The 287,082-nt window shown below is 47.1% G+C and overlaps 1 protein-coding gene and 1 long non-coding RNA gene across 18 annotated transcripts; one reads left to right on the plus strand and one right to left on the minus strand.

Annotated features, from left to right (window-relative positions):
• Nucleotides 1–4,660: 4,660 nt before the first annotated feature.
• Nucleotides 4,661–106,937, plus strand: FGFR2 (fibroblast growth factor receptor 2). Of its 16 annotated transcripts, none has more exons than XM_059173005.1 (18): nucleotides 4,661–5,107; nucleotides 9,054–9,345; nucleotides 32,423–32,689; nucleotides 33,606–33,683; nucleotides 43,972–44,141; nucleotides 55,254–55,377; nucleotides 70,830–71,020; nucleotides 73,727–73,871; nucleotides 75,970–76,166; nucleotides 84,083–84,234; nucleotides 87,117–87,238; nucleotides 89,493–89,603; nucleotides 91,262–91,452; nucleotides 97,733–97,855; nucleotides 98,397–98,467; nucleotides 100,225–100,362; nucleotides 101,918–102,023; nucleotides 105,134–105,219. In XM_059173005.1, the coding sequence occupies exons 2-18, from the start codon at nucleotides 9,177–9,179 to the stop codon at nucleotides 105,194–105,196; spliced, it is 2,418 nt and encodes an 805-aa protein (XP_059028988.1). In that variant the 5' UTR covers nucleotides 4,661–5,107; nucleotides 9,054–9,176; the 3' UTR covers nucleotides 105,197–105,219. The 16 variants fall into 16 exon arrangements, with proteins under 16 accessions (XP_059028988.1, XP_059028998.1, XP_059028983.1 ...); XM_059173000.1 differs by lacking the exon at nucleotides 105,134–105,219 and adding an exon at nucleotides 105,226–106,937 and having other exon boundaries at nucleotides 4,662–5,107; nucleotides 75,970–76,172; XM_059173002.1 differs by lacking the exon at nucleotides 105,134–105,219 and adding an exon at nucleotides 105,226–106,937 and having other exon boundaries at nucleotides 4,662–5,107.
• Nucleotides 106,938–128,117: 21,180 nt separating this feature from the next.
• LOC131830607 (uncharacterized) lies at nucleotides 128,118–132,276 on the minus strand. Of its 2 annotated transcripts, XR_009353238.1 has the most exons (3): nucleotides 131,997–132,249; nucleotides 131,194–131,422; nucleotides 128,118–129,264 (listed from the first exon to the last, which is right to left on the minus strand). It is a non-coding gene; the product is annotated as an uncharacterized LOC131830607 (long non-coding RNA). The 2 variants fall into 2 exon arrangements; XR_009353237.1 differs by lacking the exon at nucleotides 128,118–129,264 and having other exon boundaries at nucleotides 131,042–131,422; nucleotides 131,997–132,276.
• Nucleotides 132,277–287,082: the final 154,806 nt, after the last annotated feature.

Raw genomic sequence — 287,082 nt, forward strand, 5'->3', positions numbered from 1 at the left:
ATGCAGCCCTGGTAGTGGTGGTGGTGGTGGGGGGGTGGTTAGTGTTGAGCCCAAAGTAAAATTTCCCCAATTATTCCCCCTCCCGCTACTTTTACAGCAATTTTTGCTTTTCTTGAACCAGGATGCTGTCAAGGTTCCTGAACTGCCCATTCATCACTGTTGAGTAACAGACCTAGTTACCCAGTTTTAAATAGCAAATGTGTGGCAGATTGTTAAGCCTTAATTCCTCAAACGCAATTCTTCAGAATTTTCCATTTCTATTTGTTTTCATATTATTGTCGATAAGAGTCATTTTTATGAACCTCAAACCTTCAAAACCTCCTCTGTTTTGAAGACTGCAAATTCAGCTCGTGAACTGCAGGTGTGTGAAAGAGGTCTAACAGTCTTAGGTACCTGAACTTGAAGGTTTCTTGGAAATGTTAACAGCAACAATGACCCTCACCAAATCCTTGGAGCACTTGAAGAAGTCAGATGAACCTATGATGTGTGGGTAACTGTTCTCTTGAAATATTAACACTTGGGGAGGCAATGAATTCTACTCACATATTTCAGCTCTGCCCTGAGTTGGACCACCTAGAAGCCATCATGTGGCACGGAGAGATGAAAATGGTTGACTTGCTGTAGTGGCTGCGGGAAGGAATCGTAACCCCATCAGGAGACAAGACTTTTGGTTTCCCTCCCCTGAACCAGTGGTGTGACCCTGAGGCCACCACTTCCCCTCTCTGAGCTCCACTTGCCTCCCTTGTCAAATGTGGAGTGTCAACATGATGTTTTAACACATACTTCCTCGCCTCCGGGTCTGGTCTCCTTAGGAAGACCTATGCATGTCACTGAAGCCAGTTGGAGATCCGAGATACCATAAGAGCAGAACGTAGTGGTAATTTTAATTCAGGTGCTTCTCATGTTTATACAAAAATTCTTTCTTGGGGCCGAATTTTTCACCAGTGTTAAAACAGCTTCTGTCTGACCTTCCTCCTGCCTCTCTTGCCACCCCTAGGTGGGGAGCAGTGGGTACCAATAAGCATGAAGTTGCCTTCCATTCGGATAATCATTTGTATGACAGGCGGACATGCTGTGCACGCGGCATTCCGTCTCAGGTGGGCTTTGGGTAGGCGTCACCAGGTCCTTCAACTGGGGCAGAGGGTGGGCATGGGGAATTCAGAAGTCACGGCTCCAGACTCTGTGAAAACCAGGCTGTAGGCATATCCGGATGGGGCCAGTGGGTTCTAGGCTCTTCACTGAAACACTTGAATCCTTTCAATAGACCCAGGGTTAGGAATATTAAGAACAGCTAATAATGATTATAGGAGACACATTGCATTTCCAGAGCCATGAGGAGTATCTGAATAAAAACTGGTTTTGTCACACTTTCATTCATTTCGTCTTGTTAGTGACCCTATTAAAAAACTCCAAGATAGGTACCACGATTGTCCTCATTTTGCCTGAGAAAATGGAAAACTCCGAGGAGTAACGTGCCCAAGGTCACACAGCCATTGAGTGAAGACAGCGGCACCTTGCCTTTTGGAACCAAAGCGCCTTGCCTCAAAGCGAGGTAGGAATTCTGGAAGGACTGTGTCTCCAGGGACTCTTGGCTTTGAGATTCTGTTCTAAGTTTAGAATCATCGCTAATGTTCGATGTGTGGTGCTGAGATTTATAATATCGCTTCAGTGAAATGTGGTAAGTTCCCTGAAGATGGGACCGAGCTGTGAGGGGTCAGGCCCCTCCCCTCATCCCGGGAGTTAACTAGGCTAACCACAGTCCTTGAACTAGTCTATATATTCACCTCTCAAACGCTTCCTTCATGCTCCGGATATTATTGAGATGTAGCCTAAAGAATAAAATTCATACTTTCCCAGTGAGCTCAGGACATTAGAAGGGCTCATTAGCACTTAATGCCAGCGGCCTTTATTCATCTAAGTTTTCTATAGGGCGAAGGAACAACCACGCATTAAAAAACAAATTATTTAAAAAAAAATTCTGAATCTTTAGAGGAGAATGGCCCGTGGCTGCAAGGGCTCCCACCCCTCCGACCGACCGACCATTCCCCCCCACCCCCGCCCCCGCTCCCCTCCCATAACCGATGGGCTAGGGACACAATTTGTTTCTTGAAAGTCATGGGGCTTCGGAGTTCTGGTGTCCTCATTTTTCTTCCTTCCATTGATGTATCATTACTAGAGTGAAAGAAAGAAGGGCGTCTCGAGGGCTTTTGAAGAAAAAAAAAAAAGGTGGCTACTCAAGACATTTTGTAAAGGGGGGAAAATTGTGAAGAAAAGGGACGCCAGTGGGGGGCGGAGGGGTGGTGAATGTGGCCTTGTCTGGCCTTCTTTCAGCAGAAACCTGGTGCTGGCGTTGTAGTTCAGTGCAAACTGTCACCTTTAGTTCTTGCTGGCTTTTCTGCCCTTGGCCCTGAACCTCAACAGATTGGGGCTTATTTACCTATTCACACTCGGCCGGGGAAGCTCATTAATAGGGTTATTAGCAACACCATTCACGGGAGGCCATTGACAAAAGGGGTTCCAGCCACTTGAAGAGGGAAGAGAAAAAAAACTGTCCAGAGATTATTTTCTCATTCAGAAGCCTCACTGGTGTGAAAGCTTTCCTAGACCCTCTGAGATCACTTGAAGCCTAAATATGATGACAGAATTGGTTTTTGTTTAAAAAAAAAAAAAAAAATTCCAAACATGCTTTTGCTTCTCTCAAAACTGAAGAAGGTTGCTGCTGTGGGCCTGTGGGCCTTGCTCCCTTAAAAACGGGAAAACTCTTAAGGGAATAAGGGTCTTGTGACGGATGGGTGTCTTTTCATCCCTAGAAAGAATAAATTCTGCAAACTGCATTTGGACATGAAAGTAGGTGTCCTGATTTGTCATTTTCAGCGGAAGCCTGCCTTTTTATTCAGTGTGTGTAAAGCTATTGATGATTGGGGTGAGGGACGATGGCTTCCTGCACCAGCAATTTATGTGAGAACGTGTTCACAGCATTTTGAATGGCTGACGGATATGTTGCAGGACAGGAAGGGAATCCGTCCTGAGACACTTGAGTTTCCCATTGGTGGGGAATATAAAGATGTTAAGTGCCAGGGCCTGAGCTGGCAGACATTCAGCCCCGTCTCTTTTTGTGACCCCAGGTCTGACAACTTGAATAAGGTATTGGTATGTTCAGAACCATCGGGGTATATGAGCGGATCCGGCTGTGTGGCTGTGTGAGCAGACTGCTAAGATGTCAGTTCATGAAAAGACCTCTGGACCGATCCAGGTGAAAAGACTTGACCAAAAACATACGCCAGCACTTGGACCGATAATTTTGGTTGAGAATCTATTCTTTTTGCTGTCAGATTTCCAAAATAGAATTTCACAGCCATTTGCCTGAAGCATGTCAATGGATTTGATACTTCCAGCATGTAAGTCATTTCATGAAAGTTTTCTGTGATGTATCGTGAAGAAAAATTATTTTCTCATGATGCGTGGCACCTTCAAAAAAAATTTTTTTTTGTAAATGTTATTGAAGTGTGCTACGTCGGTGACCCAGGAGCAACTGCATTTCTCAGTGCTGGAAAAGTCGATTTTCCAGGTCAGTTTTGTACTCACTACTCCATCTATCTTCAGGCCTCAAAAGCATTCTGAAGCACTTTGGGGTTTAATGACCTTTTCTAAAGAAAAATAATTAAGGTTTTTATCTATATTGTCTTGGACTTAAGCACAAAAGCTTAGGAGCTGGATGAGTGGGGAGGAGAGAAAGTGTATTAAAAAATAAATTACCCCATTGCCACAGCCTCCCGAGAAAGGTAAATGGAAAACATGAACTTAAACCAGGTGCAGCCTGGCATTTAGTTGAAGAATCTGATTTTGCGGTTGAAGAATCTGAGATTCAGGAGGAGGAACTGCTTTGCTCAAGGCCACACAGCTATTTATAGCAGAGTCGTCTTTAGAATCTTTCTAATTTCTTTGGATTACTCCAGATACATATTACTAAACAACACTTTTTTTTTCCCCTTTGTCGTTGCTGTTTTTGACTTTCTTGAGGGGAGGCCGGATTCAAAGTCAGGCTGTGCCCATAAGCGGCTGTGTGGCCCTGGGCCAATGACTTAACCTCTCTGCTCCTGTTTCCTTACCAGAAAGTGGGAATAGGACTTTCTGCGGGGCGTTGGGGCCAGGAAAAAAATAACCTGCTCAGCGTGTCCTGCCCAGAGGAGGACCTCCAGAGATGCTGGTTTCTTCCCTCACCGCGGCTGTTTTGCAGGACAGAGAAGTGCAATGTCCTGCAGACCTTCTCATCCACAAGTTTCAGTTGCATTAACCCCCCCCCCCCCCCCCCACCGCCCCGCCGCCCCCACCGCGCAGCCGGCAGGCAGGTCGTCATTTGTTTTCTGCCTGGAACTGAAACAACCAACGCGATCAGCCGGCGCGCCGTCGGTCTGGGTCCCCGGGGAAGGAGGGGGCGGTGGCGCGGGGCGAGGCCGTCGCCGCACCTCTCGGGGCCGGCGGTGGCCGCGGTCTCGGGCGGTTCGCGGGCGTCGGGAGCCGCGCCGAGTCGGGGCGGCCGGGCGCGCGGCGCTGATTGGCAGAGCGGGCGCCGCCGTCCAGGAAACGGCTCGGGTTTCAGCGGGGGCGTGACCCGCGGGGAGGGGGCGGCGGCGGCGGCGGCGGCGGCGGCGGAGAGCGCAGCCGAGAGCCGAGCGGGCGGGCGGCGGGTGCGGAGCGGGCGAGCGAGCGAGCGCGGCCGCCACAAAGCTCGGGCGCCGCGGGGTCTGCGCGCGGCGTAGCTGGCCTGGCGCGGCGACTCTTCCCGGGCTGGCGGGGCCCGGGCGCCCCGAGGCCGCGGCTTTCCAGGGCGCCCCGAGCGTTCGCAAGTTGCGAGCAAAGTTTGGGGGAGGAGACGCCGAGCCTGAGTCCTTTCTTCCTCTCGCTCCCCAAACCCGAGGGCAGCCGGCGGGCGTCATGCCCGCGCTCCTCCGCAGCCTGGGCTGCGCCTGAAGCCTCGGAGCCTGGGCGCAGGCAGGACCCGAGGACCGCTCGGTTTCGGAGTTTGCCCCGAGTTCGTCGCTTGCTGCATCCCGACTCGCGCCGGGCGCGGGGACAGACCGGCGGCCGAGGAGCGTTGCCATTCAAGGTAATCGCCGCGTCGGGTGCCTCGGGGAGCCTCGCCCGCCGGGGAAGCTGGCGCCGCGGGAGCGCGGGACGCCGGGTGCACCGTCCCCCGAGCGGAGGGCGCGGGGGACTGGCACCGTGGAGCCTGTTCCCCCTCCTCCCTCTTTGGCTGCGTAGGTGATGGGGGAGCCGGGTGCGTGCTGACCGCGGCCCCTCGGGAAGGTCGGCCTCTACTTACACCCCATCCAGATGCTGACATCTGCCTTTGGCGCTGACACCCCCTCCCTGTCAAACTCCGGCCGGCGCCGTTCCACGGGCCGGCGCGATCCTCCGACCCCAGGGCGGTCAGGCGAGTGGCGGGGCTACCTCGCTGGTGGTTCGACCCCGCGGGTCCGGGGTTCGGAGGGGCATCGTCGGGGTGCCTCATTCCGGGGTCTGGGGGGCGCTCGCCTGTCCCATCCAGGCCGGGGGTGGGCGGATGGAGACCCTTCCCGGGGAGGGAGCCGCTGGATGGGACCGGCGCCCTCTCCATATAGGGCTGGCTATGCTCGGGGGGTGGCACCTTGGGTGGGTAGGCCGCTGGGGTTCCCCGGTTTCAGTAACCGGCGCCCCTCTCCCGCTGCCGCCGTCGGTGCTGGAGGGAGCGCCCCGCGCCTGGGGCTAGGGGGCGAACTGGACCGACTTTTCCTAGCTCGCCGCCTGCTCAGCCGGCAGCAGCCCGGGGGTGTCGAAAGCGCCGGCGAGTTCTAACTTGCGCGCCCATTCTTTCAGCGCCGGGGCCGCGCCGGGGAGTCAGCCGAGGGCCCTGCCAGGCGCTGGCTCCCACCCTCGCGGCCACAGGGCCAGGCTTCGGGGTCCCGGCCGGGCGCGCCGAGTCGCCGCCGCTTCCTTCGAAGCTCCGCTCCCGCCAGACCCTTCTCCGGGCCTGCCTTCCTCCGGCCCAATTCAATAAAACCTGCCCTTAAAAGCAAACCTGCTTTCACACTCGGGGCACCCATTATGTGTTTGGTGTGAAACGCTATCAACATTTAAAACCCCATTGTCCCCCTGGTCCCAAATCCCTGTAAATCTTCCACTGGCCGCGACTCATTTTCATCTGAAAAGCCTGTTTAGTTTGAATAGAAAAGCAATCAGGCGCCCCTCTCCCTCTCCCTGGAATGTCAATTAAAATGCAGATTTCTCTGAGCTCTTTAGCGCCCCAAGAAGGGGGAGAAAAACAGGATATTCCAGGCAAGCAAAAAGAAATGCTACAATGGAACTGGGGCTGGTGGTGCTCAGGAGTTCCCCAAAGCGGCGGCAAGTTCTCACTGGCTTGCTAACATTTACCAGGGCATGGATTGTCGTCCTGGATCAGCCTGTATTTTGTGTTTTTTGAGATTTCTGTATGTTGAAGAATCTCTTCTCCATTCCCCCTTCCCTCACCCGCCCAGATTTGACCCCTGATAGCTCCCTCCATTACTCAGCTCAGAAGACAAGGAGAACAGTGGGGAGGCTTTGAGCTCACTGATAGGTCTGCCCCCTGGGGGGACCCAGGCATCCCAACCTTGCCTGGCACTGTTGACTTTCCTGATGTAGAATCCACCAGAAACAAAGCACCCAAGTGCTCAGCATGGGTTAGGCGGCCGAGGACAGATAAGCGCTCAGTGATAGAAGCTCCGTTAAGGTAGGACTGTGTTGGTTTGTCTTCTTGGAGTGTAGGGGGGGTTGGGGAGTATTTTGGTTAATTGAGCTCAGCATGAACCTGGCATAGGGGCCACTCGCCAGCCAGGCTCCCTTGCTTGTCAGTTTGCCCGTCTATGGGGGCAGGCTTGTGTCCAGGTGAAAACGGACCAGGGGAGCGGGTGGCCACGGAGAGCCGTCCATCATAGGGAGGGTGACAACTCCTCCCTGGGCCCAGGCTGAGAAGAGAGTTCCCTTTCAAGGGGAAAAATAAACACGCTGGGGCTTTCACTGAGGCTCAGACTCCAGGAAGGATTATGGTATTGAAGGCAGGAAGCCGGGATTGTGGCCGCCAGAAGCCTGCTGGGCCTGTGTTCCCAACACCGAGCCTCGGGACCTAATTATCCTGCCTAGGAGGTCCCTCCACACTTGTGTCCACTCTGGTGAGGAGCTGTGCAGACCTGCTGCCTTAGGCCTCCGCCTTCCAGAGATTCGGGCAGGGGGTGGCCTGGGGCCTCGAGCTGGTAATGGCTAAAATTCGAGTTTCTCCTGCAAGCCGATGGGATGAATGAATGGTGTGAGATTTAGCTGGTTTAGGTCACTGGCCTGTTTTCTCTGCTTGCAGCAAAGGAGGCCCCTCTGCGCCGGGACAGGTGTGTGATGAGGCCAGGGAAGCAGCCCAGGATGAAATCTCCTGCTAGGATTTAAGATTGTTTAATGAAGTTGTATCAGAGGCAGAACATTCCCATGCATTCTGGAAATGCTTAGTAAATCGATGAGAATGCTTGTGTACTTTCCTCCCACACGTGTGTAGAAATAGATACGGAGTTATCTTTTGAGGCTCTTAACTTCAAGAGGAAAGAAAATTGAGGGGGGGGGGGGACATCCTTCAAGCAAGCCTAAAATAGAAGGTGTGCTCACAGGCACACGCTTTTCCTTGCTTTTGCCCTGAATCACACCGTTTCATATGTGCTTTCTTTTGAAGCGGAGGTTTTCTTCTTTCCTTCCCAGGAACTAGTGCAGCATTCTCTTTTCCCATTTTAATCCTTAGTCAAGGCTAGCAGGAACAGTTTTTCTGATGTAGCTTTGGAGAGACTCAGGCAATGTTGAAGTCTTACATGGCAGTATTTGGAAACATCGAGTTGGCATGCCAAAAATCCAGGCTTTGGAGATTTTTATATTAAAGTTCTCACCCTTACACTCCTCCCCGCCCCCCCCCCAAAGTGAGGTTCGTTTGTTTCACCCAATCTGTGATTGTTTCAAATGTTCTCAAGTTTGTATATTTCGGTTGTGCACTTAGTCATGGAGGATAATGAATGCACTTAAAGTTATTTGGAATAGTTAAGCTTGGACAATTCTCTTTGCTTTTGGGTCACATGGGTGCCCAGACCAATGAGTGGAGCACCCTCTGTAATTTTTGAAGTCTTAACTAATAGGTTAGCCTATTGGAAGTTATTGGCCCGATCACATACCAGGGCAGTAATTTGCACATCACCTTCGTTCTTAATAAACACCTGCCTTCGCAGCCCCTCCCTTCCGTCACGAACCCGTGTGGGCTGAAGACAGTTACCGGGGCGGCGGGGGGGGGGGGCTGTTGCGCGTAGTGGCAGTGGAGGGGGATTCAGGCTTTGAATGTATTGGCGGCTCCGTTCATTCTCCTGTAAGTGGCTGCTTGGTGAAAGATGGAAATACATTTCCGTATTGGAAAATGAATCCTGACAAGTGTAAACTGGTGGGGGCTTTCTGGTCGCCTTCCTGGGGTTCCCTTTATTTTGCTGGTCTCCTTTCTGGTCCAGTGCTACAGGGAGCCTGGGGCCAGCCACTCTGCTGCAGCCCCCGCAGAAATTCTGCACGTAGACACCTCCACCGTCCAGCTGTCTGAAGCCCCGTTGGCCTAAGAGAAGTTAACAAGGCGGGTTCTGCCAACCCGAGCACTGGTTAACTTGCTTTTGTAGTTGCCCTTGAAACTAAGGTCGTGTTTTGAGGGCTGCAGAGGTGACAGTGGATGGCAGAAGAGAGTGCGCCTTGCCTAACCCGAGTGGCCGCCGGGAGCTGTGTCCTGGAGCTACTCCTTCATCTCCGTTTTTTAAAAGTCTGCTTTCTTTCGATCAGCCCGACATGGCCCGCGGGGCACCGGTCTGGCGGGAGCACCTGGGACCCTGAGGCGTGCGGCCCAGGCGTTTGCAGATAATGCCGAGGAACTGCTGGCACCCGTCCGAAGAGGCTGAGACACTGTTGTAGCCCACTTGGGTTTGCACCCGTTGGCCCTGGGGAGGATTTCACTGACTCGCCGACTCTGTCTCCCCTAGAGGCTGCAGCAGCTGCGGGAGCAGCGGCCAGACCGGCAGAGGCTGCGGGAGCACCTCGGCTCCGGAGCCCACCGCAGGCTGGAGGCGTTGCTGGCAGTCCATGCTCGCAGGCGACGTGTGCAGATGGGAGTGACGTCCACATGGAGATATGGAAGAGGACGGGGGATTGGCACCGCCGCAGCCATGGTCAGCTGGGCCCGCTTCGGCTGCCTGGTCGCGGTCACCATGGCAACCGTGTCCCTGGCCCGGCCCTCCTTCAATTTCGTGGAGGATACCACATTAGAGCCGGAAGGTAAGTTGTTTCCTCTCACCCTTCAGGTCACCAAGTTTGTTTGGAGATGTGTCTGGGGAAGTGGCCCTGAGGTCAAGGCCTGCATTGTAAGTGAGTCTTTAAGAGCAAGGCGCATGGGCTCTCTGCTCCCCGGCAGGTCAGAGATTGGCAACTCCCACCTCCCCCAAAGTCAGAGATGGCGGGAGACGCTTCCTTGCTGTGACACTGTGGTCAGAAGGGTCCAGTTTGGTGGCTTCTCGGTGTGTGCGTCTGTTTTCCTGCGCGGGCTGAGGGAGGCAGCCGGCCCTTCCCCTTTCTCCCCCGCCCCGGGGAGCTGTGGGAGGGGGACGTCTAGGTGAAGGCCATCTAGAGCCTTCCCGGCAGGAGCAGTCTTACTGGAGGGAGAGTCTTGCTTCGGATGTAAAGAACTGGCTATTTTCTGACAAAAGGAGCCGCAAAGGGAGATTGCCAACATCTGAAATGCTGACATTTTATTTTCATTGTCTAAGGAGAAAAAGAAGCTTCTGGAGCTCACAGAGATGCTTGATGGTTAAGTTTTTTTTTTTTTTTTTAAAGCCACTGTAAGTCCTAATACCTCAGCAATACGTCACAGAAGCTGCAAATTCTGTTTGAGGTGAATTTGTAAGTGATGGTACCTGCGTGTCTCCCACATCTGTGACAACTTCCAGGTCGACCAGGCCACACACTGGTGTTTCAGCTTTGGAAATTGAATTCTCAAGGGAGAAAGCCAGTTGCGAACACTAAGTGGGAGCGAATTACTCAGCCGGGCAGGTCTGGAACCTCTTTCCTGGGTCTTTCCGAGACGACAGTAGCCAAGCCCTCACTTGGGGCGGCATTGAAATCTGTCATCAGCCGAGAATATTGGTAGCTGACTTATTTTTCGAGTGGTAATCCGAGAATAAAATGGCAGATCCCAGCACTCATCGCCACTTAATGAACCTGTTTGCTGAGAGCCCACCTGGTGCTTGCTTCGCTTTGGGGGCCTGCCGGGGTCCTGAGTGGTCTGGGGTCAGTTCAGCTGTTCTGGAAAAGCACCCGGGGCCACAGGCTGGCCGAGGACAGAGAGCCTGGTCAGGACAACACGGGGCGGAGGGCTGCATTCCTGCCTGAGGTGACCGCACTGAGAGAGGGGCTCCCAGTGGGACCCTCATGGAGGGATAGGAAAGAGCAACGGCTTTTCTAAAACGGCCCTGATTTTACCCAGAGCAGTCGCGCTCTGCCCAGATGCTGTGTCTCACACAGAGGCACAGAGGCCTCGTGAGAACAGGTGCGGTGACGTCACAGTAGCTTCTCGGGGAGAGGAGTCTGGCAAGAGTCTGTGTCTGTGGCACTTACAGGCTCTAGCTACGGTGATGAGGGGACAGCCTCCTTGTGACCTGTGCTGGAACGTAAGCACACGTGTGATTTGCAAAGGCAGTACCTTTCTGCGGGGCTTAAAGGGAGAGAAAAAGGTCCTGCTTTCTGAACGTCAGGGCTGTACTTCTTTAATTTTGCTAATAATTAAAATCGATGTGTTTCCTAATTGCTGGTTTTCCCTTGAGTACGAGGCTCAGCACGCAGCCAGGCAGCTGAGCCAGGATTTCCCACCCGATGTGCCCGGAATGGCCCAGGTTAGGAAGAAACTGTCATTTTTCATTTCGATTCTCAGGGCAGCATATTCTTGGGAGTTTATCTCAGCAGAAAGTGTAAAACGGTCCTGGAGGACTTCTTTTCTCCTCCTTAATTACTGAGGAAAGTTTAAAATATGCAGGAAGAATGAGGTGGGGGAGAGAGGGGCAGAAACCATGGACAGCGATAAAATGCCCCCAAAGGTTCTTTGTGTAAAAATTTGTCGCCAACAATGGGAGTATTGTTGAAAGCAGGTCTTCCCAACCAGGGATCTGGGGCTGTTCTTGGGGGTTGGGGGTGGGGTGGTTCGCCAGTTCCCCCAAATTATAGGAAATACTTCGCCAAAGATGTTTGATGCATTTTTCTGGGCTCACAGCTTCTGTGAAGTTTGTGTCCAGGGTTGTGAGACGTTTTAAATGGAAGGCGCAGACCCGCAGAGGACTGGCTTTGGGAAAGCATGGGAACCCCCGCCCCTCTGTTTTCCTTCCTGCCCTCCCATGGTTTGATAAGGTGACCTTGAAAGGTCTTCATTAACGTTGTGTATGTTAACGTCGTCAGGAGGCTTCTGGTTCCTTACGTTAAGAGATCACCAGGACGTTTCAGCATCCCTGGGAGCAGAGTGTGGACAGTGTGTGGCCTGGTGTCTGCGGGTGACCCAGGACATGTCAGCCTCCTTGTGGCCCGAGAGATGGGCTCACGTGTCTGCTCTGTCCTGTGTGGGCTGGTCCTGCCAGTTGCCATAATGTCAGGAATCGTGGAGGCTCTTGGGGACAGTTGGGAAGAAAGTCACTCTGTCATGGAGAAGGCCCTTTGTGACTCCAGGCAGCCGTGTTTGCTTTCTGGAGCATCTGGGCTGCCCTGGTCTGTCCTGGTCTGTCAGTACCATGTCGGCAACCGATTTGAGTTCTTCCATTGCAGGTAGTTTTGCTTTAGGGTCAGAGGTTATTAGGAAGGTTATCTAATTCTAGATGAAAAAAGAGTTAGCTGGAAGCCAGTCGACTGACTGGGACAGCTCTAGTTTAGGCCATGGAGCCAGTCCCAGCCTGTCCCCTGTGGTTAGTGTGACTATACCTTTGGTTAATATAAGTTTAAGCTTAACCTTTTATTGCACCAGACCCCACCTTGGAAGACTTTCCGGTTTGTTAATTCGGAGGCTGAGATTAGATGAGGTCTGTTAGGCTGGACTGGAGGAAATCGCACCCAGGGAAAAAAGCGAGTGAGTTCCAGCAAGGAGCCTGAGCCCTAAGACGGGAGGATCCTTTGTACAACATGATCCTTTATCATCGTATCCTATCGTCCATCACGGGCCATTTGTCTTCTGGACACGATGAAGTAGAAACAAACAGTAGGGTTGGATCTACTCAGCTGGCTTGAGCAGCAAATAATCTCTAGGAGATTTTAGTTAATATCCCTGATTAAAAAAGAATATTTCCAGTGGGTCATTCATTGTTGTGGAGGAATGGCTGAAGGCTATAAATTCAGTTATTGATGCAAGGGGGGGGGCAGTCCTCAATGCCAAGTCCTGTTCTGTTCATTAATATTCCCATTATTTAAAGTAGAGTCAAGCTTGATTATCCCGGGGAGGAGGTGGCTCTTTCGAGTTCTTGTCACCTACTCTGGTTAATTAAGTCATTGTTGACATTAATGATATCTTTGTTTACAGCAGCCCAGTAGGAGCTAAAATAAAAGGGCTTTTCCAACCCCAAACCCCTAATTACTTTCCCACCCTCCAGAAAGTGTGATTCTGGAGAGCAACAACCTGGGAAGAATGTAGTTTTTCTTTTCTTTTTTTTTTTAAAACCAGGTTTTTTTGGCCACCTTCTAAGAGGTGATGCTGTCCTGGACTGATGTGAGTTGGTCCAAAACTCAGTAGCAGAGTGGGCGAGTGTAGGACGCACATGGAGAACTTTCGAAGTTCAGATTTTTCCAGCATGGTTTAAGTTCTTTATTAGAAGTGTTGCAGATGCCACAACGCCAGCCACACGCATTTAATTGCAAGTTAAAAGAAGAGAAAAAAAAGAATGTGTCCGCATACCAAGAGTGATTGATTTAAAATAATCTTCTGTTTTGTATTATCTGCGTCTTTGTTCCTCAATGCAAGTGTTAATATTCAAGAGTCCACTGGACCTGGAGAGTTAGCTCAGGAACAAGGACTTAACTCTGGGTCAGTTAAACCAAATGCAGGCTTATGCAGTTAAACACACAATAAAGTACACACTCTTTATTAGTATATAAAGTATTTCACAATTCAGAGACAGAGAACTATGCTTAATATTACTTTGAGAGTGACAATTTGGCAAGCTGAGTTTCTATACTCGCTCACTCTGATCCAGATTCAGTGTGTGTGTGTGTGTGTGTGTGTTCTGCCCGTTTATTCTAACCAGCCAGAACACTTTGAGTACCTACTATGGGATGAACTCCCTGGCGAGAAGCCAGAAGCGTTTCTTTCCAAGTCCTTCTGACCCAGCTGAGGGTGAGAATTCAGATAACCAGAACAATCCAGCAGGTGATGTTTCCAGTATGAGACGGAAGGGCGTTGAGTCAGACAGAGTCCTGTTCCCTGTTCATATTCTCCATAAAATGTATCCAGTAGCCTTGCAACCTGACGTCTTGTTTGGATGTTGACTTATCCAGGGTAATTGTTAAAAGGCTACCACCCCAGGGGCGCCTGGTGGCTCAGTGGGTTAAGCCTCTGCCTTCGGCTCAGGTCATGATCTCAGGGTCCTGGGATCGAGCCCCACATTGGGCTCTCTGCTCGGCGGGGAGCCTGCTTCTCCCCTCTCTCTCTGCCTGCCTCTCTGCCTACTTGTGATCTCTTTTTCTCCGTCAAATAAATAAATAAAATCTTTAAAAAAAAAAAAAAAAAAAGGCTACCACCCTTTCTCAGCACAGTCTGGCCTGATTTTCCATTTCCATGGAAGCTGCCTGATTTTAGTCTTTCAGGGAGAATGTGGGGAATCAGGTTTTGGCCCCAGGCAGGAAGTAAAACTGGTGTGCTACTTGCCACGGTCCTGACTGGAGTCCTACTATGGTGACTTGGCTCGGTAGGCAACTCCGAAATTCTTTGGGGAAGTGTTTCAGGTGATCCCACAAATGATTCTGATGCAGGGCGTTTTCTGCTGCTGTACAGAAATTCCTGTGATCTTTATTATTTGTTTTCCTTGAGGAGGGTTGACTTTAGCCTTGGGTTTTTCTTTTCTTCTTCTTCTTTTTTTTTTTTTTATGATTTTATTTATTTGTCAGAGAGAGAGTGAACAGAAGCGGGAGGCGGGTAGCTGCAGGTAGAGGGAGAAGCAGGCTCCCCGCTGAGCAGGGAGCCCGATGTGGGACTCGATCCCAGGACCCTGGGATCATGCCCTGAGCGTCCCATGGCTCTGTATTCCTTTTTATCCATTTGCAGTGTCCACTTACTGAGGTTTAGCAGTGGCTGTGTTTTTTTCAGCTTTAATGGCATGGCTTGAAGCTGCTCATCATGCCTTTGCCTCAAGGCCTCTGACCTGCCCTCTCAGTGAGTTTCTTTTAACTGATGGTGACTACGTTAGAGGCTGTATGTGGCTGAACAGTGAGCCTGACGTAGGGGCTGAAACTTTGGCCTTAGCTGAAGGGGGGTGAGGGGAGTCTTGGTAATCATCCTTCAGCATCGTCATATCCAAGATGAGTAAATGCCTAAGAACACAGCCTGGACTTGTTAGAGGCTCTTGGACTTGAGATTTTAGTATTTTTATTTATCTTATTATTTTCCTATGTAAGTTCTGTTCCCGTCGTGGGGCTTGGACTCATGACGCTGAGATCAAGAGTCACATGCTCTACAGACTGAGCCCACTAAGGGCCCCGGACATGAGATTTTAAAGCTCGGTAAAACTCGTGTTCCATTTTGGGGCAACTCTTTTTTATCTTCCTGTGGAGGCTTGAGGCTTTCTGGCTGCTGTAGAGTCTCCACAAAATGGCCTCTTCCTTCTGCTTACCCAGGTAACCTGGAGTGACCCAGCTGGTTTAGCTCTGGCCTTCTTGAATTAGGGAATGTGTAAAGAAGGAGGTAGGGAAGGGAGCCTGAGGCCAGGCTCTTTAATGAGTCTGGTTGAACAAGCTGTTGGCCTCTTTGCTATAATGATCCTGTGTGTCTTGGAGATGCCTTCTGGAATGAACAAAGGTTACACTTTTCCCAAGTGTTTTTTTTTTTTCCTTTTCTCTACCCCTTCCTTGCTCTGATTTGTGACTACCTCCCACTTTTTAAAAAAATGTTTTATTTATTTATTTGATAGAGAGAGAGATCACAGGTAGGCAGAGAGGCAGAGGCTGGGGAAGCAGGCTCCCTGCTGAGCAAAGAGCCCAATGTGGGCCCCGATCCCAGGACCCTGAGACCATGACCTGAGCAGAAGGCAGAGACCTAACCCACTGAGCCACTCAGGTGCCCCCGTGACTACCCCTTTTAACAGGACATGATAGAGAACCCAAAATGGGTTTCACTGGGCTTCATTTATGTAACTTCAAGCTTTTACCTCTTCTATATTCGTGCAAAAGGGTATTTAATTCTCTGGACAGACTGGCTGCCCTTGGAGAGAGTATGTTATGTAAAATGGGCATGCTGTAGGTTTTCGGTGATTATGGTTTTGGGAAACTTGCACCAGGACGGAGTTGTAAGATGTTGGGTGTGAACTGTTGTCATTTATTCCACTTTGGAATACATAAGTAATTACGCCCCGTTCTGGATTTTTGCCACTTCATGGGAATATTGTAAATTTCAGATTCTTTTTGTACTGAGTCAGGGACCTAGGCTGTGACATATTCTTTCCTTTAACCCCTTGTTCAGCTAAAGAACGGTAAATTCTAAGTCCTGTACGAATGGAATACATATATGAAATTTCAGGTTACAGTGAATATGTTTTATGAGGAGGTCAAAAAACCAACGTATAGGAAAGTTCTGATATATTCAGGATGAGGACAAGGTACATATTTATTTGTTTGACTTATGTATCACATTCTCTGGAAAGAAGGAAACTCAGGCCTGACCTCTGACACCGAGAAGTCCTATATGAATTGTCATATTTCTTTTCTTTTTTTTTTTTTTTTGTCATATTTATTTTCTAACACCAGAGCTCCTGCTTTGTGGTACTAGGGTCTCTCTTTTCCACATGATTGTTCACTGTTAAGGATTTCCATACATGACCAGGTGCCAGGTGTCCTGCTTTAAGAATATGTAGACATCATGAAGGCCGTCTTGGCCTGTTGGGTGCAGAGCAGGGTGGAGAGGGGCCTTAGAGTGAAAATAAGGGTCATTGCAGCTCCTAAAGTTTTGGATTTAGCCTTTTTTGAAAACCCTGAAGCTTCAGATTCTCAGTTGATGGTGAGATTGCCTCATAGGAGTGTGGCTGGCGGTGTTCAAGGGCTTCCTCTTTGTTCGCCAAAGCTTCCTGGGTTTCCGCCAAAACGTGTTGCATTCTTAGCTGACAGGAGGTAGGTGTACAATTGAATTTGGATCCTAAATGTTCTTAATGTTTCAAAGTTAATATCACTCAAATCTTTAAAGACCAAAAAGCCCCTCTAAAATTAACTTAAAATTTTCATCTATTCCCCCCCTCCCATAGAAACGAATAAAATACTGAATGGCCTATGTTGTGTTTTCTGGAGACAGAAGGAACTTAGCCTTGGGAGTTCGGCAAGTCAGGCTTGAATCACTCTCCTCTACCTTCTGGGGCTGTGACCTTGGATAAGATAGATAATCTCTCCGAGCCTCCCTTTATCTAAAACGGGGCTGATAATGTCTCCGGGAAAGGGGGTAATATGAAGATTAAATGCAAATGGAGGTAGAGCCCTTACTGGAGTTCTTGGCCTAGGAGAGGTGCTCAGTAAATGCTACTTTTCTCTCTACCCATCCCTACTTCTTGTATATGTAAAAATCTGATAAAGGATTTTTAAACATTTTTCAATTTTTTATTTTTTAAAGTTAGGCCAGTGGAAGTAGAGGGAGAGAATCTTTTTTTTTTTTTTTTTAAGATTTTATTTATTTATTTGACAGAGAGAGAACACAAGTAGGCAGAGAGGCAGGCAGAGAGAGAGAGAGAGAGAGGAGGAAGCAGGCTCCCTGCTGAGCAGAGAGCCTGATGCGGGACTCGATCCCAGGACCCTGAGATCATGACCTGAGCCGAAGGCAGCGGCTTAACCCACTGAGCAACCCAGGCGCCCCTGGAGGGAGAGAATCTTAAGCAAGCTCCTTGCCCAGCACGGAGCCGGATGATTTGGGGATTGATCTCATGACCCTGAGATCATGACCCTGAAATCAGGACCTGAGCCGAGACCAAGAGTCAGACGGTTAACATCTGACTGAGCCACCCAGGCAACTCGGTAGAGGATTTAAAACCAATATTTCAGGTATATTTACCCTACCACGTATAACGATAAATCTTCTGATGAGAGGCATTTACGTTAATTAAAATAGAATGGGTGCTCTAAGCTATCCGACCCTTTTTATTTATTTATTTTTTATTTTATTTTATTTTTTTTTTCTTTTAAAGATTTTATTTATTTGACAGAGAGAGATCACAAGTAGGCAGAGAGGCAGGCAGAGAGAGAGGAGGAAGCAGGCACCCTGCTGAGCAGAGAGCCCGATGTGGGACTCGATCCCAGGACCCTGAGATCATGACCTGAGCTGAAGGCAGCGGCTTAACCCACTGAGCCACCCAGGCACCCCCCGACCCTTTTTATTTTTGTACGGTCTTTCCAAGTCTGGACTTCAGGAGTGTGCTCTGATCACCTTGCTGGTTGTAGTCCAGATGGTTCAGGGTTGACCTGTTTTTCCCCATTGAATATATGGGTGGCAGCTCTGCAGTCATGGTGGGACACACACTTCGTGGAGAGCCGTATATTTGGGCAAGGAAAGAGTTTTTCTTTTTCTTGTTGGAGGCTTTCAAAGGGTTGTCATCAGGCCCTGTGAAGAATGGTGGAGACCGGGGGTGGAGGTTGGGAGCGGGGTTGGGGTGTAGCAGGCTCTGCTTCTGTCCGGGCCATAGTATGTTACGGACATCCCGGCCAAGTCTGCCCAGTGATTTCCCCTGGGCAGCCTGCTGGGCTTTCCTTGGGGCTCAAGTAGTTAGGCTTCCAGAATTTAGGGAAGGGAGGGAAATTGTGAGGGGACACACATGACTGAGGGCACGGTGCTGAGCAGTCCTTAGCATGTTATACCCTTGTGGGGTCACTTGATAGGACCATTGGAAGTGAGAGGGGGAGGGGTCAAGATGGGTGGATGGGGTCATATTCTTTAGCCCATTCCTTGAGAGGATGTGGACGAAGATGGTACCAGGAGCTCATTACCATTTACTAAGTGCCTGCCATGTGTTAGATATGGTGCTACAACATACCTTGACCTGTATTATCTCTATCTAATCTTCCCCTTCCCCCCCATTAATTGAGATACGATAGCATAGAGCATTGTGTAAGTGTAGGGTATATAGCACGATGATTTGACTTATTTATATTATGAAATGATTATCGTAGTAACTTTAATATCCATTTTCTCCTATAGATGCAAATATAAATATAAATATATGTATGGGTCTCCTTGTGATGAGAGCTCTTAGGATATATTCCCTCAACAACTGTCCCGTACACGACACCGCGGTAGTAATTGTAGCCCTCCTACTGTGAGTTACATGCCTGGTCCTTGTTTATGTACAAATGGAAGTTTGTCCCTTAGGACCACCTTCCTCTGGTTCCGCTCTCCTGCCATCTCTAATCTTAAGGACCCAGCTGATCCCAGGTGTTCCGCGTTGTCCCATTTTATGGAGGAGACTCTTGGCTGAGGCTCTTGGAGATGAAATGTTTCATCCAAGTTAGCATTCCTCCAGTTTAGCGTTGGCCCAGGCGTTTGGGTGAATTTATTGGTATGACAAAGATGTATCAGTTGATTCCTTCTCTTTCCTGAGTGGGAGGGTATTTTGTGGAATACTGTGCCGGCCCCTCGTTCTTTCCTAAATCTGTCATTGGACTCTTAAACATGTAAGGATGCTGCTGGGTGATTCTCTCTTCCCCACATCGCCACACCTATTTTCCTAAAGCTCCATGAAGAGAAGTCATGGGCAATAAAACCACTCCAAGAATGACCCCTTTGTGTTTCTTCTAGAATGGCCTTTGGCAGTATGTAGCGTATTAGTAAGGAGCTAACCCTTCTGCTCATTAGGGAGATGCTGTGAGTCCCAGTGAGCGACCCAGGCTCAGTCACCCAGCAGGTGTCTAGGCAGGTAGGGATGGCTGGCCTGGTATTTGCCCATTTTCTGGCAGTTTGCTCTGGCACCACGAAATGTTTGCCTTGTTGGTTGTCACTCTGATAGCATGTCAAGCTTTCCCTCAGCATGTCTGATTTTCCGTGGGGTCAAGACCCACCCGCACAGACCAGTGTGCCTGGGGGTCCTGCCGCCTGTGGTCATGGCAATGACAGATGCCATAGAAATGAGAGATACCTGGCCCTTATGATGTCAGAGACCAGAGAAGAAAAAAAATAGTGGGGAAGGAAAAAAATTAAAGAATGAAAGGTCAGGGGCGCCGGAGTGCCTCAGTGGGTTAAAGCCTCTGCCTTCGGCTCAGGTCATGATCCCAGGTCCTGGGATCAAGCCCCACATCGGGCTCTCTGCTTGGCGGGGAGCCTGCTTCCTCCTCTCTCTCTGCCTCTGCCTGCCTCTCTGCTTACTTGTGATCTCTGTCTGTCAAATAAATAAATTAAAAAAAAAAAAAAAAGAATGAAAGGTCAGAAGGAACAATACCTAGGCGGCCTCTTGGCTAGGAGGGGCATCCCAAGGGGAGGAAAAGGCTGGGGAGTAGAGCATTTTGCAAGCAAACAAAGTTCATTTTGGGTGGTTAAAAGTAATTTCTGGGGCACCTGGGTGGCTCAGTGGGTTAAAGCCTCTGGCCTTCTGCTCAGGTCATGATCCCAGGGTCCTGGGATGGAGCCTTGCATCCGGCTCTGTGCTCAGCGGGGAGCCTGCTTCCCCCTCCCCTCTCTGCCTGCCTCTCTGCCTACTTGTGATCTCTGTCAAATAAATAAATAAAAAATCTCAGGAAAAAAAAAAAGTACTTTCTGAGCGGAGCTGCTGGTCCTGGAGTTCTGAATCAGGGCCGGTTTAGTCTTTCGGGCTCTGCACGGAACTTGGATGGCGACTGCAGAACGCACGCCTAGGGGTTGCAGGCGTTGAGAAGGGGGCGCTCGGTGCCGGAAGGAAGGTGTTGGCCCGAGGAGACCCTGCACTTTCCCTCTAAGCCTGGAGGCCCTGGTGGGGTGACCACTTGCAGAGCTCGGCAGAGACAGACCATCGTCTGCACGCTCTCCACACTACAGCGCAATCGACTTTGACTTTGTCCCCCCAGATATGGTTTTTGAAACCCCACTATGTCCTAGGCTCTGTGAGGATAGCGTTTCAAGCCAGAATCAGCCTCAAGTGAGGATTTTTCTGGCTACTCCCGATGAGGCAGCTTCCCAGACCGCGCGTCGAAGGGAGGTGGGCAGCCACCCACCGCATCGGCCCTAGTGGGTACCCGCCAGATGTGCTGGCCAGGTGGCTTCCTGTGCCCCTTGGGAACTGTCCAGGGCTTGGTCCCTCTGCTGGCCTCTGTCCATGTTCACTTGTCACCCAGAGGTGCCTGCCCGTAAAGGCGGGGCCTGTGGATGGGTGGGCAGGGGGAGCTCTCGGCTGCCCGCCTGAGGGTCTCTTTTCCATACCTGTAGTTGTTTATCAGGCCACTGGGGAGGCGGGGGTACCTGGCCTGGGTAGTGAACACCAATGGTGGGGCCTCCCCCGAAGACCTGGGAGTTCACATAAGACTCCCTCCTTTTCTTGGAGCGGGGTGGGGCACAGTCTTGTGTTCCAAAGGACAGATATGCCCTCCACAGCAAGCCAGGATGCTTGGGGGCCCAGCACAGCCCTTTCCAAGAGATGTTCTGGTGGGTTTTGCAAGGGGCTTTGTCTAGAGAAGCAGGATCTCTTGAGTTTGTTTTCGGGAAAGTTTTTTTTATCTATGCAAAGATGTGGCTTAGGGCCTAGGAGAAAGGTTAGGGTCTAACCCTGCTGTCACCTTTCTTAATTTGGAATTTCCTGAATGGCTGTGGTTTCAGTCCTGGGGCACAGGATCGCCCAAGGGAGAATTGTGACACACACACACACACACACACACACACACACACACCCACCCCCGGGCTTGGACCTTCCTTTCACCATCCTGCCTTTCTTGGCTTGAGGGGCAAAGCCGGCTGGGGACGTGCCCCACCCACCACAGAGGCTCCCTTCCCCCCCTGACTTAAGGAAACCTCTCCAAGAGGTCATTCCTACCCAGCTGCTTGCTAAAGACCCCTCAGGCTATGAATCTGTGCCTTCAGCCTGAGCGTGATTTCTGCCCCGGCCGGGCCTGAACTTGCTGAGGCCTGTGTTGCTAGATCAAACCCATTCAAATGAGGAGGGCCATCTGTTTCCCAGTATCCAGCTGCTGTCCCTTCACTTGTAAATGGCCGAGATGCTGCTGGGTTGGGGTGGGGGACCAGTCCTGGGACACAGCTGCAGACTCTGAACAAGTGTTGGAGCTGGGGTCCTGCTGAGAGGAGAGAGGTCCAGCCCTTTAAGTCAACTTGCCATTGGTGCGGCAAAGGGCCCCGAGCTGAAGTGCAGGCGTGCAGGCGGCGGCTTGCCCTCGAGGAGTCACTCTTAGCCCGCCCTCTTTCCCTTTTCTTTTGTCCCTGGGGGCACTATTTCACTGGTTCTGAAAGTTCTTACTGCAGGATAGGCTGGGGGAAAATGTCACAGAGGATCTGGATGTGATCTGACCTTTCAGGGACTTGTCAGGCAGATGTACCCACTTGAGTATGTCCCTGTCCGGGGGGGTGGTGATCTGGTCTCAGAGCAGCGGTAACATTAAGTATGGAAAGGTGACTTGCGGCCCCTGAAAACGTGCTTCTGGCCTGTAGTTGGAAGGCCGGCTGTGGGACGTGGTCTCTGGAAAGCAGGCCAGTTTCCCCCTTGCTGTAGCTTGGCCCCTCAAGCTTGGGGGATGTGCAGGGCATGGGTTGGGCCCCGTGCCCCAGGGGTTTGGTGTTCAGGGTTACTTCTGGCATGCTGTGGGATTGTGGTAAGACATCCTGTCAAGAGAACTCTGCTGGGGTTTCTGTGCCCTGCATATAAATATCAGGGACCCCTGATTTGTGGGATGAATGAACAGTAGATGCTATCTTAATAAGCCACAGGCCTCTTCCCTCACTGAAGTCATCAAACAGGTGTCATCGGTTTTGGTAACAACACTCTCAGGACGTTTAGTTCCATTTACAAACATTCCAGAGATCCCCACTTAGGTAACTTACACAGATGCAATGTGACAGATCTGCGCATTTGTAAGAAAACCCTGTCTTAAAGTCAGAGGAATGCAAATCAAGGTTCCCATGTGGTTGGGGAAAAAGAAAATCTGCTGCTCAGGTAGGATCAAGCTACAGCCCACAGGTAGGAGCCCAGGTCAGTCCTGGCTGGAGCTGCGGTAAGGGGCGCTTTTTCTCAGGTGTGCCCCCCACTTTAGGGCTTACAAAGGCCTTCCTAGGCAGCGTCCTGGTTTGTCCTCATGGTGACCTTGATCAGCAGCAGGCTAGCCCGGAGGTGTTTTTCCTGTTTTATAAACCAGGACTCAGGCTCCACAATGGGATGGGGCTGCCCACGTCAGTGTGGGTTCATCACAGCAAAACCGGGTCTCAGACTCTTACCCCTGGACACTGGTGCTGAAGTTCTTCCAGTGTGGGCTCTGGACCAGCAGTATGACCATGATCTGGGAGCTTGTGGGAAATTCAGATTCTCAGACCCCACTCCCTGAGGAGCTGTGTTTTAATAAACTGTCCAGGTGGTCTTTATGCAAAATAAAGTCTGAGAAGTGCCGTGCTGATCCCCTCTTAAGGAAGGTCTGTGGGAGAGGGCAGGTGGGTGAGGGAGTGGACTGTACCCGGCTGTGTACGTACTAGGTGCACAGACAGAGGCTGTGGTGCCTTGGAGATGAGAGCAGTGTGGGCTGTGTTGATGGGAATCAGGAATTTCCACAGAGATGATATCTGAGCTGGGCTTTGAAGCCTGAGTAGGAGTTTGCCAGGCAGAGCAGTGGAACAGGGTTTCCAGGTAGCGGAATGAGTGCCCATGAGAACAAACAAGTCTCGGGTGTGAGGGAGAAGGTGGAAAGCGTTCTGGGGCCAGGAACAACCAAGGCCTTAATGTGGGTGTTGTTCTCTGGGGTTTTCCCTGTCAGAGTGGGGAGTGGTCTTTGCTTTTTTTTTTTTTTTTCTTTTTAAGTCAGGGTCAGATTTGCTTTTCAGAAGCTTGCTCTGGTGGTCTGTGGTGGATAATCATAGGGCGGGCTGTGGCGGTGGGTTGGGGCCCTCGTAGAGGTCTTCTTGAGAAAAGGCTTGCCGTGAACCTGCCCGTGAGGTCTTGCCCTTGCTCTTTTCAGAGCCGTTTCAGAGGGAATTGGCCGCGGTGCAGGTGCGGGGCCCCATCGGATGGGAGGCAGGAGGGAGAAGCCGGGCTTCAGGGCGGACTTGGAGCTGAGTCACGTTGCGGGGTGTTTCTATTCAGCAAGGAAGGGCACATGCTGGTTTTGGGTGGCACGTCTGTAGCAGGGCAGCTGGAAATGGGAGCCCGAGAGCAGGGAGTTGATCGGCGTTGACCTGGAGCGGGTGGGAAGAGCTGCCGAGATGGAGGGGAACAGAGGGCAGGGCAGGGAGCCCCGGTGCCGGGGTGGGATTTGGCACCTATTCGCAGACACGGGGTGTGTGGAAGGAGGAAGAGGTCCCAGGAAGCCAGGAACACCGCGGGGCTCTGTGGTTAGGAACTCACACATGCGCACGAGCAGAAAACAGAATGACACTGTGGGGGCGCCTGGGTGGCTTAGTGGGTTAAAGTCTCTGCCTTTGGCTCAGGTCATGATCCCAGGGTCCTGGGATCGAGCCCCGCATCGGGCTCTCTGCTCAGGGGGGAGCCTGCCCCCCCCCCCCCCCCCGCCTGTCTCTCTGCCTGCTTGTGATCTCTATCATATAAATAAATAAAATCTTAAAAAAAGAAAAAAAGAATGCCACTATAGACAAATAACACTAAACCACATGTTAGGGTGCCCGGAATATAGTAGGAGGCTCCCCTCTGCTGCGTTACGTCCCCAGCCTTCCATGCGGAGAACACCGGGTTAGGTGGCTTTCCTTGCTCTTGTGCTTTGTCCGCTGCCGCCGAGGAGCCGAGTTTCGGCTGGAAGGTCTGCCTTCCTACTGGCGCATCCATTCTGCGGAGGGCCGGCCTGAGCTTGATGCTTTCCGCCCGCTCTCCGTTTTATTCTGTTCCTGGTTTGCAGGAGAAGAGACAGGAAGTGATGACAAAAGCTGAGAGGTTTGTTTCCGGGCGCACAGGTTTTAAGTGGCAGACTGGGTCTTGGGTCTGTTCTCAGTGTGTTCGCGTCTCCGGCGTGTCCTTTTCCGAAGAGTCACTGGGGCGGGGACCGAGATGGGATCAGAGCCTGAATGCCAGGACACCAGGAAGGGCCTCGGGGACCAGCTGTGGGAGTCCCAGGAGCATCTGATTAGGAAGGTGGCTTCACCCCTTTATACGAGGAAGAGGGCTGTGCCATAGTCAGGACTGGGAGGTGCTGAAAACATTTTGGGGGCTGATGGGGTTTTCAGAACCAGATGATGTGTTGATTTTAGAGGCGGTGCCCCTGCAAGGCCACTCCTGATCTTAAAGATTGTGTCGATAAACGTCCGGCAAATCCTGAGGATTCCTTCCTTCCTTTACCTCCTCGTGAAGCTCTGTGCCCCGGCCCCCAGTTCCCTTCCTGATACAGTGAGTGCGAAGCCTTCCCGTGGGGAGAGAGTTCCCAGGAGTCTGGGTCAGCCGGCAGGGACACCAGCAGTATGTCTAAGGAAGCCCTGAAGATCTTGAGAAGTGCCCCTTCCTCTTGTGTCTGGCAAATGTGTTTCCAGAAGGCAGGGGGCTCTGGCGGCCAAGAGAATGGACTCCTCATTGTATACTAGACCGGGGCTGTGGGCTACTGCGACAGAACTTGTGGGGCTGGTTTCTGCTTCGGATAATTTAATGGCTTGCTTGGGATATGCTTTTTGAGCAGAGGGGGCTGAGTTTGGAGGTTCTCACTCAAGCAGAGCTCCCAGGGAGTTGAGGCAGAGGGGCCTGTTTGGTGCCTATGTCCTGGGGGTCTGGTGGAAATTCTGCTGTCCTGAACGTGAGGGTTTGATGCAGGTGTCGTGACCAGGGAGTAAAAACCCTCCTTTTGGTGTCCCCCTCCCTTTTGGAGAACGTGATGGGTAATATCCCGGAACGTCAGGATCAAAAGGAGGAGGAGATACAGTAAGACAGGGAGCGAATATTTCCACCTTTGGTCCAAATCTTGGGGGATAGTAATGACCCCTCAGATGGGCCTTCCTTGGCACTTGGCGGTTTCTCCAGTTTGATTTTCTCAGGGGCAACAGCATCATTTCTTTTCAAACTTGGAAAGCTGTTCACCATGGTTCTCAGCGATAGACCGAAATTATATGAGGGGTGTGCCTAAATATATAATTTTTAATGGTTACCATATTGAGACCATATGCCATTATCCCATCCGATCATGAAGCATGTGAGCCAGTCCAGAATTTCTGGAACAGGCGAGCTACTGTGGCAGAGGTAGCTATTAGCCGTTGTTACGGGCCCTGTGGAACCGACAAGGGGAGTTTGAAGCGCTGACGTGTGTCTATAAGACACCCCGACAAAGATTTCTCTTTCCGACCCTCTCTGGTCGGAAAGAGAAATCTGCAGCCTTTCAGCCTGGTTACGTATCTGCGTTCCGTAGCTTTGACTTCTGTGTGTCCCCCGTTTTCCTGCTGGCAGCATCTCTCGAGGGAGGGAGCTTTCGTCTTTGTGCTGTGCGGCCTATTTGCCTCTCCCTCCTGCCTCTTAAAGAACAAGTAGTGCCCCTGCCTTATAAGGTCTCCGTTTGATGTCAGGCTTTTCGTCTTCTGCAAGTCTGATCTTGTAGAGGGGAAGCTTGGAGGATGGCTCAGCCGAAACAGCCAGGTCTGCCGCCGCCGCCGCCTTCACCGGCTGTGTGTCTGCAGAGCTCCCGGAGTAGGGCCCACGGGGGCCGTCGTTTCTGATGTCACTGGGGGGTGGGGACCTTGGTGCCTTTATGTCTTCCCGGTGGTGAGTGTCGGTGCCAGGAGGGCCGATCTGGTGCCATCAGCCTCTGTAGTTACAGGAAAGTGGGCCATGATGCCCAGGTCTCCACTGTCCCGACTCCCTCTGGTCCTGCTTGTGAAAATGCTTCAGGAGTCCTGTGTGAGACGAGGGGGCTTAGTCGTCCATTCCTGTGGACAGAAAATTGGGTACCGGCCAGTTAAAACTTCGTACCCAGACCACGGTGTGGCGGCTTCAGGCCGTCTCCAAGACCAGGAGGGCGAGTGGAGGCTTACCAGAACGGACAGGATCAGCCGCCACTTACTTCCATGTGTGGCCCGCACTGTGACGCTGCAGTGTTCTGTGGCTGCTTCTGTCCCGACGCTGGCAGCCGCACGGCGGTGATGTTTATTTCTCTTGTATGGGGTGGTGCCGTATCTGGGAGGGCACCAGGAAACCCAGGCTGTTTTACTACTCCTGCCCCCGGGGCTGGTGCGACAGTTCCCGTGGGAGCCCCGAGCTGTGCCGAGGGGCGCGGGTTTGTCCCCGCACCCTGCCGCCCGCCGGGCCTCCGCTCCAGGTCCACACCCGGGGGTCGAGAGTGAGGGATCTGTTTCCCCAGTTCTTGCTCTTTCTACCTTTTTAAAACCCTTTCTGGAGGAATATGTTTGGGGCTTGGGTGCCCCTGGGTATCTGAGAGGGAGGAGTGCGGGGGGCTGCCTTCCGGGGGCCACCCCACCGCATCCTCGAAGCCGGGGTTCCTGTTTCTTAGCCGTGATCACCTCGGCTCGTGAAAAGCCACCGTCCTGAGGAAACCCCAGCAGAGGCTGACTCTGTGCCGTGTGACGTCGTCGTCCTGCTGGCATAAGCCGCTTTGTTCGCCCGGAACAGTTTAAATCTGTCGTCCGCGCTCCGCAAGCGATTGGACGGGGCGAGATGTGGGCTTCCCATCTGTTCTCTGTTTGCACTTGGGCGCCATTTCAAAAACCACACGGGAGAGTTTATAGGCAAACGTTATAAAAAGTGACAGTCTGAATTGCTGCTATGGCTGGTTTGGCAACATACAGCGTTACCTGAAATAGCTTACTGTTCCAAATGCCCGCCCCGCTTCGGTTGTCCCCAGGCGGTCCTGCTGGTGACACTGGCGAGGGACCAGGAACAGGCGCGGTGAAGGCGTGTAAGTCATGGCCCTTTGCTGACTTTAGCAGGATGTCCCCCCTACCCTCCCTAGCCCTCCCCAGGCCGCTGGGCACAGTCAGCCAGGATTTGCTTCCCTCGGCTTGTTTACCCAGAGGTCAACACTGGTCTGCGGCCAGTGACATCAGTGCAGTGTCACTCCGACGGTTCATGACCCCTGCCTCAGTTTCCTTCTCTGCCCCGATGAGGCCCCTCCGCTCCCCAGGGGTGAGGGCGCGAGGCCTTCCTGAGGGCAGTGGGGGGTGGCCCACGGCGGGGATCGCACAGACGGCATTCGGGGAACACCGCTGCGGGCGTGCCCGCTCTTCCAGTTCCTAACCTCCCAGTGGTCACTTTATAGAGAAGCAGTGAGACCTCCTGCCGCTGGCACTTCTCAGGGTTTGGAACTTCTGGGGAGAAAGTTGAAATTCACGTGCCCACTGTGTGCGGGCGGGTCATAGAAAGCAGCACGGAGAGCCCTCCCCGGACGTCACCTCACCCGCCTACCTGCTTAGCGGTTTTAGGTTACAGCGACAGTGCCCAACGCTAGTGTGTGTGTCTGCTCGCTTTCTCACTTCTTTGTGAACTTACATTATGAAAGACAGGCGGGGACATTCTGTGTCTGTCTGGGGACATCCCTGAAAGAGTATTTGGTGTGCAGCACAGTGGCTTCTGGAGCCTACCCCCATTGTGATTTGGCGGGATCAGATGAAGAACAGCGTTGGACTGTGCGTTCCACGGGGATGTCAGCCCCTGCTCTGCACAAGAAAGGTCAAAAGTAAGCTGTGGCACCCGAAAAACAAAACAAAACAAAACCCCAAATCCAGGAAATGTTAATATGACTATAAAAGGTATTGTTTAAATCTCCCCCGGGGAATACTTTGCCCTGTGTGGACGGTCATGTGTTAGAGAGTGGACCGAGCCACGGTTGGAGTCCGGGGACGGCCCTGGCTGTGTCCGTGGAAGTGGACCGACCTCAGAGAGGCTGCTGGAGCATCACTGCCGCGTCGTCACTGGTGTCCAAGGACTGGGGTGAGAGAGATACCTGTGCAGGTGTGGGCAGAGCACTCGGGGAGCGTTTTTGCCTGGCATGGGCAAGAAAGCCACCTGTAGGATTCAGGCACAGAAGAGAAACCAGCCCGGATTGGCCTCTTGGGGATGGGTGGGGACAGAGTGGCCCCCATGGAGCCAGCTGTTGGGGTTCCAGACAAAGCACCCATGTCCTTGGCACCTTGTCCCGAGGTGTCCGATGCCCGAACCCACAGGTGGGCAGGGTTGCTCCTGGGAGCAGTGGACCGGTACGGCATCCCTTCTCTCCCCTGCTCACCCCCCATCTCAGTCCTTCTGGCATGCACCCCGGTCTTGCTGGGCCTCACACAGCCCGGGTGAGCTTTGTGTGAACGGATCGCTCCGGTGAGGGAGAAGCACGTGCTTTCTGAATGTCCCATGCGGTAGTCACGGTCAGACTCATGGTCAGTGAGGTAGCTTCATCTGATGGATGGACATCATTATTGATATCTGTGGGGGAGTTATTTTACTATCTTGGAGCTTATCACCTAACTGGGACACTGGGTGACAGTTTTGACCTGGTTTCAATGGGAAGAAAAACCACTTTTAGTGTAAGTCCTCTTCTGTGGAGATGGGAGCCCGTCTGTAAAACCGTCCTGTGTCCTGCGGAGATCCGCCAATCCAGGTTTTGTCTGAGCATCCTCTGGCAGGAGCGGAAGGAAGGCAGCAGCAGTGCCTGTCAGGGGCCCAGCGAGTTACAGGCGGGAGGATGAGGTTCCTGCTGGTCGGCTCACTGGGCCCTCCCAGGGGACACTGTGTTATCTGGGCCTTCTTGCTCGTCAGTGGATGAGGGGCCGGGGATGCGGAGGTAAGCAGGAATGGAGTGGACTTGGGCCTCAGGGCTCCATCCTCTTCTCGGGCAGGATGGTCCCCATTTATCAAGCAGCCCCTGTGTGTCCAGCCCCAAACAGGACACGGTCCCTGACATGAGGCCTCCTGTGCCCTGTCCCTTCTACGACCGGAAGGATACTTGTGTCTTTGGTCACATGGTCCATGCCCCTGTGGTTTTGGTGAGCCTTAGTGGTTTCCATATTTCAGGTGAGACAAAGGATTCTCAGTGAAAATGCTTTCCTTTAAAAACAGGGAAATCCTGGCTCTACCTTGGTCAGGGGAGAGATTTTTCTGTATCATAAATGCAAGTATCTTGCTTACCTTTTTTTTTTTTTTTTTTTTTTTTTTAAAGCAGTGTGCGTGCATCTCCCTGCCTGCCTGTATTAGGGACATCATTCTGACCTGAGGGGCAGGGTAGAGGCAGGCTGGCTGCATGGGTCCCATCTCTCCTGAAGAGAGAGGGGAACATCATGGTTTGGGTCCAGCTCCCCCTCGTCCGTCGTCTCTGGATGACCAGCTCTGACTCAGAGGAATATGCTTAGTGATGTGCGCATGAGGCCATGTGGGCCTCACAGATACTGATCATTTCATGACCCAGGCTGATCCCGTGTAAATTCACTCTAACGTTGCGGGTGCTTTTCAGTAATTATTGGTCGGTTATAGGGAACCAAAGGGCATCTGATCCTTGCTCTGACCAGCTGTGGAAGGGGTGGGCCAGCCGTCCTTTGGGACACTGTGGGCCCTGAGGGGCTCCAGGCTGCTGCAAGTGGGGCAGAGGCTGAGATTTGTGGCCAAACCAAAATAGTTTTTCTCCTCCTCTCCGCTCTCCTCTCGCCTACATGTTTCCTCCTTCCCCTTTTCTGCCCAGGCTTCAGAGTTCAAGGTCTCTCTCTTTGTCCTGCAGTTCAGTTGCATTAGGACTTGACCAGCCTCAGGAAGTGTGGCCTGAGGACCTCCCAGCTACGTTCCTAGCGGCATTTTTCAAAAGCCACTTTGCCCTTCACTCCCTAGGGAAGCCTTCCTCGAACAGCCCATTCAACGGGGCTTGGCAAACGTTTTGTAAAGGGCAAGGCTTTGCAGGACAGAGGGCATCTGTTGGGACTCGTCCGCTCTGCCATTGTAACAACTGCGGCCCCAGACAATACTTCAGGAACGAGCGTGGCCGCGAGCCAGCAAAACTCTGTTTACAATAACGGGCGATGGCTGGCTTTGGCCTGGGGGCCGCAGTCTGCCAGCTCCCGCTCTGGGACGAGTCCCCCCCCCCCCCCCCCCGGTCTGTGCTGGTGCTGCTGTCTTGCTGGCTTGGGCTTCCTGGCCCTTGAGACCACCTCCTGTACTTTCTATTTTTGGCCGATTTTCTCTTTATTGCCGGTCGCCTCCGCTGTAATTAAGGTCCCACCCGTGTTGCAAAGGATTTCTTGCGCCCCCTTGCTTCCCAAGCATCCAGGCTAAAGTGTGGCCCGTGGTACGTGTTCAGCACGTGTTGAATGAGGAAAACAGATTTACTTGGGAGATGTAATGTGCCTGCGAGTTGGGGTTTTCTGCCCTTGCTGCCGGCTAGGTTTGTCCATGGTAAACCTGACTTCTATTTTCTTCTATTTTGTTGCGGCTGTCCCTTTATGTCCACATCCTCTTCGGCGTCTGGGCCCGTCTCGGCACATGTGCTTTTGGAGGTGCCCCTTTGGGGAGCGCTGGGCCTCCCATGTTGGCTGTTGATGGAGGTGCTGTGGAGAATTTCTAGAAGCAGAGGCACGCGGTCTTCCCTCTTCTTTCAACAATGGAACGAAGGCACGAAGCGACTTTATTCCCTTGTTACGTGGGAGTTTGGTCCCGACTTTGCTCAGAAGGGCAAAACAGCTGCCTCGTGATGCCCAGATTTGGAGCCATCCCAGAGCTGGGAGGTTTGGGTTCCTGGGCCTGGGACTCTGGGTACCATTCACAGTTCCCATTGTGAGGGATGAAAGCCCATTCATGGGTCCTCGTGGGTCCCAGCCAGCAGCTCCGGCCTGTGGCTCCATCTCCCCTCTCCTTGCGCACGTTGTACCGGCCCCTCTTGCCCTGCACATCTGGTGCCGGCAGTCCTGGTCAGCACGGGCCCCTTCCATGTGTATGCCTGGAGGCAGGGCGGGACCCTCAGGCAGGACCTGAGGCCTCCGTCTAGACCTCGCTGTCTCCCCAGAAGACAGGACGCGGCCATGGCATCCGTGGTGCTTCCCCAGAAGTGGGCGAAGCAGGCAGGTGAACAAGGAGGGGAGATCCACGTCACCCCAGGCCTGGGGGACGGATGACAAGCTCACACCCAACAGGATGGTTTGGGCCTTGAAGCATGAATTGGGTAAATGGGGAGGGGAGGGAGGAAGGACCCCTAAAGGGACATAAAGTTAAAGGCCTGAGGGGGCTGGAACCCAGGATGTGTCGGGGGAGCTGGCGGGTGGGGATGGGTCCTGCAGTGTCCGAGGCACGAGGCTCGGGTGCGCAACGCTCAGTAGGTTTGTTTCCAGATCGATTTGAGTGCGATATGGAGACCGCCTCTCGGACGGGCATTTTGATCTTTTCGGTGTGAAGAAAAACAGCATGTTCCAGCTTATCCAGCACAGAGTTAGGTCTCCAGACCAGCAAAGCAATCTGAGCCTGAGAGTTTTGTAGAAGGACTCCCTTGTCTCCCTTGAGTTTGAGGCTATTTCATTGTAAGAAGCTCAGCTTTGTGACAACAGAGTCTAGCAAAAATAAATAGAGGGGTGTGTGTGTGTGTGTGTGTGTGTGTGTACTTGTGTATGTGTGTGTAGGTATAGACACACAGCTGTGCAGTTGCCCTGAATGAAAAAAATGATAAAACACACATCCCTACGAATGAAAAAATGCCACAGGAATAGAATTGCCAGGTGTGGCAGTTGCAGGCAGACTTGGGACTGGCAATCGACTGAAAAGTTTTCTTATGATATCGTTCCATGCTGGGTTTCGGGTGTGTGTTTACAGCCGTCCAGCTCGCACAGACCCAGCAGGGCCGCTTCTGCTGGGCGCTTCCTGTGGTCCCCGTCTCGGACCCTCAGTCTGCTCTGTGCACCAGGCTGTCTCCTGGGTTCCCAGGCGTGGGCAGCGGTGAATGCCTGCCCGGGCCATTTGCAAACCAACAACAGCCTCTCCTGGGAATAAACGGGCCGCCACTGACCTTTGTTGGACGTTCACTCCTTTTCCTCCTTCCCATCTGTCTCCGTCTTCTCTCTCCTACCTTTCTGCAGAGCCGCCAACCAAATACCAAATCTCCCAACCTGAAGTTTACGTGGCCGCGCCCGGGGAGTCGCTAGAGTTGCGCTGTCCGTTGAGAGATGCCGCCACGATCAGTTGGACTAAGGATGGGGTACACTTGGGGCCCAACAATAGGACAGTGCTTACTGGGGAATACTTGCAGATAAAAGGTGCCACGCCTAGAGACTCCGGCCTCTATGCATGCACGGCGGCTAGGCCGGTAGACAGCGAGGCTGTCTACTTCATGGTGAATGTCACAGGTGAGTTGGCCCGCGGGACCTCCGCTCTCTCTCCTTTGTAGCTGTTTTGTGGGTCAAATCATATTGGATGAGCGAAGTCATAGCGGGAGCCGCTAATTGGATGCCACGCACAGAGCTTTATAGTTTGCTGTTGATCTGTTTCTGAAGTGCTTCCACGGGACCAGCTCGATCACAGAGGCTGGTCGTTAAAAATGACGGGATTCTCGTGTGCAAAGTAACATTTCCCTTCTAAGACAGTCCGCTCTTGTAGAAGTAAAAACGCATCTTCAACTCCCATTCCCCGCCTACCCTACCCCCCACCCCTGCCATGGGACTGGCATCCTTGGCATGTAGAACCCAAGATTGAAATTTGATGGGGGAAGATTTCTGATTCCTTTTATTAAAATGTGAGTTTCTCTCCTTCTTGATTTTTCCTCCATGCAGTTAAGGGGAACTGCATGGTCCCCCTGTGTGGCCGAGTTTAAAGGTTTGCTTTGAGAAGTCAGTGGATGGATGGAAGGCCACACAGGGGCTAAGTTGGGCTAGGGACTAAATACAGATTCCCTTCTTGAAGGGGATCCTGAGAACTGAAAGGTGGTGTTGGGAAGACTCTTTGGACGCATCACAACACAATCAGTCAATCTGTTGGGGACCTGAATGCTGTTTGAAGCTTAAAAATCTAGCTTCGATATATATCCAGCTTGACAGCATGTTTAAATAACGTGAAAGCAGAAAGCTTTGCGAATCATAATGCAGATCAACTGTCATCACGGAGAGAACATTTAAGCCATTAAAACCATCTTCGCTAAGCACGGTCTCGGACTCTTGCGTGGGCTCCCGGGTTGAGGAAGGCCCTCTCTAGAAGGACCGAGTTGTACGTGATTACGGCCTTTTGCTTCGCACAAACACAACCATGGCTATATTCTTTTGAATACAGATGCCATCTCATCTGGAGATGACGAGGACGACACAGACGGCTCCGAGGATTTTGTCAGTGAGAACAGTAACAACAAGAGTAAGTAGTGGCCGCCTCAGAAGGTTCCGGAGTGAGCAGAGCCTGGTGGGAAGTCCGGACTCTAACCTGTCATCTCGTCCGTTCTTCCGGATGCCGTGTCTGTCCTGCAGCCTCGCCTTTGCTCTGCTGTGTCTGCTCTCCCGACTTTCGAATTCTGAGAATAAACCATTGCTCCTGTACACCTTTCTCTACCGTTTGTTCTTTCTTACTGTGTCAGAAAGCCGCTCTCTCTGGAAAGCCGTCACGATTTTCCTTTCCTTGAGTTTCTTTTTCTCTTTGGTTTCTCACCATTTGGGGACATCACCCGAGTAGAACCGAATGCCATCTTCTGGTGTCCTGGGACCGTGCAGGGCTTCACTCGGGGGTTCTCCGCTGGGGGGCTTCTCCTCCTCCTCCCTTCCCTGGGGACATTGGGCAGTGTTTGGTTGTCCCAACAGGGGGAGGAGGGATGCCAGTGCATCCAGTGGATGGAAGCCAGGGGGCTTCTGCAGTGTCCTGGACCGCTCGTGACCAAGAGGGATCTGATCCAGGATGTCCGTAGGGCTGAGGTTGGGAAACCAGGGCCTTTTTAAACATTCCTGCGTGCCGAGCGGAAGTAAGGGGAGTAGTGTGCCTTACTCTGCAGACCGATAGAGAAGGGGGCCGGCACGTGCCGTTTGCTTTGTGAAGGCAGTTAATGCTAGCAGTGACACGTGGGTGGCCTTGGTGTAGAAGCACGTGGCTTCTCTTACCTCTGTCCCTCGGGCAAGTAATTTACCTCTGTGCCTCAGTTTCTTCAACTGTAAAACGGGAATAGACCTAGTGTCCATTGGGGTTAATGAGGATTTTGTTTGTATTTGAGTTTGTATTTGTACAGCGCTCAGAAGAGTGTCTGCGTTTGTTCAAGAAAGAAGGTAAAATAGAGCCTTTGTTGTCTTTCCGATAACACGGCTTGCGTGTTCCCAGAGTGATTTTAGACGGGTCCCCGGCATTCTTCCCTCGGGTGTTACATTCTACATTTTTCCAAAAGGATTTTCGTCAGTTTCATAAATTTAAAACAAGTCCTAAATAATACGACACTTATTAAAAGAGGCCCAGGGCTGTTTCAGGGAAGATGAGAAAAATTGAAACTGTCAGGGACCCGGAAGAATGTGTTAAGTGGGGAATTGCACTTGTCCCTGAGTCTCCTAGCAGCTTAGGCAAAAAGGAAAATATTTTGGTCTATAGTTTTCCCTGTTTCGGAAAAAGGCTTAGGGCCTGGACCACTAACATCAGCGTCATCTCTAACAACTTACCAGAAATGAAAATGGCAAGGCCCCATCCCAGACGCACTGAATTAGAAACTCCTGGAGTGATTCTCCTGTCCCGTGAAGAATGATAAGCTCTGACTTAGGGATTCTTACATGTCGATGTGCCTTGAGCAGGAGTTTGCCGTTAGAGCTCTTGTTTATAAAACAGTGGGTGAGTGAAACTGTCTTCTGCTGTGATTTGTACCAACCCTTTAACAAAGTTATTATTACCATTTAATAATGAAACTCTGGTGCATCAGAGGACATCACTCATTCCCTGTTATTAGTTCTTTGGCTCTACAGGGGAGGATACAAAAGACCCTGCTTTGGAGGTCCTGCTTTGGGCAGACTCTGTGCTGGTTGCTGGCTCGGGCAGAGCATCCCCCCCTCTGCCCCCACCGCATCCCACAAGGTAGAGAAAGGCATTATTCCTGTGTTATTGATTGGAAGTTAACGATTCAGCGAGCAAAAGGCAAAACTGCCATTTACTTGTAGATCAGTTGCATGTCGAGTCACAGTGCCCCTCTCCCAGTCCCCAGGGTGATGAAGGGGGCGCGGTGTTGTTTATAGCCCCAAGTGGGGCCCACTGTTGGGATATCGGCCCTGGCAGCAGCTGGGTTATGTTAGCATGATTGCCCGCTGCACTGTCCCGCTGAACCAAGTCTGATGGAGGTTACCTGCAATCCTTGGGACGCGGTACAATGTAACAGCAAGGTATAGGTTACGTAACAAGTAGACCGACTGAACCGACCCTCTTTCTGACGATTGGGAAGGATTACCTGCCTCGGAGCTCTAGGCTTTCCTCCTGAACACTAGTCCCAACTGCCCGGTGCCTGTGCAGACGGGCCAGAGAGTGGAACGCACTGAAGGGACGCCATGCCTTCACCCTGGGACCAGGCTTCTTTGTAATTAGCTCTCGAATGACACCAAGTCTGCCCCGCGATGGGTGCTGTGCAGTGATTAAGGGCCGGTGTTAGCTGTACCAGGGAGATAGTGCTGTCGGGAGCTGCCTGTGTTTGGTGCCTGTGAAACATTAGATGCGATTTAAAGTGATAGCAGTTCTTAGCTGGCTACTTGGCCTCTGCCATCTGTTAGTGTGATTAGGCTGGTCTGATTCACAGGCGCAGCCTGGGGCAGCGGAGATTAAGCAGCTGTGGCCTGTGTGGACAGAGGAATGCCATGGCCAGGGTAATTGGCAAGGCGGGGAAGGGGATGTTGCCATTAAAACAATTTTTTGCCACCTCCAGTGTCAAATGCCTGACCTGATTAATAGGGAAAATTGTCGAAGCACCGAATTCCATGCATTTTCAGCCACCTGGAAAACACCCGTGTGTCCAAACTGATTCCTCTGGTGCCTTTTGATTGTCTGGAAATGCCACTGGGGTGTGTTTGAAAGTTCCTCTTCAGTGAAGTTAACAAATGATGTTCCAGGGACCCTGGGCTGGCAGTCCCATTTCTGGGCTTGTCTCAGAGATTTTTTTTCCTCTCCCATTTTTGGGGTTGGTAGTTGTTCTGCAGTCGATGGCTTGAAAAATATATTGCAGGTCATTCCCTCTGCTGGTATGCTAGATTTTGTTTATCTAATTTGGGTGGTTAGCTGTAAGAAGGCGAGCTTATCTGCCTGGTGGAGTTCTTAACTTTTGTATGGAGTACAAAAAGCATGGTAGTCAGGGACAGTGGCAAAGATAAGCTCCAAATTAAGGCAGGATTGTTGAATTTTGGCCATGCAAGTAGGTCTGATTTTTTTATAGGGATATTTTGCAATATTTAGGTTGACCTTAACTCTCACAGCATCGTACAAGACCCAGCTCAGCTCAAAAATGGGCTTCCCTATAGAGATTTCCTTGCTTACACAAGCAGACCGAGTGGCTCGATCTTGAAAGTTCATGTGTCCTGTTTTCTGGCATCATGGGCAGCATCGCATCGTGTCTCAGACCCGCCTTTCCTGCTAGACCACTTTGGGAGGCAAGGACTCGCCTGGATGTTCAGGGAATAGTTTGTGAAATTACAGTCCTCACATACGTCTTCTACGGGTTACAAGTGGTAATGCTCAGGTCTGGTCTGTGCCTTAAGAGGACAAGCTGGTGTTTCCCAAAGTATATCCCTTTGGAACCCTAGTCCAGAATAATTCTGTGCCAAGAAGGAGTTGGATTTTGAAATGAATTTGAAAAAAATACCTCCTCCTATGACCCTTTCTCAGAGACTTACAATGTCCATCCGTAAGCATAATACAAACTCTGCAGCATTCAGTGATAAAACATCTGTTTAATTTTGGCTTTTCCCAGGGTTTTCCAAACTCACTGACCATACGACCCTTTTTAAAATCCAGCATTTATTTGCATCCTGTTGCCCACGCTTTGAAAATCCCTGCAATGGGCTGATCTGGTTGACCTGACTTTTCTCTTGCCTTTTAAGTCAAGTCCTTCCATCGCAGATGGGAAGGGCATTCTCAGGTCATATTTTAGCAGCTGACTAGCTGATGACCTCACACTTTACCATCCCTAGACGTTTCCCCGAGCGGAGCAATCCTGTGATGTCATTACAAGCTTGGCTGCCAGGAAATAACGCTGCTTACGTATGCCCTGTAGTGAAACAGATTTTCTCACTCTGAAAGTTGTAATTTCAAATGCTGATTTTTGAAATGGATCCAGGTTGAGGGTTTTGAAAGGTTCAGAGTTTCTACTTCAGCAGGGAAAGCATAATCTTGCCTCCCCTAGGTGCAGGTATCTTAATGGGTTATCTGGCAGCTAATAAGTAGACGTGCATGTCCATTTTTTTTCCTCGAGTGATTTTTATTACCTCAAGCGGGTGTTTAAGTGATTAATGTTTCTGAAGAGCTGGAGACTTATTTCTCGGGAAGATCAGGATTGACAAAGTTCAGGTTAACTGCTGAACTAGAGAGAAGTGATAGCGAGGCATCTCGATCGAGATTTTTGCTCCTGGAGTGGTTTTTTTCTCTTGAGTGCAGAGAGACACAAGGCAATGTTCTTTCTTTCTTTTTTAAAGACTGTATTTATTTATTTGACAGACAGAGATCACAAGTAGGTAGAGAGGCAGGTGGGGGGAGAAGCAGGCTCCCCACTGAGCAGAGAGCCGGATGGGGGACTCGATCCCAGGACCCTGAGATCATGACCTGAGCCGAAGGCAGAGGCTTTAACCCACTGAGCCACCCAGGCGCCCTGACAAGGCAGTTTCCTATTTCGGTTTCATTCCTGTTGAGAGCCGCAGGTTCTCAGACTCTGTGTCAGGGAGAAAGGCAATGTTTTTGGAACCGGCCGGGGAAAATGAAGGAACTCGGCCTGAGATTCCATACTCCTTTTGTGCTTAACCTGCTGATAATTAACAGTTCACCGTCACCTTTGCTCTGAGTTTTTTACTTGGTAGAGATCATATCTAAGTTGGTAAATGTTGTGTTGCAGTTTCCAGGAATTGAAAATAATAGTAATAATCATAATAATAATAATAATACCCAGAGCACACAGCCTTCCTGAATTTTTTGACATTCTTTCATAATGAAAACCTCACCCTAAATTGGTTTGGGTGTTTTATCACAAAAACCAGGGATGGTGTTCTGTTTCGGAAGGTTGGGTTGAATTATCTCTTTCTTGGCCTCCCCTGTGGTCATCCAGCACAGCCAGTAAGTGGAGGGTTTTCTTTTGAAGGCAGATCCTAGAACTCCCATGGGGCAGCTGGTCTCCCAGTAGACTCAGGCATTTCAAAGGAGGGTCACTTGCCTGGCGAGTTCTAATGTGTTTCTTATCAAATGTGTCACTGGTCAGCAAGTTGTTGTTTTTGATGAGATTCTCCAGTAAAGCCTGCCGACCCCATAACCACACGCTCACTTATGTCTCTGTATTTTGTTGTATTTGTTTTCTTCGAGTTTATTCAAAACTGAAACCAGATGAACCCAGTGTCCTGGAGGACGGGGTCGGCGCTCAGAGACCTCCCCCCCCCCCACCCCAGTCAGGGTCAAAGCATTCAAATGTCCTGATTAGTGATATTTTTAAAGGCCCTAATTATAGACTTAAGACAGAGGCCTTAGTGGGGCTTTAGGGAGTTTGTGAGACTTGATCTAGGAGCTGAAACAGGCTGTGTTTTTTTATTTTTGCATCAATAAAAATACAGTTGGCAGTCATCAGCATCCACAGCTCACATAAATCTTGAACTTTTGACTTAATTACCATGGGAGAGTTCAAAGGGCAGCCTGGAGGGGTTGAAAGAGCTTTGTCCAGGGAGCTGGAGGCCTGGGTCTTGCCTCAGCCCGGCCTTGGCCATGCAACCTAGATCGGATCACTCGACCTTTCTGGGTGACATTGATCAGACCTGCCGTTGGACCAGACGGTCACTGAGGCCTCTTGGTACAGTGGTAATATGACTCCATGTTTTTCCTTTAAACTGCTGGACTGTGTTCTCTTTTTGATTTCAGAAAGAAAGGAGACCATAAACCGTAGATGTCCATGTTGGCATACATTCTGGGGCATGTGAGGGCTTCTTGGGGAGCAGCCCATGTTTTCAATGGCACGGTCACAAGAAACCCTCTAAACCTACCGTGTGTTGACACGATCGATATCTGCCTGGAATACTTGCACAGAATGTTAGGACGGGGAGGAACCTTATCAGAACATTCAGTTCAGCTCCTTCATTTTGTAGCTCAAGCTTTTAGCAGTTGTCCATCTTGTACATTTATCCATCTGTCTGTCAGTCCCTCCGTCCATCCATCCATCCATCTGTCCATTCAATAAACCCTTGAGTGCCTACTCCATGCGCTGAAAGACGACTCAGGCTGCACCCTCCAGGTGCTGTACTGTGGCTGGTCAGCAGACCCTGAAGGGGATACATTTCAGTATGGAGCCATTCCGGTGACAGAACCACGTAAATGACAGAGAAGAGGCCCAGTGAAGGATATGATGGATCTTCAGTGCGGGATGGAGGTGGTGGGTGGAAGGAATCTTGAAGGAAGTTTCTGCGGGATTCTACATCTCTGTTTAACCAGCACATCTTAAGAGGATACTGCCCTATTAAAGTAAAATTCGAGTAGCATTTTCACTAATATACAATAACTGTTTCTGGGTGGAAAATAATATCGAGTATAGGTATCATATTCCTTGATGGAATGCCAAGCCTTGATTCCTTTACTTACTTTTTTCTATGGGTTTCACTCTTCCTTTAAGCTCATTGTTCGTATTTCTTTCATGACTAAGAGAGCATCATTCTTTTGCTACATGTTACATCAGAAGATCTGAGAATGTCAGAGCAGAAGGGACCCACCTGTCCTATAGGTCAACTTATTCACCTCTGACTTAGTGGAATTTGTTTCTCTGTGCCGTCCGAGATTTGTATCACCATTCCTTTTCTATGGATTGACTTTAAACTCACTCCTACACAAGTTTCATCTTTTATAAAGTTGTTGAGGTGATGTTTGCACTGAACACCTACTACATGCAAGGGCCATCTCGCTTTTGTAAACTGCTAATTCGTTCGGTGAGTTCCTTCTGCAAATGAGAGTTAACACGGTTCACCAGCCATGGTTTGAAAAAAGGAGCCAGGTCCTGGTCTCTCCCCAGCTGCATTGTTGTTCTTGGGGTGTGGGTGTGTTGGGGAGTGGGGTGAGAGGAGGTAGCTAGCATTCCCACGTATCCAGACTGCAAAAATGGCAGAAAACACCGAGTACAAAGTTCGCGGAGGACACGAGGCCGCTGATCAAGAAAACGCAGTGAGGCCTAATTCTACAGTCTCAGTATTTTTCTAGACCTTCCACGTTCTTCAGTCTTCACATAAAACTAGTTTATTTCAGGAGGAACGATTATAAAATAATAACTCCTCCCCTCCAACATCATTCTCATTAAAAAAGTTTTTTTAATGTGTAAGCTCAAAATCTTAGAAGAAAGCCTTGTCACAGAAGCGTGTTGTCCTGTGTGATGTGAGTGGGACTGGGCAGAGTGTTGGGGTGGCCCAGCACTGCCCCCACAGAGAACCCGGAAAACTTGGCTCGACAGCTTTTCCGTCAAGTCACGGTTTTCAGGCATTTGCCGATGGAGCCCGAGACGTGTAGGTGATGGGTTTTGACTTGGTTGATTAGATTTTACAGTGCCCCGCCCACCTGGCATCTCTGTGACTTCAGGTGACAAGCCGGCTGCCCCTACCCTGCTTCATGGCCCTGCGTTTCTATTGCACGAGCAGATTTTATAGGTGCAGTTTTAACGATTGAAATTTTACCCCAGGGAAGTGGCTTCTTGCCAGAAATTCCAGCAAAATTCTTTGCACTCTTGTCCTTAAATTGTTCCTTAGGTGCCAAGACAAAGGTGCTGGCTGCCAGGGTGCTGTTGCCACAGGCCAGGCCCGTACGGGCTCATGTGGTCTGGGGTGATCCCTGTGTGAGTTCTTGCCTCCCGGACAGCTTTGCTCCGTGATTGGGGAACACAGCAACATTCCCAGGTCCTTCCACTAAATCCTACTTTTTAGCATTTTAGGGAACATAAAAATCCTGCCTCATAGAATTGAAACACATATCTGTTGGTTCCTTTTATATGGAAAAAAAATAAAAAGACATTCCAGAGGACCAGCTCAGCCCTAATTGATGCTATCTCAAAGAGTTACTACATTAATATTTAGCTAATTCATATGAATAGGCCATTGTGTTTACTTAAACAAATGACACGAGTATGGACACCTGACAGCATGAAGTATGCTTTTCATTTCGGTCAGATTTATAAAAGTCTTTGTGTAGTGACAAAGCTCATTATTTATTTTGTGCTCTTAATGGTTTCTTTTTAGTGGCTGTGGCTGTGGATGGATTTTTCTAAGTAGAAGCTTTTAAAATGAAAGATTATTGAAGGGCGCCTGGGTGGCTCAGTGGGTTAAGCCGCTGCCTTTGGCTCAGGTCATGATCTCAGGGTCCTGGGATCGAGTCCCGCATCGGGCTCTCTGCTCGGCAGGGAGCCTACTTCCCTCTCTCTCTCTCTCTCTGCCTGCCTCTCCATCTACTTGTGATTTCTCTCTGTCAAATAAATAAATAAAATCTTTAAAAAAAAAAAAAAATAGAAAGATTATTGAAATTGTTCCAGTAGATGCCAGGCCCTGGGAGTCTTGTGATGAATAGCAATCAAGTAGTCCCTGGTGAGCCCTCAAAAGAATGGGTGTGTTTATGGGCATTTGACACCCAAAGCCAAATGGCTACCGAGTTGCCTACTTATTGCAGATACAACTGGTTTCAAGAGGAAAGTGCGCAGCCCCGTTGTTCTTCCCTTGGCTCTCCCCCTGCCCCTGCTCTGGCCTTTCTTTCTCTGGCACACGGGACCGACCACCTCGGCTCTGCCTTGCCTGCACGGTCTTGGCATCGTGTAGACACCATCCACATCGACGCTGATGCTTAGATAAACAAGGATAAAGAAGATTCGGCATGCCCTTGTTAAGAAATCTCAGCTCCACCTTTTATAGTCAGGTTTTAAGAGCAAGGGTGAGGCAAACAGGGGTAGGTGTTTTGAATGCACTGTTTCCCATTCCTCATTTTGCCATGGGAGTCTGGCTGTTAAGGGCAGGGGATTGTTACCCCCTCCCGGGAGCAGGCTGTGCCATCCACAGAATAGAGGAGACTTCTAAATCCGCATCAGAGACAAAACCCCTGCCTGGACGTGTTTGTTTCTGGTTTGTGAAATGTGTGTGCTGCTGCTCAGGCTAACCCTCATCAGCAGTAAACACGTTATGAATCAGGCTTCTAGCATTTCACTGTTCTAGAATGTTCTAGAATGTACAAGGCCCCCTGTTGATAGATGCTTTAGGGAGATTTCGGCTACAGAAACACACGTGAAAAGTTGAATAGCTATACGAGATTTCAGTGGAACTTTTGGGCCGTCATCGAGAAGGCAGCACGCCTCTGGCAAGGGCTGGCTGTACTGGACTCCGGTCTTGAACATCGGAGTGGTTGAAAGTATGGATTTTGACCCCTTGGAGAAGCTGGTTCTTACCAGCCTTGGAGAGTAGGGGCAAAGACAGTGGGCTCTGGAATCAGAGTGCCTTGCCTCAAACCTGCCTGTACCTCTTCCTAACTTTGTAGCTTCTCTGTGCCTCAGTTTCCCTGTCTGTGCACAAGGATTATAATAATGCCTTCTTATCAGATTCGTGTCAGGATTAATATGCTAAACATGTAAGAGTTTTTAGAGCTCTGTTTTTCAAATAAGCCCTCAGTCAGCAGTGCTGACTGTTGGCAGGCATGAAGAATTTACGATGGTATTCTGGGTCAATGCTGCGGTTCTTACTTAGATAAAATATCCTTCGTTTGGGAATTTAAAAAGTTATCTTGTGAGTTTAAAGAATCACTTGTATCCATAACTTTGCAGGTCATTTAGAGGGCTCACCTTCATAGAACATGAAATCGATAGCCTTCTGTTAAGATTTTCCTGTTTAGAGACGGCGGTAGAATTATGGCATTCACAACCACTGAAAAATCATTGCTCATTTAAAAAAAATTAAAACGTAATTAGTGATAGGGCTTTTTGGTTTGTCATATAAAGTCCTGGGAAATTAATGATACTTTCCTGAATGATTTCTCATCTTAGAATGGTAAATTCTATTATTGATTGTCCCTTACAGTTTCAGTGGCTAAGTTGGCTTCGAGCACACCTTGTGTGTGTATGTGATCACTTGCTAGGTGTGGTGATTTAAAAGGATACATTTTGGAGGACTCAGCTGTTGTTAGTTACCTATGTGTTGACACTGTCCATGTAAAGTTGCATTTGAAAACATGATTCGCTGTGAATTTATACTCTGGGACTGGGAACAAGGGGGAGAAGTTACCTCAGAAACTTTTCCCCTGTTAAGAGACACAAACTACCAAATAGTCTCTCTCCAGGGACTTCTGCTAGGCCATCTGCTAGACTTCAGAAAATTTTTTTCCTAATGTAAATATTACCAGGAGATTTTTGAGCATGTCAGCTCGCTCACATACAAAGTAACATTATCTCCCCTGTTATGGAAATGAAGCTCTCCTTCTCTGTACATCGTAATCTTGTTTTCCACCCCAGGAGCTCCGTACTGGACCAACACAGAAAAGATGGAAAAGCGACTTCATGCTGTCCCTGCGGCCAATACCGTCAAGTTCCGCTGTCCGGCTGGGGGGAATCCAACACCAGCGATGCGCTGGCTGAAGAACGGAAAGGAGTTTAAGCAGGAACATCGCATCGGAGGCTATAAGGTAGAATTTCAAAATGCTCTGTTTCTTAAGTTTTTATGAATCTCTATCTCTCTCTCTTTTTTTTTAAGATTTTATTTATTTATTTGACACAGAGAGAGAGACCGCGGGAGAGGGAACCCAAACAGGGGGAGTGGGAGAGGGAGAAGCAGGCTCCCCGCCGAACAGGGAGCCCAGTGCGGGGCTCGATCCCAGGACCCATGTAGATCATGACCTGAGCCGAAGGCAGACGCTTAACTGACTGAGCCACCCAGGTGCCCCTCACGGTGGATATTTTAAAACCGTTTTCCTGGACTCGAGTGTACTTTAAAAGCATAGTCCCGTTTGCATTGTTCTTTATGCGAGAAGAGTTTAATAATGGAAGAGTAGGAAGTTGGGTCCGTAAAACTGAAGGTGAAGCAGAATCGGAGAAGCGTGAGTATACTTGCCCCGTTTGAGTGGGATGTGTGAGTATGGATGGACTTGGCCTAGACCCTGGGTATGAAATAGTGCGTATGCGGACAGGATGCTTCCGTGGTGACAGGATCTCTTTCCTCTGTCTGCCAGGCTCTGGAGAGCCCATCACAGAAGCTGTAGTCTCCTCACACTGGGGGAGGTGGACCTTGACAGCCACCTTCCTAAAGAGGCTTGGAAATGCCTGTTCAAGCTCTTGTTCATCCAGTCAGTGATGGGGATGACATCCTTGGGGGCAGGCCCATCTGAGGTGCTGGGCAGAGCACAACCCCAACTCACCTCACGGGGGTTCCTTGTGCGGTAGGGAAGGTAGACCAGAAAGCCGTGATCTGAGTAGGCCGAAGTCAGAAGAGCATGTTGTCCTGTGGGTGTGCGGGGAGAGAGGGTGTTGGCTCTTCCGGAGGCGACAGATATCAGAGGTCAGGAAGGGATCCTGGGCTGAGTTTGAAGGAAGGATGTCTCAGGAAGAGAAATGGAGTCTCTACATCATTTACCCTGGAAAGGGAGGCCTTGAGGAACGTAGCATGTGAGGAAGGCATAAGGAATTTGACTGTGACATTCTTTGATGCGTATGGAAAACATGAGTCGGTGTATTAGTTACCTATTACTGTGTAACAAATTCCCCCAAGGCACAGTCGCTTTAAACAACATTTATTATCTCACAGTTTCCAGGTGTGGCTTAGTTGGGCCTTCCACGGGGATGTCTCTCATAGTACTAAGATTTCAGTTTTGTCTGGAGTCTCATTTGTGGGATCGGTTGGGGGGAAGGACCTGCTCCCGGTCTCATTCCCGTGGTTGTCGGACTCACTTCTTTGTAGGCTGTTGGGCTGAGGGCTTCATTTCCTCGCTGGCTGTGGGCTGGAGGCTATCCTCAGTTGCTTGTCCCATGGGCCTCTTTATGTGGTAGCTGTCACCCCTCCAGGAGGGGAGACCAGAAGAGGTAGCACTTAAAGAAGGCAGGAGTCCCAGCCTTTGGTAACCTAATGGAAGTGACCTCCAAGCACTTTGGCTGTTTTCTGTTATTCAGCAGATCATTAGGGAGGAGATGAATTCCCCAAGGTCACGGACATCGGGAGACCTGGGATCAGCTGGAGCCGGCTGAGCAGCCTGCAGGGGGGCGCTCTCGTGCGGACCCCGGGTTCCAAAGAACCAGGTCAAAGAGGATTTCTTGGTGGATGGACTTTCCTGCTATAGATGTGTCCACAGCACTGATGACACGTGAGAGGGCGTGTGAGCCCTCACCTCAGCGCTGCTGTGGTTCAGGGGCCTCCTCTCCACCAAAACGTACCCTAGAGCGCTTTTCTGAAATACTCTACCCAGTTCTCATCTTTATTATTATTATTATTATTTTTTAAAGATTTTATTTATTTATTTGACAGACAGAGATCTCAAGTAGGCACACAGGCAGGCAGAGAAAGGAGGAAGCAGGCTCCCCACTAAGTAGAGAGCCTGATGTGGGGCTCGATCCCAGGACTCTGGGATCACGACCTGGGCTGAAGGCAGAGGCTTTAACCCACTGAGCCACCCAGACGCCCCCGGTTCTCATCTTTAAAAGGGTTGTTTTCTTCTTCTAAAATGGCTGACTTGGGGCGCCTGGGTGGCTCAGTGGGTTAATCCTCTGCCTTTGGCTCGGGTCATGATCTCGGGGTCCTGGGATCGAGCCCCACATCGGGCTCTCTGCTCGGCAGGGGGCCTGCTTCCTCCTCTCTGCCTATGTCTCTGCCTACTTGTGATCTCTTTCTGTCAAATAAATAAATTAAAAAAAAAATGGCTGACTTCTGTTTTACCATTTAAAAACATTCAGAAGCCAAAACCCAGAGGGCAACGGGGAAAGCCTAGGAGTAAATTTCTAAGCGCAGACATGGGGCAGTTGGCGTGTGTGACAGGTGTGAGGTACGTTTGCTGCCAGGTGGGTGCCTCGGAAGCTGTGGAAAGAGACACACGTGGCCCTTCTTCCACGACTCCTTGTTGGTGGGAGCAGGAGGCAGGAGGCTGCTTTGTCTCTTTGCTCTGAGATTGGTGCTTAACCCAGGTTAAGGAGGTCGGCTGGCTTTCTTTGTAAAAGACGGTAAGACCCGAGATTTACAGGTGGTTGCTGCTTGGAAAGGAGGACTTAAAACCACTCCAGTTGTGGCCCTAGGGATGGTTCTAACCACCAGATGCTTCTCGGGAACATAATCGATGTCTTTCCGATGATTTCATTTCAATACAACCGGAGTGTCAGAGCGGTGGTCAGAATCCTGGCCGTTAACAAGTTTCCTCACTTAAGTCAGCCTTGGAAAAAAGTAGAAAGAATTGATGAGCCTCCAGAAACTCCTGGTCTTAAAATAAATAGGACCAACATCATTATTATGGGTAAGGAGCTTTTTGCAAATCTGAATTAGTGATTATAAATGCGCTTAAAGACTAAGGGCGCCTGATGAGGAAATGCTGCTTGATTTTCAGCAGGTGCAGTTCAGTGTAAATTATCGAGGGCCGCATTCTGCTAACTGGAGAGCGCCCCGGTTCCAAAAGCAAAGTGGGGGACCTTGCGTAGGGGACCTTTCTTTTGCCTGTGCGCGGAGGCACAGATGACCAAAGGATTTTTGTTGTTTTGCGTTGGAACCATTTCTGGAGTGAAAGAGAATGGGAATTTGAGTGCAGAGGAACGAAAATATGAAGTATATTTTGCTATAGGCGTGCCTGGCTGGGCGTGTCGGCACGGCGTGTAACTCTTGATCTTGGGGGTGTGAGTTCTAGTCCCATACTGAGTGTAGAGATTAATGAAAAAAGAGGATCTGAAAAAAAGATAAAGTGAATTTTGTTATAAAAAAAAGGGCAAAGAAGGGAGAGTATTGTACCTTTGGGACGTGGTTTGCTAGCTGATGGTGATGAGTGCGTGTTTCTGGTCCTGTTGGGACTCTCTCCGGAGAAGAGTCCGTGGCCGTGCCTGGGTATCCTGGGGTATGGCAGGGGTGTCACTCTGTCAAAAACGAAGGTGGTCCACCTGGATTTAGTAAGGAGTTTTCACAGCAGTTGTGGTGCTGGACATTGATTTGGGGGAGACCGTTTTAGCTCAGGAATTCCTTCCAGCCAGCCCCAGAGGCTTCTGCGACTTGAAAGGGAAAGAGATCTCTCATCTCCTGGGAAGACATAGTTACCTACAGTATAAGCCTTGCTAATTATGTGTGAAGCTCACCCCAGGCCCCAGGTCATGAAGTCCTGGGGGGGGGTCACAGATTCCGACAGCCCCACGTCTACCACGAGTCCAAGCACTCTGGCTGGTGCAGGCCTTCTCAGGGCCCTGAAAAGGGCAGAGTCAGGAGCATGGTTGCTACGGATGGGTTTTCTTTCTTACCTGCAGAGACTTTTAAAAGAATTCTTCAACATTTGGCATGAGGGAACCCTCCACCCCCCAAAGCAGAGATCCGCGTGGATAGCCTGATGTCCAAATGTCCCTCTCCGACTCCCATCCCTTTGCTACTTTATTTAACGAAGAAGCAAAGTGTCAAGTTTTCCAAGATGTATTTTTCCAGAAAGCAAGACTTGAAAGTTTCCGCAAACAAATGTCTGTTATTTCTGTGATTTTTTTTTTTTTCCCCCTTCATAAATCTCATTCCATAAACCATGGTTGCTCTGTCTGCCTCGCTCAGCTGTCGGTTTAGCTCTTTCTACCTGTTTATGGATCAGGCATTTTGGCCCTTGTCCACTGTGTTCTAGCTTGTTTTGAAATGGTGGCCAGTGAAGGGAGAAGGAAAAAAACCCAAAACAAAATCAAAGAGACTTATGAAATGGGACAGAAAGCTCATTTTAATTAAAATGACCAACAAAGCCCTTCGGTATTCTGTGGGTCAGTCTTACTTACCAAAGAACTCATGCTGAGCCTTCCTTAGGTGATTTAAGAGTCATGTTACTGTTTTTCTTAGTATGTGGGCACAGGCTGGGTGGATGTTATTATTTATGGTGATAAAGGTTGACTTGAAGCGTAACTGCATCTCCCTAATTGTCCTCACGCCTGGGGTTTTTCATCAGTCTTGCCTGTGGGCAAGTTGTTGAAACTCGTCTTTTAGGTCATCTGTCCTTAAAATGGAGTTTGGGTGTATAGTCTTGAACATCTGAATCCTTCCAAAAACAATAGCACAGATTTTTTTTTTTTTTAGAAGCGAAGTTACCTATAAGGCTAGATATTTCAAAGGGCTCTGAACAGTAATTACAATTTAATGCAGAAAAGCAAGAAGATTGAGGTAATTAGTAGACCACCGCAGTTCCTGACTCATTCCTAGGTAATGACTCAGGCATAGAGGGGAAGAGTATTCTTAAAAACTGCCTTTCATGCCACTTAATAACTGCCTAAGAACCAAGAGAGATCACAGGATCCAGCCCTCCCTCAATCTGGGCCTGGGACTGGCACAAGAGGGCGTGGCTTCAGGCCTCCTGAGGGTGAGAACGCCCGCGGACCCCAGGCAGGGTGAAGTGTCCCCGGATCCGGACTGTCCGTTTCCTTGTATGTTTCAGGTCCAAGAAAACCTGAGGAAAAATCCGTTTTCTCATAATACCGACTAAACTGGTGGTTTTGCTGGGTAGGTTCACTTTCCAGGTTGCTTAGCTGTCCTGTTAGCGATGTTTGATTAAAATGTTATGCCTAATCCCAAAGTACGTTTCTTGGGAAAAATCACGACTAATGTCCTTATGTTTATATTTATATTTGGTTGAGCTCTTTCTCAGCCCAGGCATTGCAGCGTTCAGCCCAGATCGGGCCATCTGGGATGAGGAAGCAGGTGTAGGTCAGCCAACCTGTGTCGTGACTGCGCTGGGCACCTCCCGCCCGCCATGACGCCAAGTCCCCTGCACCACCTGAAGAGGGGGACGCTGTTATTTTGCCCCCTTTACAGATGACACTTGTCATGGGGCTCTTGGCGAAGCTGCCGTATTTGAACCTAGGTAGTTTTCGTCCAAGGTTCGTGCTCTTCCTAAACGGCTTTCTTCCAAGGGGGTTCCATGTCTTTATAAAAAACACTGTGATGACTTGGAAACATGGAGGTAGTAGAGGCATCCCAGGAAGAGGTAAGTATCAGTCGGCCCAGGGTATACTGCTGAGAACAAAGTTGGCCGTATGATCCATGACCAGTGTGGGATTTTTCAAATCGCGGTAAAATATAGAGAATATAACATGTGTCATTTATTTTGGCTCACTGTGTATCTGTTAAGCAATGATTTTCCTGCCCTCTTCCCCCTCCTCCCACGCCCTGGTAACCTCCAGTCTTTCTATTTCTGAATTTGCCTGTTGCAGGCATTTCGTGTAAGTGGCATCACAGGATAATTGTCCTTCTACCTGGGTTCAGGTGTGCTGTAGCAAGAATCAGACCTTTATGGCTTTTTAGGGCTGGATACTATTCCATTATGTGGATCGGGCCCATTTTGTGTAGCTGCTCATCTGTCGATGGGCCCTTGGGATGTTTCCACCTTTTGGCTCTTGTGCATGAAACAGCTTTGAACATGCATGAGCAAGTATTTAAGTCCTTGCTTGCGGCTCCTTAGGGCATATACCTGGCAGTGCGATTGCTGGGTCATCTGATGGTTCTTCATTCGGCTTTTTGCGGAAGGTCTTGAGATTTTTAAAAAAGAGTGAAATTCAGAAGGCAGTGATCCTGCTGGCAGTCTGCCCCCAGAGCACCTTTCTGAGCCCCTTCGGGCATCTGAGGACGGCTTTCCATGTTGTAACCCTCTCCTCCCTGCTCTGGGAGACCCACGCATCATTCACGGAGTGGAGGAAAGAGTTGTAGTTGTGCGCTAGATGGGATCAGAGCTCGCCTCGCCCTGTTCTCTGGACACCTCCTGCAAAGCAAACTTCAGGAGTTTAAGCATTGATCAGGCATTTGCCTCCACATCTGTGTGGTGATAAGCAGCAGTGAGTGCCACAGCCCTCGACAAGGGTGCGCTCTCTTTGTGCACACCTCCAGGGGTCTGGCTTAGAGACCCCAGGAACCTGCTGGAAAGTGGGGGTCTGGAATGGGATTGTAAGGCTCTGTGTGTCCCAGTGGCAGCTGGGTTATGGCGTGTTGTAGGTCACGGGCTGCCTTTATGAAGGCCAGGGTTCGATGGGGTTGCTGCCTTTGTCCATAAACTAGGCCTGACACGGGTGGAAGGAAGTGCTGGGGTATTTGCCATCACACGGACACAGTATTCATTGCCTTGGCATCGAGCAAAACTTTCCATCCAGCTTCTGGATGTTTATTCTGCTTGTTATCGAACACCTAGGTGTTTGGAAATGTCCAGAATTTTTTTTTTTTTTTTCTTTCTGCAATGTGGAAACCAAACATCCAGGTGACAGCCTGGGTCTTTGGCCTTTCACCTTTCCCCTGGGTGTTTTGGTATCCTAACAAACGAAATCTGCATTCCCAGTTGTCACCTGAAGATAGCTGAGGGTTTCCACATGCCTCTCGGAAGACTAAGGTAGCAGAGGAATTCTGAGAAAACCTGTCTGGGCCACCTTTGGTCTTTGTGACCAGGGGTGTGGAATGTTTGTGGAATCCACCTTTTTTGTAGTAAGAGTAAAAGAGTCCAGGCCATTAACTTCAACCTGCTTTGTTTCAGTATTGAAATGTTATTTTTACAAGTCTTCAGTGAACATAGTTTTGAAGCCTCGTGCTCTCTAATTCTGTTCCTTGGCAGATGAAAAAATCATGATGAATTCCGCAAAGATTTGGCCACAGGCAGGAATGAGGAGAAAGGATGATGCGTGTGTCTGCTGGTGCAGGATTTCTGTTCTCCCCGGCCCTGTCGCTCAGTCTGCCAGAGGCTTACAGTCCCCGTGGTTTTGCCACAGAGCCGCTCCCGCTGAAGGGGGAGGCAGGGGGAGTAGGTTTTACTTCAGTTTTTGGGTGCCATGTCTGTGATTTCGGGTTAAATTTGAAAAGTGAAAATGAGAAAAAAGTCAGCAACATGCATAACCCCAGTACCTAATTATATATAGTGGACTGCTAACAATTTAGTACAGTTTTGTTCTGATTTTAGTTATGTTTATACAGTCATGCTTACAGATTCAGGGTGATGCCATAGGCACCTGCAGGGCTGTGTGTGTGTGTGTGTGCGCGTGTGCGCGCGCGCGTGCGCGCGCTTGTATTTCTGTACAACGGAATCCTGAATATAAATATTTTTATCTCACCTACTCCCCCCCCATTTATCAGTAACTATTCATAGTATCTTACCAGGTCTGAACGTAAGAATACCTCTTTCTTTTTAATGACTGTGTGTTATTTTGTTGGAATGAATTAACCATCTGTTAGTTCATATAGGACAAAGTATATTTTAGTAATGATTTTATCCCCAGTGGATTGATTTTTGCCGTTACAAACGGTGCTGGAAACCTCAGTCTTTCTTGTTCATGTGCCTTGAAGTCATCCTGCTGTTTTCTGTGTAGGTCTCATTGCTAGCGGTGGAATTAACTGGGTAAAAAGAAAAAAAAATGGATTGCTGATTTTAATAGGCCCTGCCAAATTATTGTACAGAAAGGCTTCTCTCTATGTTCCTGTTCTCAGTTTGAGCCTCTCTTGCCCTCCACCCTCGCTAAGTACTCAGTGACGTAGCTCTTCCTAATTTTTGTTAATCAGCAGGTGAATAACAGGGTCTCATTATTGTTTTAATTTGCATTTCCCTGATTGTTAATGAGGTTAAGTATCTTTTCATATGTTTATTGGGTATTTACATTCCCTCTTCTGTGAAAGCAAAGATGTGCATTTGCTCTAACTGGCAGAAGAATGATAGCACGAAAAAGATGAGGAATATAAAAAAAAAAAACAACCCACAAAGAGGACATCTGACATTTTTGTGGGAAGGGCAGTGTCTTTAGGTTGACCCTGAATCGGGGTATGGTAGAGGAGTGCTTAGAAAAGAAACACAAAAGTCTTTGTGTCTTTGCCCCCTCATCTTGATAGAGTCACTGTTTGTCCTCTCTTAGCTTGTCATTAAGCAACCACTAATTAATGGTAGGATATCCCCTAGGAGAGTGTCAAACGTTCCCACTGTTGGCAGCTTCTAAGGGTGTCCGTTTGGAAAGTGCCACAGCTCATAAAATTTGGGATTGGTGGTATGTCAAGGAATCAAATACTGGAGCAGTGGTGTAAGAAAATAAATATTAACAGCACGGCATGGGGCAGTATTGACTGAGTACCAAGGTCTCGGGAAGGGCAGAAGCACCTTGTTTGGTAAGTGGGTTTCTCATTGTGAAAGCATTTTATAAATGTTAACTTATTAATATTTGTAGTGCATCTCCAGGAAGGAAACATTTCGGGGAGCACACGCTGTCGACGAGGGGTTTTACGTGGAATGCCATTGCCCCGATGAGAGCCCGGGTCTGACCATATGCCCCGGGGTTAAACACGGCAGTGGTATGCCGGGCTGCCCATGCCAAGATTTAATGTCTTGGGCAGAGGCAGACGATGCCCTCCCTGTGCAGTTCAGGTTCAGCTCCATTTGGAATGTACCATGTGCCAAATCTGGATCCAGGCGCAAGAAAGACATTGACAGTTTGGACGAGGTCCAGAGACAGGCACTAGTCATGATTAAGGGCTTATGGGCATGACATTTGAGCAGGGGCTCAAAGAACTGAATATTTACAGCAGGGCTGAATGCTGGATTACGTGGCTTGGTGACGTTAGGCCCTGTGGCTTCATCCCCAAGTCACCCTCTGTGTGATTAGTCCTTCAGAGCCCAGGAAAGTCCCATTTCTGATACCGCCGAGAGCTTGGGGAGAGGGAGGGTCTCTGCGTGGGCCCATCTGAAGGAGTTGGTCTCTGAGTCGCCCATGCTCTACAACACATGGCTCCACGGTGACACCCCGGGAGGCCAGGATTTCAGTAGAGAATTAGCAACCGCTTCTTCTTGGTGTTCCCTCTACACATTGCACTGAAGGCTTATCCCTCCTGATAGGAGACCTCTCCTCTTGCTTGGGTTCTCCTAGAAGCCTCCAGCCCAGCCAAGAGCAGGAGGGAGGTCTTGGTTACCAGTGGAGGGGACACACTCTCTCCACTGGGGTCTGATGCCTTCAGGTTCATTTTACCACCAGACTCTTCGCCTGTGACACTGAGAATGAGTGTTCTCTCATCAGCTCCGTGACAGGAGGTGGAAGCAGTCCAGGGTTGTGGAGGGGAGCAGTGAGAGGACAGCAGCCTGAGCAAAGGGCCTGTCTGCCCAGAACTCACTCTCCCTTCCCTGATCGTCCTTGGTGAAGAAGAGTCCAGCCCTTACCCCCGGGATCCTTACCCCCGGGATCCTTCATGGGACTGTGCGTGACGAGCAGTGCTCTCATTTTTGAACCAGCATCGGTCACTGCTGTCTGTGTCAGCGGCTCACACTCAGCCTGTGACACGACATACGTTGGGGGTAATGGGCTCCGATAACCTCTTACCTCTGTGGGTGCTGCTTTTCGAAGTGGACAGCTGCTCTGCCCTCCCGTTTTTATAATGGAGGGTTCATGAGATGAGTTTCTTTATTCTCTAGTTCCTTGACTCACTCGTGTGCTCACAGAGGCTCGGCTGGTATTATCGGTTTTTATGTGATTAAGGCAGAAAACACTTGCAGTGCTCAGGGAATCATTCAGAAGGTCAGTTGAAATTCCCGAAATCATAGTTAAGACCGGTAGGGCCCAGGCTTTTAATTTTTTTTTTTTTTTTTTTATTTTCTCCTCGCCATGTCTTTAGAGTGCCTTGTCCAAAATACTTTTACAGCATGATTTGGATTTGGAGAGAAAGGGTAGAGCCTTGCGCCTGCAAGAGAAGATCTGCATTTTGGTCTTAGTGAGGAAAAGTCATGCTTGCTTGAAAGTTTGAGTCGGTGGAAATATTTTAAAAGCAAGGTGGGAATGTCAGAGTCTAGCTTGTTTGCGTGTTGACAGAACTGGTGGTGGCAGTCCCAATACCTTATTGTCACATGTGCTGCTTATCTTTGTAAAAGTCTCAAGGAGTCTGTGAGCAGACGGATATGCAGCTTAGGTTTCCTGAGGATTCATTGCTCCCATATTTGGAATTCTGAGTGTGTCACACAGGAATATGTAGCATCTATTCGACCACTGCCAGAGATGGGAGGGGCAGACCTGTGTTCCCAGTTGAAACTTCTGGAGGCTTCCAGACAGCCTCTGAGGGCCGTGGGAAAAGAAACTGGAAGGTTCCAGAACAATACAGAATATAGCTTGTGGGCTTCTTGAGAGACTCACCTTAGCTAAGGCCGGATGGAGTGCTCAGATCAGTGACTGGCATACCGTAAGTGCTCATTGGAGCTGGCCCTAAGTGGTCCATGGGTGCCCTGGGGCCTGAAGGTTCCTAGTGTATGAGCAACCTTTCAGCCTCTCTGCTCTGGGGCACTGGGAGGGTCGCAGGCTAAAGGGCAGGCTCCCCTGGCCATTTGGCAGCTCCTGGAGGAACCGTCAAACCATGACAGCGAGAGACCCAGTCCGCACACTTGCATATCTGAACGTATCTGTATCCCCTTGTGAGACATTCACCTTGATGACAATATTGTTTTCGCTTGTCTCTATTCTGAATCCTTTGTATGAGGGAAATGTAAAATTCAGGGGATATTTCTCTACTTTTCTTGTCTCCCCCAACTGCTTTTTAGATCAAGAAAGCAAAGTATCTAGTATTCTGTGCTAAGCATGTTAAATAAGCACCTTTACTTTGATCTTTTCAGGTGCGAAACCAGCACTGGAGCCTTATTATGGAGAGTGTGGTCCCGTCCGACAAAGGAAATTACACCTGTGTGGTAGAGAATGAGTATGGCTCCATCAATCACACGTACCACCTCGATGTTGTTGGTGAGTTTGCTTCTCCCAAAGGGGCGGCTGTACGCCAGCTTGACTCCTGTGACATCGTGAAAGTGAGTCTTGTTTCTTTCCCATGGTTTAAGGAGCGTTGGTCCATTTCCTTCTTCCTCAACACATGCTGTCATTAGAGAAGGATTCTTTTGTCAGTTGACAGTGTTCTGTTTCCCAGGGAGCCATGCTTTATGTATTTTGTGTGATCCTCTTGGTTCCCTCGCATCTTGTGGAAAATGCGCATAGTGTGAAAGGTGCTGACATTCTGGAAGCTGAAAATGGATGAACATAGAGAATGAAAATAACATTCTGGAGAATGTTAGTGTGTTCAGGGAAGGGGCACAGATATGCTCTAAGAGAACTTTTAAAGATTTCTTTATTTGTTTTAGAGGGAGAACAAGAGCAAGTGCAGGGGGTGGGGAGGGGCAGAGGGAGAGGGAGAGGGAGAATCTTGAGCAGACTCCACACTGAGCGTGGAGCCCGACATGGGGCTCGATCCCGCGACCCTGAGATCGTGACCTGAGCTGAAATCAAGAGTCGGATGTTTAACTGACTGAGCCACCCAGGAGCCCATAGACCTTTGCTCTTAAAAGAGAGGAAGCACAATCAAAAGAAGGGCTATTGTATTGTATTGTATTGTACTGTATTGTGTATTGTGTATTGTGTATTGTGTATTGTGTATTGAATTGCCTGCGAAAGAGTAAAGGAAAAGGTACCAGTATGACTGAGCTGCTACCTGGCTGGGGCAGGTCAGGGTCAAGGCGCCCAAGTGAAAGTCATTCGAGATTGTAGGCTCAGCGTTTGTTCCTAGAAATGATTCCTTCTGTGGAAAGGGAACTGTATATATGGGCTTCTAAATATCTAAGTGCTCAGATAGATAGGGCATTTTAATTAAATATCTTAAGATGAAGTAGCCTGATGTGCTGGAACTCAGATTTTTTCCCATCTTGCCTGTTGTGATGGGTTGTGTTGTAACTGATAAGGAAAGAGGGTTTCTCTGTCCCGTGGGAGGATTGGAGATGCCGAGGTTGGGTCTCTCTGCAGCAGGGACGGTGGCCTAAGATCTTTGGATCCTTTGTACGATCCATCTTTTTTCTGTCTTGTCGTCTACCTGGACTCGCAGGCTCACCGCCTGACCTTGAGTTCTGGCTGAGGGTCAGCTAACCAGTTCACCCTTCTCTTGCGGATTGCCAGCTTCAGCTAAGGGACTCAACTCCAGGCTCTCCCCGATGGATTTTGCCTTAAGGTGACCCTGTGTAACTCCACAGACCATGCCTACCCTTCATGTCTATGAACAGCGGCTTTCCTCCATTTTTCCTGCGCATGTGTCCTTAGTATTATTTTATGTGTGGACATTTCTTCTCCTTCAAGAAGCTATAAACTCTCTGAAGAGAGGCTCCATAGTGATTTGAATTGCCCAAAGAACCATGCAAACACCTTCCAAATCTTGATTAACCAAATTACATAGATTTTGGTTAATTGAAGTTTGAGACTAACTGCAAATTGAACAAAACCATTTTGATTTTTTATCAAGTTGCCTTAAATTAAATCCATAAGAAGATCAGTTTTCAAAAGCATGGGGTAGTATTTATTTCTGAGCATGTGTTAAAATGCAGTGAAAAAAGTATTTGTGATGCTTTATCTTCGTTATAACAACGCCAAATTTGGTAGCTTTTACATAATGTAGATCCCAGGGACATTCCTAAAAGACTGAGTTTCTTTGCTCACAAGGATATCGGGGAAAGTTTCTTAGTGGGAATCACTACGCACAGATATTTTACAGATCAAACCGAAAGAAGTAACACAAACATGAGAAGAGAATGGTGAACATTTATTTTGGCATTGATGGGCCATAAATAGGTTGATTAAGCACACAACATGGGTTCACATTGGGCCTCACATCACCTGAATTTGACATGAGAGCGTTTCTATTTAAGGAAAGAAAGATTTGGGGCTAGAAATTCTTCAATACTTAATTTTGAAACAAAGTAATTGATTGTGTGAATAAGATAATCATGTAGCTGTCCCCAGGGATTCTGGCTTTGCACGGTGGCTCGCTGGGATTGGCTGGGGATCCATCCAGGAATCTGGAGTCAGCTGGGCCACCTCAGCTCCTAGCAGATTTTGGGTTGAGTTGTTATGTAAAACATTCAAAGCCCCTCACCCCACCTCTCCTTTGAGCTTTCTGGCAGCTCATCTCTGTGAAGCCCTCTGCCGTCTCTCTTACCGTGTAGGGCTGGATTTGAATTGGGCTGCTGAATAATGGAATTGTGCTGTCTAATGTTAATCCCCTGGCAATCAGTCTTGTTGAAAAGAGCGTATGATTCAGTGGTGTAATGTAGAGGGAGCATAGAGCGTATGGAGTAATGCAGAGAAAGGCCTGATTATGTCACAAATTTGGGAGGTTGCCCAGCCAGGCGTGGGCCAATAATGACACAATGCTGGTTGGGAATAGCCATTAAAGCTCAGCCCCTGATAATTTTCCAAGCCTTGAACCTTCTTTATAAATAGAAGCCAAAAGTCAGTGGAGTATAAGACATTTTCAGGAAAGATGGAGGTGTGAAATACTGTCATCTTTGCTCAAAACCCCGGTAATTGCTTTGAGAAGCACTAATAAAATAAGAATTGAGTCGGCTCGAGAGTCTCATGCAGACTTACGGGGTTGGCAGGCGGGCGTTCTGAACATCTCAGCAAGTGGCAGCAGTGGATTCAGGCTTGAACACCGATTTTCTGGTGGCCCACAGTCCGAGCGTAATACACCGCCCCGTGATAACAGGCTTCCCAGCTACGACTGCATCTCCCAGAACATCGGAGACTTCCCCCGTGAAAGTGAAGTCCTGTCCTTGCTCAAGTTCCTCGAGAGTTTATTTTTGTTGCTATGATACATAGGTTTGGGGTTCAGATACTGCGAAGCATCAAAATGGGCAAGATCTTTTTATTGAAATTCTTCCTTGGGAAGGCATTCCCATAAGCACTTTAATGTAAAAGCCGTGTAATTTAAGTGACATTCTTGTGTTCTGGAATTAAACAGCCAGCCATTGTTGTGTGCGAGGGAAATGCTCTGGTGTACGGCAGCCCTTTTAGGAGCCTCGCTTGATCCTCATTAAAATTGACACCATTACTTTTCAGCCATTTACTGGCGAGGGAAAATTAGCGCGAAGCTCCACGTCCCAGTAATTGTGACTCTCCTAAACCAGGCTCCCCTCAGAGGGCTGGCTTTGGGAGGTGGCGAGTCTTGGCCCTTGTTCATCGGTGAAATGAGTCCAAAGCCCTGGGTTCTGATGGTTCTGCCACCAAGAAGCCACAACCTGGGACACATCCCGTGACCTTGGGTTTCCCGAGCAAATGGCGACAAGTCCCTTCGCCTTTCCTGAGCCCTTCTGGCCCCACCGGGGGAGTTGGAATGTTGGTATTTAGCTCATTCCTATGATGGTGGGGTCTGTCTCCTAAGGGCTGCTGTGACAAGTGAGGGCAAACTGGGATGGGTTAAGACAACAGAGGTTGATTCTGTCTCCGTTCTAGAAGCCAGATGTTTGAAGTCAGGGTGTCAGCGGGATTGGTTCCTTCTGCAGACTCTGACGGGGCGTCTGGTTCACGCTTTTCTCCCCAGCTGCTGCTGGCCGTCCTCGGCTTGTGGACATGTCACTTCCGTCTCAGCCTCTGACATCCCACGGCTTTCCTCTCTGTGTCTCAGATCTCCCTCTGTGTGTCTCCTACAGGGAAATGTGTCACTGGATGGAGGGTGTGCCCTCCATCCAGGATGGTCTCATCTCAAGATCCTTAATTAGAACGACCTCATTTCCAAATAGAGTCACATGCATAGGTTCCAAGGGTGAGAACATGGACTTACCTTTTTTTGGTGGTGGTGGGGGGCTACAGTTCAACCCACTACAGTTGTTATGAGGAATCTGTTTGGATTAACAGATTAAAAAAAACAAAAACAAAAACCCAAAACACCAAATTGGCATCAGGTGGCCAGCAATAAATGCTGGTTTTCTTTTCTTTTCTTTTTTTTTTTTTTTAAAGATTTTATTTATTTATTTGACAGACAAAGATCACAAGTAGGCAGAAAGGCAGGCAGAGAGAGAGGAGGAAGCAGGCTCCCTGCTGAGCGAAGAGCCTGATATGGGGCTCGATCCCAGGACCCCAGGATCATGACCTGAGCTGAAGGCAGAGGCTTTAACCCACTGAGCCACTCAGGCGCCCCAAATGCTGGTTTTCTCCCTTCAAACCTGGACTCTCTGGAGAGTTAGAAGGCATTTTATTTGTTTTTATATATATTTTTAAAAGATTATATTTAGTTGAGAGAGAGAGGGAGGACATGAGAGAGAATAGAGGGAGAGGGAGAAGCAGATTGAGTGGGGAGTCTGATGCCGGGTTCGGTCCCAGGTCCCCAGGGTCATTACCTGACCCAAAGGCAAATGCTTGACCGACTGAGCTACCCAGGTGCCCCTAGAAGGCATTTTTAATAGCTTTTATTAGACTCCATCAGAAGTTTTATTAAATAAACTGAATGCCATAATGGGACCAATGGAAAGGGCCAGGGGCTGCCGTTCGCGTCCTGCTGGGTTTACCCCTTCGGTTAATCCAGTTGTCAGGGCCGTCCCAGGACCGACCCAGTCACAGAAGAGGATCGTGGCGTGTTTGCGAGCCTCGGGTTCCTGAGGCTGGCCTCCACCCTCACCCCTCACACACTGATAGTTGAGGAACATCAGGTTTGGGTGTTGGGGGCTGGTAAGGGATTTATTTGCCAAGGACTTAAAAAACCTCCAGAGCCCGGGGCTCCATCTGGATGTTCTGGAAACCACGATTAATGCTCTGTCCAGCACTGCACATGTAGGTCTCGGTTTTAGGTGTCCCGTGGTGTGGAGCAGCAGGGACCGCTGCAAAACTCTGAAAACCCCCACCCTGTGTTCCAAACAACAAAGTGAGAGAGAGAGAGGGAGAGAAAGAGAGAGAGAGAAAGTGTTTAATGGACCAGTTTGTCCTCCTCACTCGCAGAGACCCTTTGGCTTTGATTTATGAGCTTTTTCTCCCTTTGGGTGTCCCAATTCGGGAATCCCAGAGACCATGATATAAGGTTTGAGCTTTTCACCTGGTGGTGGGTATTTGCAGGGCAGGGTGCAGGGGAGGTTGGAAGGAGTGCCTCTGAATTTACTGGGCCGGCCATGCCTTGTCCTCTATCGATCTGACTTTCTAGAGATTTGTCTTCCCCCAGGACAAGAGGTGTAGGCGCCAGACGGGGTCTCAGTGGTTGGGAGCCAGTCAGCGGGCACATATGCCTCTGGCTGGGTGGGGGTCGCTCAGGCTCCTCACCAGCCCTGACTTGCTCAGCGGCAGAGCGCAGGGGTGCTGTCGACGAGTCCTTGACATAAATCTCCTCTAAGTGGGCTCCGGACACGATGGGTCGGAGCCCGAAAGCACGAAGGAATCTGTCCTGGCGCTCACCCCCACCCCCTCCGGTGTGTGTTCAGGAGGAACGAAGCGTCTTTTATTCCAGCACTGACAGACCGATAAGCCTGGCTGCGGGGTTGACACCTGGCACCCATCCCCAGTGGGAGAAGGAGAAATTGCGTAAATTGTTTACTGCCTGAGGTAGCCTCTGTCCCGGGAAGACAAAGCCTCCAGTGTGGTCCCTGAGCAGAAGGGGGACTTGGAAAAAAGTACTATTTAGGTAAATGAAGAAGTGGTGGCCTCATTAATTAACTGGTTGGTTTCTTACTGAAACTGTCAAAAATTGGGATCGTTCCTGATCGTTCTCCTCAGGGAAGAGCCCTCTCTGTCCTCATGTCTATCCTCCTGGGGCTTCTAGACAAATCTTTTGTTTCTCTGTCTGATGAGGGGTGGCTGTTGTAGTAGGTAACGTTGAACTACAGGAAACCGTGCGTCCACAGATTTTAACGCCTTGAACGCTGGACTCTCCCGTGCAGCAGTGGCTGTCCTGTGCATTTCCCTGGCGTCCACCAGCCTCAGCCTCACAGAGCCCCTGGCAGGTCTAAACTGGAGTCATCTTGACCCAGAGGCTTCCTGGCCAGGCCTCCTCTGATTTTCCATCTTCATCTTCTTGCTGCCAGCTAATTCTTTCCTTTTCTTGGTCTGGGTTTAAGACTCGGTGTGTTTCCCCTGATGTGGGTCCCACGTGCCAGCTCTGCGGTGGTGAAATCCCGCCCGGGGGGAGATAGGAAGTCCCTTGTTGACAGCGGGTTGGGGTGCCACGCTCGGTCATAGGTCACAGCCAGTGCCTTCGTAAGTAGGCTTGTGTAGTTACCGTAGGATCCTGGAGCGTGGGCAGGGTGGAGTAGGACGCGAAGTCCTGCTGCTGCTCTCTGCTGTGGCTCCTGGAGCCATTTCCCCATTTTCTTCCCAACCGATCTACTGTGTCCGCCCTCATGGGACTCCACGCCTTCTGGAAGCGACTCTGGAGGTTCGTGTGGGAATTACGTGGTGGGGGGGTTCACGTTCCATTTCCAGCTTGGGCAGTGCTGTGGCCTTGGAAGGCGCGGAACCTCTGAGCCTCAAGTCCCTCGTCTGTAAAGCGGGGGGCAGTGACCTTGTCCCGTTGTCCGGATGCAGGGAGAGGTGAGGTGGTGGGAGTCGGTGCTTCTAAATAATAGCACCATGTGCTTGAGGCTTCGTTACTCAAATGAGGTGGTCCCCCAGCTCTTCTTGGATGGCCAGGCTGATCCCCGTGCACTCGGCACAACCCTGGGTAAAGGAGTGGCCTGCCCTCTTTCCTCCAGGACAGAGATTTCAAAACTTCCCTTTGAGCTACTGTTTAAATGAGCTTTGGGTTATTGCAGAGCGGATTTTTATACCTGTTTCACAACAGGGATTCCAGGGGGTGAAAGCCAGTCAGTAGGTAGCCCCGGCACCCCAAAGGTACTGACCCATAAATGGGTGCTCTCCTGCAGGACCAGGACCAGCCAGAAGACCCTCCTTCAGGTCCGTGGGCAGGTGGTCTCTCGTGTGCTGGCTCCTGAGGCTGGAGCAGGCACAGGCCAGTGTGGATGGGGCACATTAGGACTTCGCAGCGTCAGCGTTCTTGCCGTGTTCTCTGCAAGCCATCGGTTGCCCTCTGCCCCACAGCTGAGGAAGGAAGCCTTATTGATTGCTTTCGATTCTGGCAGGGGTCCTGGCCGAGGTGGCTGGGGAGAAGGCTAGGCTAATACCTGATCTCTTGTCTCATCTTTGGCATTGAGTCTATGGTGTGGGCAAAGAGGATGTAGAAGTGTCAAAGATGAGTTACGGTCTTACGGCTTTTTGTACGAAGACGGTCTCTTCCCCACACCTGGTGGTGGGATAGGTCGGGGCAGGGGGTGGGGAGAAAGCTGCTGCTGTCCCAACGCGGGCGAGTGGTCTTGGCATGAGGATCTAAGTGCACTGCTGGCAATCGCAGTGCCCAGGAATGGGCTAGAACTTCATAACGGCTCCGTCAGTGCTTGCTGAACTGGAAAAATAGAGGAAAAGCAGTTTAATGCATGACTTTCTTTTCTTTTTTAAAGATTTTTATTTATTTATTTGAGAGAGCAAGAGAGAGAGAGAGAGAGTGCACATGAGCAGGGGGAGGGGGAGGGGCAGAGGGAGAGGGAGAAGCAGACTCCACACCGAGCAGGGAACCCGACATGGGCCTTGGTCCCAGGACCACGGAATCATGGCCTGAACCAAAGGCAAGCGCTTCACCTACTGAGCCACCCAGGCATCCCTGACCTGGGACTTTATATTTGGAGTTTGTGGTTCTTAACATGGCAAATTCTGAAGCGACTGCTTTTCAGAGTTGCCCGATGTCAGTCCCCTTTATAACCAGAAGATCTTGGTTGGGAAGTATTAGGTCAGCTGTCATTAAAACATCAATACAGAAATGCTGTGAGCTTTCTTCCCGTTTCAAATGATACCTTCACCAGAGCCTTTATGCCTTTGTGGGTGATGCCGCCCTTAGAATGGGGGTAGCACCCAGTTGACTGAGAGATCCTGTCGGACTTCTCACATCACAGCACAGAAGACCCCAAAGCTGCCACAGTGAGATGATGATAGATAGGGATGGAGATTTCTGGATCTTGATAGAACGACTTTTTCTTTCTTTCTCCCAGAGCCTCCCCCTCAGAGGGTTCTCTCACGAGGATTCCTCTGGGAATCCTTTCCATCACAAAGGAGTATACAAATTAACAGATCTGACTATGTGCCGGACCTGTTTCCCGTCACGTCAGCTGGAAAGTGGTATTTCGCAAGACAGGTGTTGGATATTATTCTAGAAGGATCATTTGGCTGTGGCACTTTCTTTGACAAAGAAAGTCCCTTTTATTTATTTGAAAGAGTGAGAGAGAGTAAGAGAGAGAAAGAGAGCATGAGCAGGAGGAGTGAGAGAAGCAGACTCTCCTGCTGAGCAAGGTGCCCAACACGGGGCTTGACCCCAGGACCCTGGGATCATAACCCGAGCCAAAGGCAGACACGTAACTGACTGAGCCACCCAGGCACCCCAAGAAAGTCCTCATTTTATTGGGTTCAGTGTGCACTCAGGACTGGGGCTGACGTCCTTTGCATTTCGCATTTGGCCAATAGAAACAAAACCACTCTGGGTGTGAAACCATCAGTGAATGTTCGGTGGTGTTGCGGGGGGAGGGTGGCGCTGGTCTGCAGGCTGGCTTGAGGCTTCCCAGCCGGCTCAGACAGTGAGAAATGGGGCCTCTTGTGAGCTGGGTGACTCTCGGGACTCTTCTCTGTAGGCGACGCTGACAGCAAGGGGTATCGAGAAGCAGTTCTGTGTTCAGTTCTGAGTTTGCCTCTAAGAAAACAAATGAGGTTTTATCATTTAACTTCTCGTGTTGTTTGCACCAAAGGGAGGCATTTCTTGTTTGCTCAGATGGGCTGAAAGCTTTTCCTTCTGCTTGAATCACCCCAGGAGCAAAATACAGCATCGAAGATTTTTGGCATGGTCGATTTTTCTAGACTTCCTCTAGGGCGAAGGCCTTTCCATGGTGGAAGCTGATTAACCTGTGAACATTATTTTCGTAGACTTCTTCCCACATCGGTACGTGTTGTCTATTTCCTTCTTATTCGTGACCCCTATGCTCTTCTGGATCTCAGCTTATTTAATCATTTCCCTCTGGGTGGGTGTTTAGGCAATTTCAAAAGAGGCAAGCTTTGTGCACACTGTAGTTGGCTGCCTGGGCGACTCTTTTTCTGGGCTGGATTTCTAGAGCAGGGCTCACTGATGTCAGTGAAACATCTCCAACCTAAAGAGCTCCGTTTTGAGTACTGCTGTCTCTGGGGACTCCCCAGTGATGTGATTTTTAGCTTCTCTGCAGGTCATTTGAGAGAAGTCATTCTGATCTGGAGTTCAGCAGGAAGGTATGTTTGTTTCATTCTGGGACTTTGGAAAAACATCTCCAGCATGTTCTTCCCATGGAGGGAACCCAGCTATGAAGACACCAGCTGATAATCTTACATTCCTGAGAGATGTCGCACCCCCTGTGGCAAGTAGCGGGGTGCTGAGGCTCTGGGACGTGGCTCCCAGCGTGACCGCTCTCAGCTGTGTTTACCCCAGCACCACTGGAGCGAGCGCGTGGAGACTGACGTCTGAGTTTTACATCAGCGTGAAAACCAAGCACAAGACAGGGAGGGCCCCTGTGCGGAGTCTTTGTGTCAGAACAGAGAAAAGCTCTCAGTAAACTGGGCAAGGTAAATACACTTAACTAATTGAGAAGGCAGGTTTTCCGTGACCCTAGAAATAGATCTTGTTCGCTCTGAGATAGAGTCACCTTTGCCATGTCTCCTTTAAAAAAAAAAAAAAGAAAAAGGTGGCAAAGCATGTATAACAGAATGTCCCATTTTGGTCAATTTCGAATGTGCAGTTTAGTGGCATGAAATAGACATTTACACGGTTCTGCAACGATCACCACCATCTATGCCCAGAACTTTGCTTCGTCCCGAAGCCACGTCTCTCTTTAACCAGAGGATAGGCCTTTTTGACCCTCTCTTGGACGTAACTTCGTGGTCACCTAAGAGTCTTCAGTTCTGGTTTAACTTTTAAAGGCACAGAGCTCAGGTTATCGTAAACATTTGGGGGTGTGAATAACACACAGCTCTGCTCTGGTAATTTGCCCAAGAAGACCTAAATTGACACCCAGCTGGTAGAAGCCACTCAGCCCCCAGCCACATAATACAGTCGATGACATTAATTAGGGAAGGCACTTTGCCTCCACCTGTTTTGGTCTTCCCAGGCCGCCTGACCACGGCCAGCACTTCGCCTCGTTCTCCACCTCATCGAGCAAGCACAAAGGAATTAGTGGTGTTTTGCTTCTAGCATTTCACATGGTGCAGCCTCCCTAAGTCACTGAGGGTCTTTGACGCTGGAGGGAAGACACTGTGGCTCTCCCCAGACAGGCCTGGTCTGCAGACATTTTTGCTCTCTCTGTAGGAAAATTGTGTATGTTTTAGAGGAAGCTGGACCCCCACCCTGCCCAGTTCTGCAAGGCTTTCAGGATCAGATGTTCAGGCAGGGGGACAATGAGGCTCAGCTTAGCTCGGGACAGAGAGGCAGAGCAACACACCAGTGACCTTCCACAAAAAGGCATTTTTCCTTTTTTTAAAGTTATTCCAGGTGCTCAATACCCCAGGCCAACTCCGTCTCTTCTAGAAGATGACAAGTCGGAATGCCCGGTCTTGGTACTCAGACTCTTAATAAAAGAGATCAGTCCTACGAACCCTTTTTAGTTCTGACCTTCTTTTGTGCCCATCCCTAGAGGCTGGAGAAAACGTAGGGAAAACAAAACTCAGAGCCCAACTCGATCTCTCTCGTGTGTGTGGAGTGTGTCAGGTAGAGGCTTGACAAGGCAATGAACTCGTTCTACTAATTGTAATTAGCGCGAGGTCTCTGGCAGGTTATTGGGCTCCTCGGACTTCAGAGGGCTTTGATCGCCTCTTGCTAACTGGGTTAGTGCGTTCTTTTATGCAGCAAAAGCAACTACTACCTGCTCTTTAGAAAATCATTCGAGGTTAGGCTTTAGAGAAAGAATTCTCCATTGTTTTCACTTGTCCTCCAAATCGCGTAGAACGTTCTTTCCCTATTCAGCACCTTGGAGTTGCTAAGAAACTACCATTTTAGAGGAAGGGTAATTAAATTTTGATTTCAATTTAAGGACAGAGCAGGCAAGGTTCTCTATGCTCCTTACGTGAATGGGTGCCCCAGAGCAGGAGACCTGCTGATTCCAGATCAATACTGGCCACTTGGCGTGATTCGAGTCTCTGGGTGTTTTGCTGCCCAGAGAACAGATTTGAAATGGTTCTTTGTGACAAGCGCTGCTGAACTTTTGGGGGAGAAATACTCAGGAGACTAGTGTGTGCTGGGAAACCTGCAACTCTGGGCTTGATTAATTTATAGGTGTAATTTAAGAACCTGGTCTCCTTCTGATCCCCGGGATGCGTGTTTACTGAGCCTGTAGGCATGAGGCCTGTCTGCTCTGTGGACATTTTTTATGGCCTTTGCTATGTCAGAGCTGAAGTTGTAGATCTCTTATGAGCCAAGCATATTATTATGTCCAGAGGAGGACTGGCATGTTATAAAGTTTCAGTGGTCAATTAACAAAGATTTATTCTTTGTCACTCAGGTATTTTCTCCTTCTCAATAATTACCTCTTGGAACGAAGCAGGCTGTTTTCCGCCTGCTTTTTCTGGTTGTGGCCCCCAGTGTCAGAGCAGGACCCGAGAGGGTCAGTCTCGAAATTCAGACTCGGAGCAGCTGGGCCTTCCACTTGGGGAGCATGGACTGGCTTGGAGCTCCTGACCAAAGGGAGTGAGAGCGAGTGAACCCATGGGGGAGAGAACGTATTTTTTAAAGCACTTCAGTCTGTGTTTACTACGCATCGGTTTGGCGGAGCCTCATTCCAGCCGGGCAGCCAATTTCCCCACCGGCAGCAGCCGCACACCCTGGGCTTCGTTCCCTTCTGTCTCAAGCTGGAATTCGCACAGGGGCCCGAGAGCCGCTCCTTTAAAGGTGCACGACCGGGTTCGGGTCCGCACCCTGTCCACGTGCCACCCACTGCACTCAGGATGTATCTTTTAAAAATCCCAGGAAGGACGCAGGGGTTGAGCTGCTCATCAGCCTTTCTGTTTTTCCTTCTATTTATGTCACTGCCCCTGGAAAGAGAAAAGTCTCTTTTCTGTAAGATCTGAGAGTTAAACACGCAGTAAGAGAACCTTGCCTAAAACCGTCAAACCTTCCTGGTAGAGGCTGTCATTTTTTGTTATCCCATAGAGAGATGGACCAGCTCTGAGTGTTAGTGTGCAACCCAGAGAGAATTCATTGACTTCTTCTTTTCGTATCAGCCTGTTGCCCCAGGCGTTGGAAACCTGAGGGGTTTGCTGTGCCCGGGGCCTTGTGAGGTTCTGGGGAGAGCATGTTAACCTTTGTGGGGGGATGGTTTTTGTGCCCACCATCACTGCCCTGTTCCGGGGCGCTGGCCATGGAAGTCCCCTCTCTGCAGGAGCTACTGCCCGCACCCTGCTCTCCCCCCCCCCCCCTGCCGTGTTTCAGAAGCTGGAACTTCTGTCATCCCCTTGCTGCTGATCACTGCTCTTTCGGGTCTAACAGACACCAGAAAAGAGTGATCGCTGAAGGTTTTGAGAAGAGGCACAGCCCTCTGCAGATCCTGGCATCCTGGGACCTCTTCCAAGATGTTTGGGGCCTGGTCTCAGACTTGTTTAAGGGCAGAGAATAAGGTTGCAAAGGAAATCAAAGCCTGATGTGGAGAAACGAAACATGAGGCCTACTGACTTTTTAAAAACATTTTAAATAACATTCTCTAAGGTTTCATTTTATACCGAAGGCAGCTGTAATAAGTTTTGGAAGACGGTGTAAGGTTTCGATTACAGAGCGATCCCGACTTGCAGTTTCTGTACCAAAAGTGAGAAAGGGCGGAGGGAAGCCGGGCTGCTTGAGAGGTTATTTTGTATAAGGTGAGAAAATGTGAAAGGATACATTCAGGACTGCAAGCGGCAACTTTGGGTGCCCTGTAATTTGCAAACGCAATAACATTAAACCATTGCGAGGACCCCCCCCCCCCCCCCCCCCCGGTGGAAATAGTCCGGATAGCAATGGAATAACTTAATAAGTGGAACAAGGCAGCGCGCTGACCACAAGTGAACAAGGCTGCGGCTCTGCGTGGGCCCTGCCAGTGCTGTCCCAGGGACTGCATTCCCTGCTGAAGGCTGGCGCAGGCCAGAGATGCCGGCCTTATGAAAGCACTCATTGTTCCCAGGACATCGTCATTTGGTATTACAAGCACAGTGTTTGCTTGTGAAACGATTTATTGGAAACAAGTATGTTTAAGAAGGAGAACTTGGTTTGAAATTCAGTTGATCTGGCTTATGACATTTAAGGTTTTATAGGGCCTTTGTTTCTAAGAATAAATATTTAGGTCCATTGTAAATATTTATCTCGAAACACACAAACACGGGCACACAAAACTGGAAAACTGAGCCAGGGAACGAAAGGGTACCTAAAATGCACTTCTCTGCGGGAAAGGGCAAACTACCTCAATATGAGGTATGTGTGAAGGAGGGGGTTTTGTGAGCTTGGCTGGCAGTGTCTAGCCCAGAGGACAGATTCCCCTCTCACGAGGCGTCCTGGGAGGAGGCCTGGTGAGGACAGAGTGTGTGTGTGTGTGTGTGTGTGTGTGTGTGTGTATACACTTGACTCTGTTCTCCTCTTGTGGCTGGGGCTCGCTGGGATTAAACCAACCTTGCCCCTGCCGGCTCCAAGCCGGGTGCCACATGACCGGGAGGCTTGCCGTGGCCCATTGCAGAGATGGCATGTCCGCCAAAGGGTGAGGCTTCCGGTCATGTTTCTGGTCATCCATGGTCGTGAAAATATCATAGCTTTGAGATTTTCTGCCCACAAAAGTAGGCTTTCTGGGTTCTTTGTTCAGCCTCCAGGGTAATGTCCCGCAAATGAATGACTTTTTTGGAGGCTCTGAAATCCTTATCTTTTTAATCTGAAAGTGTAGATGTCTCTGAAGTGATGGGAGATACTGGAATGAAATGTGCTAAGAGTAACCCACTAGCATTTCTTTCTTTTCTTTTCCTTTTTTAAAAAAGTTTTTAAAGACCAACAGGCTTGTGCAGTAAAATCAATTTACATGTGGTTTGGTTTGTGTCCAACAAATTCCACCAAATACTATTTTAAGGCCCAAATATAGAAGGGTTTCAATATCTATCATTGTAATTTGCTGTTTCCAGTCCAGCACACGGGGACACTCAGGTACAGGGTGGAGGCATCTTTGGTGTGTTGGGTTGGCTGGGATCTCTTCCTTCCCGCGGCCATTTCTTAAGCCGGGGGTGAAGGCAGAGGCCTCTGCAGTGCGGGGAGACAGGTAGGCTGGCTTGCAGGTAAGGTAAGATAGGCTTACGTGCAGGTAAGGTGGGGTGGGACGATGTGTGTGTGGACGGCTGGACGGGCGATTGGGTATGTGCCGCCCTTGACCAAACTGCCTTGTAGGAAGCTGGCCGTCGGCTTGTGATTCTAGAGCTTTTGTGGACGGGATCACGCAGTGGGCTGCTCGGTTACCAGTTTCTTAAGGACACTTGTGTGCAGTTTCTCATGGACCTTGAACTACAGGATTTCTCTAGAGATCCCCTTGAAACCGGAGAAGGACTTTTGCAGAACTTTTTGCTTCGGCAAGGCACGTGAGGGTGGGAAGTGATGGCTACCATGCCCTCTGTGGGGCTTCCTTAAACGTGGCCTAGAACGTCACCAGGATTGGGGGACTGGGGTCTGTCTGTGTTTCTTTTGGTGCCACATCTGAATGAGGAACGTCTCCTTGTGCACCTAGCATTGAGCAGACGGTAACACTCAGTATATATCGAGAAAATGAAGGGGTGAATGGGGACTAAAAGGGGTGAAGTCCACAGTCAAGAGATGAAACCCATTGTTCATCCAGTCTGTTTATCACCTTGAATTCGTGCTTTTGGTTTCTCTTTCCAAACAAGAAACGGAGGTCTTCTCAGAGCACCTTAGTGATGTTTTGGGAGACACTGAGTCCAGGAGCCATTTTGGTGTTCTAGGTGACCTTGGGCTTGTCCCTTGCCCGTGACCTTAATCTTATGGTCAAAGTGAGTCTCCACTATTATCCCAAGGGGGACAAGTGAAGAGGTCCCCGTCCCCCTGCTGTTTTTTCCCATTGTCAAAGTAAAACCTTTCCCCTTGTTTGGTGAGCGGCCACAGACAACCCATACCTTGACATATCAGAAGATCTTCTGTGTGTTTTCTAAGTAAGTATTCTTTTTACAAGGGTCGCGCTCTAGCAGTCTCCTTTGAAGTCGGTTTTGTTATACATTGGGCCGCGGTGATATTTCAAAGGAGTCAGCCAGCAGACTTGAGGCCTCTTAGGCTTGTGTTCACGAACACCTACCTTCTGGACAACACAACTTATTTATTCGTCTCCCTCCCCGCTCCCCAGAGCGATCGCCACACCGGCCCATCCTCCAAGCTGGACTGCCGGCCAACGCCTCCACCGTGGTGGGAGGTGACGTCGAGTTCGTCTGCAAAGTGTACAGCGACGCGCAGCCCCACATTCAGTGGATCAAACACGTAGAAAAGAACGGCAGCAAATACGGGCCCGATGGGCTGCCTTACCTCAAGGTGCTGAAGGTGAGGACTTTCTGGATCTCAAGGGACCCGCGGGGGTCTCCGTCGTGGACGTCGGGGGCAGTTTCTCCGATTTCCTGTTGGATCTGGGAGAGGACCAGTCTCCCATTTGACCAGCCAGGGGAGAGTGTGTTAGGGGATTAGCAGATTATTAGACTCGCTAGTAAAATTGCAGAAGGGAACTGGGGGCAGGGTGGGGTGGGGAGGAAGGGCTATTCGAGTGGGAGCTGGAATAATTCAGCTATTTATCAGCCCCGAGATCTCCGACGGGGCATTGAGGCTTAGCTGCATGTCCATAAAAGTGGGGGTCGCAATGCCGCTGCCTCTAGCAGAGTCCACGGGATGGTGTGCGTTGAGAGAGCTCTGTAAACTCGAGGCGAGGTACCAGCACTTACCGTGATGCTGATGTCTCCGTCTCTTAGTATGACATGAGGATCGAATTGGCATAGCCATCTGTCCAAAGCAATTCACGTTTTATTTTCAGAAAAGGGCTTTTAGCCTTGGAAGCTCGTTCACCTGCGGCTTAGACAATAAACTTTATTTTTATTTTTATTTTTTTAAAGATTTTATTTATTTACTTGACAGACAGAGATCACAAGTAGGCAGAGAGGCAGGCAGAGAGAGAGAGAGAGAGAGAGAGAGAGAGAGGGAGAAGCAGGCTTCCTGCTGAGCAGAGAGCCCGATGTGGGGCTCGATCCCAGGACCCTGGAATCATGACCTGAGCCGAAGGTAGAGGCTTTAACCCACTGAGCCACCCACTTGCCCCGACAGTCAACTTTAGAAAATGGTTTTGCACCAGTGAAATGTTGAACAAGGAAACTTTCTCCTTGCCTTTCGCATTTGGCTCCTTGAAAGTCCCCAGTGAAACCAGCATCAGCCTCTTTAATGTTTAGGTCTGTCTTGTTCTCCAGGGCGGTGATGGCAGGCGGCAGCTAAGTCTACAGCCTTTTCTTAGCCACCACCTACCACGTCTCCTGCATGTAGGTGCTCAAAGAGATTGTCCTTAGAAAAGGACAGTCTTCCCGTAGAACCATAGGTAGCCCCACTCAGAACTCTCAACCGGTGAGCTACTCTCCCCAGCTGAGAATCCCAGTGATCAAAAGAGCTGGAAGAAGCTGAGCAGCCCGGGGAGCCGCGGGTCGGTTCTGCTTGGTCTTGATCACACGTCCCTCCCTCCCTCTCCACAGTCGAAGCCCACGACTCAGCTCGTTAAGGCAGCCGCTTAGACCTCATGGAAGTTGTTTTCTGTGCGAGTTGTTTTGGTGGTGTATTGGTGGTGGGACCATAGACAGCACAAAGTCCTTCCTGGTTGGCCGTTATATTGTTCTCCTGTGTCTGTTCCAGCACTCGGGGATTAATAGTTCCAATGCAGAAGTGCTGGCTCTGTTCAATGTGACGGAGGCGGATGCTGGGGAGTATATATGTAAGGTCTCCAATTATATAGGGCAGGCCAACCAGTCCGCCTGGCTCACTGTCCTGCCAAAACAGCAAGGTAACAATGTTTTGTGTTTTTTTTTGTTTTTTGTTTTTTGTTTTTAAAAGAAGTCTGGATGTAGAAGCTGAAAAGACTTGGTGCTTTGGGAAACTGCAGGCAGCTTCTAGGATGACTCTGTGGCCTTGGTATATTCATAATCATCTTTCTTCGGTGATGCAGCTGGTAGGATGCCAGCAGCCATGGAAAAATGCCCACGATGCTCAAAGTGCTTGCTCTCCTCTCTTCTAAAGACCGCCCTCCACCCCCTCCCCCAACCCAGATTTGAAGTCGTTCCTTCTGGCTTGTCTTGTCCGGGCTGCACATTCCCCATCATGACTGTCCACCGTCAGCATTTTAAACACACGCAGGCATGCCTGTTGAATTTGGGACATTGGCGTATCAGCAGAATTCCTACCTCCTTCTGCCCCAAATTGGTAGAGAAGTGTTGGCACGCAATAATTTTTCCAACAGAATATCACTCCCTTGGTTACCCGTAATGGGTGCTTAAGAGACCCGTCCTTGACCTTGCTGTCCCAATTGGGAGCATAATCCACCTCATGGGTGTGGACGCTGTTGAAGGCAGCCGCTGCCCTTCTCGGTTTGTCACAACTCACACTCAAATGTCTATATTGAAGGAAAAAAAAAAACCCTGCAGTGTCTTTGCTACCAAGATTGTACTTTCTTCTGTTTTTTTTTTTTTTTACCCAACGTGAGTCAAAGTGGTGACACGTGAAAATCAGACACAATAGCCCACCCTGATTAGTGCCCCCAGGGCTGGAAGGACGTGCCAGGTGTCCACTTGGGCGCGTCTCCAGGGTTTTGCTCCCTACTGCAATAAATTTAAGACCGCACCATCCCTTCCTCAAGGTGGGAGTCTGCAGCCAACAGGACCAGAACCCAGCTGGGACTTTTGGGGTGTTCATACTTTTGGAAAACCATCCCTCAATCCAAAGCAAAGGCCAAGAGAAGGGATCTCTGTGGGTTGATTTTTCCATGCGTCTGATTGCATGCATGTCTAGGTGGTGAAGCCGGTGTGGTGACGGGCCTGTGGCGGCGAGCTGCTCAGTGTCGCTCAGTGTCTCTCGGTTGTGGGCTTTGTGGATGGGCTGCGATCGGAATCTTCTGCTGGCCAGCACCTGCCGGAGCCCCCTGGTGCAATGCCTCATGGTTCCACGGCCCCCTCCACGGTCATCCCTGTGTTGTCTAGCCTTTTCTCTTGCCTCCCTGTTTTCTAGGCCGCCGGTGTTAATACCACGGACAAAGAGATTGAGGTTCTCTATATCCGGAATGTAACTTTTGAGGATGCTGGGGAGTATACGTGCTTGGCGGGTAATTCTATTGGGATATCCTTTCACTCTGCATGGTTGACCGTTCTGCCAGGTACATACTGCTCTTTCTCTCCATGGTTTTTTCCCTTTTCTGGGTTGATTGCTATAAAATTAACACAGCTTCTGTTCTCAGAAACAGCCCCTTTAATGCCGGCATAAAGATTTTGCAAAATGTTGAAAATTATCCCCCGGGGATAAGAATGTTGCCTTTGGAAATTCACTTACAATGAGATCCCACACTCACATTTATGATCAAGTGAAATTTCATCCTTAAAACCCAAAGGGATCTTAACATTTTCAGTGAGTCAATGTATAAATTCACCCATCCGCAGTTCTCTGAAAGAAGACATGGCAATTACTTTGTAAAATTCAAAGTAATTTTTTCTCATTTCAAATTCCATTTCACTAAAATCCCATATGTACTTTGATCACGTGGTTCCACTCTCTCTTTTCAATGGTACGTGACTAGAGGGATGTACGTTGGGGTGCCTGGGGAGAAGCACCCTGGCATGTAGGACGTACAGAAGCAGTGTGTTACCTACCTTGGGAATCGGTGGCTTGCTGCATGTTGCAATGAAATGGACCCTCCGTTTGCTTTTCCTGCAAAGCATGCTCGCGCCGACGTGGGCTTGATGTGATTTCCGCCCTTCGGAGAAATCAACATCAGCGAAGCCCTGTTGCTACATGCTGCTGTGGTCTGGGTCTTCGACCAGCATCTCTGTCCTAGTTGAACCTCTCCTGATAACCACGGTCTACTTTGATGCATCTGTCTCTGTCATTTCCTTTGTGAAGCTGCCTAGACTGGTTTGCTAGCTCGTGATGTTCCACTCCAGTTCCTAATGCCTTATTTCTAGAGTAAAGTGCCTACCTGCATGCTTGTTTTTATATCTAGTAAAAAGAAATTGATCATTTCATTTTGTGCTGTGCTGCTGGGAGTTTTGACTATCTTGCAAGTATTTTTTTCTGATTAAAATGGATAAGCTTTAAATAATACCATTGCATCCATTTTGCCTTTTGTTTTGAGTCTGCTCTGTGAATATTTGCTTTGAAACAATGAGATGCCTTTTACTTTGAGCTTGCTTTTACTTGTAGTACTGCATTCTACAGGGGCCTAATTGGCCCTTCTTAACGATTTGCCTGACAGTACTAGCACATTAACTAAGGATGCAGTCCGAGAAAAATACCGTTTGGAAATACACTGCTTGTAGCTCCATGACCACTGAGGACGGAGGAGGGAGCAGATAGTATTTTAAGTCGATCTAAGAACGTGTTACCTTAAGTAATTCCATGGATATGCACACGTCATACCGTTTCTATTTTTTCTTTGAGAGAAAAGTTGTAGTGACCTCAATCTAACCAGAAAACACAAATCTTAAATGGTAATTGAAATTGATTAAGGGATATTAGAAACATCCCATGGTACGGATGGAATGATTGTGTATCAAAGGCGATTCGGTCTTTAAATTCAGTGCTTTCCTTTGTTCCGTTAAATAATATGCTGGACTGTGGTAAGACATTGGAAACCTTTCCGGACCAGCCTACTAGATGAATATTTACTTCATTTCATATGGAAGTGTGTTCATCGGGGGGAAGTCACCCTGTCGCATCTTCCTTTGGAAGGACTTACCCAAATAAGGGGGACGTTCCATCTGGTCACATGCGAAAGTGGGCGTTGTTTATATTTAGGAATTTTTAATTTGGTTTGCATCAGAGATCCCCTCGGAAGACAGCTTTTTTTCTTTTTCTTTCTTTCTTTCTTTCTTTCTTTTTTTTTTTTTAACAAGTGTGGATAACTGTCCTATTCTGTCCACATGTGTGACAGAATGTGGCCCCGTAGCCTGCCCTTCGTGGCTTGGAGCCAGCCAGTCTGTGACAATCACTGGATTGTAGAGGCCCGTTGCAGCGAGAGATAGTGGCTGCTCGGGCCCTGGTGGTCCATCGGGCAGGCCTTGGTCACTCACCCTCATTTGGGAGCGGTGCAGGGCAGGCCCATAGCCCGTGCCATTCTGCAGCACGGAGGCAATGGGAAGCCTGTCGTTGGGAATGGTCATCACCATGTGTTTCGTTTAGCTGTCCGGGATGCGTCATCAACCCCGTGTCCTAACTCTGTGGCCTGCTTATCTGTTCCTCCCCTGTGGTGTCCACTCCAGCTCCTGTAAGAGAGAAGGAGATCACGGCTTCCCCAGACTACCTGGAGATAGCCATTTACTGCATAGGGGTCTTCCTAATTGCCTGTATGGTGGTGACGGTCATCTTGTGCCGAATGAAGACCACGACCAAGAAGCCAGACTTCGGCAGCCAGCCAGCCGTGCACAAGCTGACGAAGCGGATTCCCCTGCGGAGACAGGTAACAGAAAGTAGATAAAGAGTTTAAAGAAATTTAATCCTCCCTGCACGCCCCAGCCAGCGCCCCGCTCTCTTTCTGGGCTACGATATCATCTACTTCTGCGAGCTTCAGTGCGCCACGTGCCTCTCAGTGGCTCTCCAATTAGTGTTTGGGGCTCAGAGAGTCCAATTCTGGTGCAGCAATGGGGTCTGCTGGGTCAAGTTCCAAGGGCAAGAAAGTGGGTCGGTGTGAGACTCTGGGAGCTAACTGGCAGGACTGGAAATAACACAGGGAGGCCATGCCCTTGTGTGTTCGAGGCTCAAGTGTAACCGTCTTTTGGAATCATAGGCCTCTTTTGTCCCCTGTGATCTAATGCTGTTTTTGAGACAGGCTTATGCCACTAGTTGGAAAGGGAGGGACTCTAGTTCTCTTTGACTTATTATTATTTTTTTTAATCAAGGTCAGAAACTTACGCCCTGGAGATGAAACTGAACTACTGCTTGATTTAAACCAGACTATGATGTCTCTAGTAACTGGGTTTTGGCTCGACCTCTCTGATTCTTAAAATAGACGTGTACACATATATTATGTGTTATTGTTAATCGTTCGCAAGTGCGGCTGTGGATTTGGTGGTAGAAAGATTTTTATACTGAATGAGCAACAGATTGTTCTTAACCCTGTGTCTGGCCTTTGGTGGTTACTTTTCACTCGTGTGTCCCTCCTGATGGGTGTTGTCTTGCTGTGGAGAGGCAGGGCAAGATAGAGCCTCTGCTGCCTCTGCTGTAACCCACAGCTGCAAAGCTGAGTGGGACAGGATGTGCTTTGACTCCTTCCTCTGTGTTCCTGAACATGCAAGGGGAAAGGCAGATGTGAATGACAAGGGTTTACAAGTCAATATTGGGAACTTTGTTCCGATCAAGGAATTTCTTTGGCGGCAGCAAGTGAAATGCCTAACGCATGGCTCTGTGGCAGCGTGTGCGTTAGTGGAATGTACGGGGGCCTCTGTTAAAATTGCAGATTCCCTGGTCTTCACCCCAGAGGCGTGTCATCCAGCAGATGTAGACTGGGGCCAGGAATCTGTATTTTAAGTGGATCCTTAGGTGATTCTGAAATGCACTCTGAGAAACTCTGGGTGAATCCCAGCCCGGCCCCTGCCGCCACCCCCTCCCACCCCCCCGGGACTTCAGGTGACGATGACATTTTCTGGGGCAGGCATTAGCACGGATTAGGAACCGGTCGGCCAGCCGCAGCTTTGGCATGGCTCTGGCTGTTCCCAACCCGGCTCCACACTCCTGGCTGAATGGGTCCCTGTTGACTTCTCTGGAGCCATGAATCAAGCAGCTCTTTATTCTTCTTAGAGGCTGAGCGTGGCATTCGAAGTGTGTGTCAAGTGCTGGTGGTTGCCCAGACTGTTAAGAGCAAGGGAAGTAAAGGTGCCCATTGGGTGACTCCTGCCACCAAGATTGCTATTGTTATTAAAATGACACCACCATCATTCTTGGGGCCTTCCAGAGCAGCAATGATGGGGCCGCTTGCCTGACTTTGGGAGAATCCAGTCTGAAGGTGACTCTCAACACGGCCAGGTGGTGCCTTCAGTGACCTTCAGGGGCTATGGCCACCCCTCTCCCTCCCTCCTCCTTTCCAGTCACCTCTGGGCCATTCTTCCAGCCACCATCTTGAGAACCTGACCTCAGGGAGTTGCAAAAGGGAGTGGTGTTCCCATCTCTATTATTAATTTTTTTTCTAATAGGGGAAAAATGCTACCTTCTGGAGGAAACCTGCAATTTGGTGTAGCTAGACCATTGGCCTGTAATGATGTCATCATCTTTTTCTGCCACTGCGACAGTGCTCTTCTCTTTACTTAAATATAAAAGACCCAGTTGCCCTTAAAATCTCCTTGACTCAGCCCTAGTCATTGTATTTCCGCTGCTCTTTGGCTGACTGGCCTTTTTGCTTTGTCTGCACTTTGGCTCGTCATTCTTTCTGCACTCGCCCCTATGTAGCCAAAGGGAACATTAGCTTTTCTCTTTTTCTTCTCCTTCTTCTTCCTTTATTTATCATAGTTTTCTGAGTGCTTGATCTAACCCAGGTTCCATGCAAGATAAGACCTGTCACCTTCCAGTGTTATTTGGCCATCATCGTTTAGGATGTAGCTGTCTTGGGTTGTAGCAGCGTCAAGGAGAATAAGAGAAGCAGAGGAAGGTGAGCAAATAGCCATGCCCTGGAGAGGGGGAGGGGAACCAGCAGATCTCGGGGAGATTAATTGATTTGGGGGAGTGTTGATTATTCATTTGGGGGAAGGTTGACACCCCTCACCAACTCTTACGTGTTAAAATGGGTGTGTGATTCTTGACAATGAGCACGGCCCCTTTGGTGGGGAAGGAGATGCCTATCAGGTATCTGGATAAAAGAGGGTTATTGGGCTGTAGCTGGAATGAAAACCCCATAAAGGCTGGCAGATATGTTGATGACAGCGAAAATACCACAGGGATGCCAAGCATGCCTTTACCTGGCGACAGGTGAGCCTGTAATCAGATGTCTTGAGGATGGGTTCTTTCTAGTTACTTGCAAGGCCACTTTTCAGGCTGTATCTGCCCAAGCTCCTCTACCACACAGGGAACACTGAGTGTCTTCATGGTGGAGTCCGAGTGTTATCTTCTTGGCCCTGACCCTCGCCCCTCCCCCAATACACATACACACAACGTCTCCCTCAGCTCAGTCCATCATTGTTCTCTGTTTAGAACAAGAGGAGTGGTGTTCTTATTTTTCCTTCTTTCTCTCTCTCTCTTTTTTTAAATCCCTCTCTGAGTTTTTCCTTCGTGACATTTACTCATTGGTCCTGGACTTAACTGTTATAAGACCGACATTTCAGTTTGTTATTTTATTTGAGTCAAAAATACTTTTTCCTCGGGTAGCTCAGAAGAAATTCCTTGTGTTCCTGTCCCAGTAAGCAGGAGTTTTTCGAGGTTCTTTATGCATTTTGAAGCTTGAGGAAAGGGGGGAACTTTCTGGTTGTGGGGGAGGTGGGTGGCACACAGCATCTCCCCGTGTCCCTCGACTGGGGTTCACCCTGCTTTCAGCGCTGGGGCTCGGACGCCGTGCCCAGCCCCTGGCTCGCCCGCTCTCACTCCTCTGGAATCGGCATGATCAAGGTGGAGGCCAGCCCGGAGAGTGTGTCCTCGTGCGCTTGTCAGTGCTAGTGCAGGTATCGGGGGCTGCCCGTGGACGGCTGTAGTCATTAGGAGTTGCAAAAGGGAGTGGACCCACAGCTTCAGAGTCAGGAATTAGCGTGCACATTCGTCACTGCCCACCCCCCCGCCTTCCTCCTTTGCTTCTGCCTGCCTGGTTCTCTGTGCGGTCCCCTGCCTTGGTTCTCATCTAGTCTAATCTCGTGTTCAGAGAGAACACGATTTCTTGGTGGCCCTTTAAAAAGAAAAAAAAGGATCACTTCCTTTCTTAATCTCCCCTATAGACTGTAGAAATATACAAAAGGTACATTTCGTTAAAAGCCTGATTTATGGCACGTGTTAAAGAGATTCCAGAAAGTGGGGAGTTGCGTACAGACTGAAACATGCTAGAACATGCCTATGGGGACTGAGGATGGCGAAGGAGGTTTATTTTAGGGTGTTTCCATTTATGGCTTGTCTGTCACTTAATGGTTGCCACCCATGGAATATTTTCAAATTAGATAGGCTATCCAATGAGGGGAGATCATGGTTTTGTGCAAAAAAAGAGCAGTTTGTAATTGAATAGTGCTGCGTTAGGAGATTCACAGGTGGGCAGTGGGAATGACTTGAGGGGTGTGTTTGGAAGGAGAGAAGCGCCAGCGAGATGCTGTGTTTCGTGGAAGCATTGACAAGCCAGCGGGGGAGTGCGCCAAGCCCCGGAAGTTTGTCCGCTCACGGCAGAAACGGAGTGAGGACAAAGCCAGCCATAGGTACAGTCCCAGAGGGGATTTTCAAATCTTAGTAAAAATGCATGGAGGTAAAATTAAGATAACACCTCGACGGACAGAGTGACCAAATTCTAGTTTCTCATATTGCTGGCATTTTCTTACCCTTTTCCCCTCCGCTTGGTGCTTTGTACAGAAGTATTTTCCAGATTTATACATTGAATTTAACCTCCACCCTTGATCTGGACAGAACTTTCCTAAGTAATCCTTTTTGTAAACACGATTTTCAGGTTTTTAGTAGTCACGATAACAACCAAGTTTGCCAAGGGTTTCCGTTTTGAAAACTTTCACAGGAAAACCTCGTGGAGATTGTTTGGAGGAAGATGCCTACGTATGTGAACTTTTGCTGTGGGTTTGTGGGCGAAGGTTGCTCTGGGGTCATAGGTGAGCCGCAGAGCAGTCAGCGTCTGACGGAGCGTTAGGTTTTTCTGCTCTTAAGCCCCCTCTGAGCCGTATTTGTCACGAGGATGTTTTTATGCTCCAGCTTTTCTCCTGCTCTGGGACCGACCCCTGACTCCCGGATCTTTTGTTTCTTGGTTTTGCTTTTTCCCTGCTGGAGCCCCAGCCCACCCTGGCTGTGAGCAGAGGGTCTCATCTTCCAGGCCAGTAAGGCAGTCAGCCCTTAATGCCACTGGGTTTCGTTCTTCACAGGGCACACAGGACACTAACATCTCCCACTCGAAACCACCAAAGGCTCCAGATCTTCTGGGTTCCCCAGAGGAAGGTGCCGGTCATAAGCTCCCTTAGATCTGGGCAGCTCAGGATTCTGCAAAGGTGCTAGGAAAAACTGCTGTGGTCTTGGCAAATATTAACTGAGCTTTTAGCAAGCGCCAGGCTCAGCACTAAATGTCTTATGGGCGTGACTTCATGGTGCCCCTGTGGGGTGGGAGCTTCCCTGGTTTCCTTCTAATAGGTAGGAGAGTCTAGTTTGGGATGGGTTCTCACAGTTGGCCAGCATGGGAATTGGCACATGGCCCCCACCTGATTGGGCCCCCATGTCGTAGATAGTTAGCAGGGGAAGGGGACCAGCTAGGGTGGGCTGCTTGGCCAGGGCTGGTCAGTGGGGTGCTCATGTGGGAGGGTGCAGAGACGTTGCAGCACCCAGCACAGGGAAAGGAGAAGGGCAGTGTTCTCGTCATTTCCACCTCGTGTTGGAAATCAAGTCATTGTGTTTCAAACGTGTTTTTCTTGTTACAGAAAGTGCTATTTCTAAAACATCAGAGAAATACATAGGCAAGGTAATAAAATTCAAATGGCTTAAAAGTTCTGAGGTAGAACAAGTTCTGCCCCATCCCTCAGCTGTTTGAGTCTCTCTCTGAAGGGGGCCGCTCTGAAATCTATATCCTTCCTGAACGTTTGGAAGTAATGCTGTGTTCTCACACCCACAAGGGAAGAAATTCTGGAGGACCTCTTCACTCAGAACCACATCCCCCTGTTATTTCCCCATTGGGTTTCCCCTCCTCTCTACCAATGCCGGCACACCAGGCACCGGTGGTGGAATTCTGGAAATCCTTGCAGGGCCGGTGGCAACAGTCTACCTGGCTGGCCTTTCAGAGAGCGTCATGATGGCCGAAACGGTTGGGCCGCGGCCTTGTGAGGCCTGCATCATCTCCTCGTGAGGCTGACTCTTACTAGTGTGGTTGGTATTCGTTACTTGTGACCTTTAAGTACAAGTTCCCGTTGTAGTAAATGGTGATTTTTTTTCCTCTTCATGAGGAAGAACTTTCCAGAAAACCCCAGCCTCTTGGTATCCATAGCACATGGCCTTGAGTCAGCGTAGTGCACTGAGTGGGGCCCCCCACACTGGAGGGGTGTTCCAGGTTGTCGGTTCGGCCAGGGTGGGGTCGTTGCCTCGGCCCCGGCATTAGTGGGGGGCAGGGGTGGATTCTGGGGGAGTCGCCACGGTTACGACTGTGCTTTCTTCCTTGCTTCTGCCGTTCGAGTGTGTGGACACTTGGTGTGAGGTCGCAGCCTTTTGGAGCCCAGTCTATTCATGGGGTTCTCTCAACTCCAAAATTAATGATTCTTCAACTCCTTTTGAAAGAAGAAAAATATTTACACGCTCACAAGAACACGGTTTGTACTGTCTGCATAGTAAAATTTAGGAGGGAGTCCCCTGTCAAAAGATTGCTTAGAAGGGTTAGAAATGTTCTCTTGTATGTTTTATTTTTATTTTTTAAAGATTAATATATTTAGGGGTGCCTGGGTGGCTCAGTGGGTTAAGCCTCTGCCTTTGGCTCAGGTCATGATCTCAGGGTCCTGAGATCGAGCCCCGCATCGGGGTCACTGCTCAGCAGGGAGCCTGCTTCCCCTCTCTCTCTGCCTGCCTCTCTGCCTACTTGTGCTTTCTGTCTGTCAAATAAATAAATAAAGTCTTAAAAAAAAAGATTAATATATTTACAGGGAGAGTGAGTGGGGGGACAGAGAGAGAGGGAGAATCCTCAAGCAGACTGTGCTGAGTGGAGAACCCAGCATGGGGCTCGACCCCACAGCCCTGGGATTGTGACCTGAGCTGAAATCAGGAGTCTGATGCTCAACCGACTGAGTCACCCAGGTGCCCGTTCTCTTGTACATTTTAAAAGATAATAGAAATTCTGGCTTAAAAATCCCATGCAACTTGATTTTAATACTGAAACCAACTTCCTGTTTCTAAAAATGATTTCCCTCTCCCAGTCCATTCTTGGGTGTCTCTAGGGATTCTGTCTGCACTAAGGGCAGTTTGGGCTTACCAAGAAGAGAATAAAGGTTTTCCAAATAGGACGTGCTCCAGGAAGTACAGATCTTCTGGTTCCCAGTGGGGATGGTTCAGGTTCTACTTTGTGAACACTCATCCCAAGTAAGTTTGCTCACCTGCATTCCGTCTTTGGCATCTTAATTTGAAAATTACGCTTCGGCACAGCTGAGGCGTGCAGTTGACCTGGACAGTCGTGCAGGGGATAGAACTGGGTGGGGGGGACGGCGGGCTGCTTTGTTGGACCATGTTAAACCTCATGGTCTGACTTTCTTGACCCCAGGGTTGGCTCGTTCATGGTTTAGAATAAGGTGGTGGTCAAGCAGCCCACGATTGTATCAGGACAGTTCAGTAACTGTCAAAACTGGTCTTCAGGTGGGCTCTGCACATGTTTTCCTTTACAGAAACCAGCACAGGGAGGACGCTATGTTTAAGAAGTAACCCTTTAATCAGACGCAGCCCGAAAAGGATGATGGTGAATGACAAAACTCGGGGAAACCCTTGCCTACCTCAGGTGGGAGAGGAGCTTTGCCATGTGATTATGAATCGAGGACGTAGTTTTTTTCTCTTTGACTCTTCATCCCTTGTGTTCAATCCACTCATTTCTGAAAGCGAAGTTGACAAGAATCTTGATTTTCACCGAATGGTCGGCGTCAGCAGAGAACGGCCCCAGGGCCTGGGCTTCAGGTTTCCTGGCATTATGGCACTGGGAGCGAATAGAACGCCCTTCACCTTCAAATCCTAGAGCTAGCTCCTGGAGACATCCGGCTTTTCTTTCCAAAAGGCAGATGAAATATCGAAGAGCGGATTTTCTAAGACGGTTCCGTGGAGTTGCATAGGCAGAGAATTGATTCATGGTCTGAGCTGGTCCGCAGGGAGACTGATCGTGCGGGGCTCTGGGACAGATCTAGACCAAAAGGCAATTGCGAAGCCCGTGGGGTGGTTGCCCTGTGCTCAGGTGCTTATTTGGAGGAATTAGGTCAGAAAGCTGACTTAGATGTTGCTCAGGTACCATCTAAAAATGTTTGCAAATCTGGTCTTAGGAACCTCGGATGTGGGTGAAATCTGGTACTGCAGAGATGGGAGCACAGAGGAGCTGGAATCCAGTGGTTTGGGGCTTAAATTCTTGACTTTAGCCAGTGCTCCCACTTGTCTTCCTTTCTACGGATTGAACATCTGGCTGGGCTCTGGCCGGCTGCCAGGCCTCCCAGGTAGAGCCAGGATTACATCTGGGGCTTTGCATTTTGTATCCAGGTTTCTGCCGAGTCCAGCTCCTCCATGAACTCCAACACCCCACTGGTGAGGATAACCACACGCCTGTCCTCGACGGCAGACACCCCCATGCTGGCAGGGGTCTCCGAGTATGAATTGCCAGAAGATCCAAAGTGGGAGTTCCCAAGAGATAAGTGAGTATTTCTATTGGCTGCCGCCCCGAATGGAATCGTAGGTATAAATGGGGATGCTGGATTGACACGTTCTTTTCCTGATCTTAACTGCAAAGGTCATGTGTGACGGTGTCGGTAGGAACGAGTGAGATTGTAATTCTAAATAACCAACTTCTGAAAAAGAAAAGAATGGATTTTCTCTCTCTCTTTCTATTTCACTGGTTCTTTTAAAACAGGTGCTAGGCATGGCTGGTCCCCAACCAAGATAATACTTTCTTAGCACTTTTTATACTTTTGAGATAATTCAAACCCAGTCACATGGACTACACGTAAGGCCGTATCCCATTTGTAAAACAGATACGGTGTTCCAACTTCTGGTTATTAGAACATGACTCTTCTATAGTTCATTTCTTTGGGGGAAATTAGGTATAAGACATAAATTGTCTGAAAAATCTTCAGTCCATGTTGTTCCTTTTAAGTATTGTTAATGTGATATGTGGCTGTGAAGGTTTGAATATGGTACCTGATGTCACATTTCCTCTGGTCCGTAGTATTTTCTCTATCGGATGATGTGGAGGTGTTCCAATCCAATGTTTAGTCAGAGCACGGCCACCTGGGCTCTGTTGAAGGCATTACTGGGGAGTCTTTATGTCTTGATTTGTTGTCAGGCCTGTGTATTTGGGCTGTCTTGGGTGGGATTTGAACCCTTGCTCAGCTAGCCAGTGGCTGGGCAAACTTGACTCTCTGAACTTCATGTTTATAAAATGATGACCATGCTATAGCCTTCACAGGACTGAGTACGGTTCTGGGCTCATGAGTTTCTCCGTCTTGCTCTCTTCTTCATGTAGTAAGCTAGGGGCTCTGAACCATAGACCCCAACAATATGGCGGTGCTAGGTAGAGAGTGCCGGAGGCAGACCCTGTGCTCCCAGCCCTCTGTCTTCCGGGCGGGACCAGCTTCTAGACCTACCTTCTACAGTACGGTCTGATGGTCCTTCAAGGCCCTCAGCTCACTTCTGGGTACCACTTGCAGTCCCTCTAGTCTGAACCGTGGTACTAGTGGAAGGTGGAAATCTCCATCTACATCATGTCAACTGGGACAAGCTCTTGCCTTGCTTCTATAGAGCTCCTACTCACCGTTGGTCTTGACATTGGCAGTATCTCCCTGAGATTAGGTCAGAGAGGTGTTTAATTAAAACAGAAGAAACTCATCCACCAATGTAGAGGTACCAAGATAAGCTTTTCCAGAGCCTGGGTCTGACGAGCTCTGTTTGGAAGGAGAGGGAGCTTATAGGGCACCGTGATTTTGATTCCCACAACTCCACGCCACTTTTGCTTCCCAGGAGCCAATCTGGAGATACTAATGTGCATCATAAGCTAGAATCAAAAATAACTGCCCAGGTCTCACTCTGTCAGGAGGGTTAATGGAGGTCATTTCCAGTGTGTTCGTGTGTTGTAGTAGAGAGACCATTCACTTGGTTTTTGAACAATAACTAGGAGACATCAGAGAGAAACACAAAGAATGGTGTCCTTACCTGGGGAGTGTGGAAAGAGAACAGGGCTGTTTCTCACGAAGCCACCTCGCTCCCTCCTTTCGGCGTATAAGCAGGAGGGCTCATGCGCACGTTCCTGTGCGTAGCGGACTGACCTGGGCGGCTGTGATCGCACGTTAAGAAATGACGGCTCCCGGGTTCGGGCCACAGTGCTTGCCGCCCGTGACGCCGTCAACAGTGGACGTCTGTGTGTGCCTAACCATCCACTCCCACCTGGGCGGGGGGGGGGGTCGTCCTGAGTGTGGAAAATGTGAGTGCTAAGCGTTTCAGAACAGAGTTGAGCACAAATGTAGGTGGGGCAGATTTCCAGTGAATGAAGGCTATTTAGAAGCGGTTTATTAGATTGGAGACAGAGGTGGCACAAAGAAAGGATTGTTGTGCTTGTACTAACAGGGCAGTGGGACATAAATTAGCCATTTTTCCAATGCAAATGTTTATTTTCTGCCAAGATATTAAATTTAAGTTTAGTTCAGGAGAGAAACAGAATGACCTCAGCCTAGTGTACGCTGCCCTCAGTCTTTGCTTAGCTTTTGTAAACCATTGTGTACTTAACCATAAATACAGTATATTTACTAAGAGCTGCTAAATACTTTGCTTTTCTGTGCTTAAGTGAAATCCACACACACACTCATAAGCATTCCAAGGATTTCACCGTTCTGTCGGCTTTTAGAATGTCCAAAGACAATATGTGGCCATTAGTTGGACAGGCACCGAGCTTCTGAGCTTAGAAATTTGAAAAATCGTTTATCGTGTTCACTCTGGATTTTCTTCATTAACAATTTGGGTAGTCAAGGATTTCTAAACTGTTAGGTCAAGAAAGATTTCCCTCAATTTCTAGAAATGTCTTTGTCCTTTAGGGAAAAATTAGAGATTCCTTGAAATGCATTTAAGATTCATATCATGTAACTTGGCCAGGAATGTGACCGTAAAATCCACTGGTATTTGAATAATAGTGATTTTAAAGACATCACTTCACAGAGACCAAAAAAGAAGAACAGCTTTAACAGTTTTTCTTTAAGACATTTTAAATTACGAATATTCAGTTGGCCCGAGATCAGAAGCTCCTCCTTGTTAGCACTTAGGAACGCTGACCGCCTCACTAGCAAGGATACCTTCCACAAAGAAAATAAATCGTGAACACAAATGTGAAACTTAATAGCTGTCCCGCCCGTAATTGACATTCTCTACAACGTCACTAAGAAAATACTCAAGCGCGTGTATACTCCGGCCTCATTAGTTCCATATGATAAATGCTCCATGCTTTTGCAAGCCGCTGAAAGATTTTTATATTTCGTTCTGGAATTTCCCCTTCACCAGATGCTCTGCGCTAATCCCCTATTTACACATTTAGGCTGACGCTGGGCAAACCTCTAGGGGAAGGTTGCTTTGGGCAAGTGGTCATGGCTGAGGCGGTGGGGATTGACAAAGAGAAGCCCAAGGAAGCAGTCACTGTGGCCGTGAAGATGTTGAAAGGTACGTGGGGAGAGGGACGGGCGGGGGGTTGGGGAGAAGCCTTATCAAGAATGTTCCTTTTGTGGCATGTGAACTCTATCATGGCAGGGGGTCAGAGAGCACATAGTTGACCCAGGGGTTGAGAAGTTTTCAGTATAAATCAGCGTCCTGGACAGACGATTTATCTTGAGCTGCGTGCACTTCCAAGAAAGAAAAGCCAGTTTTGTTAGAAAGGGGCGGCTTCCCGTCCCCAATTGTTCTTGGTCAGCTCCTTGTGGAGGACCGTGATTTTTTTTTTTTTTTTATTTCCACTATATCTGTATGTGCTTAGAAAAATCAACTCACCTGTGATTGGTTCCTTTAGATGAGTCTGGGGATGCGGAATTTAACTTGCAAACGAAGGAAGGTTGGCCTCTGGGAGGGAGTGAGGAGGCGTAGGGAGAGGAGGACCTACCTCTTTTGTAAGAGGAACAACGCAGAATAGACACTGGTCTGGGAGAAGCCCTTGGAGAGCTGAAAGGGAAGGAGCGGGATTGGTGGCCCGGCAGAACCTTCTGGAACATGTGAACAGTTACTGTGTGATGTGGATGTCCCATGGCGTTCGTGGGATGACCGCCCGGCCCTGCTTCATGCTCACGGCCAAGGAGCTTACAGCACCTCCAACTGTCAGCTCCGTGGTATTCTCTTAGGACAGGAGTTCCAGGGAATGGTTCTCTTATAAACCCTATTGTTGGGGGCTGAGAAAGGACGGAGCTTTTCCCGTGTGTCCAGGCAGAGATGCCTGTTCTTGGATGTGGGTGCCTGTCCCATCGTGGATGCTCCCGGAGTTAGGCTTTTTCTTTCTTTTGTGGGCTGTCTGTGATGGTCATCCTGTCCTTCCCCAAGAGGGGAGGTAGCAGGGTGGAAATGGTATTTAAAAAAAAACAACTTTTTTTTTTTAAGCTGTTGATCTGAATGGCTCCTTGGGAAGCCTGGGTGTTTTGAGCCCTTCCACTTTGGGATTTGATACGAGGGAGGCCGGTGCTCAGCAGCCCCACGTGCCTCGGCTTAGCTGCACCAGCAGAGGTGGCCCTCTGGCTTTTGTCCTGCATGGCTGGGGTCCGCCCCTGTGCCCTCGCCCCCCTGTGTGGCAGGTGTAGGTAGCTGTGTGCCCCCAACAGCCAGCCTCAGCAGCCCCTGACCACCGACCATGGCCAACGTGGGGAAGGCCTAGGCTTCCAGTCTCTCTTGGCTGAACTTTTGTTTGGTTTTTGGAGCTCAGAATTAGAGATCTGAGTGTTTGTTTCTCTGGGTATAATCAGGCTGGCCTTCCCTTTAAGGGTGGAGGCGGGCATTGGCCCCAGAGCCCTGTGGGGACCCTGGGGACTCTTAAAGGCAGTGGGTGGCTCTCATCAGGACAGCCCTCCCCGTGCTCCAACCCAATGCGTTGCTCATTCATTTGTGAAGTTAAAAAACCTTTGGACACGTGGCTCCTATGCATTTCTTTATCTCTCTCTCTCTCTCCCTTTTTTTTTTTTTAAGTAAATGCAGAGTTTTTCATATCAAATGAACTTGAAGGGAGGCCCATGGGGAAGAGTCTTGCCACTCTCCAGAAGCTATGAGCCCATGAACATGGGACCGAAGGTGTTTTTCTTGAAATTGGGGAGCAGAGGTTTATAAAACTTCTATTTTTTTAGGTTGGGACTCAGAGACCCCTTTGGAAGGCATGAAACTTTGCCTGCTCAAAATGCACACACACACACTTTTGTAAACACTTCCAAGGTGCCCTCTGAACCTGTCTGTGACTTCTGTAAGGGCTCGGATCAGTGGCATTTGGTCTGGAGAAAGTCTGTTGATTTGGGGAGCCCCATTCCCCTCGCCCTCCTCTTCTTTCTGTCGGCCTCCCAGTTGCTTTCAGGCACCTTGAAGTTCGATACGGTGTTTTGGAGGCACCGTAGATCTGCCAGAAGGTGGACTTGCTTCAGGATAAAGTGAAACACCCCCACACTCGGGAGGGTTGCTAGAAAAGAATTGGTCTTAGCATCAGAGGCCTATATTCTCATCCTGACTTTTGACCCCACTGACCCCAAATTAGCTGTTGGACACGGATCAGGGCAGTTCCCTGTCTGGGCCTTTGCCCCCTTACCAATAAAATGAGGGAGATGATTTAGAAAGTGTTTTCTGGTCCTAAAATTCAATTTCACGCTGTTTCCACTAAGTTTCTGGCAACTGGCCGCAGCTGTCGATGGGTTAGAGGAAACTACTAACTGGGTTTTAATTTACCTAATGTTTGTAGATGATGCCACAGAGAAAGATCTTTCTGATCTAGTGTCAGAGATGGAGATGATGAAGATGATCGGAAAACACAAAAATATCATAAATCTCCTTGGAGCCTGTACTCAGGATGGTGAGTAGGAGGAAAAAATGCTTTCATCCAAATAATTTGAGCTTCAGTGTTAACATCATTTTAGAAACGGTTGGACTTTTGGATCTTGCTGCTAGGCACCTCAAGGGCATGTTTAAAGTTCTCTTTCAAATCCCCTTAGGAAGATGTTCCTGGCCATGAACACAAAGGGGACTTTGTGACCGTACAGGGGGACGGGGGAAAGGTAGGCGTTGGGAGGCTTTGAATGGGAGGGCCTTCTAGAGTCCTGCTGGTTTTAGGGCATAACCTGGAGGGTGTTTAGAAATGACAGTCTCCTTATGTTTTTGTTCTGTAGTGCTAAGAGGGATTTTTCAAAATAAGACCCTATGGGGGGCGTCTAGGGGGCTCAGTGGGTTAACAGTCTGCCTTCGGCTCAGGTCATGATCCTGGGGTCCTGGGATCGAGCCCCATATTGGGTTCCCTGCTCAGGGGGGAGTCTGTCTGTCCCTCCCTCTCTGCCTCTCCTCCTGCTGATGCTGTGTCTCCCTTTCTTTCAAATAAACAAAATCTTAGGAGGAAAAAAAAAAAGAAAAAAGACCCAGTGTTATGGTTAGCAAATCCCTTAAAATGGGGATTGAAGAAGTCCTGTCTTGCTGTGGGCCTCGCTGGCTGAGCTCCCAGTAGTGCGGGACAGGGACCGAGTCGGACGAAGGGACACATCACCTTCCTTAGAGGAGAGAGGGCTCTGCCTTCCCTCACTGGAGAGCTGACACTTTGGAAATCAGTTTGACGATAATTTGTAAACTTGAAGATGGCTATCTGTGCCTCAGCCTTTTCTCTTCTAGGTCTATACCAGGAGTTGGGAGACTTTCTGGGAAGGGTGATTGTAAATATTTTCGGTTTTGTGGCCGTTAGGATCTTTGTGGCAACTCCTCACCTTTACCAGTGCAGCGAGAAAGCAGCCACAGACAGTACAGAAATGAATGGGCCTGGCTGTGTGCCAGTACACTTCAATCACAGAAAGAGGCCGTGGGCAGGATTCGGCCTGCGGGCTGTAGTTTGCCGGCCTCTGGTCCATGCCTCGGAGAGAGGGCGGCACGTGTGTGTCGGGAAGCAGACACAGAAAGGCGCGCTGTGTGTTATAGCCGGAACCTGGAAGCAATGTCAGTGCCCACAAATGTAGGAAAATAGTGTTTGTGTGATGGAATGTAGATAGGAATAGAAAAGGAACGATCTAGATTTATTTTTATCAGTCTGATTGGGTTCCATGTGGATAAAGGTGTAAGGGAAAAATGTTAGCTGTAGCTCTATTATATATTCACGATTAAAAATAATAACATTGTTTCTTGATCAAAAATAATAACATTGTTTCTTGATCCGTATCTGTATGTCAGATGGTTAAAGTGAACTGGAAGAGGCAAATTTATGATAAGCGTTGCTCTGCAGGGGGATGGCAGGGAAGGATGCTCCCTGTGTCTCTGTCTCTTCTACTCGGACTTCTGAGGCTGTCTTGACCCAAGTCTCAGTGATCTCTGGGGGAAGATGTGGTTGCAGGTGTTGTGTTTTTGTGTGTGCTTTTCTGTATGATTCAATTAAAAAAAAAAAAAAAAGTGCTGGGTTATCAGAAACAAAACTGGGCTGAGCTTCCCAAGGCGGGTCTGGGTGCATCGTCTCAGCGAGCTTGCCCTGTCCGTCCGCAGGGCCTCTCTACGTCATCGTCGAGTATGCCTCGAAAGGCAACCTCCGGGAATACCTCCGAGCCCGCAGGCCGCCCGGGATGGAGTACTCCTATGACATCAACCGCGTTCCCGAGGAGCAGATGACCTTCAAGGACTTGGTGTCCTGCACCTACCAGCTGGCGAGGGGCATGGAGTACTTGGCTTCCCAGAAAGTGAGTCTTTCACATTCTCCTCAGTTGGGTGGATTCCAGTGAGAAAGGTCTGTGAAGAAAACAGGCGATTTGGACGTGCTCATTTGCTGAATCAAGCCCTTGCATGTCTTGTACAACCTGGAAAATATTTATCGCGTTATTCACGTTGGGGTTTGGTGAGCTCTTTAAAAGCCAAAGCAGCCTCAGACGTGACATGGCAGAGATGAGCAAAAAAGATGTCTCTTCCCCTGGGATTCTGCTCTCCGCACAGAACAACTAGGTTAGGGGGTGCTGCCTTTAATTCTGATGAGTTTTTTGGGCTTTATTTGTTTTGGGATGAGTTTTTGGACATAGACTTTGGGTGTCGTGTTTATAGTTTTAAGCTTGGAAGGGCCTTGAATATTCTACGACTAAAGATCACGCAAGGGGACATTTTAGGAACACGGGGTTCTGGGTGTCATCTGGGTTTATTTTGTCTCATTTAGCGGGGTGACCCTCTGGTTTGAAATTGGCCAGGTCCCCTGAGGTGAACCGTCTGCATTCCAAGCATGCCACTTGGCAGTGGAACTTTAAACATCTGAGTTATTCTGGAAGCAGTTAGACAGGTGCCCCGATGTCCTCTGGGGCATTTTGGATGACCCAGGACCCCCTGCCTTAGCTCACACTTTGGCAGGGAGGGAGGGTTGCAGAACTTGCCCCTTGGGCAGAAGTGGGGTTCCTTCCTACCTGTGGTGGGGCTTGATGCTGCTCTTTGGGTCCCCAAAGAAGTGAGGTTCTCTTGTGGGCGTGGCCCCCATGTCATTGGGGACCTGGGCTCGGTCATGGCTCTGCCCAGTCACAGCAGTGAGGGATGCGGCCACAGGGAGAAGGGAGGGGCGGCTGTCCCTCAGCCGCTGTTTCTGTGGCTGTGTTGGAATGTGGCCAGAGCTCCCACATGTTCTGTTTTTTTGGTTTGTTTTTTATTTTCTTTTTTGTTTGTGTTTTATTTTCGAGGGAGTCCAGAGTTGGAGACTTCCTCAGATTTCTTTTTTTTCTGGGAAAAGCTCTTAACCTGTAGATTTTAGGGAACTGTTCTGTGCCCGCGATTGCGCACGTGTGTGGGAATACAGGCCCCACTGAAAAGTCTTCGACATGAGGAAATGGGTCATATCCAGAACGGGGGACATGTGACAAGACATCACTTCCACATGTCCAAGTCGTGAGAGACAAAAACCACTGGGAGGGAAGTTCAGATTAAGGGAGGCTTAATGGCCAGGATAACCGTGTGTGCATGTGTGACCCTGGACTGGGCCTTGGGCAGGGGAGGAAAGGGGAGCAGCTTTTATAGAGAACATTCAGGAACGGTGGAAACCTGAATTGGGTCTACATTGTATAATACGATCGGATTGATACGCAATCTGGGGGTGGTGAGAGTGGTCCTGGATTAAGGTGGGAGATATTGTTGACGTGTTAAGGGTGTGAGGTGCGCAGTCACTTTTAAATGGTTCAGGCGGACAAAGCTGTGTGTTGGGGGGACATTGGGAAGGGAGAGAGCCGGCGTGACAAGCCATCCCCGCACACCTGGACCGTCGTTGTCCTCTTCCACCTTGGCTGTAGCTTTCGAATGTTCCTCACTAAACCCTGGGGAGCGTGACCCCCCAGGTCTGGGGGCCGGGCCACTCTGTACCCTTCCCCGCCTGGGGTGGGGCAAGCAGTTCTTGGATATAGCGTGGCTCTGCTATTAATACAAAGGCAGTAGGAAGGCTGGCTCGGTCATTTGATTATCCCTCAAGCGAACATTCCCGAGCACTCCTGACTCCTGCCTCGCGCCCTAGGTCAGGCTCCCGTAGTGGGTGGCCGCTATGGGTGGAGTCCTTGGACCGCTTGCTGCAGGAACCTCCGGTGACAGCAGGAGAAATCAACAATAAGTGTGGGAAGACAAATAAGGATGGGAAAGGTGGAGAGGTGTGCCGTGTAGGAGACCGATTGTGGGAGGTCCGTGGGGGGTTGGTGGGGGAAGGTGGCTGGGGAGCGCCCCCGCGGGGGGACAGCCGGGAGCCAGGAGCCGAGTGTGAGATGTGGCTGGAGACAGGCAGGCCCAGCTCATTCCTGGCCTCACGGCCCCGGGCCAGGCCTCCAGACTGCACCCTAGGCAGGGGTAATGGGGGCGGGTCTGTGCTCTGAGGGTGGCTCGCTGGGACGCTGCTCACAACGGATGGGTCGCAAGCTTGGTGCTGGTGTGTTGGGCTCGAGTTTCTTGGCTCCTGCAGGTACAGGAGAAGAAGGTGGATTTTGGATAGCTGTTGCTCTTGGGATACTTGGTGATTTCCAGCCTGAGAGATCAGACGGTAGGACCAGGAGGAGGAAGACTCCGAGGCGAGAGGTCGGGGAAGACGGTGGGCAGAGATCCTGGTGGGCCCTTGGGCAGGTGCTCTGAACACCAGGGAGAGCCAGTCAAGGGCTGGTGCCGGGAGGAAGCTGCGGGCTGAAGCTCAGCCCTGGGGCCTGGGCTGAGACCTTGGGAGCCAGCAGAGGAAGTGTGGTTCCCAGGCATGGGCGGTCCTCTAGCCGGGGAGAGTTAGAGCAGAGGGGGAGTAGGAAGAGCTCTCAGTTTCTCGAGCTTGGCTCAAAGCACCTGATGGCAGTGGAGGCCAGGATATGGTTCACGGAGGCCACAGGACGGGTTTCTGGAAGGCAGAGTGTTGTTCCGCCCAGAACGGGGCAAAACAATGTGTCTTCTTGCACCTGGCTGGTAGAGCCCGTGTGCTCCCCTCATTGCTCCCCAGCCCTGAGGACTCTGAGATCCTTCCTCTTTGGAACTGTTGAATATAGGGAAGAAGGGATTTTGTGAAAGGGGGCAGTTCTCATTATTAATCAGTACCAGGTTTTGAGAGCTCAGCATCTGCTAGGCACAGGACGAGCATTTTCCGAACAGTATCCTCCATAACCCCAGAACATGTCTGAAATAGGGGCGATTTTAGGAGAAGGATTCTGAGGACTGTTCGGAGATGCCAGGACCCCTTCGAAACCAGGTGTGCCTAAGTCATTGTCCTTATTTCCGAGATGGGGACTCCTAGGTCCACAGAGCAGAGAAAAGTCACTGGTCCTGGGCTTGGCCCTTTGGCCAAGTACCCACCATGCCCCCCAGCCTCCCTCGCTGCTCTCTGGTAATCCCTGCCTCACTCTGGTTGGTGGGGTGTGTGTGGATGGGACTGATAAGACGCCCTGTGTCAGGGCTTTGCTCGCAGACACAGAATGGGCTAGAAGGGATGGAGCTGTATGTCATTACGGCCTTGAAGGGTTCCAAAGCCCTTCATAGAAGATTGCCTGTAGTTAAGGACCTAGAGCCGGTGGTAAGCCAGCGGTAGCTGAAGATCTTAAGAATGGTCCCCTCGAGTGGAGACTGCCTGCAAAGATGGAGGCTTATTCCTGGCGGTGGAGGGTGAAGAAGCAGGGAAGGGGCCAGATTCCGGTCTGCGCGTCCGCACGCCTCCTAGCCTCCAGCCAGGACCTTGCTGGAGGCCCGCTTAAGGAACTGTTGAGTGAGCTCTCTGGCTCATTACTGATGGAATGCAATAATGAATTCGGCTCAGTAAACATTTACTGGGTCAGGCTCCGCGGTCGGTGCTGGGAATGTAGACATGAACATGCAGGGTCTGTCCTTGAGCCATTAAAGTACGCGCACGCGTGTGCATGTGTGCGCGTGTGTTGGTGGCGAGCTAGGGGTGGGCAAGTAAAGAGACCGCCAGGAGTATATAGACTACAACAAGGTAATGTGGAGTATTTGAACATTGTACAAATTATGAAAGCTTTGCTTTCTAGTTCAAAGCACACTAATTTTGCTTTTTACCAAATCCCAAAGCCAGTTCGACTTGCTTCAAAGTGTTAAACCTGAGTAGGTGGTGTTTTTGTTACTACAAGCAGGGCCAGCTTCCCCATCTGTAAAATGGGTACAATCATACCCATCTCATGGGGAGCCCTGGGAATTTAAGTCAGTCAGCCGTGCAGTGGCCCCCGTCACACTGTCTGGGCCCCAGGGATGTTAGTCTTCCTTTCCTTCGTGACCTGTGGCTCTCTGCTTCCTTAGGAAATGGATGCCAAATGGTCTGAGGGCCTTAGTTACGTAAATGGTCAGCTCTGCCCTGGAAAACAGCTCCAATTTCTGCAGATGATGGGAATTTGGCTTAATGTTAATTATTTTCTTTTTCTTGTATGTTGGTTCCAAGTCTCTTACCGTCCAGCCCAGAGGGTGGGCGTTGGTATCTGCTAGCACCGTGGGATGTGGGACTTCGGTACTCGATCCTGCCTCTCGCCAAGACAATGATGGAGGTCACTGTTGTGGTGTCTCTTGAGTTGAGCCCTCATGTGTGGTGGGAGCCCAGCGTGTGGGAATCCAGAGTCTTCTGACCACACAGCTTGCCAAATGCACAGAGCTCATGTCGGCCGGGAGCACGCCGCCGGGAGAGTTTGGCCGAGGCCTTGGAAGTTCAATCTGAGGAGGCCTCCAAACTAGAACATGGCTCCTGCCCCGGCCGGTTCCCCAGGCGGCTTCTGGGAGTGCTCACGTTTCCTGCTTCCGTTCTGGCCAGGCTCAGGCACACTTACTTGCGGGCTTTTCCTGCTCTCCCTTTCCCGGTCTTCGCCCATCCAGGGGACCACAGAAGCATCTAAAATCAAGGAATTGTTGGGCGGTGGGTAGGAAAAAGTAATTCCTAATTTATTCTTCAGTGAGAGTGTGGCTTGTTCCTTTTTATTGGCCATTTCTTGGCATCCCTAACGACAAGCAGCCCCGTCTGACCCTTGTCAAGTGGCTGGGTTAAACCTTCCTTCATCCACTAGTTAACTTTGCCAGGAGCCCTTGTCCAAACATTTGGTAGAACTTTTGTTCATTTCCTTAGACTTTGCCTTTTCCAAAAATAGGGGATGGTGATGGGCGAGTCTCCTTACCGTGTGCCATGATGAAGCTTTGTGATACTGAAGTGTAACACTTTACCAAAGCCTGTCATTTGCAGAAAGGAGAAATGGAAGTTATCATGACCAGACCTTTCTGAGACCGAAGAATAGGTATCAGAACTGTGAATTAGCTGCCCTATAGGGAGCATGTCTGCATTCTTCCCCCCTTTCCCTAGCCACACACCCCCCCGGGTGTTTCGCAGACCTAGGTGGCGCCCGGTGTCCTCCAGACCTGGGCGTGGACAGACAGGCTTGGGTCATGATACAAGCCTGAAAAGGACGTGGTGGGTTCTTTGAGAACCACAGCTTGTGGCGAGCATAGCAGGGGCGGCCAGGCTGGATCTGGAAGCGTGGAGACCAGTCCGTCAGGCCGGCCGTGTGGCTCTCCGTGGGGCTGGGGGTGGGCAGTGGTGATGTCCTGGGCTAAGTGTGGCTAGAAGTGGGGACAGAGCGGGGTGGACAGACTGCAGAGGCCTGTGGGAGTCCGCGTCTGCAGAGCGGGGGAGGGGCGTGCCGAGAATTCTGGTGTGTACCTCTTGGACTGAGAGAGACCCAAGATGAGAATGAGGGGAAGCAGAGGCCTTGAATTTGGGATGCTGACAGGATGTCACAGTGGAAATGTCCCGTAGCCTGTGGAAGACGACAGTTAGGGTCCCAGGAGAAAGGTTAGGAGAGAGGTAGGAATTTGCAGATCTTTTGTGTGTATCTAAGATTAGAAGCCCTGCGGATATGTAGAAGTATACAAAATTAATGGGCTATTTCTTCCATTTTAAGGGACAGGGGAAGAGAGGAGCTAGACTGGGAGAGGGTGAACCAAGAGAAGGGATGGCATAGAACCCAAGATAGGGGGCGGGGACTGTTTTTTAAAAGGAGCGCGAATGCTTTTAAAAGGAGTGTCCAGAGTTGCAGAAGGAAACACCGAGGGGTTAGAAGAGCTCCCTTGGGTCTGACTGGAGGTTCCACATAACCTTTTGGGAGGTGCAGGGATGGAAAGAGAGTGTTTGCAGACCTACCAGGAGGTAAAGACGATGTGGTATTGGAATTTAAACAGCTCTTCTGAAAGTCTGGCTGTAAAGGCTGTGTAAGGCTGAGTAAGTGTAGAGATAAAAGGTTTTTAGAATAATCTAGTACAGATCTCCTGGGAAGGGTGACAGTGTTGTTGGTCCTTTGCAAGTAAAAGAGAATCGGCAGCTTGGTGTATCTTAGCTCTTCGAAATTATTGGGGCCTTGGTTTTTTAAGTTACCTTTAATTAGAAAAGAAATACCATTTTTTGACCTAAGATGTATTTTTCTGTCTGCATTGTAAGAAGTGAGAATGATTTCTCTTTATTTTTGAAATAGTTTGAAACGAGTTCTTTCTTGATTTCAGTGTATTCATCGGGATTTAGCAGCCAGAAATGTTTTGGTAACAGAAAACAATGTCATGAAAATAGCAGACTTTGGACTGGCCAGAGATATCAACAATATAGACTATTACAAAAAGACCACAAACGTAAGTCTACGGTGGTTCTGTGGTGGAAGGGAGGGGGCTGGTGGTGGCACGGAATGTTCCAGATGAGAGATAATAGGCCTTCATTCCTCTGCCCTTTATCCCTGTTCCTGGGCCACACTCTTGACAAACTTCTCAGTAAGCACATTTCAGCTGCCTTTAAGATACTTGGAGTAAATGTGAAACAGCCTTGTCCACAGAAGCATCATCAGGCTCTTTGTCAAGAACTTCCCCAGCCTAAACTAGAGCTTGGGAGTTTCTGGATTGATTTTTGCCCAGGAGATGGTCAGAGTGTGTCTCTGTGTGAGGGAGATCAAGCATCGTGAGAGTCCAAAGAAATGGCATTTTACTCGTGTGCCCAGATCTGTGCATTTTGCATGTTACACACGGGCCCCGCGGGGACCAACTTCTGCTCTGGGAACGCACCCGTCACAATCAGTGTCGGCTCTCAGATAGGACACAGCCTGCTGAGCAAGCAAAAGTAAACTGGTTGTAATCTAGCAGTTTTTACCTTTTTTTTTTTTTTTTTTACCCACACCCGCAGGGGCGACTTCCAGTCAAGTGGATGGCCCCAGAAGCCCTTTTTGACCGCGTGTACACCCACCAGAGTGACGTGTAAGTAACTCCCTGCTCTCCAGCTTCTTTGCCAGGTTGGGTTGCAAAAATACTGTATTCACCCTTCTTCATTCTTTGGCGCCTGCCGTATTTCACACATCGATGGAAGGTGCAGGAGCCAGCCTCAGAAAGGGCGGATTTTCTGGTAGGCTGGTCACCAGTGCACTGTTGCTAATCTGCCCAGCTTCAAAGTGCACAGGGTCCGGGTGTGTGTGTGTGTGTGTGTGTGTGTGTGTGTAACTTTGAACCTCCTCCTGCCAGGGCGGAAGTGCTCCCCCCTCCCCCCAACTTACTCATGGATCTACGACTACAGAGCTGCTGTGTCATTTGCCAGGCCCACAGCGTGTTCTTTGCTCCCTGAAAGAAGGAATTCTGAAACTTTTTTTTACTGAGGCCGGTGTGTCCTACTCCCCCACCGACCCTGCATCCTGGGCTTGTCCTTGTAGGGAGAAGCCAAGTGGGGCGGGTGATTTCCACGGGGCCCACTTGTTCTGTTTGTCCTCGGAAAAAATCTGACCTCGTCCTGCCATCCTTGATGAGATTAGAGAAATAGAGTGAAAACTGCATAACGTTTCCATTATGATACACTTAAAAATACCATCAGGGTCAGGCTTCAACTGATATTTCAGAATTTCAGGTTTGGAAATTAGGTTGGAAGAAGTTATCCTGGTGGGAAACCAGGGGGAAGGTACAGAGCATCTCTCTGTACTGTTTTTTCCAAGTTCCTGCGAGTCTATAATTAGCCCAAAATAAAAAGTTAAAAAAAAAATCAGTTGGGCTATTTTTATTTACGGGACCAAGAGGCTCCCTGGGGTAGGCCTGGTGTCGCTGCTGGTCCCCTTTAGCAGTCCTAGAAGAAAGGCTTTCTGAAACCCATTTTTGTAGGCAGTCAGCTGCCTGCATTTTGCTCCCACTTTTGCTCTAGACAACACTGGGGAGAGTTTCATTGCTCACCCCAAACCTGAAGGGAACCAGGAAGGGTGTGTGTTTTGAGTCTCGGGGACGTAGGTAAATGCAGGAGTCTTGGCTTGATGATCCCCGGAATGGCGAGCATCCTGAATGAGGCTCAGGAAGGCCACTGGGCCTCCACGAGGTCAGGTACCCAGGGTGCCCTGTGAGATGCTTTCAGTTTCTGTTGTAGGAAACCCTTCGGGCTCTGGGATTCCTTCATTGTCACCCCAGCCCGGTGCCCGCTCCCTTCCTGACCTTCGTGGTGAAACCTTTGTGCTCTCAGATGTTCCAACTGCCACAGCAGGCAGCTGTTTACCTCACAGGAGGGCTTGCTGGCCTTATTCAGTCAGCAGCCCCTACTGGTGGGTCCCAGCGCCCCCCCCCCCCCGGGGGGAGGGTGGGTGTCAGGCGCAGAGGCTGATGGAAAAGCTGGACGAGAGCATGAAGAATTTTGCAGCTTAGGAGCTGAGATCCTCCCATGGCTAACGCTGCATTTAAGAAGGTCAGAATAAAAGAGCAACCGCTCCAGATCTCCACTAACAAAAACCAGAAAAATGGAGGGATGGTTTCCCAGCCCTACTCTGTTGTCTGTTGCCGGAAAATTCCAAGGGAACGTCCCTCACGTCCTCATTTGGGAAGGATGCTCCTTCGGGGCAGGGAGGGGCCTGTGGGATGAACTGGAGCAGGGCTCGGGCCATTCGTCTCTGAACAGGAGAAGTGAGTGGGCGCTGACGTTATCCACTGGGTACGTTTGGGTTTTGGGGATTCAGGTGGGTCGGTAACACTGTTTTCTCTCTTCCTTGCAGTTGGTCCTTCGGGGTGTTAATGTGGGAGATCTTCACGTTGGGGGGCTCCCCCTACCCAGGGATCCCGGTGGAGGAACTTTTTAAGCTGCTGAAGGACGGACACAGGATGGATAAGCCGGCAAACTGCACCAGCGACCTGTAAGGACCCTGTTCTCTCCTGACACCGAGCGGACGCGTGATACCATTCACTCTCTCCCAACTTATTTCGGGTTTCCCAAGGCCCCTGGTTTTCCGTACAGGCCCTAGGAAGAATTCCTGCTGAAGCTTTCTGGGCTTAATCCCAGGACTGGGGAGGATGGCTACACCCATGGCCCTAACTGTCCAAAAGAGAAAACGTCCTTCCGAGGTGTATGGAGTGACCTCTAAGTCAGGGCTTTGGGCTTCCCGGCTGAGGGCGTCTGAATTTCTTAGAGAGCGAGCCTCGGTGGTCTTCCTGGGCCACTGGGCCGTGCTTTGCTCTTGTCTCTTCTCCGAGGGTCAGGGAGATGGAACTGGCCTTCTCTCATATGCAGGCTAGAAAGCACAGCCTTTCCTCATGACCTGTGTCTGTCCCCGATGCAGCCAATGGTGTGGGCGACTGCTGAGAATGGCTCTTATGGATTGAAGTTGACCACATTTCTTCAGAGCACACCGGTGTCTGGTTACCTCTGTTCTACCCATAGTCTAGCACAGAAAATTAAGAATGTGTCCAGGTGCCACCCTTGGAGTCCCAGATCTGACTATAAAACCATGAACTGGTTCCGAGAAAAGCCTGGCCCACACTTCAAGTGGAATTACGTTGTGTTTGTGACATGCGTCTTGTGCAGTAGAATCAGTGCTTTGAAAGGGAGTCTCTCTTCCCAACCCCCCTAGGATTAACTAAGAAGAGTGATTGTCCCGGAGACTGTGGTCTATTGTGTATCGTTTCATGGGGATTTTATATCCATAATCCCATGAGTGCTTTTCACTGTACAGTGGACATCTGATGAATGGCCACATTTTTATAGTATATTATATAAAGGTATTTATTGTGCTGCCTGTCATTCCTATTGCTTTTTCTAATATAGAGGGTCTGTCGAAACCCATGATCAAGATAAGGCCTGGGACCCTAGGCCTGTCCAAGAGTTAATCAGGAAGTTAATGTGCAGCCCTGGGATGGCAGCTTAATTCATGAAAACCTTACGTTAAAGTTGTGGTTTTCAAACTTCATATTTTTAAAACTGAGGAAGCTTTGTCCTCTGTAATCATTAAAATAAAACCTGAAGTGTCTGGGAGAAGAATGTGTAGCAGCTTTGGTCTGGAGCAGCGGCTGGGGGGCAGGGGGCCGGGTGTGCCGGGAAGAGACTGGAGAGCCCGTGGGTCCTGGAAGGCTTTTCCCCGCAGCGTCTGAAAGTGCCCGAAAGGTGTGATAACCACCGTGCTGTGTCACTGTCACAGGAACGCACAAGTCCGCCCCAAAGATGTCTCTCCTGAGGGCATAGACACTATCCTAAAACATTTGGGGTGTAAAGTGATGTGTTTGTAGCTCAAAGTGCCTTCTAAGACAAATTAAGCAGTGAATATTTTTGGAAAGCAGATAACTGCTTTCTAATTTGGAAAGTTCTGATAGATCTTCATAGTTCAGGACGCATCTCCCTAGCGACGGTTAACACTGGCTGGTAGCCGTGCACCTCGTCCTTAACAGAGTTAATTCACCAGGAAATCTGTTTCCCAGGTACATGATGATGAGGGACTGTTGGCATGCGGTGCCCTCCCAGAGGCCGACGTTCAAACAGTTGGTAGAAGACTTGGATCGGATTCTCACTCTCACAACCAACGAGGTAAGAACCCGTTCTGGGAGCCTGGGGTCCTTTCTTGGGAGGCCCGTGGGCTTTTCCAATTCAACCTCCCCCATCGGAGTCCGTGGTATGGGTGATTGTTTTCCCACAGGGGTCAGGCAGAGTTAAAATGTGTGTTCCTCCTAAATCCTGGTTTCTCTCAGGACTGTGATTCGAGAGTTCTGACTCAGGAAACCAGACCGAGGGCCCTAGTTGAGGCTGCCGCTCTCTGTGGCCTTCAGGGGTGGGTCCAGGCTGTGGTAGGCTGGACAGTGAGGAGTCGAAAGAAGTGTCCCAACAGCAGCATTTGGGTTTGTGTGTCAGGAGCTTGGGTTTCTGTGCCCTAGAAATGAACGTAGGAGCTGCTGACCTGATGGTCAGCACCAGAAGCAGTGACATCCTGCCATTCTAGCTTCCCGCGCACGGCGCAGTCCTCCGTGACCATCTGGTAGTGGCGAGGGGCATGTGGTCTCCATCCGTGTGCATGTGAATGTATACACAGTTTCATATAATGAGGGGCTTGTGATTTTTTTAAAGATTTATTTATTTGAGAAAGAGCGAGAGAGTGAACAGGGGAGGGGCAGAGGAAGAGGGAGAGAGAGAGAATCTCCAGCAGACTCCCTGCCAAGCCCAGAGCCTGACGTGGGGCTCGATCTCATGACCCTGAGATCCTGGACTGAGCCAAAATTAAGAGTCAGATGCTTAACTGACTCAGCCAGCCAGGTGCCCCTGGGATTTATGATTTTTAAGTGAAAACTTGTACCCTTTTGTTAAAATATTTATCTGGAAAATATTTATAATCTCTACCAATGAAGCAAACACTCGTCTGTCCCTGACTGTCAGAATCCAGTCACGGTAGTGCTCAGCATGCGGACAGAGTGGTCTCTAGGGTTGTGGAGAGTGTCTGATCTGAGCAGGGAAGATGAGAAACCCACCAAGGTCAGAAGAATCCCACGAAAAATGGTTAATGAATCAATTTGTGATATTTAATGAGGATACAGCAAACAGTCTTCCTTCAAACGGGAAAAAAAGTCCCAAAACCCATTTCTCTTGACAACAACAAAAAGAGGTTAAAATTGTTTGAATAAAAATATACACTTAATGTATTTTAGAATACATTTAATAGTTTTAGAATGATTTTTTAAAAATCAGATGTTGTGATATGAAGCCTTAAGCCAGCAACATTATCTTGTGCGTCTAACTGTAGCTGATAAAAGGGGAGATTGCATTTAAATGAATACAGCTGACCTTCAGAAGTTGAAAGGAAAGGAACAGTTCAAGGGGAAAAAAAGCAACTTTCTTCTCCTGCCAAAATTGTTGTTTCTAGTGTAAGTTCCTTTAACCCTAGACTTGGAATCCACTGATACCCCTCTCTGTCCTCTATCAGATCTGAACATTTATGGCTGCATTTAGAAACTGGGAAAGCACTGATATTCCATTTTAATGGTCCTAAGTCCAGGCGCGATGCTCTGTATTTAAATATTTGTATTTAAAGTGGGCCCATTCATACTGAAATTTCCATCTAGCATCCTAAAATAAAAAAGCAGAATGCCATATTGTCTAACGGATATAAAAATCGAAGTTTCTTTCCTTCTGAAAATCATTACCATATGCTTGAGAAAAATGGTTCCATTTAGGACAAAATTTCATTTTTATCATTGTAAGCAAAAAGTTCTCTTTTGATGTGGTGGGCGTGTTTGTTTCCAGTTGTGCGGTTAATGCTGATGTTGTTGGAACTGACACATTCCCCATTCTGGGATGGGGACTCTTTCCCTTGCCAGCCCTGGTGATGAATTATAGTGGGGTATTTTTTGGGGGGTGGGGAGGAGGGGTCTTTTAAAATGTAGAGTCGCCAACATTCTGCGGCTTCTTCTCTGATAACACCAGGGCCGGTTGTGCTGTGGTCTGCGCTTTCTGCCTCCTCTCTCAGCAAAACCACACATCCTGGAATGTGACTGGCTTCAGGGTGTGGGAGCAGAACCACCCCAGCGTGTGAGCCCAGTGGAGGCAACAAAACCCAGAAGTTCCTCAGTTTAGAAATCTTTCCATAGTTTCTGAGCAAGGGTCTGCGAATCTGTTCAGTAAAGGGCCGGATAGTGAACGTTTCTTTATTTCTGTGAGCCCAACTGTTCAGTTCAGCCGTCAAGGCAAGAAAGCAGTTACGGACAACATGTCAATGAGTGTGTTTGTGTTCGGAGTAAAACTTGATGGACCCCAGCATTTAAATTCTATATGGATTTTATGTCCTTTGATGTCATTTTAATGCCACGAGATATTATTCTTCCTTGGATTTTTTTCCCCCCCTCCAACCTTTGAAAAATGTTAAGAACATTTTAGCTCATGTTTCAAAACATGTTTTTAGCTCTCAGACCATACAAGACCTGGCATGGGCTCTCACCCTGCCATAAGTTGGAGGAAATGTTATCCTGGGTCATCCAGTGGGTTCTCTTCTCAGCAACCCCAGCAGAGGCTGGAGGGAGCAGAAGAGCCCCTTTCGAATTTCAAACTTTTCTTTAACAGTCCATTATGGATTTAACATACACGAGAACATCCGAGCCTTTTCTGAACCTGTTTACGTTTTCAAACTCAGAGAGCTTCTGAGAGTAATGAATTCCATCTGTGAAATTACTCGCTGAATGGAGACAGAGTCCCCCTAAATTATCCTAGAAACTGCAATAGTAAAAGCGTAATTCCTAAAATAAATATTCACAGTCTCCACTATTTTAAGGGGTCCCCGGAAACCATAACACATTGTGTTTTTTTCATTTTTTGTGGGGCCTCAGATTTCAACTGTGTGCTCTCTCTCTCTCTCTCTCTCTCTCTCGACGAGGCACGTAGCAAGCCACTTGTTGGGATCTGTGCAAGTGGACTGGAGGGCCCAGAATTTTCCCATTCCCTCCTTGCCACTCGTTTCTTGATGATGGATTGTAAGAGTTCAAGGCAGCCTCGGGTCGATCAAGTTGGGGAGGGGTCTCAAGGAGGTCTTTGTGGGAGCAGGGGAGAGGGGGTACTGGGTCCCTGAATCCTCCGGGGTGCCCTGTCCCGTCTCTGCTCCGGTAGAGCATCTCAAGAGCCTGCATTTGAAATAAAAGTCTTCTCTTCCCTTCTTTCAGGAATACTTGGACCTCAGTCAGCCTCTCGAACCGTATTCACCTAGTTACCCTGACCCGAGATGAAATAAAAGTCTTCTCTTCCCTTCTTTCAGGAGTACTTGGACCTCAGTCAGCCTCTCGAACAGTATTCACCTAGTTACCCTGACACAAGGAGTTCTTGTTCTTCGGGAGATGATTCTGTTTTCTCTCCGGACCCCATGCCTTACGAGCCCTGCCTTCCTCAGTATCCACACGTAAACGGCAGTGTTAAAACATGAATGAGCTTGTCCTTCTGTCCTTCTGTCCCCACACGGGACGGCGCCAGGAGCCTAGCCACACTGAGCAGGGAGGCCAGGCCTCCAGGAGCCGCTTGGCTCCGCTTGTATATATGGATCAGAGGAGTAAATAATTGGAAAAGTAATCGGCACACGTGTAAAGAATTTATACAGTTGGAAACTTGTAATCTTCAGCAGGAGAAGAAGAATGTTTCTGGGGCTGTGGACTGCCGTGCGCCGCCACATGCCCGTGACCCACTGTCGGTCCTGGCTGTGAGCCCTCCGAACTCAAGGCAGACTTACGTTCTGCCTTCCTTGTGAATTTTGTAATAATTGGAGAAAATATATGTCAGCACACACTTACAGAGCACAATGGCAGTATATAGGTGCTGGAAGTATGTAAATATATTCAAATTATGTATAAATATATATTATATATTTACAAGGAATTATTTTTTGTATTGATTTTAAAATGGATGTCCCAATGCACCTAGAAAATTGGTCTCTCTTTTTTTAATAGCTCTTTGCTAAATGCTGTTCTTACACAGAATTTCTTAATTTTCACCGAGCAGAGGTGGAAGAATACTTTTGCTTTCAGGGAAAATGGTATAACATTAATTTATTAATGAATTGGTAATATACAAAACAATTAATCATTTATAGTTTTGTGTTTTGTTTTGTTTTGTTGTTTGGTAATTTAAGTGGCATTTCTATGCAGGCAGCACATCGGACTAGTGGATCTATGGCTTGGACTTAACTAGTTATCAGATTCTTTGAAAAGAGAAATATTTACAGAGTATGACTAATTTGGGGAAGGTGAAGTTTTGATTTATCTGTTTAAACTCTGCTGTCAAATGATTGTTCTTACACCTCCAAACCGCCGATAGGAAACAAACCCGTTAGGAAGAGAGTGTTTTTGTTTGCTGTGCAGCTCTGTCATTGGGCCCCTGGAACATTCAACTACACTTCCCGAGACAAATGGTACCAACGTTCTCTTAAAAAGATGCCTTAATCCATTCCTCGAGGATGGACCTTAGTTGACGACTGTACTCCTCTGCGGCAGCTGGCCTTCTGCCCTGAGTTGCACGTTAATCAGATTAGCCTGTATTCTCTTCAGTGGATTTTGATAATGGCTTCCAGATTCCCTGGTGTTAGAGAAGCCTTTTAGAATCTTCACGTCCCATCGTAGAAATTGAAACACTGAGCTGTTCTGCTGATAGTTTTGGAGATACTTCCATCTTTTTAAGGGATTGCTTCTGCCTAAGTCTGGCAGGACCTCACCAAAAGATCAGGCCTCATACCAACGTCATACACAATGTTGCCGTGTTGTGCGTTCTATATGAAAGTATCGTGTTTTGCTTTGGAAACAAACACCTACTCACTTTGCTATAGCCATGCAACATGAGTGCAGATTACACTGATTCTACTTGTTACAAAATTGGAGAAAGTATTTAATAAAACCTGTTAATTTTTATACTGACAATAAAAATGTTTCTACAGATATTAATGTTAACAAGACAAAATAAATGTCACGCAACTTATTTTTTTAAGACTCGTGTCTCACCAAATGGTTTCCTGTGCTCGGAGGTGTTGACTCAGTGCTGTTTGGTGTGATCGCATGTAAAGCGCAGCTGGGAAGGCTCGAGGTTGGCTACAAACCGGTGACTTGCGACAGGAGCTGGCCAGGACCAGCGGTACCGGGGACAGGTGCATTGGGTGAAAATCAGGGGAGTTGGTTTAAGCTCTGGCTCAGTTGCTTCCTGAGGCCCCGAAGGTGTCGTCGTATCTTTCTGGGCTTTAACTTCTAGAAAAGCAAAGAAGGGATGGTGCGGGCGAAGCTTTGCAAATGGGGAGGTGTCCTGCTCGTGGCAGGTGCTGTGAGAGGAGAGGTTCAGGCGATCTGGATCCTGGGGAGGAATCCTTGAAACCTCCTAGGCTGGCTTCCTCCTGATGTACAGGGAGCAGAACTGGCTTCAACCTTTCAAGAGAGCTTGAACAAATGTTAAAATACTTTGACCTATTTCCAGGCCACCACGACTCTGAAGAGGGAAATGGTGTTTTGCCTGCTAACGAGGTGAATTTATGATTCAAGGTCCCATTATGTCTGCTCGCCAGCCTGCCTATTGGGAAAGGGAGACAGAAATAGCCCAGATTCATGCAGATTTCAGCCCTGCTCTCAAAACCGTATGGTTGAAAAAGGGCCATGTTAAGGCTGTTCACTGGGTTTGAGGCCAGTGGTTGTGGAGCGAGGGTCTGGCCAGTCATCTGGAGGCTGGCTCATTGTCCTGGGGTTCTGTGTCAATCTGCTGTTTACCCATCATCTATTATCGGTGGAGCCCAGTTATGTGAGCCCAGAATTCTGGAGCCCAGAATGTGACTTTAGAAATAATTGAAAGCAGCTTTGACAAGCAGAATGCCGATTCTGCGGCACACTGGTCATCTTCCCTGGTGGGAGAACTTGGTGCCGGTGCCGTGTTTGAAGCCAGGCCCCGCCTCTGTGCACCGACTCTGGGAAGACCACTGGTGCGCATTTTATGCTTTGGAGACTGAAGGGGTAGTTTTATGGCTTTCTAGGAGACTGTGTAGACTAGAGCCCTGTACTGGCTGTTGGCCACTTGGATTTTTTGGATTACTTTGGAAGACTTTACATCCAGGAGAAGAAGTCAGTAGGGTGCATGAAAAGAATGAGAAATACTTTATTTTTTTGAGCCCTGCCCCCACATAAACAGATGGAAGTAGGGTGTGGTAGGATCCTGGAGCTTTTGGCTTTCCAGTTCTCCCACCACCAGACCTAAGGAAACTAGTTAGACCACGGTGTGATTGGCAACGTAATGGGAGTGAGTTCATTTACAAAGAACCAAAAGTGTCCGGCATCTCGCTGAGAAATAAGTAGGGCCTACTCTGTCTCCAGCTGGAAAGGGGTAGTCGAGAGGCTAACAGAGGCTGGTGATGGGCTCGGGCGGGCTGGGGAGGACAGAGGAGCAGGGCAGAGAAGTGGGGCCTTCCAGAGAGTTCTATGGATTCCTTTGGGACGGAGTACCTTTCTCCACTGCTCAGCCTCTCAATGCCTCTTTACCTCAGGAAGCTTTCCTTCACTGGATCTTGGGGAAAGGTCCTTGATCGCACATACAGAGAAGTAAACCATGCAGTTACAGTCAAACACCTGGCAGACCTGAATGGCCACGGAATGAGGACCCAACCGCCCATCTGGAAACAGGAAGCAGGTCCGCTAGCTTGTACTGCACAGTTGAGGCTCCAGAAGGGCAGAGAACAGAGGTCTCCGCTCTTCCAGATCAGGAACTGGAGGTTCTCGGAGGGTCACATGGCTGTAGATGGTCTAAAGAAGGCTGCAGCCTTAGACAGGAGAGGACTGTGGGTTGAGACAGATTTGGATTGGTTCATTTCTTAACGTTGGACAAGTCACGGATTCTGTCTGGACTGTCCCTTCCTCAGCTGCAAAACTAGTTCTCACCAGCCTTGTGATCTTAACAGTGAGGTCTAGGAGTAGGACCTTAGCTCAGCTCTGGCGTAGCATCCTTAATAAATAGTGTTCTAAGAATTTGTTTTTGGACACTTGTGATTTTTTTTTTTAAAGTATATTCACAAGGTTATGCAACCATTGCCACCATGTAATTCCAGAACATTTTCATAACTCCAAAAGGAAGCCCTGTACCAATTAGCAATCACTTCCCATTTTCCTTTTCCCCTCAAGCCCTGAGATCCATCGGTCTGCTTCCTGTCTATGGATTTGCCCATTCTAGCCATTTTATAGAAATGGAATGGTGCTATGCATGGTCTTTTGTGTTTGGCCATGCTTTCACTTAGCATAATGTCTTCGAGATTCACCCATTTAATAGTATCTCTCAGTACTTGATTCCTCTTTTAAAAAAAAGATCTTGTTTATTTGAGAGAGAGTGAGAGCAGGAGGTGGGGACGTGGAGGCAGAGGAAGAGGGTGATCGTTTCTCTTGGGTGCAGGCCTGGCGGGGGGGGGGAATTGCTGGGACATATGGTAACTGTGTTCAGCCTTTCAAGGAACTGCCACATGGTTTCCAAAGTGGTTGCCCTGGTGTATATTTTCACTAGCACTGTAGGTTGCAATTTCTACATATCCTTGCGGACCTTTGTTATTGTCCGTATTTTTTTATGATAGCCATCCTACTGGGTGTGAAGTGTCTTCCTAAGAATTTAATAGCTGAAGAGATACCACCCCCATCATGAATCAAAGATGCAGAATGCCTTACTGGGTTTTCTAGAACAAAATACTTAACTTCAAACAATGGGCCGGCTTTGCCGTTAGATAGTGGCCAGAATAGCTGAGGGGCTTTGGTGGAGCCTCCTGGAGTGGAGGGGCTGAGAAATTGATCATTTCCTCTTGGCTGAGAAAGGAAGGAAGCACTGACATGTGATGCAACAGAATAGACCTGCTTTCTGGCTGGAATCCTTGAGTATATCTCTGTCCCGTGTCCCCAGTTTTAGGGAGTCTGGTGAGCTTCAGCAATCCGCTGGGACTGATTAATGCACCATTACTTATGCATGCACATCAGAGCCCTCCTTATCCAGCCTGCGTTTTGATGTTATTTATTTTCTGATGTTTTTTAAAGATGAAAGCCAAGTTTATCTTCTCTCACATTTCATCCCCAGGAAGCCTTGAAATGACTTGGCGGGGCACGGACTGCAGCAGTCTTCCACGGCTTAAGTGACATTCTGGACAGGGGCCCCTCTTGTGTCCTTTCTCCCTCAGGGTTCCGGGGGTTTTGATGGACTCAAAATTGCCTCTGAAGTCCTGGCTCAGAGGTCACACGAGGTGCTATAGAAAGAAGACAGTGGCTATGAGAACGATCAGTGTTGACCACCTTGTCATTATCTAGAGACTTGGAAATACAAGGCTGTGGATTTCTTCTAATTTGCAAAGCAAATTAGAGTATGTAGCAGCTGAGTGGCAGAATTGGGCTTAAAATACCTATGTAGGTACGTGATCCTTCCTCCTGTGTCTCAGAACACTGCCTCCTTCTGGGCCGTGTCTTTTTAGTTTCTTTCTCTCTTCTAATTCCCTAGTTGAGGGCACTCAACAAAACCTTGCCTGATTCCCTTTCAAGTCAAAGTCCACACCACAATGGATTTGGAAAGGGACAGAGAACGCTTCTGGATTTGTAAATTAAGAATAGAGGAGGAAATGTATTCTTATTCTGTAAGTGGATGACAAATGATCTCTTTCTCAGATGATTGTTGAATTAAATGAGATTTTTACCCGGGAAGTGCTGAACACAGTGCCTGCTACATAGCCCTCAAATACTAACAGCAGTTTATTTTTTAAAGCTATTTTTATTGATCAGAAAGAGAGGGAGGGGCAGAGGGAGAGAGAGTGTCAAGCAGATTGCCCCCGGAGCCCGACACAGGGCTCCATCCCACATCCCTGAGATCATGAACTGAGCAGAAACCAAGAGTCGCACGCTTAACTGACTGAACCCCCCCAGGAGACCCTTAGCTGCTATTTATATCTATCATTTTTTAAAAATAGATACAGATGTAAACATACACATAGATATAGACCTAAAGACAGAAAGGAAAACATACCTGGGTATATGTTTATAATCCCTATTGAAGAAACTGATTCCTGAAATTGCTAGACAGTTGTGAATTTCATGAGGGTGATTGTTTCTCCTCACTTTTGTAAACAAAAATCCTTTAAGTTTTAAAAGAAAATGATCAAAAATTTTTAAAATGAAATTATGCTTACGACATTCAACCTGTTATGTTTCCCTTTTATTTTTTTAAAATATTTTATTTATTTATTTGACAGAGATCACAAGTAGGCAGAGAGGCAGGTAGAGAGAGAGGAGGAAGCAGACTCCCCACAGAGCCGAGAGCCCGATGTGGGGCTCGATCTCAGGACCCTGGGATCATGACCTGAGCTGAAGGCAGAGGCTTTAACCCACTGAGCCACCCAGGCACCCTATGTTTCCCTTTTAAATAAGAATTTGCTCTACGAACACTGCCAGGCAATGCCCTGTCTGTGCTTTAAGGGATAATTCAACATGTTTGAACTGTATGGACCCAGCTGCTGAGTGGTTGAAGTACAACGGTCTAAAAGGCAGACCAGAACAGAGCAGTTCAGGAGGGTTTTTGCAAGGGAAGCTCCTTCCCAGCTCCGCGTGTGATGTTGTTACAAGCAAATCCAAACGGGTTCTATGACAAAAGGAAGTATCACACGGAAAAATCAGAGAAAGCCTGATGCAGTGTTTTCCCCGGGTTAGGGTTGTGTATTGCTTGGGGGCTGTCCCACTGACTCCTTGGGAATTGTGAAATGAACGTAAGTTACCCAACAGGGCTGGAGAGGCTGAAAGACACTGTGTTCTGTGGGGAAGTTCATTAAGGGTTCTGGTCCACCACCGGCTTATCTCGTTGCTGCAGTGAGTACTGCAAGAGTGGAAACGGGAGAAGATGGCTCGAGAGTTTATGCAGACTGAGAACTGCCCTTTCAAATTATGCTGTGACTTGATCGGCTGCCTCTTCTGGAAAAAAAGGCTAAGTGTATTTGTGCATACACTCACCCAGTGGGAGAGGGAGTGAGAACCCATTTTCCTTCTTGGCATCATTGTTACTCCCCATGAAACTAGCTAGCCCTTTGGTTGCTTTGTAATGAATTTGGATTTAACCAAAATGCAGAAGTTCCTGGTTTATTGCTGGCCATCACCCAGTAGTTGCCAGAAGGCGTGAAGGAAAAAGGCAATGTCAAAGCATTAAATCGCAGCCTGGGCAGTGACATCACTGGGGTTGCCAGTGTGGTCAATGAGAGAGCTTACCGCTCTTGAGGAGATCAGATTAGACAAACGGTGGCCCACAGAGCTGATCTGGCCAACCACCTGCTTTTGTACTGCTTGTGAGCTGGAAGGAAGGGTTTTACATTATTTATTTATTAAAGATTTATTTATTTTAGACGGAGGGCAGGAGCTGGGGGGGTAGAGAGAGAGGGGGAGAGAGAATCTCAAGCCGACTCCCCACTGAGCAGGGAGCCCAATGTGGGGCTCCATCTCACAACCCATGAGATCAGGACCTGAGCCAAAACCAAGAGTCAGATGCTTCGCCAAACGAGCTCTAGTTTTTACGTTTTTAAGTGGTTGCAAGAAAAGAAAAAAACATGTATCTTGTGATGTATGAAAATTGCATAAAACTTCAATTTCAGCATCCATACAGAAAGTTTTATGGGCAAACAGCCGCGCACGTTCACTGACGCGTTGCGCTCTGCGCTTTAGCCCTGTTACCGTGACGGAAGAGTCGCAGAAGCTGCATGGCCCAGCGGACTGAACACATTTGCTATCTGTTGCCCTCTACGAAAAAGTTTGCTGAGCCCTGGTTTAGACACAACAGTTGGAGCCCAGGCTTCATGCAGGTGGCTTGTAGGCAAGGACACCAGCAGATAAAGAGGTCCTGACGACAGGTGATGCGTTAGAGAAGGGGTCCACCTGGAAGAGAGGCCTGCGAGTGTGGATGAAAGTCGTGAGCAACACCCTTGGGCCCGGCAGGGTGTTTTAAGTTCCTTTGGAGACGGTTGGTGGCCGACGTGCTGTGTCTGAACGAGCCTTCCTGGCGCCGTCTCTCGCTCGGAGCGCTGTGTAGCAACGTGCCTGGGGCTCTTCCAAACAAGGTTGCCACAGAGATCCGTGAACCCAAGGCTAAATAAATAATAGTGTGGCCCTTCCAGAAGCAGGGAAGGTGAGAGGTGGATGTTCGGGTTCGAACGATGCTCGTTTGGCAGGAAGTAAACCTGCTCTCTTCCAGGGAAGGGGCACGTCTGTACCATCACACTCTCTTCCTCGGCGGGGCTGGGAACACTGAGTTCAGGGGTCAGGTTGGCCCCTAATCTCTTTGGCCGGGTTTTATTTTCCATCACTCGGGTGTTCTTGTGTGCAGTAGGATTTTCATGGACGAGATGGGAGGCACACATCCTTGTCCAAACTCTGAACACAAAGGCCATCGCTGGACAGATGGTATTGGGGCTGCTTTAGTTCACCTGCCCTCACCACCAAGTACGACCTCTATTTGCTTCCCAAGAACTGGAGCTCAAAACATTTCCGAAAGCCAGACTTGACCTGACGGGGCCGCTCGCCCCGTACGGCAGCAGCACGCAGCTCCCTCACGTAAGCAGATAGGGGAAAAGTCTACATACGCGACCCGTGCGTGTAGGTAATGGAGATTTGGAATAAAAATCCGTGGATCTGGTTTCAGCTTTTCCCTTGTCTTCGGGATGAGGGTTAAAGCAAATCAAACACTAAGCCGTTATTTTTCTGACTGGATAGCAGGTGAGTTTAGTCAAGTGCAGGAGAGGGAAGATCGGGGGAGAGGAAGCGTGGGTGCGCAGAGCTGCTTTGAACAAGTTGAGCCTCTGGCAGATCCCCAGGGTGAAAGCCTAGACCCTTTTCCAACACCCGGACAAGCGTGAGGGAGAAGGCAAGGGTGTAAGTGGTGCTCCTTGAAAGGTACACATTGTTGGCCTGGCCTGATTTACATGGCACCTGCAGAACCGAGGAGAAGCGGAGAAGGTACCCCTGGGCAGCGGCCAGGCGGGGACGTGTGGTGGCGTGTGCGTGCACAGGCACCCTGGTCGACTTGGCTTTTACAATTTGCAGAACAACAGCAACATTGAGAGTTGCCCCTGGTTATTTAAGATCGCCAACACGACTCAAGAGCATCTTTGAAGAAGAGTTCAGATCAGCCCCTCACCTACAAGAGACCGTGCCTGACAGAAGGGGCTGGCTTGGGTGGTTCCAGAATTTCTTGTCATCGGATGAGTTGAGGGTCTGGGGTTGGCATGGAAGGGAGCTTGGGGACTTGCAGCTGCTTGTGCAGAGCAAGTACCTTGCTTTTATGCAAATCCAGTGGTTTGGGTATTTTTGCTGCATTTGAGGGGTTGGAGGTTGGTGGGGAGTGTCCCAAAGTACCAAGCCAGCCCACCCTGGCCCACCACCACCAAGAATTCTATTAGCTCGAGCAGTTTCCTTCCCAAGCCCTTCTCCCCGGCAGTCCACGGGACCCCCCTCCCCCTTTCTAACCTCTCCTGACCACCCTGCCTCCCCCACCCTCACAGGGAGGAAGGAACATGGAGCATCTTTCCCCCTCCCTTAAGAAGTCATGTCTTGCTGCCTGGATCGGTGGCTGCTGGATCTAGCTCTCGAGATGAACACAGAGCACTGTCTGTCTTTAAAGCCAAAGGTCTATCAGAAGTGTTTAACTTAGTTTCCGTGAGGTAGGTGTTTTGACAGAGCCGAGGGTCGCGGTGCATTCTGGAAGTGTGTAGTCACACCCTGCTTCTGGGGGAGGAAAAGCCATTTGGGTAGAGTTGGCATTAGGTAAGGAGAAAGTGGGACAGTACCTTCAGAAATGGCTCTGTAAGCCAGTGTGGGAAGTCACTTTGTCTTTACAATTCGCGAATTTGGACGATTTCTAGGCTCATTCTTCCATTCGCAATGGAACCAGCCAGTCTCAAGTTGTGTACTGTGGGCCCAGTCCTGCCCTAGGGATTGGAGGGTGTGTTAGTTATCAGGCGTTGTTGACACAGTCCTCTTCGGAGTTCTATTTTCCTGTGGCTGCTGAAAGAAATTGCCACAAGCCTGGGGGCTTAAAGCACCAGAAGTATGTTCCGCTGCCATTCTGGAGACCAGAGTCCCACATCAAGTTCTCAGCAAGGCAAGAATCTATCTTTGCTTCTTCTAGCATCTGGTACCTCCAGGAATTCCTTGGCTGGTGGCATGTGTCTCTCTCTGTCTTCACGTGGCCTTTCCTCTCCTCCACGATGGCGCTCCTCCTCTGCATGTCTCTGATAAGGACTCTCGTCATCAGATGTAGGGACCACCTGTTGATTTAAGAGGATCTCGTCTTGAGACCCTTAGTTGAATGATATCTGCAAAGGCCCCGTTTCCCCTCAAATTCACATTCACGGGGTTCAGGGGTTAGGACATGGACTTATTTCTGTGGGGGGCATGACTCAACCTGTTAACTTAGTGGAGGGTGGGGTATTTGAGATTCACCAGTCCTCTCAAATAATGCTACATCCAGTTGGCAGAGAACAAGGCTGAAACCCATGAAATAATTTGCTGGGAGCTTCCATTTTATTGAAGAGCTTTCTGGTGTGCCAGTTACTGGCTAGATGAGAGCTCTAAGACCCATTCCCTCCCTGGCCCTGATGAGAAGGGAACTCAGCTGTGGGATGGGGGCGGGGAGACGCGTCTCCAAAGCATCTTCTCACGCTTTGCTTTCGCGACATTCCTCTGAGGCAGATGCACGGGGTCACTCAACACGTCCACAATCACACAGTTGCCACAGGGGGAGCTGGGATCCGCACCCAGCTGGCCGGATTCTAGATCTGGAAGTCTGCTTCATACCTGCATCTCTGGTAACTGCCCCACAGTCAGTCCCTCCCTAATGGGTGAGAGTTGTGTGAGGGGGTGACCCACACCTGACTTTCTCAAAGGTTAGAACCCACTGAGGAAAGTGACCTCAGGTCAGAGGAACACTGGAGGGTTGTTCTCCAGAGGGCAACAGCCATAGGACGTCCTCCGCACATACTCACAGGAGGGAAACAGTGAGCATATCTGCCCGTGGGAAGGTCAGTTTTTAAGGGAAAGTGGTCACCTGAGCTGACTCAGCCCAGGTCTCCGTGGGGGATGGAAACAGGATCCCCTGGGGTTCCCTGCAGGTGGGAGAGATTGGTGGGGGGAAGGGGTGAGGCACGAAAGCTGAGGGTTGAGGCCAACATCATGCATCCTGAGTGGTGACCAGCCATAGTGAGTTGTTTTTTCTCCCTCGTCTCCTGAGTTGGTGCCTGTCTTAGCTCCAGCGCCTGCAACAAAACACCACAGGGCTGCGCGGCTTAAACAACAGGAACCTCCCGTAGTTCTGGGGGCTGGAACTCCAAAATCAGGACTTCAGCTGATTTGGCTTCTGGTGAGAGCTCCCTTGCTGGCTTGTTGATGGGGCCTTCTCACTACGATCTTCTATGACCTTCCCTCAGTGCCCGTGCAGAGTGTGGGGAGAGGGAGGGCAGGAGGGAGCTGGGGCGAGAGGGCGGAGGGAGAAGGGAAGAGAGCTGGGGAGAGGCAAGGGGACAGCGGGAGGGACTGGGGGAGACTGGGAAGAAGGAGACGGAGGGAGGGAGAGACAGAGAGGGAGGAAGCACACTTTCTTTCCTCCTTCCCTTCATATGAGCCCACCAGTCCTATAGGAAGAGGTCCTTACCCTTATGACTTCATTTACCTGTAATTATTTCCCTAAAGGTCCCATTTCCACGCACAGTCACGTGAGGGACCAAGGCATCAACACACGAGTCAGGGAGGGACCCGGTCCAGCCCATAGCAGCGCTTGTCTGCCCCTGCCTTGTCTTCCTGGCCTCACGGCCAGCCCCCAAACATTGTCCAGCAGAGAGACAAGGGCTGGATTTCTCCTCAGACCATGCCAGCGTTGTCTTTCCAAGCTGGTGCCGTGGCCACCGACTGGCCAGGGCTGCTCAAAGCCAGGACACCCTCGCTGTCCAGAGCACAGGGAGACCCCCTGGCCTTCAGGGGGGTGGTGAGAAGAGGTCCCAGTGTGGCTAGGCAGCCTGCCCAGTGGAGATCGGAAGCTAAACTTCAAAGCCAGCGCAGCCGTCTAGCCAGATGGCCCCGGGCAAGTGACTAGGTCCCTTTGAATGTCAGGTTGTCCTCTCCCGCATCAAGACAGTGTTCTAAGCCTGGGCCCCGCCTCCCTGGCACAACAGTGGTCAGGTAGCTTTGGGAATGCCCTGGAAAGGGACAAAACACAGTACGGGTGTGTAAATCAATAAGGAACCCCCAGATTGGGGCCACAGAAGAGATGCCTGCGCCCAGACCCCGCCGTGGGCTGTGGCTCTCTGTGGCAGACGTGGCTCCGGCAGCCCCTCCGGCTCCTTCCGGTTGCTCGAGGCATGTGGTTCTGGAGAAGAAGCCGCTTGTCTCAACACGGGGGACTTCCGTTTCCCCTGGGGACACAGGTAGGCTTGCTCTGCCTTCTGTGATCCCAGGGCGCCGCAGGGACGGCGGGGGGGTGGGCCTGCCACAGACCGTATTCTGCCTTCTCCCACATCCGGGCTTCCGAAAGAAAATGCCATCAAAGAGAAAGGAGGAAAACTCGCTTTCCTTCCAGGTATTGAGTCTAACTTGTATTTAAGCGGAGTTACGCAGGAGACGGGCTACTTGGCTGAAGGAAGTCCTTGGACGTTGTAGAATGTGGTCCAGGATTGGGACAACGGCGCTGCGCTGTCCTCCTGCGCCGGGATGCATGTAGAAGGCACGGGCAATGATGATGGCCTGGTTTTGAACACAGATGCTCATGCCCTCCTGAACTGTTTGGGTTCCTAGTGCCTAGAACAGGGTGGCTTCTCCTTACAGAGACCAGTCTCCGTTGAGCCTGACCTCCTCCTTGCTGTGTGACCTTGGGGAAGTTGCTTAATACCTCTGAGCCTCCCTCTCCTCATCTTTAAAATGTAGACCAAGAACTGGACCAGGATTTACTGTCAGGAGGAGGAGTGGCGACAGACCAGAGGGCCTCGATGCCTGTAGAAGCCCCTGTGGTCTCCGTGGGGTGGGAAAACAGGTCACCGGGCCCCTGACACCTCAGTGTGACTTCGGCAGGTCGGCTTTTTCCTTTCGCACAAGAAACCACCGGAAACCTGAGGGTCAGGAGGAGAGCCCCATCTACCTGAATTCACGGTCAGCTCAAGGTTGACTCTGCATCCCAGAAAAATACCTCTTATTCGTGGAATGGTTTCTGTCAGCCGAGGGCTCAGATGTAGGAGGGTGTAGCAGGGTGTAGCAGGGTGAGCCCTGGGAGTGCATGTCGTCTGCCCCCCTCACTTCAGAGATTGTGGCGTCAAGGCCCAGAGAAGGCAGGCAGCTGGCCCCATGACACACAGCGGAGCTGATCAACGACCTAAGACAGAGACCCGAGTTTCCTGACTTCGGGCATCAGGATAGTGAGTAACACATGTGTCCTCTCGTCTCTTTCCTTCTCTTGATGTTGAAATTCTGCCTTGAGAGTGATCAGGCATAGCAGAACACGGGGCTCCAACGGCATCGGGGGGGGGGGGGTTGTGCACAGTGGGAGGCCTATGCTGTGTTGAAAACTTTCTGGAATTGTTTCTCCATTTACAGTTCAGAAGATTTCACACAAATGTGCATATCTCAAGCTTCTCTTGGAAGGTCAGGTACTGGCGACATCGGCATTGCATGGCCACAGGCACTGGAGCGGATTTGCTCTCACTCCCTTCAGGCCAGGCCCGTCGGCTCTGCCTGGTGTCCCTTGGTCTGGCCAGCCTTGCTACCCGCTGCCCCTGCCAGGACTCAGTGGGGACCCGAGGCCCTGTCATCTGGACAGAAGTTGCTGATCTGACATCATTAATTCTCCCCGCTCGTCAGACATCATGTCTGGATAACAGGTGGATCCGGTTTTTCTGCCTCTGTTCTCTCGACCGGTTAACCTGGCTGCAGGTAGACACGAAGGCACTGAGACGTCCCGTTCCGCAATGGAGTTATTTTTCCAATGTCCATCTGCAAATGGCAAACTTTCCAGAAGAGATTCTTGCTCTCCTTTCCAGTTGTCCTAGTTGTATAGGAAAGTCTTATTTTCTTCAGGAACAGAGGTCTTGCTGGGGTGGCCGAGTGTGGACAGGCTGGTCAGCATTTCCATTAGGAACACTTTCCTGGGTTTTAAAACCCAGCCATAAAGATGTGTTTTGGGCAAACCTGGGAGTCTTTATTTCAAGGACACTTTCAAAAGAGCGTTCACTCTTGGTACAAATATGTGTGGTTTGCGGCTCGGTTTGGATTTTGCTGTATGACATTTTTCCAACCTTTAAGTTTCAAGCCATCCTGTCCTATATTTATTTCCATGGTTAGAGTCGGTATTTTCTCTCTCTCTCTCTCTTTTCTAGTGGAGGAGGGTAACATGAAAGGGGACTTTGTCTCTCCTTCCCAGTTGGGGTGCGCACGGCCGCGAGGCCTTGGCAGAGTCTGAGGGTGGATGTCTCCTAAGTGTGCTAATTTACGTTAACCGGCAGAAGTACAGGACATGATTCAATTACGAATCGAGAGGAGTGCTGCCTTCTCAGCAGGGCTTTGCTTGTTGCTCTCGTTTTGATGCCTGCCCGGCCTCTGACAGAATGTTAGGGTCCTCTTGATTGTTTTCATTATCGGGAAATGGGGCTCCAGACTCTATACGACTGTTCTCAGGCGAGTTTTGCAACTCACTCTGTACCACTGGGTTGTTTTCTTTTTTTAAGGATTACTTGATGTTTTAAGCATGGAGAGGAGGCCTCCGTAGGTAACTCACCCCAGATGTATCCGTTTGCCCCATTTGCACTCATCTACTCAAGGCTGTTCCTCTTCTCGGTTCCTTGCCTTGGTCCAGAACATCTAGCCAATCTCCCAAGCTAGAGACAAGATGCTGGCTTGATTTCTCCCACCTCCACCTCCCAACACCCAGTTAGCCACCACTTCCCAGCTCTTGTCCCCATAAAAATACCCCAAGTTTGTCTCCCTCCTTCCCACTTCCACAGCACCCCCTTATTCCCGTCCTCACCATGTCCTGCCTGGGCTCTGCCTCCCGAGAGCCTGGCCGTACCAGTCTCTGGCCAGCCAGACCAACCTCCACCCTGCGACCAGCTTTAGTCCTAAAAAAGTCACATCTCATCCCATTCCATTCTCTTGTTTAAAAAGTTATGCTGGCTCCTGCTGTCTCAGGATAAAGTCCAAGCAGCACCATGATGTACTAACCGACTTTCCAGGCTCCTTTCTTAGGAACCTTATGTTCCTAGCACTGTGAACCCATCATTCCGTGGACAACCAGGCCCTTTGCTAGAACCAGCACCCTGTTCTCTGTATCTAGCACGGCGTCCCCCAGATGCTTTTCCTTCGGCAGATTCATTCAAGGCCAGGGTCAAATGTCACATCCCTTGGAAATCTCTCTGGCTTCTTCCAGGTGGAGTTAGTATTTTATTCAAGGATCAGTAACAGCATTTGTCATAATGTGCTGTGGTTTAACTTTCTTTGGGTCTTATCTTCTCCTAGTCTGTGAGCACTTGGAAGATAATGTTCCGGATCTTTATTGATCTCTGTATTTCTGCCACTTAATAGTGTCTGGCCTAGAGGAGGTGCTCCTTCGGTGTCTTGTGAATTGAATGATTGGAGCTAATATTGACGGAGAGCTTGGCGTGCACCAGGTCCCATTTCAAGTGCTTCACACATTTTAATTTTCACAGCCACTTTTGAGGTATAGGCACTTCTGCAATTCTGTTTGCTGACGAGAAGCCTGGGGCACAGAGAGGTTATGTGAGTTAACCAAGTCACACAGCCTGGATTGAATTCAGGCCAACCTGCGCGTGGCCGAGTCCTGGCGTTATTCTGTTTTCTGGTAAATGAGCGCCAAGTCAAAGGACCTGACCAACCACTGGACAGATTCGAGGAGAAGGCCACAGGGTGCGCTCACACCCAAGATCCGTTTCTGGTTCTGAGATTCGCATCTCGGACTGTGGCTGGAAGGCACCATCTCTATGCTCTTCATCTCGTCAGTCTCCAGACTAGGGTAAGCCTGAGGGCCTCAGGAGGTTGGGTAGGAAAGCTGAAAAATCTCTGGCCCGCCTGAAATCCTGATCTGAACAAATATCTCCTTGGGAGTGTCAGAACTTCAAGGACGAAGGCAGAGACACACTGACCCGTTTGTCATCGTCTTCGTCATGGTCGTCATTGTTGGGGCGTCTTTCTGAGGTCAGAAAATAAACTCGGTGCCAGTCTGCCTGCCCAAGTGTGAATGACAGCTTTCTGTATGTTTCTCCGGGACACAGGTTCATACATGAATGACCCAGCGTGACGGTACGGTGTGGTCGAAGTTTCCCCAGGAACACCGGTCTGGAGGACCAAGGTAATTGCCTCCTTCCCAGAAGGGTTTGGATGGGATTCATCACCCTGGAATGCTTAGGTACAGTTTTCCCTGGAGGTGGAGACCTGAACTTGGACTCTTCCCAGATCCATCTCACCCGGACAGAGAAGCCTGGATCCAGCATCAATGCCAAGTGCTAGCCTCTTAAATAGAGGGCCTTGCGGTAAAGAGCCCAGTGTACTGGAACAGACTTGGGAGCAGGTCTCACTTGGGCTCCAGGGCTGGCTCCAGGACCAAGGTAGGTGTCTCTCTGGTCTAATTCCCACTTCTCATCCCTCTCAAAGAGTCCTACCTTCTGTCCTGATGATCTGTGTGATTCCAGGGAAATGGATTCACCTCTTGGCCCCAGAGACTGAACCCAAGGTCTAGGCAGGCCAATCGGTGCATTCTGGCTCTCCCAGGGGCAGTGTCTGGTCAACTCATTGGACGTGAGACTTTAGTAAGTCCGACTGGCGCGCCTTTGCTGGAACGCAGGACAGTGGGACCCCCTTTCTCCTCCGAATATACTTGAGGAATCCTGTAACCCCAGGGGCTTGCTAGAAATGCAACTTCTTAGGCCCTACCCCTGACCTGTGTCTGAGTGTCTGAGTGTCTGAGCCAGAGCCCGGGAAACAAGCCTTCCAGGTAATTCTGATGAACATTCCCATTAGAGAACCACTTCTCTACTTCATTCAATGTACAGATGATTAAATTAAAACAAGCAAACAAAAAACAGGTTCAAAGTGGTGAGGTGACTTTCCCAAATTCTTCGCTGGTGAGGCTATAAGCCCAGGACAGGAATTCAGGTTTGGTTTCCACCCCCCACCACGTAAGAGGCATTTGTGTTTTCTTTAAGTTGTGAAGCTACTAGAGCACCAGAAAGCACTCCTCACCTTTTGAAGGTCCTCCCCTACCCGGTCCCTCTCTGCAGAGATGAGAATAAATTCCATGCAGTCCGAGGTTACGTGGGGTGAAGCCTCCCTCTTACTCACATGTTTATGTGCCATATCGCAGACTCGACGTTGGCTGCACTTAGGAGACATTAGAGCCAGCAAGGACCACATCCAGCCAAAGAGATGGGCCCACCTTTGGCCCAAGACCGAGGGCGTGCTGGGAGAAAGGCATGGTTGCTGTCATTTCTGGGGTCAAGCTGCTGGATCCTTGGCTGGCTCCTTCCGGCCTGCTCTGGCCTCCCCCTGCTGCTTTGCCACCCAAGGCTCCGCTCCATGTGTGTGTGAGGGTGAGTGGGGGTGGGGGCGCGGCTGGTCCCAGGCCAGAGTCGTGGCTCCGGTCTGAAAGTCCAGGCATACCTAAGGCGTCTCTCATGGCTCCCCAATGCCATATTAGGCTGCCCCCTCTGAAGGGCGGAATCTCTGACTCATCCTCCCCCTCCCCCACACCCCCTTACTCTTGCCAGTTTGGGCCAAGATTAGAATTCACTCAAATCTGTGGGTTCTAAGGTTTATGTGCTATTTCAGTTTGGCAAATGACTCTTTTTTTTTTTTTTTTTTTAATGTTTCGAGTCAGAAGAAGAAGCACTTTCACGAAAGGGGATCGGGGAGGCTTTTCTTTGTGTCCCCACGGCTCAGTGTGTCCGAAAATGGGATGATTTCAGTGCATCTGTGCACGTGAATCAGAAAGAAGTTGACTGTCCTTACATCCTGGGCTGGGAAGAGTGGCAAGGAGACTTTGTCATCAGAACGACAGGGATGACAACAATCCCCCCGCCCTGAGTGTCCTGCTGGTCTCCAGTCCCAAGCTAGACACGCTGTGCGTTTTGCTAACCCATGCCCAGGTCCCTCCAGGTAGGCAAAGTTCCCCATCTTCGAGATGAGGAAACCAAGCTTCCGAGAAGTGCAGCCTGGAGCTCCAGGCCACACAGCCGAGCGGTGGCAGCAGGATGGCAGCTCTGGGCTGACCGATGATCTTGCCACACTGCGGGTCTGGTTCCTGGAAGAGGTGGGGGTCTTGCTCTGCTGCCCCGTGATAAGTGGGAGGTGTGTGGCCTCTGTCCTTTTGCCTTGGGGACTGGAGGGTGAACCAGGCAGGGCTGTTTGGATGGAGGCATCAGAAGAGGACACTGAAAATGAAGGGATAGAGCCAGACAGAAGATTAAGGAGTTAGGGCAAAGGATGGGGTCCTGGGTTGCCCGAGAGTCTTGTTGGAAGCCAGTAGATTTGTCTCGGTGCTGCCTCTGTGCCAAGGGCACCACTATGTCCTGCTTCGTGTCTCTCAGCCCGTGACTCGGAGTCCAACAAACACTGGGACGGTGGGCTCTGCTGGGCTCGGGGCCCTTCTCTTGGCTTGGGTGGGGTGGGCCATCTCCACTGAGATCTCATCAGACTGCCTCCAAGTTTCCAAAGTTAGGGGGACCCTGTCGCTGGAGGAAAGCGGGCGGGAGTGGGTGTTGGGTTGGATGCCAGAAAGGCAGAAAAGCACATAGCCTTGGGTGTTGGGGAGTCCCGAAGCCCTCTGATCCCTTGGCTGTGGGGTGAATCCTTCTCTTCTTCCTCTGGGGGGTCCGCATGCATTTGTTTTTAAGTAGGCAGACCTGAACACCTGGGTCTGTCAGAGGCTGTGCGGTCGCTCTGGAAGGTGGCACAGAGAGATGGGCCAGTGGTGGTGACGGCGCCGAGAGATGAGAGCCTCACAGAGCTCAGGCCCACCCCCTTCAGTGCAGAGCCTCTATCCTGCTGAGGCACAGCCCGTGGGGGCTCTGGGATTGTCTCGTGCCGATTCCAAGGGCCCCAGTGCACCATCCAAACTGCAGAGCTCTGGGGCAGAAAAGGCCAAGAGATGATGAGTAGGAGCCGAGCACAGCTCCTCTCCCCCAGCCCACAAGAAACATTCCTGCGATGAAGGAGGAAGAAGACACCTGACGGGTCTTGGGGGCCTGAGCTGATCTGGGTGTTAGAGGTGACCCAAGCCACATTTTTACTTTAAGAGGGAAGTTGAGGTCAGAGAGAAGAAGGCAAAGCCTGAGGCGGTCCTGTCAACTGACTCACGGGGTCCTCGCAGCCACCGCTCTGGCCGGCCACCCTTCCGCTCAGCCCCCCCCCCCCCGCCTCCATTGTTAAGCCCTTGCTGTATGGCGGCGAGACACAGCAGCCCTCACGAAGCGACTCTCTGTACCGGGGAGTTCACAGCAGATGGGAGGGAGACGAGTACCCAAACTAGCACGACAGAGGCTGTAGGTGAAGTGATGGAGGTGGGCGCCTCTCCGACCTCCGGTAGACCCAAGGCCTTGCGATTTGAAAAAAAAGAAACCAGTCAAGCTAGAATATTCGAAAGAGGCGGAAACTGCAGAAGAGGGCTGAGGGAAGTGGGTGAGTGTGCACGCGTGCGTGTGTGAGCGCGTGTATGCAAGCATGGCCCAAGTCCCGAGTTCTTTCTCTTCCTCCTTATCAGGTGTTGCTGGCAGCCGGGGTCATCAGCGGGGAGCCTGTTTCCAGGCTGAGGGGTAGATACTTGCAGAGCTTTCTGGGGTCACGTGTTCTCCTGTTCTTGGCTTGGCCAAAGTTTTGAAGAATGAAGAATTTTAACGTTCCCTGGCAATGCCATTCCCACCTGGGCCTTGGCGGCTGTCTGCCCAGCAGCTCAGTCGGCTTCCTCTATGTCTGTTTGAACCTTCATCCCGCCCCTCCAAAGTCCCAGCTCAAAGGCCTGACCTGCTCCTTTCCTGTGTCCCTGTCCCAGGAGCCCTCTCTCTGCAGGTGCAGAGGGAAGTGCCCAGGGCCCACTTGGGGGCTTAGCTCTTCAGGAAGGCCACTGTGCATGCAGTAAGGATAACCAGTGGAGCCCCTCATGTTTACCCAACTTTTAACCCTTCTAGGCTCACCCCCAAATAGCACTGGCCCAGAAATGCTTTGTATATCTCGTAAGAAAACACATTGCTTCCATCTAGGGCCACAAGATCATTGAAAGTGGGAATAAGGCTTCCTTGAAGGAGACTTTGGCAAGCCTAGTGACCGTGGCAACACGGTCGGTTGGAACTAGAGGTTCAAGCCCCAACTCTCCCGTGTAAAGGCTGTGTAACATCGGGCCAGCTACTGAACATCTCTGAGCATTAGTTTACTGATCTGGGCAATGGATAGAATTCTGATGGCTATTCTCACCAAGAGGATGTGAGAATAAAATAAAAGAGTATAAATATGAAAGCATGAGGAAACCTCAGAGCTTTGAGCCATGGCCCAGCCACACAGTCCATTTGAAAAAAGATGCAATAATTCAAGTCTCAGTGCCTGGGTCTAATCTTTATGATAAAAAGGAAGGAAAGAAAGAAAGAGAGAAAGAAAGAAAGAAAGAAAGAAAAGAGAGGAATCTAGTAACCTGTGGTGGGTGGCTATTTTCTCTTAAGGACAAAGTTACAGTCCCAGAAGAAAGATCTGGCAGACTTGAGCTGATTAGATAATTCTCCCTGTGTGTGTGTTGGTGGGGGGTCTGCAATCCTTTTCCAGGAGGGCAGGCACGTGTTATCACAGGGCTCCAACAGGGGTGTTGACCTTTTTAAGTGAGTGTTCCCACGCCCCCCCCCCAAAAACCCAGCCTGGAGGGGTGGCCGGACTGATGTCATCTAGAGGTGGGGTGTGCCTGTCGCAAAGGACTGAAGCAGGGACCAGCCCAAGAGGCATCTGGGCAGTGGAGGCAACCGCAGGGAGGCCCTGCCGGGAAAATGCCAGAACTTTGTGTTCCTTACAGAAACTCATTCTTTCCAGGAGCAGCATGGGGCCTTCAAAACATGGTCCCCTGATCTGATTCTATCCAAAGAACATGGTAACACTCTCCAGGACGGGGCGACAAAAGGCTCGATGCTGAGGACCGATGAGCTGTCCCCAGAGAGAAAAGTCCGGCCGCAGAGACTGCAAGGCCCCGGGGGAAGGAGGCGGAGGGGCTGCTGCAGAGAGCCCCCCTCCCCCATTAAATCGATTGAAGGTGAGTTGGGGAGCATTTAGATTTGGGTTATTAGATTTGGGTTATTCTTTATTTTTTTTTTCAGCCTTGAGATTTGGGGTTCAAATCCTAATAGTGCCTTAAAGAGATAAAGCTCATAAGAACCCATGATCCTCCACACTATCTTTCTGCCCACGTGGAGCCGTTGGCTCTCTGGACCTCCACTGGGTCCTCGGTTCCTCCCCTGCAGGTCCCGCACGAATCCTTAGTAGTGGTGATCTCTACGCCATCAGAGTCCAGTAGTGAAGTGTGTCAGACTGCTTGGATTCCAATTCATTCAAATTCAAATTCAGATTTCCTGCTCCCTGTGTGACCTTGGCAAATTACTCAACCTCTCTGTGCCTTGTGAAGTGGGGCTATAAATACGCTACCTCATTGGTCATGGAGTTCAAATGCCATGTATCACCGATCCTGCTCGACCCAATGCCGGCATGTGGTAAGACTCCACAGTGACCATGGAGGCCATCAGGACACTGTAGCCAGGAGGAGGGACACCTATGACACCCAGTGGGGCCATGTGACCGGCCGATAAAATATGTGTAGAAGTGACGTGCAGAACTCTGCAGGTAAGAGGTCCCCTGCCCCTTTCTGTAGGAGCTGTGGAAGCTTCCTGTTGGGATGGAGCCCTGGGCTCCCCCTGCCTCCCTGCACTAGACACCAGATGGGAGGGAGAATTCAAGTTTTGTGAGAGAAGCCTCTAGAACACTTGTGTTTTTTTTTTTTTTTAACCGCATCTTAGCCTAACTACCCCTGCTGACTATAGTCACTAACAATTGCACAGCAGTTGATCCTTCCATGACATGGTTCGAACCATGTAGTTCCATCCACTTACGTGTGGACTTTTTATAATACAAGCACTCTAAGTGTATTTTCTCTTTCTTACGATTTTCTTTTTTCCTTCTTTTTTTTTTTTTAAAGATTTATTTATTTATTTATTTTAGAGAGACTAAACTGGGTGGAGGGGCAGAAGGAGAGAGAAACCCAACTAGACTCTGTGCCGAGTATGGAGCCCGATGTAGGTCAATCCCACAACCCTGAGATCACAACCTGAGCTGAAAGCAAGGTTTGGACACTTGACCGACTGTGCCTCCCAGGTGCTGTTCTTCCTTATGATTTTCTAGTAACAATTTCCTCTTTCCAGCTTACTTTATTGTAAGAATACAGTTTATCAAGCATAGAACATACAAAATATGTGTCAACAGTAAGCTTGTAGCATTTAAGTTTCGGGGGAGTCAACGATTCTATGTGTATCCTTAACTATGTGTATCCTTAACTGCTCTGTGGTCACTGCACCTAATCCCTGTGTCGCTCATGGAGCAAATGTATTTCTGCTTTAGGTTGCGGTGCCCGGGGAACAATCTCCTTATTCACACGCATGCCTTCCCTTCCAGGGGGAGGCAGGTGACAGGACGGACAGAGCCCGAGCTCTGGTGGTGTAGACCTGGGTTGGAATCCCTCCTGGTGGCTGTCCAGCTCAGCGTTTTCAGGCAGACCGTTGAATTCCTCAGAGCCTCGGTGTCTGCACAGGATGATTTCTGCTTGGTTGGGGCTGGGGAGGGGCTCCAGGTGGCTGGCACGGTCTTGCATGTTCTGCACTCAGGGGCTGTGATCAGGTTGGCTAATAGCCCTTTCAGCGTGGGCAGGAGCACACAGCCTCCTCCGGAGCCGGGCAAATGTGTGGTAGTTGCTCAGAATCCTTCTGACCGTTGGAGGGGGGCTGACAGCTCCCATTTCTCCCCAGGAACTGCTCCCCACGCTATCCGCCTGTTTCTGCCTCAGAGGCTGACACGCATGGGTACACAAGCAGGCCGTTGGTTTCCACTGAGTTTGGGACCAGAGGAAGGGAAGAAAGCTTATAGCCCTAGCTCGCTCCTTGTGAGGACACCTCAGGCTCGAATTGCCCCTTGACCCCAGGTTCCTGTTCCTCTCAAGGTGGCCTCAGCTGACCACATGAGGCTCCCTTGAGGTACGGTAACTGCACTCGGGGTGGTAAGGGGTGCTGTTGCCATGTTCCTGTACCACCCCTGGAGTTCCCCTCATGCTGCCCACAGATCTTCTGGAATGATCCTCTCTTAAGAGTGCCATCTTATTCCTGCTGAGCGATGCCTCAATGCACAGCCATCTCTTCTTCTCTCTCTCGCGTCCTAGGATTTTTCTGACCCGTCTTGCTCCCTGTGGCTGTAGCCGTCTGTAGGCATACCGGAGTGGTGTGGCCTCCTCTCTCAATGCCTCATCTTTCCAGGGGTGTTACCAACGTGCTCCCGAAGCAGAAACTCTCAGGTCCTGACTGGGTGCCTGCTGGGATGCGTGGAGGGCTCTCCTCCAGCCGCATCCCTGGAGCCTGTATAAAAATACAGAAGCCTGGATTCTGCTCCAGACCTGTCGTATCCAGGTCTCCGGGTGGAACCGGGCATTCGGATGAGCAGACGAGGGTGGACAAGGAGTAGAGAGGGTGGTCAGCAGCCGTGCGCACCGGAGGCTGTGCTGCACCCAGTTCTTGTTAATTACTTTATGACTGTGCGAGAAGCTTGATTTTGGACATGATCGTGTTCATGGCCATCACCTCAGTCAGTGCGGACCTGTTTGCAAGGACGTGCCTGGGTGTGTGCGTGAGCCGGCTGGCTAGTCCGCTCAACGCATCCTGGAGTGGCTCTATTCACCCCTCCTTCCGAGGCTTTGTCAGACTATTCCCCCTGGGGTGAGGGGTGGAAGAGGAAGACCCTTCCCTTTGGCTCTTTAAGCCCCCCTGTCCTTCAAGGTCCCCCAGCTTCAGCCTGCCGGTGCTTGTAGCACCCAGAGGGGGAGAGGCCCCGCCTTGGTTCCATCTGACGCACAGTGTGAGTGGTACACGAACATCCCCACTGCGTGTGCATTCTGAGAATGAGAACTGAATTTCAAACTTTCTTCCTTCTGCTTCTCTTACTGCCTATCACCAGCCGCATCCGTGCCAGGGACCAGGCAGGGTGCCCCTTCGCGAGTCAGGTCATCCATCTTTGCAACCTCCCTGTGAAGTAGAACATTCCCATCACCATTTACAGAGAAAGCAGCCAAGGCTCTAGATGGGGGGTGGGAGTGGGGTGCGGGGGAGGTTTGGGGGTAAATAAATCATCCAAATGGCAGAACTGGGTTTTCAGCCTGGGTCTGTCTGACTCCAAATCCTTTGCTGTAAATCAGTGGTTCTCAAACTCTGATCTCGGGACTCCTATATTCTCTCTCTCTTTTTTTTCTTCCAAGTTTTTGTTTAAATTCAAGTTAGTTAACATAGAGTGGAGTGGGGGGTTCAGAAGTAGAATTTAGGGATTCATCACTGACATCTAACACCTCACAACAGTCCCTCTCCCCAACGCCTGTCACACATCTCCCCCGTCCCCTCACCCCCCTCCCCTGCAGCAGCCCTCATCTGTTCTCTGTCATTACGAGTCTCTTATGGTTTGCCTCCCTCTCAGTTTTTACCTCATTTTATTTTTCCTTCCCTTCCCCATGGTCATGCTTCAGTCTCACATATGCGGGAAATCATATGGCATTTGTCTTTTTCTGACCGACTTACCTCACTTGGGATTCCTATCCTCTCTTAAAAATTATTGAGGATTCCCAAAAAGGTCTTGTTAGTGTGGGTTATAGCTATCAATATCTATCACATTAGAAATTAAAGCCGAGAAAGACACCAGGCTATTTATGTCACATAAAAGAGCAATCATGAGGGGCGCCTGGGTGGCTCAGTGGGTTAAGCCTCTGCCTTCAGCTCAGGTCATAATCCCAGGATCCTGGAATCGAGTCCCGCATTGGGCTCTCTGCTCAGCGGGGAGCCTGCTTCCTCCTCTCTCTTTCCCTGCCTCTCTGCCTATTTGTGATCTCTGTCTGTCAAATAAATAAATAAATTCTTAAAAATAAAAGAGCAATCATGAATGTGTCACATAGAATACAAGTAACTTTTAAAGTGAATCTGAACGATGTTTTCCAAAACAAAAAGAGAGTGAAAAGTGGCATTAGTGAACATTGTACGGACTTTATCACAGCTGGGTTCTTGGACCTGCTTATGCCTTCAGTCTGTCCCAACACCACAACTCACAGAGCCTCTGGAAAACACCGTATACTTCTGAGACAATGAGAGTGAAGAAGGCAAATAGCTCTGAGTGTTGTTGGGGAAATCGTGTTGAAGCCACGAACCCCGGGAAAGGTCTCTGGGACCCCCAGGGGTGCCTAGGCAGTATTTTGAGAACCACTGCTCTCAGCTGGGAAGCTCTGTCTTGCTGGCATGCTCACTCGTCTGGGTACTGCTTGTCTGCAACACAGTCTGGACGTCTTGCGTTCCTGTCTGGTGTTGGGTAACGTGAGGGGTAGCGCATGGGCAGTCACTGAGCTGGGCTCTGCCCCTGAGCTCCTAGAGAGAGGCAGTGCTGAGCCGGCGAGCAGCCTACATTCTCCATACTGTAGAGGGAACCCGGGAGGCCCTGGGCATCCTTGACCTGTATCACAAGAATTTGCCTGCTGGGCTTTATGACAGTCCTATGACCTGAATCACCAACATATATTTTCAAGAAAAAAGAAAGAAAAAGATATACATTTTCTCTAGTACATTTGGGATCCAGAAATATCCCTGTTGACTTGCAGGGGAGGAGGGATGGATAGGTGGAACACGGGATTTTTAGGGCACTAAAAGTATTCCGCGTGATTCTCTTATGGCCGACCTCGGTCGTGACACATTTGCCATTTCCAACACCAAGAGGGAGCCCTAAAGTGAATGAACTATGACTTAGTTAATCATGTTTCAATATCAGTGCGTCAGTTATAACAAATGAACCACATTAATGCAAGATATCGATAACAGGAGGAAGTAAAGAGAGAGGGTCAGGGGTATGTGGAGCTCTGGACTTTGCGATCATTTTTCCGTCAAGTTAAAACTTCTCTTAAAAAACAGAACAGAAAACAGAACCTCGCTGCCGCTCTGGATTGCCGCCAGAGGCTCTGTGGTTTGGAGGCCGGGGTGGGGTCCCCCAGACGCCCCCGGGCTACCAGCCTGACTGTGGTTCCGTGTTGGGAAGCCGCACCCGCTCACGCATCCTGACCCCAGACGAGCTGTTCTCTTGGGATCGTTCTCCCGTCGTCTGCAGCTCCCACAAGTCTACGGCAGCGTCATCAGCTTGGCTTTGGAGGGTGTAATTCTGGTGGCAAGACTGGTAATTAGAGGATTGTGAAAAAGACTCCTGGCGTTGTTTAATTACTTGAGAACATCAGCTCATCATCACGGGGCGTAATGGGCCTCCGAAGCACACTGAAGCGGGCACCCTGTGTCTGGGGCTGGGGGGCCTCCTGGAGGCGGGTCTGGACGGGGAGCCCCAGCTCTTCTCTCCAGACCACTTGGGGCGGGAATCAGCAGGAAGGTGTTGGGTGACGGCGGGATGGGTTGGAGGATGTGGCTGGTGGAAGTGTGAGAACTGCTAGTTTATCACCAACTCAGGCAGACAGGCCTGGGCTTGCTCTGCCCCCCTCCCCCCTCCCCCTATTCCCCCCTCCCCCACACCTCCCCAGTCTTCTTGTAGACAAGCCGTGTTTGGGAGATTGGCATCTTTCTGTCCTCAGTCCCTGGACATCTGAGGATCCAGGACAGGGACTAAGGGGAGGCCAGAGAGGTGCCCAGGCCCGGGTTTTGAGGAAGTGTGGCGAGGGCAGGCTTGCCATCTGCAGTGAAGGGGTCTTGGAGCCCAGGCCCAGCCCAGCCCCCACACCACGCCTTACCTTCTCCAAAGGCCGCACCTGACTTCCCCATACCTGAGTTGCTGAATCCTTCTGAGTGTGATCTCCGTTTCTTCCCCTGGCACCCATCTCCTTCCCCAGCTCCTTCCAGGCTGGCAGTCTCAGGAAATGCGCTGGGCTCTGGAAGGTTCTTTCCACGGTCCAATGAACACACAGGCTCTGAGGGGGGAAAATGTGCTTAGGAGACAATAAGAGGTTGTTCTGAGTTTGAAAGCGGAGACCCTAGTGACATGCATGGGGGAGGCTTTCTCAAAGGCTTTCAGGAAATTTTCTGCTTTCCCTGGGGGGGGGGGGTGAGGGGGTGGGAGGTGCTCTTTGAGAGGACAGGTATTGCGGTGACCCTCTCAAAGAATTTGCTTGTTTGTTTGTGGGTTTTTTTTTTTTTTTTTGGTGTTCTCTTTGCTCCAACTTAATTAGTAATATTATAACTTTCAATTTAATCATTGACCTAAACGAGTTGCATTTTTATCTCAGCAGGAGTCTGGCTGGGCTGAAAGAAGTAGCCAGGGGAGCTGAGTGAGAGGGGAAAATCTTACTCGGAGTATTTGGGCCGGCAAGTGACACCACTTCTGCTCTGAGATAAGATGGAGACATTTTCAAGCTATGTTTTAAAATCATAAAAACCAGAGTCTCCTGCTGCAGATAAGCTATGTATGTCGGTGCAGAGCATCTGGGGGCAGTAAAAGAGGAAGGTTACACCAGCATTGCTGAGGTTATTGCTGAAACCAAGATTATAAGTAATTAAGGTTTTGAAAGTTTTGTCCAGGTGCACAATAGACGACTCAGTATCTTGGATGCCTGAGCTGGGGTCAGGTTAACTATTAAAAGAGGACAAAAGTATTTCTAACAAAACCTGCAGTTTACTAAAGCCTACCGTACCTGCTGCTTTAGCGTGTCCTGCTTTGAGCCTCCCCCCGCTTTCCCTGGCTCTTGGGAGATCCAATGTTGATTCATTCCATGCATAGATTAATGGTGTTTTGCTTCCGTGTGATGTTAAATTGGCCGCTCGTTCTTCCCACCAGCCGGGATGGATGTCCCTCACTGCAGTGTTCGCTATGGCCAATGGACTCCCAGCCCTAGGTTAAATGGGGAACAATAACCATTGCATTTCTTCTCCACCTTCAACTGCCTCTGCTAGAACTAAGTGCTGGGTCGACACAGGAGATTCTTGTTTGCTTTCTCAGAAAGAACGGATTGTGGAAGCATGCGAACCGTAACTGTCATGTGCCTAAAATCTTCTTTATAGACATTCTTTTTTAGTAGCTTTGATCTGGAGGATGCAATCACATTTTCCCTGAAAGTAGACATCATCGAGAAAAACACAGAAGAGAAGAACATGCCCTTAAATAACTCCTCAAACTGAATTTAAAATGTCATTTAATTATTTTGAATTACCCCCTAATTGCCCCTTCTCTATCTCCTGTTCTCGTCTTGAGCTGTAAATGGTATTAGCATCCTCTGTGCTGTGGCTCTTCTGTATCTCAGAGGAGACATTTCTTTTTCTTTCTTCTTCTTCTTTTTTTTTTTTTTAAGATTTTATTTATTTATTTGACAGAGATCACCAATAGGCTGAGAGGCAGGCAGAGAAGCAGGCTCCCTGCTGAGCAGAGAGCCTGATGTGGGGCTTGATCCCAGGACCCTGGGATCATGACCTGAGCCGAAGGCAGAGGCTTTAACCCACTGAACCACCCCAGCGCCCCATCTCAGAGGAGACATTTCATTCACAAAACAAAACTTTTCACTTGGTTTAAATTGGTGTGGAACAACTTTTCTCAGCATCAGAGGGTTTAAATATATATATTTTTTATTTTCCAAATGTCAGTTTACAAGAAGTTGAAGAAAATGTGATACACAGTAAAATATTATTTAGTCTTATAAAAGAAGGGAATCTTGCCATTTGTGACAACATGGATGAAACTGGAAGACGTTACACTAAGTGACATCAACTAGACACAGAACAATGAGTGTTTCATGACTTTACTCGTATGTAGAGTCCAAAGTAGCCAAACTTATAGAAGCCCAGAGGAGAAAGGTGGGTGCCCAGGGCTGCGTAATGGGGAAAATCGGGAGATGTTGGTCAAAGGGTATAAACTTTTTGTTATGTGAGATGAGGAAGTCCCAGGGATAGAGTGGAGGACATGGTGACTATAGTTAATACTTTTTGTGTATATTTTGTATTTGCTGAGAGGGTCGTGCTAACGTATTCTCACCACACACACACACACACACACACACACACATAACTACATGCAGTGATGAATATTTTCATTCGCTTGATTGCGGTGATCATTTCACAATGTATATGTCTATCAAGCATCAAGTTGTACATCTTAAATATATACAATTTCCATTGGCCAATTATATCTCAATAAAGCTAACAGTTGTTTTACAAAAAGTCGTTTTAACACTCATTTGAGCAAAAGGGTACCACGGTGGTCAGGATTCCTATGTTGCAGGTGCCATACACCTGCTCCAAAAGGAGACACTGTCGAAGGAGTAAGGGGTAACTCCCAGAGCCGTGGGGCTGCGCAGCGCAGGGGCTCAGGAACAGGCTCACCGTGTCCCTTATGGGCCAAAATGCTCCCTGCCATTCTCTGTCTTAGCAAAATGAACTAAGAGTAACATACAGGGATGCCATGACCAACTGGAACCCTCAATCAGCCAGAAAAATATTTTTCCTCTAACTTTAGGGGCAAGTGGAAGACAGTCTAGAGGCTTACTTCAGAGTTCTGCTTTTGATCTAAGTTCCCAGGGGGCATAAATACATGGTTTCACCTCCCATTGCTCCTGAATATCTTTTATATGCTTTTTTATTGTGATAAGATACACATCACATCAAATTTACCACTTTTAAGTGTAAAATTCAGTGGCACCAAGTACATTCACAGTGTTGCGTAACCATCACCACCACTCATGATCCTAAACAGAAACTTTGTGCCCAATAAGTAGTAACTCTCCATCTCCCCCCCCCCCCACCCCGCCATTACCTCTCTGTCTATGCAGTTGCCCATTCTAGATACCTCTTAGGAGTGGAATCATATGATACTTGAACATTTGTGTCTGACTTACTTCCCTTAGCATAATGTCTTCAAGTTTCATCCATGTTAAAGCATGTCTGAGAGTTTCATTCCTTTGTATGGAGGAATTATATATAATATATATACACAATATATACAATATGTATATATGGAGGAATTACATATATATAATATGCATAATATATATAATATGTATATATAACATGCATAATGTATATGTATATATACAATCTGTATATATACAATCTGTATATATACGTATAAGATAATACAAATTTCTTTATATGAAGGAATTATATATAATATATATAATATTTACTATGTAGGTATATATGTATACAATATATAATTATTATATTATATATTACATATATACATACACATATGCATTATATATATTACATATATATGTATTCCATTCATCTTGGGGCACTTGGTTTGTTTTGGGTTTTGGTTGTCATGAATAACACTGATATGAACATTAATGTACATCAGATATCTTTGGGCAGTGCTCAATAAACATTCACTTTCATAAAAATGAGACTGTTGTAACTCTAATTACAACTCAAAATTAAGTTTCTCATCCAGATGGAGGCTGTGTGGAATCATGGAGAGAGAATGGGCTCCAGAATCCTGCAGACTCATCTTTAATGTTGGGCTTTAATGTTCCTTATCTCTGATGTTGAGCAAATTATTTAAACTCTCTGGGTTTTAGTTTCCTCATTCAACAAATGACTGATGAATAGGCTCAAATGGACATTTCTGGGGTGCTTTGAGAATTTGGTGCTTCCCAAATTCACTTCATAATCAAGAAAGCGCTTATAACACTTTTGAAAAGCAGATTTCTGAGCCTCGGCCCAGAGCCACTGACTTGGGAAATCTGGGAGTGAGGTCTGGAGGGCTGCAGCTTTACCAAAGTCTTCGGCCGATGCTGATGAAGCCATGTTTCAAACATCCCTGAAGTCAAGCGTATGAAGCCAACCCTTCTCCCAGGACTTGATACGGAGGAGGGGCTGAGGAAATGCTCATCTCCCTTCTACCTCTTCACATCGGACCGATGAAGAAAGGACAGAGGATGACTGCATATTATGCAACAATGACCATTTCATGTGACAACAGCAAAATTCAAATGGTAAGTTGTTTCTAAAGAACTCACCCGTGACCTCCGGCTGTAAGTGCTGCCGGCAGCTCAGGTTATAAAATTATCCCCTTGATCCATGTATCTCTTTGGTTACACATTTGGGTACAGTTGTGTTGTGTGCAATTCAGATCCTCCGATGAGGGTGCTGGGTGACGAGGGCTGGAGGAAGATGCCACACCATGCTCTGCGGCCGAGGGAACTCCTTAGAGACGCTCATGCAAACCTGAGACTTCAATGAAAAGAAACAACCGGCCAAATCCTATCAAACAAACCAGATGGATTTTTTTGGTTTTGTTTTATTTTTGTATTCTTCAAATTATAAAAGGAATGGACAGAGGGAATGGAGTAGATGTAAATTTGTTCCAGGTTCGAAAAAGCATATTTGTGTCTTAGGAAATCTTATGAGAAAAATGTAATTCAAATTGGCTTGGAGATGAGGGCTGTCAAATAGATTGAAAGCTGGATTGTAAACCAAGACTAATGAGAGCTTGCAATGCGCACAAAGTTAGGGATGGAGTCCAAGAGAATCGCTACAAGTTCTTACAGGGGAGGTAAACAGCCTATTAATTAAGGTAGCAGATGGTAGTAAATTGGGAGATGTTTCAGATTCCAAGGACAGAGAAAGAAATGAAAGCATGGGATCTGTATTGGGTAGTTAGAAACTCCGGCACGAAATCAATGACAGGAAAATAATAAGAGCCACAGGTGGTCTTGGGAGTGAACAGTATTTGGAATACCATGGGAGTTAGAAAGAGACTAGAAATGTTAGTGGGATGGCTTAGAAGCTTCTGGAGAAAAGGATCCAGGCCGCGGTAACATCATTTCAGAGACCCTGCAGGTTGGCTTGGGTACATGTGGTAACGAGCTTCTGGGTAAGTGGGGTCTTAAGATCTCCCCAGTGAGCATTTGGAAACAGGGAAGTTGCTGAATAGAAAGAGCTAAATTGCATATAAATTGAAGAAGTAAATTAGCACTGAGGGGAAAAGCAGGCAAGTGAGATAATCAGTGTGATCTGACCAGCATAAGAAAGCCAAGTGGTGAAGTCGCTAGAAGGAGGGTTTTGGAACTCTTAGAGCAGGGACCATCATTGACTCCTTCATTTATTTTCAGTTAATGGCTTAGCCTCTTTGAGACTCTTTCCCCATTACTAAAATGAGGATGATATTTCTTCCCTCCAGTAGGTATTGTCATCTGGATGAGATTTGTCTATAGATCAGCAGGAACATCGTAAGTTTTGAACGCCCGTTACCTGCATACGAATGTGATCAGTATGTACTTGTAGGAGGGGGTGTGACAGGTGTTCGGGGAAACTTTGGGAAGGAAATGTCCCCATTTCTCATCTTCCATATGCAGAGAAGTTGGTTGTACTTTGTTCTTACGACAGAGGAATCACATCTAACTCAGGGGTCCGATTTGAAAACCATTGCGTGAAGCTAGAATCACATGGCATCAAAATTATCCTTGAAAATACCCCCAAAGTGCCGTAAGGTACAATACTATGCTGTCTGTTTCTCAAAAAGTTCCCTTCGGCCAGTTTCCCCCCAGTGTTGGAACTCGTTGAATTTTTTATCTTGCAGTTGAGCCTCAGGTAAAGTTGTCTTGCACTTTGGGTCATGCTATATGAAAGATGCTTCTCTCTTGACACGAAAATGATGCTTGGCATGGTAGGACACTCACACCAGAGGGACACGCAGGAATGGAGGGTAGAGCTGGGGCTCCCAGTTCATGCTGACTCCACACCTGTGATGGGCAGGTGCAACTTTGCACCTGGGCCACTCTTAGAGATTGTCTTGGTCCATGCAGGCTGATTGGCAATAGACCATAGACTGTGTGGCTTAAAAAACAGACATTTATTACTCACTGATCCGGAACCTAGACATCCAAGAATGGGGTGATGGCAGGTTCTGTATTTACTGTGGGCCTCTTTCCTGTGGCGTCTTCTCGCCATGTCCTCATGGGGTAGAGAGAGTAACTCTAGCTCCTTTCTCTTTATAAGGCCAGTAATCTCATCATGGGAACCCATCCTTGTGACCACATCTAAACCCAATCACCTCCCAAAGGCCCCACATTCCAAAACCACCCCCTTGTAGGTAAGGGCTTCCACATAGGAGTTTGGGGGTGGGGCGTGTACAGACACGCCGTCTATTAACAGAGCTGTATGCATACCTTTCCTGAGCCGATGTGACCTGACTGTCCTCACTTAGACCGGCCATCTGGCTGTCAGCTTTGCTTGTGGAGGAAGAAAATGTACACAGCAAAGCTCCACGTTGGTCACCTTGCTTGGTCTCTTTGCTCAGCTGGTTATGCTGGATTCTCTGGGGCAGTATCAGAGGGCAGGGCCCCAGCCAGCACTGCCTGCTTCGACCCGGCATGAGTGTGGGTGACCAGCGTCAGCCTGACTATGCACCTGGGGAAACAAGGTCGACCAGCCTTGGCGAGGCCTATGCCTGCAGCATCATGGCCCTTGGAGGGGAGTGTGTTTCTCTCTGAAGCCTGGAGAGGGCCCACATGTGGATCTGTTTCTCTGCCGCTACTGCCAGGAAGGTCAGTTAAAGTAAAGCTTGTTCACTGCGGGCACTTGGCTGGCTCAGCCAGTAGAGTATGGGACTCCCAATCTAGGGGTTGTGAGTTTAAGCCCCACACTGGGTATACAGCCTACTTAAAACAAACAAACAGACAAACATAACCTGGTCAATTAATGCATTTATTTATTTATTTATTTATTTGGCTCTGCATTCAGCATAGAGCCCAGTGCAGGGCTCAAACTCACAACGGTGAGATCATGACCTGAGCTGAGATCAAGAGTTGGACACTTAGCCAACTGAGCCACCCAGGCTCCTCAACTAATGTATTTAAAAGAAAGCAAATGACACTATGTATACCCACTGTTCTACAGTGGTGTATTTGTCTTTTTTTTTTTCTTTTTCCTTAAAAGTGCATCTTGGGAATTATTTCCATTGGTACATAACAGACTTCCTCATCCTTTTTTCGGTTGAGGTGAAATTTACAAAACCTAAAATGTCCTGCTTTAACCATTTAACAACGCACAATTTAGTGGCTTCTAGTACATTCACAGAGCTCTGCAACCAACACCACCATCTAATTCTAGAACATTTTTATCCCCTCTGAATGAAACTCCGTAATCGTTAAGCAGTCACTAGCCAGCTCCGCTCTGCCCAGCCCCCAACAACCCTTGATGTTCCTTCCTTCTCCACGAATTTACCTATTCTGGAAATTTCATATATGTGAAAGCATATACTATGTGGCCCTTTGTGTCTGGCTTCTTCACTTGTGTAATGTTTTCAAGCTTTACCCATGTTGTAGCAGGTATCTGAACTTCATTCCTTTTTAATGCCGAATTAACATGCCATTGTACAGATAGACCGCGTTTCATTTCCCCATTCATCTGTCGATTGACATTTGGATTATTGTCACTTTTTTGGCTATTATGAATAATGCTGCTATGAGAATGCATGCATAAAAGTTTATTTGAACACCTGTTTCCAGCTCTCTTGGGTAGCACCTAGGAGCGAAATTGCTGGATAGTAAGGTGATTCTTTTTTACTTTTTGAGGAACCATCAAACTGTTTTCCAAAGCAGTTGTATCAATTTTTAAAAAGGTTTTATTTATTTATTTGAGAGAGAGAGTAACTGTGGGGCGGGAGGACTGGCGGAAGGGGAAGCAGACTCCCTGCTGAGCAGGGAGCCCGATGCAGGCTTCCATCCCAGGACCCTGAGATCATGACCCTAGTTGAAGGCAGACACTTTGTTGACTGAGTCACCCGGGTGCCCCCCGGCAGTTATATCATTTCACCAGCAATGGAGGAGGGCTCCAAATTTTCCACAACCTTGCTCAACTGTTATTTTGTATTTTTATTATAGCCATCCTGGTGGGGTGTGAAGTAGATTCTTGTGGCTTTTATTTGCATGTCCCTAATGACTAATGATGCTGAATATCTTTCAGCATGCTTATTGGCCATCTGCGTTTCTTTTCGGAGAAATGGCTACTCAGATTCTTGTGCAAGTTTTTAATTGGGTTGTTGTTTTTGCTGTTGTTGAGTTGTAAGAGTTTTTATATATATATATTCTGCCTATGGGACCCTTATCAGATAGACGATTTGCAAATATATTTTTTTTCCCATTCTGTGGGTTATCTTTTCACTTTCTAGATACTATACTTTGATGCACAAACATTTTTAATGTTGGTAAAGTCCAATTTATCTAGTTTTCTTGTTGTTGGTTGGGTTTTAGTGTCACTTCTGAGAATTCATTGCCAAATCCAAGACTGAAAGTTTACTTCTGTGTTGTCTTTTAAGGGATTGTTTTAGCTCTTACATTTAGGCCTTTGATCCACTTTGAGATAACTTTTACATATAGTGTGAGGTAAGGATCCAACTTCATTCTTTTGCTTCCTTTAAAATATCTGCATAGCAATCTCTTCCATAGTTTTTTGACCAAGTTTCTACTCAGATGTTTGGGTTACTTCCAATCTTTTACCACTAAAAACAATAATACAATAAGCATTCTTGTATTTAATTACTTCCTATATATCTGGACATATTTGTAGGCTAAATTCCTAAAAGTAGAATTGTAGGATCAAAGGTTGATTGCCTTATTGCTCTCCCTACAGGCTGAGTGGATGCCTTCTAGCACTGGGTGAGGATATGTTTCCCCACATCCTTGCTAATCTTTATAGATCATTGCCAACCAGACGGGTAGTTTTAATTCGGAAAGTTCTTATTATGAACAATGTTGTACACCTTTTAATATATCTTAAAAGCCTCTTGTAATTTCCTTACTATGAATTTTTCATGCCCTTTGCCTTTTTTTTTTCCTGTTGGATGATTGTTCTTTGTTTTGTAGGAGATATTTATAAAGCAAATGAGACCTGTGCCTGTAATATGCTTGTCATTTACCTTTTAGCTTCAGTAATGATGTTGTTTTTCTTCTCCTCAATCCTTTTAAGATTTTTGAGCTAAGTGACTTCTTATAACAGCCTTACCTATTCCAATATTGTAATATTATTTTGTGGGTTTTTCCTCTTTTTTTTTTTTTAAGATTTATTTATTTATTTGACAGAGATCACAAGTAGGCAGAGAAGCAGGTAGAGAGAGAGGGGGAAGCAGGATCCCCATCCCTGCTGAGCAGAGAGCCCGATGTGGGGCTCGATCCCAAGACCCCAGGATCACGACCTGAGCTGAAGGCAGAGGCTTTAACACACTGAGCCACCCAAGCGCCCCTTTCTCTGGTGTTTTTATGATTTCAGTATATTGTTTACTCACTCTTTGCTGTGGAATTTATTTAGTTATATGGTGTGAGGTAGGGATTCCTTTTCCCCTCTAGATAACTGAGGTAGCTGCTTTTGAGGTCAGAAGTCCTCAGTTCCCCACAACAAACAAAGCAATAAAAGTTAAGTAGTGGCCTAAGGAAGGCCCAAATCCAGTTCATTGTTTGGTCAAGGCTGGAAGGAGCATCTCTGTGCCCTGGAACCAGAGGGTGGCTCATTTTTGGCTTTACCTGCTTGAGGCAGCAAGACTCTAGAGGCAGGCAGGCAGTGTAAACATGCTGTTCTCTCAATACCTAGCTAGTTGTAAGACTCTGCTCAATACCTCGGTTGTGTGGCTCTGCTAAAACTTTTAATCTCTCTATTGCGTTTTTTTCCTTATCTGCAAAACAAGTATAGTAACAGTACCACCCCTGCAGTAGGGTGCTGAGAAGGAAACAAAGCTCTACACGGAAACTGCTCCGCCCAGTGCCGCGCAGGAAGCAAACACAGCAGAGCGTGTGTTGTCACCATCACCACTGTGGGCATCATCCTCTTATCTGAACACCTTCTGGTGGCTCCGACCACAGGGCTGCCCTTTCTGACACAGAGGGGCTGGCTGTGGATTCTTCCACCTGGAGTGGCGCCATCATTTCTCCAGGCTTCTCCCAGGGGAGCAGGTGGTAACCAAGGCCACCCTGGGCAGGGGGGGGTTCTGGGCTCTTTTGTACCTTAACAATTTCTCAGTCTTTAAAATTAGACAAAATCAAATGAAAAACAGAAATCAAGGGTAGCCCTGAATGGAGATGAGATTTCACAAAGGGTCAGCACCAAACTTGGTGATTTGTAGGTAGTAAACTGAGGTTGGGAGTGAGAAAGTGAATACATAACCCCAAATGGATGATTTTCTGCTGGGCCAGGACATGGGGTCCTGATTGGCTTGAACCCCACAAACGGGGCCCCTGACCCCACTGTCATCAGATTATGGTGGCAAGGAGACAGGGCCGCAGGGCTTCGGTCACTGCCCCCCACCTCACAATTTTTTAGAAAATTTTTATTTTTTTTTAAAGATTTTATTTATTTACTTGACAGAGAGAGAGAGAGAGATCACAAGTAGGCAGAGAGGTAGGCAGAGAGAGGGGGAAGCAGGCTCCCTGCTGAGCAGGGAGCCCAATATGGGGCTTGATCCCAGGACCCTGAGATCATGACCTGAGCCCAAGGTAGAAGCTTACCCCACTGAGCCACCCAGGCACCACCCCCCCTCACAATTTTTTTTTAAAGGATTTTATTTATTTATTTGACAAAGAGAGACCACAAGTAGGCAGAGAGGCAGGCAGAGAGAGAGAGAGAGAGAGAGAGAGTGGGGAAGCAGGCTCCCTGCTGAGCAGAGAGCCCGATGTGGGGCTCGATCCCAGGACCCTGAGATCATGACCTGAGCCGAAGGCAGTGGCTTAACCCACTGAGCCACCCAGGTGTCCCCCCCCCCCTCACAATTTTAAAGATAGATAATAAAGCCACCTCCTTGTTTGGGAGAGATGGCATCACTCTCAAGGAAGGTCCCTTGGTATCACCTGCTGCTGGGTCATTTGACATCCCCCTCGGCACTCCTCTGTTTCATTGTCTGAGCAGTGAGTGAGATCTAAGCTCTGTGTTTCGGATCAGGCCAGTAGTTGGATGAATGAACCCTGGTGGGTTTTGGTAACGATGACTATCTGTTATTTTGTGACCTTTGGTAAAGCCGGTATGGCTTTCTCTTCCCAGCCTCAGGGAAGGGAGATACAATTCAGAGAACAAAAGAAGCAAATTCTTGCCTTTTGAGTTTAAAAGGAGAAATAGATGAACAGATAGGGCCCTGTGGTTCTCAGGCCCGGGAAGAGCCCCCAGGGAAGAAAAAAGAGTTTAGGCTCAGGTGGGTCTTTCTGAAGGGATTGCAGCCTCCCAGAACCCTCTGGGAAAGGGGTGGCCAACTTGAAAACCCCAGGCAGGGGTGCTGGTGGGGGGGGTGGTATCTGAGTTCCGGGGATCTCTGCCCCACCTCGTCAGTAGATCTGGTTTTGGAGTAGAGATTGTGAGTTTGCTTTGCAGGAGGTCTCTGATCTGGGGGTGGTTTAATTTTTATGGGGCATGAGGCTTAAGCAATGTGGGACCCTCTTTAGAACACAGAATTCAAAAGGATGAGTTCGCAGTTAGGTATAGGCGGAATTTCTTTGGGGGGGTGATGAAATGTTCTGGAATTCGATAGCAGAGATGGTTGCACAACTTTGCAAATACAACTAAAACCCACCAAATCATATCCTTTTAAAGGGCGGATTTTTATGGTATGCGAATTAGATCTCAATTAAAAAAATATGCTAAAAAATATTAGTCGCAGGGTTCTAGAAGAAGCCAAAAAAGAGAGGGCCCCAAGCAAAGCTGCATTTGCCGACTCTCTCTGCATCTCAGTATGGCCAAGAGCGGCGTGGACGGAGGGCCATCCGAAGGGCCAGCCGAAGGCTGTCCAGCTAGAAGCCATGGTCTGGAGACATGGCCCTCTTGCCAACCAGATCCTCCCTCCTCCCTGGCCTGCCTCCCATATCCAGGCCCCAGTGAGCTTCCAGGAACTTCGATGCAATCCTGGAGGAAGACTAGGAATTAATGGTGACAAGGCTTCACCTTTGTGGGATGGCACCTGGAGAATAAAGCAGCCGTATTTCTTCTGCTCCTGACTTGAAAAGCTGAGGTTAGAACTTGCCTTTATGTATGAACTTTGGTTTGGAGGAACTCAAGGGGGAGGCTCCCCTCAGACACTGCCGGTGATGGTGGAGCTGGGAGGGCTTACGACCATGTCTCCTGTGCAGGGAGTCTGGGGGCTGGTGTTTTTTGGGGTAGGGCCTAGCCAGAAGGGACCCCACCTCTACCCACTGTAGTATTGGGCAAAGAAGCAACTGCAGTCTGGGCAAGCAGACGAGGCCTTTTGGGAGCCAGGGATATGCCACTGTCATATTTATAATCAGATCCTTGTTTATCTTGAATCAGACCCGGCTCTCTGCATAACTTCTGTTCCTCACATTCTTAAGATTTGGGCCCAAGACACATTTCAGGGAATAAGGAGAAAGCTCATGTTTGAAAATGAACCAGCAAAATAAATCATTGTGTTTCTGACATGATGCCCATTGAATATTTTTCAATTCTTAGCTTTGGCAGCAGCATTTGAAAAAAGCACACACACACACACACACACACACACACCCCCGAAACCTATCACATAATTCTTTCTGAAAGGCTCATTCAGCAGGCTGGCCCCTCTCAGTTCCCAGCCCCCCTCTTCCCTTTCCTTCTCTCTCCCTCTTTTTTTTTTTTTTTTCTTTTAAATCAGCCTTTCTGGTGAGAGGGCAAGTGTACATACAGTCTTCCTTTGTGTTTGTAAAACAGAGCCGTATCAGTTGAGCAGTAATGATAACATTTGTAGTTATGCAAGCAGAGATAACAGTAATCATATCTCCTGCTCTTGGCAAAAACCAATGGCCACAACTTCACCGTGGGGTGCGGTGCTGTGCTGAAAGGGGAGGGGGTGTGTCTGCCTGTTTCTGTTTTCGCAAAACCCCCTGCACACCTTTTCCTGCCAGAGCCTCTGGAGTTCAAGCCTTCCGGAGGTTGTCCCGCGAAGGAGACCTGCCCTACATGGAGATCTGAAGTTCCCCTCCTTTGCTCAGTCTCCTGAATATTTTTTCCTGCATCAAATGATTTAGGGCTTCCTTTGCTTTCCAGCAGGTAATGTGACCTCTCTGTATTGGAAGGAGGAAAGGCTAGTGCATTCACTCAAGCAGAGGACGGCAGAACGAGAGCATCAGTTTGCAATTCCATTTAGATTTTTTTTTAAAAAGAAAGGTGTTCTGGAGTTGCCCTACATCCTTCCCAATTGGATTTCCCTGAGGGGGTTTCTATTGCCTTGTTACCCAAACAACATGCAAATATATTGATTTCTGGGAATTTCGACAGTCGCGCGGACTAGACGTTGCAATTGCCAAGGTAGGGCAGGCCAACACCAGAACCCAGGCGCGTGTGGGTTTGATGTTGTGGAGACCAAGATCCTCCAGATGTGAGCTAAGCCGGGGGATCCTGACGTGAACTCCTTATTAGGTGTGGAGTGGCTGAGTTTCTCTGCTCCTTGGCTTCTCTGATTTTATTTTGGGGGTAGTCATCCAGTTATTCTGGGGAGAAGAAAATAAGTGTGGGGTTCTCCATGGGCGGTAACTAATGTCTTGGTGTAGCCCACACACCCCATCAAGCGGCAGTGGTCAAGAGACCTCTCCTAACTCTTAACTGACTTGGGCGGAAACGTGGATCCACAACCGTAATTTTCAACACAATGTTGACCGAACTATTTTTCTCTTCTTCTCCGAGGTGTTCCTAATTACATTCAAAATGAAATGAATGTTTCCCCTCTTTTCTCCTGGATACCTGAAGAACGGCCCCACTTTCTACTCATCTCTACCCCCGCAACCAAGAAACCCCAACTAGGAATGTAGACAGGGAATTGCAACATAAACCATGGATTGCTTGGGTGGGGGTGGGGGGGAATAGCATAAGGAAATAAATTTTGTTTTATTTCTTAAAGTTACAGCTTCTTCCCTGTCTCAGGCATTAAGTGTTTGAATTAAAAATTATACTCGGAATGCTGGGCAGATGTCGGCATTTGAGAACCCAGTGCGATTGGCCTGCGGGTTGCTAGGCAACCCGTGCGACCCAATCAGCGTGCGCTTTAAAATGAAATCTGTTCCAAGAGACCAAACCAGGGACCGGTCCCCGCTGCCCCGTGCAGTGGGCTGGGGCGGGAGAGTCTGCCTGTGCTGCCTTTAGTTGGGAGTTCGGCGCTCTTGGCTTTCTTTGCCTGAACACGCATTGTAATTTCACTGTGTCATTTCTCATTATCTGTCTACATAGAATCCCCTTTTTGGTTTTCAGAAATAATTAAGTAAAGAGCCCTTTCACTCACTGCATTTTTTGGCATCGATAAAGACATCTGAGGCATTTCAGACCAGGCGGGGGCCAGTGTCAGAGCGGCCTTTGAAGATGTTCGTTAAAGGCCGTTCTGACAGAGGCAAGCAGACCAATTAACCCTAGAATCGAAGTCCTGGCGGCTTTAAACTCCCTTCAAAAGAAATTAGCCCTAATGTTAATAAAGTGGGTGTTAGACCATTTCAAAATATCGACGTCGGCAGACTGAGTCAATTGGAATGGAATTATTGCATGGTCTTGCCAAAAGAGGAGTCTTGCTCTAGTGTGAATTTTCGTTACAGTTGCTGTCTGAACGTTGGGGAAAAATGTCCAAACCACATTTGCAGCAGAAATTCCGAGCGGAGTAGCAGAGGGTGGTTAAAGAAAGAGATAAATACATTGCTAGCTTTGAGAAAGAAAAAGACTCTGAAAAGGAAGTGCCCAGAAGTGTGTCCTCTAACACTGAGATTTGTGGTTAGAACCAGGATTACGATCAGGGCTCCAGCTCCCCAGTGATAAGCCTCACTAATACTTCTCTGCTCTCCAAGGAAGACTGGTAGCTCAGCTGTTGATTCCTTATTGATTTTCAGCTCACACAGGAAGACAGACCCGGAGCAGCGGCAGGCTCCGCAGGTAGGGGAAATGAATTGCCAAGTCCCGCGGTATGTATTTGTACCATCCTGATGCTTTCTCATAAGAGAAAAAGGAAATTATCCGCCTGGGCAACTGTTTTCATCTGCTCGACCGTGCAAGTTGATTTTGTACCGTTTTGGTGAAATTTCCATCTTCGGTGCTTGGGTCCTTACCCTTGGTCTTTTTTTCTCAGAAGAGAGAAATAAACCTTTTAATCCACATATTCTCTGAGGAAAGATAATATTTTCAGTCTTGCCCTGCTGACATAACTGTTTGACAACGCCGGGAAGGAAGCAAACACAATAGCAGCCCCAGCGTGGGTTGAGCAGGGGGCGAGGGCGCAGAGCCCCTCGGGGGCCTACAGCTCTGAGCCCCGGTAGGAGGAGGCTGGGACCTGCAGCAAAGCCTTTCCTGCTCACGTGTGGGTGGACGGGGCCGGGCCTGGCCTGTCCGGTCTGAAAGGGAATCAGACCTTCAGCTCTCCAGAATGGCACTGATCGTCTGTGTTTGCCCGTGTCCCCCTCTCCTTACAGTGCCCTGCAGTTTCCAGAGGGGAAACCCAGGCTGGGAGGAGTGCCTTGCCCAGAGTCCCATGACTATGGAGTGCCCCGCTTCCCTACCTTTAACTGGTCTTGCTTACCCCAGCTGCCCCAGGACCCCAAGTTGCAAGCTGCTGGGATTTCATTTGAGGTTGGCCGTGGGAGGTCAGGTTTTGTGCCCAGCCCTGCATGCTGTCTGTCCTCATGCTGGCTGTGGGTTAGGGCTGGGATTCTGCCTGGCCGGGGGCGCTGGGGTGGGCTAAGGCTGTGGCCCAGGCCAGGGCAGACGGTGAAGGCATCTCCCTCCACACTGTCTCCAGCTCTGTTGTATCTCCACTTTCTCAGGCTCTGCCTTATCTCCCCAGATAATGTACTCCTCTCCCGGCCACCATGTTCTCTGTCGCCCAATGAGGACTGAGCACAGACCTGGTGGGGAAAGAGAAAAACGCTTAGTGCTGAGCACTGGGTCTCTTTGTTGCTTTAAGAGGCTCCTGTGTTGTTTCTCGATGTTCATCTAGGAAAAACAAAGTCCCGGGTTAGTTAATTCACTTGGGAGATCTCAGACAGTTGTCGCATTTTGGACTCTCTGTCTTTGCTTACCCTGCGGGTGACGCCCCAGTTCTCTCTGCACAGAGGCCCCTCAATGCAAGTGACCAACGGCAAATTCCTCTATTTACCTAAATTCTTAATCGAATGTCTAGTTTGAACCTCAGAACAGCAGAAATCCAATCTGTCAACACGAGGAAACTTTCCTCTTTTCCTGGGGTTGGGTCTGAAAATCCCGTGGGGAGGGTGACGAGACCCCAAGATGATGAGGCTGCAGAGGCCAGACTCTTACTAGCTACCTGTCCATGCTTACACCTGCTGAACTGAACTGTCCATCATCCTCACTCCCTTCCCTGAGCCTCCTCCAGGGGTGATGCCTCTTTGTAGCTCTTTAGGGCACCTCGAAACTTCTGCTGCTCTCACACCACACTAGGGAAAGGGAACTTTCTGAAACTTACTGCCTAGATACAGTGCAGTCATTTTCTTGCTGGAGGGTAGCCATATTCTTGGGGCTCTGCCTAGGATGGGGGCATAGGTCCCTCCACTCCAGGGTTCCAGAAATCATTCTTGAAGTTTCTCATTTTCCTGCCACCCTCAAATCTTGGGGTGTGGGGAATTTGGGACTCCTGCTTAGGAACCCACTACTATCAGAGTTATTTTCCTTCTGACTCTCCCTTTGTCCCAATTTGGGGATGCCAAGTATTATTGAACGACAATACTATATTAGTTTCAGGTGTACACCATAGTGATTCAGCCTTTGTATGTGTTGTCAGATGACTGACTGCCTTCACGGGTCTTGTTACCATCTGTCACTGTACAAAGTCAATACAATATTATTGGCCGTGTTTCCCGTGCGGGTACATGACATCCCCATGACTTATTTATTTTTTAACTGGAAGTTTGTACTTCACCCATTTTGATCCCCTTCACCCATTTTGCACCTCTCAATCTCCCCACTCCTCTGTCTGCTTGGGAATCTTTATCCATTATAAAGGAGGGGACTCATCTTGTCTCCATGCAGTCCCCCTGTTTATGCCTTAGCCTGGTCCTCTCAGACCTGAGCTTTTGAGGTTCCTTTTCCCTCTGCTTTCTAACTAAAAAAATACACACCCCTTTACTTAGGTATAATTTACATATCATAGAATTCAACCATTTTCAGTATATTATTTGCCAAACTATATTTAATTTATAAATTCATAAACTTCTAAAGTTGTGCAGCTCTCACCACAACCTAGGTTTGGAACATTCCCATCACACCAAAAAGTTTCCTGGTGCCCATTCATTCGCAGTTAATCCCTGCTCACCCATGGTCCCAGGGAACCACTGATCTACTTTTTGTTTCTATAGTTTAGCCTTTTCCAGAAATCTCATTTAATTCAATATCTGGCTTCTTTCTCTTCATATACATAATTTTTAAAAGCTTCCTGGATGCCTATGTTTCACATGGTTTGCAGATGAGAGTTGGGAACACGAGTCCCCACTTAAGAAATCTGACCATGAATGGAGGCCACAGGCATGGTGGTGGCTGGCAGGGACAAGGGGCTGGGGAAGGGCTTGTTTGATCTAAGATATAAGAGGATTGAGAAGCTTAAATGTTGATAGAAGCGTCACTAGTGAAGGAGAGGTTGAAGATGCAGGGCAGGAGCTGGGTGATGAGGGAGCCCACAGCAGGGGGTCTTTAATATGGGGAGGAGATTTGAGCCTAGAACTTGGGAGAAGACGCTCCCGTTGGGCGGGAGGAAGGAAGAGGGAAGGATAGGCAGGTTTGGAGGTTTGGTGGGCATTGAGGACATTCTCCTTATCCGAAGTCGTTTTCTTTCTCTGTTACCTGCCAAGAGTGCGGAGGCTGGAGTGGATGGAAAATCTGCCCAGAATGCAAGTTTGAAAAAATTCCTGTGGAGAAGGGAATGTTGAATGGATCGGGGAGACAGAGTTGGATGCCAGGCAGAATGGAAGGCCCAGACAGTGGTGGTGGTGAGTGTGACTTCATGATGGCACCGCTCTGGCCAGGCCGTTTGCTCCAGCTCTGCTTTGTCGTCTGGGTGCACGTGGGAATAAGACAGAACTGGGTGGATCTGGTGTTTAAGTTTCACCTGGGGGCAGAGATGGAAGAATGGGCGAGGAATGTAGCCTGTGGGTAGGAGCTTGAATAAAGCTTTGAACTGAGGTGGAATACGGAGGGCAGTAGAGAGATGGAGAAAGGTGGGGGTGGGTCAGCAGACAGTGGGACCTGCTAAGGGCAAGTCAGTGGGGGGCTGGGAGTCATTGAGAGAGGGAGCTGAAAGGGAGGGCAGCCCCCGTCTCATCTGAGAGAGGAAGGATTGAATTCGCGATCAGAAGGGGCACCTTCTGTGATGAAGGCCACCAGGTGGCTGATGGGAGTGAGGAAAGATGCTGGAGAGGAGAGGTCAAAGGTTTGGGAAGACACGTGTCGGAGAGCTGTTCACGGGCATGGCAAAGCTTCTTCTAGGTCACAGGGCTGCGGGAGAAAGGGGACATGGTAGAATGACCAGAGGGGCTGTTTGATGGGAAAAGGCAGCAGGAATGGAAGGTGCAAGAAACCTATTGACCCGAATAGGTGTGAACACCTTGAGAGGGTCAAGTTGGTCTCAAGAAAGCTGCCTTGGGCATGGAAGGTGCCCGGCCTCCATTCAAGATGAGCCTTTTGGGAGTGGTGGTTTCAGGGGAGACCAGGCTTCAGACAGAGCCAGCGGATCCAAGCTGGGGAGGAATCGGAACTCACTGGCACTCCTTCCCACCTGTTCAGGTAAACTGGGATGAAGAGCAGACACCAATCCCAGGTGTAAACTGCCCTCACCATTTCTCTAAAAGTAGCAGCTCATCTGTGTTTCAAATAGCTCAGGGGAATTGCCTGGTTCCCCAGCAACAGTGAGGTAAGGAATTTAAATCACCCGTGATGCTTTTCTGGTCCAATCTGCATTCTGCTGTTCAAGCTTCTTCTCTGTTGTCCGGAGCACCTGCTGTGTGTACTGCTGCCTGAGGGACTGGAGACAGGAAGGAATGATGTGCCTTCTCCCCGCAGAATGGGCTTTCACTGCTTCTACTGTTTGTACAGGCTATCAGCGGTGCTCACTTGTTCTGATGAATAATATAGTCACCGGTGGAAATTCTTCTTTATGCAAAAGGAAAACAAACAAACAACCAAAACCCACAAAAAAAAAAAAATATATCTTTCTTTTGGTGGAGGGTAAGTGCTCCATTTCATTCACCTGATGACTTTGTGAATCTGAAGGTTGCCTGCTATTTAGCACTTCTGTTTGTCCCTCTCAGGTCCTCGAGCCTTAATCTTTTCAGTACATCTCCTAACCTCCCCGCATCTGAAATCACCAGGTTGCCTATAACTTCTGGACAGAGGAGAAATAACGATTTCAGTGGTGTGGGCGAGACCACCACCTTTTGTCCAGTGAATGCATATCCCAGAGTGATGCGGATGGACCACGAGAACCTGCCCTTCCTTAGGTGGCCCCGGGGCCAGCTTGCTTCTCTTAAGGGACCCTGGTGCTTAAGATGACAAGAGTTAGAGGTAAGTAGGTATTTTGACTCTATGTAATGTTTACCTTATGCTCTGACTTTGAAGCACAGATTTCAAATGCAAATCGATTGCATTTTTTTTTCCTGGGGTCAAAAGATTCCATTGAGTTCCTTGGTGTTGTCTTCTCAACATCCCAAAATGGGGCTGTTTTAATGCGTGTTGAATGAAACAATACAGGACCCTTCACTGAGTCCCTACCCTGGGTCCATGGTGGCTATTTATGGGATTCTCTGCATGGTGTCCTCCTTTCTTATCATCCTAGGGACATCTTGCCCCCAGATTCTTATGGCTGTCATAGGGGCTAACATGTTTTGCTGTGACCAGCATTGTTGGCCACTGTCAAGTGGTATTGGGTAGTCACTGACCCCAGTTGGGCCTTTACTTTTGGATTTGGGAATGGATGAGTTGGCCAACTTGTCCCAGTTTGCCCAGGATTTTCCCAGGTGTGCATGAAGAGTTCCATGTCCTGGAATATCCCCACTGTCCCCAGCAAAAGAAGCAGTTGATTGCCCTAGGTTGGACAGAACATTAAAGCCAATTTCTCTCGGTCACTGAAGCCCTAAGTTTGTTTGCAGTAAGGGAGAATGTGCTGATGTGTGTGGAAGCCCCAGCAGAGAAGGGAAATGGAGAGACACCAGCCTCATCTTTGTTCTTCCTGTGCTCTGCATATGAGCGCTCCTCACAGTTCACTAACCAGAACATCGCCCTTCGTGGTCATTTATGTTGAATGGAGGTTTGTCATCTCAACTGAAAGAAGCCTGATGGCTGAAATGCTCTGTTCTTGAGCTGTGCTAGGTCTTTCCTTCTCCTTTAATCTGAAACAAACTGTGAGCTAGACTGTAATGTGAAGTTTTATAAACGAAGAGACAAAGCCTCAGAAATTTTAAGGGACTGAGGTTCAAGATCACCAATGTAGAAAGAATCCAGAACTGGGAGTGCCATCCAGGCTCAGAGACTTCAGGTTTGGGGTCTTATTGTCACACTGCAGCTGCCTCTGCTGTTGATATCTGAATCTGTTAATATTGGCAAGGTACTGGTCAGTCTGACATCTTATTCTGAACACCAGCCTGTCTGGAAAGGGTCAAGACCTTGCTTACATACCCTTCTTCAAATCCAGCTTGCCCTTTTTGATGGGGAAATCTTTGGTGGCAGCTAATGCTTCCCTCACATTTGCCATTTACCAGCACTTTACATACATCAGCGAATTTAAACTTTACAGCAATCCCACAGGTTATGGACTATTTTATCCTCACTTTATAGGTAAGGAGACCAAGGTAGAAAGAAGTCAAGTGATGCTCTAATAAGTTGTGGGGTTGGGAGTAGGAGTCCAGGCACCATTGCTTTAGGGCACCGAAGGAGCGTCCCAACCCTGAAACCAAGTTGGTGTGTCCGTTCCTCTGGTATCAGGTGCTGTGGAATCTGGGAGGTTGTTCACCTCTTTGACCTTCCTTTTTATTTTCCATGTGTAAGGACTAAATGAGAGTTACACAGGTTGCCAGTTTAATCTCTGGCTCTTGGTGTGTTCAGCAGTGAGGGGTACATCTATCCAGGCCCCCTCTCTAGATGTATCTTTCACATTTCAGTTACAGAGAACAGAATCAATTCATGTTGTTTAAGAAAGAAGTGTCTTTTATTTTGCTGGGTTTCTCCCCAAGTATTAAATGGCTTACAGAATTGTTGAGAAGGCTGAAGAAGCAGACTAGGTCAACCATTCATGAACAAATCCCAAATCTGGAGTGCAGAACAGATGGCTGAAGGAATATGGGCTCTTCTATGAAAAGGAAACCACCGGCTCCTGTAGTCCAGAAGCCTTTCTCTGCAGGAGGCCACCACAGCTTCCACCAGCATTAGACCCAGCCCGTATCTTCTGTAATCTACACCAGCAAAATGGATGCCCTGAAGCTAGAGACCCCAGCACCGCAGAGGGAAAGCTAAATGGCTCTAAGGCTAAACTTATCAGTAGACAGGGTCAACCTGTCTACCTTCATTTACTTCTATCTACTTCCCCGTTCCCAGGCATACATGCTTGCATCTAATTGGCTGAGACTGAGAGACCGCTAGAACTCTAGTTGCACAGGAGTCTGGGAAATGTAGTTTTTAGCTTTTTAGCCTCTCCCACTCAAGTAGGCATTAGAGAAGAAGGGTAGAATGGTGTTGACTTCCCATGGTCAGGGGTGCCAATCCACTATCTGAGGGGTGTCCTGTTGGCAGGGCTATCTGCAGGATGCTGAATGGAGCTTCTGGGTAGAACCGTTAATGTTCTGGGTGCTTAGGCTAGGAGTAGAGTGTGGCCATGGCTAAAAGCCAAACTTTCCCATAGTTCTCCACCTTTAAAGAGCTGTGAGCATGCCTGCTGGGCAGCATACCTCCCCTGGGAGGCAACCGTCTTTGCATGTCCAGTGCTAGGTGGAGTGGGCAGCATGGCCTGGCTTGAGGCACTGTGGACAGAAATTCTGGTCACCCTTCGTCACTGACAAAGTGTGACACTGAGCATGCTCCTTCTTTAGTAAACGAGAGCACTGGCCGGGGCCTCTCGTCACACTTACCAACCTCTAAATTTATAAGAAACAGACTCACTTGTGGTCACTTCATTCCAGAGCTACGCTGGAGAAATAACATATTTCTTTTCAATATCAACGTTGTCAAAACCGCAGTATCTGGGTTTGCATGGTTTCTGGTAAAACAGTGGCCGTTAAAACTATGTCAGTGCAAACGTGGACGTAAATAGATAATAAATCCTGATAGGTATATAGGACTGCTATATTTAGATTCAAACCTGTTAACCCTCACAAGATAAAGCTCTGTTTGATGGCTCAGCTTCCAAACTGGGCAAAGGTTCAGAAGGGGAACGTTTGTGGATTTCATTGCTAAGAAAACAGAAAGTAGAAGCAGTCGTCTAGAGTGTCAACACTGATGCTGAATTTTACTCCTGGAGCCCAGGCCAACATGGGGCCCCCAGGCTTTGGCCCTGTGGAAGTCAGCTGTGAATTCCTGGATTCTATTAGCCTGACAATTTTGGGGCCTAGAGACATTTAAAAGAGCTAAATATGCATACAAAGATCAACGTGTAAGGACCAACATTTAGCTTCTGTTTAAGAACTCCTAGCAGCCGCGGTGACTTTCCTAAGAATAGGCAAGTTGTAGTTGAAGAAAGTCCAAATATACGAATATTTGATCAGGGGCTTTCCATGAGAGTATTTACATGGAAACATCTCTAGGATCACAGCTGTTCACTTCCTTCTCCATTTTACATGAATAAGCCTCTCTTGGCTCTCCAGAAGTCCATCCTTTATAGGGCACGAAGCCCCCCAGAACAGGCAAAGCTCTTCTCTGGAAATACATATTTTCCTGCTTGCTTGTGGTATTGTTTGAAAGTCTTAGTTGAGTTAAGAAGCTCCTGCGAACGAGAAGGAAACTTCATCCAGCTCAACTCTCTATTTGGAAAGAGGCAGTTGGGGAATGAGGTCAAAGTAGGAAAGCCTTGTGGGGGACCTTGACTTATCAGCTGATTGGTCCCTACTCTTGCCCTTGGCCAACTGTGCCTCCAACTCATCTCTAGGACACTGAGTTTCTGAAAGTCAGTCAGTTCCTTCCCTTCCCATTTCATCCCCCAATTTTTCTTTCTTTCTTAAGCAATTAGTGTTGTATTTCCTGGGAAGATTTCTCCAGTGGCTCAGCATCTTGGACATTTTACTCAGTTAACTTGGACATTGCCCAGCTTCGCTGGGCTATAATTATTGATTTATCATTTGACTGAATTCCCTTCTCTCTTCTCTCTACCTTCATCCACACCATTCCTGGAAATGGGTGGGTCTTGGCTAGACCAGGGGTGAGGACACCTGCATCAGAGTGAGCGGTTTCTCTTCTAGGGCAGGAGGGATGCCCAGAGGAGCTGGTGGAGGAGGGGACAAAGCAGGAAGCTGTAGCTCCTCCACCCAAAGGGGTTCTGAAGGCAGGAGATCAGACATGGAGACAGAAGAGAGCCATCTCAAGGGTAGGACCAGGGAGCACGCTGGAACAAGATTGTTTCTTTATGCTACCAGAGCCAGTGAGGGCCTCTCAGTCTGGCACACAGGCCGGGATGAACTGATGGCATCTATTGTGATTTTAGCACTGAGCGTGTGTGTGTGTGTGTGTGTGTGCATGTGTATGTGCTTGTACATGCACGTGTGATTGTGTGTGTTCAGGGACCCATGAATGGCACGAAACTTAAGACATATTCCTTAGTGGTGGTTTCCAAACCATTTGGAAACATCCAAGACCCATATTGCACAACAGACTGTGTATTAAGTACTAAATCATGGTGATAGAGAGCTACTGGTAATGAGGATGCCCCGATCTAACCCTCTCCCTGCTCCTTAGCTTGGCTATGTGAGCTCTCCTTTATGTGAAGGGATGGGACCAAATAATTAAAATTAAGACAAATTAGAAAAGAAAGTTAATACAGATGTAGGTTGTGTACAGAACATGCAATTTTCTACAAGGCAGACGTGAGAATTTGTGGTGTCACTACCATCCAGGTCGAGAAATGAGTAATGGCAGTGTCCAGAGGCTAGCTTGCATTGCCCTCTAGATCACTATCTGCTTTTCTCTCCAGAGACAGCCACTGTAGTCTCCATAGTTTGGAAATCCCTTTCAGCCGCAACATGGAGTAACTCTAGACATAATCGCCATGAATGGAAGACGGCCACTGTCCTGGTCAAAACTGTAGAACATGGGAACTCAGTTGTTGAAGTTCTTCTATGTTTTTTTTTTTTTTTTTTTTTTTTTTTTTTTTAAATTTGAGAGGGGGAGAGAGAGAGAGAGAGAGAGAGTGAGCAGGAGGAAGAGGGAGAGAGAATCTGGAGCAGACCCTATGCCGAGCAGAGAGCTCTATGTGGGGCTTGATCCCATGACCGTGAGATCATGACCTGAGCCCAAACCAAGAGTCGGACACTTAACCAATTGAACAACCAGGCACCCCCACCTTTTACATAGTTTTACAACAATGAGTATGTAGAACCTAGATAGTTCCTTTGGCCATCAGAACTCTACTTCTTTCTTTTTTCTTCTTCCTTTTTTAATAAGTGAGGATGATCAACCAAGTTTCTATATCTGTGCTCTCCCCCTGTGTCCTTGGCACTGGGTTTCTGAGGTTGTACTCTGGGTCAGAAAATTCCTGCTTTCATCCCAAAGCTCAGTACCAAGTATAGAGTTATTTTTTTCTGGTGGTGCAACTTGAGTTGGGTGGGTACACCATGGTACTAAGCTGTTCCTCGGGGCTGCCAAATTGTGACTTGGCTTGTATACTTATGCCCGTAAAAGGTTGCCTTAAGCACAGAGAAAGGGCAAGCATTGTGATTAAATACACAGGGACGCACGTGCATACACACACACATGCGCGCGCACGCGCCCGCAGACACCCAAAAAGCATGGCCACCAGCACAATACCCACACGATGCTTCCATTCAAACGATGTTTGCAAAAGGAAATGAATTTGAAAATTGTTTGAATGGAAAAAATGGGGCTGGATGCTGTTCAGAGACAAATTTGTATGCGAAGTTTTACTGAAAAGCTGGTTTCCAGCATGGCTTAGGATCGTTTCACTGTGGCTTTCCGTATATTAGAGGTTCCTAACCTCTTCCAGTAAGTGATGCAGTTGGAGCTTCTGATCACTCACGAGGGAGCGAGGGACCTTTGCCTTTTTCAGTCTGCCCATCAGCTCAGCCCTGTTGGGTCATGTCTGCCCATGTGCTTCCTGCCTTGCCACTGGGGCATATGTGCTTACATGCCCACATACGCATGCGCACACACACACACGTGTGCACACACCTACCCCAGGTGCCTTCACTATCTCTCCATTCCAGTCATGGCTCTTTCTGCCTGGCAATGAGGCTGGCCTGCTCCACAACCTGCTGGTCGGAAACATGTTGAAGAAGACGGTCTTAGGGTTTCCTTCTGACCCTGCAGCGCGGAGACACGGTCCCTGTAATGAGCGGAAGCTCACATTCCATTGCGTCCCTGCAAGGACAGAAGTAATTCTCAGCACGTGGTGCCTTTCATGGGGGTAGAACACATGCAGAGGCAGAGAAGGTGATAGTTCTGTTGCGTGATTTGAGGAGGACGCGAGTGCCTGGCTTCTAACCCTATCCCCTCTCTTCCATCCCATCTGCTCGTCAGAGCCACCAAAGTGCACCTGCTTTGGTCTGCGCCCATGGGCTGTGAAAGAGTTTGGGTCATCAGGAGTTTTCTATTAAGAGGCGGCCAATAGCTCGTAGAGATCAGACTAGTCAGGAGCCATGGCGAGGGCTGGCAAGGGGCTAAGAACGGCTTTGCTGGGTGAGACCTGTATGGAGTGCGGGACTTCCGTATTGCAACAGGCAAGAGGGGACATCTTTGCTCCAGGTAAGCACCGGTTACAGATCGGTATGGTCTCCCACCGGCTCTGAATTCACTGGTGGTGGGACTGAGGCTTTCTGGAGGCACGATCGGCTACTATGGCAATGAGCTGAGGACCTGTGACAGGCGATGTCCTGCCTGTTTGTTACTTGGTGCTTCCCTTTCTCCAGGGTGAGAAAGAAGGCATAATTCTGAGTGGGCCAGGTGTAGACAATGACCTTCAGGAATACAGTAAAGCTTGTTCAGCGTCCTCAGTCTGCCCAAAGGAGAGCGCCCCCCTAAGGCCATAGGGGAGCTGCAGAAACTGGGAATTCATTAAGCCACGGACCTGCTGTTGGGCTCAACACAGGCTTTTACAAAAACACAAAGATTTTTAGCAGAAGTGAGGCAGCGTCGTTCTTGAATGTGAGTCCACGCAAGACTGCAAAGGAAAATAGAGAGTGAAACCCGATCGAACCTGCCCCCTCTCTCCCAGGCTTCCTTGGGGTGGAGGAGATGTCTGTAGACTGGAAAATGTAATTTCAAGGGGGCCTGGAGAGAGACAGCAATAAAGACCCATGTGTTTTATCGCACATTCTGAGGGGGAAAGGCTTAGGAAGTGCCTTCCTTAATGGATGAAATGAGAGATGGTTCTAGAGGACAGAGCTTGATAAAAGGGAGGCGGCCCTTGCTTCTTTAGTTAGGTGGAATTCACGGAGGGTGTACTCCTGCAGCAGCAAAGCCAAACTCGTGGGCTGCTCAGGCTCTATTGGTCGGCGCCGGTGAGGCAGAGATGAGGAAAGGGCTGCCTGGCCATAAGCCCGAAAAGGGTTTGCGGATTTCCGGGGTGCAAATACTCCTGCCGTGGCCAACGTCGGGCTCCCAACAGGGTGTCCCTAAACACAGACTTGGGAAGAGAGACACAGAGGGGGCTCTCCTGGGCTGCTGCGAGCCAGCTCCAGCCCAGCCCAGCCCTGCCCTGCTTACAAAACCGGTCACTTGTTCCTCTGGTCTTGATGGGGGGCATGTGGGGTGAAGGAGCAGCTGGTCCGCGGGTCGGTCCTCAGCCGGGAGCCCACCGCCTGCTTCAGGATGGCAAGTCAAGCTGTCCTAGGTGGCAGGAGACTTGGGCTGGGGAGCAGAGCCAGAGGCAGACCCCTCTCTCCTGAAGCTGGGATTGAAATTTGTAATGTTTTAAAATTATTCCTGAAGCATCTGGAATGCCTCAGAAAAATTTCAGTCAGCCCAGAGGATTCTGAACAACCCAGGATGCGCCCAACAGAGGAACCCAGGGTCTTTGATGGGGTGGGGGGGAGCGCCCATTACTTGAAATGGGTTCTTTTCAGTGCTGTGCGGGCTGACCCCGGGGAACAGGATCAACAGGGGTCACGGGGTCGTCCCTCTTGGAGGCGGTGAAGATTGTTTAAAAGGACGGGCTCTGGCTTCCCTCGGAGCGCCTCTCTGCTCTCCATATGTCTTGTGTTTTAAAAAAGAGCAGACCTGAATTAAAATGTTCTGTCCTATTACCCCAGAAGGACAATCATACTTGTCAGAACAAGCGTGCTATGTTTAGACCACTTATGAGGCACCTTTCCTTTGAGTGTAGGGTTTCAATTCTCGGGGCTTAGGAGAACTGGGGAGCTGCCCTCTCTCCTCACCAGGAGCCATGGGAGAGGGGATGCCACATGCGGACCCCTTGACCTTTGTGTGGAGTGGCCTCCTGCATTTTGGGTGTCAGAGGGAGAGTCTGACTGGAGTTTCTGTGGCTAATGATAAATAAATGACTGAAAACCTAAGATACAAACAGCTACCATCCCCCCAACACTAAAACAAAACCAAACCCCATAAAGTTATAAAAAAAAAAAGGAAAATCTGCTGTTTAATGGCATTGAACTCTAATTTATCCCCTGCTTCCAACACTTCTGTCTTTTGGATCTAAAGACTGGAGAGCTAGGAGGTCCATTTTACATTTTATACTAAGGGATTTATTGCTTTATTCATTTATGGCTAAGGAATGGAAAAATAAGACCCAGTCTCTCTCCTGAAGGGATTCTCTGTTGACTAAGGACCACAACGTCTTAGAATAGTTGGCATTTGGGTCAGGAGGCAGAGGAGAGCCGCAGGTTTGGTCAGGGACAGGAAGCCATCAGAGCTGCGTGGGAGGAAAGCCGTGTGGGAGGGTCGGCTGGGGAGAGAGACCATGAGCAGGGCCCACTCGAGTTTTAGGATAGAGGGCACAGCAGTTCACGCCGGTGGAGATAGTGGGAAGGGAGAGAGGAAGTGAATGGGCGTGAGTTTCTCATGACGAGAAACACCAGTGTTCAGAGGAGGTGCTCGGAAGGGCAGGATGACGGGTCCACCTGAATGGTCCTGCTCGACCAGGAAGAAATGGATGTATTCTCCGTGTGTCTCTGGTGTTTCCGCACATCCCTGAGTACAGGCACCGACCGTTTTTGTTCCAGACTCGCTTTCCAAGGATGTTTGTCTAGCCAACAGCCTTGGAGACTAGAGATAGTCCTTCCTCTGGAGCAGAAGGTAAGTTTCTTTGCTGTCCAGTAAAATAAAGATAAAGTCTGCCTCGAAGGTCAGGTGTCTTTGCTGGCAGCCCATCTGAAGGAAGCTTGCCTTGCTTGCGGTGCCTTGAACAATAACATCCTTGGTCTCTGGCCCAGGAGTCTTGTGTCTCCTTGGAACATTTGTGAGCTGGCGGCAGGCTAATGAGTCAGCCTGGAGGTAGAATGACATCTCAGACCCTTCACGGCACTTGACACACGACAATAGACATTCAGGTCTCAGTAGGCTTCACATATCATTTATTTCTATTTTCTTATGTTAGAGAGGAGGAAAACTGAAGGCCCCGGTGACTTGCTCTAACACCCAGAGCAAGTTGATGGCAGAGATGAGACTTTGTCATAGATGCTCCCAACTCCTTTTCTAGAACTTTCTCCACTATCGCATGTTGTACTTTGGCTTCAAGTAGGAGATCCAGTGAGTGATAACAGCTTCCAGATCTATTGAGTGCTATGCTGGGCCAGCCAGGACAGCCAGACATGCTTCCAGGACCTTGGGATCATGACCTGAGTCAAAGTCAGATGCTTAACTGACTGAGCCACCCAGGCGCCCTCATCTAAACCCCTTCTATCGTAATTTCAAGTTTGGAGACGAGTAGCCGGAGACACACAGAGATTAAGTGCTGAGTCTGAACCCAGGCAGCCTGGTTCCTGCATCTGGGGTCTTAACCACCATCCTGTGCTGTCACAGGCTCATCAAAGTGAGAGAGCCACATTTTTGGACGTGAGGATGGAAAACTTTTGAAGTTTGTGTTTGCATTGGATGGGTCATAACAGAGAGGAAGGTCTACAATGTGTTTTGATTGTAGAGTCAGGGTGAGCTATCTGACGGGATTATTTTGGTTTATAAACATACATTTCATTTCTGATTTCCTTCTGAGTTGAAAAAAGTGCCCAGCAGTAAGTTGACAGAAATATCATCTGTTGAGAGAGAGAAGTGGAGAGGAGAGGGTCAGGAACACAGACCACCAGGGACAATTCCCTCAAGAAAGAAGGAATAGGCATTCATTTTTGGTTTTTCTTTCAAGTCCTATTCAATGTGACCTGGGCTCTCCCTGTTTGCTGGGAACTGTGCTAAGCATTTCACTTGTACTGTCTTGTCAAAACTCCCATGACTCTGTGTTCATCTTGCCCATTTTACGGATAACGAACCTGAAGGCAGAGAAGTAACAGCAGACAGCGGCTGTACGTCAGAAGCCAGGATTTAACCCCATGCAGTCTTCCTTCAGACTCTGAAGGAAGACTTGGCTGTGTGATCAGGGAAGGCTCCATGGAGGAGATGGCATCTGAAGGTGAAGCAGACTTCTGGTAGGGGAGTGGGGAGGGCCTCCAGAGTAGAGGCAATGATGTCAACCAAGGCACAGGCAGGTGTCTGACAGATGTGGGGTAGTGGAGGACAGAGTCAGAAAGACAGGGCTGGATCATACCCCGGGGGAATCTTGAATGAGAAGCTAAAGTGGGGGAGGGTGAGTTGGTTTTCAAAGAGGGAGATCGTATCATTAATGCTGCTGTTCGAAAAATCACAAAGTGGCAAGACCTCAGTGAGGCTCCAGGATGCTCATGGAATCCTGCCTCCTGCTTCGCCCTGCCTTCCTGCTGGCAGTTGCGTGTTCATTAGCTAGGAATCCTTTGTGGTCTTCAACAAGACTCACAGTGCTTCAGCCCAGACTCTGAGATCTGAATGCATGGACTAGAGAGATGGAACCTTTGCTCAAGGGGCAATCAATTTCTCCATTGGAAAGGTACACCCACAGGGAATCAGCTAGTACTTGAAACATTCCTCCAAAGGGTGCTTTGCCCAGGGACCTACTACTGTAGGACTTTAGCCATATAACTTCAATCAAAACCAGGGGCTTAAAAAAACAAAAACAAAAACCAAAAAACCAGGGGCTTTTGTCACTAGCACAACAGATGAGGAAAATGACTTCCCCAGTGTGTGGGATTGGCCTCCAGTATTAAGCGCACTGTGTGAGCAGGTAGAAAAATGTACCAATAGTACATTTCCACAGAAATTGGATTCCACAAAATCCAATAGTCTCTGCCCTTTGGAATGATGCCCCAGGCTTGATATCCAGCCCAGTCCTTTGGAGGATCCTCACTGCCCAGGTCCAAGGCTTGAACGTTTGTAATGTTGACCTAGAGTGATGTCAGCCCTTTATGCAAGTGGAATTGAAGCACCCAAAAGGAGGACAGCTGAGACCTCCTCATGTCTACAGAACATGAGACCATTAATCAAAGTCTTTATCTGGAGAAGAATTTGGTCTGGAACTAGTTTCCACTGTAAGCTGGAAGGGAAGCTGTGGGAAAGAGAACACAGTCCCATCTCCCTCTCATCATTGAAGGCTACTGATATGTACCCAAAAGATCCTGATCCTTGGGAAGGACCACATAGACTTGTGTCCATTTGCCACCCTCATATATGAGGCAGACATGACTAATACCTTCATCTGACAGATAAGGAAACTGAGGCATGGAGGAGAGGGTCAGCCCACCCAAGGCCATGCAGCCAGGAAAGGTAAGCTCCAAGATTCAAAATGTCACCTTCATTTGTTCTGCTAAAGGAAAATGTATCTGTCATTCCTTCCTCGTCATGAAAAATTAATTCGTAGCAGGGAAAGAGTAGAGATTATATATGTGGAATTGCTATTTAAAATACATGACTGTCAAAGGTCTATATTTTTAGAATTCATTGCCAGGGGCAGATGAAGTTGTGCATAGGCCAGGCCTAGCCCCATGGCTTTCACTCATGCCTTCCTGCTCTAGGGGATCCAAATATAGTTTTTAATGTCAGTGCCTTTCCCTCTGGCTTATTCTGATCTGAATTTAAGGGCAAAGAAAAACACTGAGCTTGGCTTGGGTAAAACTGGAACTCACCTGCCTGGTATTTTTTTCTTTCTATGATCGAATGTTAGTCTTGGTTTGGAGAAGGTGGATGAATGTGGCCTGTGTGGTAGGGATTTCCAAAGAACTGATGGCCCTTCTTCCTCGATAAGGGTTAGACCAATTAAACTTGGTCTGAGCCACCTATGGAAACTCTATCCTTCTTTGCTGATGGGTCATGTATGGGAGACCAGATAGCCCCATCCTAAGCAATAAGTGGGGTTTTAGTGAGCAATTTGGGGGAAGATTTCCTTTCTGATAAAAGTTAGAGAGTATTATGAGGAGAGAGTGCCTTTGCTCCCACCCCCTTCAGTTTTGCTTGGATGGGACACTGTCATGAGAAGACATGTTGTCTGGTTCTCCAGCAACCATCTTGTGTCCATGAGGTGAGACCCACCAACATGTGAGGATGGCAGGGCAGAAAGAACTGGGATTTTTGGTGGCAATGTTGAGCTCCTAACTTCCAGCCCATTGTTATGGGAAACTAATAGTTTAAGCCACTTTCAGTTGGGCATTCTGTTAGTGTAGCTAAATGCTCTTCTAACTGCATGATTGTTAATTAGTAAAGCACACAACAAGGGAGGAGTGACAATTCTCTGATGGAAGAGTCAACCCCGATGTTCATGAACAATGTATCCTAAGACCTTGATTAATCCCATATTCATAAATCTGTGATAGGCCCATAAAATGTGACAAAGAATCACTAAAAAAAAAAAAAAAAAATTGAGACTCCTTGTCCTATCTAATAAGGGATGTTCTGGTTGTAAGTTACTGAGAAATCAGTGAAAGGAATCTACTGGTCCGTTAAGTGAAAGGTACTGAAAGTAAGTCTTGGATATGGCTTGATCCAGTTGATGCTATGAATTCCTAGTCCCTCTTCATCACTCAGTTCTGTCTTTTTATGAGACTGACGCTCTACCTACTGCGCTAACGAGGCACCTTGTCTTTTTAGAGTTGACTTCCTGTTCAGGCTCCACACAGCAACAAAAAGGCTGCCATGGCTCCTGTGCACATTCTCCATTGCTGAAGTCCAGCAGTGAGATGAGTTCGCTCCAGGGCACTGGCAGGACTCACTGTTTCGGTGGGCTCTACCCAGGCCAGGGGAATGCCATGCTTTCATTTAGGTCCTCGTCACCTGTCTCGCATTGGTACTTGAGTAGGGGAAATTTCACTGGGAAGTCCAGAGACTGAAGATGGGGAAATACTGCTTTTCCAGAAGAAACTAGGTGAATGAACGTTGAATGGCCCCAACTGGAGATGTCATGTGTGCCTCTGCAGATCCTTTAAAAAGTCTGTTTCCTGTTCAAACACCACTGATTTCTTCACCATTCTCATTTTTAAACATGCACACACACACACACACACACAGTGGAATTCCCTCACACACACATTACCAATCAGCTTCCTTTGCTGTGTCATTTTTCTTGAAGTTTTTATATGTAATAAACAGAGAACACTCAATCCACGGGCAGAATGAATGCAGAGAGGTCTGCTACAACCCCCGCCAGCCTCCCGGGGTCCATAATTAAAATGCACGTCTTGGAAAATTACAAATGAGCACAGGGCATGTAGCAAGTGATCGGAAGCCTAAGTTCAAGAAGCGACAAAGAGCTACAGTGATGAACATTGTACGGTGAGTGACAAAAGAGCTAGGGAGGACAGACAGATGGTGGAGTGACCCTATTTGTGACTCCACTTATCACAACTTAGTTGAAAACAATGGATGCTCTTTCCTGCACAGCTGTCACAAGGCCGAGGGTGTGTCTGGGAGAAGGCCACAGAGACCCTCGAAAGAGTTGCCGAAGGCAGTGGTGTCCCCCATCCCTACTGCGGTGTCTTCTGGAATGTGGGGCTCACAGCAGGAGGGAGATAAGCGATGCCATTAGGGGTAACATAAATAAAGCCTTTCCCCACTTTAATAGCCATCATAGTATTTGTTTGTATTAGGTTAAAAGAAAAACCGTACCAAGCTAGCATGCTAAGCTTTGATCTTATGGTGTTGCTGCTGAAGAGGGTGCTGAAACGAGCAGCCCTCTGTATCCACCTCGTGCAGACCTTGGGAGCCACCAGCGCAGCAACCACGTGTCATGGGTCCGTGGCAGAATTTCCTCCTCCTGAGCTCCGGGTTCCTTTCTCAGCTCATGGGGTTGCCGGCAGAGCTCAGCTCCTTGTGGTAGAAGGGCTGAGGTCTCTGCTTTCTTGCTGGCTGCCAGCGGGGTCCTAAAGGCCACCTGCAGAGCCTGGCCATGTGGTCCCCTTGAGGGCCCTCCCACAGCAGCAGCCTGCCAGCTCTCTCCTTCAAGGACGACTCTCTCTCCAGTGTGCTAAAATGGAGTCCTCCAGAACCATGGAATAATAGCCGTGACCACCCCCCACCCGTCTGCTGTATAATGGGGTCTATTCAAGGGCGTGGTCCCTCACACTCAGGGGTCTCACCTGCCCTGGGGGAGAGGGGTCATGCTGGCCGAGTGTTCCAGGGGGCAGGGATCTGGGCGCCATTTTGGAATGCTGCCTCCCGCAGCACTGAATTTCTCCCCATGATGGTCGATTTGGGGTTGTCAGCTTGATAGGGCCATGGGATGCCCAGATGTTTGGTTAAATATTATTTCTGAGAATGTCTGTGAGGGTGTTCCTGGATGAAAGCAGGACATACGTGTCTGTCTGTATGAGCGCCCCTGTTGGCGTTCATGTGATTACGGAAGCTGAGGAATCTAGAATCAGGAGGCCTGGTGGTACGAAGTCAGTCCAAGTCTGAGTCAGAAGGCAAGACAGATGTCCCCGCTCAAAGACAGCCATGTTGAAGGAGAAATTTCTTTCTTACTCAGCCTTTCATTCTGTTCAGGCCACCCACATCGGGGAGGGCAATCTGCTTTACTCAGGCTACTGATTCAAATGTTCTCATCCAGAAGCCCCCCCTCACAGACACACCCAGAATAATGTCTAGCCAAATATTTTGGCACCCATAGCCTAGTTAAGTTGACAATATAAAATTAACCATCAGAGGGAAAAAAATCTCTCTCTCCTGGTGTGTGCACACACACACACACACACACACACACACGTGTGCGCGCGCTCTATTGGTTCTGTTTTTCTGGAGAATTCGGACCCTTCTTCCTTTTGTTCATTCACCAGATATTCCTTTCACATCCCATGCCACAAGTCAGGCTGGGTCCTAGACATGCAGTAGTGATAAACACACACACCTACTTCCTACCTTTATGACATCTAGACTAAATCAAAGATCGTCACTGGTGGTGTTCCTAGCCGGGTCGTCCCTGGAGGGATCTGTGGACACTCAAAGATGAATCCAGTATCAGTCCTGCCCTCATGCAGCTTACCGTCACAGGGCCAACTTGCTGGGCAGAATTCTGCACGTGCCATGGACACGGGGTGTGTCTGCTGGGCACATGGAGGGGCTGAGGACTGGATGTGGTTTTCCATGGAGGGTGTGGTGGGAAGGAGGAATCTGAACTGGGCAATGGGGCCTCCGATGTTCTCACGGAGGGATCCTCAAGGGCCCATCATATTCAAAGAGGTCTCTGGGGAACTTGTTGGGATGTATGGGCAAAGTAAACATGAGAGTCCTGCTTAAGTGTTAGGTTGTTAGGTAGGTAGTAGTAGCTATAAACAAGAATTACCCTGGCTCTCAGAGGTCCTTTTGCATTTTGTGTAAGTGGAGAAGGGAGTCAGCTGTCTACCACACAGTGTGAGGGCCACATGAAAGAGAGGCTTCTGGGGGTTGCTGATGTAGCTGCTGGTGGGCAAAATCTTGTCAGAGCCTCTCTGGGCACTGCCCAGGGCTGGCCCTGGAGGACGAGGAGGCAGTCTGATGGGCAGAGAGGGCAGGAAGAGTTCTCCTGGCGTGCTACCTTCCAAAAATCAGAATGCGCTTGTGAATGATGACGTGAGACAAAGTCCATTTGGAGAATTTAAAATACCTAACTCACGAACCTCGGCCAGTTCCAACGTGAAAACGAATAATCCTCGGCAGGGTACGTGGTTTTGACCAGAATGGTGGCCTTGTCTCTGGGCCGAGGTGGGGGAGGGGAGGAGCAGGTCCAGGAGGGGGAGCCCTGATTGCCCTAGCCGAGAAGCACAGGGGGCAGCTGGAAAGGGGGGTGTCTCGCCTCTCACCCCCTGACCCCAGAATCCCCTCCCCTTGTCTGCAGCTCCTGTCGGGGCTGGCAGGGACCTGCTGAGCCCCAAATCAAGCCCCCACTTTGTCTCCTCACCGAAGCCCTCTCCCACCTACTTCCATCCCCGGGACGTGGAGGGTCTGTGTTGGAGGTGCTCCACGCTCATTTCTTTTTCTTTTCTTTCTTTTTTTTTTTTTTTTTTTTACTGAGGTATAACTGACATGCAACAGGATGTCGTTTCAGGTGTGCAGGGTGATTGGACACTTGCATATATTGGAAAAGCACCCCCACAATCGGTTCCCCTCCGTCACCGTGCTTGGTCACTCTCTCCGCGACCTGCAAACACGCACTGCTCTATCACGAAGCATGGTCGTCACATGCCGTGCTACACGTCACAGCCCGTGACTGACTTATTCTATAACTGAAGCTGGTACATAGAGTTGCCTTTCACCCATTTTGCCTGCTCCCTACCCCTTTCTTGGGCACCTACCTGGCTGTGGTCCGTATCTATGAGCTTGGCTTTTGATGTTGTAGCTGATGGTGATTTTAAGCTCCATTCTTGGTGATACTTAAAACCGAATCAAGGGAGACACACACAGATCCTTCCTGCTGGACGAGCCATGGAGGGAGTCTGGCCTGGTACCAAGTGCTCACCTAGGGCTGGGTGTCTTCTGCAGGGGGCTGGGGGTGGTGGGGAGAACCCACTGGCTTCTCTCTTTGGTCCTTATCAGCTCCACTCTAGGCCCTGCAAGGAGAAAAGGCATTAAAGCCAGATGATCAGAGTTTAGACTTGAGCTCTGTGATTTGCTAATGTCTGAGTGACCTTGGCTAGCTGGTCACCTGCATGAGTCCTTCTTCCTCACCTGCCCTAAAGGGGATGGTCTGAAGACTGAGTGAGACAGTGATTTACCTTGTCTGCTGCCCTGGAGGCCGGCCCCTCTCCTTATTCCAAGGCAAATGGCATATTTTGGATCTTTGTAATGGGAGCATTAGTGCCATGTGTTTGGCCAATAACACCCTTTGGGCAGCTGGTAGATAGCATTTCATCTAGGATCAGAAAGTTCTCCAGCCCCTTAGAGCCTATTACTCGGGCGGGGGTGCCGTTGGTGGGAAACGGGGTCCTCTCTTCCCGACTGTGAGTTCTGGTTAGCAGATCATAGATAGAGAGTAGGATGGTTGGTGTGTCTGGGGGTGATACTCACCCGCACATACGTGCAAGACAAGTGTAAGGCTTCAGAGTGTGGGCTGTGGGCTCCCTCTCAGGCCAAGTTCAGGATGATCAGAGCAGAGCTGGGGCTGTGGGCAGAGGTTTACTCTGACTCTCGGAGGGCAATACCCATTCTCTTTTACCCTTTATCTTAAACCATGAAGTTTTTAAAGATTGCTTTCCTCTCCTGGTCCCTAAATATGGAGTTTGGTTTTGCTTGTTGGCTGGGGCCGGAGGAGGTGTTCTTTGAGTAGGAGCGGCTGGCGAGGGTCTTATACCGCTGGGTCTTATACCACTGCATTTGTACCCGACTGTGTTCTCATTGGTCCAAGAGACCTGAAACTGTCGACCATAGCGTTTGGTTTCTCTAGTCACCGTCAGACACTATGTCAGAGCTCAAGCCACGTGAGTCCCTGCAGAGTCTCAATAACAACCCATGGGATGTTGGCCCCGGAGACGGCTGTGCCTTGGGGTAGAGGCAGAATGCTGAATGTCCTGGATGTTAGGAGCATGGTGCTTCACGCAGCCCATTGGGAGAGCACAGACTCAGGCTTGTTTTGTGGGTCTGTGCTCTGTGCTGCTGCCCAGGGCCCCTTGCTTAGAAAAAGCTAGCACTTGGTTTCATTTTCTGCTTTCATCATCTTGAAATTCTTGATCATTTTTGAACAAGCGGCCCTGGCATTTTTGTTTTGCAGTGGGATGTGCACGTTTTATAGGGTGTCCTGTAGAGTTTTGTATTTGGTGGCTTGTAGTGTTCAGGCAAATAGCTCAGGGAAGAAGGGGCAAATGTGTAAAGTAGAATGAGCTTCTCTATTTCTTTTTAAAGATCTATTTATTTATTTGAGAGGGGGAGAAAGAGAGAGAGCGCACAAGCTGTGGGAGGGGCAGAAAGAGAGGGAGAAGGAGAGGGAGAAGGAGAACCCTCAAGAGGACTCCCCACTGGGCGGGAAGCCCAACATGGGGCTCGATTCTAGGACCCTGAGATCATGACCTGAGCTGAGACCAAGAGTTAGATAATTAACCAACTGAGGCACCCAGGTACCTCTAGAAGGCATTTCTTTATTAGCTAAAAGCTAAGCTCATGCTGATGGTAGAGGCCCGTGGAGTGTTCCTGTGGTCTTGGGGAGTAGCCACTGAGGTCTCTGACCTAGGGTAGCTGATTCTGGGTGGAGCAAAGGGAACTCCCATTTATTGGATCGCTACCAGCACTGAACACTGTCCCGGTGGCGAAAAGACGAGCAGGTCCAATGGGAGTGTAGACCCCCTTAAAAGAAGAGTGTGGTGAAGAGCAATGTGATGAATGCGAGGGTTTGCGGAGAGGGGAGGGGCCATCTCGAACCCCCGCTGGGCCAGTGTGGTGGGGAAGAGTGAAGTTCGGGAAGACTTCTTAGAGGAACTGATACCAAAACCAACTCTTAAAGGGTTAAGAGAAGTCAGCCTGCAAAGGGTGGGGGCGTGTGTGTATGTGTGTGCACATGCGTGTGCATGGGATACGGAACATACTCTAGCAAATGTAATCACATGAGCAAAAGCCAGAGGTGAGAGAACATCGTGTGCAAGGAGGTCTACAAGCCGCTGGTAGCTGCCGTGCTAGAAGGTCTGGAGTAGCGAGACGTGAAGCCGGAAGGACTGATTACAGGGACCCTCGTAGCTTTGTTTTGATGACTGGGTCATTAACCCTGTCGGTGGTGGGAATTCTCTACATTATATAACCGAGGAAACAGACTCTCAGAGAGGTGAGCTACCTGCTCGAGTTTGCGTGGTTAATTAGTAGCAAAACAGGCATGCAAATCCAGGTCTGGCTGACTTCCTGCTAGGTTTGCTGGATTTAGCAAAGAAAAAATATAAGATGTCCAGTTAAATTTGAATTTTGAACAAAGAGCAAAAAATTTTTAAAGCATAAGTATGTCCCAGGTACCATTTGGGATATACTTATCCTTAAAATTAGTTGTTATATGAAATTCAGATATAAGCGGGCATCCTCTATTTTTATTTGTTCCACCTCGTGACCCTTTCCCCAAACCTCTGTTCTTCCTCCTAGTCCATCATGGTCCACCACTGTTAACACTCCTCCATCCAAGGAAGGTTCCATGAAAAAGGTGGGAGAGAGAATATAAAACATGGCATGAGGAGAAAGGAATGTCCAAGATTTTAAGAGCTGCCATTTAAATAGATATTTAAAAATAAAAGTCTCCCTTGGTTTCCTATGTCATTGAAGTGGGATTTAAAGCACCAGGGCTACACTCCGCCACCCCATTTTCCTGAGCACCAAATGAGGGATTCTCCAATTTTATGCACAGATGGGGAGACAGAGAAGCAGTTTCTTTGACAGCCAGGATTATATTGTCTTTTTGAATCTATTATATTTCAGGAGCTTTAAAATCTTTAAAGACAACCTCAGGGGCAAGTAGAGATGTCACTTACAGTTTTATGCATTTTCTATTGTGTAGAAGAAAAAGAGGAATTCTAAATATGGGAAGACCATCTTTCCAGCACTCCAGCCACTTTAAATACTCTTCAAAGAAAGTGCCAACAAGAACAAGAATGAAGAAAAGGGTTTTCTTTTTTTTTTCTTTTTATGTCTCCCTTATTATGTTTTTGCCTTCTTAAGATCTTAACATGCCTATGTCAGAGGCAAGTAGCTTTTTACTATCATCTTGAAACAGAATCACGAGACATTTACTCTAGAAAAATGTAGACGATTTTTCTTCTTCTCTAAATAGAAATAGCACATTATGGTTAGCATATGTGTCTCCCCCTTTCATGTGCTCTTTTTGATTACGTGTCCTGTCTTTCTGGGTCTTTGTAGTTGAAAAGGTGAGGCTTTCCTTATAAACACTGGAGTCCTGCAGACATGTCTTGGGCGGCGGCGCCCTGAGAAGCACGTCTGCCTGCACGGGCTGGCTTATAATTGTCAGGGCTACGTAGTTGACAGGGTGTCTAGAGTGTCCCCATCTCCAGGCTGTGTCCCATCCATCGATGCCTTGCTGTTGTGCCCTGATGCTTTTTCCCTTGTTTGGAGCAGTCTTTTACTGGGGCAGACAAGCAATGACTCTTGGATTCCTGTCCCTGATGATGTCAACTTGAGAGACACTCTTGGTTACACTTAGGATTCCTTTCCTTTCCTGTAAACCAGGGGTAGCAGTATCTCCTCTCCTATCTTGTTGGGAGCATGGGACCCCACAGGCACGATAGCTTGGATCGGTTTTCTAGGGCCGCTGTTGCAAGTGGTAGCCCACTGGGTGGTTTCCAACAATCCAAGGTCATTCTCTCACAGATCATGAAGCTAGAAGTCTGAAATCAAGGTGTCAGTAGAGCGAGGCTTCCTGAAGGCTCCAGGAGAGACTCTTGCCAGAGCCTTCCAGCTTCTGGTGGCTTCGCAGGTCCCTTGGCTTGAGGTTGCGTTGCTCCGCTCTCTGCCCCCTCACTGCATGGCCTTCCCTTTGTGTCTCTGGGTGTCCCACACCCTCACTGGGTCAGAGCTTACCCTCATCCTATGTGATCTCATCTTGATCCTGATCCATTCGGGATAGGCAAAGACCCTATTTCCAAATAAGGTCCCATGCCGAGGTGACCGTGAACTTTTGGAGGAAACTCTTCAACCCACACCACAGCTAATAGTGCAGTGCTAGGCCTTCAGAGACTGGAACTTCCCTGTTCCATCTTTGCCGTCTGGGCACACGCTAACTTCGCCAGGGTTTTACATAACTTTCTCAATCCCTTCGAAAGAATAGGCTATTGACATAAGGCCTCCGTGAATGTCTTGTAGTCACTGGCCAGGTGGTTCCTGCCAGGGGGTCTGTGCCAGACGCCGGGAGCCAGGGGCTAGGGGACAGCAGTCCCAGCCCTTCAGGAGCCCACGGTCTAGAGGAGTGGAGTGACATGTAAATAAGCAATTACAATACTCCTATTTATTAGGCTGGGGTGAGCGCAGGTCTCCATCCAGAACAATGGTTCCAGAGCTGTTGGCGGCACACGCGGTTCGAGGAGCCAATCCTGCCTTGGCTCTTGCTGCCTGCTCCCCGGGCCTCCCCCTGCTGCCTCCACTCTGGGGCTGGCCAGGCTCCTCACAGGTTAATTTCAGTCACTGTGCTCATCAAAATCCTTGTCTGCTCTCTGGTTTTGGCCTTTATCGTTGTTGGAAGCATCTCAGCTGGCGGACTGTGATTTCATTTTTTTTTTTTTTCCCGGTTGATGAATTTCTACACCTCTTTTCAGAAGACAAAACAAATTGTTTGTTTAACCTCCCCAGGAATAAGTGGGCCAGGGGTGGCGTGGGAAGCGATGCATACTTACTTTTCTCGTGGGCAGAGCTTCTTGGGTATTTCCAAAGAGATTCCTGACTGACTCACCTTATTTAATTTCTTCCATTGGGCATATATATATGTACTACTTCCCCCCAACCCCGTGCTCTCTGATTACGCAATGTGGCCAACGTGTAGTTTCCTATTGCTTATTTTTGTATCTTTAAGAGATCAGCACATGGGCTGCAATGACCACTCAAGGTGTCATTAGTTGACCGAGAAATGACAGTCAATATTGGTTGAATGGGGCCTGGGGTTATGTTAGTAGTTTAGGTCTGTCTGGCAAGGCTTGGAAAAACCAATCTTCTGGGCAGATTCCACAGGTAATGGTTCCCTAAACCAATGAGTACATTGGAAACATGTGGGTAGAAGGCCCTTGCTAGATACAGAAATGCTCTGTCCCCTCTTGAGATTCTAATTCCTTACAGCCAGGAGGAGGGTCTAGCCATGGTATGTTGTAGAAGCTCCCCCAGGCTCCTGACATGTCACCAGCCTTGAAATTCTGATGCCCGGGGGGTACCCCAGACCCATCGGATCAGAAGCTCCAGTGTGAGAGCCAGGCATCAGCTGTTGGGTTTTCAAGCTCCCCAGGTGAGGCCAATGTGTAGCCAAGGCTGGGAACCACGGCCCATGCTCAGAGCGGAGCTAGCCGGTGGGGCAAACCCAGACGCTGGGCCCCATCCTCAGACTTGGAGAGGATGGGACGGATGCAGCAGGCCTGCAGCGAGAAGTCATATCCACAGCAAATTTCCTGCTGCCTCTGTCACCACCGCGGGGCAGAGATCACACTCTGGGAACCACGTTAATAAAGTGAAGTCGCTTTCCCCCAGGTGAGTCCTCCATTCTCCCTTCTTCAACCCCACCTCGCTTGGGTTCGTCCTGCCTCATTGACTCAGGAAGGGCATTCCTCTGGTTGGTTCCCTGGCTCCCTGCTGTTGTCTGGCGTCAGGATCAAGGCCAAGTGCAGGCTGGCTTTGCCGAGGAACAGAGGCCAGCTTGACAGCCTGCCTGGCTTTCGGGTTTTCTTCTCTGGACATTATGCTGGGTGTAGGTACAATGAGTTTTCATGGAACCAGAGTCCCCTTCTCTTTGTTCACCCTCCCCAGAGGCCCAGCGGGGACGGCTCTTAGCACAGTGGAGGGATCCGGTCCAGACTGGGTGCCAGGGAGCCTCTGAGGTTGTGACAGGTGTGGGCTTCAGAGGCAACAGACTTGGAACTGTGGGAAACCAGGAGCACAGGAGCCCGGCATTCACTGGTGTTTTGTGGGTTAAAGGCAGGGATGTGGCATACAGCTTGGATGAATATTCTAGCAAGCCTTGCTTGCCCTAGAAAGAAGGGGTCTCTCTTTGTCTCTCTCTCTCTTGTCTTTCTCCTACCCCAGAACAGGTAATCTGCCATCCAGGTCTGTGGCCCAGGAGCCACTTAGTTTAATGGCCGTGATCCTGTTGTAATCATAGAGGCTTCTAGAATCACCCCACTCAGCCCGTGGGACAAAAGCAGTAAATGTCAAAGCTGCCCTCCCAGTGAGACATAAGGCCGTCTTTGTTAAGTGCTAGGCTTCTCTGTGAGCGCCTTACCATCTGCAGGCAACGTGCCCACTCCTCCTGACTGTTTTTCTTGGCCAGGTAAAGGCCGAGCCCTGAACCCCTGGTCGAGTTATCTGTTCAGAAGGTGGACCTGCTTGAGGGGGAGGGAGGGACACCTGAGGGGCAAGCCAAGGAGGTGAGTTCTTCTGCACCGCCCCCTCCCAACTGAGAAATCTACCACAGCAAGATAGTAATAAACTGTTTATTGTACATTTCCCGTGCAGCCTGTGCCATGTGAGCTCTTTACACGTTTTGTGTAATTTCATTTTTATAGCCAACCATTGGTCAAGGTATTCTTATCAGCATATCCCAGAAGAGGAAATGGACACTCAGAATAAGGGGGGAAAAGCCCTAGTCTTTAGTCACCTCTGGCCAATTTTTCTAATCTTGCTGAAGGGTTGCTCCCAGTTATCACTGACCCGCAAAGCACGTGCTCTGATATTTGACCAAGCAGGCCACTGCTTTCAGAATCATTTTTATTCCTTGTGACGATTTACTGGGCTTTCCTAGCTTTGTCCTTGCGTAATTGCTTTGCCATTTAGAGATATTGTTTCCTTTCTCGGTTATTATGTTAGTGTTGTTCTTTCAGTCCTTTTAAAGAAAAATTAAAAGAACAAATGTCAAACACAAACAGAGGAACAGTTAAAACATGCGTAAGAAATGGAGCATGACCGTGAACCCACAGGCCAGTTTCAAGAGTTGAATGCCTCTTTACAGACCTTTCAAGTGAGACTGAGGTGTTTTGACTCCGTGCACAGATCTCGGGCTGAGCCACCCCGATGTCTGGTTGGTCTCATCTTTATCTCCAGCAAGCTCTCCAAAATGTTTTATTTAATAAGGTTCAGAGATCAGGGCCCCTTGTGCACGGGGCCTGCTCCCTCACACATCCCAGGGAATAGATGCTCTCAAAGGAATCATTTAGCTTTTGCAAAAGAAGGAACAGTCCTGGCGATCATGTAGCAAAATGCATAGTTAATAAAAATGGAAATACCCCTGAGGGAAAAATGGAGCATATGTTAGAGTCTCAGGGAAGCAATAGCTCATTTTCTTTGCCAGAACTCAAAAACTGCTTAGAAATTGCATCAGGGACCTCTCTACTCTGGTGTTCCAGCCAAAACCCAAACTGCCCGTGACCACCTCTCTTACAGAAGGTAAACCATGGTGTCTGTTTTCTTTACGCTTCTCTCCAAAGAAAGATACCTGCAGGCACCGTGAGTGTAATGACAGCTGTGTTACTTCAGGGATGACACCTACTCTCCCACGCTCGTGGAGAGAAGTTTGTGGATTCATACCATGAAGCCCTGTGGCTCCCATGCGTGGCAGCTCTGGCGTCCTGGAGGGGTGCAAGGAGGTCTTGGAGTAGAACGTATCTTTGCATTCACACCGAAGCTCAGGCAAACATCCAGCACGGGTTATCAGAAACTCATGGATGCTTTTAGAATCAGACGTGCAAATCCATTCAGTTTCTGAATGAATGGCAACTTTTTGTCACACTTTTTTCTTCTCCCCCAATCAAGAGACAAGATACTACTATGAAGGGGTTTGTGAAGTGTTCTGACATTGACAATGGGGCTGTTATTCAAAGTTGAGGATGGTTGGACTGGGTCATTTCTCACGTTTCTTGTCCCAAATCGTGTGCTTTTTGTGACCTTGGGACATGGCTTCCATGTGTTCTGGGGTTTTCATACTTTTAATTCTTTGGATTCTATCTCTTGTGCAGGACTGTGTCCTGGGTTTATTTTTTGAGCAGGCTTTTACCATGGATTGTGGGCAGAGGCACTCTCCCAAAGTTCACTGTGGGGCCTTTTTGCCTCACAAGCCTTTATGTGCTTGATAACCCTCTTGTGGGTTTCTGTGTTCTTCTACTCAATCATTTCATAATCTCCTAATTTCCTAACTGTAGCATTATATCCATCCTTCCCTAGTCCCTCAGGTGGCCTCTGAACTAAAATTATTACGTCACCCCTTCCCCCATCACATAGTTTAACTCCTCATAGTGCAAATGATCTCAAATAGCTAGGGGTCAGGAGGAATGTGATCTGATTTAATAAATTCATACAAATTCATGCAGATGTGACTGAGAGCCCCGTAAGAGACTCATCCCCCCCCCGTCATTTTATCTTGTTAAAAGAGGATACTTATTAATCTAAATTAATTGGTAACTTTCAATAGTAAGAAACAAACAAACAAAAAACTGTGAAAAAGTATAGACCCCTAGGAAGAAGGGATAATTTGGTGGGGGGAGGGGTGAGAACAGGGAGTGAGGAGAGGATGAGCTTCCCCGCCCGGTGGACCAGTCTTGGCTGGGCGTCTGGTCTTAAGGTCAGCAACCCTCTTCCCCCTCTTCAGTGCCTTTCATTCTTCAAAAACTCACTAGTCTTCATAGGTGCCAATATTTTTCACAGTGGCTCACCTATCAGGGTGCATAGCAAAGGAGACAAAAGCTGTAGATATCGACGGTAGTAGAAGATTTTTATATAACAATAATTTGCTTGTGTGAGTTCAGGACTTCCTTATTGTGAGTGGGAGCAAAGCAGTCATAGTGATGACAAATTAGTATTAGAGCATGCCTGATGATGTGAATCATCAGGCTTGTGTGCACTACAAGCACAAGTGCTTGTAGCACTTGTACCCTATATTCGTTTGGAAGATCTGTGGATTCTGGAGCTCTTTCCTATTCTTTTTTCTTTTTCTTTTTTTTTTTTTACAGGAAGTGATCACATTTTAATTCATAGTCTGTTTGCACTTTATACAAGAATAATCAAAATGTGAGAATTAAAATTCATTTTGCCTTATTAAGGGATCACCTGATGCATCTTACTCTTTTTTTTTCATTAACGTATAATGTATTATTTGCTTCAGGGGTACAGGACTGTGAATCCTCAGTCTTAAACAATTCACAGCACTCACCATAGCACATACCCTCCCCAATGTCCATAACCTAGCCACCCTATCCCTCCCTTCCCAGCAACCCTCAGTTTGTTTCCTGAGATTAAGAGTCTCTTATGGTTTGTCTCCTTCCCTGATCTCATCTTGTTTCATTTTTTCCCTTCCCTTACCCCCATGACCCCCCACCCTCCCTCTCAAATTCCTCATATCAGTGAGATCATATGATAATTGTCTTTCTGATTGACTTATTTCACTTAGCATAATGCCCTCTAGTTCCACCCACATCGTTGTGAATGGCAAGATTTCATTTCTTTGGATGGCTGCATAGCATTCCATTGTGTGTGTGTGTGTGTATACCACATCTTCTTTATCCACTCATCTGTTGATGGACATCTAGGTTCTTTCCATAGTTTGGCTATTGTAGACATAGCTGTTATAAATGTTGGGATGTAGATGCGCCTTTGGATCACTACATTTGTATCTTTGATGTCCATTACCCAGTAGCACAATTACTGGGTCATGGGGTAGCTCTATTTTAAATTTTTTGAGGAACCTCTATACTGTATTCTGTAGTGGTTGCATGAGCTTGCACTCCCACCAACAGTGTAGGGGGTTCCCCCTTTTCTGCATCCTTGCCAAGATCTGACTTGTTTCCTGACTTGTTAATTTTAGCCATTCTGACTATTGTGAGGTAGTATCTCACTGTGGTTTTAATTTGTATTTCCTTGATGCAAATTGATGTTGAGCACTTTTTCATGTGTCTGTTGGCCATTTGGATATCATCTTTGCAGAAATGTCTGTTCTTGTCTTCTACCCATTCCTTGATTGGATAATTTGTTCTTTGGGTATTGAGTTTGATAAGTTTTTTTTTTTTAATAGATTTTGGATATTAGCCCTTTATCTGGTATTTCATTTACAAATATCATCTCTCATTCTGTCAGTCGTCTTTTGGTTTTGTTGACTATTTCCTTTGATGTGCAAAAGCTTTTGATGTTGATGAAGTCCTAATAGTTCATTTTTGCCCTTGCTTCCCTTCCCTTGCCTTTTGTGATGTTTCTAGTAAGAAGTTGCTGTGGCTGAGGTTGAAGAGGTTGCTGCCTGTGTTCTCCTCAAGGATTTTGATGGACTCCTATCTCACATTGAGGTTTTTCATCCATTTTGAGTCTATTTTTGTGTGTAATTTAAGGAAATGGTCCAGTTTCATTCTTCTGCATGTGGCTATCCAATTTTCTGTACACCATTTGTTGAAGAGACTGTCTTTTTTCCATTGGACATTCTTTCCTGCTTTGTCGAAGATTAGTTGACCATAGAGTTGAGGGTCCATTTCTGGGCTCTCTATTCTGTTCCACTGATCTATGTGTCTGTTTTTGTGCCAGTACCATACTGTCTTAATGATTACGGCTTTGTAATAGAACTTGAAGTCTGGCATTGTGATGCTGCCAATTTTGGTTTTATTTTTCAACATTCCTCTGGCTATTCAGGGTCTTTTCTGGCTCCATATAAATTTTGGGATTATTTTTTCCATTTCTTTGGAAAAAATGATGGTATTTTGATAGGGATTGCATTAAATGTGTAAATTGTTTTAGGTAGCATAGACATTTTCACAATATTTGTTCTTCCAGTCCATGAGCACGGACCATTTTTCCATTCCTTTGTGTCTTTCTCAATTTCTTTCATGAGTATTTTATAGTTTTCTGAGTACAGATTCTTTGCCTCTTTATAGTTTTGGGTGCAATTGTAAATGGGATTGACTCCTTAATTTCTCTTTCTTCTGTCTTGTTGTTGGTGTATAGGAATGCAACTGATTTCTGTGCATTGATTTTATATCCTGACACTTTATACTGAATTTCTGTATGAGTTCCAGTTGTTTTGGAGTGAAACCCACTTTATGGGTTTTCCTCATAAAGTATCATATCATCTGCAAAGAGTGAGAGTTACTTCTTCTTTGCGGATTTGGATGCCTCTTATTTCTTCTTGTTGTCTGATTAATGAGGCTAGGACTTCTAGTACTATGTTGAATAACAGTGGTGGTAGTGGACAGATCAGCTATATTCCTGACCTTAGGGGAAAAGCTCTCAGTTTTTCCCCATTGAGAATGATATTTGCTGTGGGTTTTTCATAGATGGCTTTGATGACATTGAGATATGTACCCTCTCCCTCTATCCCCACACTTTGAAGAGTTTTAATCAGGAAAGGATGCTGTACTTTGTCAAATGCTTTTCCAGAATCTATTGAGAGTATCATATGGCTCTTGTTCTTTCTTTTATTAATGTATTGTATCACATTGATTGATTTGAGGATGTTGAACCAACCTTGCAGCCCAGGAATAAATCCCACTTGGTCATTGTGAATAATACTTTTAATGTACTGTTGGATCCTATTGGCTAGTATTTTGGTGAGAATTTTTGCATCCATGTTCATCAAGGATATTGGTAATTCTCCTTTTTGATGGGGTTTTGTCTGGTTTTGGGATCAAGGTAATGCTGGCTGCATAAAATGAATTTGGAAGTTTTCCTTCCATTTCTATTTTTTTGGAAAACTTTTGGGAGACTAGGTATTAATTCTTTTTTAAATGTTTGGTAGAATTCCCCTGGGAAGCTATCTGGACTTGGGTTCTTCTTTGTTGGGAGATTTTTGATTACTGCTTCAATCTCCTTACTGGTTATGGGTCTGTTCAGGTTTTCTATTTCTTCCTGGTTCAGTTTTAGTAGTTTATATGTCTCTAGGAATGTATCCATTTCTTCCAGATTGTCAAATTTCCTGGTGTATAGTTCCTCATAATATGTTCTTTTAATGTTTTATGTTTCTTTGGTGTTGGTTGTGATCTCTCCTCTTTCATTCATGATTTTATTAATTTGGGTCCTTTCTCTTTTCTTTTTGATATATCTGGCCAGGGATTTATCAACCTTATTAATTCTTTCAAAGAATGAATTCCTAGTTTCATTGATTTATTCTGTTGTTCTTTTGGTTTCTATTTCATTTATTATTTCTCTTCTCCTGCTGAATCTAGGCTTTCTTTGCTGTTCTTTCTCCAGCTCCTTTAGGTGTAGGATTAGGTTATGTACTTGAGAGCTTTCTTGTTTCTTGAGAAAAGTTTGTATTGCTATATACTTTCCTCTCAGGGCTGCCTTTGCTGTATTCCAAAGATTTTGAACAGTTGTGTTTTCATTTTCATTTGTTTCCATGAATTTTTTAAATTCTTCTTTAATTTCCTGGTTGATCCATTCATTTTTCAGTAGGATGTTCTTTAGCCTCCATGTATTTGAGTTCTTTCCAAATTTCCTCTTGTGGTTGAATTCTAGTTTCAAAGCACTGTGGTATGATCCCAACCTTTTGGTACCAGTTGAGACCTGACTTGTGATCCGGATATGATCTATTCTGGAGAACGTTCCATGTGCACTAGAGAAGAATGTGTATTCTGTTGCTTTGGGATGGAATGTTCTGACTATATCTGCAATGTCTGTCTAGTCCAGTGTGTCATTTAAAGCCTTTATTTCCTTGTTGATCTTTTGCTTAGATGATCTATCCATTTCAGTGAAGGGGGTGTTAAAGTCCCCTTCTATTATTGTATTATTGTTGTTGTGTTTCTTTGATTTTGTTATTAATTGGTTTATGTAATTGACTACCCCCATATTACGGGCATATGTATTTAAAATAGATCTTCTTGTTGGACAGACCCTTTAAGTATGATATAGTAGTGTGCTTCCTCATCTATTATCATAATCTTGGCTCAAGATCTAATTTATCTGATATAAGGATTGCCACCCCAGCTTTCTTTTGACGTCCATTATCATGTTAAATTGTTTTCCACCCCCTCACTTTAAATCTGGAGCTGTCTTTGGGTCTAAAATGAATTTCTTGCAGACAGCATATTGATGGATTTTTTTTTAATCCATTCTGATACCCTGTGTCTTTTGATTGGGATATTTAGCCCATTTACATTTTGGGTAACTAGTGAAAGATATGAATTTAGTGCTATTGTATTGTCTGTAATGTGACTGTTAATGTATATTGTTTCTGTTCCTTTCTGGTCTGTTATGTTGAGGTTCTCTCTTTGAGGACCTCTTTCAATATTCCTATAGGGCTGGTTTGGTTTGCAAATTCTTTTCCTTTTTGTTTGTCCTGGAAGCTTTTATTTCTCTTTCTATTTTCAACAACAACCTAGCTAGATACAGTATTCTTGGCTGCATATTTTTCTTGTTTAGTGCTCTGAACATATCACGCCAGTCCTTTCTGTCCTGCCAGGTCTCTGTGGATAGGTCTGCTGCCAATCTAATATTTCTACCATTGTACATTACAGACCTCTTGTCCTGAGCTGCTTTCAGGATTTTCTCTTTGTCACTGAGACTTGAAAGTTTTACTATTTGATGATGGGGTGTTGATCTATTTTTATTGATTTTGATGCAGATTCTCTGTGCCTCTTGCATTTTGATGCTTGTTCCCTTCACCAAATTAGGGAAACTCTCTGCTATCATTTGCTACAATATACTTTTTGCCCCCCCTTTTTTTCTGGGTTCCCAATTATTCTACTATTTTGTCTTATGGTATCACTTATTTCTCAAATTCTCCCCTTGTTGTCCAGTAGTTGTTTATCTCTATTTTTCTCAGCTTCTTTATTCTCCATCATTTGGTCTTCTATGTCACTAAATCTCTCTTCTGCCTCATTTATCCTAGCAGTAGGAGCCTCCATTTTTTATTGCACCTCATTAATAATTTTTTTTATTTCAACTTGGATAGATTTTAGTTCTTTTATTTATCTAGAAAGGGATTTTATTTCTCCAGGAAGGGATTCTCTAGTATCTTCCATGTTTTTTTCTAGCCCAGCTAGCACCTTGATAATCATCATTCTGAACTCTAGTTCTGATGTCTGTGTTGAGTAAGTCCCTAGCCATCAGTACTGCCTCTTATTCTTTTATTTGAGGTCAGTTTTTACACCTTGTTATTTTATCCAGATAAGAATGGATGAATGAAAAAACAAAATACTAAAAGGACAGCAACGACCCCAGAAAATATACATTAACCATATAAAAAGAGACCCAAAACAGGGGGGAGAAGAAAGGAGACAATACACACACACACACAAACACACACGCACACACACATAGTGAATAGGTGAATAGAACAGAGCTGCACACTTGATTTTGGGTGTATTTTGGTCTGTGAGGAGAAACTGCCTCCCAAATTTTAAAGAAAGAGAAACATAAATATATACACAAAAATAAGGGTAAATATGATGAAGGGATGGAATATGACTGTAGGGATGGAAATTTAAAAAGGTTCTAAAAAAAGGAATTGATCTTGTTGGTTGAAAAAAGAAAAAAAAAAAAAAAGAGGAATGTGATCAAGCTGGAAACTAGAACAAAGCCATGCACTAGGTTTAGAGTATATTTTGACCTGTTAGAAGAAACTGTATCACAAAATTTTAAGGAAAGAGAAACCTATATGCATACAAAAAATAAGGTTAAATACAATGGGGGGATAAAATATGACAATAACAATGAAAATTTAAAAAGATTTTTAAAAAAGGTATTGATAAAATAGTTTAAAAAGGTTAAAATAATAAAGAGGAAAAATTTTTAAAAATAGAAAAAGAAAAAAATAAAAATTTAAAAGCTTTACTTTGAAAGACCAAAGAATCATGGGTAAAAAGCCATGGATTCTATGTGTTGCTTTCCCCAAGCTCTAGAGTTCCACAGTTCTCATTGAATGATAAACTTAGTCTTGACTGGATGTTCTTGCTGATCTTCTAGGGGAGGGGTCTGTTACCGTGGTTCTCAAATGTCTTTGCCCAAGGCGGAATTGCACCACCCTTGCCAGGGGCCAGGCTAAGCAATCTGCTCGGGTTCTTTTTCGAGAGCTTTTGTTCCTGAACTCTTTCCATACCACTTTGAAGGACAGGAATTAAAATGGCAGCCTCTCAGTCTCCAGCCTGGAGGATCCAAGAGCTCAGGGTCCTCCCTAGAGAAAAGTAGTCAGTCCCTCCCATCTCTCTGGTCTCTGGCTGCACTCTGTGCTCACCCGGCCTGAGACCAAGAGTTTCTCTCTCTGACGCATGGCCCCATTTGGAGTCTTCAAACCCAGCAGATTCCTGCTGTGAGCACCCATGCTGTTCATCCCAGAGGAGGAAGGTGAGTCTCCCCAAATTTGCCACTTCTGTGCTCCCTGCTTGAAGAGCAGTGGCCTGATTGTGCCTTGGATCACAGTTTAAGGTAACCCTGAGCTGAGAGCCCACTGCTCGGCTCTGTCTCTGCAGTCAGCTTCCCCACTCTGATACCTGGAAGCTCTCCACACTCAGGAATCCCAGGTCTTTCTATGACCCCCCAGGTCCTGAGATCACAATGTCCCTGAGAGTGCTCCAACCCCCCGCTCCTCCCACCCCCTGCTTAGCCTCTGCAGTGATGTCTTTTAGTGGAGCAGACTACTAAAAGTTCCAATTTCATGGTCCGCTGCTCCACTGCTTGCCAGGAGCTGGCCCCTCCCCACCCCGACAGTCTCTCTTCCCATATATCACCTTGTATTCATGTCTTGCATGTCCTATCTTCCAGAAAGTGGTTGCTTTTCTGTTCCTAGAATCGCTGCTCTTCTCTTGATCTCCTGTTGAGTTTGTAGGTCAGAATGGTTTGATAACTATCTAGCTGAACTTCTGGAAACAGAGGAAAATTAGGTCTCCTGCTCCTCTGCCATCTTGCTCCTCCCCTTGTTCATCTTATCACTCTTTGCTATTCTGTATGAAACAGGGAACCATGTGGACTTGGGTAACTATGCCTGATCTCTAGACAATGTTTATCCCAGAAGAACGGTGGTGGGGAGAGTTTGGGGTGGGGGTGCAGATGGGAGGGACACTGTGTAGCGAGAAGCTGACTCAGAGAGGCGGAGGGCCCCTGGGCATCATGAATCCTCATCCACAAGAAAACAGGACTGCATGTCCCATCAGAGGCTTGGGGCGAGGCTTCTAGTTTCTAGGTGGTAGATGGGGTATGACAAAGCAGAGTCTCCATGCTTTTAGAATAAAGACTAGGAAACCTGGAGCAGCCCAGGCTGAGGAGTGAAACAAAGCCTCCATGGTCAGAATGTAGGAGTCATGGAGGTGTCAGGGCCAGGGCTGTGGGAAACCCAAGCATCCCTAAGCCATGGACTCCATATCCCAGATCAGCCTAATGGTAAGCTTGACCCAAGGCCAAGACCCTTGTGCATGGAGGGCTGGGTAAAGTCAGAATTTCTTGCCACAAGTCAGGTTTGGTTTTGACAAGATTCCAGTGTTTACAGAGCTTCGTCTATCTGAGGAGCTGGCAATGGAAGCAGACATTTAGAATCCAACATAATGTAATAGAGATACAGAATCAGTATGAGCAAGTTCTGGGGGAATTGTGTGAGATCAGGAAAAGGTAAAGCTAATTCTGCCTGGTGGCTGTTGGGAAAGGTCTTTGTGAGAAAAGACCTGTGTGTGATGGGAAATGAGAGAGAAGGGATCTGAAAGAGTGGTGGTTCTGTTGTGAATGGGCAGAGCTTCCTGGGGTGTGGTGATGACTGTTCATATAGATTTAGGAATTTGTGCCCTTTCCTACTCTGAGTGACTACAAGGAAACTGGATTTTAGCAATAAAAGCTTCATTTGTACAGAAAATTCTTGCTGAAACCAATCCTTTCTCCAAGGAGCTCTTGTCTTTTTAACTAGAGAACAACATTCAGAAACCAGTATCTGAGAGTGAAGTGTGCTGGTTGCCACTGGAGTGTCTGCATGGGGGAGGCAGTCTTGGTGGGCAAAGAGAGGCATTCTCTTAACCCATGTGTGTTCATGCTTCTATACTCTCCTGTTTACCTGCCTCACTGATGTAATGCCATGAGTTCTGTGATCTCTTTTTTATAATTCTGAGATCAAATCTATGGGTTATTGTTTTTTCCCCCACACTCATGAATACTCCAACTCTCCAGACACCAATGAGTGTCCTACAATTGAATTAAATTCTGACACCAACTACCTGGAGTTTTTGCAAGTCCCACAGGTTAAGGGATCAGTCCCATTAAGCTTCCCCTCACTTCAGATGCCAGTCCCAATTCCAGGTCTTTGGACTTCTTGCAGGCCAGCTATGAACTAGGAGTTCTCATGACCACCAGGTTCCATAGTTTTTTAGAATGATTCACAGGAGCCAGGAAAGCACTTATGGTTCCCAGTTTATTGTAAAGGCTACAACCCAGGAACAGCCAAACAGAAGAGATTCACAGGGCAAGTATGGGAGGTGGGGGGTGGGTTTGGAGCTTGCATGACCTCCGTGTGTTCACCAATGTAGACACTCTCCAAACCCTATCATTTAGGTTTTTTTTTTTTTATGGATTTCTTAATTATTTTTTATTTTTTATAAACATATAATACATTTTTATCCCCAGGGTTACAGGTCTGTGGATCGCCAGGTTTACACACTTCACAGCACTCACCATAGCACATACCCTCCCCAATGTCCATAACCCCACTCCCCTCTCTCAACCCCCCTCCCCCCAGCAACCCTCAGTTTGTTTTGTGAGATTAAGAGTCACTTATGGTTTGTCTCCCTCCTAATCCCATCTTGTTTCATTTATTCTTCTCCTACCCCCTTAGCCCCCCATGTTGCATCTCCACTTCCTCATATCAGGGAGATCATATGATAGTTGTCTTTCTCCGATTGACTTATTTCGCTAAGCATGATACCCTCTAGTTCCATCCACGTCATCGCAAATGGCAAGATTTCATTTCTTTTGATGGCTCCATAGTATTCCATTGTGTGTGTGTGTGTGTGTGTATGTATGTATATATATATATATATATATATATATATATACCACATCTTTTTTTTTTTTTTAAGATTTATTTATCAGAGAGAGAGAGAGAAGGAGAGAGAGCAAGCACAGGCAGACAGAATTATACCACATCTTCTTTATGCATTCATCTGTTGATGGACATCTAGGTTCTTTCCATAGTTTGGCTATTGTAGACACTGGTGCTATAACCATTCGGGTGCATGTGCCACTTCGGATCACTACGTTTGTATCTTTAGGGTAAATACCCAGTAGTGCAATTGCTGGGTCATAGGGTAGTTCTATTTTCAACATTTTGAGGAACCTCCATGCTGTTTTCCAGAGTGGTTGCACCAGCTTGCATTCCCACCAACAGTGTAAGAGGGTTCCCCTTTCTCTGCATCCTCGCCAGCATCTGTCATTTCCTGACTTGTTAATTTTAGCCATTCTGACTGGTGTGAGGAGATATCTCATTGTGGTTTTGATTTGTATTTCCCTGATGCCGAGTGATATGGAGCACTTTTTCATGTGTCTGTTGGCCATCTGGATGTCTTCTTTGCAGAAGTGTCTGTTCATGTCCTCTGCCCATTTCTTGATTGAATTATTTGTTTTTTGGGTGTTGAGTTTGCTACGTTCTTTATAGATTTTAGACACTAGCCCTTTATCTGATATGTCATTTGCAAATATCTTCTCCCATTCTGTCAGTTGTCTTTTGGTTTTGTTAACTGTTTCCTTTGCTGTGCAAAAGCTTTTGATCTTGATGAAATCCCAATAGTTCATTTTTGCCCATTCCTCCCTTGCCTTTGGTGATGTTCCTAGGAAGATGTTGCTGCGGCTGAGGTCAAAGAGGTTGCTGCCTGTGTTCTCCTCAAGGATTTTGATGGATTCCTTTCTCACATTGAGGTCCTTCATCCATTTTGAGTCTATTTTCATGTGTGGTGTAAGGAAATGGTCCAATTTCGTCATTTAGGGTTTTATAGAGGTTTAGTTGTGTTGGCAAGATTGATTACATCATTGGCTGTTGGGGACTAACTCAATCTCCAGCCCCTCTCTCCTTTCCGTGGGCTGGGGTGGGGCTAAAAGTTATGACCCTCTAATCCCAGGGTTGGTTCCTTTGGCAACAAACTGTATCCTGAAACTATCTAGGGGCCCACCAAGAGTCCCCTCACCATATCAGAAAATCTCATTCTAGGAACCAGGGAGGAAAACAAAATCTATATTATGTCACAGTCTCACAGGTCTTACTAATGCCCCTGGCTCCAGTCCAACACTATGGGGTTTATTCTAATCTTCCCTCTGTCCTTGTTACCTTTTTTCCAACAATAAGGAACTTCCTCTCATGTGTTATACATTTATTTGCTCATTTACCCCTCTGAGAAAAAAAGTCACTACCTAGAATATAGCATTCATACACGATTCTTTTTGCCCTTAGCCTTACACTATCCAGTTAAGATACTTGTTTTCCAAAGTGACTGAGCTTGGTCCTATTCCTTTCCATCCACTCCATATGGTTTTATTCGTAATATAGTTAGGCTCATTTGTTACTATTTGTATTCAATTTGGCTTCCTAGTACATCTTAGTTGGTTGTAATTAATTAATTTTTTTCAGGATGGGGAGGGCATTTGAAACATTACTGTGGCTTTCACATGGTTATGAAAAAAAAATCAGGGGCACTTTGGTGGCTCAGTTGGTTGAGCATCTGACTCCGACTTTGGCTCAGGTCATGATCTTGGGGTTATGGGATCAAGCCCCACATCAGGCTCTGTGCTCAGCAGGGAGTCTACATGACATTTTTTCCCTCTTCCCCTCTCCCGTTTCTCTCTCTTTCTTTCAAAATAAATAAATATTTTAAAAAATCCAGAGGTATCCTCATCCTTCCTCCCAGTACTGGTACCATATCCCTCAACTTCTCCTACTTTTCCTACCTCTTTCCCACCCATCCCAGGTAACCAGTCTCTTTGGTTTCTGGTTTAATGCATATCACACCCCCCGCCTTTTTCTCCCCCAAAATGAGTAGATATTTGAGCATATATTTTCTCAACGTTTCTTTTATGGGTTGAATTCTGTCCTCCCTCCCTATTTAATATGTTGACATCCCAGCCCCTTTCTTGATCCCACATACCTCAGAATATCACCTTATTTGGAAACAGGGTCACTGTGCATATAATTATTTAAGATGAGGTTATTGGACTAACCCATCAACCAGTATGACTGGCATCCTCGTACAAAGGGGTACGGACACAGACCAACAGGGAGAAGAGCACGTGTTTGTTACTGGGGCTCAAGCAGCAAGAGCATCTGGGTCTGCGGCGCCCAGGAAGACCAGGGTTGGCCTGTGACCCCCAACAGCCAAAGGCAGAGAGATGAATGGTAGGAAAATAAGAAAGGAATTTATTTCAGTGAGGCCAATACTGGGAAGACAGTAGACTCATGTCTCAAAGACTGTCTCCAAAGTGCTGACTGTGGTCCTAGGTTTATAGAAGGCAAAGGTGGGACAAAGTCTGTGGACATGCAGGTGGGCAGTAGAGGTGATGTTGATCCTTGGTTTCAGGTCAGTCATGACCCCAAGCAAGGGAAAGTAGGGCAGTTTCTGCTTGAGAGTCTAGTTTCAGTTCCCCATCCTTGGAGGCTTCACCTTCAGGTTCTTTTGCCTGAGTTCAGAGATAAGCTGGAAAGGAGGACTCAATCAATTAGAACATATAGACAGAGGTCAGAATAGAGGTGGCTGAAGTCCTCTTTCCTGGAGATGAAGTTAGAGGCCAGGGTGATGCTTCTGGGAGTCCGTGAAAACCAAAGGTTCCTACAGATGCTAGGGGAGGGGCATGGAGCAGATTCTCCCTCATGGTCCTGAGAAGGAACAAACTCGGCCCACATCTTGATCTTGAACTTCTGGCTTCCAGAACAGTAAAACAATCCATTTCTGTGGTTTGAAAGCTACCCAGCTTGAGATATTTTGTTAGAGCAGCCCTAGAAAAAAAATACACCCCTCTTTCTTTTCAAACAATGGGTACCATACTGTAAGTACACTTGTGCAGTGTTTACCTACATCCTAAGAATCAGTCCTATAGAGGCTGTATTCATTCTTTTTTTTTTTTTTTTTAATAAGAGAGAGTGAATGCACACAAGCGGGAGGGGGTGGAGGAAGATGGAGAGAATCTTAAGCAAACTCAACCCTTAGTGCTGAAGCTGATATGGGACCCAATCTCATGACCCTGAGATCATGACCAAAATCAAGAGTCAGATGCTTAACCAACTGAGCCACCCAGGTGTCCCTGCCTTCATTTTTTTTTTTTTTTAAATAGCTGCATAATACTCCAGTGAGGGGATGTACCAAGTCTACTCAACTGCTCTCCTGTATGTAAGCATTTAGGTTGCTTCCGATATTTTGTGATTACAGATGATACCACAATGCATACCCTTATACACATGTATTCTTTGTTAAAATGCATTTTTATACTGTTGGAAGCATATCTTCGAGGTGCATTGCTAGCAGAGGGACTGCTGGGTGGAAAGGGAAGCACAAATGGAGTTTCCTTAGGTGTTGCCAAATTTCCTTCCAGGAGGGTCCTACCAATTTACATCCCACCACAAGTGTAGGAGGGTGCTGATTTTCCCACAGCCTCCTCTATGGGCTCTGTTGCCATATTTTGAAATTTTTGCCAGTCTGACAGGTAAGAAATGGTATCTCAGGAACGTTTTAATTTGAGTTTCTCTAATTATGAGTGAGTTTGAACATTTTTTTCCATTTTCAGATCATTGTTCTATCTTTTTTGCGAGTTGTCTGTTCATGTCTTTTCCCTTGTTTTCCTATTGGGTTTTATTCCTTTGCCCCACAGACGTTGAGAGGTCTTTATACAGAAGGATATGAGCCCTAGTCGATACCCTGTATTGGATTTTCTCTCAGTTCATCAGATGACTTTGCGTAATACATAAGACCATAAACACTTTTTTTTAACTTGTATTTATCCAAATCTGTCCCCCCCCCCCTTTTTTAAATTGCATCTAGGCTTGGATCATAGGTAGAAAGAATTTTCCTGTGCCAAGACTAGCCCTCTTTAATGTTAGTGTAGATGCTCAGGTAGAGCATCAACAGAGTGGATGAGGCCATTGATTGGAAGTGGTTTGCCCAGTTCCATGGGATCCAAGCGACAGCCTAGCTAGCCAGGCAAAGCACACTCCCAATTATTTATAGCTAATTTCTACAACAAATTCTTATTCACATGCCCAGTGAGCAGTTGCATACGATCCACAGATGTTCATTTGTCAAGAGGGTCCAAGTCCTGACATCAAGCCCCAACGGACCACAACTGCCTGAACCGGAAGGCATATGAGGCTTTTGGTAGGACTTGTTACGAGGCATAGATGAATAAGTTCTCCTCTGTGTGGGCAAGAAACTGAGACGAGGGGTGGGGTGGTGGTGGTAATTAGTTGTCTTGAGACAGGGAGGATTTAAAGATTAAAAAAAAAAAACTTCTAGTCTCTAAGTCTGGGGTTATAAATCTGAGAATTTATGTTGAGCTTTTCTTTCTTAAAACATTTTTTAAAAAATCACAGCACTTGAAAGCTAGTGTTCTTTAAAGCCCTTCTCAATCTCAAGATCATTTTCTGCTTCCTCCCTCATCAAATTAGGGAAGCCAGACAGAGGTACAGTTTCAGTGATTGAATGCATTGTTCAATTAGGCATTTGTGTGGTTCATTTGGCAAATATTTGTCCAGACTTATCTTCCAGGCGGAGGGTGTGTGTGCGTGTGTGTGCACACGTGCACATATGTGCATATGTATGTGCATTTAACTGATGCCTATACCTTTCCAAGTCCAGCAAGAGCCTCTGAGATTAGAGCCTGGGCATCAGTATCAAACAATGACCACCAGGACTTCTCGGGTGATTGTCATATGTAAGCAGTGGTGAGGTTAGCTATTCTGTGTCACGCTTCGCAAATTTGATGTGTCTACAAATTACTCAGGAATCTTGTCAACCTGCAGATTGTGACTTAGTAGATCTGGATCAGGGGAGAGGGGAGCTCTGAGATTCTGTATTTTTAAAAAAGATTTTATTTATATATTTGACAGGGAGTGCATGGGAGTGAGCACAAGCAGGGGGAGCAGCAGAGGGAGTGGGAGAAGCAGGCCCTCCCCCCAGCCTGGTGCCCATTGTGAGGCTTGATCCCAGGACCCTGGGATCATGGACCTAAGCTGTAGGCAGACGCTTAATGGACCGAGTCACCCAGGCACCCTGAGATTCTGCATTTCTAACAGGCTCCCAAAGAAGGCAGGTGCACCAATTCATGACCACACCGAGGAGTCAGGCTAGATCACACCAGAAAGCAAGTTTGTGGATGTGTTTGTTGAACAGCTTCAGCCGCTAGGACAGACCAAATGGTTGTCTTGAGTCTGGAGGACCCTTCTCTAGAGGCATGACTTTTCTCTGTGTAGGTTCTTTTTGTTGTTTTGTTTTGTTTTTAAATCCCCAAAGCTGAAAAAGTCTTTACCCATAAGGCTTGAGGCTCTGGCTCAAGTCTGTGAAATGCAACCCCACAGAAGGTGTAACTCAACTATGTAATCTGTACTGGTGTGGCCAGCAAGCTCTTTTCAGGAATGACATCTATCCTGTTTCCCTTTGTTGTTGCTCTCTGTGGAGTCTGTACTATTATGAACCGTGTAATTGCAGGTTGGAAGAAGCTATCCAGTCCACACTGTGGAGCCCATGTTTCAACCCTCCACACATGCTCTAAACCTCCCCAACCAGCAGCCAAAACAATGAAGGTTTCCCCAACATGAAGCAAACCCAGGACTGTCCCCATCTGATTCTTAGGATGAGCCCAACGGCAGCTCCTTCAAACAGTCCTGGAGCTCTTCTGCTAGTTTTGATCCAAGATGTGATTAGTGGTTAATGGGCCTTGAAAGACATCTTTATTTATTACTGTTGCAAAGACTGTTGCCTTGATATTGATCTTTTCCAATTTTCTATTTTGTCCTTTGAAATGCTAAGAACCCAGCAGGAAGACTCATGGCCTCCAGCACGAACTTTGTTTAAAGCTCATTTCCTTTTGCAATTAATGTAGTGATATTTCATTGTAATTGTTATTTGGTGTGCTTTTCTTTTAGACCAGAGGCTTGAAATGAATGAGGACCTGCCATTTTAAAGGTAGGCGACAGGTGGAGGAGACCGTCACTTGAAAATAAATTCAATCTTCCGTTGAGGCATCAGGACCAGACTTGATCAGTGTGCTTATCAAGAAATTGTAATTCTTCATAGAACTCTGGGGAAAAAAGTTCAGTGTCAGTGCCGGGAATTCTAGAAAGCTGATAGTTTTGTTGATCAGAATGTCTATTATTCAGAGTATCTTTAGGTCAATATTCATGTTCAGAAAAGATGAGTTAAATAATACTATGGTTTATTCAGTGGATAATGTTTATGTTTTTGATCCGTTTGCTCAGTTTGGTGCTGGGTCCTACGTGGGACACACGGATGGGTGAATGACAGACACATCGCTGCGTTCTCGGGACCGAGTCAAGGGGAGGAAGCAGATCGATGAGACAGGGAGCCCCATCACAGAAGCGGGTGAGGTTCTAAAGTTAGTCCGCAGACAAAAACTACACAAAGTCAAAGCACGACAGAGATATGTGTCATTTCAACAAGTGCCCCCTCAGCCCACATCTCCAGTTCCAGAGATGATTCCGTTCTGTCATTTACGCCCCGGCTAGAGAAGTTGGCCTGTGTCTGGGGCCGTGTGCTTGTGAAGGCACGGGTCCTTATATGAGAGGATGATTCCGGAGAGGGCAGATGCCCACAGGACACAAGTCACGTGTGTATGACCTGCAGATGTGCGCGCCTCCCCCCGCGAGACATCCGTGCCTGGTGAGTGGAGCAGCAGGCGGATTCCCTGCCCTGTCTTGTTCTTTCTCTTGTGAATTCATGTATGTACTTTCTGTTCACTGCCCAGAGCTGAGGGACGGTATTGGACTTCTGTTGTGATTCTGGTGTATGAAGCCAGGCAGATTTAGAGGTGCTGGAAGGAAGGTGTGGCCAAACCGGGACGGGGGTTGGGGGAAGGAGAAAGTCATTCCAACCAGGAGATGGGGGGGAAGTCTTTTGGGCATAGTGGAGGTGGAAGTCAGGCTTCAGAGGAAGATGGAACTTTGATAGTCAGTGTGTGGGGAGCTTGAGGCTCAGGTGGAAAAGGCCGAGAGGATGCTGGGTCTGGCCTCTGAGAAGCAGATATGGGAAAGTGTGGGTGCACAGCGAGGGTGATGCTGTGTGACCTTCAGAAGGCCTTCCTCCCAGCAGGAGCAGTCTCTACTCTGTAGGGGGTATTCGAGTGACAGTATGGGATGACAAGTGCACGGGCGGCAGGGGGGGGTTTAACCTGGGGTAATAGAGCTTGGGGGTGGGAGGCTGTTCGGAGGTGGCTGTGGTAGGCGTCTTGGAGGCCTGCAGGGGAAGCAGAACAGAAACCAGAAGGGGCCCCCTGAGGTAGAGGGGGGCATGGTAGGTTTTGAAGGACCTGAAGATAACAGGAACAGGAGGCTATACTGGAATCTCTAGGAGGTAGAGGCTGCCTCAGTTTTAAAAAAAAGCACATTCCGGACACTTGGGTGGCTCAGTCATTAAGCATCTGCCTTCAGCTCAGGTCATGATCCCAGGGTCCTAGGATGGAGCCCTACACTGGGCTCCTGGGTCCGACTCCCGGGGAGTCTCCTTCTCCCTCTGCCCCCTCCCTGTTCATGCCGTTTCTCTCTATCTCAAAATCTTTAAAAACATTAAAAAAGCACATTGGATATTTTATATTTGGAAAACAAAAAAAATGAGATTTTTTAAAAAAAATGCTACAAACAGTAGAGAGCAGAATGTGAGAATCATTGTGGGGTCAGGAGATGGGGAGGGAGTGGCTGGGCAGGGGATTCTGTAGAGGTATGGGGTGAGTCTGAGAGCAAAGGAGGGGTCAGGGAGAAATGCTTTTCCCAGAGAAGCCAGTGGGACAAAGCAGGGGTCCTAAAAGGTACGTGATACCGGCACTGCTGAGGGGCTTAAAGGTCTTCCGTGAGGGTGTTCCTAGTTTTGTGCATGAATCCCCCCTTTGGCAACCTTAGAATAAAGTCGCTAAGTGTGTGAAACAAAGTGTATACGATCATGAAGGAAACTATACCAAAATAAAATTACTAAAATCATTAAAATAATATACGTACTTTAATCTTTTTTTTAAAAAAATGTTTTATTTATTTGAGAGAGAGCAGAAGTAGGAGAGCACAAGTGTGAGGGAGGGAGGCAGCAGCAGAGGGAGAGGGAGAAGTGGGCTCCTTGCTCAGCGTTGCGGGACTCGATCCCGGGACCCTGGGATCATGACCTGAGCTGAAGGCAGATGCTTGACCAACTGAGCCACCCAGGCCCCCGAAATATGTACTTATAACTAAGACACTGAGTGATAAGGACTAGAGGCAGGTCGACTCATTAATGTACTTTTGCAATAGTGATGAGTGTAAATAACATTTCGAGACTTGCAACAACTTTAAGGTGATGTGGAATACTTTTGGTATCTCATCTTAACTCCTATTAAATGGCGTGTTGCCAACCTTTGTGATGACAAGAAATGCCAAATTTCAGTTAGAGGTCAGGGAAGAGAGAGATGTACCGTTTTTTTCCATCTGAGTTCATAGACCCTGTGAATTCTGTGAATTTAGGTTAAGATCCTTTGGCATCCCACAGCCAGCCCAAGCCATTCTCTGAACTTTGGAGTGTGGGAATGGGGACGGAGAGGTAGTCCGCCATCACTGCTCTCGGCGCTCCTCAGACAAACCATACCCTTTTGGTGGATTCAAGATGGTGGGAAAGGTGGGTTCAGCAGAGGTTTATGTGGGGTTGCTGGAAGGCCCTGAGAAGAAGGGCTCTGGGCTCTAAATAGAATTAGTTTGGGCCACACATGACAACTGTGCAAGCCTTAAGGGCTGTAGAACAAAGAGGAGCTCTAGGTGTGTCCTAATCCACGCAGAGCATTCTAGAATTTATTACAAGAATCCATTTAACCTTTGATTAGAGGAATCCATTTAATATTTGATACAGAAGATTTCGTTTTTGAGGAGTTTCAGGGAAATGTATTGCGTCTCTGGACTTATGGGATGTAAATGAAATTTTTTTGATAACAATTTTTGAGATGTAAGCAAATATTTTTTGAGAATATGTTTGATCAAAAACATGAAGTTTTTGGTCTCATGTGAAAAACCTCACCCTAGGTCTATTTTGGGTGCAAAAGCATTGTCCATAGCTTGATCATTGTTAAAGATTCCCTCCCTTAAAGACCGTACACCTCCTTAAGGATGCAAGAAAATCTCAAGAACACACTAATTTTCCAAGTGTTTAGACTATGGAAATGTAATCTACTGTTACAAGTGGCAGTGGTCACCGCTGAGCCCATTTCTGTTGACTTGCTCGAGCAGACCGGCCCCACAAGGCCCTTTTTCCAGTAGGGGATGATGACTGTCATTGTGGAGATTACTCAGGCCTTAGTGGAAGAAGAGCTTGGGGTGACCTGAACTGTTTTCTTAGGAACTAATTCCCAGTGGGCCACTTGGTCCCATCATGGGAATCAGACTCCTCTTGCATTTTCTTTCTTTTGACAGCATGGAGCTCACCACAAAGCCATGATGTTTAATCATGTGGATTTGCTGGAATTCAAAAGCTGTCTGAAAGTACTGCAAAGAGGACCGAAAATTTCAGAATGTGGCATGAGGGAAATGTGTTGTAATGCTTGTACATCAGCGTATCTCCCCCTCTTTAAGTGTGGGGCAGAGATCGGTACCTGCTGGCTTTGCACCTTAGCAGACAGGCTCCTAAGCCAGACTCTTCCTGTGCCAGTTGTCTGGTCCTGGGAAACCGAGTCCCAAACTACACCAACGTGTAACCTACGTGTAACTCTCTTGTGCAGTAATTGTAAGCCTTTGAGAAATGCACACTTTCTGTCCTGCTCTCCCTTGCCTTCCTGAGTCTACAGAGCAAAGTTATTGGCATTCTTACGAAGACCCAGCTGGACTTAGTGTCCAGGAGGGAGCTGCTTTCAGTGGTTGTTGGCAGGATTTTGTGATGAAATGTACAAGGTTCCAGGCTCTAACAGCTTCATGTTACTTTCCTGGGGCTGCTGCAACAGATCACAAGTTTGGTGTTTTCAAGCAATAGAAATTCATGCTCTCACAGTTTCAAGGCCCAGAAATCCACAATCAAGGTGCTGGCAGGACTGGCTCCTTGTGGAGGCTCCTAGGGAGACTCTGTTGCCTGCTTCTCTCACAGCTTCTGGTGGCCCCTGGTGTTCTTGGCTTGTAGCAGCAGCAACCCACCCCCCCATCTGTTTCTGTCATCACATGGCTGCCTCCCCTGTGTCTGTCGGATCTCCCTCTCATTTCTCTTATAGGGACACCAGTCTCTGAAGTTAGTCTATTGCATTTGGACACCCTTAATCTGAGGTGAGCTCATCCGGAGATCCTGAACTTAATTACAGCTGCAAAGACTGTTTGCAAATAAGGTCATATTCGTAGGTACCAGGAGTTGGGATTTGGACTTTTTTTTTTTTTTTTTTTGGCCGAGGGATACTATTTAACTCACTATCTCACAGGGAAGAGGCATGGGGGAAGGAGCATTTGGAATTAGAGCAATTGGTTTGAAGCCCAGTTCCACCACTGTGAAGCTCTGCGAATTATTTAAACTTCCGAGCTCTAATTTTTCATCTGTGACATGAAGATAATGATGGCAAACCTGCAAGCTTTCTGTGATTAAAGGAGGTAAGGTCAGGGATATACCGGGTACAGTGTCTGAGACCGATCAGCAACCCAATGAATGGCATCTATTCCTACTGTCTTTAAGACCAAAGTGTGGTGCAGCCCAGGTTTGGTTCCTTATCCAGTCCTCATGTGGAGCCACGGTATTCAGATGCAATATGGCTACTACTGGGGCCGTCCCAGCGGGTTGTAGATGTAAAAAGTTGGCATCATCTGGACGAAAAGTTGGGTTCTCTTCCCTCCCTGACATTGTCTCTGCTACCCCTCCTGATGCTTTGGAGTGGACTGGCCTATGCCCGGCCCTGCACCGAGCCACAGAACCTGACCCATGTCAGTCTAGACCCAAGTGTGGAGTGGATTGTGAGGAAAATGCACCTGTGCACCGAACACCTGTCAGACAGGCAGGTGAGTGTCTGTACGCTCAAACTCGAACCCTGAGTTGTAGCTAACTTCCTGCAATTTCCCGATAGACTGAAATATAAAGAACCTGGTCAACAGTTCATCCTGTTTGGTTATAGCTCAGGGCATGGGAGGGATGAAGGATTTTGTGGCTGACATCCTGATAAGATCATCAATAGGATTTTGCCGCTATCACCAGCTGTGTGACCCTGGACAAATGACTTAACCTTTCTTTTTTTTTTTTTTTTAAGATTTTATTTATTTATTGACAGAGAGAAATCACAAGTAGATGGAGAGGCAGGCAGAGAGAGAGAGAGAAGCAGGATACCTGCTGAGCAGAGAGCCCGATGCGGGACTCGATCCCAGGACCCCGAGATCATGACCTGAGCCGAAGGCAGCGGCTTAACCCATTGAGCCACCCAGGCGCCCCTGACTTAACCTTTCTATGCCTCAGTTTTCCCACTTGTTATAGAGGATAGTTATGGGACCATCTGTGGCTGACACGTGGTTCACATGCTTATGAAGGCAAAGCCCTGAGGCCAGGTGGCACGACTGTTCACCTCGATGTCAGGACCACGGTTTGATATCTTTGGAGGGAGTTTTTCCTGGCTCTAATTTTTAAAAAGTCAAAAGGGAACCCAGTTTTGTGTTTTCTCAGATCCCATTCCCTTTAGTCACTTATTTTGTCGGCTAAGCATGTTCATAATTGATGGGATTTTCTGAATTAGTTTTTATGTAGTACTGGTGGGCTGGGGTGTATATGGTCAGTGATGGAATCTGGGGCTGAGGGGACTAGGAAAGCAGACATTCCAGTCAGTAGAGACAGTCTTAGGTCTAGGACGGGAAAACAACTTTCGAACTTGGCTTTAGTTGGAGCTTTAAAACATTTGCAAACTTTCTTATTCCTTTCAAAAGATAAAAAACCATAGGAAACAATAACCCAGTTACTTCTATGTCAACATCAAAAGTAAATATTATCAAATTAGCTTCAGATCCCATTAAAAAGAATGAAAGAAAGAACATGTCACAGATGTAGCTGAAGTTTGGTCCTTTCTCCCAGACCCTCCCTGCTGACACATTATATACGTGTGTTAATATGGCCTCTACTATTCATGCCTCCAGACTACAGTTATGTCTTGGACTGGATGTAGTTCATTCTTGTGTCTGTTCTCGTATGTTCTAAATCACGTGTGTACGTATCCGTAACAATAAATATGTGATTTAAATTTTTTTTTTTGCTTCAAGATATTAATATTTTATCTTAATGGTGTTGATAGACATAAATCTTACTCATTTTAATTGCTGAATGGAATTCTATTATATGATTAAAACATAGTTTATTTACTTGTATGCTTCCTGAGGGATAGTTTGATGGTTTCCACTCAGGCAGAGCTATAGCAGACAGCCTTGTACACGGCACATGGCAGTACACATGTGTGAGATTCTCTATGAAGCTAGAACGCGGGTGTGGAGAATGTGTAAGGAAGCACATCTTATTCACAAATTGTTCTCAAATAGTTCTGCCATAGTTTGCACGTTTTAGACAGGGAGTGTGGTGGCATTCAAAAATAACCTTAAATATTTCTGCGAAATGGATGGAATGTGTTGAAACCAGCATTTAGCAAAACTTGAACAGAAACATTACAAATCTTGCATTCTTGACTTTCAAATAGCATCCTTACTTACTGTCAGATGTAATGCATGTATGCTCGTATTTTTACACCATAGTTTCAATGTTGCTGGACACATAGTCCAAATGTCCAATTGCTAGGAGTTTTGAATGTGTTTTTCATTTATTGCTAAGATGCTAAATACCCCCCACACTTTAGCAAATTCTTCCAGTGTTTGACTTCAAAGAGCGAAGTGCTTCATATTAACCAAACAAATCTGGATTATACAAAGAGTTTAACCCTTTCACTGCAAAACTGGAGGAAAGGGGATGGTGTGGGGAACACAACTCGATAGAAAGCATTTCAGTGATGGCCAGATACTGGGGAACACAACTCGATAGAAAGCATTTCAGTGATGGCCAGATACTGATCTCCTTCCACAGAATTTATAGTCTAGTTGTGGGTGATAGACTATTGAAGACAAAGTGATTAAGCAATGGCTTTGTACCAATATATCAGCAAGTATGTGAAGGACACGTTTTCCATATTTTATGATGGAGGAAATAAAGACTAAATGAGGTAGAGCAGAGTAGAGTTAGCTTACAAGGATCTGGTAGGAAATTAATAGCCATCGAGTGAAATTCACATAGCATGATGGAAAATGCCATTTTTTATCTTCACCTCAGTTGATTAATAGGTCTTGGAGATGTTGGATGATTCTAAATCATTCATCTAAATGAAGAAAGGAATGGAACATCATTGGTGTTGACTACATTTCAAAGGGATTCTTGCCGCATTTTACTTAGTTGCTGGCCATTGGCAGAGTTTTTAACTCCCCTTTCAACCCTGGAGACAGACTTCCTGCCTGTGAATTATTACCAGGGCATCTGAGTCCATCCCCAGAACCAAGTTGTAAACCTGAAAGAGTATCTTGGCCATTTGCATTTTCAACAGTTTTAGACAACCTATGTGGATCTCAAATGTCACTTAGAATTGAGAGCACAGTCCATGTTTGCCAGAGGAACATGGCCAGTGCAGCCAAGAAATGAAGTGACGCCAAGCTGGCTGCTGCCCCAGGAAGTTTGGTCTTTGGTGGTGCCTATGCTTGGGTACTGTTTGGGAGGGGGAACATGGCACCAAGATGTTTACAGGCTTTCTTCCAGAATAAGAACAAATGTTCGCTTCAGCAAGTTAACATTTCAAGGTGACTGGTGATGAATTTCATGTCACATTTTGCTTTCCAGAATGTTCTTTGTGTAACAGTGTGCCTCTTCTCTGATCGAATCTTCCCATTGCTTTCCCATTACACCTACAGCAGAGTTTCTGAACATCAGCACTACTGATATTTTGGGCCAGAGAATTTTTTGTTGTGGGGGGTCGTCCTGTATATTGTAGGACTTTAGCAGTATTTCTGGTCTCTATCAACTAGATGCCAGAGGCATCAACCTCTCTTCCACCCCACAATTGTGAGAACCAAGATTGTCTCCAGATATTGCCAGATGTCTTATGGGGGACTAAATAACCTCCTGTTGAGAACCATTGACCTAGAGGAACATCTAAACTCCTTTCCATCGCCAACAAAGCCATTAGCTTCCTCTTTGACATCTTGTCTAGCTGTCTTCTCCAGTTCATTATGTCCCCCATTCTTTGAGCCAAGATCATTCCCTCTTTAGGGTTTCTGCTTGAGGCAAATAGTTCAGCCTGAATGATTCTTTGCTTGGATCTTTACATGGCCGGCTGGCTCCTAATTATCCTTTAGGCTCAAGTCTGAGGCCTTCCTTGACTTTCCTATCTAAAACCACCTACCTTACCATCCTATTCACTATTATATCTATTTTCTTTATTATACTTATCCCTACCAGGATGATCTAGTATATTACTATGTTTTCTTGTTTATCACTTGTCTCCTAGTAGACCATAAGCTTCTAAGAATAGAAGCCATGTCTATCTTGTTACCATATCCTGGAGTCTAACACCTACTTGGCACTCAAATAATTTACTTGAATGAAATGATGAAAACGGTTGGCTAAAGAGGTAGACCAGATGACCGCTTCCTTACTGGGTTGAGACCTCACTTGAAGACAGTGCTGAAAGTAGGTTGAATGGGGTAGACTTGGCTGAATGGTTTTCAGGAAGTGACTGTAAGTTTTACAAACTCCTAGATTCCAGCAGACCTCTTCCCTCACTCCCCAGCCATATTGCCCCAGTTCTTGTTAGCGGCTCCCTAACAGACTGTTGTCCGCTGAAGGTCCCAAATCACCCCCAAAGCCTAACTCATATGTTCTCATGACAGTTTGGCATGGGGGACAGGTTCCAGTTCCTTCCCAAGCTCCCCTCTTTCATGGTTCTTCTCCACGGATAATTCCCCAACTGAGCTTCAAGCTTACAGCACGAAGACCAATGAGCTCATCGTAGTGTGCTTGGAACGTTCAGCAAGCCCAGCACAGTCAGCCTTGTGGAGGCCGTGCGCGGTGCAGGCTTTCTACACCAGGCGCAGAATGCCTGTTGGTTTCAGGTCGAGGTGCACAAGTAGGGCAGGCAGAGCGTTGCGTTAACGAAAGCAGCGAAAACGAAACGGGCGGTGAAAGGGCTCGCTTTTATTTTGTTTTCACACATTAGGTTCTGCTTATAGCAGACAAGTACCAGTGGAAACGTTCTGAAAAGAGCCTTTGTGTAGGAGCTGGACGTTGCTCCATCAGAGTTGTCATTTCAGGAATGTCGCCAGATGTATTGACTTACTAGCAATTGCTTTGGTGCCATCTGGCCTCGCGGAGGCCGTGCTCGGGATGGAAAAAGCTGAACAGAAGAAATGAAATTTGTTCATCATGCCATTACCCTTGCTGCTTATTTAAAGAAGGGGAAAAAATGTAACTTCTTGGCAGGGGGGGATGCCGTTTGAAAATAAAATATAAGGTTTTTAGGAGTAGGAGTTCTAGAACTCCAAAGTCAGCCGTGATGTTTACACAGAGACTTGAAAGCTGGCCTCCCTTGCTGTCATATTGTATATATATGTTTTGTTCGATGTAAAACTTCTTTGCGACCCTACTGTTCTGTAGGTGAAAAAAAAAAAAGTTAACCCCTTGGATCCTGTGCATTTGAGTGAGCTTCCTTTTAATGCTGCTTGGAATGTCGCTAGTAAACTGACCCTGTGGCTTTTATCCCATGACAGGGATTTCTGCTTTATCCCCGGCTTATAGTAAATAGCTTAGTTGTCACCTGGTATAAACCATTTTCCTGCATAAAGGGGGCTCTCCAGGCAAATCAGATTCAAGTTGCTTTTTTTCCACTTGTCCATGATCTTTCTCCTCTTCATAGCTAAAGGCTTCATTTCTGGGCATTCCTTCAATCAGTTACTCAAGGTGGGGCTGACTAGGCTGATTAGCATCTCAGACATCTGAATTAGTAGGTTTTCTGACCTACTATTAGTGGTGAAAACGCTGTTGTATATCCAGAGCCATCTACATAATCTACAGGGGTCAGTGTAAAAGGATGATGTGGGACCCGTTACTCTAAAGGTATTAAGAATTGCAGGGTGCTTGGGTGGCTCAGTGGGTTAAAGCCTCTGCCTTCGGCTCAGGTCATCATCCTGGGGTCCTGGGATCCAGCCCCGCATCGGGCTCTCTGTTCAGAAGGGAACCTGCTTCCCCTTCTCTCTCTGCCTGCCTCTCTGCCTACTTGTGATCTCTGTCTGTCAAATAAATAAATAAAATCTTCAAAAACAAAACAAAACAAAAAGAATTGCAAGGATGGGGATAGCAAAGCGTTAAGCCAAGCCTGGTGCGCTTCTGACCACAAGGTCCAGTGGGAATGCGTAGATCACACATTCACGAAGCCTGTGTTATGTGTTCTTTACCCTCCCTTACCCTTGTATGCAGACGTTTCTGGGACTCATCCCTGCGACTCCCCCTGCTTCCTCATTCTGTCCCAACCATCCTAGTGGAGTTGGCTCACTTAGCCTTACAACTTCAGCTCGATTGCCTCTAAAAAACATTAATTAAGTGCCTACTATGTGGTAGACACTGGGGCTACAGAGTTGAACTTTTTTATTCAGTTTTTTTTTTCACTCATTCAAATTTTTTTCCATTACCTCCTGCCTACTGTTCTCCTTACCATGCTGACTCAGATGGTACTATCTGTCCAAGAGCGAGACTATCTGAAGGCAGGGACTGAACCAAAATTACAACTACGCAGCTGAGAAAATAGCCATCCCCATGCTGGTCTGACTTGTGTATGGGTCGCTAACTAAGTAGGCATGTAATTCACTGAAGGGAGTCACAATATAAAGTCAATGAATTTTGGATTTGCTAGTTTAATTCTTTTTTTTAAAATAAGATTATTTATTTATTTATATGAGAGAGGGAGTGAGAGCATGAAAAGGAAGAAGGTCAGAGAGAGAAGCAAACTCCTTGCCGAGCACGGAGCCCGATGCAGGACTCGATCCCAGGACTCCGGGATCAAGACCCGAGTTGAAGGCAGTTGCTTAACCAACTGAGCCACCCAGGTTCCCGCTAGTTTAATTCTTAAGCAGTAGTTACCATCTCCATTTTATAGATGAGAAAGCCAAGTCTCAGAGAGAGAATGTGTCCCTGGTCATATTAACTACTAAAGGGCAGAACTAAGATTTGAATCCAGGTCGCATTAACTCAAAAACCGCTCTGGCATTTGGTCTAAATCCTACAATCGGAATATGTGAAAATGGACGGATAGGAGGAGACTGTTCTGGGTGCCAGGACTGAGTGAGAAGAGCAGCGGAGCAGCCAGGTAAGGGGAATAGCACTTGCTTCAAGTTTGATCTCCCCTCCTCTCATATGTATCTCCTCCTTACTACTTATACCCATCCTTTGAGGAATATAGGGAAGGTATAGTTTTTTGTCTTATTCCTACGGTCTGAGTACATATCCCAGTTTTGGGGGGCAGGAATTCCAGTGTCAAATATTCTGCATAGCCTCCCCAAGCTCACTCATATTTGTCAATGTGCCCCTGCTTTTGGTTCAGGAAATGTGGTCATCATAGATAGAGAAGAAAATTCTATACCCGATGCCATATACAGTTCTGGACCCATGCTATTTTTGTCGATGGGAAGGCAATAGGAAGTATAGAGAGAGCCTGGGTCTGGGAGCGGAGGGCTTGGATTCTGTTTCCAGCTTTGCTGACTCCTGAAGTTGTGACTTAGGACAAGATATTTGCTGTGTGTGTGTCTCAGTGTCCCCTCCCTGCAAGATGGGCTCTATGATCTCTCCTCGCTCTGACATTTCAGCCTTCTAAGGAATTCACTGATGGGTTAAAGAAGAATTTAAACAGAAACACAAGAAGATAAGACACTGGCAAGCCTTGGTATTCTGGGTTCGATAGAAGAATAGGGTGAGTGATTTGTGGTAGACACATGAGAGCTTTTCCTTCCTCAATAGTTTATTTAGAAAACTGTCCCTCTGGTTTGAAGCACAGATGTCTTCTGAAGCCAGCTGGACTGGCTTCATCAGGGAAGACAGAGAGCAAGAGCCATCGTCTTGACAGAAGGACCAAACTTCTTTTTTTCTTATGGTACCAAAGGATAGAACCAGGATAAATGGGCAGAAGCTATAGGAGGCCAGTTCCGACTCTATAAAGGATGAAATCCTCCCAGATGCCAGCCCCCGTCACCTGCGGTGTGCCGGCAGAAGCAGACCAATTATGGCGGCTAATGGGTGTGTGTATGTACTTTAAATGTCCGACAAGGAGCTGTTTTTAAGGATTTGAGGAGCTTTGGGATTTTTTTTTCTAAAAGAGCTTCAAGAGGGGCACCTGGGTGGCTCAGATGGTTAAGCATCTGCCTTTGGCTCAGGTCATGATCTCCAGGTCCTGGGATCAAGCTCCACGTCAGGCTCCCGGCTCAGTGTCGAGTCTGCTTCTCCCTCTCCCTCTGTCTCTCCCCTGCTCATGCTCTCTGTATCTCTCTGTCTCAAATGAAGACACAAAATCTTAAAAAAAAAAAAAAGCTTCAAGAAAGCCCTAGGGCCAAGAAGATACCCCCTTCAGTCCTGTTAGGAGCTCTAACAACCTGCACATGAATAAGACAAGGTTCAAGAAGCAAAGAGGCGTCAATAAGCCCTCCACGACATAAACACTGATGATTAAGACAAATGTGGAAGATTCCAGATGGGCTACAAACCCCATTCAATCCCATCGCTCCAGACTCATGATCTTCTCTCCCCCAGCGAGCCGCAGCCGTCTTGTGCTGTCCGAGCCATGGTGGGGAGAGTTTGGGAAGGGAGCACAGAGGTGCTACCTTCAACTCTTCCCCTGCCTGCAGTCCTGTCAGCTCTGCAGGTTTCCTGTCCTGGGACCCTGTACCTATTCAGGGTACGTCTCGAGCCTGGGAAGCGATCCATGCTTCCCGCCCAGGATGCAGGGCCAGATTTCCCAGGCTCTCCGGCATAGTTCCTCCAAATGACACCAGGCCATCACACGCTGGATCCTGCGAGAGAACGCGGTGGCCTGGAAAAATGGAGCCTTCTGTTTCAGGTCCCAAACCATGGGAAATCCTCTTCATGTGTTTATACTCTGGGTAATCGCATTTCAGGTGCTTCTGCTGGAGTGCTAATGGTTAGGGGGAAAGTCCTCCCTTGGTGCCGCCATCAGAGGACCCCTGCTGGCTGGTGGGTGGAGCTCACTCACATGGACATGTGATGGGGCGTGGTCAGCGTGGGGGCCTGTGATAGAAGCGAGTCCCAGCAAGTGGGGGGGGGGGAGGCTTGGGACGCAGGGGCCATCCGTAATCTTGCCTGCTAACCGGGAAGGCTTCCAAACTTCGTCTTGTGGGAAAGTTGTTTTATGATTGTTGAATCTTTCCTGATGGCACAGGGTAATGAGCATGATGAAACAAAACAAAACAAAACAAAAACAGTGGTGTCTCTGTGGCCTCCTGGAGTGGACTTCACTTGTGACGGCTGTGTCAGTGTGGACAGGGTCGGACACAGACTGGATGTACCTGCAAGTTGCCTTCTGAGTATGAGCTCACTCTTCCTCTGTTGGGGGCTAAGTGGGCGGGCGGTCACCCAATAATGGCCTGGCTTCTCCACTATGTATTTTTAGCTGTTATTTATAACCTCTTCATTCTTTAGTTTCCTTGTTTGCAAAGTGGCAGTAATTATCATGGTAGCCTCAGATGGTGAAGTGAGCATTGAAGCTATGTGTTGCATTGTCTGGGCCATGTCCAAGGTTGCCGATGGGCTAAGAGCTCAGAAACATTCAGGTTTTCATTCACTTTGTTTTCCCTTAAGATTTATTTATTTATTTGAGAGAGGAGGGGGCTAGGAAGAGGTAGAAGGAGAGGGAGAGAAAGAATCTCCAGCAGACTCCCTGCTGTGTCCAGAGCCTGGATGTGGGGCTCGATCCTGTGATCCTGAGACCGTGACCTGTGCCAGAAGCAAGAGTCAGAGGCTTAACTGACTGAGCTGCCCAGGTGCCCCAATATTCATGTCTTTATTATCTGTGTGACGCTGTTTGTCATACTCAGCCTCTCTTTTAAAATGAAAGCAGCATGTAGGCAAGAAGTCCTGTGAGTTGAGAATTTGGTAGTTGGGTTCTAGGGAGTCCAAGTTGCGGGTCACTTTAGGACCGTAGTAGTGCCGGGCTGCTGCTGCTGGAGGGGGCGGGATGGGGGAATCCAGGGTTGTGCCCAGAGGAGGCCCCTGGGGACGGCCCTCACTTTAGTCTTTAATGTGTAAAACTGAACTTCCGGAAGCACCTAACACTAGAGGACATTACATGACCTTTATCTAAATCTCTTGGGTTTGCAAATGGAGCTTTGATTTCATAAGAAGCCTTTCTGGAACTTCCTGCTCTTGGTCCGGCAGCACCGTGAGAACAGGCTTCCCTGTGTATTTTGGCAGGGGTTGGCCGGAACAGGGAAACAAGGTGATGTGCAGAACTCAAGAATAATATAAAATGAGTGAAGTGATACTTTCTGCATCTTGAAATTTTTTGTTTGGGTGCATTTCAAATTTTGGGCAAAGAATCATGGGGCTGGTTCCCCTTTATGTAGGGAGGGCTCTCTGCTACTTATATCCGAGGGGTTATGCAACCCTTTCCTTCTTGTGTTAAGCCTACTCGTCTACATAAGGGTTATTGTTATATTCTCATATTTTCATTCTCTCTCGTTTTTTCAAGTAAAATCCTTGTGTTTCCTGGTTTTCTTAGGACATCTGATGGGTGTTCTCAAGGAGACCTACATAGAGTGCAGTTACAATGTTGTCTTCCGGAGGGACTGACTCCATGTTTTATTCTTTCCCTTCCTTGAGCACATAGTGAACCGCCATATTGGATCACGTGGGCCTTGTTGAAATTGGGCTGATGGCATAATTATGAAATGTTTCCTAGGGTCTACTTTCACTGACGTGTATTCAGGTCAAATCTATAATGATACCACGATGAAGCGGAATCTGTATTAGGTTTTTACTTCTGATGTATAGCACTTTGGAAAGCTTTTCTGAGAAAGTTTAAATGAGTCATATTCTTTCAGATATTGACTTATCAATGGACATTCCCAATTTCCTAAGCATTGGGACACTGGGTGCTTCCCTTGGTGATAAGAGAAGAGTATGCCCTTTAACTTCTAATCAACACAGATGTCTTGAGTACCTACCACGTGCTATGAGGAAAATTTACTCTTTCTTCTATGTAGTATGTTCTCCCTTAACTACCTAGAAGTCTTAAATTCTGAGTGCATTTTTCCCTCTCCCTTAAGGCCCAGTTTTTTAAACCAAATTTTTTTCTGAGAAGGTCTCACACATTAGTCTCCTGCTTGGGTGTTCTGTTGAGACTGTTTTTACCTTGGTTCTAGCACGTACAGTTTTCTTAGTTGAATAAATGGATTGTCACCTCCTAAGAGGATGGGTCATCTTAATGACAGAAGATAAGGACTCACTCTAGACCAGGCACTCCAGCTGCCTCTGGGGAGTGACCTTTGTCCACAGACTTTGTGGGTCTGGCGAGGCAACAAGTCAACCCCTGTGCATTTCAACACACACATTGCCTCTCTGCGATGGTGAAGGTGGTCTGCCTGCCATAACTTTCGGTGTCATTCGGCTTGGCTGTGTGCTGAAAGAATTAGTGGCTGAGTTTATTTTCATATTGGGTGGTCTGCAACACAGACCACCACAGTCCGTAAGCCCTACCAGTGAAATAAGTGAAAGCCCCAGCAGTGACATGAAGTAGGACCCAGAAGCACTTCCTGCATTTGGTTAGCATAGTCTCTTTCCAGGGTATGATGCAGAAGTGAATTCCAATCACATTTCTTTCTGAATTATCCTGAATTTGTAGTAAGTCAGATGCGAAGTCATGACCTTTCACCACAAGAAACGAACAAAACCAATAGTCAGGGGGCCTAGGGGGAGAAAGTATGCTCTCAAAAAGAAAAAAAGAAATTCCTTGATTTTTTTTTCATTTTTTAACTTTAAATTTTAATTTTTTTTCTGTTTATATTGCATTCAACAAAGAATGAGAAAGAAGGAATGTATGACTTCCTCAAGGTACTGTGTTGGCCACCTCTGAGATCAAAGCCCTTTCCACCCCAACCCCCGCCCAGAGCTATTTTTCTAAGCCTGCCAGGAAATTCCTCAGACACCCTACATGACAACTGCCTGACCCTAAGAGTGTCCTCACTGGGGGTGACAGGCTGATTCAAGCCTGACCCAGACATGTTCTGTGGTCAGTTATGACCTCGACAGTGGTGTTTAGAAATGAGGTAAACCATCCTTTCAATATGTCTGCCATGTTGGCTCACAGGCTCCAGGACAGAACCCACATCCTTCACCGGTGTCTGTGGGAGCTCCAGAAAAGCTAGGAGGCATGGGCTAAGTGGGCACTCCTTTAGAACTTTCCTGAGCTGGTCAGATCAAGGTGCCATGCGCTACCACTCGGGTCAGCCTTGTATCCTCAGCACATTCCGGCTTGGCAGAGAGTGGTCCAGGCTTTCTGCAAAGACCTCAGCCCGGGGGTGGCCCAGAGCCAGCCTCATAACTGGGGGAGCTTTGCCTTCACCTGGCAAAGCAGAGCAAAATCTCAGCTAGTACCATACAGGCATATACAGTATATCTGATTTGTAAGAATTGTGAAGATCTTTCTTAGATACATGTAGGCATATAACATGCATAAATTATGTGTATATGGCTTTGGTGTAAGATTTTATAATATTTTTATAATCAAAGAGTTTATAATCAAATCAGTAATTATAATCAATAATTTATAATCAAAGAAAGAATTCTTTGCCTTTAGAGAAAAATTGAAAATCATGGTTATATTTAAAAGGGTTTTTTCTTTATCCACTCATTCCAGGAAGAGGTAGAAGCACTTGCAGTTGTAAGACCAAGGGTGTCACAAATACCAAGCCATTCAATTTTCCCAGCCTCCCTAAGTGGTAGGTACCACTGTTGTCTCCCTTTTGCTGATGAGGACACAGGGGTTCAGAGCAACCAGAGTGTCCCAGCCCTGGCTTTCTGGCCGAGTGTGTCCCAGCCCCAGACTCAGCCCACTCCCAGCACAGACCCTCCTGGCCACTCGCCCTCCATGTGCCTGGAACCCTGGGACAAATGGCTTCATCTCTCCTGTCGGTGATCCCAGGCAGCTCCAGCCTGTGATCTCCGCGGTTTCCTTCCACTCCACCTGCTGAGACTCTGGAGTCCCTGTGTGCCGGCGACACAGCGGCAGCCAGCTCGGAGGGTTCTGGGAGGGGATTCCGAGGCCTGAGGCAGATGGAGATGTCGGGCCTCAAGCTGGACTCTCGGCTGCCCTGACAAAGGCCAAGCAACTATTAGATGGTCATGGACGTGGGCCACTGTGGACTGTGAGCAACCGGAACCCGATGTGGTGCTACGCTCCGAAGCAGAGGGTCTGTATTCGAGTGCCCATCAGATGCAGTAGCGTTTTATTTTAACTGGGGCTTCAAAATTCTGTTTCCACTGAATTTACACTTACATGGGATGATGCTTAGAAATGCGTGATTGAGTAACTGCTTAGTCAGCTGTGCTCATCCGCTGCCCGAGATTTTATTAAAAATTATAGCGGTTTTATGAACAGCATGACAAAGAGCATGAGTAGAGAATCAGTAAGTGTCATTTTCCTATAGAAAGGGTCACTTGTATTTTTGCAGTCAGCTGCCTTATAGGGACAAAAAGATTATCCTTTGAGGAGAGAGAAAAGCTTTTAAGGGACTATAATTTTTAAAGGCTCTAGCGATCAGATATGTCCGAGGAGGATTTCTGCGCACGAGTCTGTGTTTTGTGAAGATGCTGCAGGACAGAGCTTGCCAGAGCATGGCTTTGGTCATAGATCAGCGCGGTGCCCCTTTCTGTGTGACTCCCAAAACTTGGAAGTTGTGTTCCCATGGGATTTAGGGGAGAGGTTTTCGGGGCTCTGTGGAAGGGAATGTGAGGAATAGAGAAAGTTGAGGTTTGCTCTTAAGGTGAACCTCTCCTTCCCGGCACTGCATGTGGGGCTGTGCCTGCTCCCACCAGAACCCTTCCTGTGGCTGTGCAGATCTTGTACAGCCCTGACCTGGCATGCGGATGGTCCAGAAGGGAGGGGATCGGGGGGTGGCGGCTGGGAATCCCTGCAGGGCTGACCTGGAGAGCTTGTGGCTGGGGAGAGGATGGACAGAGGTCTGCATGAGAAGGCTTCCCAGTGTTTGATACCACATTCCTGTTCATCTGGAAATTGCATCACTGCCACTTAAGAGCTGAGCCTTGGACCTGGGTATTTAATAAAAAGGCAAAACCCCAAACCCTACCAATTACAAGTGGATAAAAAAAGTGGCACAGAGAGGGGCGCCTGGGTGGCTCAGTGGGTTAAAGCCTCTGCCTTCAGCTCAGATCATGATCTCAGGGTCCTGGGATCGAGCCCCGCATCAGGCTCTCTGCTTAGCCAGGAGCCTACTTCCCGCCTCCCCCCACACTCCCTCCTGCCTCTCTGCCTACTTGTGATCTCTGTCTGTCAAATAAATAAATAAAAATCTAAAAAAAAAAAAAAAAAAACAGGTGGCACAGAGGGCTATGGTGATGGGAAGGGCAGAGAGCAGCTGGGATTTGGTGAGCCAGGAAATTGTTCACAGCTGGGGGATGGGATATTTGAGCTGGACCTGAGGGGTGAGCAGGGTTTGAAGGACACGGGTAGTTAGGAAAAGGCATTCCCTCTCCAGTCCAAACACTCAGGATGCATTTCTTACGGAGAAGTGCGAAAGAGCCATTTGATCCCTCAGGAAACTCTTAGGTGTGGGAAATGGAGTGCGATTAAGGCAACTCCATGATTCCCGCTATTCTCCTTTCTTGTCCCCAAATAACTTACTGAGTGGCTTCTCTGGATCAAAGCTGGTAGCCCAAATCCTCATTTGATGGGAATGGAGCAGCGAGCTTCCCCTGTGCCTGCCTCTTGGTATGTCCAACTGTGGGTAGGCCCTTCCCATACTTTCGACCAGCAGCTTAAGGCAGAAGTGATAGCCTGTCCCTTTTGAGATTAGATTGTAAGAAAGACCAAAGTTCCACCTCGGCTGTGTTCTCACGCTCCTAGGTCACTTGCTCTGGGGAACCATGTGCTCTGTCATGAGAACATGCGTGCCATCTGTGGAGAGGTCCATGTGGCAAGGAATAGAAGTTTCTAGACAAAAGGTTATGAGAGACAGAGGCCTGCTAACAACATATGTGAGTCTGGAGGCAGAGCTCACACCCTCTCTGGAGCCTTCTGATGAAGTTACAGTCCTGCTCAACGGCCTGACTGAAGCCTCAGGAGAGTTCTGGACCCAAACCACCGGGCTCACCTGCTCCTGTTTCCTGACCAAGAGAAATTTGCTTTAATAGATGTTTGTGGTTTTAATCTGCTAAATATTGGACTAATTAGTTATAGAGCAATAGTTAAATAATATTAAGGCTACTTTCTTACAATACTATTCACTTTCCTGTTCTTACTCTCCAACGTCTACACTAACTAATCAGGAATATGTCTGCTCGGGGTATTGGTCTTAGATCTGGGCATGAGATGCTTTGTACCAGGCCCCGGGTGCTCATGGGTAACGCTCTGGCCACCTTCCAGTCCTGCCTCTTTCCTTGGGTTAGACCTTATGGGGCTGAGAGGACTGCAGCCCGCATTAGCTGATTTCCCCACATGGCGACCGTATGGGTACCTGGGATTCCCTGCCCAAAGGTACCCAAACCTGGCCTTATCCCTGGGTGGACCCCTTGAAGGTGAACTGTACTGCTAGAAATCAACCCAGATCTATGGGTTGTGAAGGGATGACGGTTCTTGAGGATGTGGGTAGATCTCGGATGTGTGGGCTACAGTGTCTGTAGGTGTGGTCATGGCAAACCCGCAAGAGAATGTTGGCTCTTCTTCAACATTCAGGCAAGAAATTCAGAATTTTAAATTTGAACCTGGCCTTCTAAGTCACTATGAAGATCGAATTGCCAGGTTAGGAGGACAGAATGGGTTTTATTCAACAGTTTGTGACTGTGATCTATCACTTAAATATTTAGATATAGGTTGCTGGGTCTCGATTTCACTCTTGTTCTGGGTCCTGTGAGTATTAAAGTCAGTCATGGCCACTTGATTTCAAAAGGGATTTGTAGAAAATAGTTCTTTTCAGCCAAAGCTGGCTAAGCTACAGGTAGGAAAACTTTTCTACCTTTTAGAGTCTGAAATAAAATGAAAATGAATCAAGCTGACATTTTTATCTTCAGCTCTGTTCGTCTAAATAGGTAGGCAGGTTGCCTCTCTACTATCCATCCACCGGCCATCTACTTGCCTACCTACCTACCTACCTACATAAAAATACCTTTCTTTTTTAGGACATTTTTTCCTCTAAAATTTTTTCTGCTCTGTACAATCCTTTTTATTTCCCATGTGGCCATGTCTTCCATTTCCTTTGGGACATTCTTCTTCGGAATTGCCTTTTAACATTGGACTTATTGGCCAAAGCTCTTAGACACACTGGTGAATTTGTGGGATTATTGGATTTCTGAACTCAGTATCTCTGCCATTCCCAATTAGAGGAAAACTTTTGACGTTTCTACCATTTCTCATGCTGGAAAAATGTTTCCTTCTTGACTTGCTCTTTCCTTGTACTCTCTTTCTATTAGTTCAGGAGTGGACACGTTTTAGTGGTAGAAGAAAACGAAGGGATCTATATATCTGTTTATATTTTGTTGACTTGTGAGGCTCTTTGTCTAAATTATTTGTGTGTGGGAATTCTAGCCACCGGGGGAAAGATATAGAAAGGGAGTCGTTTTCTGTTCCAGCTGGAACTGGGACCTTAAACATAAACCATATTGCATTTGAAAATGGCCTTGTAGCTTTATCACGCTCACAGGAATCTTATCGCATACTTCTGTTCTAATGAAATCCAAAAGAGGCTGGCTGGCCATTAGCAAAATCAGTGACCATTAAACAATGCTCAGGTTACCCAACCCATATCTTTTCTTCCCCAAAGTATGCGATAGCACCATTTTAGTAAATATGATACAGGAAAGCAATTTTTAAGTTATTTCCTGGGATCTAAATACATTTAGTAATCTACATATTCAGGATTATTTTAGAGTTGTTTTCTCAATCAGAGTATATGTATTTGTGTTCATGTGCATGCACAGATGCATGAATTAATATTTGGAAAAACTGGTTTTATTCCAAGGTTGTCCCACATACCTTCTGGCCAGGTCCGAATGGGTTTGTCGACGAGAAGCGCCGGTTCTCCCCACAGTTGGAGCATCAAACAGTCAGCACTTGGAGTGTTCCAAGTTATCAGTGTAACTCTAAAAGACACGTTTATTTAATCCTGACTTGTAGGACTTCGGCCATCAAGACCCTCCTCCTCCTTTGCCAGCAAAGTAATTGCTACCACATTTAACTTTATGAATGTGGTGCCATTTCCCTGCAATTGTGGTTAACTAAGGAGAAATCCTGAGACACATAAACCTTGGTTTCTATGAGACATATACGTATGTCATTGAAATATGAGAGCTTGCCTTTACAATGGTATCCTTTTAGAGAGCCAGAGTTGTCCGAGGCTCCTTGGAATGGTTCTTAAAAGACTTTGGAAGTGCTGCAATCTTTTCTTTTTCTTTTCTTTTTTTTTTTTTTTGGAGGAGTGGGGTACAGGTTGGGGAAGGAGGGAGGTAAATGGGTGGGGGTGGTATTTTTTGTTTTGTTTTTCCATTGGTCAGGAATCTGGCATTATTCAGTGGAAGCCATTTACGCCTGTTTTTAGGCAGGGGCCTTAGAGGCTGACCATGTTTGAAACACTCACCGTGTAAATTTTTCAATTTTTTGATGGGTTTCCAAGAGGAACATCTCCAAAGTGTAGTGGCTGATGACAATCGCTGTGTCGAGATCAAAGTTTCAGTGTTCTGTCTGTTGACACCTGAGAACATTATCAGAGGGAATATTGAACTGTCAGCAGCAGATGTAAAGGAATTATTTACCAGAGAGCTAGTGAATCCCAGGGCGCTAGAAATGCAATCATCTGTAGAAAACACAACATTTTAAAACTGCCTTCCCAGCTTCCAACAGCTTCGGTCTGGCCTTCCTGGTGGCGGCCATCTTGAATGTGTGGTTACAGAGAGGGCATTGATTTGCCTCTACCCATGGCTCAGTTGTGTACATTTTTGAGCGGATGCCAATAGAGCAGCCATTTCCACATTCGATTTGATACTTATTTGAGTTTCCCCAAAAGAACCATAAAATTCAGGAAATAAACAGACACCAAGGAGAGCATTTCTGCTCCAACATACACATGTGTGTGACCTCACATCCGTGTGATTGTATTTTTGGAAATTTGGAAAGCACAATAATAATAACTGAGCCCTTTTGCTTGCCTCCGAGTTTCCCAGTCAACACGCAATGCCCAGGTAAGGTGGGTGAAGTTTGTCCTTTTTCTAAATGTAGGTTAGGAAATTGAAATAGAAACTACCGGGGCTCTTGGGTGGCTCAGTGGGTTAAGCTTCTGCCTTTGGCTCAGGTCATGATCTCAGGGTCCTGGGATTGAGCCCTGCATTGGGTTCTCTGCTCAGTGGGGAGTCTGCTTCCCCCTCTCTGCCCGCCTCTCTGTCTGCTTGTGATCTCTCTCTCCGTCAAATAAATAAAATCTTTTTTAAGAAAAGAAATAAATAGAAACTACCTGCTGGATAGAGCCAGTGGGCTGGAGGAAGAGCTCAAGGTGTTCGAGCCAGGTTTGGGCGGCTGTCCTTGAGTCTTGCATGCTGCATATGTTTCCTGAGCACCTTCCATCCGCCAGCCCCTAGGATGAACAAAACGAAAACCCTCACTTTCAACACCTCCCATTCTAGTGGGGCTGTCTGACTTTGAATGCACATTCACACAAGTATGATTGCGAGCTGTGACAACTGCTGTGACAGATAAGGACTGAGTGCTTGATGGGAGCAAAATGAGAGAGCCTTGTTTAGATGGTCAGGGTTGGGGGGGACACTCAGGAATATCCCCCTTCTACAAAGTAACATTTTAATTGAGACCTGGAGCCACAGCTGGTCAGGAAAGAGAAAGGGAAAACCTCTGTAGGCTGAGGGAAGGGCATGGACATAGGCTGTGATGTAGGGAAGATCTTGACCTTTTGGAAGTCTTGGCTGGATACTGAAGGAAAGCTGTGGAGAGAGGGTGGGGAAGTCAGAGGGGCCACACCAGGATAATAGGAGGGCAGCTGAAAGCAACGTGCCTGTCTCAGGAGAAGGCCCCATTTCCCAGGTCCACAAGGAAAAGGATAGGACTGCCTTTCAGTTCTTAGGCAAGCTCTGACTCAGCTTTGGAAAAGAAAATATCCTTAAGGCAATTTGACAAAAATGTGTCCCTGTCTCTCCTGATCTCAAACAGGAATTCTAAACCTATTGCTGATATAAATCACTTTGCAGAGTGTGCGGGTGGGGGACTTCTGTCTGATCCTTTCGGTAATCCTAGATGTTACCGTTGAGTGTGTAGGAGCACCCCCCAGGACAGCAGGACTTGAATAGGGGTTGATTTCCAAGATGATTTGCAACATACCTGTTTCAGTTCTGTTTGGATACTCGCTCATGTCAGTACATTTCTACAGGTGTTCCTTTAGTTATTTTGAAATATATGGATTTCAGAACAACAACAAAATAGTTCTTCTTATTTAAATGCTAGAGCCAAATAGCATTCTCAGACTTTTCCAACAGAAGACTTCCCTGAGGCCATTATTAGAGAGGCTGGAAGTGAGGAACTAGGAATGAAATACAGCTCCATATATCTCCCTACTTCTTCTACTCGTGTGGCCAGGCCCCCGGGGAGCTTGGCCAGGCCACCTGGTGAGAAGAGATCACTGAGAAATGGAGTCTCTGAGTTGTCTGCTCTATGATGGGACCAAAGAAAATTTTATTCTGCTAAATTTCCAGGATGATTTTAAAAGGTGCACACAATTGTGAAGAACTTTATATTTGTCCATTTCACAAGTAGGTAGCAAATGTTTGCTATGTGCCGCATACTGGATTAGGCTTTCTAAAGGATTCCCTCTCCCCCAGAAAAGATTCCACTCCGTCTTTATAGGACTTACAATCTAATGAGGACGTAAAACCAAAGTTCTTCTACACAAAAGTAGCATTAGGGAAGTATCACATGGATAGTTCCAACAGAAAAGACAATCAGCATTCAAAGGATATAGAGATATTATGGGCAGAAAGATCCGGAAGTGGGGGTGTGGAGGGAGGGGCTGGAATGTCAGGTGAGTGTTCACAGGGACACGTGAAGGGAGGGAAGGACCGTGAGTGGGAGCGATGAGTGCAGAAGCCATAGTGAAGAGTGATACGTGGGGGAAATCGGGATCTTACATCATGACAATGATCTGAGCCTTGTTTTATTTGGAAAATGGCTTCCTGGGAATGGGAGATTGCCTGTAGTAGGTACAATGAGAAGACTGTATGAAGGAGAAGCTTGAAGGTTCCCAGCAGAGCTCTGGATGGGGGAGGGTAGGATCGGGACCTCAGGGGCCATGTCTTTGTTGGTTTCGTACACATCCATTGACTTTTTTCTAATCCTGAAAGTCATGCACATGCAACATAAGAACAGGGCAAATACAGCAAATTATAAAGAATAAGAATAAGAATAGCCCGTAATCCTGCTGTGCTGAGATGACCTCAGTCAGCATGGCAGAGTGTCTTTATTTATACAGGCATGTGTGTATTTACGCACAGCCACACACGTAGTTTTTAGAAAAAAATGTGTTCGTAGTACTAAAAAAGGTTATGGGTTTTGCTTAATTGTGTACCATGAGTGTTGTTTTACGGACTCTGAGAATATTATCTTAATGGCTGCAGAGTATCTACGGATGGGACATGCTGCCATTTCCTTGCTCTTCTCCTTTTTATAAGGCGTTTATGGAACTTTCAAATCTTTGCTAATGTCAATAACAATGTGATAAACACTCTGGAGCATAACTTTTGTTTTCACTTTTTGCTGCTTCCTTAGGATAAATTCCTAGATGCATAATTATTAGGTCAAACGGTACAAAGTGTTCTAGGCTTTTAGCACACAGTATCAAATTGTGAGGGCCCGCTGTAACCTGCTTGTTCTTTGATGGGAATAAACATTGCCTCATTTGGTTAGCTTGGCTTCTGCCCCAGGGTTACCATTTTTATGCTTTTCTCCCAAATTTTTCAAACCAGGAATGAATTCCAGTGCCCAAGAAGCTGAGTGCTTTGCACTCTTAAAGGTCCTGGGAGAGAACTACCTAGTGTAATGGGTAAACAAAATGTGGCCTATCCCCCGGGTGTAATATTATCCAGACGTAAAAAGGAATGAAGGACTGATATACGCTACATGTATGACTTTGAGACATTATGCTAAGTGAAAAAAGCCAGACATAAAAGATCATATATTGGATAATTCCATTTATATAAAATATACAGAATAAGTAAAGGGGTGTGAATGGTGAGTGACTGCTTCAGGGGTACGGAGTTTGTATTAGAGGTGACGAAAACATTTTAGAATGAGGTGGAGGTGATGATTGTGCAGCCTTGTGAATTACTAAATGCCACTGGGTTGTACACTTCAAATTAGTTAAGATGATAAGCTTTATGTTATACGAGTTTTACCTCCATGAAAAAAAGGTACTGCTGTGTATAATTGCTCAGGAAAACAGAAAAGGGAACTTACTAGGGACCTCGAGGGTCCTCTTCACCTGTTTTAGCAAATCTTGTCCAGGCCATCTGAGAAGCAAAGTACATTCATTCCTTTTGGAAACAGAAGAAACTAGATCAAAGCTTTAATTCCAGGAGACAACTTTTCAAGTAATTATCTAGGTAAATTTAGATATAGCACATTTCTCCTAGCATTTAATTTCCTTCAAAGACTCTAATAGGACAAGATCTAGTTTTCTCAGTTTTTTTTTTTTTTTTTTTTTTTTAAACCACTGGAAGTGCCAACATTTCAATATGGTGGTAGGTTGCATTTAATGTAAAGGTGATCCCCAGAGCCCATGTAACAGACTTGCTTGTAGAATTTCATCTCAGTAAAATTCCTCCCTGGTTCTTTAATTACTCATTTTGTGAGGGAATGAGTTATTAACTATAAAGTTGGCCAAAGGGAGTCTCTGGGAATTAAAGTCTGAATGTAAATTAATAATTAGCTCACTTGGTCTCAATTTTCAGAAGCAAAATATATTCACGTATCTCTGTAAAAGTTGCCAAATAGCTTGCTCATTGGAGTCTCCTAATTACGGGGAAATGGCTTTGATCTCTTCTCACTATCTCAGAGATTTGAGATTTTTTAATGACAATTCTGGCTTTGGTTATGCTTTAGAATTGGTGTTTCTGAATATTTAAAGTTATTATTATTAGATAAAAGTAGCATTTTGTTTGGAAAAAAGAAGAAGAAAAGAAAATGTTTAGAAAATTCAATCAGAAAGTAGCGATGATAAAAATGAAATTTCCATTAGTCTTACCAACAAAGCCTAGGGGACTTTTGAAAGGTGTTTTAATAGAAAAACCTAGCTTGAGAGACTTACAGTTCAACACTGAAGATGAAGAAAAATGAACCCTCTTATCTTTATAGTTATTAGGTTTGTGATGGAGAAAAATGTGTGTCAAAGATGAGCGCCCCCTGCCCCCGAGAAGTACTGAGCCAGCCAGCCAGCGTCTGTCCATTGTCCATCTGTTTGTCCGTCTGTCTGTCCATCCATTCATCCATTTGCTCTCTAGTGTCTGCCTGTCTGCATAAGGCTCAGTCCCAGTGATACAGAGACTATATGAGAATTTTTGACACCGGGGTTCTTACTGAGAATTCAAGACATGTAGATTGGTAATATTGATGCAAAGCTGATAGAAATATGCCTTATAATTATTGTAACAAATTCTATACAGAGGGAAAATACACTGACTTGCCGGGAGATTTGAGATTTCTTAGAGAAAATGACCATGGGGTTGCCCTCAAAAGGCAGATGGCCCTTTCAACAGACAAGGATGAGAGAGGGCATCTCATTGGGAGAAGCAGCAAAGTGTGCAAGTGGCGGGCTGAGTGGGCAGCAGGATTATGGTCTGTTGGAAGCTTAGCGGGTGCTCTTCATGTGGCTGAAGCTTGGTTCCCAAGAGAGGAGCGTGGGGTGTGAGAGCAGATGGGCTGGGGCACACCGCATTGGGAGAACAGAGGGTCACGAGGCAGAAACGGAAGGGGTCCATCTGGGTCTTCTCTCGTGGGGTCAGCTGAGGACACGAACTGTTGCCTTGGTCAAGCCGCTTTGCTATACTTGTCTCTCCTTCCCCTCTAACAAAAGCCCTTACATGGAGGGAGAAATAGGACATGTTCTAAGAACATTTAGCAATCTTGGACTTAAAAGGCACTTTTTAAATTTAAAAATAAAACAAAGCGCTTCTCATTTTATTTGGGGCTGTGACTCTGTGGGGAGTTGAAAGCAGTGAACGATGCTCTGGCAGCACGCTCCCCGCTCCCCTCCCTCCAGGATCTAAGGACTGAAAGCCAAGGACAGGAGAACTCCGTGGACACCGAGGGAACTTCATCTCAGGCACCTTGTTTTGGGGGGAGGGGGTGAAGAAGATCCACGCTGGATCTTAGAGAGGGCCCTGGGTTGTGGGGGGGGGGGCTTCTTGAGTACAGGGAGGAGGAGGAAGCCCCCAGAAGATGTGTGGGAGGCCCTCCTGAGCCTGGGTGGGAAGGAAGGCGGACACCAGGGGTGGCAGCAGGAAGACCAGCAAAGCAGGCAGTTACCAAAACCAGAGCACTGTCTCTTATTTCCAGAAAGGCTTTCGCATGAACCGAGAGCCTTTAAAGGTGGTGCTATTGTAAATGCGGTCAGTGATTACCAGTGACGGGCAAGTGAAGAACTAGACTGATGGTTCAGTTGGCTTGGGCCCGAGTGGGGTTACTGACAGGTCCTTTTTTCTTTTTTAACTTGATGTAAAAATTCCTATTTGGCAGCCATGCCTCCAACCTTCCTTCCATCCCTCCAACCCTCCAACCCTCCGTCCATCCATCCATCCATCCATCTTGGAAGCCTGTATGTTACATGCCCTCCCCGAGTGAAAGTATCATCATGTGCTTGCTGACAGATTCCCCTGAACCACACTCCCATGCATCTATTAGTTTTTTTTGTTTGTTTTTTAAGATTTTATTTACTTACTTGACAGACAGAGATCACAAGTAGGCAGAAAGGCAGACAGAGAGAGGGGGAATCAGGCTCCTCGCTGAGCAGAGAGCCCGATGCAGGGCTCGATCCCAGGACCCTGGGATCATGACCCGAGCTGAAGGCAGAGGCTTTTAACCTACTGAGTCACCCAGGCGCCCCCATCCGTTAGTTTTTAACGCATCAGAGTTTGCAGCATCTCCGTCTTGTTTATTTCAGAAGCTGTCCGGCATGTGGTAGGTGCTAAGTAAATATTTATCATATAAATTCATGAACTCATTATCATATTTTAATTCATGCGTCGCGCATTATATACTTACTCTCTCTAGGCATTCTGCTAGATTCTGGATGTACAAAAATGAATTTTGAAACACTAAAAAAAAAAAAAAAGAAAAAAGAAAAGAAAAGAAAGCCCAGAAAACCCCCAAAAACAAACAAAAAAGGAGACATGCTCTTTGCACCCAAGAAACTACCAGTGGGCCACAAGTGAAAGAACACAGTTGCACATCCGTTTGGGAATGGTTATACAGATAGAAGGGAAGGAGAAACCCCCTTTATTTAGTACCCAGCATGCTCTGTTCCTGAGCTTGTTGGCTTCCATGTGGTGTATTTTTCTTGTATCACCTTTGTAAGGGATTGTCTCCATGTCCCTGGAAGAAACCAAGGCTCCGAGAGTTACTTATCTCCTGATAATAGGAAGTGCAGTAAGATCCCAGGTGCCGCTGCGTGATTCATTCTGTTGGGAGAAAGGAGATAGAACGCTGGTCAAGGGTGACCCCTCAGAAGAAGTGGCAAGTGCACAGAGACTTGACGAAGGGAGTGAGATTGTCCCTTGTTGTGGGAGAGGACAGGAGGAGGGGTTCAGCTTTCTGGCGGAGACACAGACACAGAAGGGCAGCACCGGTTTTCAATAGGAAAGTCAGTAAAACATAGATCATCAATAAATATGGCCCACAGACCGGTGCACCTGTCCCTGGTGATGAAAAACAGGGTGCCCCTCCCCTACACACTTAACATTCTCTTTCCGCCGTGTCTCTCACGGAACCAAGAGATGACCAACTTCCCATTCAGCTTCTTTTTAGGGACAGTAGTGATATGAAGACGAGAAGACACACTTGTCTTCCCAGAAGTGGATTATGGTCTTAATATTAGCAGGCAGAGTCAACATGCTCGAGTGCTGATGCCAGCCATCAACAGATTCTGCTTTCCTTAGAGGATCCCTCATCTTCTGGAATAGAAGCACGCACAACAGGTTACTAATTCATTAGTTTCCGGTGACTCCATTCTGCCTTGGACAGTAGAATGGACAGTAGCCTTTGTTTGGTGTTTAGCTAGAAACTATACATCCAAACATCTTTCCCCTCCCCCACCCTCTCTAAATTATATGGGTCATTGCCTTGCCCTCACTTCCAATTTGACAATCCCACTCTGGTGTGAGAAGAAACTAACAGTATCAGGTTCCTTTGCCCTAAACAGTTAATTCATCTCACATGGTCGAGTGGCTTATTCCCAGGAAGTGCCTGCCCAGGCTCAACACAGGGTCAGCCCCCACTGTCCCTGGGGGTGAGGGCTCTGGATGGCGACAGATGCCCCTCCTTCCTGCCTCTTCCCCAACCATTCTCCTACTCAGAGATAAAAATGATGTTTGCTTCATGTGTTCCTCTTTTGCCATCCAAATACCAGATGCACTATACTGTTATTAATTAAAAATGTGGAGCCGACATCAAGAGTTTGGAGCAGCTTGAAGAAGTTCTATTTGTTGGATGAGTCCCCCAGATTTAAGAGAGAGGGATCAACATAGAATTAAAATGTGTCGTCGTCACTGGCAGATCAAAAATCCCCACCCTCCAAGCAAAGCCATCTGCACGGCCCGCTCTCCGTGTTCTAGCTCTGCATGTGAACGTCGGTCCCCAGGTATCGCCCTGCCCCTGGCGGCTCATGGTTTACAGTTGTTTTACTGAGGTGTCCATTGGTATTAGGCCCTCCTGCTTTTGATCCCCCTGACTCGCTTTCTCCTTCTGAACTGTGTTTCTGTAACCAATTTACAGGACTCCGTATTCGATTTCAGCTGCCCCGTGATGGGTTCTGCGGACAGCGCAGCCTGACGTGTGAGATCCTTCTGGCACTTGTTCGCCTTTGACCATGGAGCTGGGTTTTGTGTCGTCAGCTGGCCTCCTGGGTCATTCCTAGGCAGTTGGATACAGGCCGCTGAGGGCCCAGATGAAAGGCCCCTGAGGGTCCTTCGTGAGCTCACATCTATTTACATCCCAGAAAACCCTCAGAGACCCCCAGTGCAGCCATGGTGGGGTCTGTCCCAAACAGAGGGAAACGTGTTGGTAACACTTGAAAAATATCTGGCAAAGGGAGTCAGCCAGCCTTGGATCAGCCCTACGGTGAGCTCTCCCTTTGCTCTCAATTTTCTGGGCAATCAGAGGAAGCAAATCCACTATTTTTCTTTTAGAATCAGCAGGAGTTTTGTAGCCTGACAAGTGATCTCTCTCTCTCTCACTCTCCCTGCCCCCCCCCACATATATATAAAGTTTTCTCTCTAAAAAGGACTTCTTGGCCAAGAGAGAAACTCCTGAAAATTAATAACGAATTTATTCCTGGTTAACAGTGAGGGTTTAGAATGCTCTCAGGACTGACTGACTGATTTCCAACTTCAAAATTTGTGAAAACTAAGCACCCACATCTGTCTCAAACCCAACATTAACCTCCGAGAAGCCCCTTCCAAGAACACCCCTAAATGCACCCTCTTTTTATGACCTGCACCCCGAAAGAAGGGCTTATGGCTTTGTGGTGGTTTGTCTCCTGTTCTGAGGCTGGGCCTCTCCCACCCCCACCCTGCTTTCACGCTCCCTTCCATCTCTCCCCTGAACCACAAAGAGAGACAAAGTGGGATCTGCCCCTCCTCCACTGGTCTTTTCCCCTGTTGGAATTTGCAGCCCTGTGTGTGTGTGTGTGTGTGTGTGTGTGTGTGTATGTATGTAAGTGCATCAGCATCTTGAGTCCTCCCTGCTGTCCTTCAAGCTGCTGCCAGGACAGCACAAAACAATAATAAAGATGCCATGAACGTTTAGCCCCCTTGACAAGCAAGTGCAGAGGCAGGCAGAGGCAGGCACCCAAGGACTTTATTTAAAAGTCTACCACCAGGACCAGGGTTTCAGGATAGGCTGGCTCTTTTCTTGTCTGATGTTCCGTCCTGCAGAGAGGGCGTTGAGCTGCTCGGACCTTTGTCCCAGGGAACCTAAATATCCCTCCCACCGCATTATGTGGAGCGGATGCCGGAGCCTTTCGGAGACGGAGGCATGCAGGACGCTGGGGCTGGTCACTGCAGGGTGGGGGAGGGCGGGGGGCATTGCTGGGGACAGTGGGGACTGGGGACTTTGTAACTCAGGATCCTGTCCACCTCTTGGCTCTTTTCCTCTGACCTTCCCAAATTGGACCACACAATGGAATTGCGGGAATGCCCAATGTAAGCAGCTTTTTCAGGGGCTCTTGTGTTTCTGCTGGAAGCCTTGTTTCCAGATGGGAGGAGTTGTTGAAGGGAGGGGCGTCTTGGTGTAGAGTTATCCCTGATGGGCTTCATGAAGTGGGTGATGGTTTTGTCAGTGAGCGGTGGTCACGATCCTGAGTTGCTGATTTTCTTCTAAAGACTGGCAAGAGCTCTGCTTCTACCCAATCACCCCAGCGGGCTAGGAGAGACATGGCTTTGAAGCTGACTTAAGCCTGAGATCAAAAACACTTTTAGTCATCACTCAATGTGGGCAAAATTAAAGGAGTGTTGTATAGTCCCAAATCATTCTTATTAAAGAGCTGACACTCGAACTTCTCCTGACCAAAGTATTTTGAGTGTGGGGTGGGCGGGGGAGGGAGCTCCTACTGGGTTATCCGTGTTTTGGTTTTCAGTGAATTTAGCTTTTCTCTCTTCACATCCATTTTTGATTTGAGAACTGTAAAGAACTGAAGTTTCAGATTAATTCCATTCATGCATGATGCTGGTTAGATGGAAGGACCGCTGAGGTTTGACTTTATTTGGAGAAATAGACCGGAGACTTTCAAGGTCTCTGCCTGCATGAAAGTCCCCAACCACAGTGGAAATTGGGACGAAATGTATAGCCCCGCTTCTGATGTGTTTCCATGGCTTTTTGGTTTGGACTGAACAGAAAACCCAGAGCAAATAGTCTTTCTGAGGACACAAACTTCCACTTTTCCATTTTTTTCCAAGCTAGAGAAATGCCAAAATTTTCCAGCCTCAAAAAGAATATTCTAATTCAGATCTGCCCAGAATTTGCTTGAAGGCTATGAATTTCTTAATTTTGGGCTCTTGCTACTCCTGGTGAATATAAAAGGGTTATTTCAGAGATCTCCATGGGGATTCCATTGACTGCAAGTTACCTATAGCAGAAGTTTAATCCCAGTTGACTTACGTTTTCTGCTTCTGGGCAGCACATGTCGGTCAGTGCGTGCTCCAAGACTCGGGAAAGAAATTTCTTTCTACTGATAGCCCAAACCAGGTGGGATTCGGAGGCAAATTGTATAGAAAAATAAACCAGGCAACACAGTCTGCCCCCTCCCATCACTGACTTTTTTTTTTTTCCCCCCATAATCTGCTATCCTTGGTTGGTTTCTTTAACTCTCTTATTAGACTTTGATTTATAATTCCAGTTGCATTTTCTGAAAGAACATGGTTGTTTCAGAGGCAAGTTGGAAAACAAATCCAGCTGGGTTGTTAGTTGAATAAGATATTTGCCAATGATGAGACATAGTCATTGAAAACAAACCAAACGACCTTCCCTCGGCATCCCCCCCTGCCAGCCAGGAGAGTGCTGGGCCCTGGCGTGGATGGAGTGTCTGTTTAGGGCTTGCCAGACCGCATCTGACTTAGCAGGTACCAATACTGGGAACTACATTTGAAGAGGATCGTGGCCACGTTCGAGTTGGTGACGGAGAGGACATTTAGCCTCTGGCTGTGTTTTGCTTGACCTGCAGCACAATTTAAATATTGCCTTACAGGTGGTCCTTATCACTCACTGCTACCACTTGCGTGGCCCCTGAAGGCATTTGAGATTTTTCCAGACACAGTTCTGGGGACATCTGCCTGTGGATGGGACAGGGAAAGCCCTTGCCCTCATGAAGCTTTTGTTCTAGGAGGGGAGGCAGAAATGAAACCATCCCACAAATCATTACCCAGATCACTTCTGATAGAGATGAGTCCTCTGCGGAAACTAGTAGAGGGTGACGGGCTAGGAGGTGAACGGGGAGTGATGTGACATAGGGTGGTGAGGGAGGTCATGGGGGGTGACATTGAGCTGAGCCCTGCGACACTCTGAGGGAGTGGTGTTCCAGGCACAGGGAGTAGCAAGCACCGGGGCAGGAGGCAGGCAGGACATAGCACAGGCATAGTGTTGCTGTTGCTGAGAGAGGATGCGAGATGGTCGCAGAGCGGCCGTCTTCGCTGACTGCGGTCGGGTTGTAGAGGCCATCAGAGGAGCCTGGAGTTGCCCCTGGGCGTGGTCTCCAAGGTTGGAATAGGTGCCTCCAGACAACCTCCCACGTCTGATTCTGCAGCCCTGGCTGGTACCTGCCTGGGCCGTGGGAGACGGGCCACCACCCTTAACCATGCAGGGGTGCCGCGGCTGCAAGCTAGCGCGTGTGGAGAGGAGGGTAGGGGAGAGGGGGAACGGAGGAGCCACGATGCCTCCACAAGGCAGCGGGCAGCACCTGATAAAAAGCCCGGCTGCCCTGTGGGGTACCCAGTCTTCTCCAGTCTTCTTCCCTGTGGGGTACCCAGTCTTCTCCAGTCTTCTTCCCGGCATCGCCTCATTATCATTCACTTAAGTGGGTGTGCTCTGAAAGGGAGCATTGTTTCGGAATCAATGAGGGGCTGAGTCCGGGTAGCGCGGTGAGTGTCTCTGTGTGCCTCCTTATCACCAGAGCACAGCAGAGGATAGGTCCAAATAAAACACATTATCGGGCTTTGTTGACTTTCCAGGCCCAGCAGCTGTATTAATGGAGCTCTTTATATCCATCCCCTTTATGAACTGGGTTTTCTCACTTTCATTTCTCTGGGAACTTCTAAATAAAGCTCTTCGCTGAAGAATGCCAAGGGTGTTTGAGTTGGAGAGTTGAACAGAAACCATTTGCTCAATGGAATTCAGACTTGCAGAATGGGGGGAAAATGTCAGGAAAGACCACCCCCATTCTAAAGACTGGGGGGGGCCAGAGGTGGTTAATTGTTTACTTGGTGGCATTCCATATCCTATGTAAATTTACGATGCAGGACCCATACCCTGAGCATCGATGCCATAAGAATATTTTCTCTAAATCTACATTTCTGCAATGAGAAATTGGAAAGGCACTTTTTTACATGTTTTTTGCATTAGGGTCCTAGTATCTGCCCATTGAATTTAGCTCATATGTAGATATATGGTACTACACAAATTTTGAGAAGATTTAGATTATCAGTAGCATACTATTACTGGACACGCATGGTGAAATTCTTACTTGCCTGTACCCTTCCTGCTCGGGAGCAGGGTCATTGCTATTACTGCAGGAGGAAACTTGCAAGGCAGGTGGCAGGTTCAAGTAATACCGATCCCACCCAACTGAAAATGAGCATGTTTAAGAATTTTTTTTCTTGTATCCCATTTTATAAGCGTATATGCCTGATCTTCCCTGGAAGGATGTTTGGCTTGGTTTATAGAGGAAGTATTTTCTGACTCAACATAAAAAAATATGAAGGATAAAAATATGATGTCTAGGTTCCCTTGAAATGTCTAGGTTCTCAACACCGGGTCTACCCAGGGGCCTGTGCTCACCCCAGATCCACAGTCCCCACCACTCCCCATTGTCTCCCTGCCTCTGAGGTTGACCATCAGTTTATAATGTATCATAATACTGACATTTATCTTCAGGGTAGAAAAATATTTTTCCGGATTCATGTCTTTTTTTAATTAATTATTTTTATTAACATGTAATGTATTATTTGCCCCAGGGGTACATGTTTGTGAATCGTCAGGCTTATACATTTCACAGCACTCACCATAGCATATGCCCTCCTGTGTCTATAACCCAACCACCCTCTCCCTACCCCTTCACCCCCCCGGCAACCCTCAGTTTGTTTCATGAAATCAAGAGTCTCTTATGGTTTGTCTCCCTCCCCATCCCATCTTGTTTCATTTTTTCCTTCCCTACCCCGCAAACCTCCCATCCTGCCTATCAAATTCCTCATATCAGGGAGATCATATGATAATTATCTTTCTCTGATTGACTTATTTCGTTCAGCATAATACCCTCTAGTTCCATCCAAGTCGCAAATGGCAAGATTTCATTTCTTTTGATGGCTGCATAGTATTCCATTGCACGTATACACCACATCTTCTTTATCCATTCATCTGTTGATGGACATCTAGGTTCTTTTCCATAGTTTGGCTATTGTGGGACATTGCTGCTATAAACATTCAGGTGCTCGTGCCCCTTTGGATCATTTATATTTGTAAAGATATGTAGTATCTTTAGGGTAAATACTCTTTTTTTAAAGAAGATTTATTTATTTATTTATCTATCTATTTATTTATTTATTTAAGAGGGAGAGAGAGTGGGGGGACAGACGAGTGGGGGAGAGGAACAGAGAGAGAAGCAGACTCCCCACGGAGCAGGGAGCCCAACGCAGGGCTCCATCCCAGGACGATGATATCATTACCTGAGCCGAAGGCAGACGCTGAACCGACCGAGCCACCCAGGTATGCCTGGACTCATGTCTTTATCAAAAGTGGGACTGTGGAAGCTTATTAGATAGCTGAATGCTCGACAAGGCAAGCAGGGTGATGTGTTTCATATCCCCATATCTGGGGGCCAGGCTCATTTGCAATGCTTGCTGGACCCTGGGTCCACTTGCCTGTGTCACCTCCACACTTATATCCCCTCCACCTTCCTAACCCATTTCTGTAGCTTTCAGCTTAAATATTACCTCTCTACCCCCACTCACCCTGGTTCCTGTGTTGGAGCAGGTGGTCCTGCTCTGTGCCACATCACAACACTTGCCATGCTTTCTTATAATTACACGTTCAAACATCTGCTTTTGACTTTAAGTTTTATGAGGTCAGAGCTGTCTTCATGGCTATACTCCTGATGGTAGGATATAGTATATGTGCAATAAATATCTTTTCAAAAGGATGAATGATGTCACTGTTACCTGGATTTCGAATAAAAATAAAATGTAATGTCATTTGAGTCCTTGTAGCACGTTTTTAAATTCATTATAGTCTCAGCACAGAGTGATTGCTTCCAAGATAAATTGTTCTTCTTCTCACTCTAGAGCAGAGGTCGATTTGAATAATTGTCACAGGGATAATATGAGTCCTGAGATAACGTGTTCATCGGGCTTCATGTGGCAGGAGTTGTGCTGTTCCCATAGCTGCAGATGTGCCGGTCTCTCATGAAGCTCTTACTCCAGGGACATTTGGGGGATGTGTAGAACAATAAGAAAGTAAAAACAAATAAGATAAGCTCCAGTATTGATAAACACCGCAGAGAAGTTAAAACAGGTGCTTGGACATTAGAATGACTAACAGAGGCAGGTGGAGATAAGGGGCTCTCATGGCTGATGTTGTCAGAGAATGCCTTTTCCCTGACCTGCTATTTGAAATGAGATTCAAATGATAAGAAAAAATGCCACCCTTAGGAAGATCTGGGGGAAGAACGCCCAGTTATAGCAAAGAGCACACGCGAAGGCCCTGGCGTGAGAGCAAGGTTTGTGTGTTTGAAATACAAAGACAAGACGCTGAAACTGGAACCTGTGAGGATCACGCTATGGGGATGTCAGAAAGGGAGGCAGGGGCTGGGGCAGGCAGGACTTTGGAGGCCGCAGAAGAGATGGGTTCTTTTTGTTCCAAGGAGTGCTGTGCAGACTCCAGATTTCTCCCAGCAGACAAAGTGGTGTCCTGGAGCAAGTGTGGAGCTGAGAATCAACCAGACCTTGGTTTGGACCTCTTCCCTACCTGCTCCTAAGCATGGCCTTAAGCAGATCTCATTTCTCTGAGCCCAGGTTCCAGCTGTAAGACAGGATTATGGTTTCAATGTGATTTCTTCACTGCCTTGTTCCTTCATCCTACAAATACTTCCTACGTTGCTACTGTGGAGAAGGCCCATGGGGATAGCTCCAGGAATAGGACAGATGAGGTTTCCCTGTCTTCCATGGAGCTTATAGTCTGTATGGAGGTGCCAATCAGCTACAAGCGATATGCACACAGTCACTTCAGACAGTGGTCAGTTCCACGAAGAAAAAGCACAGAAGACAGAGGAAGGAGACTGGAAGGGAGTGACTTGATCCAGCCATTGCCCCAATGTTACTTTCGAGGACGCTAAGGGTCAGAGAAGTTAAGCAACTTGATCAAGGTCACACTGTACCCAAGAGGCAGAAACAGAAATCAAAGCTTGTTTTTCCCGTCCCAAGGTCCTAGTTCTTTCAAGATGCTTACACAGTTGGTTTTATTCCCCCAGAGGTAGACTAAGAAATCACTTATTTTGTTGGGATGACTTCAACCATAGAATTGAAAATTAATGCCTAAACTGTCCTGGTAACTGCCTACCGCTGGGCTCCACTGTGCACATTCTGAATTATGTGGCTGTGAACATGACCTGGGGCTGAGAACTCAGTGCCAAAGCTGAGTGGGCCCTGTTTCCATGGTTACCACCAGGCACTGTCACGTTCCTGCTTTCTGGGCACTTTCATGCTGCCCATCCATTTGATGCTATGCCAACCCTTTGAAAACAATGTTATTGATCTTGTTTTACAGATGGAGACAGTGAGGTTGTAAAGAGTGTTTAAGTGACTTGCCTGAGCTGCGCACATATCAGATGGTTGGGATAGTACTTGAAAGTGATCTTCGTGGTCTAAATCCTAAGCTGCTTCTATGTGCCTTCTTCCTAGGGGCTTTTCTACCTCCATGTGTTCTCCTTTTCCCCAGACCTGTGCTCCTAAGAGAATCCCATAGAGGATCGTGTCCTCAGTAAGGACATTTTGATCATAGGGTTTTGTCACGGTGGGTAGGAACTCCTCTCAGCTGTTGACGTCACTGTTTGGCTTGAATCAATGACTCATCTTTAAGAGCAGTATCTGGACACGTTGAGTACCTTCTAGTAGGTGAGGGAGACTTTTCTGTTCTCAGAGCCTTTCTCTAGGTGGTGAGTGCTGCTTTGGTCTAAATAGGAAGTTGGTCCTGGTCTGAAAGAACTTGTCTTATTTGGCACTTCTGTAGCCCTTGAAAGATGCATTATTAATATATTTTAAAAACTTGAAACAAATGGGGCACCTGGGTGGCTCAGTGGGTTAAGCCACTGCCTTCAGCTCAGGTCATGATCTCAGGGTCCTGGAATAGAGCCCCACATCCGGCTTTCTGCTCAGGGGGGAGCCTACTTCTCTCTCTCTCTGCCAGCCTTTCTGCCTACCTGTGATCTCTCTCTGTCAAATAAATAAATAAAATCTTAAAAGAAAAAAAAAAAACAGAACAACTTGAAAGAAATAAAGAGGATTGTGTAACGTGTGTGGTGGGGATCTAGGGGGAGGGCCAGGTGGAGTCTGTCCCAGGAACACGTTCATGCGTCCCTCCCATCCCCAGGTTTCCAAGCTTGAACTCTTTCTAGTTTCTTCCTTGCCACCTACTGACCCTACCTGTCCCTTAGAAGGCTAATCTACTCCCTGTTCAGGAAATGGGGCATTTTGCAAGGCTGTCTCAGACCCTTTTAACGCCGTATTCTCTTCTCTGCTCCTGAAGTGCCCTGTTCTTCCCCACGGCTACCATTACCACCTCTGAGTAGGTAAGTCACAACCTTCCTTCCTCCTGATGTCTTCTCCTGGATCTCTTGAAGGAAAGTCAAACTCAAATTGTCCAAACAATTTTTACTCCTCTTGTTACTCTTCTAGTGTTTTCTATCTCAGTGAGCATCACCACTATCTAGACCATCACAGGAGCCAGGAAAATCCCCAGGGGGATTTGTTTTTCATCTCCACCCCATACCCAGTTAGGCACCATCTTGCCTTTTGAATAGCTCTGTAGCTCTGGTACATGCGCAGTTCTCTCCGTAGCTACCATTACTGTCTCAGCCCGAGCTACTCGATGCGCCATCTTCCCCCTGCTCCCCCATTCACCGCATGGCGGACTGACCAGTCCTTTCAGAAGGCAGATCTGATCACGTGGCCCCATGCCCTAAAACTCTCTAGTTTCTTACTGAGAAGAGAAATGGAGTTCCTTGACTTGACCTACAGGATCCTTTTGAGTCTGGACTTCTTTCTCCTCCTCTGATAAGACTCATCTTAAACTATTACGCACACTCTCCTCACTCCAGCAAGTTGGTCTTCTTCCTGCCTATTACTCCGTAGGCTCTTTTTTACACTATTCCCTCTGCCTAGAATCCTCTTTCACTCTTTCTTTGCTTTTTGAGTCAAATTCACTTGTAGTTACCATTTTCTTATCACCACTTGGGCCAACCTTTCCTGGATAGGTTGAATGCCTTTCTTATAGACTCTATGATACTATATTGCTATTTTGTAGCCCTTTCTATAGGTACAAGTTAAAATTTTTATTTGTGAGCATAGGGATTCTGCTTCCTTTTACCCCCACCCCCTGTATTATAGTTGGCTTATAGATTGAGTGGAGGTCTCTTTACCAGGAACAGTCAGTATATACTAATTTCCCCTAGAAGTATTGAGGGCATGGTAGTGTCACTTCCAGGTGGTTGGGTTGGAGAGTTGATCAGGATTGGCATGACTGTCCACATCATCACCACCACGATCACAATCACTACCACCACCACAATCACCACCACTATCACTACTACCGCTACTGTCACCACCACCGCCATCATTATCATCATCATCATCAGGACCTTCTGGTGTTATGGACTAGTTGCCATTTTCTTATTATGGGACATAACCAGTTGTTCATTCATTCTCGATAAACATCTAGAGTTCTGATGATGTCGTCTCATATAATGATATTATATTTGTTCATTTGTTGATCTTTTTAACTAACAAAAAAATAGAGATTTTGCTTCAGACCTTGGAGAGATTAGGACTTCAAATTAGAAAACCTACAAATCCTTCCAAAAGTTAAGAATTGCGATCTCATTTATTCATTTAACAGGCATTTACTGAGTGGTTAACATGGGAGGCACTGTATTAAAGGCTTGGGAATACAGTGTCCTTATGGAACTTACAGCGTAGGGAAAGAGGCAATAAAAAATGAATTAAAAAATATATATTAGGAATGTAAACACTCACATGAAAACAAAGTAATAGAGCGGAGCCTGAGGGGGCTATTCTTGATTGCATAGCATATTAGTCTCTCTTTTAATATTTCATTTATTTGAGAGAGAGCGCGAGTGTGAGTGGGGGGAGGGGCAAAGGAAGAAGGAGAAAGAGAAGCAGACTCCCCACTGAGCACAGAGTCCCACATGGGGCTCGATCCCAGGACCCCAAGATCATGACCTGACCTGAAGTCAGATGCTTAACCGACTGAGCGGCCCAGGTGCCCTGCCCTTTGCACGCCCCACTCCCATGTAACACACAGCATTAAAATCTCAATGGCTTATGGTAACAAGGATTTATTTTGAGTTTCCTCATTTATTTATGGGCTTTATTCACTTTGGACTGGTGAGGCTCTGAGCATCCTCCTCTCAACAGAGCAAGTGGGTGAGGGGAGATGTACAGTAGCTCCTGGGGCCTCATCTCAGGCTTGGCCCCTGTCACCCCCCTCCCCCCCAATTTCTCAGGCCACAGCCATGCCCATGACCTTATCGGGGGTGGGAAGTTGCTCCACCGACAGTGAGAAGAACTGAAAAGACACCTGGTGCGAGTGTGTGTATTTCCTCCTCTTGGGGAGGAGCAGAGTTGGAGCCGTCATGTCGTCCACCTGGGACAGCTCGGGGATGCTCAGAGTAGGGGATGTGGAATCTATACATGGAGAGAAGGAGCTGTCTATTGGAGGCTCTCAAGGAAGAGTTGAGGCACAGGGCCCAGCGGTGGGAGGAGACCCCACCGTAGAGCAGGCTTGGAGGACCAGACGAAACAGGAGAGTCAAGTTTGGTTGGAGGGGCAGCAAAGGGGCAGCTGGGAAAGGCATTGGGCACCTGGTCAGCTAAGGCCTTGAAGGTCATAGTGAGGGTTTGGGCTCTGCAGTGGGAAGAAAGGGGGTGACATTTTGTTTTCAAAAGAAAACTCTGGCCATATGTGGCATCTGTTGCAGGGCACGTAGGCAAGCACGGCAGGTCTGCATTGCCAGCCTTCCAGAAGGATGGCCTGAAACCCCGAGAGGATTTTGCTTGAAGGATTTAAAGGTGACCCCAGGAAACTGCAGGACAATGTAGCCTAAGCTCTGGCCCTTCACCGTGTTGTCGAGTGTGGACCCTTTCCGGGGCTGTGCCTCCCCAGGGAGCCATGACTGATCCTGGAAAAGAGAATTCGGGGTGGGCCCCAGATATGTACAGCACTCTGACACAACCTCTTAATTCAGAGCAGAAGCCTCAATAAGGAATCACTTTAGAAGAAAGGCTCTGCTCTAATTTATTGTTTTTTTCCCTAAAGTTTAAACATTCTCTGCACTTGAGTGGCTGTTGCTTATGCATCAGCCTTATTTAGGCAATTTTCTATTGTGTGTGTGGTCCGATCCAGCCTGTTTCAGTAAAGTGTATGTTAGATGCTTGGAAATTGTCCAGTGGGCATTGTGTGTTGGGGAGGGGGGAGGAGAGGGAGAGGGGGGGGGAAAGAAGAAGAAGAGGGAGGTGAGAATGGGAGGGGGAGGGACAGAGGAGGAGGAAGAGAGGAAGAGAGGAAGAGAGAGAGGGCAAGAGAGTTTTTGACTAACAACTCAAGCGTGATGTTCATAGATGAATAGTATACATTTAATTGAAGAATGGATTTTTTTTTTCCAAACTTTGGCTATTGTCAGTCATATTGTAAGCACACTGACATGGTTTAAATTAGTATTGTGGAAGCAATAAACTGCAGAGGAGTGCGTGACTAAATTATTAAAAGGAATCCATGAGGACCAAGCACGAAACCATCTCAGCAAATAGAGAAACTTTATATGGAGCTTTTTGCCAGCTGTGTCCCTGGTCATTGAGCACAATGTGCAACAGTTTGCCCAGGAACTATTTTGGGAAAAACAGTCATGTCATTAAGGGTACAACTTAGGTTTGAAATTTTTTTGGATCCCTTGCCAAGAGATTGGCATCCAAAAATTACAATATGAAAAATGTTCAGAGAATTGGAAACTAAGGCAGGGAATTCAGCTTACGCAATTTTAACTCTTACTAACCTGTGAGAAAAGGATATGGTGGAGTAATTTTACCATGTTAATAATTCACAATTTGTTCCTACTGCAATTTCTGTCATGCTTTTATGGATAAGTGGAAAAATCGGGAGCTTTAAAAGTGAAAGAGCTAAAATGAGATCTTGGCTTCATCACTTATGGGCAGTATGAGCTTAGGCAAGTCATTTCCCTTCCTTGTACCTAACTGGAGACATATGCATATCTACAGCGCTTTTGAGAATAAATGAGATGATACATGATCATGTTTTCAAAATTGCAATTATGTGCAAGTATGCATTATAACTTTCATTGACAGTAATGATGAGCTGAAGGTCACCGGTGAGCACCACAGTTATGGAGAGTGAGCCAGTAAGAATTTTGGCATTTGTTTTGTTTTGTTTTCTTCTAGAGATTTTATTTATTTATTTGAGAGAGAGAAAGGAAAAGCAGAAGCTCGGGTAGGGACAGAGGGAGAAGGACAAGCAAACTCCCCACTGAGCAGGAGCCCGACGTGGAGCTCGATCCTAGGACCCCGGGATCATGACCTGAACTGAAGGCAGATGCTGAACAGACTGAGCCACCCAGGCGCCCCACAGTTTCAACATTTTTGAAAATTCCTGAGACTATTTAATTGAATAATCAAAGAAAAAAGCTGAGGGCAAACGTTTCAGCTCTGACTCTGGGAGACTGGATTTAGAATATGGTGGGAAGCAGATTGTGACCCAAGGCAAGGAAAAATAAAATGAGAACAAATCTGCAGCAGGCTTAAATCTGATGTTTTTCTGAACTTCATAAGCCAATAAAGTACTTGAGCCCCTCATCTTGTTCTCATTTCCACATATTACAGACCCATCAGCTTGGGATGATAAACAGTGCCCTGAACAGAGAGAAGCATCAGATGACTAGGGACAGTGACAGGTGAGGGCCCCTGGGAGGGGCCCCTGGGTGCATGGGAGCCTATGGCAGGGTGAGGTCTCTAGGGAAGCCCCCACTCCCCCCATCTCTAACAGGAGCCCAACCAGGCTCCCAGCAGAACTCAATGACTCAGGATCTGTTTACCGCATTGAAGAGCAAGTGAATTGATAGAGATAAAGGAGGTGTCATGGACCTAGGATGAAATTCAGCGCATTGTTTTGATCCTAGTCACACCTTGTTTGTATGGTCTTCCTCCAGTTGGGTATCTTTTCACCCTGGTTCTTACAGCTTCTACCCTCGTGGGGCCTCCTTAGGACTCCCTTTACTCTCATCTTGAGGTCTTTTCTTCATTCAGTTCAGTTTCTGTTCCCCCTGGAGTGCTGGCTGCATACCTGGGCCTGCCTTTTGTACTGAAGACCCAAAGAAGAAAAGTCATCCTCTCCTATCCTTGAGTTTACAGCCTGCAGAGAAGATTGGTGTGTAAACCCGATAACCAACATTTCTCCAAAGAAGATATACAAATAGCCCACGAACACAAGAGTAGAAGCTCACCATCTTTAGTCATTAAGGAAATACAAATCAAAACCATAATGAGCTACTACTTCATATCCACCAGGATGGTTGTAATTAAACAGACAGTAACAAGTGTCGGTGAGGATGTGGAGAAACTGGAACCCTCATGCATTGCCAGTGGGAATGGAAATTAGTGCAGCCCCTATGGAAAACACTATGGAAAAAAGGATAAATATAGAACTAACAATTTCTCTTCCAGGTATATACCTTAAAGAATTGACAGCAGGGGTTCAGACAAGAATGTGTACATGAATGTTCATAGCAGCACTATATCTGATAGTCAAAAAAAAAAAAAAAAAAAAAAAAGGAAAACACCCCAAATGCTTATCCACTGATGAATGGATAAATAAAATGTGATATAGAGTCATAAAATGGAATATTATTTAGTCATCACAAGGAATGGAGTATAGATACATACTATAATATGAGTGAACTTTGAAAACATTATGTTAGGTAAAAGGCTTAATAGGCAGAAGTCATCTATTGGAAGATTCCATTTTGTGAAATATCAAGACTAGGTGAATCCACAGAGACAGCAAGAGGAGTGGTGCCTGGGGGCTGAGGGGAGGCAGGCATGGGGCGTGATGGCTGAATGGGTATAGGCTTTCCCCATGGAGAGGTGAAAATATCTAGAATCAGTGGCGATGGAGATGCACCATTGTGAATGTACCTAATGCCACTGAATTACACACTTTAGGTGGGTAATTTTGTGTTATGTGAATTTTACCCCAGTAAAAATAAATTAAAGGCACCAGCAACTATTGATGGCTTAATGAGGGCTATAAAAGATGCGTGGCCCTTGCACTTCAGGAACACGGTAGAGAGAGACTGCCTCTGAGGCGCTGGGTGGGCAGGTGTGCAGCAGAAGGTGGCCTCATTCTCATCCAAGTAGCACCCTCAAGAGGAAGGGAGTGTACTGCAGGCAGGGGGAGTGAAGCAGGGCAGACAGGGAAGTCTGAACAAGCATGGTTTGTTTGGGGAACAAGAATCTTCTGGCAGGGGTGGTGAGCCAAACATTTATTGAGCAGTTACTATGTGCCAGGTGGCATACAAAGGGCTTTGCATCAGTTAGGTCATTTCATCCTCCTAATAACACGGATCTTTGTCCAGTCTTGCCGGTGATGATACTGAGTGTGAGAGAAAATGAACTTTCCAGTGCCGGATGGAGCCTGCACCTGTATGAGTGCGTGAAGAGGACAAACGAAGTCAGGAGTCTGTAAGAACATGGGGATGAAGCTCCATCCCTCCTTGTTAATGGCACTTTATCAGATGTTCAAAGGTGTATTCCAGGATGGCAGGAGAAGCTTTGTTCTTGGAACCACATGTAAACCCCCTTTGTATTAGCATCTCTAGATATGTGTAGACACACACACACACACACACACATGTATATACACACATGTATATGTATAGACATTGGAGATATACAGAGAGATGATAGATAGTATGTATATAAAATATATATATACTAAGTGCATGTATGTATATTTACAAACACACACACACACATATGAACAAAGAAGCTTAATATAAGGAATTGGCTCATAAATTTATGGAGGCTGAGACATATGCCCCTGCAGGCTCAGGAAAGCTGGTGGTGTAATCAACTCAGCCCCTAGGCCTGAGAACCAAGAGCACTAAGGGCAGGAGATCAGTGTCCCAGCTCAAGCTATCAGGCAGGAAGGGCCAATTCTGTCTTCCTCCTCCTTTTTGCAGCATTGAGCTCCTTAATGGATTGGACAATCACCACCCACATGGGGAAGGCAAATCACTTTAGTGAGTCCACTGATTCAAATGCTAATTTCCTCTGCAATATCCCCCCCACCCCCAACACACACACATACCAGACACACCAGAAATCCCATTGAGCCAAATATCTGGGCACCCTGTGACCCATTCAAGTTATCCATAAAGTTAACCACCACACACATGTTATGGATCTCTTGTATGTCAGGTTACAGAGACGTTGTGAGATTGTATTGCTTTTTTATTATAGTTTTAATAATAGCTAAAATATACTTAAGCATATCAAGACCAGACTCTTGTGGGTTGCTTTGGCTCAACAGAACACGGTTTGAACACACCACTGCTCCCATTAACAGAAGCTATTTTTGGTCTTGTTCAATCATCTCGCATGTGCCTCTTGTGTCTTTGAGCAGATTAATATCTCCTCATGGCACACTTTTATTATGCATTGCATGTACTATGTGGTCAAAAGCTGTTCCATCAGTGAGAAGCCCATCTTCAGACCATCACCATGAATCAGACGTGATGAATGACCATTCATCCAGTCCATTACATATTTCTGTCATGTCTCTTTATGAGCAATTTCATTTTTCAGCTTTGAAACTGTTGGAAATTCTTTATAATTCTAAATCCCTTATTTCATCTTTTAAAAAATAAACATCTCACCTTAGAATGATACCATACCCCATTTTCCCTATCATGAACATCCTACTCTAGGATGGCACATTCCTCACAATGAGTGAATAAATACATTATTTTTTTTAAATACTGATACATTATTATTCAAGAAGTCCATACTTTATTCTGGTTTTCTTTGTTTTTATCCAATATACTTCTTCCAACCCAGCATGCCACCCATGACACCATGTTACATTTACTTGTCTCATCTCCTTAGGCTTCTCTTGGTTCTGATGGTGTCTCAGAGTTTGCTTGTTTTTTTATGACTTTGAGGGCACTAGTCAGGCATTTTGTAGAGTGTCCATCAACTTGGATTTTTCACATGTTTTTCTCACATTAAGATTAAGATTATGGGTGTTGGGAGATAAAGTGCCATGGAATCACATTTTATCGAGGGTACATACTGTCAACATACCTTGTTACTGTTGATGTTCAACTTGGCCACCTGGCTGAGGTAGTATTTGCTAGGTTTCTCTACTGAAAGTTACTCTTCCCTCTTTCCATACTGTAAGCACAGAAAGGAAGCCACTGTGTGCTGTCTACATGGAAGGAGTGGAAAGTTATGGTCCATCTTCTTGAGCTTTATACCATCTTCAACTTCTTCTCTTTTCTAGTCCCAGTGAAGGAGAGTATTTAGTCAATATAAAATGAGAATTCTCTCTCTGAAGATGACTCTATTTCTCTTCAGCCTTATGTTAAGGCACAGTTTCTCAACAGTGACACATTTGGCCTTTGGGGCAGGGTAATCCTTTGTTGTGGGGTCTTTTTGTGCATTGCATGAAGTTTCTTGGCATCCCTGACCTCAGTGTACTAGGTACCATCATCAAAGCACTTCCAACCAGCAAAAATGCTTCCACAATTTCCAACTGTCCCTTTTGGGGGTGGGGGCAGATTCCTCCTAGTCCTTGTCACCACTGAGTACTGCCTTCCAGTAAATCAATACTTTGATGGCAGTGGGAAGAAAGATCCTTCTCAGAGGTTAAAAAATATAGTAATATATTATTCCTTCTCCAGGTTCAAAACTATTATACTCCAGTAAGAATGTTCCCATTCATAAGTTAAACTTGATGAAAAACTCAGGAAACACATGTATTTATTCATTGCCAAAGTGCTGCCTGGTTCCAAGGATGGCACTATATAGGGGCACAGTACACGGAATGTAGCCTCATAACATGTAGCATTAATGCTGCCCCCTGGAGTTGTTCAAGGCAGTTGCCTTGAAGTTGCAGCTCCTAGAGACCATACCTAACTCCAGGAAGGCAGGCAAGCGCAGTTTCACCACACCCCTGGGAGGAAGTGAACTTGAATATTTGTTAACAGTCCCAACGACCACCATGGCTTTGAAATATCACCCCCCCCCCCAAAAAAAAAGTACTCTCATGACTAAGGTATTATTGATGGATCAACATATATATAAATAATTCATATATTCTTACTTTGATGATAAAATTTCAAAATTACTTTTGGAACAAAACGAGAATCTTAAAACCACCAGAGTTTTTTCAGGGAGAGGAAGGTACACAAAGTTTCAGCCAAGACTAAGCCAAAATTTCGGGTTTGGTTTTATCTGTATTATGTCTTGTCCAAGCCTCTTCCCATATATGCTGCCTGTAACAACTAAGTATCTCTCCTTACTGCAGAGGATTGTGCAATCAGAGTTTCGTATGAAGATTTTTGTACATGTGTGTTTCTGGGAGGGGGGATGGAGATCATAGTGACCTGCCCCTGCATCTGGGCCTGCCTTCATGGACCAAGAGTGCTGAGCCCTGGGGAGAGAGAAAGTTACCAATGAAGACCTGAAGGATCTCTCTTCACAAAATATTTTGCAAGCTATGACTAGTTTTGTGTGGGTGCCTCGCTGATGTTGGAGCACAATGGTGTAGAGAAGGGGACACACCTCCTCGTCCTCCATAGGAAGTTATGCAGTGAAGTCCTACCAAAGTGAGCCCAACAGCATTCTGACAGTGGAGGGGGAAGGATGATGGGCCTTCCTCATGTGGGTTAGTGGGCAGCGGGCACTGACAGGGAGGCTGGGGTGGAAAAATAGGTGAGGGGCTCCTATGGTCTCCCAGAAGAACCCAGGAAAGACCAAGGCAGAGCGCTCATCTCTGACGGATAAGCAGCTGAAGTTTTGGAGCCAAAAGAATGTCAGCATGAATTTAATATAGTCTCATTTATATCCAAAGGCTTGTGAGGACTAGGGAAATTCCAGTTGTATAAGGATTTAAGAAAAATGTTAAGGAACACACGGAAGGAAAGGACTGAGCTAAATGAGTTGGCTGATGTGAAGATGTGTGAATCGTAGCCTTAGATAAAATGATAGATCTTTGATTTCGATGTTTGTTCTTGAGAAGAATAGTTTCTTTTGGCTGTTAAATCACAGTGTTGGCACCTGGGTGACTCGGTCAATTAAGTGTCTGCCTTCAGCTCAGGTCATGATCTCAGGGTCCTGGGATGGAGCCTGGCATCGGGCTCCCCACTCAGCAGGGAGTCTGCTTGTCTCTCTCCCTTTCCCTCTGCCCCTCCCCACTGCTTGTGCACATACACACTCTCTCCCTCAATAAATAAATAAGATCTTTTTTAAAAAAAATCACACTGTTAGGACTAATATGTTAAAAATGGATATTTAATAGTTTGGTTTGATTACAGTATTCTGAAAGTATGGTTTAGAAAGTGTGTGTCTGTGTAGAAACACACATATGACAACCAGTAAGGTATACCTGTGTCACAATATGCATGTGTGGAATTATATGCTGTGGGCAGGTCTTGACTCAGTGCATATCTGCTTAATATGTATCTTCTACTTAGAACTCTTGATGAACGTAAGTGCCTTCTGTTAGAGGCGTGTGGTTTGGTTCTCGGGTCTAGCAGCATTCTTCGGCTGTTCTCACGCAATGAAGTGAACCACTTGTTTCCTGGGAATGGTGGAACGTTCCCTTCTCACCCACCAAGTTTCCAAGGCTAAAGTGTTGTTTGTGATGATTTGATGTTCATTCATGTGGTAAAGTTTATTTTTGTTAATTGCCTGTGAGTCAACATCTACACAATGCTCTTCCAGGAGAACGCAGCCCACTCTCTACTCTACACACTTTCAAGTTTCTTTATGTATAGAAAGGAGAGCTTGGAGAAGCATCTTTGAAGTCCTCAGCCTCCAGAAGTGAGACTGAGGCATGTCCCCAGAGCTATCTTTGTGGACGTGCAGCACAACACAGAACTAAAATTGGAGACATGGGGCACCTGGGGGGCTCAGTTGGTGAAGCATCTGCTTTCAGCTCAGGTCATGATCCCAGGGTTCTGGAATTGAACTCTCAGTCAGGCTCCCTGCTCAGAGTGGGGGTCTGCTTCTCTCTCTCCCTCTGCCTCCCCCCCAGCTCATGTTCTCTCTCTCTTGCTCTCAAGTAAATAAATATAATCTTAAAAAAAAAAAAAAATCCAAGACACAGTGGACCTACAGCTGGTGGGCTAGAGGAAGAACCGAGAACAGCAGTTGATGAAAGCATGCTAAGGCACTTTTGTTAAATATAAGATGTACATGTGGATAATTTAAAGAAATGGAGAAGGGAAATCTGATTTGAATCCTGATAAATTAGGAGCAACTATCAGAAGACAAAAATAGAAGTTACCATTTTAAACAAGGAGCTTGATCTATCCAGTGGAAGGCAGGAAAGGAGAAGGAAAACCAAAAGAAGGCATAGTAGTTGGGGAAAAAAGCAAATTAAGATGGCAGAAATAAATCTTAATGTAGCAAAAAGTAATTTCGATAAAGATTAAATCCCCAGTCAAAAGGCAGAATTACTCAGATTGGATACAGTACATAAAATGTGGCAGTATTTTTTCAGTAAGAGATTAGTGAAAGGAAAGAACCTTGGTTAGACTAAGAACAAAACAATGAAAAAGTATATATATTTTAGAAAAGTGGGAACCAAAAGAAAGCTGGAATAGCAATGCTAATATCTTTTTAGAAAATATTTTATTTATTTACTTGAAAGAGAACGTCACAGAGAGAGAGAGTGAGAGGGCACACACGAGTGGGGCATGAGCAGAGGGGGAGGGAGAAGGAGATGCTACTCCTCGAGCAGATTCCTTTCTGATCGTGGAGCCCAACGTGGGGCTGGATCCATGACCCTGAGATCATGGCCTGAGCCAAAGTCAGAGGCTTAACTGACTGAACCACTCGCCCTAGCAGTGTTAATATCTCATGAAATAAGACTAAAAGGAAAAACCACTAAGGACAAAGAAAACTGTGACATACTTACAAGTGTAACAATAGAACAAGAATCCCTAGTCATAATGAACATAAATCCACCTGATGGCATCTCTGTAATATATACAAAATGGTCACCTTATATTACTGATAGAGCTGTGGGAGGAAAGGGTTAAGTCAACAATTGTTGGCAGTAATTTTAAAACAGTTCTCTCAAGCTGATGGGTTAAGCTGACCAAAGATAAGCAAATATATATAAAGATCCAAGTGAGACATAAAGGTGGGAAAATAATAGACATGTGTGAAATTCTAGGCCCAACAAACAGTAAAGATCTACTTTTTTGGAGACTGGCTCATTCACAAGAAAATATTTACTAGTTTACTAGGTCACCAAGGAAGCTTCGGATTCCAAAGAATGCTATTTAATGCAGAATATATTTTCTGATGAAAATGTCATAAAATGAGAGATCAGGATCAGAAGAAAGCTAAAATATCTCATGTATCTAGAACCTATTTCAGGTTAAAACAAAAATCTTAAGGGAAATTCTCAAATACTTGGAATTAAACAGTAATTTGAAAACCACCTATCAACATGTGTAAGATAGCTAAAGTAATACTTAGAGGGAAAATATAGCTTTAGATACAGTTATTTGAAAACAAGAAAAACTAAAAACAATTGATCTAAGGGTTCACAAGAAGAAGTTGTAAAAAGAACACACAAAGATAAATTAGGGCAGCTATAAGAAATTTAAGATAAGAAATTTGAGAAAAACTTAACAGAGAAGATTAATAAAACCCAAATCTGATACTTTGAAAACACTGTAAGAGGCACCCTCTGGCCAGTCTGATCTGGATAAAAAGAGAATAAGCAAAAAAACAACAATGCGGAATGAAAAATGGGGAAACGAAGTAGATAGAGCTGAGGAAAAAACAGGACTATTAGGAACAACTATCTATCAACAGATTTGAAAACATCATGAAATAGATACTTTTACGGAAAATTATAGAATACCAAAGTAGGGCAAGAGAAACTGAAAAAATTGAATAGCTCAATAAGCAATCATGACATTAAAATGGCAATTAAGTTCCTTTTCCCATGAAAGCCTCAGATCCAGTGGTTTCATAGGTAAGTTCTACCCAAGGTAAAAAAAAAAAAAAAAAAATAGACAACTCTGGGAAATAGAAAAAGAGTGAAGGCATTAGAAATCGTTTTATGAGACAAGTGTATTAGTCACTTCAGATTTTTTCAGGGTCTTTACAATGGGCCATTTGGCATTTAAACACAGATCTAAAAATGCAAAGTGAACTGTTAGCTCAAAATATGAATGGGTAAAAGTAATAGATGATCATGGAGAATTTAGTCTAGAAAAGCAAAGATGGTTTAACCCCCCAAAATGTATTGCTATGTTAATCCCAAGGAGAAAAATTACCTGATCATCTCAGATATATAAAAGGCATTTTTATAAAATTCAACATCAATATATGATAAAACATCTTTCACATTATATCTAGAAGGGTACTTCCTTGATGTGGGAAAGATTTATACCTCTGACCTATCTTAAACTTTGGACTCATCCCCTTTAGGATTCAGAACATATGCTGTTGCTGTTTTAACATAGTATCAAAGGTCCTGGAAACCTCTATGAGCTAAAACCCAAACAAAACAAAACAATGTCAGTCTAATGATTGGAAGAGAGGGCATTCAATTGTCATCTAGTAATGGATGATATGATCTAAAGAGAAATCAGGAAGAACCACCAGGAAAAGATTAGAATAAGGTAGCTCAGAAAATTGGCAAAGACACAAATAACTCAGAAAAATCAATTGTACTTTCCATACCACCAGTAACTAATCAGAAAATAAAACAGAAAACAAGATGCCTTCCTAGTGGCAAAAAAAAAAATTTAAATTGTCTTAGAATTAATAAAGAATAAACATCATATACACAAATAACATTTATGAAAATACTAAATGGAGAGATTCTCCATGCTTATGGAGTGCTTTAACATTATGAATGTATTGGTTCTCTCCAAACGAATGCACGTGTCAGTATGACCCAAACAAAATTCCAGTTAGATTTTTTTTTTAAAGATTTTATTCATCCATTTGACAGAGATCACAAGTAGGCAAAGAGGCAGTCAGAAGAGAGAAAGAGGGGGAAGCAGGCTCCCCGCTGAGAAGAGCCCAACACAGGGCTCTTTCCCAGGACCCCGGGATCATGACCTGAGCAGAAGACAGAGGCTTTAACCCACTGAGCCACCCATGTGATCCTCCAGTTAGATTTTTTAAGGGATGTGCCAACATTATTCTACAGACAGAAGAATATGGGTTCATGAAAAGCTAGGTCACTTTAGAAAAGAGGAGGAAGAAATATTCATTACTAGATATTAAGACACAGTAGAAACACATGGAAATAAAAACAGTGTGCTAGTGGCATAAGAACAGAGTAGTAGATGAACTGAACAGAGAGATTGTATAGACTGATTCCTTTGTATCCATATTCATATACATTTATAACAACTTGATAGGATAAAGGTCAATGGACAACAGGACAAATTACATAGCAGAAGGTGTTGAGAAAATTGAATTTATATGGAGATAACAAAGCTACCTCACACCATATATAAGGTGGAGGCTGGAAGGATGGAAAGCCTGAATGTGAAAAGCTACACTGGCAGGCTAATAGGAGAAAACAGTGGAGGAAGAAAGACCTCAAAAAAACAAAGCTTGAATAATTGATGTAATCAATTAGCCTGAGTAATTGATGGTTCTGATTACACAAAACTTAAAGAGTTATGTTTAAAAAAGACAACATAGACAAGGTTAATAGATGAAAAATTAAGGAAACGTACCAGCAGTGTCTAAGACCAATGAGAGACCAATACACAGACTACAAGGAACTCTGCCAATAAAGAGGTGAAAGAGAAGAGCGTATAGAGAAACATGGGCAAAGGGTATGAATGGCAGTTCACAGATGGGGTGAACTCATCTGGCCGACAAGATTATGAAGAGATGCTCAGACCCAGTAATATTCAGAGAAGTGCAAATTAAAAGAATAGGCTAACATTCTATTTCCATTTTGTTTATTATTTATTTATTTTTTTACAAGATTTTGTTTATTTATTTGACAGATCACAAGTAGGCAGAGAGGCAGGCAGAGAGAGAGGAGGAAGTAGGCTCCCCGCTGAGCAGAGAGCCCGATGCGGGGCCCGATCCCAGGACCCTGGGATTATGACCTGAGCCGAGGGCAGAGGCTTTAACCCACTGAGCCACCCAGGCACCCCTCTATTTCCATCTTAAATAGCAAAAATTGATAACCATTTTAATTGGATAATGGGGGTTGGTGGGATATGGGAAATAGGAGCCCTCATGTCCTCTTGATGGGAATGGGAACTGGTCAGGAATCCAAAAGACCAGGGCTGAGGCAGGGCTCACTCAAATGATGTATTTGCACAGGGACTCAGAATCCCACTCGTGGGGGAATCTCAGAAAAAAACCTTTGCATGAACGCTGAGAAAGAGAGAGATGCAAATGTCTAAAGCTTACTGCTTGTGGAGTACATCTGTGTGTCAGTGAGGAGAGAGCTCAGTAACACGGGGTGGATTTGGTTATCATGGAACACGAGGCGGTAGTGAGACCACAGATCACTGGTCTTATAACAACAGGGATAGAACTTCGAAGAAGAGTGTCGAATTAAAAAAGGACAAAAAAGGGTTTACAGCCCATTGTGACTCATGTAAATTAACACACACACACACACACACACACACACACACAACACAGTTCTGCATTTGTTAGAGAGATAACCTACAAATTCGAGGATACATATTAAATATACTGGAACTGTTGCCTGTGAGGGATGGGGAATGGGAGCAGGAAATTAGAAAAAAAAAAAAAAAAAAAAGCCATGAGTAGCATTGATGCTACTAACAGCCCGTGAACCAAAGTATGAGATAAATTTAGCCATCAGCCTCTGAAATCCAGAAAGCAAGGCAAATTAACTACATTGGGATATTTCTGAGCATGTGTGTTTTCTCTGATTTGCCCCCAAACATGGACAGCTTAAAATAGGTGGTTTTTAAACTTTGAAGTCACCCTTGAAAGAAAGAACTCAATTTCCGGTTGCCGCAATTTGGAGGAAGCAAGCAGTTTACATCCTGAATTGAGACGGGGCCGGGCTAGTGCTCATCACCTGTCCCCACACCTGGTTTTACTTGGCCTTCCACTGTCGCCCATGGAAACATTCCACAGAGACCTTCTGTTTTCAGAATCAAGGCTTCGGAGCAGGCACCCCCCTCCCCACACAGACTTCCTAATTGATTGATGCCCTCACTCCCATCAGGCTGCATCGGTTATATTAGCAACTTTACGGTCTGATATCTGATCCCCTGGCAATCCCACCGGGCGAATGCAGGTTGTTACAGACAGCCAGGTCCTCAGACGATGTCCAGGTTTCTCAGATAATAACTTCTCAAGATTTATTTTTTTCATTAAGGGTCCGTTGGATTCCTTAAATTTTATTTGTAACATGGTACAAAGCAGATTAATGGAATGTCAGGCACTTTCTCTTCTGAAGTGGCCTTTGTCCCCTCCTAAAGTAAAAACAAACAATTATGGGGCCCCTGATAGGTCAGCTCATCTAACTCCTGCCTTAAGCTTAGGTTGCAGCTATCCTGGTATCTGGGTCCTCTTTTCAGAAAACTCTTGGCCAGTGTATTTTCCCACTTTTATTTGATCCCCATCGTGGGGGAATTTTCCTTTATGGCGATCCCATGTCCTCCGGGAGACAGATGTCGTTATTATTTCTGTGAACACTCAGAGCATCTGGAAAATATCCTTTGTTCAATAAATGTTCCTGAACCTAAGCATATTAATAGCTCCCCAAGCAGCCTTTATTGCTCTCTCTAATCAATTTTTGTTATATCAACCTTTCGAACGGTGATAATATGGGGAAGGTTGAAATTCTGGGTACTTAGCAGATTTCCTAATAATAACTCATTTGGTGGTTGTGCATGTCCATGGGATTTATCCAAGTGTACGGTTCACTGGGAGACCCCAATGTTCTTCCTCCAGGTGTGGTGTCGATTTGGTCTTTGTCATTCAGATAGGATTGGTGGTAGTAGATGTTACTTCTCAACAGATGACCCATCTCTTAAGTTGTAGGAACATGCCATTAAGGTAGAACACCCCATTCATTAAAAGTATTAATATTGCTATTTCTCAGAGTGACAAGTTCAGGGGTCACGGAGTTCAAGGCCTTTAGTAAGCACACCTGTGCTCCCTGGACGCTAAGCAGAATAATTGGGCATCTTGACAATTTCCAGTTCCCTTGATCATGAGCCCATCTCTGGATCTATGCATTTGTAAAACCATGCTGTGTTTGCCAGGCAACTTTACCTCCGATTAGTGGGATGATCTGGAATAAATTGAAGCAATAGTTGGCTGGTCTCCCTCAGCCTCCACTTCCTCATCTCCGAGACAAGAATTTCTGCATTCACTTAGCAAGCACTCACTAAATACTTAGTATGTGTGAGGTACTGTTTTAGGAGGTGGGAGCAGAGCTGCAAACAAGAGAGGTCAGTGGATGTGGTGGTGACGGTGTAGCCAATAATCCAAGTGGGGCTGGAAAGCCCATGGAAATTTCATGGGAGAGTGATGGGGGCTGGGCTTCAGACAGGGTGTGTGGGAATCCACATGGAGGTGGGTACAGACGCTGGTCTGTGCAGATCTCCTGCCTGGCATCTCTCTCCACCCCTCTCTTACTCCACTTGGTCCCAGGAAGCCACTGGGATTATTTCCCAGCAAGCACCGGGACAGCCCGTGGCTGTGGTTTAAGGTTCCCGGAGATTGGGTGGGCCCCAGGGAGAACAGGGCATTGTCCCCCAGGTCCGTGTTCTTCCTCAGCCGGCTTCCCCTGTAGGCTTCTTGTGGCTCTTGGACAATTCTCTTTATCTTGGTCCAGGCTCTGCTTCCTGAAGTGAAAGTAGGGGGATTCCATGGGGGCCCCTCTGCCTGAGACACACCACAATCTTAAATTCAGAGAGGTGCTCTTCAGCTTCATCGGGGATCACGCTTTGGGAAGAGAAGATGCTACTCCAGTGGTTGGGATTGAACTGGGCCTGGCCATTCCTTGTGGCCAGGACCAGTCTTGCCGGAGCCCCGGCTTTTCCTCCACGTTGTACAGAGGCTTGGCTCAGACTCCCTGCCTCATAAAACCACTTAATATGTAGTCACTTGATAGACTGAGAATATCTCTGGTGCTATTACTTTGTGGTCCCTTTGGAAGGGACTGTGAAATATGATTGAAAGGCACAGAGAAGGAAGGCAAAGAGAAGTGGGGTGGCTAAACAAGTCAGCAGAAATCAAGTTTGAGTTGGTGAACCGCTCCGTGGAGTGAAAGCCAAGTCCCTGGAAATAAATCAAAATGAGCAAATACATTTTTATATTATCCTTCTTTCAATATTTGTTACATCCATTCCAGCACAGAGGCCCATCGACCTTTTCTTGGGGACGTTGCTTCTTGGACTGTTAGCTTCTGTTTTCCTAAAGCAAGTCATCACTTGAACTCCCTGGCGTAGTTCTTGACCGTGAAGCCTGCAGGGTACATGCATGGGGGAGGCTAATGCCTTCTCCAGGGCTGCCGGCCTGTGCCTGAGTCAGCTCAGTCTAGGAGCCTTGAAGGCCCAGCAAGCCAACACAAACAGGCTGATTCCCCTGAACTCGTCAAGAGGGCTTTCACTGGGCTGCAGAGAATTCCAGTGATTTCTCCTGGAAAACATGGGGCGCCTCACAGTTCAGATGTGTCACAGCAGATTGGCAGTGAGTGTTCCTTTTTAGAAGAAAAAAACAAATGAAACAGGGACTCTGCTGTAGGAGATAAAAATGATCCCAATTTGAAAATACTCAGCACAGAGATTTTCACGTTGGGCATTCTGACCAGTACCTGGTTTGTGAAGAAGGTAAATTCATTAACTGGGTCGTATTTCAAGCCTGATGAAGAATGTGCTCTGGGAACATGACAGAACAGCCCAGAACCACGTGGACTTCTTGAGGCAGCCGGGTCAGACACCCAAGTCAAGTTGGGGCATGAGTAACCTCTAACATCTAAAGGAGTGTTTACTCCTTGTGAGTTTATCCTCTGATTTTTAAAAAATAGTGTTTGCTGACATACAGCCTTCATTAGGCTGCCAGAGACTTAAGATAATAGCAGGAAGTTCTGCCCAGATAAACCCAACGTGGTAGCGAGGGAAGAAGGAGGCTTCGTCAATTAAATCATTAATGGATATTTGAAATGCCTTCGTAATGGGGCGCCAAGGCAATCCCGCACGGGAAAAGAAAAGAGAAACCCCAACTTATCTCATTCCACCATTCTTTCGGGGGCCAAAAGACTCTCCCTCGAACTCCCTCTGTTTATAGATGGCGAGGAACAAGGTTTATTTGAACCGGTTTTGTTTTGAGTTTGTATGGGTTTTTCCTCTCCACTGCAAGATGTGTTCTGGAAGTTCCTGCGTCTCTGAGCCTGGTTTTTCTTTTCTGTAGCCGTGCCAGAGTTTATCACCACTCACTTCTGGATAGTGTTAATGTTGCAGTCGCTTCCTGTCTGCGAAACAATCGTAACATTCACCAGAGTGCTGGGTGTTAGGGCCACATGGGGGATTGTTGCCTGAAACGGCTGAAAAAGTTCCTAAGAAGTCAGTGCAAGATGCTGACACTGTTTATAGGGAAATGTTGCTTCGGGTTCCACGTGCGCCCATCAAATAAACGGGGAAACAAAAGCATACCCATCAACAGACCGAAGGGGGGAGCCCAACTGTGAGCCTTTACCCAAGAGCACGTCATGGGGCCATCCCTCCCTTGTGAGTCTGTAAGGAAGGGATGTTCCAGAAGGAAGTCCCGTAATGTAAGCCGTGGCTCTCACGCTTCAGCGAGCATCGCCGGCAGAACTTGGGAGGACGTGCAGCGCGGGGCCGGGTCCCAGAGTCTCTGACTGTCAGGCACGACTGGTGGGATGAGGGTCCTGAGAATCTGCATTTCGAACTCGTTCCCAGGTGATGCTGGTGCTGCTGGTCCAGGGAGCCTATTTTGGAAACGACCGATCTCAGTGAGGTCCAAAGGGAAGGGCCTGAAATTCCTCGGTGGACTTAAGACTTCACCTCTCTCATCCCCTGTCAAAGAGAAAACATGGGAGATTATTTTGTGGTTTTCAGTGTGAATCCAGACACTTCTCGCTTCCTGAATAGATGCATTCCAACAAAGCAACGTACAAATGAATGAAATACAAGGAGCAAAAGATGGTACAGATGACTCAAGTGCGATGAATCTTATGGGCTTGCCGATCTCTTCTCTAATGTCTTTCCTTAATGTGGAATTCCCCAGGAAGGCGAAGCTGGAGCCCTGGTGGAGGGCAGAGGCTCGACGTCACGCCCACGGCACGCTGGGTGTAAGGTCCTGGGGCTGGTGCTGAGCCATTTTCGTGGTTCTCTGAGCTCTCTTCCCAGCTTCCCCGCCTCTTGGCATCCTGTCATTCCATCTCCACCCTTGGCCCTTCCCTCCTCAATAGAAATTCTCCTGTTCCTGTAGACCGACTAATTCTCTATGACACACTCCTAGACTACAGCTCCGCTCTTGTCACCCAAGTTTTTAAATGTGTGGCATTTGTAGACATCTGTTGTCTGACTTCGTCTGTAGAAGTTGCCTGAATATTTTGTCATGCCCGAAGCCTGCTCTTAGTTTAAGTCTTCAGGTGATGGAAAATAGACCAGTGCTCTGGTTTACCCATTCTTCCCAACCCCCACATTCAAAATGCCACACACACACACACACACACACACACACACACACACGGTTGAAATGTGCACGGATTTTCATATATCAGTGTTTATAAGTGGGAACAAGTAGTGAATTTTTGTGATGGTGAAAGTGTCAGAGAATTCTACTGCTTGTTTTCCTCTCTTCAAAACGGGGAGTTACTGGGGACCCATGGAGACAGGAGTCATCTTGCTTCCAAAACTGTGGGTGGCACTCATGAATTATTTCTTCCGAAACGTTTTAAAGGAATTTGTAAAATGTAAAGGATTCGTTATCTTAATGATCTCAAACATGCCAGAAGCATCAGGATTACCTCTTCTGTTTTCTGAGCTGGTAGTTCGAGATAGGATTGAGCTACAGATAAACTCACAGGTGTTGCTGCCTGAGGCTTAGAAATTAGGGAGGGAGAGGAGAGGCAGCCTGAGCTGGGGGTAGCTCATCCAGAGCAAGTGGGGCGAGACTGGGGGACAGAAAAGAAATAAGGCTTTTTATCATCTCTGAGTTACGTCTGTGGCTCAAAGACTTCTCAGGCTTTGGAAGCTGCTGGCATTTCTAAAGAAGTCAGCAATCGTCATCCACGTCCCTCCATTATTTCCTTTTTCATCTCCTTTTCACCCCTGTGTCTTCTCTGCCCTGTCCCTGGCACAGTGTGGGCTGCCTTCTGACTCCCCTTCCCCTTCCCTGCAGGGAGGCCACGTGACAGTCCTCGTGCATCGCCCCAGTCCACCTGCTCAAAGGAGTCTCACCCAGAACGCCTCGGGCTCCCCTGTGCTTTCTCATAAATGTGCTCCAAAGGAAAATTGTGGTTTCTCAGTTACAAGCTCGATATGAGGCGACAGTTTAGTGGTCAGTCCAGCTGTATTCGGAGTAAAAATTAACCACGCTTGTCTGCGCTCTGCTTACCGAACTGTAGGGCTCTACCTTTGTCTGGCTGATTTAGCTTTCCCTCCCCTGGGGAGTGCGCAGCCGGAATCCCCTGGCCTGCCCAGAAATCAGCTCCCACTGTCATTCGTTGGTTAGATGGTCGGGCTCGGGAAGGGGTCCGGCGTGTTCCCGTTGACCTCTGTGATGAGTTGCAGGAAACCATTGTTTCTCATCAGGCAGAAGGACTACGTGTTCTCCTCGTAGGAGCAGCGGTATTCCTAAATCATATTCTTTGCTCTGGGCTGATTCTGTCCCTATTTTCCTCTGGATCTTGCTTGAGGTACCTTCTCAGTCTTTGAGCGATTAAGGAGACAGCCGGGAGTGGACTTGTTCAGAAGGGACCTGTGGGTTATTGGGAACTTTGTGCTTTTAAACACCACTCCACAGGTTCCAAAGAGGTTGTGTTTAGGATCAAAGTGCACTTTCTCTCTCCAAGACTCTCCCAGGAGAAATATTTTCAGAAGTAACAGAAGCGTAAACTCCAAATGGAGAAGAGCCTCCAAAGGTACCATCCAAATGGGTTTCTTCATCTTCCTCATTCGCCAGTCTCCACTGTGTTCTCCTTCTGGAAATCCAGTGTCCGTTTCGATCAGGCACTGAGAAGGGGCACAGGGAGCAGCCCAGGCCAGAAGGTTGTGTGGACGTCAGCTCGAGAAGGGGACGCCTCTGCCATCCTGTGGCGTGTATTTCCTCCCTGGCTTTATCAGGACTCTCTGTGTCATCTCCCCGAGTCTATAGATGGGTGGAACACAGAATACTTCCACATGTCTGCCCGCGCAGCAATCTCCCAATCTCTTCTCAGTTTCTCAAGTAAAGAAATCAAATTGCCTTCAGTAATGTCAATGCCTTTAGTCATGCCTCGTCCTGCGTGCTCGATACTGAGCTAACAGTGAGGGGACAGCCGTGAGCCAGGCACCTGCTTGGAATTTGCTTTCTGGGGTTTGCAGGGTGTAACACGGAAGGGTGACAGGGTACAGTGGGAAAACACAGAGGAAAGGGACGAATGTAGTTCCAAGTGGAAAAGCTTGGGTAGAAGATTTCCTAGAGAAGAAGGCACAGGAGCTGTGTCACGACCCATGAAGTGCTGTCATGACCCATGAAGGGCTGTGGACCTCGGGACAAGGAGAGAAAGAGCAGCATTTTTGGTGGAAGGCGTGACGGGCCGACCCGTGGGACCACAGAACCAGCTGGTGTGTGCAGCGATGGTCCCGGGTGCCATGTTCACGGTCACGTCTTCCTATTACAGTTTGGGCAACTTAAATCGCAAGCAAGGATTCGCTCATTAAATGGCAGATCCCTACCCCCATCCCCAGGAGGTATTTGTATTGTCTTTGGAAGCGAAGAAACCCAGAGCCCGGCGTCTCATCTGTAAGCTTATGAAAACCCAATCAAAGTCAAGATGCATGTTATGCAAGTTATCCCCCTGCCCCCGCCCACACTGGAATGCCACGGAAACTGCCCTCACATGGGATTCCCTGGGCTTCTGCCACTGCCTGTGTCTGGTGGCAGCCGCGTGGGGCTGGCAACAGGGGCAGCTGACGGATGGATCCCCATGGCCTTGATCGTGATGTGCCTCCCTGAAGCCCGAGCCTGTCTCTCTGCGCAGGGAGAGTTCGGCCCCTTTCTAGCAGGTTTAATAACTCCTCATCTATTTTTCCAGTCTTCATCAACATGCTTCCATGCAATTGTCTCCACCTTCTAGAATCTTCCCTGCAAAGGAAAACCCACACGCCAACCCACCACTCTGGGTAAGCGTTGGCAAATGCCTTGTAAAGTTTTTATAAAACATACATTAAGCAATTTAGCTGAAAGCCTGTTGTAACAAGTCATTGGATTCAAATGAGCTATCCGCACTGAAGAGGTTTTGTCTTTACACTGTCTTTCACTAACTCATTTCCCTTGGGGAAAAAAAAAAAGGGAAAAGAAAAGAAAAAAGAAGGGTGAGTTATTTCTCAAGATAAAGACAGAAATACAAAGGGCACAGTTCCTTGTTTCAAAATGTTTTCCTAGAGGCACACACTGCGCAGGCTACACAGAAGACGAATGAAGAAGGGATGCTAGGGTCCTCGAGCCCCAGGCCCTCCTCTGTGCCTCAGCAGGACCCTCTCTCTTGGTGCAACAAGATGCTACTAAATTAATAAGTCAATACATTTAAAAAGTCCTCTGTTTTGTGGTGGTCGAGGACCGCCCAGATCATGGAACCCAAAGCGAGACACAACCAGAAATCGTGGGTGCTCGCCACACGTTTGTGATTTTTGTTTTCAGTGCTGGGTTCATACTTCATTCTGATTCACTGTGCATGAGAAAAACAAATCATGCAAAAATGAAAATCTTAAGCTTTACGTTTTGTTTTTGTTTTTGTTTGTACTTTAACAAGATAGCTATCCCTGGAAGCCATATTATCCATAGATCATGTAGTTCTTAGTTGGTGACAGGCAGAACCCCAGGTCCAAGCCTTGTGACGACACACTCCTGGACTTACAGTCGGCCCGGAGATGGATTCGTTGTTTATGGAGAAAAGCAGTTGTTATGGTATAGGCGGTGAGTCACGATTCTTGTTAGGTTTCTTCTCAAGGTGTGTATTTAGCAGGCGCTGATCCGTTAGCGGGGGGCCCTTGGTCTCCCTTTAGTTTATCCCGGGGACAGCATTCCAGGCAAGCCGCCAGCTGAAGCATTTGTGTATGGAGATGTGAGGCTCTGCACGTGTGTATTCACAGCCCTTGTCCAGACTTAGTTCCCCTGAAAGCAGAGCCTTAGGCAGAGACCTGCCTGCGGGTAGCTGATATGGAAAGTGATCCTAGGAAGCAGGCATGAAGGCTGGAGGTTGTGAATAAGCAAGGGAGGGCAAGTCATAAAGGGCTACGTTGCTGAGTTGACCACTGGACTGGCAACAGATGCTTCATCCCAAGGGACCTTTCGAGGTGCTTAGGAAGTTGATCACACAAATACAGGGATGGACTGATCCATCAACGTGCAACCAGTACTGGCCAAAGTAGCTCTGGGGGCTTTCACCCATCCGCACCTCCTGGACAGACTCCAGAATTCTGGTCCTTCCCCAGGGTCTCAGAGGAGTTTCAGAGACTGAGAAGTCTGCCGTGTGGGGCACAGTGAGACACCATCAGGCGGCTCTGGGGGAAGCTGGCCTGAGCCTGCACTGAACTGTCATCACGGCGGTGCCTGGAGTAAGAAGAGCTCAGCCGGGGGCACCTGGGTGGCTCAGTGGGTTAAGCCGCTGCCTTTGGCTCAGGTCATGATCTCAGTGTCCTGGGATCGAGTCCCGCATCGGGCTCTGCTCAGCAGGGAGCCTGCTTTCCCCTCTCTCTCTCTCTGCCTGCCTCTCTGCCTACTTGTGATCTCTCTCTGTCAAATAAATAAATAAATAATTAAAAAAAAAAAAAAAAAAAGAAGAGCTCAGCCGGAAAGTTTTGAAGAGGGGCATAGGTGCTGTCTGACACTGGCCTTGGTCTAACTGACGTCATCAGAGGATGCAATCACTGTGATGGGTAGGCTGGTGAATTTCATCATTCTATCCTGTTCTCGTCCAAGACTGCAAATTAGTTGGAGAGAAACACTTTGCCACCTCCCCTGGTCTGGGTGAGGCTTTGGTTTCTTTTGTTTCCAGAGCTCTCTTAGAGGGTGGTTCTTAGAGTTTTTTCTTTTCTCTTCCACTGCTTTTTAAAAATCAAAGGATTATTTACATAGAGTGAAAATGGACAGATTTTAAGTGTTCACTTCTATCAGTTTTGATAAATGCCTGTACTTACAAAATCCACACCCCTCGAAAGTTGCAGAATATCTCCAGTATCCTCTTCGACCCGCTCCCAATCAACATCCCCAGCCTCCAGAACCAAACACTACTTTGATTTCCATCACCGCTTATTAATGTTCTCGTGTCGAAAAGTCCATATAGATGGAATCATCTTTGTATATGGTTTCTTTCAGCATAATGTTCTGGAAGTTCATTGATATTATTTCTCTGCAGTTAGTACCTTTTTGCTGCCTTGTAGTATTCCCCGGTATGAATCTACCACAATTCATCCATTCTAATACTTACTGACACTTGAGCAGTTTGTAGGACGTAGCTATTATGAATAAAGCTGCTATGGACAAGACTTTTCACGGACGTATGTTTTCATTTCTCTTGGAAATTTCTCTACGAGTCTGTTGGGTCATAGGATAGCTATATATTTAACTATATAACAAAAGTGGAGTATACATTTTATACTCCCACCAGCAATGTCGTAGAGATCTGAGTATACATTTTATACTCCCACCAGCAATGTCGTAGAGATCTGATAGCTCCATATCCTCGCCAATATCTGGTGTTTTCTGTTCTTACTCATTTTAGCCCTTCTGGTGGGCATTAACAGTATTTCATTGTAGATTTAATTGACATTGCCCTGGTGACTAATGATGTCGAATTGTCTTTCATGTGCTTATTGGCTATTTGAATATTTTCTGGTTGAGTATTTCTTGGATAATGTCTGCCTAAATCTTTTGCTCCTTTTTTTTTTTTTTAATTGGGTTGTTTGTCTTTTTATTATTGGATTATATGAATTCTTTACATATCCCAGAATCAAGTCTTTTTATCAGGTCTGTGTGTTACACATGTTTTCTCCCAGTCTGGCTTGCTTATTCATTTTCTCAACCGTGTCTGGTTGACAAGCAGAAATGTAAAATTTTGACTTTGTTCAATAATTGTTTTCTTCTTTGATGTTTAGTACTTTCTGGATCCCCTCTAAATCATCTTTGCCTAGTCCAAGCACATCATAAAGATGTGCTCTTAAGTTTTCATCTAGGAGCTTTGTAGTTTTACAGGGCATGCACTGGATTATTCTGGACAGTCTGTGCCAACTTATATTTTTTACCAAAGAAGTTGATAGTCCTTTACATTACCTATGAACACTGATGGAGACATTACCTTGCAGACTGATGAATTGTGGAGACCTTTGAAAATCCCGACTATGCTTCTCATATTTACATTAAGATCTGTCCCCGAGATGGTATGTGAGTTGGGTCTGGGACGGAGGAATGGTCTCTATATTTTTCTATATTTACTTTGGTGATGTTGCTTAGCTAATCCTAGCCCACATCTGCCTGTCACCACACACAGGGTCACTCTGCTGTTGAAACCTGACTTATGTTAAATGCCTGTGTTGACACTTCTTTTCTTAAGTGAATGGGCTTTTTATTTAACTGGTGGCTGCTGAATTTGTGGGGGCTGCCAGGTCATTAAAATGATGTTTGTTTGAATTTGGCAGAATGAAAAATTGGACTTATATTTACTTTTTTTGTTCCCAAGGCTGTTCTCACCACTCACCCCTAACAATACTCTTTTGATTTTATGAAGAAGCTTTTGCAAAACAGAATGCAATGCAGTAGAGATTCATGGCATGTTCGAGGCCTCACTGGTGGTGAGCCCTTCTATTCTCTAATGCCTGCAAATGAAGAAGTTAAGAGGCCCTGGATTTACAGACACATTAGGAACGAAAGTGGCTTTTCTGAAATTGCCCATGAATTACACAGAATGTCACTGAATACCGGCTGGTCATTAATTTATGCGTTTAGGCAATGTCTTAACTTTTGCATCTTCAGGGAAAGAAAATAGAATCAGCAGTTTCCAGTTATCTTCTGTGCTGTGCTACTTGCTATCAGTATGACTTTCAACATGTCATAGATCCTCTGTGAGTCTGTAAGAAGGAGCTATAGCGATAGGAGCTAGGGTGTTGGAACAGGCTAAGCTATACTCAAGTCACCGATATGAGTCCAAATCTTTACGGCTCAGTCATTAAGGCTAATTTTTTTCTTGGGCAACGTTTTGTTTTTAAGATTTTATCTATTTATTTGACAGACAAAGATCACAAGTAGGCAGAGAGGCAGGCAGAGAGAGAGAGGAGGAAGCAGGCTCCCTGCTGAACAGAGAGCTCGATGCGGGGCGCGATCCCAGGACCCTGGGATCATGACCTGAGCCGAAGGTAGAGGCTTTAACCCACTGAGCCACTCAGGTGCCCCTTGGGCAACATTTTTAATTTTTGAGCATCTGACAGTGGGTCTCAGCTTCCCTCTTCCACTGGGTGACTCAGAGGTCTCAGCTCTTGTCATCTTGTCCTAAGCTCACTCTGGGCTTTCAAAGCCGCTACATTGGTGGAGGAGACACATGGCCTGTTACCTGCCTTGATTTGGGAGTGACAGTCATCATCCATGCCCACAGTCTGTGTGAGTCAAATTCCCCTCAAGGGAGGCTGGGAAGTGCAAGAGAACACAAACGCCCGTTAAGTAACAAAATTCAACCTCGTAAACATGAAGATCTAATTAGCTTTTTCATGCGATTCAGGAATAGGACAGCACCCCATTTAGCAAATAGAGAGGTACTCTAAGGAGTTGAGTACATCCTGTCTTTGTCACTTTTTTGGAAAAAGATTTATTTATTTATTTAAGAGAGAGGGAGTTATTGCAGGGGGGCAGGGCAGAGGGAGAGACTCTCAAGTGGATTCCCTGCTGAGCGCATTGCCTGACATGGGGCTCGATCCCGTCGCTCTGAGGTCATGATCTGAGCTGACATGAGCTGGAGGCTTAACAAGACTGAGCCACCCAGGCGCCCCTGTCTTTGGCATTTATGCCTCACACGTGTTCACCGATGTTCAGATGCGATGCCAGATGAAAGCACATCTTAAATAATGTATTCCCCTTATAACAAGATGATATTAATTTATATTTTACCCCAGACGTGTGGATTCAGATGTCTTTGCTGGCTTTTGTACACACTTTGGATTGTTGCCGCACTTTGGTACTTCAGCAGTTAGCATGTTTTTAAGGCTGGCCAACAAGTTCTTTACCTTTTTATACCTAAACACACGGCCACCCATCCCTTGATTAGACTAACAAAGTGAAAACACATTGGGATGAGTGGAAGAGTGGAATTACAGAAGGGTTTTAGGGGGGCTGCAGGGGTCTGTTGAAATGTGAACTAGCAGAGCCTTCTGCTCTGAGGACCACTGAGATGCCTCTGTAATAAGTCGGTGGGATTTGCATACAAACCACTCACGGAAGCCTTCGACAGAGCACCTAGCAATCTTAGTTGTGTTATTGCTTTGCTCAGTGTCACCATGCCTCAAAGAGAGTACAGAGGCAAGCTTCCATGCAGCCAAAGCCAAACTATTAGAATTCTGGAATGAGTGGAATCTGAAATAATGAGGTCTTATTTTACTTGGCCCTGGAGGTTTCTATGTCGTATTGGGAGAGGGAAAAAAAAATTGTTTTCTTTAAAAAACACAACTTTCATTGTGCTCAAAGTAGAGTTAGAAAACAAGTCAATACAACAGCCTCATGATACAATGGGACTTGTCCTGTTATTAATTTCACTGTTCAAGGGATTTAACTTAGGAAGGTTGAGTTTCCCTCTCCCCCTCTCACTATTTGGCTCATTTAATTTTGAACTCAGGGCTTATAAACATAACTGCAAAGTCCTTGTCTTTGTTATGAATTTGTTTGATTTTCTAAAGCCCTGAACCATGACTTGTGTGTGTGTGATGTGTATACCCGGAGTCTTTCTCAGGCAGGGAGATCCATATATCAGTGGTGGCATATGGAGGCCCACATGGTGCGAGAAGCTTCCACAGAACGGATTAGAACTCTCACTCTTGCTTGCTTTCTGTACCACATCTGTAATAAAACACGGCACACGGAACAAGTGTTCTTAGCTTGGGAATGTGGTGGTGGGGGGTCTTGATTTTCTTCTTGCCTTGGTGTCTATTCCCTCTCTTAGGTGACATCCCTCTACATCATGTGCAGTAATGGAGGGACTTCCACTGAGGGGCCCTGCTTGTCAGGCCTGGGATAAGCCCGTGACCAAGCGAAGCCAATCAGCATTCTCTCTCGGGGAAGCCTGTAGTGTTGACCACAAGGACGTAAGCCATTAGAGATGACTATCCCTTTCAACTGCCTGCTGAAGAGACTGTCATTATCTCCTGCTCCCAGACTTCTGAAGATTCTGTTTCTTTTCGGCCCAATACTTGGTACTTAATTCTTCTCTTCAGCTCTGTGTGCAATTCCATACCTTCCTCCAATTTCTCTTTTTTGCCTAGATTGACTCTCGTTTGTGTCCATTACCTGCAAGTAAGAATTCCATTTCAGCATAATTATTTGCATTTGCCTTAGAATTGTAGAATTTCAATAGGATGGAACCTTAAAGATAAACTCAAAACACAAGCAGATCCAATAGGTTGCCTGAACTCCTTCATTTATTATAATTTCATCCATTAAAGGGGGTCAAAAGAACCATAGTATGAAGCTTGAAAATATGCTTGTCCCGTGGGTCCCCCGGTTGTAATATTTGAAGTAAAAAGAATCCTCTGCCTTACAGACTTACAGACTCAACTTATCAATGGCATGGCTACTTATGAGTCCCACAGGAACCTCAGGGCCACATTGTCCAAAAAGAGACTCAATTTTCCCCAGACTTACCTCCAGGGAACCACAGAGGAGAATTCAGGATAAGAAATGAGTCCTTATATTCATCCTGTTGCAACTTCTCCCCTGGTGTCTTTAATAGAAAGGTGGTATCTAGTAGAACAATTTAAAACTGTATTTCCCCCTAGAAGCTTCTCAAAGCTTTTATCTATCTATCATCTACCCATCCACCCATCCATCCATCCATGCAACTGTCTCCGTGTAATTCTCTTACATTATAATTAAGTTACTAAATCTGTAGAAGAGAGAAGAAAAAAAGTCTCACCTAATCCTAGCACCCAGAGAGAGCTCTTATTAGCCTTTTGGTGTGGTTCTTTCCTGCAGATTTCAATGTGCTATTACTAATAGTGCATGTGCATTTTTGGTCTTGCTTTCTGCTTAACATTAGATAATGAGCGGTCTGTGTATGGCAATACAGGTTATAAAATCATCTGACCAGGGGCGCCTGGGTGGCTCAGTGGGTTAAAGCCTCTGCCTTTGCTCAGGTCCTGATCCCAGGGTCCTGGGATCAAGCCTCACATTGGGCTCTCTGCTTAGCAGGGAGCCTGCTTCCTCCTCTCTCTCTCTCTCTCTGCCTGCCTCTCTGCCTACCTGTGTTCTCTGTTAAATAAAAAAATAAAATCTTAAAAAAAAAAAAAAAACAACCTTCAAACACAGAAAATAAGTTTTTTTGTTTTGTTTTGTTTTGTTTTTTTAAAAAAAAGGTCTGCCCAAAGGGCTGTATGTTACTCTGTCAAGTGGCTATTCTGTATTTACTCAGCCATTTACCTTCTGGACATTTAGACAGGTTGAGTAAATAGACAATAGTCACATTTTATACCTACTCTTGCCTTGGTAGAATAATTCAGACAGCTCCATGTCCTGCTTTGGTGAGGGATTTACAAAGCATTTGCAGTTCATTTGGTTCTTTTGCTACTCCAGACAAGATGGCTCAGATAGGACTGCTTGTCACAGCACAAATATCTGAAGTCACAAAACATGGGGAGACTTTTAAAAGCCAAATGTGATGCTCGTCCTTAAAAGTTTGAAAGAACAATGGCTTTTTTTCTCTCCTAGCCTCCAGTATTGGTAAGATTTTAATAATTTGTATTTAATTTCTACCACTGAATTTATTGGGTTTAAGTTTTGGATCTCAATCTCTTTGGATTTACTTCTACTCCTTCCCCTACATTTCAGCAGAAAGTGATTGTGTTTGGGTTTCCACTCTTGGAGGGCATTCCCTGGTCTGAACTGTTTTCATTTATTTTATTTTAACATTACAAAGACATTTCCAGTTATATTTGGTTTTGCAATTCATTCCTCCCCCTGTTTCACAAAAACCATAAAACCCACATTGTCTAAAAATGCTGTGTTGAGCAAAATGGATTCAGTCCTCCTTGGAGAGCAGAGAGGGATGGAGCCAGTATGTGTTATAAACATTTCCAGGGAGCTTGCCTCCTTCCCAGAATCGGTTTTAGACAGATGCTGCTGACCAGTTGCGCGATTTCATTTCGGGTTGCTGACCCCGGACCCTACTTGAACTTGACTCTGGATGTCATGTAGGCATCGACCCACTTCGCATCCACTTCTTTTCAGCTCTCCGTTGTTCAGCCTCTCAGCTTTCGCTGATTCGGCCCCTGCCATTATTTTTTTAAGGACCAGAGCCATGAAAAACCAAGGCTTTGGATTTCTGAATGAAGGTTTCTAATGTTAACCTTGGCGTTTTCCTGTCACAGAAGCACAGAGCCCATGGATTCTGATAGCTCTGCGTGTGAATCTTTCTCTTCGATTGCAACATGTGATCTTCCGTGCTCAGAGTCTGCAAATTCTTTGAACAGTTTATTTTCAGCAGATTATAACGAGCCTTTCATTTTCCAATCTGAGGAAAACCAAGTGGAAAGTGTGGGTTTTCTGTGGGATTTTTTTTCCTGTTTGCCCTCATATTTAATTGAGGACTGTGATGGATGGAACTCCGACGGAGGGCTTTCTCACGCAGGCCCTTGCTTCCGGTGGGCATTTGGGTTCTAGACATTGGTGAGCTGAGTCCTACTTCCTCTTATGAAGTTATAGATATTAGCCCCGGCCACTGGGTCTATGGCAGTTGTGGTCTCAACCTGAGGCGTGGAAGGGGCTTTTGGGAGAATCTGAGTCTTACTCCCTCTACAGAGACCACCTCACAATCGTCCTCACTGCCTTCCATGCTTCCTCCCCTGCCCAGATTTACGGAGGGAGAAGAGAAGGAAAGAATACATAGTAGTCATATCATATCGCTCGCCTCACTGATATTCCTGGGTTGGAAGAACTCTCCATTCCTTAGGGAACTTAGGGAACCAATAGGCATGGTCCTTTTGGAGGCACTGGTACATTTGGTCTCACCTTTGAAGACACAGGTCTTCTTATTTCTGCACAAGTCTGCCTTCTCTGCTAAACTAGGACCTAGCCGAGGCTAGAGAGGCATCCTGACCAGCAAACATTTATGGAAGTGTCTTCTGGGGACTCCATGCTAGGGGAAGAGATGACTTCCTAGTTGGACCTGAGGAAGTTCCCAGATATTGTACAGGCCTTCTTCACCAGCAGGCCCCTGTATTCCTGTTATGGGGCTGTCATAACCAATGACCACAACAGATGGCTTAAAGCAATGGAGATTTATTCTCTCCCAGTTCTGGAGTCCAGAAGTCCAAAATCAAGTTGTTGGCAGGGCCTCTTGTCCTCTGAGGACTCTAGGGAAAAATCCTTTCTTGCATCTTCCAGGTTCTGGGGGCCCAAGCATTCTTTGATTTCTTGCTGTAAAACTTGAATCTCCATTTCCACCTTTGCATGACTTTCTCATCTCTCTGTCTCCTCTTCTGCCTCTCAAAGGAGACCTGGCGTTGGCTTTAGGGCCCACCTGAGTCATCTAGGATGCTCTGGCCTTGAGATCCTTAACTAAATCACATCTACAAAGACCTCTCTCTCTCTCTTTTTTTTTTCCTGGATAACATTCACAGGTTCTAGAGATTGACATGTGGACGTATCTTTTTTAGGGGGCCACCAGTCAACCTATTAGACCCAGCATCTGAGTTATACAGGAAGAGGCTGGTTTCAGAGGTTTGCAGGCCTCATCTGACAGTTGGACCAGATTTTGGTTCTGTTAAGTAGACAGGTCCAGGACTGTATCCTGCCTCTCCTTCTAATCGCATCTCCTTTTCCCCTTCCGCAAAGAGTAGGTGCACAGCTTGGACTTTTCCTCTGCTTTTTCCGGCCTGTGCTATTGTTCTGACATAGAGACTCTTCCCAGAGGAACAGGACCAGACATTCACATCAGTTGCTAATGATGCTAACTTGTGGATCTGCAATCAAAACTATGCCTTTTTACTTGACAATTCACTTACTTAATAACAAGTTAATTATTTATAGAGAGTTTGAGAAAAAAAGTCTCTGCTAACTTCAGTCAGTGTTTGAACTATCCCAGGCACCGAGGAGAGAAAACTATCCGTCCCTTCTCGGAGACGGTTCTTGTTTGTTCTGTGTCAAATCAAGGCCCCTTCAGCAGTGAAATTCTAAGTACACCCCAGATGCAAGGTGGGCAGCTTCTTTGGAGAAGCTATTAACTTGTGTTTGTTTCCCTCAGCACTTTACTTAGTGATTTTTATTTGGCTGAAGTCAAGTCCTGACAGTACAGAATCAACCATTAAATGGGTTTTCAAAGGTGCAGTTCATGAAAAATCCCCTGGAGCCACCTGGGGCCTGCACTAGAAATAAATAGACCTGAGTCTCCCATTTCACTCCCACTTGAGACTCTAGGCTTTCATTCTTGAGCGTATAAAGGGAGAGGGTAAAACTGATTAGAGTCGGACGACATGGATGGATTCTGGCCCTTCTGCTAACTGGTCAGTGACTCACGTGTGTCACTGCAACTTCTCTTGACTTTGATGTTCCCATCTCGAACTGGTCTGAAACTACCAACTCTCCTCTAGTTCTGAAAATCCAATTTTCCCTGTGACTCCCAGGTTCATTTCTAGCTCTAAAATTCAGCTTCTACAATTTTATCTTTATTATTTGCAAAATTAGTTGGGAAGTAGGAAACAGATCATCGACCTACAAAGTTCTTCATCCTCCTCTGTGTCGTCCAGCTTTCCCCACGAAGCAGAATTTGTTTCAGATTACAGCTTAGCATTCCAGTGGCTTGGGATGGAGAAAAATCTTGGGTATCCCTACCTGGATCTTCACTAACTTCGTCTAACTTCACGTGGGTCTTTCATATCCAAGATGTCTTCTTTTAAACAGAAAGTTGTCTGAAACTTTAGTAGGAAGGTAATTGTGTTAATCAGTCTATTTATGTTAACAGCAGCCCAAATGTCAGTGACTTAACACAATAAAATGGTATGGCTTGCTCATACGGAGTCTAGTATAGATGTTTCTAGTCTGGAGGCTCTGCTTGGAGGGGGAAAGCCTCTTCTCCAGGCTGTCACACAGCTTTCTTCCATCACGGGCTTTCATTTCAGAGTCCATGTTTATAGCTTGGAAGAGAGAGAGCGAGAGTGCATGCAAGCACGGGTGCACAAAGAAGATGATTCTGGAAATTATTTGGTCCCAACCTAACTAGCAGGGGTGTTGCAGACGCAGGCTTCCTGTGGGAAGGAAGAAGAGACACGTTTTGTGAGCAAATAGAATGACCTCTGTCACAGTAATTCTAATTCCTACTTCGGAGGGACGAACAGAAAGAGGCCAAGGGATTACTCTTAGCCCTCACGGTGTAGCTGCGTAGATCTCAGAAGAAAATTTGTAATTTCTGTTACACTCTTGAAGACATTGATCCACACTTGCCTTGTCATCATTTTTTACCACAGAAACATTATTTAACCCAAGACTGTGGTTTTATTCCTTAATTTGCATCATGTGCTCCCAGTGCCTCATGGGAATAAATGGGAAACAATTTGGGTGACTGACAGCCCCTACTCACTGAGGCTTATTTTTCCCCCGTAAAAGGGCCTCCGACCACATCTTAAGAATTTGAAAGGATAATAATCATGACAATAGTTAACATCTATTAAGTGCCTACTATATACTTAGCACTGTGGTAGGCGTGTGTTAGATCTACCTTATTTCTCTCATTTAATCTTAAGGACTTACTTTTTACCAAGTGACTTAGAAACTGACTAACTTCTAAAGCTCAATTTCTAAGCAATTTGGGGGAAAAGAACAGTTATAATTCCTTTTAAGGTGTTCATCTTGAGAACAGAATCATTTGGATGGATAAGTTCTGACGGGTTTGTGAAAACACTGGTCATGTGACCGTAGAGTCCCACCTCCAGTGACTTGGAGGGGGTCTGGGCCTGGCCTGTCATCACTTCTGCTGGCAGATGGGGCTGCCCATCTGCTCTTCATTTTCTTGTCGCTTGCTCAGCCTGAAAGCTCGCAGTCAAAATGTTTGACAGATCTCCTTGTCCATCTAAGTGGACAGAACTGTTTGTCAGAGATGGAAGGTGTCAGTATTCTCTTGGGGCATATTTTGGGGTCAGTTTGGGGGAGCTTTGCTTTGGGGACCCCTGACTGTAGAGTATCTGCAATGGTTGGGAAGGGTAGTATTAATGTGCCCAGACACTTTTCCATGGATGAAATGAGCATCTCTGGCCATCCTTCCTTCTCCTGGAGGTAGTGGCTGGATGTCTTCCTTGTCCAGCAAAAATCCCTATGCTCCGCATGCATGCTTCAGATTCATCCTAAATAAAGGTAGGTGGTTAAGGGATGTCTGAATCCTTCCTTCTCTCCTCCACAGCTCTAGAAATGTCCCTAAAGTAAACTTGCCAGGGAGTTTTTTGGGGCTGGAGTGGAATAAAGGAACAGGTCATCAAGCTGTTAGCATGGAGACCTAGTTTTTAGGGTGCCTCTAACACGAAAGAGGTGGTATTTGGAATGGACACTTAAACACATTTTTAAAAAAATTTACTTATTTGAGAGAAAGAGAGAGAGGGAGCAGTGTGGATGGGCAGGGGGAGAGGGACAGAGAATCTCAAGCAGACACCTCACTGTGCACAGAGCCTGACTTAAGGCTGGATCTCAGGATTCTGAGATCATGACCTGAGCTGAAATTGACAGACGCTCCACCAATGGAGCCACCCAGGTGCCCCGAGAACAGGTTTTCAAGAGAACTTTATGCCACCAAGACAGTGGAAGACTTTTCCTTGTGCCTCAAGTACCCTGTCTAGTGATGGCAAAGCCCCTGCTGTGCAAAGGTGAGCTCAGAATCTGGACCCATAGCTTTTAAATTATAGCTTCTGTTTCAATATGTCATTAGGATTTCTGATGAAAATGAGCTAAAGTGAAAAGTCTTTTCAGGAGCAGAATCATAGCTTTTAGTTCCTGAAATACAGCTTTAAAATTTCCTGGTTCTACTCAACTGTCCAAAAGAAGAAGGGCAAAGATAACTGGGCAAATGCTTTTAAGCTTTTTAGAATAGAGCAGATTTGCACAGATGCTTTTCACTGCGTACAGACACACTCCCCCGGGGGCCTCTCAGCCCACGAATTTGGCCGTGGTGGCCTCATAGCTGCCAGAGAAGGTGAGCTCCATCTTCTATCCATTCACGAGGGGCCAAGCTGCTGAGCTAGGTGGGGGGTGTGAATATCCACTAGACAATGAAACAAGACAAAATTAAAGAAACACCAGAGCAATTGACTTTACATGAATTTTTAGGATCATATACTTTGTGTGGGTGACATAGATCTTTCTCCCCATCTTCAGATGGTCAGGGATTATCTTTGGTCTCAGGCCTCATCCTTTTGTGCTCTGACCCCACCAGGGCCAATATCCCCCACCCCCACCTGGCCACCCATCTCTGCCGTATGTATCCTGGGCCTGTATTTATAGGGTAATCCAATAGAGCCACTAAACATCTGTATAGCATGTTAGTAAGGTTGTTGGATTTGAAAGTCTTTTGCTAAATAACCATAATAGCCATAAACTGCTAGAGATAGGTTAATGATGATCATAAAACTTATGATTGCAAGTATCTGTTATCTTCCCGAGAGACGCCCTCTCTTTATCACAGTTGGGCTGATTACATTTCCCTGGTTAACATGTCACTACGGCCTGTGTTTCACTCAGGGTCCCCTCACTTCTCAAGAGCTGAAGCCTGTCAGCTGGGAGCTTTTTTTGGGAATTTGATTTTATTAATACTTTACGGTTAGTGGCCTTTAATTAATGTTAAATGAAAATGGGATTTTAAAGCATTACAGAAGACTCTTCGCTGGGGTGTCAAAATAATTCGCAGTGATTAATAAGCTTTAAATGACCATCATAAGAGATCGTTTGAATTCCATTCTGATGGTAAGACATTGATTGGAATATGTTTGTAATTAAAAAAAAAAAAAAAGTGTCCCTGCAAGGAATTTCTGGCTGATCTTACCAGTACGAAATGTCACACTTCTTCTGAACAGCTAGTGCGTCCTTAAGGGGTGGCTAGAGGAACAACATACATGGGCCATGTTGGTGGCCTGCCTTGGGTTGTTGTGGGGTTCCTTTATTTTTTTAAGATTTTATTTATTTGACAGAGACCACAAGTAGGCAGAGAGGCAGGCAGAGAGGGGGGTAGAAGTAGGCTCCCTGCTGAGCAGAGAGCCCGATGCGGGGCTCCATCCCACGATTTGAGCTGAAAGCAGAGGCCCAACCCACTGAGCCACTCAGGTGCCCCTGTTGTGGGATTTCTTATGGGATGCCTGAATCGGCTTTATTTATCCCTCCATTTTCCCTTCTACCTACCTGGCTCCACACACACACACACACACACACACACACCCCTACACTCCTCTTCTGGACAAAGGTGGAGTATAAACAAATAAAAGCTAACATTTACAGAGACTCATGTGTCAGGTGGGACACTATTTATAGGCATAGTCTCACTTAATTCTTAGAGAAACTCCACAAGGTCGGTCTCATTATCACCCCCATTTTAGGGATGAGGAAACCAAGGCTCAAAGGGGTTAATGACTTGCCCAAGATGTTCCGCTAGGAAGGGACAGAATAGGATTTATATGGGCATTTTTAGAATTCAGAGTCAGTATCTTACACTGTTTTTCATGGATAAACAGATAATGTCCCAGAGCCCTGCTTTCCTGCCGGCAGGGAAGGCTGAGAGTCGGGGCGGGTTTCCACCTCGATCGGGAAGCCGGGCAGGCCAAAGGATGAGGGCGGAGGCCTGGTGTGTGAATTGTGGTAGGCGAGCTTGGTGGAGGAAGAGGTTGCATCAGGGACCAGCAGGCCAGCTGTTGACCCTCGACCCTGGTGCCCCTGGCTGGGGGCAGCTGCAGGGGGCAGAGAGGGGAGAGGACCGGGAAGTGCTGGCAGAGGGCTGTGTTTAGAAAAGATAGTCCTGACTCCACCCTCGTTCATAAACTTTGCCCAACATGTTTACCATAACGTGCTCCTGTCCCCCTTTTCATAGAACCCGGTTTCAGAATGGGTCTGTCACGCAGAGGGGGAGTTTGGAGTCAGTTCTGGCTTCGCCCTTCCCAGGTCACCCAGGCTCCCCCATCTGTCTCTGCACCCTCCTGGGGGCGTTCAGCCTCTCCCACACTCACTGCAGGGTCTTTCTCTCTGAGGGGCACAAACGGCTTTGCCGGAGACCCAGAGCCCAGCATAAGCAGGACCCCGAGTGGGAACAGGAAATAAGCTCCGAGAGACATTTATTCGGTAGCTGCTGGGTGCCAGGGCCAGCGGGACGCATGGGACATTCACGACCTTGCTTGTTCCTTACCCTTATTTCTGGGGCTAGACCACGCCCCCCACCTCCGCCCCTCCAACCCCCCTGCTCCGGCAGCCCGAATCCATGAATGTGTTGATCTTGAGTCTTTCCACGGTCTGGGTGTGCTTCTCTCTGAGATCCTGGGTATGAGGGCACTGGAAGGCAATACCAGTGAGGCTAATGCCCCCGAGCCCCGCTGCGGGTCTGTTAGGTCCGCTCACCTGGCCCAGCCCTGCACAGCTGGGTGGGACCGGGTGCTCTAGCCCAGTCTCCCCCCATGGAGGGATTGGAGCTCTTCTTAAGCTGTGATTATCCATCCCATTGTGTGATGCTTGGATCGCGTCTGCCTCCTCCTCCCCGGGCTGTTCCGCACGGTGCAGCCGGGGTCCGCCATCCCGCCTGGCCCTCAGGAGTGATGTCCCTGGTCGGGGGGTGGGGGTGGGGGTGATGATTCTACGGACCCTGGGAGAGCCTTGCGTGGGGCCCTTGCTGATCCGCAGGAAGCTCAGGGTCAGCTGATGCTCTCTCATTTCGGGTCTAATTTAAACAAAAGGCACAGGTCGGTTATCTGTGGAGGGCTAAATATAGACGTTGTGGGTCTTTCCACCTGCCGCACAGGGACCACAGCTTGCACGCATGTCCTATCTGCCAGGACGAGGTGCTGTTGAACTTCGGAGCTGAGAAGAGTGAACGTGGCCATGGAGACGGCTTAATTGGTTGAACGTTATCATCGTGGGCCCTTCTGGAGACACCCCGTGATCAGGAACTGGTTTCGCTCTGGTTGTGGTGGGGGTTGGGGGGTGGAGTCGCCGCGACAGCGCACCCTTTGATATCCTGGCCCTGCCAGCTGCGCAGACCACAGTCCTTCTTTCTTCCTCCCCAGGTGGATCTGTGTGAGTGTATACAGCAGCGTGTGCACGTGTGTCTGTGAGTATTTGTGTCTAGGCACATGCAACTACGTTTGTGGGAATGTGTACATATCTGTGTCTATATATGTGTTGGATGTGACTCTCCATGTCTGTGTATAGGCGAGTGTGCACAGGTGAACATGTGTGCGTGTGCATGACTGTGCACTCGACTGCATTTGTGGAAGTGTGTTTATCGGTGTGTGCACAAGGGCGCCCGTATGTATGAGTGTTGGGTGTGCGTCGGTTTGCACGAGCAGCGGTATGTGGGTGGGAACGTCCCCGACAGTGGGTGCCCACGCATGTCTGCATCTGTGCGTTGTGTCTGGTCTGCGCATGCCCCAGTGGCCCCCGCGGGGAGGGAGAAGACGCCAGGGCTGTGCCCCCATCTCTCGCGTGCTGATGTTATCACTTCGGCTTCCCGGCTCTGGCAGGAGCCGCAGAATTAAACGCAGACGCTCTGGTGCCAAAACAAAATCGTGAAAAGATTTGAAGCCCCCATTCCCTAAACTTGCAGCCTATCGGACTGGGAACAAGCCCGGCTTTGTTTCATTTCCTGCACTGAATGGGGGTAGAACAGTCGGAGCCACATTGGTTCTGATAGTAGAGCTGACTCAAAGCCAGGGAATTTAAAATTGCTGAAACCCCAGGCAGAATGGAGACAGCAAGATGTGACGGAGAGGGGGAAAAGCCTATACGAGAGGGAAAAAAGACTTTCTTACCTGGAGTTAGGAATGAGGGGAAGTGACAGGCCAGTTCTTGAGAACTATGGAAGCACAAAGAAGGGAAAAGAAAAGGTGGTTCCGGCAAAGAAACTGGGCAGAGGTGGGCCCCGCCCTGACCTTGACTTACCCTAGATAGGGGTCAGACAGTTGGGTGAGGTGCCAATAAGCAGGGAAGAAAGGGGTCTAGTTGAAGGTGTTTTCTGTCCTGTCCTTAAACTTGTGGTTAGGGAAACAAAGGCCCTGCCGTGCAGCCGTCTCCCTGAGCCACAGGGGATCTGGCCTCGCAGACTCCTGGCCCAGTGCTCCTTGTAGGAAGCCTAACAGGAGGCGAGAGCTGGTGGCTCCTGGGCACTCTGCCTGTGTGCCAGACTGCCTGACTGACTTGTTATTTCGCTTTCAGAAAACAAGTTTTTCCCTTCTCGTTGGAGCCTCTGATCTCGAACCAGCCTTACCTGAGTTTTCCGGTTTTACTGCAACAGTAGTGTTGGGCGTACTGATACCACCCAGGTCATATTTTCATCTATTATGACTCAAGTGTTTCTTCTTTATTCCCCCCTGTTCATCCATCCCCAAGGGAGTGGATGACACTTGTTCCCCAAACCTGTAACTGCCAAGGTGGCCAGCCTCCAGGTCAGCTGTGAATATGAAGTAGAAGGGGCTTATGGGAGGGTCACCCCAGGCCATGGGAGGAATAGAACAGAGGCAGCACTGGGCAGGGGGGGGGACAGGGGCTAGGGGAGAACCATGGTGCTGCCAGGGGTGGGCATCTGAGCCATCTGTGTTCCAGAGTCTGGCTCAGACGAGGCCCAATGAAGTGAAGATATTTACCCCTAAAGCAGTGCTCCTGAAGCCACATAGGTCCCCAGCCTGGTTTCTCCTCTTGCACTGAGCCTCTGTCCATGGGAGTCGCCAGACCAGGGTGACTCCATGCTCACCATCCTGAAATGGGCACATCTGTATAGAAGACCACACTTCCCAGGAAGGGGCCCTTGCTCGGTCCATAGAGTGGGTTTTTCAGCAGTGACAGCCGCTGACCTCATCACTGTCGACTCTGTGCCAAAGGAGCACGTTGATGGCCATGAAAGCCAAATTTCTAATCTCAGGCTCGAATGACAACTCTTGCCTCTGTTATCTTTTGCCGAGAAAACTTGGTATAACAAATCTTCTTTATTGGGCTTTATGAAGTGAAGTGGGGTACATTTATGTAGGAGAATACTTTGTAGCTGCTAAAAAGAATGGGGCAAATCTGTACAATGCAAAGATAACCGCGGTATTATTCTCTGTTCTTTTACTTTGGTAAGTGAAAAAAGCCAGCTGTAGAAGACGGTGAATTATTTGATTCCATTTTTATTACATAATGAGTGTATATGTCTGGGAAGCCATGTACGAAACTGTTAACAATGACAGTTATTTTGGGGGAGTGGAGCTTAAGAACTTGTGCTTTTTATTTTATGTATCTTTGTTCTCTCTATTGAGCATAAAAATTTTTTTAGATTAAAAAATCTCTTACTAATATGGCAGTAAATATACTTTCAGTCTAGAATGGCCAGAGTTCATTGTGTGGACTTCCTTAATATATATGGGAAAAACAGGAGATTAAGAGCCTAGGAGACCTGGCTTTTCTCTTACCCAGGGGTTTTACTTCTTTTTGTGCCATGGACCTTTTTGACAGTCTGATGAAATCTTTGGACCCCTTCTCAGGACAATGCTCTAAATACAGAAAATGAGATATTTATAAATTACAAAGGAAGCCATCTATATTAAAATATGGTTATCAAAGCATTAAAAAACAAATTTTTGATATAGTAATATATGTGCATCTTAATTAATGCATCAAGATACAAGATCTAGCTGAAGGTCTAATAACTACTATAGTTTAGCATTAGCGATTGAGCATACATGGTATTTTAAGAAATCTGTAATGAGTAAATGTTACATGGAAATATCTCTGATTGCTATTAGTGAGAGAGTCAGATATGTGAATACTACTCTGGTGTGTGTCTTCCCTTTATAAATGAAGGAAATGCTGAATTACAGTTAGAGGTAGCGAAAATGGAGATGTCATTTCTTTTCGCCCCATCCATCACCACAGACTTGGGTTTGATTTTTCCAGGCTAGGCACTAATGCTCTTAACTAGCTGTGAGATACTGAATGATACCACTGCATCTCTCAGAGTCTCCTGGCTCCTTGTTTATAAAATGGAAGGCTCAGCTACAGCAAATGCACATTCTCTTATATGTTAACTTTAACTGATTAAGAATGATGTGGTAAGGCATGCTGAAAATATTACTGAGATTGCCCCTGAGATCCATTGGAAAGGATGCCATGAGTGATTGGTGATGTCTGCCATGCGCACTGGACGAGAGAGAGGAAGGTGGTTGTGCATGGCACAGACCTCCCTTCCTGGACTAGAGGAGCCCGGGGTCCTGTCCAGCTCTGATATTCTAATAAGTCTGAAATTACTGATTCTCTTCTGATTCTAATTAAAAATATCTGTTGTACAACAACAGCAGCACAGGAATGTTAGTCCTTCCCCGTGGACTGGGGTGCGTGTGTGGCATTGGCACCCTTCTACCCCTGTGGACCGAGTCTTCAGAGAGACTTTTCATTAAATGAAATGGCAAGCCATACCTCCAGTTTCAATGACAAAATGGGTACTGGGAACAAATTGTCTAGAAAGAAAACAAGAATTAGTAAACACGATCTTACAAATGAGCCATCTGGAGATTTATTTACATAAGAAAGGAGGAAAGCCTCGGTATGTTCAAGCTGGGGTGGGTTTCTCTTGCAAGTAGCCACAGGGGTGTACTTATCATGAACACACATTGAGCCTTTTAGCAAAGATTGCTGAAAGCCTGAAAAAGCGAGACTCACTTGATTGGTTACTTGGGAACAGGGGAGGAGGCCAAGAGACAGAGAAGGAGTCACCAAAAAAAAAAAAAAAGTTTTTGAATGAATTTTAGCAGATGGGATTTCAAAATAGTTACAATGTGCTCACACCCTGGTTTTGAAATTACACATTATCCCCAAAGTGCCAAATGAGAACAATTTTCCCATAACAAGGTCAAATTTGGAGGCATTAAGCCATCAGGCAAATGCAGAGGGACTGCAGAATACTGCTGAGGGCCCCAAACCTTGACACAGTTTGTTCAGCTGTGGGCAGAGTGGTCTTTCCACCCCCGAGAGTCCCCTGGGTGTCACACTGGCTCTGCGGAACCACTTAACCCCCTCCGCGAGCTTGTCCCTTTTCCCACGGCTCACTCAGGGAACGTGCCTGAAAATAGTTCTCTCTTCCTAAGTGTTCCAGCCATGTGACCTGGCCTCCCACCTGTGGAGGGGGGGCTCTCCCATGTGAGGACAACACAGAGTAGATGGAGAGGGTTGGGGAGGAGCCCAGAGGTGGTGGAACTCCCCAAGTCCCAGTCCCCACGCTGGAGACCACACAGGTCCAGGTTACATTGCCTACCATGGCTCCAAAGAGATGATCTGTATAAAAAGAGCCTCCCTGTTGGGGCGCCTGGGTGGCTCAGTCAGTTAAGCCTCTGCCTTTGGCTCAGGTCATGATTCCAGGGTCCTGGGATCGAGGCCTGCATCAGGCTCCCTGCTTAGTGGAAAGCCTGCTTCTTCCTCTCCCTCTGTCTACCACTCTGCATACTTGTGTTCTCTCTTTCTCTATCTCTCTGTCAAATAAATAAATAAAATCTTTAAAAAAATAGCCTCCCTGTGTCTGGACAAGCGCTGTTTGGCCAATAAAATACAAATTAATAAGACAACAGTTGGACTGACTTTACAGAAAGATAACTTTCTGCTCCTGGGCTGCGTTGTAAAGTATCTTACATGTTTGTTCTGGAAATTGTATAGCTCAGGGCAGCAATTCTTTATAGGGGCAAGAAGAGGCAAGACTGGAAGGGCCTAACAGGTCTGCTGCCCCAGGGCCCCTGGAGTCAGAAACAGCTGCAAGGAGATGGGAAGCGAAGCTGGAAGAGTGAGCGTAGCTGGAAGGCACCCAGCGATTCAGAGCCGTCAGCATAGCAGATAATTACCCGCTGACAGGTCTCTGATGTGTACCTGGATGGGTATGTGTGTGTGTGCGTGTATGTGTGTGTACGTGCATAAGCTCTGATTAACCATGTCTTTACAGGCAACTTGGGGGCATATTCTATACGCCATACCTGGCTAAGAGGGGGTAGGGCTCATAAAGAAAGTTCCAGAACCCTTAAACATTGTACTGTGAACAAATCTGCAACTAAATGTGAAAGTTCCAGAACCCTTAAACATTGTACTGTGAACAAATCTGCAACTAAATGTGAAAATGTGGAAGAGTCAAGGAAAAACAAAATCTGAACTGGGGGAAGTTTCTGGAAGAGGTAGGTCCACAGCAGTGCTCTGGGCCAGGGGCTGGCTTGAAGGAGATATTTCTGAAAAGGTTTTAAAGGCGTCCATGATCAGTTGGCCAACTGTCTGAGGGGAATTAGAAGAAGAACCGCCAGTATGGATGGCAAGTGCTTGGCCAGGCTCTGGGGCGAAGGGCCCCCGTGGTTCCTCTCCCTGTGGGCACTCTTTTTGGATCCATTTTTCAGATGAGCATTTTGAGGCTGACCGGGTAAGTTAGAAAGTTTGACTGAGCTTCCAGGAGGTAGAGATTTAAACCTACACAGCCTGATTCCAAAGGCTGCCTTCTTAGCTATTACTGAAGCAAAGGTGACCTTGACCTGACCAAAATGACAACTGGGAAGCCGTGGGGGGTGGGAGACCCCAGCTTGTGGCTGAGGAGGTCCGCAGCACTGGGCAAGTCATTATTTTCGTATGCTCTTCCTGATGCCACTATCATTATCATCGTCGTGATTGGTCACTACCGATACGCGGATTTGGTGATAAGGTCGTAGCATTTTGGATTTTGTTTTTCATATTCTTAAAGGATGTTTACAGGACTCAGAGAGTAAGTTCCGACAATAAGGAAATTGGTAGGTACTCACGTAGTGGCTGTGTACTTAGTGTCTAACGTCGGCAAGTCAAAAGTACTCTCAATTTAAAATGTTTTAAACGGATTTGTATGTCATTGTTTTGACATCAGGTACACATATTTGAAAACAGCTACACACCCAGGAAGGAGACAATTAAGATTATTTAAGGCACAGGTCCATCTCCCTGGACAAGTATGGTTAGGAAGATACGTTTCAATCCTAAAATGAGAGAAGAGTGGCTACTTGTCCAAGGAACACAAGGAGCACCAAATGGAGCCCTTGACTCTCCATGTAATCCAGCATCATCCCCAGCACCCAGTATGACTCGTTCAAGGATGAAAGGAGCTCCCGGAAACGGCAGTCCAATTTGTCCATTTAGAGTGTCAGGCTAGGAGTCTCTCAGGTGAGGTAATGGATACGACTTGTTCCATCAAAGTCATTCCAGAAGACGTGGCTTCAGAGTCAGGCAAGCAGAGGCATAAGTTCAGAGCCTTGTTTTCCACTTCCAGTTCCCATTATTGAAAGCCTCCACTGGTTCCTTGATGATGGCAGTTGACGGAAATGTGATCTAGGGGGAAATGAAACCTGCAGCCCCACTGATGAGTTACATAGAGGTTTTCTCCCCAGGCTCCCACCTCCAAAAGCAGAACTGGCTCTGTTTAATTCACTCTTGCTTTCTCAATCCCCATGCTGGGAGCAGCAAATTCCACAGGCACTTGGTAGGGGTTTATCTGATTGTCTCTCTCAGGGACTGACATACTGTAACTCATTGCTGATGGAAATGAAAGGTAACATAATACTGATATTATGCTACTTTTCCATGAAAGCCCATAAGAATCATGCTTATTTTCCATTCATCTTTTTCTTTCTGGAATTTGCAAAAATTTAGCCAGAGCCCATTTGTGTTCTCTGTCATTTTAGAACTTGGGGTTCTGGAATTTTCTAACATCCCCGGTATTTTCAACTTGAATGCCAAATTGATCTTTGTTCTTAGAAATGCATTAGCTCTTGGGTCTGCAGATACAGAGGCAGGTGATGTTATGTCTTCTTGTGTCTTTGCACATAAATACCTCCTTATGTGTAAGGCAGGGCGTTGGGGGTTTCCTCTCACTTCTACTAGGATGTGAATGACATTACATTATGAGTGACCATTCTGTCTTCCTTTGCAAGAACAATATTGTGCATTTTGCTAAGCTTTCGAAGAGAGCACAAGCGGCATGGATTCAATAATTATTGTGAGTAGAATCTAGTAGGCTTACAGTTCCAACTTGTTTTGGGGCTCAACTTCTGGAAGACAGCCTACAAAAATAGCAATTTACAGGGGGGGAAAAAGCAGGTCCTGAGGCATTTGGTCGGGGCAGACATTAGTTCCATTTAGGGTTTAAACCAGCCCACAGTTAATTGTAGGTCCCTTGCATTAGCTTGTAGGAGCAGTAAAAGCATGTAATTCGAGCTAATCTGATGGGCAAATGAACTGGGTACTTGGTGCCAAGTGAGACCGTGAGACAAAAGGACACATGTGTTTTCAGGAAAAGAAAACCAACCCCCCTCCCCAAACCAACACAGTGTAGTTTCAACTGTTGCACACGTGAAACTCCGGAGAAATCTTTGGAAGGTTTGTCACGTTAGAAAAGAACCTTTAGGGTATAGAGGCTGAGGCTTGGGAATCTCAGTGACTCTCCGCTGGCCTCAAAGCTGTGGTCTGGAATCATTTGGGGACAGCTTTCAGGGGAGAAGTTTGGTTTCAATGGATTGTCAAGCCCTTCTTTAGAAACCCCTTCTGTCTTGTGGGTCTTATTTCAGCGGACGGAACATTAGAATCAGCCCCTGTCTCATCCCTGTCGATTCTGATTCAATTAGTTTGGGGTAGGGCTCGGGGGTCCTTGCTGTCTAGAAATGCTTCCCAGAGGAATGCAGTGATGACTGTAGTTAGAGTTAAGAACCCCTGCTCTAGTAGCAGATATGGCTTAAAGAAGGTGAGGTTGAAGGACATAATTTAAGCTACCGGAGAGGGAAGTGATACAAAGCCAATGGGTCGGGTTGCAAATGGGCATCTGGAAGTTGATAATGACGCCATCTTGTTGGTCCGCGTTGTAGGATTTGTGTTCCCGGGGAATTCATGCACTGGTAGTTTTTTAAATGCCATTCACCCAGAGAGCAACTTCTTCAAAGCACAAATGTAATGTGACCTTAAATCAGACCACTCAAATATACTCCATGCCAGAGCAAGACCTCCAAAGGAGATGGTTCTGGACCCTCTTTCTTAAATCCTGATCCTCCAGTGGGCATCTATCATGTCCTTTCCTGGGCAGGGTCACCCTCCTGGGTCCAAGTTGTAATGGCCTGTTGGTAAACTTGTTTTAGGTTAATAAAACAATCAGGCAGTTGAGTCAAGCAAGTCAGAAATTATCCATTTCAGCAAAAATGTATTAAACCACTAGTTGAAAAAAAATGGGTTAAATCAGTAGTCAGTGTGTTTTGAATACATTTTGCTAACTTCAACCAATTGCTAAGGTAAGAGGTTGTATTAAAATCAGACATATTGATTTTACTATTAGAAGAAAAATGTTGTAAGGGTAAAAATATTTAATACCCCAAACATGTAATTTGGGTTGAACTGCAAGAGTAGAATCCTCAAAAATTAGAGGCAGAAAATTAAACAGTAATTCAAACATAAGCTATTATATATCTTGAAAATATAAAAAGACATTTAATCCTACAGATTAACAGGGCTCATCAGAAAAGCACTAAAGGGGCACCTGGGTGGCTTAGTCGGTTAAGCGTCTGCCTTCGGCTCAGGTCATGATCTTGGGGTCCTGCTCAGTGGGGAGTCTGCTTTTCCTTCTGCCCTTCCCCTCATTAGTGCATGCACTCTCTCTCTCTCTCAAATAAATAAAAATCTTATTTTATTTTAGAAAAGGTACTGAAAAGAAAAAAGCATTTTGTCTACTGCAGACTAAATATTAATCCCACATTAGGAAAAGCAATGGGTATAATAGTTTTTATTCTCCAGATGTTAATATGGGGAGTGGAAATTGAATCAGTAGCTCATTCGCAAACTTGAAAGCTGTGATCTCCCTGAATAGCATACCACGCAACATCGCTGGTGTCCCCAGGCATGCAGTTAAGGGTCTTAGGGCAAACCAGGCTTGGGAAGTGCCATGGCAAAACTGATTTCTTAACAGACATTTAAACTATTTACAAAACATTCATACAGTCTTTTTTCCAGTTAACACATTCTACTGATTGGGTGAGGCCCACCACATTGTGGAGGGTAATCTACTTTACTCAAAGTCTTCTTATTTAAAGGTGAATCACACTGAAATACAAATACAAAAATCTATAAAATACCTTCGCAGAAACATCTAGAAAGTCCGACCAAATATCTGGGTATCATGGTCTAGAAAGGTTGACAATGAAACAGCCATAAACTTACAGGCAGGCTCCTTGTGTATGAGATGAAACTGTAAGGATTCTGAGTGGTGGGCTCAGCAGCCCACCTTGCTTATTTTGCCACGCTCTGTCATCCCCAGAGAATGCTTGATGTTGCTCTCTGAGGTCCAGTCAGTTTTGTAGATGGGATTAGTTACCAGGTGAGGCTCCATAGATAAGGGAGGAGGCTTCTGATCTCCTTCACATATAATTTCCTCCCAAGAGATGGAATGGAAATTTGAGAAAAATTAGCAGTGCACATGCTAATTTTCTCAGTTCTCCATTTGCACATTTCTAATTGCACTTTCCAGTTGCACATTCCAGAGCACATGTAGGGTTCAGAAAGCAGAAGGATCCTCTTCCTAGACTTCCAGTGTACAGAGAATTATTCTCATGGCCAAGTTTATAATGAAATCATGTTTTGACTCAGCTAAACTATTGTATTTCCTTTCCCTACATCGTGATTGGGGGTCTCTGATGGATGTTATTTTAGTGTAAATAGGACAGGTAATAGTGTCATTGGTAGTAAGAGTGCAGTTGATTCATGGAATTCTCTTAAAATTGGTATGATTGACTTAATTTTTTCTAAAGACTATATAGTGTTATTTCAACAATTTGGGAGCATGGAGAAGAAATCATTAGACCCACCAAGCGAGCTCAGTGATTTATGCTTTCGTGCAAACCTTTTTGTTGCTTTGTTATAGACATACATTTGCTTGTGTGATTATTGTAGTGTACATATATTTTTGTTCTTTCCCCATTAACATGAGATCACAAGTACACTTCTGTGTCTTTTATAGTCAGTTTTAATGGAGACATAACATTCCATCTAAAGGATGTAGAATAATTTAATTAACTAATCCCTATTGTTGCTTGCTGACGGTTGTTCCAAGCCTTGTACAGCCATAAATCACCTTGCAGTGGTTTGCTTTTCTTTAGTATAAATTCCTAAAAACAGGATCACTGAGCCAAAGGACATTTTATGGTATTTGATGCCCACTGCTTTTGTTGGATTTCATTGGATTGTTTGTACCTTTCTATGTTGGTTTGTTTCTTTGATAATGACCTTACCTTACCACCCCTGGTTTCCAACAATGACCTCCGCAGCCAACGCCACACCCAGACGCCATCACGACTCCAATCCCTGCAGTTGTAGCTCTCCGACAGAAATATTCTTCAAGGCTGAAAATGTCCATACCTAGTCCTAGCTTGAGAGAGATTTATAGCCTGGAAAATCTGAGTACAATCTCTGCAGCCATTTTTCAATTGAGAGTGGAAAAAAAAAACCACATTTCACACTTAAAAAGCAATTTAGGATTTATTTTTGGTTCTTTGATAATTCAGGGAGACTTTGAAATGCTTGACATCTCATTGCGTCTCAGCATAATTGAAGACGAGCCCCAGGTTGAGAAGTTAAAGGAACAATTCTAAGAATTTGGGGCAAACATTTTAGAAGACAGAAGTTAATGGTGCCATTATCTCAAAAAAAAAAAAAAAAGGTGCCATTAATTCTTTAAAAAGAGATTTATTTTTATTTTTATTTTTTTTATTTTTTGCTGGCAATGTTTGGAGTTTCGTATGGGACATCAGTGTTCTATTTTGCTTGGGGGAATGTGCTTGGGGTATATTTGTTTCAGGTTTCATCTCCATCCAAGGAACTAGCATATTGGAAAAAGTAAATTAAATAATTGGTGTTAGGCATGATACTAAACTTAAGTTTGAGGAGTGAATTACTTATATTTGGGGAACACTGTTTACACTCGAACGCAGTAATTTTTGGACCTCTCAAATAAATGGAATTCTACGCTAGGTGGCTGTTTGTCACTATCTTCTTTTCCTCAATGTTATGTTTCTGAGGTTGACTCATGTTGTAGCATGTGTCAGGCCTTTGTTCCTCTTGTTGGGTGAATAATATTCCACAGCATCGAGAGGCCACATTTTATTTATCCATTTATCAGTTGATGGACATTTGGGCTGCTTTCACTTTGGGGCTATTAGAACAGTGCTGCTATAAACATTCATGGGCAGGCCTAGAATGGACATACATGTTCATTTCTCTTGGATACATGCCTGGGGTGGAATTGCTGAGTCATAGAGCAACTCCATGGTTAGCTTTTTAAGAAACTGTCCATATGTTTTTGGGGCTCACACCTGGAGATGGGCAAGGTTATGCTTAGCCATGCTAGGGTCAGCTTGGGTGAGGGTTATAACCCAGATTGAGGGTCAGACTGTAATATGATGGAGAGGAGTGCCTCAGACTAAGGAAGTTTTAAGGATGATGGTTTTTCATAATAATTGGCTCATTCAGTGGTCTTCCCTTCAGTCATTAAGCATATTTATTTGTGTAACAGTGAAGTTGTAGTAGGGTATTAGTGGTCTGAAAGATTCGATATTATCCATTTATGAAGCCTCCTATAATGTTAAGTGCCCCATTTACTTTTTAGGAATTAGTTTTTGCATTGGAAAGCAAATACCATACCCCCCCAAGCTTTCCAAATAAATATCTTATCTGGGCCCTTCTAACAACAGGGTCTGAGTCTGCCTTCCTTGAGACCCAGTGAGGGATACCATGGCTTCCACCCAATGTTTGAACTCTGCCTGGATTCTGCTTGTATGTGAATGTTAGAATAACATTGGTTTGTTTTATGCAAAGTCCCCTTAACAACATGGGAGGCAGCCTTTGGGAGACATTTCTGAAATTGACATTTGATAAATTGAAGAAGATCTATGATAAGCATGTTAATGTTACTGTCAGATGCCTCATTCTTCACTTTTAAATGTTGGAACACGCATACCTTAGGAATTTGATATTAGCTTTGGTATTAAACCCAAAATGGTTCATTCATATGAACGTTGGCCATGAGGATTCCTTTTCCTCTTCTTTAGTAGAAAGATGATATTAGCTTGTGTAATTATATCCCTAGGTGGCATTAACCACAGAATTGAAGGTTTGGCTTCCTTCTGGCAAACAAACCTCGGTCTCTGGCTTGACGCTCGCACAGCCCACTGGTATAATCATGCTACATGTGAAGGGTGGAAATTAGAGTCTAGGGTTGCTGATTTATATTCCATCAACCGAGTTTTCCTGTGCCAGCCCAGAAAAATCTTACCATTGCTGAAGTGTTCAGTTTTCCTGTGGCTTCTACAAACCCTGTCAATGATCCAGGAGGCAGATTTTGGTACATTCCAGCACAAGTTCTAATTATGGATGTAATGATTGGTGAACATTTAAAGTGAAAGCCCAAATACCAAACATGGACCTTCTTGTTTTTTAAATTAAAAGGTCAGCAACCTAGTGTCAACAGTTTTAGACAGCTTGGGTTTTACCTCGAAGAAATAATCAAAGTCAGCAAGAAAAAACAAACCCAGACCATTCCATTGCTTAGAAATGAAGGAATCCAGTTGTCCTACATGTTGTAACTGACGCGACCCGACATGCTCATTTTTTTTTTTTTTTTTTTTAGTCTTTGGGTTTTGAATAATTACTTCTTGCAGAAAGCCTATATTTTCTGTACTCTGTGGTTGCCAAGCTGTACTTGACTTTTTAAAAGAGAGTCAAAGGAACGTATCCTTGTGAGAAATTGCTGCTTTGTGGAGTACAAATGAGAGGTTTCATGATCTTTGAAGCCAGGAAAGCCAAATCCGGCTCAGAAACCCCATCGCCAGGCTGCGTTTTATATTCTTCAGTGCTCTAGTAAATTGCCCTGTCCTTTTGCTGGAAGTGGGAGGGAAAAAAGATGTAGTAGAGAGTAAGGGCCCAGCTCAGCGATTCCCCACCTGGCTTGGAAGACAGAAAGTTCTCCCTGACTCTGGTGATCCAGAAGCTGGGCGGAATGGCAGACCGCTCCAGCCCTAGACCAGTGGTTTTCAAATGGGGACAGTTTTGTCCCCGGGGGGACAGTGGGCAATGTCTGGAGACATTCTGGTTGTCATCACTGGAGGGGGCTGGTATGGCTGCTGCATTTAGTGGTTAGAGGCCAAAGAGGCTGCCTAGCAGTCTTCATTGCACAGGACAGCGCCCCGTGACCAGAGAAGCGGCCCCAAATCAACGGGACCAGGTGGACAAATGCTGGCCCGGAGGGATTGCTCGGAGCACCAGATGTGACGTTTCTTGCTCCTCTCTCTTCCCAGGGGGGCGGAGAATAGAGTAAAAGAGCCAGTGTCTTCCTTCCAACAAAATGTCTTCTTTATTTGGCACTTCATTTCTTGGGACCACTCTTAAAGACAGCATTGGAATAGTAGGAAAAAAGCCCCCTACCTGCAGGGGGCCTAGGGCACCCGTGGAAACTCAGGGCTTCTCCCCACACCGCTCTGTGGGTGAGCCAGCCGCAAGACCCTGCAGGCTTGGAATTATCCTCTTTCTTTGTTTTTTTTTTTTTTTTTGTCAAGTGTTTCATAAAATCCTTTTGCCCCAGGTGAAATTTCCTCTTCTATACTGTTAAAAAAAAATAAGCGTTTTGTTGTTGTTGGTGGTGGTGGTGATAGCGGCGGCGGTGGTGGTGAGGAATTATTTTCTGAGCCTTCACCTTTCTTGGAAGGGAAACACTTTGACCAACAGATTAGAAAGTTGCCTGAAGTCACTGTAGCTTCTAGTCTGTTTGGAACCTTGCTGACATGTGAGTATTTCTACTCAGCCACACATGCAGTTGAGCAAAACTGCTTTCATCAGCTTTTGAGAATCAAAGTATTCAAGCATTCTGGGGGCTGGCCGTAGCCCGTAAAACAGCATGCAGCCCAAGGTCCCAAGGTGGCCGCCCCAGGCCTTGGAGGACCCTTCCCACCACGTAAGCCCGGTGGACCCTTGGGGCAGCGCTAGGCAGGAGAAAAGGGAAGGGAAGACATCTAAGACCTCTGTACTGGAGTGTTCGCGTTCTAGCTCACTGCCCTCTGCTTATCAACTCCAGGCCTACAGAGCATGACACAGGGGACGGGGTGATTGCCCACCCTGGTTATTTCAGGTGGTGATAGTCCGGTGGGGTGGAGAGCTTTATCTCCATAACACACCCGGAGTCAGCATCACCCTCATCGGCGAACATTTATTGTACTACTCAGCACTGATCACCAGGAAGAATGGGAAATTGAATGACGTCTCTTTGCTGCCCTGTGCTTTGTAGGATTATCTTATTTAATGTTCAGCCACAACCCAATGAATGGAGAGCTTTTATTCTCTTTGTTTTGCAGAGAAGGAAACGGAGGCTTAAGAAATCAAACGATCTGTCAAGGTAACAGAAGGAGTAAGTAACTGTCAGAATTTGAACATAGGTGGAGGCCGTTGTATTTTCCAAGTCCTGCCTTAATAGTAGGAGCTCAACAAATGTGCCCTGAACAGAAATTTTATCGACACATGAAGTAAAGGCATATATACGCATTCAACTTATAATTTCAACTCCATGGGCTGAGCAAACCAGCGATCAGATCTCGGATCTACAACAGCATGTATGAGGCGGTCAGGGAGAGTCTGGCCCTCCTGCGTGTGGAGGGGTGTGTCTTGGAAGTGGGCATGTCTTGAGCAATGACTGGTTCTGATGCTTAAGGTCATTTTCCATCTTGGACCCGAAGTGCAAACCATCTCCTTTGCCATGGCTCTCAGTTGAAGAAATGGGAATCTGTTGCAACAGTGGAGAAAATCCTGGTCAGGGTGACTTACGGGGAGAGGGCCTGTGCCCCGGAGACACAAGGATGGTCTAGAGATGCACAGTTCAGTACTTTATGGGGCTACGGGGCCCTCAAAATGTAGCTAGGCTGAGTTAAGATGTACAGTGGCTATAAAATTCATGCTTTTCAACACTTAGTACAAAAAAGTAAAATATCTCATTAACAATTTCTACAATGATTACATGTTGGAATGATGCTTTGGATATATTAGGTTAAACGAAATATATTACAGAAGTCAATTTCACCTGTTTCTGGTTACATTTTGAAAGCAGCAAACAGAAAATTTAAAATGACCTACGTGGCTCTCTTTATATTTCTATTGGACAGCAGTCAGCAATTTAGTGATTTTTTTAAGGAAAATATGATTAAAGAATATTTTAAGGAAAATATGTGCTAACTTTATAATCTGAAAGTGAAAATGCAACACCATTATCATTGTCAAAAATAGTGCTAGGGGCAGATGTCATTCCATTTTTACAAATGAAAACTAGTGTTTTGGTGAGTTTAGACTATTAAGGCTAATTCTTACAACCATTGGTGATTGTACCTGGGAGTTGAATTCATGTCTATTTGAATTCAACCCCAGTTTCTTGCCCTTGTTATTTGTGGAAAAAGATAAGCAGAGAGTGAAAGGGAAGGAACACAACCACCCTTTTGGCTGAGTACACACCGAAGCCACAAGCTTTATGAGTATTTTCTTACCATTGCTACTTACTAAATGCGGAAGGTGTACAGATTTGGTGACTTGAGGGTTCTGGTTCGCTGGTCTGCAGTTAATCCAAGTTTCATGGAATATTTCAATTTTAAAAGTTTCTTGTAAAAAGTAGAGGACATAAAAGAAATGGCCGCTTTAAAGATGACAACTTCTTCTCCTGTTTTATTGCATATAACTGACATCCAACATTGTATTCATTTTAAATGTATACCCCGATGATTTGATATATGTATCTACTGGGAAATGAGATGCATGATACATTTAGTTAACATCTACCACCTCACGTAGTTACAATCTTTCTTTCTTGTGATGAGAACTTGTGAGAGCTACTCTTCTAGCTATTCGCAGATATACAATAGTGTTAATCATAGTCGCCCTGCTGTACATTACAGGTACTTTATGACTTTCTAAATTGTAGAATGAGCTTATGTCTGTATTTATTCCCCCCCCCCCCCCACCGCCCCGGATTCTTTATTCACCGTCAGAGAGGACTCTTTTGGGGACTCTATATTAATTTTGCTTTTGTTCTAGGGGAGGCTAGTAGTTAAGAGGGGGTTTTT

Source organism: Mustela lutreola, chromosome 4, assembly GCF_030435805.1.
Source record: "Mustela lutreola isolate mMusLut2 chromosome 4, mMusLut2.pri, whole genome shotgun sequence".
Lineage (NCBI taxonomy): Eukaryota > Metazoa > Chordata > Mammalia > Carnivora > Mustelidae > Mustela > Mustela lutreola.

Bases quoted from the DNA above. Each gene is read 5' to 3' on its own strand.
- FGFR2 (XM_059172998.1), top strand. From the start codon at position 9,177: ATGGGAGTGACGTCCACATGGAGATATGGAAGAGGACGGGGGATTGGC. The intron at 87,239-89,492 runs GTACGTGGGGAG...TAATGTTTGTAG, and splicing joins GGCCGTGAAGATGTTGAAAG to ATGATGCCACAGAGAAAGAT. The intron at 97,856-98,396 runs GTAAGTCTACGG...CCACACCCGCAG, and splicing joins ATTACAAAAAGACCACAAAC to GGGCGACTTCCAGTCAAGTG.